Source organism: Podarcis raffonei, chromosome 4 (assembly GCF_027172205.1).
Source record: "Podarcis raffonei isolate rPodRaf1 chromosome 4, rPodRaf1.pri, whole genome shotgun sequence".
NCBI lineage: Eukaryota > Metazoa > Chordata > Lepidosauria > Squamata > Lacertidae > Podarcis > Podarcis raffonei.
In genome coordinates, this window is record NC_070605.1 from 45,538,597 (window position 1) to 45,826,954 (window position 288,358).

The following is a 288,358-nucleotide window of genomic DNA, read 5'->3' on the forward strand; positions in this document are numbered from 1 at the left end:
GAAGTACTCCTCCCCCCCCCCGGGGCTACCTCTGTGCTGCCTTCTTAGATCTAAAGGCAGCCTTTGACAGCGTTCCTAGAAATATTCTTTGGGAGAAACTTGCGAAACAGGGCATTGATAGAAGACTCTTATGGCTCATAAGCCAGCTCCACGAAGGTACCCTTGCCAGAGTGAGATTCACTCCAGCGGGCGACCTTACAAATTCGATACCAATAAACAAGGGAGTGCGCCAAGGATGTATATTGGCTCCCTGCCTATTCAACCTATTCATCAGTGACATGCGAGCACCCCTAGTCAACTCATCTCCAAGTACACACGCGCCTAGACTAGCGGATTACCGCTGCCCACTCCTTTTATATGCGGACGACGCGGTAATTCTATCTTATACACGTGTTGGACTAAACAGAGCTCTGAAGATCTTTGCCACGTATTGTCAACTCAATCAATTAACCATCAACCATGCCAAGTCCAAGATCCTGATCTTCTCCAGAAGCCGGAGATTATACAAATGGAAGCTTGGTGGGGCAAAAATAGAGCAAGTCCTAAAATTTCAATACCTAGGAGTTATTTTTCAATACAATTTGGGGTGGAAAGCTCACATTCAACACCTACTTAATAAGGCCAAAACCTTGTCATATGCGCTCCTCCGATTCTTCTTTTCGGACGGAGCTTTGCATGTTCCCTCGGCCCTAAAGGTGTTCAAGGCAAAAGTGGTTGCCGTGGTTGCTTATGCTGCCCCGCTCTGGGCCGTGATGACAGATCTTGCTCCCCTTGAGACTCTGCAAAGCCAATTCCTACGTCGGCTCCTAATGCTCCCCCTGTGCGTAAGCAACGCAGCCATGCGACTAGAATTGAAGGTCGCATCCTTAGAAACTTGTCTGTGGAAGCAAGTCTTCAATTACTGGTTATCATTGTGGCATAGATTACCAAACCATTACCTTGCCCAATGCTTATGGCGAGATGAATTCTCTAGCCTTTGGACTAGTAGAATTCATGCCAAACTCCTGAGTTATGGAATCTCTCCCTCAGATTCCCTAAAACTAGACCAAATCACTGCTCAGAGACTGATCCGCCAAAGACTGGATGACATCGATTTACAGCGAAATTATACGCTGGGGGGAGGTGTTTGTTCGCCCCAGAACATTGGTATCACTTTAACTTACTGCGTTCCATCATACCTCTCCTCCCTTTCGACTGTTGCACATAGACTGGCCTTCACCAAAGCGAGGTTTAACGTTTTTCCCTCTAATGTCCTGAGACATAGGTTCTCAAAGGGCCAAGCCCCCGCCGTGTGCGAATGTGATAAGGTGACGCCGGAGTCTCTCCAGCACATTATGTTCACTTGCCCCTTGTTTAATGTGCCACGGGCAAATTTGTTGGGATCAATCATACAGAAACTAGAGGGTACCCCACCAAAATTCCACCTTGCCCAAATCTTGCAGGACAAGGATACCCACACGACCCTGAAGGTGGCTAGGTTCCTAGTTGCTGTCCTTTCCCAAAAGCGACGCCAAGGAGCTCTACAAGCTAATTAAGGCGTAGCATGCCTTTCCATTTTATAGTATTTTATTGTTATAGTGGTGTTTTAGTGATTGTTTTTTTCTCCTTACGGCACAAGCTGTTATTTATGTGTTGTTTTTACCTGTATGGGCCTATGGCCGTAATAAATGATATTCTATTCCAGTATGTGCTTGAATCACTCAACAAAATACTGGCAGTATGGTGGCGAACAAGAAACAATATTGTGGTGTATCCACAGTAGCCATGTTCTCCCTGGCCAGATTGTAATCTTCACCCTTGCAGTGCACATGCCCTTCCTCCACAGTGCACCCATATCACCTGTCACATTGACAGACATTTTGCTAGCATTACAACCATATATGGATCAGACTAAATGTAAAATTAATTGCATAAAAGTAATTAACTTACACTTTAAAAAATGTAAACAGACACCATAAGATGGGAAGGAATAGTGGGTGCGGCTAGTGTTAACACTCTCACCCTCTGCAGTCCCAATGAAAATATCCCCATCATGAAGCTGCTAATTGGCTCAGAGAGAAAGCTCCAGTTGGTATCAAAGACCATTTCTCTTCCAGGGTCAGGAAGATGGGAATTTTCATTAGGATCACAGCATGGAGGGAAAGGACTAAACCTCTCCTTGTCCACCAAGGTCCAGCTGCCTCCCACCTAGCTATTTACCTTAAAAGGAGTATATGCTAACTGATTTCATTCAATTAATGTCATATTTTGTTAGGCTCTGCTTTTTATTTTATGGTAGATATGTTCTAAAGTACAAACACTTTGGGATCAGATCTAGGACAATATTTAGTTATTAGTTGGAATGTGGGGACTGTATGACCAAGGTGGTGTTCCACTTGATATTGACAACTAAGATTTTAATAGCACAGTGTTTGAAAGGCTCAGAGCCCTCAGCTGTAATATCATGGGAAATTAAGTGCTATTCTATGTTGTGTTGTGTCTTTTAGACAAAGGCTAGGAAAGAAGGTTTGTATTAATAGATTTTATTTTATTTTTTACACTGCAACACGTATAATCAAACAAGACCAAGTTAACTAAGCTGATTTTTTTTAATAATTAAGGGCATGTTAAATTTACATAGGAATATAGATCTTTTCAAAAAATGAGATGATTGTTTGATTTAAGGATTTATTTATTTTTAGACAGTATGTGCATTTTTCTTCTTTTTATAATTTTGGCATTGTACTGTTTTGCATAATTTAATTTTAAAATGAGTCTTGAAAAGCATGGCAATAATATAATTTCTTCTCTGTAGGAGTATTGTAGAGTATTGTGCATTAACTTAGAATGTGTGAGCCATCATGCTTACCGCAGCACATCACCAGCTGCATGTGATATGGTTCCATTCTGTTTGTCATCCATCCTCAAACTCAAGTTTTGTACTACATATTCAGATTTTTGAGCAATGTAAATTAAAGATCCTTCCCTATCCAGTCTGTTTTCATGAGAATGTAGGTACCTCTTAGAAATGGGCTAACCTCATAGGTTATGAAGAAGATATTGGCTGTCACCTTGTCTTTTTAAAAATAAATGCCCTCTCAGTGGCCCTGAGAATGAGTCCTAGGAGCTAAAACTACCTAGACATCAGGAAAATAGGTTCATTGAGAAGTGATCACAGCATGTTTTTAGGTTGCTTAAAGGTAAAGGGACCCCTGACCATTAGGTCCAGTCATGGCCGACTCTGGGGTTGCGGCGCTCATCTCACTTTATTGGCCAAGGGAGCCAGCGTACAGCTTCCGGGTCATGTGGCCAGCATGACTAAGCCACTTCTGGCGAACCAGAGCAGCACACAGAAACGCCGTTTACCTTCCTGCCAGAGCAGTACCTGCTAGGTTGGCAGGAGCAGGGACCAAGCAACGGGAGCTCACCCCGTCGTGGGGATTCAAACCTCCAACCTTCTGATCAGCAAGTCCTAGGCTCTGTGGTTTAACCCACAGCGCCACCCACATCCCTTTTTAGGTTGCTTAATATATAACAATTCTGATTCATGAAACTGAAAGTTCTGTGTGTGTGTGTGTGTGTGAGAGAGAGAGAGAGAGAGAGAGAGAGAGAGAGAGAGAGAGAGAGAGATGGATGGATGTGCCCGTCATGGATGCGCCTGTCATGGATGCTTTAGTTGAGATTCCTGCATTGCAGGGGGTTGGACTATATGACCCTTGGTGTCCCTTCCAACTCTATGATTCTATGAAAGAGAGAGAGACCGAGAAAAGGTACATGCCTTTTTCCAAACTTTGTTCTGTCATCTTTCAGACAACTTTTTTCTTTCTCAGGAAATAAATATACCAGGATGTTCATCAGGTTAGGTCCTCCTATCTGCTGCCATTGCTGGATGTGGCTGCTGGAACCCCATGTTCATATACTTTAAAGCTGAGACTCCCCCTCCCCTCCCAAAAAAATGGTGGACATATTTCCCGTAACAGTTTCAGGCCCTGTGTATTTAAATTGAGCTGGCAGTACAGCATGATTTTAAATGCAGTGAACGGCAGATGAAATATTGCACTGAAAGATGTTGAACTGTTTGAAACGAGGTAATTCATTACTGCTTAATAAAGCAGAAGGCAGATAATCATCGTGATGGCCCTAAATAATGACAGCAGCGGCAGTCAGCTACAGCACAGTTCTCGTACAAAGGGCTCTCCATGCCAAACTAGTACAGTAAAGTTTTCAAGTTCATGGCTTATAGCAACTTCGTAGATTTGGGTGCCAGATAGACCCTCAGATACTGTGCTGACAATTAGTTACTTATCTTTCAATTCTGAAAATGGAAGCTGAAAGTTAAGTGGCAACAAAAAGCAAAGCACCTCTGGGATTGAATCTCAAGCCAAGGCTAGACAGAAATGACAGAAAATCATTGGGAACAGAAGGCATTAAAAGGTCAGAAATAAATTGCGATCAAGCCCTGTTTGATCATTTTATCAGTCGGTATTTTTCTTTGCTTTAGAATAAACAATATGCTCTTTTCTCTAACACAACTATTAAGCTCTGCAATTAGGAACGTACCTGGAAGCAAACTGTCTTCCTACTTGGGTGTAATTCAGTTTCAAGAGTGTCAAATTTGAGAGCTGGAAGAAGAAAAAAATGCATACTCTCAGTTTTCCTAAAGGAAAGGCTGGTTTTAAATCCAGAAAATACACAAACTTTGGTAAATACTTTTAATTTCTGATTTATGAGATAGGGCACTTGTTTGCTGAGGAAGTGATGCATAAAGAGATGTGCTATGTTGACACTTCCCACCACCACTGGACAGTTCTAAGTACATGTGGGCTCCCCCAAGATGGCTCCAAGTGTCTATGCAACTTGAAGATCTGCAGCAGATAGGATGCAAACCATAGGTTGATGCGCCACATGGATCTTGTCATGTTCAAATGCACTTGCCATAGAACTTAGCCAAGTCCAGTCCAGTGGTGCAGTGGTATATCTAGAAGTGCAGGAGTTCCTGCAGAAAGCCCTTATAGACCTGTCCCCAAAGAGACTCCCAAAATTCAAGCAGCTCTGTAGATCCATTATTACATACACAACAAGCACAATACCCACTTTATTGGGATTAGAATCCCTGCAATCCTGTGCATAGTTTCAGTTGTGGTATATGAAGGGTGCTGGAGCAGCAGTAGTCTCCTCCCAGTAGCAGCGCCATGCTCACAGGTAGGGCAGGGTGAGGTGGTGGTGAGGTCAGAGGAGCTCTGGATTGGTGGCAGAAGTGGCCCTGTTCTTCTCTCATGCACTGCTGTTCCATCGTTTCATGGGACACAGCTCTGTTGAACTCGTGTGTGCTTATTTCTGACTGTATAGCTTCAACTTGTAACCCACAATGAGCTTTAACCAAAGACATTCAGCCAACTGAAATATGACCTTTGGCTTTTAATTAGAAATGCAACCTATCTTGCACAGAAAAGTTATTTAAACTGGTAGCATCCGAGCCAACCAGCCCATGAGGTGGGGTGAAGCACCTGCCTCAGACATCAGAAGAGCAAGAGGCGGCATTCCACCTACTCCACATCCACTGCCAGTGTGTGATGTTGCTGATCTTCTTCCCTGCAGAAAAGGCAAGTTAGCAGTGTTTTGAGGAGCACCCTGTCTCTCACTGAGTTCAGCAGGAGCTGGGGCATTCCTACACTTCATCTACCAGTCATCTCCCCACCCCAGGCAGCCAAGCAGCAACAATCTGAAGAGCATCTCAGTTCCCGCTGACTTTGGTGACAGCAGGGGTGCAGTGGTGGCAGAAGTGGGTGCAAAGCAAAGAGCCAGGAGGCAGCAATTCCCATTTCAGGTGAAGTTCAAATGTTGTTGGACTCCAACTCCCTTCATCTCTGACCATTGGCCATTGTGACTGGGGTCAATAGGAGTTGCAGTCCCACAATATCTGGATGACGCCTTACTTGCTCCTTCTCTACTGCCAGTGGTGCGATGCATTCTGCACTATATGGGAACTTCATAGGCATCACAGCTCAAGGCCAAGTTTACACTGGAGTCAATTCAAGGGGGCAACTTGTCTCCCATCCCAATTGTGGGATCTTCATGCTTGATCCAACAAGCATGAATTTACTTTAGTAAACAACAAACTGAATGTGTGGGGTTTTTTGAAAAGTATTTGATGGGTTCTGAAGGATTGTAAATGATGGCTCAATCTGTGTGTTTTCTTTGAGACGTTCTCCTTCAAGAAGTCTATAGTCTACGCTGCTTATAGTACATGATTTTAACACGCTGCTTATGAATTAAAGCATTTTATCATTTACACTGTGTCCTGAATAGGACACTGTGATAGTGTAAGATTCAATTGTCTTTAATTACTACTTGCTTCTGTCTTTAAGTGCCCACACAGGGATCTTTTTGTTAATAAGTTAATTTCCTTTATGCTCTAAGAGTGCTACAATTACAAGCTTTGATATGCCCATTTGTGTTTCAGTGTAACTTTTTCTTCTGGGATGTGTCTGGTTTCTCTTTCTCATTATCATTTCAAGGCAAATTTGTAGCTCAGGTGGTAGAATCTGCAACTTACCTACTTTCCAGTACCTTTATGACAAAACTGAACTCCCTAATGGCTTCTACTGTACTGCTGAAGTGGGCCTTTATACTTTCATTTTTTCCAGCTGAAGATTTTGAGAGCCATAACATGCCCTGGAATAAAACTTTAGTTGTGAGTGATAGGCCAAGGTGGGCTAGATGAAGCCAAGGTGCAAAGGCATTGAGCTATCTTTCCTCAAAGAAATCAGGGTAGCATTTCTGTTTCCAGGAGAGATCATGGCTGGTACTTTGGGAAGTGCTTTCACCAAAGCAAGAGAGTGACTGAGGTGTTTATTGGGGGCAAAGTAGCACACAGAGATGGAGATGGGTTAAGGCAAAATCTCAGTGAAGGAGAATAGGAGTGAAGATTGACTGACCCTGGAGTCATGTCTATTTCTATCCTAGTTAATGCATGTGCACAGAGCCATCACAGCAGTTTCTGGTGAACTGCATTCATAGAGCAGGAGTGGATAACCTCAGGCTGTGGGACCACCCAGGGCTCTCCCTCCGGCCTTTGGGACTGCAACCACTTCTTGTCTCTTCTCCACACACACCCTGCCTCCTGGAGGCCTTTTGCCTGGTTAGAATGTGTCCTTCAACTGTGATAATTCTTTTTGTGTGCCAGTGTGGTGGGATGGAGGTATGTGTGTAGAAACCTCTGACTACTTTTACTTTTGTTTCTGACTCCGCCCACTATTAGCATATGGCCCCTAGAAGATTGCTCATGAGGGAATGTGGCATTTATGTTGAACAAGGTTCTCCATCAATGACTGAGAGTGACCAGAGGTGTCCAGCACTGGAGAAAAATGAGAGATGTAACCCCTGGTTGGGAGGCTGTTACTGGAGGGAGGAGCTGTCCCAGCAGCAGTATAGGAGTGGAGATCCATGTACACTCAAGCAACTCCTGGTTGTGTGTGCACCATGTGGATTCATTTTACCTCTTGAGGGCCTCCTACCTCTCCATTCTTTGGGGCAATTAAGAAAAGGATTGCATTCTCATACAATGAATCCTGCAGCATCCATTTCCCCCTTGCTGTGAGTGTGTGGCTTTGCTGGCCTTCTCTCTTTGGTTTGGGAAGGGTGGGAGTACATATATTTATACATATATATAACCAGTTCTTTCACAGCAGTTATACTAGTGGAACTGTGAATTCACATTTTTTTCAGCCAAGAATTTATCACCAGAAGTTAGCATACTGCAATTTATTTATTTATTTATTTGAAACAGTATCACCTGCTCTTTCATAACATATAACAAAGTGGCTTCCAACATTTAAAAAAAGTGATAAAATCAGTCTATAAATACCTATAAAGCTTAATTTTAAACATCAGTAGATACTGGCATATTTAAAGAAAAATTCATATTGCAAAGGCCTGTTGTTCATGTATCAAACAATATCATATACCCAGCTAGTTACCATAGCTGCTATAAAACACTAGTGTTACCTCCAGCTGAAATAGATATAGCAGAGATCTATTTGATATAGTCCTTAATGATGATGTACATAGGTTATCGTAGTGTCTTGCTGCTAGATGCTAGAGTGAGTATCTTTTGACAACAACTTTGAAGCTGCCACATTGTTTTAGGAAACCGTTCATTCACTCATTCAATTAATTAAAGTTCTGTCCAACAGTCTAGGCCCCCAGGGCAGCTTACAGAATAAGAATAAATGAAGTATAACAATACAACCAAAGTCAAACTTAACCATTAAAATGAAGCTTTTCAAAAGTTTTTTTTTAAAAAAATCATGCAGTGTCAGAAATATAATATTAAAAATTATATAGTTGGGTTAGCATGTCACAGTCTACTGTCCCACAGAGCTTCTGCCATATATATCCAGAAATAACTCCAAGGAAAGATCTGCTCAGGTGTTCATGGCAAGGGAAACAGAGACAGGCTGGCTTGTTCTCTGAAATGCAGCAAAGCTAGCCAGATTTTTGTACCTTTCACCTTTGAAAAGATGAGCCACAAGAATAATTATAAGGGTATAATGGCCAAATTTTATTGCTTTACATTCAAGCGTATTGTAATTTATGAATGATAATGTAGTGAGTCCAAAAACTGGGGGAAGTTGTGGAAACTTTGATGAGACAGGAACTGGATGAAAAAAAAATTGGAAATAAAACAGTTAACTGGATTCAAATAGTTATTTACAGAAATATAATTATGGTCATTAGTCATACTCCTAATGCACAAAATCAGAGAGATTGCCATTGCAGATCTGAAGCAAAAATGGGAAGGCCCTCAATGTCATTAAAAGGTAGAATGAAGGTAAGAGGATACCATGAAGTAATTAAATGAGGTTGCCTATACACAAAGTAAAAGCAACAGAAATAATAGATTTGCAGCAAGCAGTAGTAATAAAGAAAATATGAAATATATTACAGCATCAGATAAAATCTCAGAGTAGAAGTAAAATATGTGAGAAAGACCAATAGAGTTGAATGGATGCTTAAAAGGATTTCTAATTCTCTTTTCATCCCATTGCTCCACAAACTAAACCAACAGCCTTTAATATATTCTTTGCATCTATAATTATTCATTGTACAGCCTCTTTTAATTGCATCTTGATTTTAAAAAATGACATACAAGTGTCTACTTCCATTTTAAAAATGGATACTTTTTGTGGACTTTTTGTGGGATTCTTTAAAAGAAGTGGTGCCGAAACTCATCAAGTATTTCACAGTGCAGAACCAAACAACCTGACCACTGGTGAACCTATTTTCCCCCTAACACCAGGTGCAGAATGAAAAACAGATCAGTTGACTGGAAAAGGTTACAAGAAACAGCCTTATACCGAGCAACCTGACTGTCACAGTCTTGGGACTTCAAGCAGTATTTTCCAGTCCAGCTCCCAGAGATTCTTTGTAACTGGAGATGCCAAGGCTGGATTCAGCTAAAAACTTCATGCATGCAAAGAGCAAACTCTGCTCCAACCACAAAAGACAGTTACATTTATGAAATGGGGAGCATCACCAGAGTTGTGTATGGAAAGCATTTGAGATTGCTGTGTAATCTGGAAGTCATGCCACTTAACCCTGAAGTCCCATGTCCCTTTATCTAGATACTGTACTTAGCTTTATGCCTGAGTAAGTTTCTACAACATCAACACGAAAGTAAGCAATGTTAAATCAGAGGAAATGAGGATGGTTTGATGAGGCTCAGCTATTCTTTCGACTTTTTCCATTCACTTTTCATGAGTAAAAATGAAGAACAGGTTAACGTTCTTAACATGATGAGTAAAGTTTCCCCTGAGCACAATGTGAGGATCAGAGTCAATTACAATAACTCTACAATTTCTGTTACTTAAAACTTTACTGAGTTCCAGCTGAAGTGGCTGCTTGCAAACTGCTGATACTGGGTTTGAATGGAATATTTACTTTTGTTGTAAACTGAGGGCTCGTGCTGTTAAACTGAACCTTGCCGGTCCTCCATAACCATCAACTACAACAAATTTCAGCAAATAGTAGATCAGCCATGATGGACTAACAGCAATGAAAAAAATCAGCTCTGTGCCACTTTTGTGCAAGCTGCTTTGAACTTTTGCTGATTCTCAGTTACAGTAATGTGGGACTTAGATGATGATACAGTAAAGGACAGCATCATACCATTGGCATAAATAGGATGGCATTTACCTTTTGAAAAGATGTGAAAGAACATTACAAGAAAAACAATAATGTCACCATGAATATGGAATTATAAATATTGTTGGAATATTTCAAAGGAATGTGCTGGAAAAGTAGGGGTTCCATTTACACACACACCCAGATAGATCATGTATGCAAACAGGCTACTTCTTATTGGTCGGGGGTTCATTTATGTAAGTAATAAAGTGATGTAAAAGATAGGAAATTTCATCATCCTAGTCCAGTTCCTGATCAAAATAAAAGGTGCTTGAAGAATCTCTCTCTCCCTCCCTCTCTCTCTGTCTCTGCTGTCTGTCCAACTCTGTTTCACATGATTTCACTCAGCTGAAGGCCAAAGGGTTCTGGCCCATAGCCCTAGATATTATTCCACATTTTATTCCAGACTGTGAGGGAACAACTACATGGGCTAGAGGGAGGTATAAGGAAGCCAAATCTTTGATTAGGACTAGAAATAAAGAAACTATGAGTGCATTTTCTTATGTGGAACAGTAGCAAAATTATAATTTCTGGACATACTCTATGATTGTGTGGTGAAGGGTCCATAAGGGACTAAAACGGTGGCTTCAATCAGCATATTAAAGTTGTGTTCTATGCCAATCCTTGTTGTGTGGTTAATACAGATCCACAATCATCACAGTGCAGGTCTGAAATAAATTACATTTGAAAACAAGATAACTAGATCAATTAGATATTGCATATGTGTGCCATGTTTCTAAAGGCCCATGTACAGGCTCCACATCATACTGTATTTAAGAAAATACAAAAACATTGGGTAAAACTCCAAAGCACTGAGACAGATTTAGAGTGTTTGTTTATATGATTTTTCTGCAATGGCTTTCCAAAATTTTCCATACAGCTATTCAGCTGAATGGATTGTTTTAAAGGAAAGGATACAAAGCAGAACTGAAACAAATGCAGCACAACTGATTTGAATGTCTAAGCACAAGCCAAGTGCTTGAAATATCAGTTCAAGGAACTTCAAACTTATTCAGGGATGGTGAGATTTCTTAGTGGGTTTTGCAAGGTGACACCAGTTTTCATCTGAAAATATTTGCATCTGAAACAAGTTTGCACCTGAAATGTTTTGCATTCCATTTAAAATTCCCTGAGAACAGATTCTGCATTTCCTCTCATAACAATTTGCTGTCACAGATCCAAACTAATTAATTTATTGTGATAATTGGTAGAATAAACATCTAACAAGTGGTAGATGATTATATTTTTAGGATATTTTACACATGTCAGAATAAAATGGATAAATTATTCTAAGAGCCAAAAGTTTCATATACTGAGGCACATCAAGGTTGTGTCAACCCATCCTACTACAAGCTCCAAGCACCCACACACTGGCACCCACATGTACAGTGTGAACATATGCAAGGAGGGAGCTTGACAGTTGCACACACAGAGACTTCCAAGCTATCAGGAACCCTGGATGATCGAGGTTCCAGATCACATGGTCTGTACAGTTGTAAGTGTAAAGATTCCTTTTCTGAAGATGTGCACCCTGTAGACAGATGCCAGAGGTGGAACTGCTACTGCATAGTGTGCATGGTGTCTGGCCAGTCAGTAGAGCCCTTCTCATACATTGATCAAATGAATAACGCTAACATCACATTTCAAAGGACGGAAATTAAGGAAAGGTTAGACATAGATCAAGCAGTGGAAAGAATGGCCAGTGAGCTGAGTCCAGCCTGTGAAGCAATGACCACTTACCAGAGAAAGATAATCTATTTCAAAGGCTCTGAGAAATGGAGGTATCAGCCATTTTAATGTTCTTATTGACTACATGAATGCTCGGATCGTTCACTTGGTTAGAGTGTGGTGCTGATAATGCCAAGGTTGCAGGTTCCATCAGGTACAGCTGCATATTCCTGCATTGCAGGGGGTTGGACTAGATTACCCTTAGGGCACCTTCCAACTCTACAATTTTATATTTCTATATGATGTAATACTCTGCCCATGCCCAAATGCTTGAGCGTCCATAATTTCAAATCCTTGCTGATAGCTTCCATAGCACCATCAGCAAGACCTGTCTTCTGGTCAGGATGCTTCCAGTCTTCAGGCCACCATCTGCAGGTAGTAATACCAAAGCTGGCTAAATTGGAAGCCTGGTTCTTCCCTCTCTCTTTTGTAATGTAGGCAGGAAATGTTAAAACTTTGATTGTGTCTTCTAACTACCGTGCTCTTCAAAGGAGGCAATGATTACCCATGAAAGTAAAGGCTCTGACTCGAGGTACAGAAGTGAAATTTAAACTATATATACTGCTGCTCCTGCTTTTACCAGCAGCATCCCGTGCCGACATGTGTCACCCCTCTGTTAAGTGGAAAGTGTCAAGTCTGCTTCCTAGTGAAAGAGAAATCAATGAAGCAGAGCCTCAAGATATTCTAAGAGAAAGTGGTTTATTCCCACTGAAACTCTAGCCTGGAATGGAAGTGGCCAGCGGTATGCCCTTCAAATTCTTTTCAGTGCTCCTCAAAATGGGCCGTGAGTCTACATACTAAACAAGCTCAGCTTCAGCTTAATGTCTAATATCTCTCTCCTAAACATAACTCATAAGTAATCCATTCTCGATGCAATTAACCTATGATCCTATACCCATTTACCTGGGAGTAAGCCCCACTAAACTCAATGAAGCTTGCTTCTGAGTGGGCATGTACAGGATTGTTATCTTAGAACACTCTTGTGTAGGTTCACTCAGAAGGAAATCCCACTGAGACTTACTTTCAGGGAAACATGCAGAGGACAGCAGTCTTAATGTTAAATCCTGTTTATCAGACTGTGGGGCTAATGTGCCGTTTCTGACCAGGGATTACCACATGAGACTGACAGCTTTGTACTCTGTTCTCATCTTAAAACTGTATTCACTGAGCACATGGTAGTGTTAGGGATGGGGAGGAATCCCTATTCACACCTTCTCCTGAATCAAGGATAACTATGGGACGAATTCAACTTTGCAATCTTCTGATCTATAGTACTGGTCTGTTCTGCCTTGGTGAGACACCACCTGGAGTACTGTGTCCAGTTTTGGGGATCACAATTTAAGAAGGATATTGACAAGCTAGAAGTGTGCACAGGACAGCGACCAAGATGATCAAGGGCCTGGTAACCAAGCCTTATGTGGAATGGTTGAGGGCACTGGATATGTTTAGCTTGGAAAGAGAAGACCTAGAAGAGATATGATAGCCATCTTCAAAAATATCCAGAGCTGTCACATGTAAGATGGAATAAGGTTGTCTTCTCCTGCTCTAGAGGGTAGAACCTAAAGCAATGGATTCAAGTTACAAGAAAGGAGATTCTGACTGAACATCAGGAAGAACTTTCTTAAAGCTGTTCAACAGTGGAATAGTCTTCCACAATAAGTGGTGGACTCTCTTTCCTTGGAGGTCTTTAAGCAGAAGTTGCAGGTGGTTGGACTAGGCGACCCTCAGCTTCCATTCCAATGCTACAATTCGATGATACACAACACCCCTGTTCAGTATGTCAGTGGCTTTTTTTTTTTTTTTGCAAGATCTGTATGTGCATACAGCTTGTATGTGCATGGGCAAGTTGCACATGAATATATGTATAGCAGGAACTAGTGCTTGCCACCACAATCCCCATACAACCCAATGTTCATTAGCTCATGTGAAGAGGACTACAGCCTTGTTAGATATCTTGGGGGGAAACCCTGTAGTCTGTAATCAAGTATACAACACTCCTCTTTATCAGCTGACTTGCTTCTCACATTTTTTAGGCTTGTGGTCTCCATGACGGATCCATGACGGTGCCATATGCAGTTCCACATTCAGCCAGTTCATCTTTGAGAGGCTAATAAGCAGATGGCCCTGCTTTTGGACAGTAGTTTGCATTTTAGTAGACCTTGTGGTCATTTCCAGTTCTTATAGCCCTATACAGGCTTTCAAGCCACACATTGGAAAGGTTTGTAAGGGAATACATAGTAATCACATCAGTTCTAACACTAGTGGCTCCATCCTGTGTATGTTCCCCTGACAGTCCCACATTGAAGGTCGGAAGGGGCTTCTAAGCATAGATGGACATGTTTTAGAAGCCTTCTTGTGACCAGGCACACTGAAAGTGCTGGATTCCCTGTTGTGCAGAAGCTTCTGGGTCCAGCTGAATGTTTAGCAACCCCATTCAGTCTATCAAACACAATGCACAACACAACACAAAGGTTTCCTGTTGCAGTTTGGGGAGGGGACCTCATGTGTGTGGCCCTGCTGCCCTCTTCACACATTTTCTTTGAAAGCCCGAAGAAAGCTTATACAGTCTTTAAATGCAACACTTCCAATGTCAATGCCTGCAAAGTATCTCCATAAGCAACATTCATTACCTGCCTAGTGAAGTATATCAGGCTATTCAATTAGGTTTCTTGAACTAGAGCTAGAAGATGACTATCTGCTCTCTAGGTGATGCCCAAAGAGCTGAACATTTTATAGTTCACTAGTTAGGATATATCTCCACAGCTAGACTAATGATTTCTTAAGCTGCCTTATTAGCTGTTTGACGCTGAACTGAAACAAATGAATTCAACTTTTGTAAAGAAAATAAATTATAGAACTGATCCAATCAAACAGTGCATCATTTAACACCCAAAGCCATAGGCAGTGTTTCCCTATGGCAGTCTAAAAATGTATTTTAATCAGCTATGAAAAGATGTAGAATTGGCACCATTGTGGAATATAAAGCATTTAACCCTATTGTGAATAAAAATGCTAAGTCAAAGATGGATTCGTGGTGCTTCCTTTCCTCTGGCTATTTCAAAGCATTAGAGACAGGTGGTAAAATGGATCAAAGAGAACCATTCAGAAAGCAGAGATTGCAAGGGATGTGGGACAGCAGAGGAAATAAAGGGGTGGGGATCCTGCAACAGGGACAGATGTAGGACTTCTAGCAGCAACATTTTATTGAGCATTCATCCTGATTTGCTTGCACAAAACTTATGTGGAGGTTTGACTATGTCCAGTCTTTATTAAGCATATTGTTTTGATGTTATTGGGAAGTGATACAAACAACAAGCATTTAGCTTTGTGTGTTGTTTATACATCTTCCCATTAATCATTTGTTCATCTTATACTTTTCTATACACTTCCCCATTATCACTCTCCACACCACAAAGTGTCTGTGTATATTGTTCACTTGTTTTGAAGTGGATTGTTGTGTTAGGATGACAGAATGCTTAATTGTGCAAACATAAATTTTTAGCATGCACTTGATGCTAGAGGGGACCATAGTGGAAACAATGGATTGATCCACTGTGGGAAAGATGAGTTTGCCGCAGTGGTTGGATTATGTTTTGAGGTACTCTGTACATACTATACTGCACAATGACAAATGGACTCACACTTGTTCTTAGCATCTTTCTTGCTTTAAAATAAATAAATAAGAGAACAGACTCCAATCCTGTGTCTACTCAAAAGTAAATCCTAATTAATTCAATGTGGCTTACTTTCAGGTAAGTGAGTTAAGCTGCCCCACTTTCACATTTAGCTAAGGTAAAGGGAACAAACTGGTGTTGCGATCCTGAAAATACACACTGTGAATTGTGCCAATTTCAAGTTACATAGTGTAATTTCTTCAGCTGTGCATATGCTTTCAGACATGTATATGTATACTGTGTGTGTGTCTGTGTGTAATTTTAAAAATTCTGTAGCAGAGCAAACACAGGAATATTGAACTATTTCCCCAGAGATACTAGCATAGAAGGAGGTGGGCAGCTGGTTGTATGAGGAGATAAAGAGTGACCCCTGACACCATTTTCTGAGAGGATTTCTGAATTGGCCAGACAACCCCACTTGACTGTGAAGAGTTGTGGCAGCCTTTAGCTAAATGCTTTTTTAAAAGAAAAGAGAAGAGAAGAAGCAGAAAAAATTATATTGTTTCAGGAGAATTATAAATGTAAATTAATATTTAGTGGGTGTTGAGCATTTTTACTTTGTGCAGAGCATATACATTTTTGACAAGAAGTTATCCAAAGCTACAGAGATTTTTCTGGTTTTGAAGTACCCTAGAATGTCTCCCTGGTGTTTCATTCAAAATTGCAACTGTCTCACAGCAAAGGAACTATTATCTATGTCAAGAGGGCCCAGCCACAGATGGCAGTTTTTAAAGTATTCAGTGTAAAGCAGTTTCTGAGTGTCTCCTCATGAAGAAGGAGGGGAAAAAAACCCAGCGTGCTTTCTTAGACCATACTGCCTTTGGACTTCCATAACTAAAGCTTACCTGCACACATCTTAGCTCTTAAACATTATCTACAGAATGCAGAGCTTGACTGGGTCCACTCAGTTGATAGATTTTGATCAAATTGACCAATTCACAAGCTATAATGAGAAAGCTGAGGTGATTTCTAGCAAACTACTTTCCTCAAACAAAACTTTCGCAACCTAGTTATTTAAAATAAAAAAGAAACAAAAAGGAGGGAAATTGCTTTATATAGATAACTAAGAAAATTGAGCACTTATATCAGCATCCTCAAAAAAATATAGCTAGCTGTGAGGTAATGTGAATTGCACATTTCATGCTGAAAGATTATCCCAAAGGAGTATCATATTGTTTCACAAGCTGCTGATAGAATAACAAAAACCCCAAATGTTAGAATTGGAAGGAGCCTCATGGGTCATCTCATCCAAGTGCTTCTATTTATGTGCGCTATGTCACAGCGAAGTCTGCTGGGTGCATATCCAGTGGCTTGTTAAAAGCTAACACCAATAAAGGCTTCATGACTTATCCAGTCACAAGTTGCATTTATATTGGCTTAGTAGTCAGATGAATCATTGGATGTTTTGTTGAGTGTTTTGTTTTGATTTTCAAAGTGCTAAATCAGAGTGTGAACCCAAACTTGTGGTTAGTGCACAGCCCCACCAGATCCAATAAGGCTGTGATCCTGTACTAATCTGTAAGCAAGCTCCACTGAACTCAATGGGACTTAATTCTGAATAGACACACCTAGGATTCTGCTGTATAAGGTATCAAAATTATTCTTAAATAGCCATTTGGGTATTTCCCCAAAAGATGTGGATCAACTGGACACAAAGCTTGCTTGATAGGACATGAACTTGCCAATGGCATAGATCTTTGCCATAGTGGTGACTCCCAGGCACCTGAGTAGGGACAAAAATGATGTATATTTATAATCTAGCATGAAGGCTGAAGTCTTCAATAGCATCTGGGCACCATTAAAAAAAATGGTTGGAAAAGCACTTTAGGTGCTTTTCCTATAAATCATTGAGCAGGAAGAACTAATTGGGCTGTCTATCTTATTTAAATTAAGTACACGCTTTTTAAAAAGAAAAACCAAACTGTCGATATTGCTTTGCAATTGGTACTTGGAGTCATCAAAAACAAATGTTAACCATTAGTAAATGGCCCTTGTAAAATGCAAGGCATATACTGCCAGTATCCGGCTTCCTGCTTCGGGAGGTTGACAGACTGTAAGAGAGCATCACCTGCTGATCCTGTGTGTGCTTAATTCAAAGCTGAATGAATTAAAACAGGAAGAACATGTTGTTGAGTTAAAAAACAGTAACAGGTCTTCACCATGGGACTTGACTTTTCTGAGTAGACTTGTGGACTTCTATATCAATGGAGCCTTTTGCTTTTTATAACCACAAGCATTTAGAAATTAGAAATTTGAAGTCTCTCCTAAGCTTCACCTTTGAGCAGTCCTGGCAGCTGCAGTGTGCCCTTCCAAATGGAAGTGCAGAGGGTTTTTATCAAGTGCTGCTAACTCTACAGAGACAAGATGATATACCATGGCACATTGCCTACTAAATATGGTTAAAGACAAAGTGGTATTTTATATATGCTAGAAAATACCATCTGATACTATGCAAAATTGTCTGTCAACTGTCAGAGGCTTTAAAATTCCAAATATTGAAACTGTGCATCAAATAGCACCAGGTCTCAAACACTGATCTAAGACATCAGCAAATGTTTAGTAAAAAAAAATCAATATCCTCATAGCTCATAGGACAGGATTTTGAGAGATGTTTGGGAAGAGCTTGATTCAACTGTATACATGTGAATCTGGTATAACCAATTACATACTAATAATAATAATATGCAACTGATATGCAGCTACAAAGGCTGAGAGTGCTGAGGAGGATGGAGACCATCTTGGCTCTGAGTCCTAGGGGCCCTGCTCCCTGCATTGCAGGTCTTTTCCACCTGGCCTAGGAGGGCAAGACCCTGACTCACTTCAGCTACAAAAGCTGAGGCGGCTGAACAGACTTTTGTGTTGGGGTATTGCACAGCAAGTTTTGTTGCTATTATTATTGCTCCAATTGTTTCTAGTTAGTTGAAGGTCCCTTCTGGATATCCAGAACAGCCAGTCTCTTAGTTGGCACTTACTCAAGATAAAAGCAGAGCTCAGTCCTGGAAAATAATAATAATCTAAAACATATTGACAAGCTGCTTTCCCAATTCATCACCCAATTCCATGTAGCACAGAGCAGGGAAATGTTCAATCGGCATAATAACAATTCAGATTACATATTGCTTTTCCCTGTACAACAAGGGTGGAGAACAATGCTTTCACTTGTGTGCCAACACAGGACTGACCTCCCTGCTGTTTCCAACTTCCATCAACTCAAGCCAGCATGATGGAGGGTAGAAGTTGGAGTCCAACAACATCTGGAGAATCACAACTTCCTTATCCAGGCTCTTCAGTTCCCTGTTACCAGTGCCAGACCTTAGAGTCTCAAATTTCAGCAGCACCCTGTGCGATGGCAAAATTTGGCGCCCCCCATCTCTTGCCTTCATAGTTGTGACACCCCAAGGCTCTGCACCCAGTGCTACTGAACCAGTCATGCTCCCCTAAATCTGCCTCTACTGTTACCTTAGAATAAATCTTCAAGCATCTGATGAAGTGGGTCACAAAAGCTTATGTCAGCATAATAATAAATTAATCCATTTTAGGATTTGTAATGTTCACACAGGCTGAACAAAAAATGGAACAAATTAAGGACATAGATACAAAATTAAGGACCTACTAGAGATCACTTAGATGTCTTCTAGGTGACAGCTTGAAAAATTTCCTTGGAAATTTGGGGCATGGATGCTTCTTCCTATACCATTAATCAATAGGTATTTGAGAAGTCTCACTTGCCTCTACTGAGAAAAATTAAATACTTTCTAAGCAGTGAGACTCACAATACAAGAGAACATTGTTTCAAAAAGAACAGCAGTTTGCTTTCTGATTAAACTAATTATCAACTAATGACCTTCATGCTTGTCCCATGATTAGATTGGGGAAAAGAGTCAAGTGATTTCTATGTAATATCGAAATCTGCTGTGTATTGTTTTGCTTGTAGATGTTACTGCTATACAGTACTGGATTCATGCAACACTCACACATTTGACTCAAGTGATGCATTATTTACAGAATACATTTATGCATTATTTGCAAAAACTTACAGGTTTGCAAATCTGTGCCTGTCTCCTTTTCCTGCTGAAGTGCTTTGCCAGTGTGCACATTACTGTCAAAAAGCTCAGAAGGATATTACTGTGCTCTAGCTGCACAGGCAAGAATGACAGACCTTCTTGAATTGGGCTGAGGAAACAATATGAGAACCTGGGCAAACTCCCTCATACCACATTTTATTATGATGTGTATCTTCTTGTATGAGAAGCACCGGGTGTTACAAGCATATCCTAGGAGCCCTCTTCCTTCCCACTTTTCCTGACAAAAAATCCCAGTTGTGAACTCACATCAAGATATTTGAATAGAAAAGCCTTTGGCTATGCACATGTCCTCATGAGGGAATGCAACAAGCTAGCTCATATGGAGATAGTTTCCAAGAGTGTATTCTGAAAACTGATGAAATAAAATGATACAGGTGATACAAAAGGAGAAAGTCAAATATGTAGTCTTGGTGAATAGCAGGAGGTTGATCACTGCGAGCCATAGAGATGGAAAACATGCAGCTGAATCATTTTACTGGTTGGCAGCTGTGAGAATAGGACTCTGGACTAGATGGGCTTTTGGGCTGATCCATTAGGGCTCTTCTTATGTTCTTAAGTACATGCCCCTAATTGAAATGCTTATAACATTGACCTACTGAAATGCATAAATGGATGGATGACAGAGTTGGAGCCAGAAGAGGTTATTCGACGGAGAATGTTCCTTCCATTGATGGAAGATGCTCCTCCATATCTGATTTGTGGTTGTTTCTAATAGTAAGGAGTAATAATAAATTCCTATTTGTACACCTATAGGCATAACACAATCCTAGTGCAGCTTTAACTGGTGTGGAGCAGAAAACAAATAGACCTTTAACTAGCAGTGCACATGGAGCCTTACACTTGTTCTCATAAAATGCCATTTAAAAAAAGAACACAAAACTAACAGAGTTTTTATCTGGCGTCATGAGGCCATAACCCTGTTCTTCTGAAGAATATTGTCGAGAGCTCTGGCACAGATATCATCAGCACTAATCTATTTTCATTTCCAGATTTATCAAGGCAAGGCTAAATAGGTATTAACTGCTTTCCCATCAAAGAAGAGCTGCACTGAAGAACTGAAATGAGCAACTTCAAGGAGATAATTTAGCACCAGATCAAAGCCCTTTAGGGAAATATTTACATTTTTTTCCAGTTTACTCAGAGAAACTGCTCTGAGGATCCGCAGATATCCACTGTGATATTTTTTTTAACTGACAGAAACGTTGATGCCAGAACTCAAGGTAGTGATTTAATCATAGGGCAGTGCAGCCTCCAGCAACCCAGTCTTGAAAAAATAATCAATAGGTACCTTCTCAGCTGTATTAGAGAGATTTTATTTTACTTCTTCACTTGTCCAAGTTATTAATTTGGATATGTTTTATAGCCTACTTTTTATATATAATACTGGATAGTCTTAAAGAATGTTCAGCTAATTTATGCTGGAAATCCTTTTCATGCCTGGATATCCCTGTTATCATTATTGATTGACCTACAAGAAGGCCTTTCCTCATGCAATGAGGCACTTAGCAGACTTCCAAACTACATGTGCAGAAGGCTTGTCATACTACAGCCACCGCCTGAACATTGTCCCCAAAGAGAAGGGCGCAGCAGCACACTTTAACGACACAAATTATATAACAGTTTTCTGGAAACTGAGTTAAGAAAAAATAGACCAGATGAGTCACTGCTCTCTCTCTTGCTCAGAATACTGTAGCAGATCCACTAAGATCAGAATATTAGAGTAAGCACTGTTCAAGCACATTAATCCATTGATGAGTGCTGTGTAAAAGAGCCTTCTCCCCACTACCACAATAAAGGCTCTTAAGCATTATTAAAAAAAAAATTCAGGAAAATGTAGGGAATTCAGGAGCTGCTAAACATAACACTTTGATGTACAGTGGTACCTCAGGTTAAGAACTTAATTCGTTCTGGAGGTCCGTTCTTAACCTGAAACTGTTCTTAACCTGAAGCACCGCTTTAGCTAATGGGGCCTCCCGCTGCCGCCACACCGCACCGCTGGAGCACAATTTCTGTTCTCATCCTGAAGCAAAGTTCTTAACCCGAGGTACTATTTCTGGGTTAACGGAGTCTGTAACCTGAAGTGTCTGTAACCTGAAGAAGAGTTTGGATTTGATATCCCGCCTTTCACTCTCCTCCAGGAGTCTCAAAGCGGCTAACATTCTCCTTTCCCTTCCTCCCCCACAACAAATATTCTGTGAGGTGAGTGGGGCTGAGAGACTTCAAAGAAGTGTTACTGGCCCAAGGTCACCCAGCAGCTGCATGTGGAGGAGTGGAGACGTGAACCTGGTTCCCCAGATTACGAGACTATCACTCTTAACCACTACACCACGCTGGCTCTCTGAAGCGTATGTAACCCAAGGTACCACTGTACACATAATATAAGGCAACTGCCATTGCCATTTTCAACTAGATGGAAAAAAGGAAAACGCTATTAAGGTTCTTATACTACAATTCTTTGCTTGATCCCTCTGTCTCAAACACACAGAAAAGGAGATGCCACACAACTAGGGATAGGGACCAAATTCACATTTAAAGATGAACCTACTTAACCCACATTTTGAAACAAGGTGGGAACAGAAATGAAGCCATCCTTTAAAATTCACACTTCTCTGAATTATGCAGATGAAGGGAGCTGTCACCTATACTTTTGTGAGTTTGGCCCCTCTCACTACCAGAGATACCAGGATGCCTACTGCTACTATGTGGCCTTAGGTCATATTTCTTAAAATGAAGCCAGCCCCCTAGTTAATAAAGGTTTTTTATCCTGCTCTAAAATAATCTGAAGTACTTCTCTATACTGATTTCAATGCAGCATAGAGCCATTGCAAGACAGATCCTGTATTCGGTGAACACCACACTAATATGGTATTGGTATGGGATTTGGCCATGGCAAAGGTAGGAATTGAAGTCAGGACATCTGGTTCCTTTTAGCCTCAAAAGCATGCCTTCCTTGTATATCTCACTAATGTGCCTGAATGTCCCCAGAGATCTCTCATCCAAACACTGACCAAGCTCGACTTTACTTAGCTAATGAGATCTGACGAGATCATGGCTCAAGGCGGTATGGCTGCAAAAACCACATTAAACATGTCAATGCAGGTGATTCTCCTAGTATATAAATTGACAGTGGAAGCTTAGCTTGTATTGCATTGGAAATCTATTAACATTTGAAGTAGTTTGCTTGAATTAAAGGCCTTAACAGAATTACAATTACTTTCCTTCTCCTTTGACAACTTTGCAAGGTGCCTTTTTTGTGTGTGTCTCGTTCCTAGAAAGTTTTATAAACAAAAGGACAGTTTCCAAATGCTTGACGAAGACAAAGCCAATGCTATGTATTTGGATAGATAGCTTTTTTTAATGGATGATAATTCACACAAGAGTCATGCAGACATTTTGTAACACCCCACCACACCATTTAGATTACACTTTTTTTGTTTAGTGAACACAACAAAATACCCAAGACATGTGCTACATGTGTTTCTCTGAACATTAAGAAGTATGAAGGAGGCTTCAGATAAGAATTAGCAAGGTTAAAAAATTATTATTTTCCTGGTTCAGAATATGAACCTTAGGAGCAGGATAAATATTATGAACTTTTGTGTTCATCTCTGGCTCAGATTGTAATCAGAAGAACTCCACCTTCTGTGTCTACCCCTACCCCACTTTTCCTGTTTTCTTGGAGTATAGTTCCCTTGGCACCCAATATCCCTGGTGACCATGAGAACTACATAGCCCATGCTCCTATTAGTCCTGGACAGTGCTGTGAAAGGTCATCAAAGTGTATCAATCCTGCAGAGGGAGATAAAATAGGCTATTACTGTAACACGCCACAGCAACTGTGTCACACAGCCATTGAGTCTTTGCTGATGTGGCACTGAGAACCCAGTGGACATAACTGGGATGAACTTTCCTAGATCCTTCACCACTGTCTTTTAGACTCCAAGAGAAGTCAGTCAAGTTTGCTTCAGCATTTTTGAAATCTTCTCAACTTGAACTGCTCTTAAAATTATTTTACTGCTATCTTTATGCTTAAAACTGTTTTCATACACTTTATTCTATATTACTAGTTTTATTGATTTTTAATATCTGTTTGGTAGGTATTTTACAGTGGAAATGTAATATATGATCTCAGTATAATTTAGTATATTTTTTAAGGAATACAGGGTGATCCTATCTGATCCTGTCAAGGAGACCACTAATTTCCCTTCTGTCATGTCCTGGTAAGTTTTTTGGGGGGGCAATGGGGAGTATTAAAGATATTCAGGATGCCCCCAAACCAGTTGTGTAGCATGGGGGGGCAGGGGTGGGTGCCTGAGTGCAAAATTGTTAGGGGTGCAAAATTTCAAAACTCAGTGCTACCTTAATACAGCTATGCGTTTCCGTTGCTAGGCTTTGCTGAAAACTGCTTCTTCATGCGAATCAGGAAGTGACCTGTCCAGACAAATCTCTGTGGCTGAGATCTACTGCGTGATCCAGAGGCCATTAGGCAGCTGAATGCACTTGCATATTCTGTCCATTTCCCTCCCTCCCTCTCTCCAAGCCCAACCTCTTCACAGCCCTGGGCACTGGCAACTCATGCTACATCACTGCCCCAGACTCCAAAGAGAGCTAAGTCTATAAACCTGGTGCTTATTTTCACCTTATTTTCTTATTTTCAAGGCCTACTCCATCACTAACAATGAATGTGTTCAGTGGCATTCTCTTCCTAATAGTATTCCCATTATCTGAATGGTGGTCCATTTTTAGCCCAAATGACCCCGTCCATACAACATGGGAAGCTGCCTTATACTGAGAGTCAAACCATCTAGCTCAGTTTTGTCTACACTGGCTGGTAACAGCTCTCCAGACTGCACAACAGGTATCAACAGGCACAGAGGAAGGAAGGAAGGAAGGAAGGAAGGAAGGAAGGAAGGAAGGGAGGGAGGGAGGGAGGCCTAATGAGGTAGGGAACCCAAACAGCCCAATAAGGTCTGAGCATGTTAAGTGACCACAGAATAGAGTGTGGTCTACTGCTGGTGGGGGGGGGGAGAGACTGGAAACATTTTTTACATGCTTCAGTTATAAGCTACCTAGTGATACTCTAAGCCTGTTAAATAGACTTCATAAGTAAGATGCTTTCAACCTTCATATATTTCCACCTGCATTTACTGAAAGGGGACACACATTTTCAGAACTATTGGAGAATTAGGCTGTTATACAAAATACAAAAATAGTTATTAGTGAAGGTAATACAAAAAGATGACTAAATGCAAACAATATTATTGTCCCCTCAGCTTCTTCTTCACAAATTCCTCACAAAATAACAGTGTGATTATCTGTTGTACTGAAAAGCACTTCCTCAACAGCCAAATGTAATAACTTTTATTAGCAATTATGGTACACAAGTATAGTTTCTGAGAAGGAAATATAGCAATGTATGCTTAGATGGTTCATTCAGCTTGAGAAGAATAGATATGCTAGAGAACAAAGTTATTGCAAACAACACTTTATTGGAAGATTTGTATGTGCATGTCATATATGTTTTGTGTTGTGTGTCATAAAACCCAACTGTTGCAGAAGATCAGGTCAGCTGCACCGTAAGAGCAAGTATTGTGCTCTAGATTGTTCTGAGCTTACAACAGATCCCTTGTTATGTTGAAGTCATCTATGTTGAAGTCATCTTGAAAATTGCATTTGAAAAGGTTTCGCCAATTTAAAAACAACAAAGAGAAAGAACTCGTTTATCTAGGATATGCATGGTATCAAGCAACACAGAAACATGTTACTAGAATAATTACTTGTTGGAGCAGTTTGACTTTTATTCCTCTGTCTAGTCTAAATTTCAGTCACAATATAAGGAGTAAGGCCATCAGTTCTTGACCAACTGATACTAACTCACACACCAAGCCATATGGACAGTTGCTGAAGACTCAATTCGAGCCACAAGCAAAACATAATTTGGACTATTAGAAATACAAACATTTCCAATCTCCTATTAACAAGCTCATATTCAGTCAAATGAATGTATAATCTATTATTCAGCATATTGAGAACCCAATTAGAATTCCCTGAATATTGATTGCGTTTTTGACAAATGTTGTTTAAAATACATATGAAACTATTTCCAACTGGCTATTGGGAACCCTTCCAATATTGCTAGTTCCTTAAAAAACATGAATTATTGTATAGCATGACTGGCTCCGGTGGACAACAAAACAGGCTGTTTGCTGGGGAACTGACAAAGAGCTGACAAACAGCTCACCACTCTGCTATTAGCAGAGTTCACATGTTACATTCAATGAGTGTATAATCTTTGTGCCTCTGAACACAAAGACTTGATCTGTGCATTTGTACAGTTATTCACATGTAACACTCCATGAATGTATAGTCTCTGTACACAATTGCTGAGCTGTACAAATCAACAAGTGTACACTCACTCTCTCACACACACTTGTACATGTGCAGAAACAGCTTGTACCCTGTATTCAATGTAACATATAAACTAGCCTATTGTGCTTCGAAACTGATTCATCTTCATTCTACAGACAACTAATTTAATGACCCCCTGGTTTCTGTCAAACAAAGTGTTTTATGCCAGAGGTTTTATGTATATAGAAAGCATTCCTCTAATCTGAGCTGATCAGAAAAGGGTGTTTTCCATGACATAATAACAGTGTTATAGCCAAAGGAGGATTTATTTCCCCCCACTTCCTTTGCAAAAGTCAATCATGCCTACCAAGAAGCCTGATTGATTATGCAAAGTCCACCGATGCTAGATGGCCACTGAAGGGGAGAATGTTAATTATCTAACATTTTAGTAGGGAGATCAAGAATCTAACCTTTAGAAAAGGACTATCAGGGAGGCCTCAAGGGAATAGTAATCAAATATTGAGAATTCTACCCCACTATTCACTAGTTCAGATCCAGCCTCCTGGGACCCAAAGTTATTATCGCCTGGCAGGTTTTCCATAAACTTATATCAAAGGGATTGATGGTACCAGTCCCGTTTGCAAGGGATACATGCCCTCATCGTAACCTAGTACAAATACCAAAGGACTGAAAGGGCATAGCAATCACAGTACTCTCTTTTCCATACAGATCAAGATCAAAAGAGAGAAGGATGTTTTGGGTGTGCAGAGAACTTTCAGCAACTTTCCCATGTACATCGAAATTAGATTTTCCTTTACTATAATGGGTACTTTGGTTAGCTAAAAGCAGAAACTAAGTTTTGGGGAGCATTTGTGAATGATTCTTTAATGCACTGATAGAAAAGTACAAAAAGAGTGCCCTTTGCAGTGCATTGCCTTTGTTTTAATTGCTCTTGTGATCATAGTCTTGGGCAGACCCTTCAGTCAAAGAAAACTTGAATGTTCTCACTTTAAAATGTCAACTCATGTTCAATTGGTGTTTTATGGAATTGCTCTGATTTCGGGACCATATGCTTGGGAGGATATGTTACTGTTTTGAAGACTGCTGCCAGAGTCAATTAGAATATAGGTCAGTAACTAGAAGGGGACAGACCTAAGAAGCAGAAATATATGCCAGAGTCAGAGGTAAACAATGGTCAAATTTAATGGCCATTCTGGATTTCCAGGACTCCTAATATCCATAGAACCCAAAGCTGTCAAAAGTCGTTCATGCTGCTTGACTGGTCGGAATCAGGAGTCATCCAGAAGGCTAAAGGGTTCATCAGTATAACAGCAGATATAGATAAAGGTATAGATACAGGTATAGATATAATGTTTTTCACTAATAATATTATACGTCTTGGGTGATAACCAAAGGAGCAGATGCATCTGACATAAAGAAGTGCACCGAATATTACATATGCAAGTAATTTAACAAATGTAAGTGCAAATCTTTGATAAAGTTACTGCATTCCTGTGTTTATTAACAGAAAATAACACTAAAATGCTGGTGAATTTTCATAAGCATTTTTCTTAAACAGCATATTGCTTCAGAAATGTGGAGAACCAAATTTAAGACTGGAAAAATAAGCAAACTGAGAAAACACAAATTGATAGATCTTTCCAGCCATTATGCTTTTTGGAAATGGGTTGTCTGCATTATGATAGACAGATAGGCAGATGCTTATTTCTGTAAACTTCAAAGATGCCCCCAACATGTTGATAATCCCTTTTGTTTCTTTGTAATCCCACACTGTCTACAAATCTGTTGGCACCAGACTATTTTAAGCAGTGAGTCTTTATACTTGAGAGATTGAAATTAAAGAAACTGATATACAAAAGTGGGTGTAAAATATTTACAAATTAACTGACTGTGATAATAGATAACTTTTACGAACCTGTATGGAGAACTACAGTAAACACTGAATGGCTGTTTATTATCTACTCCCAGTAAATACTGCTGATTCTGCTTCCAGAGTGTGAAAGATAGCAAGTTTTATTAACAGGTTTGTTCCTTTGGGGAGTTAGTTTATGAAAGAGGTATGAGCTATGTATCTTTCCTTAGTTGCCCACTATCTCAATTTGCTGAGAAACTGTTCTCTGTGCTTCACTGTGTGAGACGAGAAATTTTATTTTTAAGCTTGACACTGAACAAAAAGCAATGAATACATGAAGCTGACAGAACTGAGGGATCACAATTATTGGCTGCTACCTTCAGAAGTTTTATTGGCAGGTGAAAAAGAGGAGACCTCCGATTCTAGCTGCTGAGGGGATGTGTAGGGTCAATATTGGCAGGTAGCAAGAAAGGTTAAGACCTGCTTCAGAGTGTTACTTCTAATGTGAAATAAGTTGACAGGAGTTATGTACGTTATTTATTTGGAGCTGGGAATTGCTTTACAAACAGCTGAATTGCACCAGGCATCTCTTTCCAATATACCACAAAGAGCCCTGTGGCATCTTAACGACTAACAAATTTATTATGACATAAGCTTTTGTGGTGCTAGCCTAAAGCAGGGCAAGCAATGAGGACCTAAGTTGGCAGCTCTCCCTAAAGTGTCTCAACACAGGAGTCAAAAGTTCATGGAATGCAAGAGACCCTTAATAGGGGTGTTGCAAATGTATGCAAGATGTCCCACTCAGTGAGCAGCTCCTTTAACCCTACTGACTACTAAATCTGACTTGCAAGCAACTAGAAGAAGAAGAGAAGAGTTTGGATTTGATATCCCGCTTTATCACTACCCAAAGGAGTCTCAAAGCGGCTAACATTCTCCTTTCCCTTCCTTCCCCACAACAAACACTCTGTGAGGTGAGTGGGGCTGAGAGACTTCAAGAAGTGTGACTAGCCCAAGGTCACCCAGCAGCTGCATGTGGAGGAGCGGAGACGCGAACCCAGTTCCCCAGATTACGAGTCCACTGCTCTTAACCACTATACCACACTGGCTCTCTGCTAACTGAGTGCTAAGACATATTAGAAAAACTATGTATTCAGAAACTAGGCACTGCCAGATTGTCACTATTTTTGAGTGGGATGCAGTGACATAAGCTGATTTGGGCTTTTTTTGGCAAATTACTGGGGAGTATGGTGCAATGTCATCGTATAACCTCTGTGCTAAGAAAGCAGAATGAGGGCTCGATAAACACCGCCAGTTACACACTACTACTGTATTATGGTTTTTTTGAAAGGTCAAGATGTTAGGTTATCTGTTGCTAAACATCTGTACAAGCTGGAGCAAGTTATAGTTTCTTTTCAGGAACTCGCAGCCTGTATAGGCAACATACACAAAAGGAACGGCAGAAAAGAAAGAAAATATTACCTTGAAGTTTTGCTGGTGGGCAAATGAGACACAGGAGAATTAACTTCCCCCATAACGTACTAGCAAGTTTGACGCAAAGTGAAGAAATGAACCACTGGCTTCTGAAGTATGATCCACCACTTCAGTTACATGATCATTCATCCTTTTGTAGTTCAAGGCTTCCAGAAGACTGCACATCAGACTCTCATCTGTCTTTCTGGACTGTTAACAGAAAGAAACCCTGTGCCTCTCTCCAGAGTCTAACACAGCCAAGTCCCAAGTGTTTGCTCAATATTACAGAGTGCCAAAAGTTATAATAGAAACAAAGATGAAATAATATTTCCTGTTAATATGTACTTGACATTTCCAGGTCAACTGGTGGTGTTTCTCAGCTGGTTCAAACCGTTGCCATTGCCAATCAATAAAATGCAGCAGGAAAATTAGTGAATATCTATGTTAATTAATTTACCTACTGCCCGTTCAACCAAGTTCTAGGCAATTCAAAGACAATACAATGCAAAATACAATTTAAAAAACAACAAGACCCAAGCTTACACACAGAGGGGGAAGGGAAGAAAAGCCACAAAGTAGAAAAATTCCAACAAAACTTATTTTAAATTATGCTGCTTCTTATCTTATAAAGGCATCAGTAAAGGCAGATGGGAACACACCTAGAAATCTCCGAATGAACGAAGTACTAGGAAGATGGGGGAGGGAGGAGAAAGAGAGAGAAGTAACAAATAATTTAACCAATGTATTAAAGCCTATATACTTTTATTAAATGTTGCCCTGAATTTGTTTCTGCTGTCTGATAGGAAGAACTAATATTTATGTACGGGAGCAGTGCCCTCAGAAATCATTACAGCAATGAATATTTCAAACAGAGCATAGGGAGCACTTTGGGGAGAGAGAAAGACATATCAGCGGAAAATCAAACCAGGAAATTTTTATAGCATTTTAAATCTTTGCCTGTCCTCTCTTCCACATGGAAGATCATTATGTCAGGCTCTGAATATGGGTCCTGGTTTTAAAAGTAGCTGGGCTCTCCCCAATTAAGCGGGAAAGATTTACTGACTTCTGTGCATAGGAGACATTCCAGCTATCCTGCCCTTCTCAGTTCAGTTCCAAGCAATAGTTTGAGCATGAACATGTAAATTCATCACTGACCCTGTTTGGGTCACTGGTTGAATCTGAGCCAGAAAGCTTCAATGTTGAAAAGGTGAGCTTTTTGTGCTTTAACAAACCAGGACTCCTGGAAGGCACAAAGCTGTGATAGTGAAATGGGACTTATTTTTTAGTGGAAATCAAACACCCATCTCCCCCTTTTCTTGATATGGCGGTTAAGACCTAATTCACACATCAGTTTTTCAGTGTTAGATGTGGATTGAAAAAAATGAGTTTGCAAACAGAGTTCACACAGTGCATAGCAAAACTACAGAACTCACTCCCACAGAGGGCAGGGATGGCCACCAATTTAAATGGCGTTGAAAGATGATGATGATTTTATTACTATTATTATTTTTAATTTTCAGTTATATACATATCAATAGTTTTACAGTCATTTTAACATTTCAGAACTTGACTTCCTTCCTCCTCTTTCTGCAGTTCCTTAAATTTATATTTATCATTTCCTGCATATCTGAATTATCTTAACTTATTCTTTTATTCGTCTTCTTTAATTACTCTTACGAAACTGCAGGTCATTACAATAATCCTGCCAATGTCTTTATCTGTTTACGATTTACTTGTACGTATTCAATAAACCATTTCCATTCTTTTATTAAAAAAAAAAAGTTTCTTGTGTTGATTTCTTATTTTTCCGGTAGGCTTCGTCATTTCTGTATAGTCCATGAGTTTTTGTATCCAGTCTTCTTTCTTCAGGACTTCTTCTACTACTTTGAAAGATGATTAGACAAATTCACAGAGGATAAGGCTATCAACAGCTACTAGCCTTGACATCTATGCTCTGCCTCCTCGATTGGACACAGTAATGCTTCTAAAGACCAGTTGCTGGGAACTGCAGGAGAGGAGAATGTTTGTGGGTTTCCCACAGGCATCTGGTTGGTCACCGTGAGAGTGACCAATGTTGAGTTAGATGGGCTATTGGCCAGATCTAGTAGCCTCTTCTTATGGTCTTATGTGTTGTACAATGGTACACATCAGCATCTGTGTTGGGCTGCATTTCCCCATTGAGTTTTATAACGTAGGAAGTCTCTTGAAGAAGAGCAGGTTCTACAGCAACAGTGCAAAACTAATTGTCTTTTCCAGAAGTATGGTACTACTCAATATTTATCTGGACTTTGTGGAAAAACAAAATGCATCCTTTTGCTCCTCTGCCTTCAGCAATAATTAAATTTATTGTTTTCATTTTTATAATTTAAAAGAGAACATTTAAGTAATACTGCCAATACATCCATGGCAAATCAGTCATTGATTTTGAGTTATCAGGAAGCCTAGAGGCCAGCACTGCTTCAGTGGCATCCTTCTTGTTTTTAGAATTGGGTTTACTGAAGCAAGAAATACCAATATGTCAGATTCATTTCAGCAATGACACCTGATTCAGGAATGATTCATCAATGTTCACTTTTTAACAGCAACCTTCTCAAATGGGCAGTTAACGACAACCGTATTGGCTTTCAGCTACAGTGCAGCATCAAATGGTTTGTGACCTTCTTTTGCTGTTTTGCACATGCCTTCCTGAGGTTACTGGTTTTTACTTAAGCAAGTAATTAGGTCACTTCCAATGAGGTAGGACTTCCTCAGCCAAGAGATAGCACAGTTCAGACAGGAATTTATGTAGTTCAGAAACATCTGGAGGGCCAACAGTCCCCCACACCTGTCCTGGTGATATACCCTGGCATTGCTAACTGATGTCAGGAGTATATACTATGCCATCATCATCAATTTCTGTGTTTCACAGGGGGTACCTTCTACACAAGTGGTAAAAGATGTCAATAACATGTACTCAGACACACTTGCTAGCTATCTCTATAGCATTCTATAGCATGTTCCATTGGTCAGCCCAGTTCACATTCTGTGACATTCAACCAAGAGTACAATTTTGCAGGAATATCATTCACCTAGAGATGATCTCAAGGCAGGTAAATCAAAATAAAATCATAGTAAGATGTGGAACTGGATATAATCCCAGAAACGTACCCAGCAGATCACAGATACGGATATTTATTGATAGAATAACCCTTTTTTGCCTGTTACAGAAAGGTAGCCGTGTTGGTCTGCCATACTCAAAACAAACAAACAAACAAATTTCTTTCCAGTAGCACCTTAAAGACCAACTAAGTTAGTTCTTGGTATGAGCTTTCGTGTGCATGCACACTTCTTCAGATACACTTGAAACAGAAGTTGCCAGATCCCTCTAGAAGAAGTGTGCATGCACACGAAAGCTCATACCAAGAACTAACTTAGTTGGTCTTTAAGGTGCTACTGGAAAGAAATTTGTTTCCTTTTTTGCCTTTTAGTTCCACACATCTTTGCAGATGGATGCAGAGAGAGAGGTGGACCTGAAGACTGAAGGTGAAGCAAATTCTCTATTCTAGAGAGAAGCAAAAAAAAATCAAAAAAAATCTGAAGGCATATGAGCTCCAGGAAGTCAGAAACTATATTTAGAATGCAACTTCACTTCTGCGTAATGCAAGATGATTCCAAAGTTGGAATCATAGAATTGTAGAGTTGGAAGGGACTCCGAGGGTCATCTAGTCCTTGATGTTCAAAAAAATGTCAATGCATATAATTCTCCCTGGAGTGGTTAACATCCCTTTTACAGATTTTAGGTAAAAGGGGGGAGATGTTTACAATCTAGGGAGTGGCTGAGTTTGGACCTGAATGTGTTTGTCCATTCATATTCCTTCTGTCCCTACTTCACAGTAACAGCAGGGTTAGGTACTATGCTCTGTCTTCCTTTTCTGCCTCTCCTACTCCCTGACTCTATCCACAACCAATATCAAAGAAATATTTGTTTAAGCATAGATTTTGCTGTGTTAGGATGATTTTAACTTCTTGTAGCATAGCCATGTGCCCTTTACAGACCGTGTGCGGTATATCACAATGCACTGTACGATGTTCTTCTTTCTCATTTTCACTTCCAATTTTAGCCTTGAGAGAAAAGATCCCCTAATCCAAGGCTAATTAATAGGATAGACTGGAATTCTATCATGTCATTGCACTCTTAGTCCGCCCATAATCAGATTAAGACCCTTAATCTAAGGGTTGTTGACATGGCAGATTGCAATCCTCCTGAGAAGCCGTTACATTCTCTAATATGATAGGGATTATGGTGATTTAGTGGTTATTCATAATTTAAAACCTTTTGTGAATAGCATAAAGCAGACACTTGGGAACAAAGGGGTCCAAGTGCACATTTTAGCGTGAGCCAAAAAGAAAATATCTGGTCATAATATTGGTAGGTTTATCCAAGCAGCACATAATTAATGGGACAGGAAAGACATGCATTTAAAATATTGTTCTGCTTTGTATACCAGATACTGGTCACCAATGGGGCCTGCAAGCAGTGCTGGAGCTTCAAGCTCTGGCACCGGGGGGGTGGGGCAGGCGGGGACGGGGCTGGCACGTGTCCCGGGAGCATGGCGCACCGCCTGCATGGGCATGACACATGTCCTGGGGGTGTGGCATGCCGCCTGCAGGGGTGTGGCGCCCAGCGCAGGCAGGTGGGGAAGCTGCGATGGCACCCCACAAGGATCATGCTCCTCTTCCTCCGCCAGTGCCTGCAAGACAGTTAAAGCTTAGGCTGCTCCTGTTCAGTTTTCCAGCCAGCCAGCCATGCCCTTTTCCATGGTACACCATTACAGTCTCCCGTCCCCCTCAATTTCCCATTTGCTGCCCCTAGACACTTAGGAGTTTCTTGCCACAAAACATGTTCAGTCTTTATTCAACTGTTTTCAGGACTCAGCTACATTGGCAAAGAAAAATCACTTTATGTATGTTGTTTATGCATTCTAACACTGTGACACCAGATGGCGCTGTGGAGTTCCGTTTTTGCCAACCTGATTTCTCATACAAAGTTTGCAACACGTTTAATTGAAATGCTTCTTTGATGTGTTTTACATTTTTGCCGCCACAGATTTTCCTCCCCCATATAATTCCTGCTTCTCCAAAGCTCGAGGTCTTGAGTAGGCTAGTGTCTCCCTCTTATTTCCCAGTACCCCTGTTTTGGCAAAAAAAACACCCAACCAAACCATCAGAACTCAGCACCTGAATTCACTAGTAGTATATATGATGACCTGCTTAGACATAACTTGACAAGAACAATATTCATTTAAAAATGTATTTCTGTAAGTAGGCCTTCTGCCTGATTCTATCCCTTGAGAGGGGCAGAAGAAACAATTTAGGTAACAAAAAACACTGGCACAGTGGCATTTGTAGAAAGAGGATATAAAGACAGTGGTGGATGGTGAGGTGGAGATGCTTACTTGACCTCCCAACAGATGAGTTGCTGCTGTCTACCAGGAAGTTGAGGGGTGAAGCCACTGCAATGAAAAGTGAGCCCATCCATTACACTTGCCAGTGTGTTTGCACTGTGATGCCCACCTTTGACCCTTGCCTCAAAGTAAGCAGTGACTTACCTGTCAGGAAACAAGGCAAGAACCTCTGTCCCATCACAAAGAAAGACATTGATGTAGCAGGGTAAGCATTGTGGTAGGTCTTTTTGTTAGTTCCTAGATCAGTGGTTTTCAAATAGAACTACTTTTCTTGTCACAGCCTGCCCAGTGCCTCCTCAGTTTTCTGACCTAACTGCTAGTCATGCCATAGACTTTTGATTGGAGTGATGCAGGCTCCAGTAACCACTTGTATGTGGAGTAAAGGTGGCTGGGAGAGAGTTTCAGGGTGGGAGGAAGGGGGAAAGGACCAGAGAGATATAATATTGTAATAGTAATATTATAATAGTAATAATATGCTTCCAGGGGAAGACAGTAATGAGCAAGGCTGCTTGTCCTTGAGCTCTGTGGTCTGTTCTAGTAGTAGTAGTTGTAATAATCTGGAAAAGAAAAGAAGGGGATAAAAATAGTGAAAGCTGTTATAGGAGGAAATAGTGAATTTAAAAGGACCAAGAAGAACAAGCAAAAGAAACTGGTGCTTTGAGGTGTGGCAATAAGGTACAAGCAGAGTATGAAAGGAGAATGGGGAAAGGAAATATGTTCTCCGCTTAGAGTCTCTGGGTCAGCAAATCCTACCTTAAAATGGTGAGGCTGTCACAATACATCCAGAGCAAATGTCTTTACTTATCTTGAGTAAAGCTGAGCCATGGAACTGCTCAGCATGAGGAAAACACTATAGCAAAGAATCTAGCAGTTTACAGAGATAAATTAGATATTGGTAGAAAATGATGCCTGCAATTGCCAACTGATTATGTAAAACTCTGCCTCCATTTGACAGGTCCTGCCCTTACACCATCATTTTGTGGCTTCAGTAATTTTTAGCTACCTCATCTTCACATGGACCCCAGGGCAGAAATATATTTTTTTAAAAAACTGCTTGAGCTGCCTGACTACACTGACAACCATAGGAATTATTTCCTGTATTTGCTTGTGGTACTGGACATGGCCATTCCCACTCAGGGCAGTGTCTAGGGTCAAACAGATGCACCCTTTGGGCCTTCCCTGCTGATATGTCTAGAAAGAGGAGGTGGAGAAGGTTCACATGGGAAAGAGAAAGGTGAAACAAATCAGTTTCAGACTTCAGAAGGCTCTAAGCCGAATTCTAGATCAAACCAGGAGATTAAACACACACACACACCATTTTGGGCCACACCACATCACTAATCCCCGAGCATGTTCACAGCATCTTGGAAGCTCTCAACTCTCCCAGATCCTGCAGTCTCCTGGTACAGAATGTGGCAGAAGGGCATGGTGGTACAGATTCTATTTACACAAGGCCAAATTTTAGCCCGAATGACACTACTCAAACGTGTGGAGATCATCCAACTGCATTATGAAGTTTCCCCCAAATTCTTTGATAGTGAATAGATTTGTTTATCACCAGGAATGCAGTTCACCAGATTGTGTGCACAAAAAAACCCCTTCCTTTTCATTCTTATAGCTGCCCTTTCTTTCACCAAGCCACAGAAATGTATCCAAACATAACCTCTTGTGAAAATATATCATTTTTATTCCTGGTTAACTGTAATGTAACTTAAAGAATTGTGAAAAATGTAGTTTGGTGAAGAAGCTGCAAATTCTCTGTTAGAGTCCCTAATCAGCTAACAAGACTATCATTTCCAGGGCCCTTGGGAGAGGGAGAAAATCTGTTAAACACAGTGCAACTATCTAATCAACCCTGCACACTCTGCTATTCCCAGAAACTCTAGCAGGTTTTATGCAACAGTGATTTATAAATGCAAAAAAAATCTGTAGACAATTCTTAGACTGAAACCTTTGTTTCCAATCGAGTATTAGGGAATGCTGACGTTATTGGCAATGTGTTCACAGGGATTTGCCCATAATATTCTCCTTCTATAGCACTCTCCTTTAAAACACCCACAACTCCCCTCCCCGTCTTTAGATAGACCATCAAGAACCAAATCCATTTGCATTATCTTTAGACAGACCATCAAGAACCAAATCCATTTGCAACTAATAAACCTGTTCCACAGTGACCACTGAAAAGTTGGACAATATATTTCAACCCTTCTGCTGAAGCCAACATCAAGTTTCCATCCTCTTTTCTAATACCACACATGTCAACCAGTTGTTATAAAGTAGATACAGTGCAATACCCTGAAAAGTCAGCTTTTGAAATATGAATGGGCAATGAATGTTAAAAGAGTGAAAATGATTTAGTTCCGAGACTGGAATGGAGAAAAAAATATGTTATTTTTCTTGCTGTTCAAAAGCACACACGCCGTTTGTTGTATCAGATTGTTCCATTATTGGTATTGTAAATTTTATTTTGGTATCTGTGCAGAGTGCTATGAATATAATGTGATCAGGTTTTGCATACTGAGGAATAACAGCAGCCGCATGCCCATGGAGAACAAAACTGACTCTTTGGAAAGATGGGATGCTCATTGTTTCTAAAGCTCTCTGGATACATCCACTTTTTCAGCTATTTACCAGCTGCAAATGTACACATGAAGAATTCATCTACCAACAGAAAGAGAAAGGAATTCTAGAACAGCAGACAATGGGCTAAGAAAATCCCTATTGTGTCTGCCTGAATTGTGGCCTAGCTTCTTAACCCAGCAATGCTTTTCTAGCTATTGTTAAAATGTCATGAAATTCAGATAGGATTTTTCATCTGTGGATGTTGGTCAACTAGGTGACTTCCTTGATGCCCTTGTGCTGGATGTTTGGTTCCCACAGGCCTCTTGTCTTTGAACAATATCATGGCATTCAACAATAGGCACTAAGTGCTACAAAAAGAAAGTACTTTTTTTCAGCTGATGAATAATATGTGCACAATTCAGTATGAGAAAGATTGATCCCTTATCCTAATAAAATGATGTTACAATTAGTCCATTGACAATATACCAATGGAAGGAGCAAAGATACTCTTCTTAAGGGTCTTTGTCGAATTCTGTCTTGCAAATAGTCATATTCCAGTTCCTTTCACTCCTGTGCTTTATTCACTAGATGAATGCTGAGATTTTTTTTTTTAACAAAATGGGCAGTTAATAAATTGTGAGCCCTTGGAGTTTTTATATGAGGATGTGCTCAGGGGATCGAGATGGGGAAGGAACCGCAATCCTGTTCAGCTACAATAACTGAATAAGGCTGCAGTCCTATTTTGTGGGGCTTCCTTCTAAGTGCAAATCTAGAGGGTCTTACATCCAAGGAAACATACACAGGGTCACGACTGTAAATATTATTGCCCTCAGTGTGTCAAACAAATTTCCACCTAACTTTCTATACTGACATTATAGCCTTAGATTATGGGGTTGCCTAGCCTGGAAGGAGGAAGAAGTCATTCATTACTGAATTACATTGTCTAGCATTTGTTCCTTTAGCAGGCGCAGCCAAAGCCTTTGACCATTTCAGGACAACATGTATGACAAGTTAGTTAATTGTCAGCTACACTTCTCAAGTCACCTTTGAAAAACCCATGAGGGAGGGAAAGTGTGCTGTTATACTTTCATGGCCTTTAAAGAAGTCTCTCTATAAATATGCTTTTGCAGGTGAAGCCAAGAAAGTTTTTTTTTTAATCTTCAACTTTGAAACAAAAAACACAACAGTTCTAAATATAATGTGACATGTGACATTGGAAACAGCCAAATTGAGTTCAAATGCCAGTTATCTGAAAAGTGGATGTAGTTACTCAGTGTGTGTGTGTGTGTGTGTGAGAGAGAGAGAGAGAGAGAGAGAGAGAGTCTGGAAACGGTCTTAAATATAGACATTCATACTTACTATCAAGGCTCCTCCCTTAGGTAGAGGTAGTAAGATAGGTAGTAAGATAGTGTTCACCCTGAAACATGTATAATGCTGGTGACTGTGATGTCACTGTTTAGCTGTGAGAGATTATGAAAGTAGTCTTTGGTTCTAGAGGCCTACACCACTAGGGTGTGATATCTCCTTTGCTGTTCAGAAGACTAGAAAGCTGCCTTACAGCATATCAGACCATTTCTCCATCCAGCTCTGCATTGTGACAGTAATGTCAATGACTCACCAGGGTTTCAGACAGGAGCCTTTTCCGACCCTATCAGGAGACATCCAGGGAATGAACCTCAGATCATGTGCATGTAAAGCATGCCGCTCTACCACTGATCTAGAGCCCTTCCCTTATTCTGCCCACTGTCTTGTTTCACAGGCCAATGTGCTTTGAAAAATACATGAAGTGGGGGGAGGTCCATTGCACAACAGATACCATTAAAAAGTCAGAGTTTCAATAGACTTTCAAACATACCCAAATCAGGCTTTGATCTGCGCAATACAGAAAAAGAACTGGATAAGCTTCTTGAGCTAGTTTTGTGTGAAATGTGGAGGATTCATTCAAAATGGTTTGTAGGGACCAGAGGTAAGTCAATATGTAGGCCTCAGGAATAGAGGTGACCAAAAGGTCATTCTTCGCTTTACAGAAGTTCCCAACATCTTACAAGATTCAGCTTGCATTTTTACCTTGATGTCTTTTGAGTTTCGGGCTGAAGTGTAAAGACCATTTGTAGCCACTTCAGATAGCATAATTGCTACTCTGAAAAACTGTGTATGTCCCAGAGGTTACATAAGTGCTGTTGAAGCATTATGGTAGTTGCTATGGTAATGCCTTATATTTTATTGAGTAACAGGTAAATAGTCCTGAAAATCTTGTATTATCTGTTGACGAGGCAGGGAAGGTCGCCTAAGGCAGCTGCACTCTGCAATTCCCCTTTATGCCTTGTCATCAAGGTTATATGTTAATTAATGCCTATTAAAATTCTATATACACTTGAAGTTAAATTGCAGGCCTAATATAAACTATTATATGCAAGGGGTGGGTGTGTTTTTTTAGTCCAATAATAATTTGATTGGGAATGGCATTTTAAAATCTAAATGTTTAATAAAATGCTGCTGGGTGGTTGTTAAAAAAAGAAGAAGCTACTCTAACCGAAAAATACAGTATGGCTACTTTTCTAGTCATAGAATTCCAAATTAGTTCTAGTTTCATGTTGTTGTTTTTTTTAAAAAAAGATCAAAAGTATCAGCCTAGGTCATAAACACTTTGATTCATTTAGATTTTCAGTTCAGGGATATGTACGGTATATATAACCTTCCTTAAAGAATAATGACCTAGAAAGAGGATTACATTAGTAATGATCTCAGTGCTTCTGTGCTACTGAGAAACAGGAGAGAGATACCGACCCCCAAAAAGAGAAAATAAACCTCAAACTCCCTCCTTCCTCAAAAAACAAACAACCCAAATTGGACTAAATATACTCATCTTGCACCAGGAATCACTGACTATTTAGTATCAGTCAGTAAAGAGATGTGGAAAATTGAGGATGTTCTGCCTTTGTGTCTCGTTCAGAAACTCCAACTGGTGCAGAATGCTGCAACCAGATTGTTGATGGAGCTTCTGGGTCAAGAACAGGCGACACCATTGTTAGAACAGCTGCACTGGCTGCCCATCTGTATATAGTGTATATCTTTAAATACACAAATAAATAAATAAATATGCTTATCCTATGCATTACAAGATGAATCATAATAATTACAAACACAGCTGCAACAATGTTCTGGAGAACAGAGGAGAGGTGTAATGGTGATGTTGTGGGCACAAGTTAATTTGACCTTCACAACTGCCATCTTTTCCCCAAACAAGCTGGAAACTTGCAAAATTGTCATTGTTTTTCACAGCATTCTCCAGTACATAAAAGATGTATATGCGTTTTCAGAGCACCATGGCATTTTTAAAAGAGTTCCACTACATGCAAAAATGTTGTGGGAGTCTTTGACCTCAGTTTCTATTTTTCTTGGATCGTTCACAGGTCACCCTGGCACTCTATGAAACTGTGAAATCTACTCACCAAAAATAACAACATGGGTGTTGTTTATGTAGTCACTTCTTCAGATTTTGTTTTTTTAAAGATATGTGAATAAAGACCTCCTAGTTTTGCCAAGAGTTGTTGACTCACTTTCAGCTTGCTTCATTTTTTGATTGACCCCTTATAAAATATGTAAACAAATCAGAATTTGCTGTGAGTTCCAATATGTGAATCCCAGAATAACTGATGCTGTAATTTGGCTCTGCCATAATTAGCAAACATGGGGGGGGGGGGAATTGAAACAAAGCTATTCCTTTACTCTTCTTGGGTTCTGCTTGTAAATGAACTAGAAACAGAGGAAAGATTGTATCACATCGAGACCCTTTCCATTTTTTCCCTTGGCATGGTCTTAGAAGACAGTAGCAGCAGAAAAATACCTGGAATACAGGAGACCGAATTAATCTTTTCCTCTCTCGAAGAACAGAAAGTATTTATGAAATGAAAACATTTACTGAATGCTTTTAAGTAAACCCACACAAACGTCGGAGCATGAAGTTCACACTGCATTTATCTTGGGAGGAAAGAGATTGAAAATGTGTGCATGTGTGAGAGAGATACAATTTCTGTTCTTGAATACTATTCAAGATCGCAAAACAATGAAACAAAAATACAATCTGCAGAGCAGTGTGTGGCTCTTATTTCCTTACTTTTCATCTAAAGGGCAAAAATCTTGAGTCATAGGCATACTTGAGGCTTACAGCCCAAATTTGGCTGATTGTTTCAAATGAAAAAATGAAGTCCAGCCCTCCCCACTTCTAAAGTTTAGACAAATCCACGAAAGTCAAGGCAACCAATGGCTCCGACAGTAGGCAGTACTGTAACCCCTCATCTTATGTAGGGGTTAGATTCCTAGGGTTCAGTGTATTCATGAAAATCACATATAGTCAAACCCTTGGAGCCACTGCACAGCTGGTGGATGAGGAGGAAATAGACTGCATCCCCAGCAGTGGCGTAGCGTGGGGGGTGCAGGGGGGCCGGTCGCACCGGGCGCAACATCTTAGGGGTTAGGGGGCGCAAATCCACGGGTTAGGGGGCGCAAATTACTTGCCTTGCCCCGGGTGCTGACAACCCACGCTACGCCACTGATCCCCAGCACTCTCAGAGCTGGTGTGCTGAGTGGGCCTTGCTACCCACCAAGCAAGAAAGAGAGCTTCAAAGCCCTTTTTGCACTTTGTCTGCCTTCATTACCGGGTGCAAACAGAACTTTTAAGCTCTCCACCTTGCTTGGTAGATGGCAAGGCCCACTCAGCATGCCAGCTCTGGGAGGCTAGGGATGCTTGCATGAGATCTTATGGGAACTTGGAGTGTCTTGTGAGAGACCTCATGAGAGAAACCCATGTGCCAACTTGCTGAGTAGGCCTTGCCCTCCAAGCAAGGTGGAGAGCTTAAAAGCTCTTCTCATGCTGGGTAACTCCAAGCAGACCTTGGAGCTTTTAAGCTCTACACCTTGCTCGGGACCTTTATCTCACTTTGATCTTGAGTCCTAAACAATGTCATTTTTAACAGTTTTATTTTTTCATGTTTGCCCCAGGAGTTCCAAGGCCACTGCTAGGACAAGCTATAATAAAATCTATGCAGCTGAATAGCTTGCTTTTCATCTCGGAAGAAAGTTTTTCGTAATTTGTAAGTGTGTGGCTCCAGTAATAGATGCTGATCATTTGAGAAAAGTGTTCTTTAACTGCTTACAATGCTAAGGCAATTTCAATAACAGCATTGCATTTAATGCTACTATATAGTGGTTTCTACAAACTCATTTTAATTTCCTTATCAACAGTTATCTCAGCCATTTTCGGGGGGAAATATTTCTTAGATTACGTATTTAAAGTTTTGAAAATAGCAAAGAATATTTGCAACATAAATAACTTAATGGCCGTAGGTTTTAGAATGAGAGTTTTCTTGCTATTATGGAGTTATTTAAGTATCATAAAACTCTCATTAAATTCCCTGGATTAGCTTCTGCTGTATTATTGTAAAATGTTTTTTCCCCCATCATATACTGGTGTTGTGGTTTAAAAATTAATAGTCAGCATTATGAAGCTCATTACGTGATTGTCCAATTTACCTGCACTTGCTAAAAGCAATTGTGTCTGTCAGGAGCTGCTGAATTGCAACTGGCAGCCTTCTCAGGGAGGGAACCTTCCAGACTGAATCCTCCCACTGTGGCCATTGGATCCATCTAGGCAGGAAGTAGTATAAAGACTTCCTGTTCCAGTTGAGCCTTGCTCGAGCAATGAGGTCTTCCTGAGCTCTGGTGTATTGTTGTTTATTCTTTGGTTCCAATTCCTGGTTTGTCCTCTGGTATTGTCTTGTTGTCCAGTTGACTTGACTTGACTCCTAGCTTGTCTCTTTGGTCCTGCCTGTAGTGATGGGGCAAAGCTCCCCACACACACACACCCCGGAATCACTCCAGCCTACCTCAATGGGGCTGGTGTGGGTTGGTGGTGATGCTGGGGCTGCTGGATGCATTGGTGGGAGTCCTGGATTGGCTCTGACCTTGGTGCCACCCCACCTGACTCACTCCATCCAGGTAAGCTGGCATTCTCCAGAAATGTGCAGGGAGTGAAACACACACAGAGACACAAATGGTTTTGAAGGTGACCTGAGGGGAGAGTTCACCTGCCGCTAAATTTGGGGCACTTGAAGCCAAGGGAAAGACGAGAATGTGAACAGCTTCACCAGCATGCACACGCGAAGCATTTTACAAGCATTGTCAGAAAAAGTCCCACTCTATCCCACACACACCACTCCCTAAGTATGCTCACAAGCACTGAGGGAACTGAGATCCAAACTGATCTGAAAGAACTTTCTTTGCTGTTCTATCGTTTTTTAAAAAAATGTTTAAAGAAACCCCATGGACTTTTTGCAGTTAGGAAAGTGATGGGGATATATACTGAAAAGTGTAGGATGAACAAATGATTAACAGGAAGCTGGAAAACATGCCACAAGGAAATCAGTGTGTGTGCTCATTGTCGTATAACCACACCACAAACAAATGAAAACAAATGCTTAGTAAAGATGGGATATACTCTAACCTCTGTGTAAGTTTTGTGCAAGCGAATCAGGACGAATGCTCAATAAAAAGATGCACTGGAAGAGCCCCACATTTCCTGGCTTACAGATACGTAATGATGTTGCCCTTTTCCGGTCAGAAGCACCACCAGCTGTTTCTCTGACAGTGCTGCCTCCTAAAGCCATATTCCTCAAGTATATGAGCTAGCAACGATCTAAGACACATTCATTGAAGGCAGTATTTTACATTTTATATGTGCCATCACTCACTCAGAGTGCACCAAGACTAGAAACGCTTTGCTTATGGAAGGATGCATATTGTCTTATGACGGGTATCCATGTCCACGCTCAACAACCGGCAATGCATATGGCACACTCACAACTATCATTCATGTCTGTAATATCCATCTTCCTTCTTTTGCTGGGAATAAAACAATAGATTCTCAGCTTTTTGCTTTGAGACTGAAATGAATGATTCCTATTAATGTCATATCAAGTTAACAGATGTAAGCTGTTCTCCATTAAAAGGACAGAAATCCATAACCATATAAGTAGTTGTACAGATATCTTATATTCAGGTTAAAAACAAAATGGCTTATGCATGCCCAGCTATACTGTGTGCTAAATATAAATTATTAGGATTAATCATTTTAAAGCTGCACATTTTATAACTTATTATTATCTGAGTCCCTTTTTGGTATAATGCAATTTGTCTGAGTGTATGTACTAATCTCCCCCGCCCCCATCTTAACATGGCCTTGGAATATAAAATTGCCTGCATATACCTGCATATTTTTGCTGTTTTATTATTATGCTATTTCTAAAAATTATTATGTCATTTTCAGTGTGTTATTATTGCTTAGTAACTTCCATGTCTGGGCAGTATTCGTGGAGATAAATATATTTACGGGACAAATATTTAAAGTACTGTATAATAGATTTGTTGGCACTCTGGACAACTAATAATACAGCAGAATTCATTTTACAGGGTAGCAGATTTTACTGTTTTTAAAGGTTTCACATTTTCATTAAACAATTTAAACGTTTATATGAGACCTTTTGCTACAGAAGGCTAATCCAGAGCAGTTGCCTTAGGTCCCAACAGGACAGAGTATCAGAGAGTTGTGATAAGGTTTCAGACAGCTGGGCACTGACAATGCTACTTCTGTTACATGCAATGTCTGGAATACAGTTTCTCTTTAATGAATGTATAGCAGTTTCCTGTGATGGCGTTGCCATCTCAAGACTTCTGCATGTGAAGTTGCAGTTAATTACACCAGGGAAAACATATTAGGATGCAAACAGTTTGATTTCAGCAAGCAAAACAGCTTGGGATACATCTGCTGCATTCAACAGAGGAATAGTTCATGTTGAGATATCACACTTTTCTACAATTTGAGGTACACAATTGCAGGACAGAAAAAAACAGAGGCAGCAAGAATTAGCTGGGACCAAAACAGGCCACAACTTAACTGAACATGAGTGAAACAATGTAGCAGTGTTTACCATGTTGTGGCAATTTCTCTGCCTACATCACATCCTCAAGTAACCTTCCGCGGCAGCTTTTTCATATTGTTTGGAGACTGTTAACATGTACTCAAGGGAAAAGAGTTTTAGACTTAAAAATCCACTGTGAATTGTTTGCAATGCACTTTGAGGACAAAGTTGCTTGTCTTTGTGGCAATCTGGATGCCACATCCATACTTACTGCTGTCCCCAGTGAGATATCTGCTGCAACATCTTGATATCATTTGCAGTTGACGTGGCCTGATGACATGGACAAGGTCCTTGTGATAATGTGGCCAGAATCATTTCTCATTGATCCTCTTTGCTTGCCAAGGGAGTATGGCTAAGTGGATCCCGGGTGTGGTGAATGTATTCTTGTGGGTGGGAATGGTCTCGGCCATCCCAAAAGAGGCAGTGATCCAGCTGCTCCTGGACCCATTGGTTTGTGACAGCTGCTGCCTGGTTGCAAATATGCCCTTTTAAAGAAAGGTGATTCAGAGGGTTGTGGTGCAACAATTGCAAGTACCCTTGGGTGAAATAGGTTGTCTTGACGTATTTCAATCTGGATTCAGGCCTGGTTATTGTAAGAAGGTGTGGCGGTGCAACCTTGTTATTCTTCTTTGATCTTTCAGTAGCTGCTGATGGCATTGACCACAGCATCCTCCAGAGCTAACAGAAGGATTGTACTAGAGGCACTGTTTTACAGTGCCTCCAGCCCTATCTCCAGGGTCAGTTCAGAGAATAGTATTGAGTGATTGTCATTTGGCCCCTTAGCAGTTGTGCTGTAGTTGTGCTATGGGGTACCAACTTGTCCTCATGTACGCGGGTGATACCCATCTCTACTTCTCTGTAGCATCTGAATCAGGGGAGGCTGTGCTAGCCCTGAAACAGTGGTGGGCTGAATGAGGGCCAGTAAACTGACTCTGGATCATAGCAAAATGGTGGTGCTGTGGGTGGGCTGTTCCTGAGTCTGGATAATTGGTCAATTGGCTGCTTTGGATGGGGTTGTACTCTTCCTGAAAGAGCAGGCTCATGGTCTGGGGGTGCTCCTAGACCCATCTTTGACACTACAGAGGCAGGTGACTTCACTGGATAGATGTACCTTCAATCAGCTTTGGCTGTTAATACAGCTATTGCTGTTTCTGGACCAGGATAGACTGGTCATCCGTGTCATCCATGCACAGGCAACCTCTGGGCTATTTGACTGCAATGTGCTCTATGTGGGGTGAGTCTGAAGCTGCAGTTGGTGCAAAATGTGGTGGCTCAACTGCTCGCCATGGCAGCATATTGCCATCAGGTTGCTCTGCTGTTGGAAAAATTGCCCTAGCTGCCAATTAGCTACTGGGCTAAGTTCAAGGTGTTGGTTTTGATGTATAAAGCTCTATATAGCTTGGAGCCTGAAAGACCATCTCGCCCCTTATATACCCAATCGATCACTGCGCTCTGCAGGCCAGGGCCTTCTGAAAATGCAATCTCATCAGAAAGGTTATGCAGGAATTGGGCCTTGAGTGTTGTGGCACCTATCCTTTGGAGTTCCCTTCTATTAAATGTTAGACAGGCACTGTCTTTGTCATTTTTCTGGCACCTACTAAAGACTTTCTTCTTCCAACAAGCCTTATTAGCTGAGATCTTTCCCAGTCTGCATCAATACTGGGATTATTTTAAATATGTTTTTATTGATTTTTCTCTCTTGTTGTTTGCCAGCCTGGTCTGCTTTAGGAGGAAGGGCAGGATATAAATTAAACAAACAAACAAACTTTATTAAAGGAAAATGGGATAAAATGATCACTACCTAGGTCAGTGTGGAGGGAGGGAATGTTGCCCTTCTTATTAAGATTCTCATAGGATGCACCAAGCAAAGCCTTTCAAGAGACGTCATGCATATCTGTGAATTATGCTTTGGTAGGGCTTGGAAAGAGTTAAGGAGCAAAAGCTCTGTTCCATCAATAAAGTTAACACTCCTGCATTTCCCAATTTCACACACTAAATGAAAATAACTTATATTTTTGCACAATCAGAAATTACAGCATAGAGGCTACATCACATATACCCATTTGTTCCTCAGTGGCAAAAAATTTTAATTGTAGCCTTGAAACGCAGAAATGAAAGTTATAGAAATAGCGAAACCAATCATCTTGTGCAGAAAGCTGAGGGCATTTCTAAAGTTCAAGAAGCTTTTCAAAAAAGGTAAAATGAATGTAATCTTTAGAGGAAATGTCAATTTTATTCTGGGCAACTGCAGTCGAAACATAAGGGTTTTAGCTGGAATGGCAAAGGACTCTGCACGGAGAAAACTAAAAGGAGAAAATAGTAATACAGGAAAAAGGTTAACATCTTGACATTAAATTATGGTTTTAGTAAAACTCACAGTATACTTATTTTTTTATAATCAGGTACCAGTGACTAGTGTGGCAGGTAATAAAACAATAAAAGGAAAAAAAGAGTACATTTATCTGTCAATCTTTTGGTTCACCGGTACTCTGTAGGAAACCTAAATATACAGCCCTTTGAACTATGTTAAATGGCTGTCAGCCTGATACACAAAGTCCACTAAAGCTTGAAGTACTTTTATTTAAGCCAATGGGACTTGCATCACATTAAATCCAGATTCCAGGCCTAGCTAAGTCGTGGGTTAGGCTGCCTACAAAGGTAAAAAAGATGTGGCCCTTGCATTGTTTCAAAATAGATGTTCCCTTTCATATTCAGTGGCATTAAACATGTTCATTCATTCATTTTTTGCTATGCTAACTCAGTACAGCCATAGGTGATGCTCAGTTACACGTTGCTTGAGTTTTTCTTTCTCTCTTAAACAATGAAGGCACAGAGGCAAAAAAGCAGAGTAAAAGATTTCTCAGTCCTTTCAGCTTCTTTTCTAAAAATGCTTCCCCTCCCCAGCTGATTGTTGAGATTGCAATGCAAAGGGCTCTGCAAAAACAGGTCATCTGACCTCATTGTGACATCAGGTGGTTGACAGAGAGATGCTCCCACCCTCTTGTCAAATTTGGTCTGGGGTGTGGGGGCAATCTCTGGCCTGTTGGTCAGATCCAGTTCTCTACACCAGGCTTAACCCTTTAGGACTCGTTATGATCCTCATAAAAATTGCTGCTCCTCAGCTGCTGTTTGGAAAGGAAGTCTCTGTTGGTGCCAGAGAACAGGAAAAGAGAATGGTTCACAGACACACATTCAAAAGTAAATTCAGTCACCAAGGAAACACCTCTTAGTTCTACCCTATATGCTAAAAATTGCTTTCATATTAATATGGTAACAGAAACAACAATTGTCGTCATGGCATAGCATAGGAATTCCCCTTATTTCCCAAGCAGTGGATACCACTGCTAATATGTTAGAAATGACTTAGCAGCTGTTCTGTTTGAACTCACCAGGACCCAGCGTACTCATTAATTTCCTCCATGATGACTTTATTTGGTTATTATCGCGTAGAAGTCATTTTGACAATTGAACGACATGGAAGAAGAAGAAGAAGAGGAGGAGGAGGAGGAGGAGGAGGAGGAGGAGGGAGAGGAAACAATAAACTATCTAGCAAGACTTCCCAGAAAGATCTTTCCAGTCAAAAGGAGAGTTCCCTCATCAACTGGAGCAGCTAGTGAGGCAGGGTGGGGTGGCAGCTCTTACTATGTAATTGCGACTCACCACTAGAAAAAGTCACATTTCAGCTCCAGCCCTATACACCTTTACCTTGGGGAAGCTGGAAGGAGGAATACGGTAGGATTTACTCAAACAGCGCCCCCCCAAAAAACCTATACATGACAGGATTGCACTGTTAAGCATGTAAGGAAAACTTGACAATATAGGCAGCAACTACTGATATGCAATTACCGACATGTGGGTCCTTTTTTTCCCCCACATGGGTCCTTTTGACCTGGAAGAGAGCAGAATGGGGGTGGAACAGAATGGGTTGGAATGGGGCAGGGCATGCTTACACATGCGGGGGCCAGGAACAAAAACCCCACGCAAAATGGTCACTGCCTGCACAATGTCAAGAAGAGGTTCTATTATGTGGTGTGGCTTGATTTGCTTCCAGGCACAGTGAAATACCCACTTTTGTCACCGCTTCATATTTCAATCAAATAAACATGTATTAATTTTATAGAGTGTTGTTGTATCTCTGAACTTATCCTTGTTTCTCTTCATGTGCACCTGTCCTCCTTAGCAGCCAACTGCCTACATGTTATATAGCTTCCCTTTATCTAATCCACCAACAAACTGATCCTGCTTATTAGGCCAATATCCCACTTTGTTCTTCCAAAAGAGAAGCCAAAGTCCCTGCTTAATAGCACTGCTCATTCCCCTGCCCTCCACCATGTTGTTTTAAGTGGCCTATGGTGGATGGGTGGGTGGGTGTTCACAGTGTTTTGACTGCTGCCCAAACCAATTAATGTGGACTTCTGCTTGATAGCCTCAACTTCAGCAACCAACTGAAAAGAGTACAACTATTCTGTGGTAACTCTTCATCATGTTTAGCTTACTGCTATTATAAAACTATTAAAGAAATAGTGTGTGGTAATTAACATTTAATTATTTACTCCTTTGTAGCAATCATTAGTATTTAGAAGTAGCTAACTATGCAGCACCGAGAAAAACCATGATCATTAATACTCTTCTAATTATTTCTTTGTTCAATAATGTACTCACTTATTACTGCTTCCGTAGATCTCTCATCAAATCATTGTCCTGTAGCTGGCCCCTCCTGCCTAAACTTTTTACCGTATTTAGGTCTGCACCTAAAAAAGAGCCATTTATTACCATAAACAAAGGAGTAAGGAAGCTTTTTCAGGCTGAGGGCCACACTTGATAACCTTCTGAGAGTCATATTCTAGAGGCAAAAATGGACAAAGCAAGGGATGTAAATTTTACCATTGTACTGTAGACTTATTTGTATGCATACTCTTCCCTGCCTTCCAACCATGGAAGTGAGAGGTATTATCAGTCCTTGTATTTGAGGTTCCACACCTTTGCCACAAAGTCTATGACCAAATATAGTTGGTTATTTCTCCCATTGTCACTGGCACTAGGACATGTGGAGTCATATAAGATTCAAATGCCTTGCATATAGTTCAGCAGCATCTGGAAGGCTGCAAGCTTCCTGTCGCTAGCCTAGTAAACGATCTCCTCACCCAGTTTTCCCATTTAACTCATGAACTAGATGGTTTTAACCTACACCGAAGTGTTATTCATATTTCGTCTGTCTTAAAGCTAATGTTACAACATGAAAGCAGAACACTTAGCAGCATTATAAGCTTGACTCTTCGCAAGCTAATTGCTTTGCGTCTCTCTGGGTAGATCTCGGTGACAAGCAAAGGGCAATCGCTCATGCCATTTGCATTTAGCATGGTGTTAGGAAGATGGTGGCAAAATAGATTCAAGATCACACAGATGGCAGCACATGGGGCCCTGGAAATGAGCCATCATCTGAATGAGGCAAAGTTGAGTGAGGAAGGACCTGCAGCCATATAACTGCATAGGAACACAGGAAGCTGCCTTATATCGAGTTCCATCTAGTTCAATACAGCCTAGCAGTGCTATTGACTGGCAATGGTTCTCCAAGATTTCACAGCCCTGCCTGGAGAAAGAAACGGTGGGGACTAGACCTAGGATCTTCTGCATACAATGCATATGTTCAACCATTGAGCTGCAGATCATGCCTAAATGTCACAATCCATCTTTGTACATCAGTGCATGACTGTACAGGGTAACCTGGTGGAGGACTACAGGGCACTATTCTGCATGTAGCTGACTGAAAGCAAGGGGGGAGAGGATTGTGCTTGCATTTGTTTGTTTGTTTTTAAGAATCATTTGTAATGTAGATGTTCCAAGTCTAATGAAAATACTCTTTCATTCTTTCACTACTAGAAAGTATATTGATTTAATAAAAACCACAGACATGTAACTTCAATATCGTCATCTCACTTTACATATAAAATTACCTGACTATTTATTTTTAACATATGGTAAGCGCATCACACACACACAACACATGGACTGTAAGAAACAAAGGGCTTTGCACACCCCTTTTGTCAGAGTTCTCTGTCTGTCTGTCTGTCTGTCTGTCTGTCTCTCCCCCTCCCTCCCTCCCTCCCTCCCTCTTTCTCCTGCTGCCCCTAAGTTAATTTCTTTTCAGCATACAATGCCTCATTTCAAAGAAGAATTAACTTGGTCATGAGAAATAGATAATGATGAAAAATGCTAAGACAGAAGTTGAGATGGTCCCTTCAGCTCTCTGAATATAATGAACTATGAATGAGGTGTAAAATTAATTACTATTAATGGTAAGGCATGATGTGAATCTTATCAGTAACTATTCAGCTCAGTTTTAGAGCACCTCAGCCTTTTACGAGAGGTTTTGCAAACAATACTATTTGAAGTCTTTTTAGAAATGGTTGTATGTATGATCCAATGAGTGCTAACTATTCACTGGCCTTTTATTGTGTAAGTATAACATCAATTCAACCTGTTTTTTTAAAAAATTCACACTGATATCCTAACCTTATTTGCACTGGCTGGTGGAGAATAACGATTGCACTGGTAGAACCTAAAGATACATAATGTTGAGGATGCCAACAATGCATTATGGAAGTACTATCATCATGATTATATTGGTTTAACTCTACCAGTGCAGTGTAAAAAAAGAGAAAGGCTGTTGGGCTTATGGTGGGGAAGGACTGCAACTTAGCTGGAATTCTTTGCTCACATCTTGTCTCACTCCCTGATGAAGTTGTAATATTATGATGGCAGAAAAGTTGATATAACTTAAAATACTCTCATAGCATTCAATGGGCAGCCGAAAATCATTGCCGTACCACTTCTGCAGAATCCTATCATCCACCCAACAATTGTGAAGGGGAAAAGATTCTGATTAAGCCAACAAACATAAACCCTGCTGGATCAGACCAGAAGTCTATCTATTCCTGCATCCAATTATCCACAGTGACTGATTCTCCACAATCATGGGTAGAACGATGGAGTCAGATCTGGTTGGCTTCCTGACACTGTGTTGATCTCCAACATGACAGCAGGAACTGTTTTATGAACAGCTCTGAATTAGCTTTTGGACATCACGCAGTCTGAAGGGAGGCACTTCTGCGTCATTATGTTTTCTCCATGGGGACAGGACTCTCTGACTTTTGTGTGGGTGGAATATAAAAGAGTTGCATCCATTGTCCACACACTTTTGTCTCTAGCCCTGCCTACCACTGGCATGCGGCTCATGCAACTTCCTAAAACAGGATGTGTGGCCCTTTGGATGAAAAAGTCCCCATCTGCCCCCTGCCATACCCATTTACTAGGGAGTAAGCTCCACTGAACTGGGTGAGACTTTCTTCTTAATAGATATGTATAGGATTGTGCTGTTAGTTGCTGTAGGGTTTGGGTTATGAAGGATGGCTGTAGCTTGGCTAAATGTTTATACTAGTTTCAAAACAGTTCATTGGTTTCAATATTTCCACTGTCAACCTCAGTAAGCTATCATTCTAACCTAAAAGTTTGTGTTTCTGTGTGTTTATTTAAAGAAATGTGGTACATGGCTATATAAGCTACCCTATAACTGCAGACTTCCTAATTATGTGATACTGAACAGGACTGGACCTGTAAGGGTGTTGTCTCAAAATACTTTATTTTTCACAGAATTTTTGTCTTCATAAGCCTGTAACCTACTTGAGGTCTGATCACAGAACCTAAACATTAATACTGGTAATTTTGCCTGGTGAAACTGAATTTAGATCTAATTATAGATCAGGAACCAGAGTCAGAATATTTATTTCCAGCTATTACTTTCTAATACTAAATTTACCTGCTTGCTAATGAGCTGATTTAGCAGTAATATGCAAATATTTCATTTCATGAATGTGGATGGGGACACATGAGACTGGGACATATTTTATGTACACAAACAAGAACTGTGAGGAATATGTATTTGGAAGCCTGTGTAATCTTGAACTTCGGGACCTACAGTAATGTTTCAAATAGGATTTCCCATATCATGGGTGTTGGCAGAGATCTCCAATGTCCAGTGTCATTCTGCTACTTTGTCAGATTTTAGAAACTTCTGGGCCAAATTAATTCCTGTACACAAAATACAGAGACTTTACTTCCAAACAAAAGCCTGTCCCATTTGTTTCTAAAATTAGGTGTTACCATTTGCTTAACAACCACGGAATGCCATGCATCGTGTACTACCTGAGGTCTTACAGGTCTATAATATTCAGTGGCCATTGGCCCTGCTAGCTGGGCCTGATGAAAGTTAGGATTCCAGCTACTAGGCTCTCAACACCACATTGAATTCCCACAAAGAATTCTGAAAACTGTGTCTGGGAATTGTAGCTCTGTGAGGGGTAAAATGCAGTTCTGTGGATTCTTAGGAGAAGTAATGTGCTTTAAGCATGCAGCATGAACAGATCCTAAATCTGGAAGGCCCATCCCACTGAGTAATATTTTGTGACCTTGATATAAGATTTAGTATTTCAGTCCTGATAACTTCTTAAGTCATCAACATCCACTCCTTTGTCCTGTCCCTTAGGTATGAATATATATGTTTGTCAGTCTAATCTGAATGTTGGAACACCTCATTAAGCAATTTCTTGGTTAGGGTACTTAAGCAGTATGCCCATCTTGCGTTAGTATCTGCATTGGTCTCTGCGTGTAATGATTTAATCAGGGTGCTTTTTCTAAACAATAACCCTAACAATTAATACTGGTATCCTAAAATTCTGATAGCTGTTAGCTGATGTTAAGACCTATAACATTCACCACAATGGTTATCCATGTTAACTTTCTTGTTTGTGATTACACCATTTTCATTATGTTTAAGAGTCTTTCTACAGACACATAGCATATGGTATAGGCAGAGGAGATGAGCCACTGATGTAGAGAACATTTAAAAAAAACAACATGTTAAATTGCAATTACACTGTTGTGTTGGTAGCACAGATAAGCGTATTCAACTGCATGCAGTATTAACACTACTTGGTAAAATGAATTGGTAGAAAGGACACTGCAGTGGTCCCCCACCCCCATGATGTCATATTGCATAAGACATTTGAAATAAACTTTTCACATTATCTAGAGCATGGCAGACACGACACAGAATCACTTAGGCAAATCCTGGAGAGGTTTTTATTCACTGGGAGAACATTCTGCCCATATCCACCATCAGATTGGAAACTGCAGATGGTAAATCACATATTGCAATGAGCTTTGGCAAAGCTTTAGGAATTTCTTGCTGGCATCATCCATGCATCTCTCAGGAATGATAATTAAAAATTAAAAGTATCTGTCCAGAAATACCATAATGCTAGCATGTAGCATAGACCGGTGCACTTGGAGAAATTCAGTGTGAAAAATCAGGCTACTGTGACTAAAAAAGAAAGCAAGCTAGTATACAAAACTAACAGTTGGAAGCTACATTTCCCTTGTATCCCTAGGCAACTATAAATTGTGGCAGAAAGTAATTTTACCTCTCTTCCTCATGTTGCCATCCATGGAATCGGGAAAAGTAAGTTTGGATTAACCACTTTTTTGCTGTATCACAATCAAGTTCTTCTTCTTCTTCTTCTTCTTCTTCTTCTTCTTCTTCTTCAAAGCTTTGCTGAGCGTTTTGAATATTAACCCACCCCCTTTCACAAGTGTAGTAGTAACTATGGCTCCTGGAGAACCCTCAAGAGACACATTGGGTCACTCTTTCCATTGGTGGAAAAAGAGCTTTTAACCTCAGAAAGGGGTGCCCTGTGCCACACCAAAATTTGGCAACCCTGCCTCTCACATTCCATTTTAAATTATAGTTGTGGTGCCCCTGAGGCTCTGCACCAAGATTCCTCTTTCCTGAAAATTTCTGTGGCCCTTGTCTTATCCGTGTTGGAGCACCAATGTTGGTAGGGCTGAAAAGGGAGGGGGGATTCCATGGGTGGGTTGGAAGGACTGGTTGTGAGTAATTTAATGCCTTCCCAATCCCTTGACTTGCCCCCAAACCAGGGGTTAACTTATCCCAAGACCTGGAAATGGTGTAGCTTGGTCCTTTTTATTTCCAACAGGATAGAAATAGTTAAGGAAACAAACCTGGGGAAAGAGAGATTAGTGCAATAATGCCCCTCCATTCTCACATGCAAGATCCTGGCACGGCACTGGGTGAAGTCAACCTCCTCTCTTGATGTCAGTGTCCTTTGTAGATGGAAGGCAAAGAAAGGCCTCCTTGGACTGCAGTGGCAGTGAGAATTATACTGTGCTGAGAGCGCTGGACAGGGGAATGTCTTCTGGGAATCTCCCTCCACATGAGCAACTGCCCATGGAGCAATGGCTTCTGCTCACAGTAGTTTTAGAACTTGGACCCAGGTTTTTCAAACTTGATCATGATAAGAAATTCATTATATTTACAACTAGAAAAGATATAAACCCAACTCCAAAAAGCAGAGTTACCTTGGTTAATTTGTTTACTATATTTACTAGGGAATAAGGAACAGTCAAATCTGAGTCACTGAGTCACTGTTATTTTTAAAAGCTGATAGAATGCAATAGCCACCAGGTCCCCTTGCAAGTGGTGAGTTGCATGAAAAAAATTGCAGAGCACAATGATATAGTTTAGGGGAATTGTGTGGGTCTTACAGATTACCTTTTCTCTCTCTCTCTCTCTCTCTCTCTCTCTCTCAATGTTTATATATTTGTATTTCCTTTTCTCTCTCTCATGTTTACATATTTGCTTATGATTTCTCTTTCTTTCTTTCTTTCTTTCTTTCTTTCTTTCGCAAGACAACTTAGGGGACAGGAGTTCAAAATGTTGCACTTGTACTAAATATGCAATGAATAATTTAATGCACTTTGTCTCCAGTAGCAGCAAGAATAACACGAGGCTGCTCTTTTGAAGTACCTGCTAGCTGGTGGCTGGTTTCTGTGACCCTGACTTCCCCTCCGAGTACATTTGCTTGCAAATGATACTTGGCAAAAAGGAAAGCTGCAGAATCAAACCATCATGGAGTTAGCTCACTCTCCTCGAGGTGGAATTTAACTATGGAATATGCCATTCCATAGTTGGTGGAATGGGAAAGTCATGCTTGTGCATAAAGTTCCTTCTTTTAAGGCTAGCAGTGTTCGAATCCCCGCTTCTGTTTTTTCAATACATGGATTCTAGTCAAGTGCCCTTCAGTATGAAGGTGTTCTATAGAGAGCCATGCCACACTAGATCAGCATGCTGAGCACATGCAAAGGAAGGAAGGACTTCCATATTATTAATAGTTGAACGGCAGGATTTTGAGCAGATGACCTACACTTTGGCATCAGTTTAAAACTGTGTTTCTAAAATTAGCAACCTCTCATCTTCTTGTTAAAGTGTAATTCATCGCCTCTGAGACAGCAGCTGAAGAGATGTCGTATAAGTCCCGTCCCCCCGTCCCCAGTATCATTTCATGTGTTGGCAGACCATCAGGTCCAATGACTAGGTGCAATTTTAACTTTCTGAAGTGATCCAGAAAATAGAAGCAAGATAGTGTGCTTGGATAGGTGGTCAATGAAGGAAATACAATGAGCTGTAATATATTTCAGAGGTATCATTTACAATCATGTCTATTGTATTCAACAGATAAAAGTATCTCTCCTCCCAATGTTGCACCATCCCAAGAGAGACCTGACTCACTGCTGGTGGTACTGTAGCCTCTGATTTAGATGCCATGAGATTTAAGGGAAAAGGTAGACCACCTAAAGTGTGTCCCTCATCAGCCTGGAAAGCAATGAGAAACGGGGTGCCACGGAATACTGTCCTGATGCTGCTGCTTGTAAACATCTTTATAAATGACTTGGATGGCCATGTATCAGGGATGCTGTAGTAGCAGGTGATCTTTGGGGTTTCTTCCAGCTCTCTGATTCTGTGATCCATGGCCTCTCATGTGATATCAGGACTTTTCATCATACCTATGAGTATTTATAAAGGGGTCATGGTATATAACAAAAATAATCATATTTGTCAGGTGCATTGTGTGAGAATGTCAAGTTTCCCTACCTATCAAGATTTGTCACTGCATTCTCCTGTGATGTACCAATAGTAAAATTTGATGATATATGGATTTTTCAGGACACTGCCATAATTTGCATAATTTGCAATTTACCAGATTGTCCTACCTTAATGACAATGTCCTCTGGCTAAGAGATTAATAAAAGCTAAACCTGACATTGCATTGTGGCGGTTCCCTCACTGCAAGAAGTGAAGTTATGAGGAACAAGGCAGAGGACCTTCTCGGTAGTGGCCATCAGATGTCAAAGAGATAAACAACTATACAGCTTTTAGAAGACGTCTGAAGGCAGCCCTGTATGCGGAAGTTTTTAATGGTTGGTGTTTTATTATGCTTTTATATTTGTTGGAAGCCACCCAGTGTCTGGGGAAACCCTGTCAGATGGGTGGAGTACAAATAATAAAATTATTATTATTAATTTTGGAGTTAGCTTGGGTGCAGTATAGCAGCTAAGAGTGTGAGCAATGAGACATAAGCCCCATGAAGTGCAATGAAAACACATGAAAGGCCACACTAAGTACAAGAGTATCTGCTTTGCACGTAGAAGATCCCAGGTTTTTTTAAAAAAATAATTTTTATTGAATTTTTGAATTATAACAACAAATCTTCCACAAATCTTAATTGAACAATTTATATATCCATTTCTCCCCTCCCCCCTCTTTGGTTTCCTCCGTATTTCCGTATTAATTTATTAAACAAATTCTATACCCTGCTGGTTTTACCTCTTATATAGTTGTGAAAGTTTAGTTAAAACCTGCCAATGGGTCCAAATCTTTATACTGTCTTTTTATATAGTTTATAAATGGTTCCCACTCCTTTTTGAAATCGATGTTGTCTTTCTCGTGTATCCTGTCAGCTTAGCCAATTCTGCGTAGTCCATAAGCTTAACTTGCCATTCTTCCTTTGTTGGCGTTTTCTCTATTTTCCATACTTGTGCTAATAAAATGCTTGCTGCTGTTGTTGCATACATAAACAATCTCCAGTTTCCCTCTCTTATATCATAAAAAGATCCCAGGTTCAATCCCAAGCATTTCAGACCCCCTTCAGTGTAAACAATGCTGAACTAGATGGACCAACATATAGGAAGTTTCCTATGTTCCATGTGAGCAATGGGTCTGGGGATGAGCATACAATACCAGCTTTGTGCTTCCTTCATCATGCTCCTTATCTTCAACTTGTGGAGGAGGGCGACTGTGTGAAGCAGAGAGTCTTCTGAATCCTTAGAGGCTCTGGGGAAGCTGGGATCCTCCAGATGTGGTTGGACTCTCAGTGGCCTCAGCCAGCATCATCAATGGGCAGGGATGAGGGGACTTGCAGCCCAGCAACATCTAGTGGGTGACAGGTTCCTCATCCCGCCTTGTTGATTTCACCTGCATAGGCTAGAAATCTTAAACTTTGCCTCAGCCACTGTTCTATTTTAGTAGCCTGGATTTATGGGGATAATAACAACTTTCATAACTTGCAAGCTGTACCATACTGAGTCAGACCAATTGTCCACCAGCTCAGGGTAGTCTACCCTGACTGGCAATGGATGCCAGGATCTCAAAAAACGTCCCCCCCCCATCTTACCCAGAGATTGAATCTGCAGCTTTTTGCATGCAAAGCACGTGCTCCACTACTGAGCTATGGCCCTTCCCCATGTGTTGGGAGATGATATTATGCCAATCATAAAACACTGAAAGGTCATTTTTATAATCAAGAGCATGTGAATGGAGGGGATTTCCCAGTTGATATATTAAGAACACTCTCTTCAATCTTGAAATTGTTTGGCCTGGTTTATAAAGTCCCTACATCATGCTTACAAGAATATCTGATAGCTCTGTGGCTTTTCTGAGTTTTAAGACAAAGTATAGACCCTATACTTTCAGCACTGAGGTTCTCTTAGAACTTATTAAAGGCTTTACTCATGAAACAATGGCATTGATTACTAATAAAAGACCACAGATTTATAGGATTTAGCCTTAATACATGAATAAAAGAATTTTCCCTGGTTGCTCAGCTGTAAAATACTCCATAGTTTTGAATTACACACAGCTGCATTGTGAACTCAAACTCTGAAGAGAGCTCGTAAGGGTGTTTCTGAAATCAATGGCAACATGGCTGTCCACGCTGTATGTCAATATTGATTTGGTCTTCACATGGTTATCTTTCTGATTGACAGAATAAATGGTTTTTACCTATAAGGTATATGAAAGTACCATTTATGCCTGAACATGTGAAACTTCCCCTTTGCTTCTGCAGCAACCAGTATACCCTCTTCCTGCAATATATGCAGATTTCCGTGCGATAGATTCCATCTCCATAGAATAGTATGAATCACTGTAATAGATATAAATTTTAAAAGTTTATTTTTGAAACGCTGACTGGGTGTGGAAGCTCATGGCTGAGTACCTAATGGCTTAGCCACGGGTTTCCCAACCAAAAGTAAATCTGTCAAGAGTATAGGTTCCTTTTCTCCTGGCTGACTTGAATGTTTGGAGAGAAAAACCTGCCACTCTTTTTATTGCCTCTAACCCCTGTATGAAATCATCCATTGCTTTATAGTTCAGATCAATTCAAACAATTTAAGGCATGGGAAGGGGGAGGGCATTTGCAGAATTGGAGCTATTTACACCATTGTAAAAAGGTAAAGATACCCCTGCCCGTACGGGCCAGTCTTGACATATTCTGGGGTTGTGCGCCCATCTCACTTAAGAGGCCAGGGGCCAGCGCTGTCCGGAGACACTTCCGGGTCACGTGGACAGCGTGACAAAGCTGCATCTGGCGAGCCAGCGCAGCACACGGAAACGCCGTTTACCTTCCCGCCAGTAAGCGGTCCCTATTTATCTACTTGCACCTGGGAGTGCTTTCAAACTGCTAGGTTGGCAGGCGCTGGGACCGAGCAACGGGAGCGCACCCCGCCGCGGGGATTTGAACCGCCGACCTTTCGATCGGCAAGCCCTAGGCGCTGAGGCTTTTACCCACAGCGCCACCCACGTCCTTACACCATTGTACTGTACTGCAAAGAGGGACGCGGGTGGTGCTGTGGGTTAAACCACAGAGCCTAGGGCTTGCTGATTGGAAGGTCGGCGGTTCGAATCTCCGCGACGGGGTGAGCTGCCGTTGCTCGTTCCCTGCTCCTGCCAACCTAGCAGTTCAAAAGCACGTCAAAGTGCAAGTAGATAGATAGCTAACGCTCATGCGGGAAGGTAAACAGCCTTTCCGTGCGCTGCTCTGGTTTGCCAGAAGCGGCTTAGTCATGCTGGTCACATGACCTGGAAGCTGTACGCCGGCTCCCTTGGCCAATAAAGCGAGATGAGCGCCGCAACCCCAGAGTTGGCCACGACTGGACCTAATGGTCAGGGGTCCCTTTACCTTTACTTACTGTACTGCAAATTACAAGAAGAAGAAGAAGAAGGGTTTGGATTTGATATCCCGCCTTTCACTCCCCTTCAGGAGTCTCAAAGCGGCTAACATTCTCCTTTCCCTTCCTCCCCCACAACAAACACTCTGTGAGGTGAGCGAGGCTGAGAGACTTCAGAGAAGTGTGACTGGCCAAAGGTCACCCAGCAGCTGCATGTGGAGGAGTGGAGACGCGAACTCGGTTCCCCCGATTACGAGACTACCGTTCTTAACCACCACTACACCACACTGGCTCTCACAAATGAACAACTTATGTGTAAATTGGATAACATCCTTTGTACATGGCAACAAAAATATTAAATTCAGCACTTTTTGTCAATCCTTGCAGCAAGCTACTAGGTTGCTGATGTTATTTGAATAAATTTTTTAAATCTACATTAATTTACAGACGAAGGTGTCTTATCTGGTCTGGACTGTATAAACTATTGCTGGCTGACTCTGCTGGTATACTTGTCAGGCATGGGAAATATATCGGTAAGGGGGAGGGAGGAAAAAATGGACAAAGCATAGGAGAAAGCTTCATTCTACCCAAAGATTTAAAGACAATTCATTTAAATTGATTCTTAGATGGTATCTGACTTCTCATACACTGAGAAGGATAGCTCAACAATACCTGCCAAAACTGTACATTTAGCATATTTGAGGTGTTTTGGAAGGCAGCTATTTATGAGCGCCAATTGATTATGGGGCAGCTGTTGATACCAGGTCCACTTACTGCAATGCTGTCCATTTCTGATGATGGAGACAAAAAGATACTTTATAAGAGTTTGTTGGTATCTTTTTTTAAATTGCTGACTCTATGGTGGTATCCTAAAATTGGAAATTAGTAACAGCTAATTTAAAGGAGTGGCGGCATTCTCAAATCTGGGTGGTGACCCTTATGGAAAAACTTATACTTCGGTCAAGGAAATGGAAGAATCCAATTATTTTTTTAAAAAAAATATTATGTGAAATGGTTTTATTAATTATGTCCAGGCCAAAGAGCATGGTTGGATTTCTTAATCAACTCATGTTGCTTTATGGAGTGATATTATAGGCCGACAGTTAAAATAGTATTGATATGCTTGGCTCATTGATTACTTCTATAATGGTTCTCTGACTGCATCATTTGTGCTTATTTATTGGTGCGCTATGGATTGTGGGAGATTTTCTGTTGTCTACTTGTTTTGCTCTGACTTTTTATTGTTTCTTTGCCTGTTTTTCTTTGGTATGAAAAGTCTTAATAGGCTGTTCTTAAGTGTGTGGTGGGTGGGAATAAAGAATAGGTCCCATTGGGAAATACTGATGCATGCTCATAAAATGTCCTTTCAACTACGAATCTTACAGCTACAGATGGAAAGCATATCTGTAACAAGTATGCACTCTGCCCCAGCTTCTGCCAACCTAACAGTTCGAAAGCATACCAGTGCAAGTAGATAAATAGGTACCACTGTGGCGGGAAGGTAAACACCATTTCTGTGCACTCTGGCACTCTTCATGGTGTCCCGTTGCACCAGAAGCGGTTTAGTCATGCTGGTCACATGACCTGGAAATCTGTCTGTGGACCAACGCCGGCTCCCTCAGCCTGAAGGGAGATGAGCGCCACAACCCCATAAGTCACCAACCCCATAGTCACCTTTGACTGGACTTAACCGGCACAGCGCATTACCTGAAATTGACATAACGTTCAATAACATTTTCCATGGAATGTTCCATCGCATTGGGAGATAGGTATGTATAATATAATATGAAGTTTGGGGCCAGGCTACATCTTACTTGGGCACTATCTGTAATGCCCTTTAACATTTCTTTAAACAAAACACAGCCATGGAAGGCTGCAGTCAGGTGCAGTGGAGGGGTATGTGTATGTTTAACTCTTTATCCATTTGCTGTTTCTTTTAAAAAACAAACTCTCCCACAACACCTCCTTTTCCCTCTGCAGGTGAAAGGATGCAGAATCTGGCCTCTCCCCTGCCACCCATGAAGTGACTAGCACATTTTGAGAGCAAAAACAGCCAGCAGGGAAAGAACTACAAAGTCTTTCCCCTATCAGCTCCCTCTACATCCTTTGATTCTGAATGCAGTGGATGCTTATTATAAAAAGAAAAGTAGGGGGAAAGGATGTTATACAGCGCTTGGGCTGTTAAGAGGTGGAAGGACTTGGGTGAGGATGCATTCTTGACATTCCCCAGAGCTTACACATCTATCTGGCTCTTTCTCTCTCTCTCTTCCTGATGAAAACATTGATAATCTTTCCCTGTGCTTCTAGGACACAAAAGAGGCAGTGTGATATCTGTATTAAAATCTTGAAAATTGCAGCATCCTTATTATTACTGTCAGTGAAGACTGCCTGACAAAAGTCAGCTCTCAAAGGTATAGGGGACAGATGATCCAAGAAACTAGACACTACTAAAAAGCAGCATTCATACAAGGACTAAAAGATGTCCAGCTTGTAACTTGCCACTTATCTCCTTGCCTGGGGCAAGTAGCAATTGTCCCCAAGTGAGTACTTGAGTAGAAAACTATGCTATCCTTCAGAAGCTGAATTGTACTGAGCTGAGGAAGCACATGTGTAGGAGAAGCGAGGAGCAAGTTGGGATTGACATGCTAAAAAGATTTCTGTGTTGCTCATTGACACATGCTCCGTTGCTGGTCATGTACTGCAACTGGGCCACCAGAAAAAAATGTAGAACATTGAACCACAAGAGCAAAAAAAGTGTGTGGGAGATCTTGCAGACATATGTTGCAGTTCTCCAGGCAACTGAAATTTTGATTAACACAAATTAGGTAAGCTTCCTAACCCTGAAATAACATCACAGCTTTGTTGCAGTGTCTATTTAATGGTATATACTCATTTGAAGTAACTAGCTGCTTCCTATAAAAGAAAGGAAAAACCAACTATCCATTCAGAATCTAAAATTTATTACCACCAAGCCATTATCTAGAGCAGCAAACCAAGGGCACATTGCCTTATCCTTCATACTATCTCCCATGCAGCCCATGGGTTGTCCACCTGTGCTCTACGGTACAGTCTTATTTCTCTGCAAAAATATAAATGCTGCAGCGCAATCCTCACAGAAGTGTGTGGCATAAGCATTTCTCCTGCTTTCTCTTCCCCCTGAACACAGAGTTGGCAGTGTAATTATCTGACTATAGTGATTTCCTGTTTGGAAGTGGGGAAGAAGACTAGATTCAGGGTCCTCCTCCCCAAGACAGGTGATTACTGTTATTACATTTGACAGCACCAATCATAACCTTGTGCACAGGACCTGATCCAAAAAGCTAACATAGGTGTAACCTTCTCCTTTGCAAATACAGAAGTAGAGTTCTTACAGGTAAAAAAAAAGTATCAAAGTAAGTAGAAGAGAAGGAAAGACAGATTCCATCTCAAATATGATGCATGAAATATAAGTAATGGGAAGATTAAAAGTAAGCATCTGGAATATGCAAGGAATTAATTATCTGCTTAAAAAGAGACCAGAATATCTAATATAGTTCTTTTACAAGGAACAACTCCCTTGAAGCAGAGCATATAACAGGCTGAAATGTGGTTCTCTCCTTCCATATTTCTACCAGCTACAATTTTAATCACCAAGAAACTCAATTTCCATCTAGGTGAAATAAAAATTGGATAAGGCAAAAAGGTGTGCCATGCTGCGAGTGCTGACAGATTCACAAGCTTTCACTGTAAGTAATATCCTTCTTTAGCAAGCTATTCTCAGCACTGCACCATCAAATATAATACTAAAAACAACAAAGAACCTTAACGACCAAAACTAAAGCTGGCATAAGGTTTCAGGGCCGGAGGCCACTTCATCATTTGCATGGAGTGGTCAACGAAGTGGAAGAAATATATGTGAGAATATAAAGAGAAGTGTAAAAAAAAAAGTTTTTATCAAGAGAAGTCAAGAGGTCAGGCATGAAAGCAGTTCCTCTGGCACAGCACTATGCAGAACAGCAATTATTACACTACCAAATCAAATGAACACAACATTCCATCTCTGAAACTTGATGTCTCAACAAGGCCCTGGGAGTGACCAGTTCATTACAGAAAGCAGTGTTTGCTTAAGCTATTGATCAAGTGATAACTATTAGCCACTAGCGGCTGCTAATCAGAACTGGGTCACACCAGTGCCAATTGGTTGCAGCTAAAGGATCACTTTGAGCCCTACATCTCCAGGGGGTCCAAGCCCTCAGCCATATTCCTGTTGCTCATCTACAAATTGCTGCTGCTGATTTATAAATTTGTCTCCCCTGTTTACCCCAAGACAGCTGATAAGGATGCTGTGAACTGCTGGAGCTGTCTCAGGATGACAAAGGGAAAAGCACAAAAATGTGAAGCTTCTACTTCACACGCTGCAACCCCAAAGTACAGAATAACTGCAGGAACAGCCTTTCTCTCTCTCTCTGCTTCCACAGCAGGCAGTCTCTCCATCAAGCGAGGATTGGAAGTCTTGAATTAAAGGACACAGATAAAGTACAAGCTACCATGGAAGGCAGGGTGGGTGGGCGGGCAACGAAGTTCACCTGACAGCAGAAACAAACAACAGTAGAGTCCCATTGAATTAAGAAAAAGACTCTTTGCTCCTGGAGTGGGCATTATATGCTCACTTGCTCCATACTGCAAACAGGGATGGGCACAAGGTAGATTTGGATTTAGTACTTCTAGATCTCTGAATGCACTGAAATAAGAGCTGCAAAAAGGTTTCTGATTCTCAGTAGTTGAGTAACAAATATGCTTGCAAGTCCCCTCCAAAAGGTTCTACAAATTGTACATGCAAACTGGAGACAAGATGTTTGCCTTGACTATATCTAGGCCACATTCCCAATTGGTAGTATAGAGTAGGAAATTTCAGAGCACAGAGCTGGTTCAGAATCTAAGCTGGAGCCCTCCTTCCAATACACCAATACCAATACACTACTAAAATCACTGCACTCTCAGAACAAACACATTTTTCCACAGTATGCAACTAGTTTCTGTGATTCAGTGTCATGCTGGAGCAAAACAACATTTCTAAATGTAAACAAATTGTATTTATTTATTAGATCTATTCATTGCCCTTCACCATGATGTCCCAGAGCAGGTTACAAGTAAAAAAGACAAATTTAAAACAGATAAAAATCACTACAACTTTAACACATATAAAACCATTCCAAAATACGACAGAACAATACAAATTCATCAAAGCAGATGGGTCACAAAACATTTAAATTCCTTAACTGCCTGAGGCCAAGGTAAAGAGATTGGCAGAAGAAAGTAACCACACTGTCACAGCCATCACATATTGGCATATTCCCAAGTTTATTTAAACTTGTGTACTGATGTCCATGCAGTACAAGATGGGCCATCCAAGTCCAATCTTGTCCCCCTGACCCTGAACTATAATGAGTTAATATGCCTGTAGAAATAATTTTCACACAAGAAATTCTTGTAGGAGGAAGGCATCTGATTCTAAGCTCTCCTCTTTCCTTACTCCAACAAGAAAGAAGCTTTACCTACATAATGCTGTCAACCCCTGTATCTGTTCAGCAGAGAATTTTTTTTCATGTAGGAATGGGGATGTCATTTGTTCAGGGATCACTATATGTAGAGAGCTCTAGATGTGTGAAGATATCTAACCCAATATTTTCTTGAAGCTGGAGAGATGGGGTGGGGGAGGATGTGTGTGAAAGATAGAAGTTCTTGAATCATACACATGTTGCAACTTCTGAAAGTTTGAAATGAAGCCTTAGTACACCTATTTTACTTATATTTTCTGCAAGCTACTGGATTCAGTAAGTGATAGCCAACAATAGTCATACTCAGGGAAAACTCACCAATATCACCCAGTACAGCTGCAGGAACAAAATACTTGCTTAGGGTAATTTTTCAAAACTGGAATGATGAAGGAATGTCATGTAAGCCTTACATTTGGACAATCAAGGGACATTTCTAGAGAAATTCATTCATTTGCATCCTGAAAGAAGCTCTGAGTAACGTACACATCCCATTTTAGCCTCAAAACAATCCTGTGAAGTAGGTTGTCACCAAAGTGTGCGACTGGGCCAATCTTATTGTAACAGAACCAGTTTTGTTGCTGATTCGGGGATTTGAATCCAGGTCTCCACAGCCCAATTCTTTAACCACACTGCCAGTCCATGAGGCATGCAAAGTGATTTCTAATAATAGGTGTCCATCTGAATTTATATTTTCCTTTTCAATCGTATGCCAAAGGGTTCACAAATACATATGAACGAAGGAGCACAATTTCCCATGTTTCACAACTTAAGAAAATGCATACAGATGATTGCTTAGTTCATGCCATTATGAAATGTATTTTAAATGTAATTGGCACATATTTTCTGCCTAAGCATTTCCAGTACATGTCATCCAAGTTTACTTTAAAACCTGCAAGCACAGAGAATCTGCAATTATAGGCATCTTGCTCCAGTGCTGAATGCTTAACAACTCCCTCCTAACATTTAAACTTCCTGTAATTTAAACTGTTTCTGCCATGAAATAAGATATTTAACATTTTAATGTATTCATAACTGTACATATACTGGAAAAAACAAGTTAACACAGCAAAGTATTTTACCACAGAATTATATGTTACATAAAATGGAACTTTTATGAAAATTATTGACATTCAGGATGCAGAAGTTTTGCAACACTCATTGGTTAAGTAACTATTTTTCCAGAGTTAAGATGTTTGAGCTTGCAAAACACTATTATTTGCTTGCAATGCCTAAGTTAGGACACACAGAAGACTTTCTGGAATTGTGTAACTTGAAGTCAAAAACTTGGGTACAGGGAGAGAGAGAGAGACAGGAAGATTATTGAACATTTCTTCACTCTGTTTCAGGTCTATGGGGGGAAAGCACTTATTTTGCAAGATCTGCAATGGCTCTTTGATTTTTATTTTATTTTATTTAAAGCATTTTATGTCACTCTTTAACAACAAAAACAACAGCAGCTCCCAAAGTGAATACATAAAATCAATAAAACAACAAATGAGATGATTTCCTGTCCACAGGCTTACAGATTAAGAGAGACTGCACTACATTAGATTTTCCCTTCATTCTTGGCCCTCTGACAGACAAGCTGATTTAGAAGGGTTTCCCAGATTAGAATGTCTGAAAACCATAGCTCTCACCCAGGCTTGGGCAACCTGTGGTTCTTCAGATGTGGGACTATATTTCCCATCATCGCTGATGGAACCAAAGGTAGCTAGAGCTCCCCAACATCTGGAGGGCCACAGGTTCCTCATTCAAAACATCGGTTCTCCTCCTTCCTAGCAATATGAGGATTCTTGTCAAACTCTGTCAAGTTCATTTGCCACAAGTATGTCTTGCTTGACATCAGCCTGAAGCATATCTTAGAAACTTCTCCTGCCCTTCCACCAGTTGGGGAGCATTACTTTGTCAATTTATAAAGAATGGCCTGTACAAAGATTAAGTTGTAAAGTCAACAATTCAACTGTTTCACCAGTGTACTTGGAAGATTTGAACAAGGACGCCACACCTCCCTCCCAGAAGCATTAAGATCAGGCTGCCATCTTTTAGCTGCTCTATGCACTGTGCAAGGATAGGACAGCATGACCTTGGGAGAGGAGAAGAGATATGTCTTTACTGGGAAACAGCTGTTGAAAGTGACCAGGCACAGACAGTCCTTCCTGTTTCGTCACCTCATGTTTTCTATGCTACTTTATGTGAGCTCTCATTGCAGCTGCTACTTCTCTGGCACAGTTGGTGGGTGCTGAAGGCACCCGAGACGGCACTGGAGTTCTGCAGGCACCCTCCACCCCACCCCCAAAATGGGAGGAGCAGCAAGAACCCTCTGGCACCCCCCTCTTCTCTGGCAGAGAAAGACCCCTATTTCCACCAGTGATTAATACTTGCACTCAGCACACCAAATCTTAAACCAGGTGATGCCTAACTGTAGGCATGTTTATTATGAAAAATATTCCAACGAGTTCAATGAGATTTATGCCAAGTAAATGTGCCTAAGATTGCATCTTCTGCCTCTCTTCATTAGTCTGCTGCCTATCACCGGCATTGCTTATTCTCCTGGTCTGCTCCTGGGCGCTCACCTTTGCTCAGTACAAAGTACTGGATAACGGAGGCAAAACACCAATTCCTGGCGGATGTGAAGGGGGCCAAGTGAGGGCAGCGGCTTCAGAACGCACCACTGAGCTTGCTCCTGTTTCCCGAGCATGCTCAGTCGCAAGGACGCTGCAAACCCTGAAGCAGCCGCAGGTTTCGAGTCTCTTAGCAAGGCCGGAACTGCTTGTTCCCGGAGCCCTTCCCTTGCGCAGCTGGGTGACCCCCTTCCCCTCCCCAGCCTGGGCGGCACCCGGCCTAGCCCTATCCCGAAAAGGGGGTGGGTTGGTGGGAGAGAGGTCGGCGCTTGCCCTTCCAGCCCACCCCTCTTACCCAAATGTATATAGGGAGCTGAGAGGGCGCCGCTTCTCCTGACATCCTGGTGCAACTGAGGTCGGATCCTCCCGCTGCTGCTGCAAAGATGGCTTTGCTAAGCCCTCGCCCGTCCGACTTGCAGCGCTTGCTGGAGAAGGACCCCTACCTGACTCCCTTTGAGCAGGACTTCGAGCGCAGGTAACCGAGACCAGCTGGTGCACCTGAACGCGCTGCTTCGGGGCTCCTCTCACACCCGCCCATCTCCCCTCCGGGCCCATCCCTCAAAAAACCAAAAACAGCTGCTCCAGACACTAAAAAGCTGCACCGTCACGCTTATTTGCACCTCAGTCCTGCTTGCTTCCTCCGGAGTAAGTCCCTATCTGCGGAGCGGCACCGTGCATGCCTTGCTAAAGTCCCGGTAGCTTCTCTTGCCCGCTGGGCTCACTTGGCTTCACTACCTTCTCCTCCTCTACCTGCCGCCTTTGCAGCTGCCTGTGCATTTTCACTCCGGAGTCCAGGAGGGACTTACTCCCGAGTAAAGGCAGGGCTGCCGCAGCTTTGGTGCCCAGCCGCAATGAGGAAGGAAAGCGAGCCCGGCTAGGACAGCTGAGCGGCTGCAGCCCCTCCACTACCCGCCCCGCGCTCCTCTCTGTTGCAACATGAGCCCCTGCCTTTCACGTGCGCATCCCGGCGTCCGCGGTGCGTGTGCGTCGCGTGCTTCCTCGCTGGCGGGGAGCGGGCGAGCCTGATTGGCGAGCCTTCATCTCCACGGGAAGCGCCCGTGAAGCCACCCAGCTGCCCTCACTTGGGATTGGAAGTTGGCTCTTGCCCTTAGCTGGTGGAGAGGGAGGGACTTTCCCCCTTAACGCTGCAAGAGCTTCTATTGTCTGCCGACCGGGTAAAAGAGCCGTGAGCTTTTCACTATGTAAAAAAAGAATCAGCAACGAAAGGTGTGTGGAGAGTCCTCGGCTAAATAATCCGTGAGCAATGCCCAAGGCTGGGATCCTAAATACGTTTATAAAGGGACCAAGCCCCATTGAATACAGTGGGGCTTCTAAGTAAACATGCGTAGGACTGGGCTCTGAGAGGGAGAAATGAAAACTGTTGCTACTAACAATTTGCAGCCTGACATGTGTACTCAGATGCAAGCTCCCTTGAGTTTGCACCCTTTGACTGGGCTCCTAAGATTAGTTCACCTTCCCACCCTTCTATAATACCCCCCCCCCAAGAAACCAATAATTTAGGGGACAAGGGTTCTGTAGAAAGTGTGATCAGAAACTTTTATGAACTTACTTAATTTTTAACTTTTTATTTTCGATTTCTGTAGCAGTTGTTTGAGGCAGCCTTCAATATTTACAGCCAACAATTTTACACATAGGTATCTTAGACTGTGGGACTGTGAGTTGCTAAAACCCACCCAAGAGCAGTGGTCAGAATAGGATTTAAACATTGGTCTTCCACATTTGTGGCAAATTCTCTGTTCACTGAAGCATATTGCTTGCTGGAGCATGGAGTAGCAAAAGGGATCATAAACTGGGCAGTGGTCACTGCAGCCTGGTGTTGTGGATAGTGTTGGATTTGGAAGAGACAGAGCTTGGTTAAAATCCCTGCTCAGCCTTGAAGCTTTACAGGGTTGCCCTGAGTGAGTCAGTCATTCTGTCTCTGCTTAACCTACTTCACAAAGCTGTTGTAAGGTAAAAGTTGTCTCTCTCTCTCTCTGTGTGTGTGTGTGTGTGTGTGTGTGTGCCTGCTGCTCTAAAAAGTGATTGATAAATCTATATGTAAATGCCAGCGGCTAAGATTTTTGTCAGATGGGATAAAGTAATGGAGCCCACAGTGAGGTTATGCAGATTGAAAGGTTAGACAATAGTATGATTTATTCTGCATGAGTGGGGACATGGATAAGAACAGAATTGATTCCCAGTGTCAGAGAGCAGATTTAGACTTCACCTCAATAGTGTCCTTGAGGGCTCCTTTACTTTTCTCTGCATAAGTTGTGAAGGACAAGTGCTGCTATTTGAAATATTGGAGCGGGGATTTTTGGCTGCTGTCAGCTTTCCCACTGCACTGGGGACTGTTATGGCAGCCAAATATCCCCCTTCTAATATTACAAACATCAGCAGTGAAATCCGCTGCTGCTGCTACCCCCCCCCCCCAAATTGCAATACTTGTAGGGATTTCATAGTGGCTTCTAAGAGTATGCCTGGGTACAGTATGTTTGGTTTTTCCACATCATGGATTCCTCCAGTCCACTTGATTTGTTTCCAGAGAGATTATATGTGCCAAAGCAAGTGCTATCCCACCCTTTCCAGTGGGATTTCCCCTTCACTTTCCTCATTGCAAAAAGTCTGATCTTTGAGGGAAGTGGCTTTGATATGCAAGATCTTCCAGTCATCTATAATGGCACTTAACCTGGATTTGCTGGGATGTGACTGAGTTCCACTTGAAAATAGCAACAGTCTGAAACTGTCCATCTGTTTGTTGATGAAGTTTTTTTTGTTTTGCTAGTACAGAATAATTGTCTCTTCACCAAGAAGAGTTAAAATGAGGAGGGAAGAAGACTGTACTTTTAAAGAAGAGCATCTTCCAGAGGAGTAGTTGGTTGCACCTAAAATAACAAAGTCTTGTAGTACAGTGGTACCTCGAGTTACATACGCTTCAGGTTACATATGCTTCAGGTTAAAGATTCCACTAACCCAGAAATAGTACCCGGGTTAAGAACTTGCTTCAGGATGAGAACAGAAGTCGTGCTCCAGTGGCGCGGCAACAGCAGGAGGCCCCATTAGCTAAAGTGGTTCTTCAGGTTAAGAACAGTTGCAGGTTAAGAACGGACCTCCAGAACCCGAGGTACCACTGTATCTTAATTGGCCTAGTTTGCATGTCATGGACTCAAGGTAACCTATGACTATGCAAATGTATGGGCTCCTGGACCGGAGCTAACACCCACTTTGCTGTTGCTTGGCCCTTTTATTACAAGTTTGGCTTAGTGTGGTATCTGAGTGCAGGACCATGATTAATTAGATTAGGGTCTCTCCTCCTTGACCACAATCTAGCAACAGAACAAAGCCTTGACTTAGCTGCTGTGTTGTGTCACAGGCCTGAGATGAAATGGCAGGGCAGTGCAGCAGCTATGCCAGGGTCTGGAGGAGAAAATCCTCTTTAAACTCATCAGGAGCCAGCCTGTTCACATCATCCAGGGAAGCCATAGTTTGGCTTTATTTTGATGAACGAACCAGGCTGAAGACCAACAAGTTCATGATGGTATAAGCTTTTGTGGATTAGAGTCCACTTCATCAGATACAATTTCTAGGGGAAGTAGCTGCATTGGTCTCCTGCAGTGAAAACAACAATCAGCCTCGTGGCACTGCCAAGAGTAACAAATTTACTACAGTCCGCTTCATCAGATGCATGAAGTGTTATCCTGAGTATCGTAACTACTTTCCAGCTGTTATCTTATATGATAACAGCACCTGAGAGTACTTGCTTTCCTGCCTTGGTGTGGTATATTTTTCAGGCACAATTGGTTATAATTTTCTACTATTAACTGCCATAGGAGCCTTTTACAAGCAGATTACCAAACTTACTTTTACTGCTTTGCCAGGAAAAAAGGCGATGACATGTTTTCAAAGCAGCGTTAAAAAGCACTAGTGGCTGAATCTTGTGATAGTACATTAAACTGAAAGTGTCCTGTTATGTTTAGTTTTAAGATTTTTATATGTGGCATCATTCACCAATTAGAATGGAACTTCCCAAATCCAGTAATTAACTGAGCATAAACCCTCCTCCGGGTTTGTATAGTAACAATCAAAGTTGACATTTAATGTCAATAATTAAAAGAACATGGATGTTTACATTGCATAGGTTTAAAACCATTGGTTTTCAGTGCACCAATCAATGGGTGAACTTGGTGGTATGACAAAGCAAGACTAAAACAACTTAACATGAAGTTGACACAGACCCAAATAAAATTATATACAACAGAGAATCATAGATTAGTAGAGTTGGAAGGGACCACAAGGACCATCTATTCCACCCCCTATAAAGCAGGAATCTATCCCCCAACATGGGGCTTCAACTCATGATCCTGAGTCTCATGCTCTACTGATCCTGCTATCCCACATGGATCATAAACTGAGCATTCTGAGTCTTGCTGGCAAATCACAGCATTCCCCTTTTAAAAATGGCCCTATTTTAGCACACTAAAATCAATAAAATTTTGCAGATTTGAATAAATGCATACACACACACACACACACACACACACATATTCCTGGCAACACAGAGGATTCTCCTTTATTTATTTTTTACCTTGTTATCAATTACTGCAGATGGTAAATGTGTGAACCTTATTTATTTATTTATATATACATAAAGAAACATGGGTATAAAATGTAAACATGGGAGCAAGAGGTCATGCAATGAAGGAGCTTCAGTCTTTGACATTTTTGTGTACAGCTATCTGTTGTTTTGTTATGTTAGACATTTTGTTGGGTAGTATTTGTTACAAAATTTGAGATTCAAAGACATTTAGAATAACCAGGAAATTTTAAACTCCTATCCAGAGAAGCGACTTTCACTTCTATCCATGTATTTCATCAGCCCCTTCCCCCGAACAATTGCAAATCGATTATAAGTCAATTACTCTTAATGAAAATACCTGCTTATTTAAAATATGTCTGTGTAAACAATAATTAACAGAATAAACACCCCCCCACCAGCAACACAAACAGCCTACATGTACCTTTCCCAGCACAGTAACAAGCCTTCCATTCAAAAGCGATCCCTGAATCTGATGCCTTTCATCTCTCCCCCAAGTCCCTCCTGTTTGTCATGGTCTCTATGGCCTTAGTAGCAATTAGTTGACAATCTCCGTCTCTGGTTTAAACTGGTGAATGTGAGTAGAAATGAGGCCTTACTGCTTGTGCCGAGGGCTTTGGGCAGTGTTTTGGTGTGCACGAATGTAATGCCTGTCCTCTTTAAAGCTGCATTAATGCAAACTGTTCAGTTAACAAATGCCTGAATGAGCTATCACATTCTCTCCTGTTGGGTAAATGACTTTTGTCATTAGCTTAACTGTTTCATTGATCTCAATACGTGGAAGTAGGTGCAATTAAAATCATGTGCATTTTTGAGCTGAAGAGCGCTTATTTCCATGTCAGAAATTAGAGCTGCTAGAGCACTATTGAGCAATCTTCCTTGTTGCCCACACTTGTCAGCCCAAAGGAGGACATAATCTGCCTTCCTGCCACCTTACCGTTTCTGGTGTTTGAAATAGCTGCAGTAATGGATGGAAATCAGAATTGGCTCTTATTTGGATCTGATTTGCTGTTGTATTACGGGTAGTTTCCCAAAATATATGCCTGCTCTCCTAACCATCCCTGGGCAAGAGGTCAAGGCAGGGCTCGTACAGGTTTTTCTGCACTCCATTTTTTTTTACAAGGGCATTTATTTACTTTATAAATTTATTTATATGTTGCCTTTTTGAGCATAGTCAACCCTTAAGCAGCTCACAGTATTTTAAAAGCAAAGAAATGCAATGATTTAAAATAATCAGAATCAACAACGGCAGCTGCATTAACGGCTATTAAAAAGACCAGTTAAGAGTTAAAGACACTTAATAAAAACAAATGGACAAAGCTATATTTTGCAACGTATCTCTGTAGAAAAAGCCTTCAACAAAAAACGCAGTTAGAAAAAGGATTTTTAAGGCCAGTTTAAAAATCCATAGTGTATACAGTGGTACCTCGGGTTACATACGCTTCAGGTTACACACTCCGCTAACCCAGAAATAGTGCTTCAGGTTCAGAACTTTGCTTCAGGATGAGAACAGAAATCGTGCTCCGACGGCGCAGCAGCAGCGGGAGGCCCCATTAGCTAAAGTGGTGCTTCAGGTTAAGAACAGTTTCTGGTTAAGTATGGACCTCCGGAACAAAGTAAGTACTTAACCCGAGGTACCACTGTATATGCCATGTGCACATCCGATGGGAGTTTCAAATTTTAGGAACCACAACAAAATTGTGTCTCGCCCACAAATTGGATTGAGTACATAACAGGGGACTTTGAGACAGATCTGTGACTTAGCAGATTATGATGAGTTCAGGTGGTCCTTCAAATAACTTATTCATAAGTCATTTAGGACTTTACAATTAAAAATCAACACTTTGAAAGGCAGTGATAACTACTGATACTGATAGAGAATCAGTCTTGTGCCCCATTGCTCTGTTCCCCCACCTTCCTGTGACCTAGCAGTAGCATTTTGCAGCTGTTGAGAATTTGTATACTGCCTTCAAAGGCAGCCCCATGTAGAGCATACTCTTTGGTCTTTTCAGTAATATCAAACTTACTCCATACTATTTCTCTGCCCCTCCCATATTATGATTTGTCTTGCAATCCAAAAACTGGAAGGAGATCCTCACCTATTATGAGAACATTTCCTGCCATTGATGAAAGTAAACCAATCACCCTGGAAAGTTATTAGCCAAGGAATGGTCTCCTTGTATCTATAACAATACTTTCTTGGATGCCTAGGCATAATTTGAGTGTATCAAGTTATTCTGTTAGGCTATGCGGCAGCTAGACTGGTGACTGGGAGCGGATGCCGAGAGCATATAACTATCAGAAGCAAAATCCCAACAATAACACCAGTCTTGAAAGAACAGCACTGGCTCCCAGTACGTTTCTGAGCACAATTCAAAGTGTTGGTGCTGACCTTTAAAGCCCTAAACGGCCTCGGTCCAGTATACCTGAAGGAGCGTCTCCACCCACATCGTTCTGCCCAGACACTGAGGTCCAGTGCCAAGGGCCTTCTGGCGATTCCCCCTCTGCGAGAAGCCAAGTTACAGGGAATGAGGCAGAGGGCCTTCTCAGTAGTGGCACCTGCCCTGTGGAATGCCCTCCCACCAGATCTCAAAGAAAAAACAACTACCAGACTTTTATAAGACATCTGAAGGCAGCCCTGTTTAGGGAAGCTTTTAATGTTTAATAGGTTATTGTATTTTACTATTTTGTTGGAAGCCGCCCAGAGTGGCTGGGGAAACCCAGCCAGATGGGCGGGGTATAAATAATAAATTATTATTATTATTATTATTATTATTATTATTATTATTATTATAGAATCATAGAGTTGGAAAGCACCCCAGGGGTCATAGAGTCCAACCCCCTGTAATGCAGGAATCTTAGCTAAAGCATTCATGACAGTTGGCCACCCAACTTCTGCTTAAAAACATGCAATGAAGGAAAGCCCACAACCTCTCAAGAGAGCTCATTCCACTGTCAAACAGCTTTTACTGTCAGAAAGTTCTTCCTGATACTTAGTCAATCTCCTTTCTTGTAACTTGAAGCCATTAGTTCAAGTTCTACCCTCCAGAGCTTGGAGCTAAGAAAAAATTAATTAGTGCTAAGAACAAATAATGCTAAGCATTTTTACTACATAAATGCAACTGATACTTCATCTGAGAATGAAGTTGGTTAGATAACTAAATAAATAACTTGTTGTACGTTACTAATTACAAATATTTTACTTTAGCTATGTTTAAGTACAGTCTAACATCTACATGTTCAGAATCTTCCTTTAAGGCTAAACATGGTTAGATTCTTCAAGTTTATATTGACTTCCTTTAAATTTTAGTGAGTAATTAATTTAACTTTTTGCATTGAATTTTCCTTGGTGTTTCTAACCTTTTCTCTAACAAGTAGAGATTTAGTATCAATAATGTAACTCATGGCTATAAATCTCTTAGTATTTTACCAGACGTTGATGTTAATAGAGGTTGCAGATTCAGCTAGTTAAAAATAGAATTTAGCCCCATTAGTGGAATTCTTTATTTTTATACGCAACCCATTTCTCCATAAATGTGCAGACTCCCTTTAAAACGTAGATTTTATTGGGATCTGTATGCATCACAAATCTGGGAGGAAGAAAAAAGATGCTAAATAACTTCTTTCTAACTATGATGTTGTTTTGCCCATATTAAAAGGGCTAAATTTTCTGCTTGTGACCTGGCACTTATTTCAGTCTCCTGTATGCAGTTGGCAAAAGGCATATTTGACCTAAGCCTGTGTGTTGCAGTGGATTCTATGCTACGTTTGAATGTGTGCAACCCAGTTTCATGTTCTAGCTTAGCCATAAAGCTTGTTAAGTCATTGTAGGGAATGACTCTCTCTGAACCTAACTTATCTCAAAGATTCTTGTGATGGTGACATATTGGTCTGAGCTGCTTGTAGAATGGGTATCAGGCTTCGGGGAATCCGCTTCTTCCCCTGTGGCCATAAATGAGCAGATCAAATGAAAGTGAGTTCTTACCAGTTAGTTTCTTTAATAAACGCAGCGAAGAAGAAAAGAAAGTGTCTACCCAGAATGGCGGTGCTCCCAATTAAGGGTCACTCCCCCTTCCATCCCTATTAATCTACATCACTCCTATGTTTTGTAATCTGAGTTTGTAACCTACACGCTTTCTGTTCTGACACTATCTGAGCTCTCCATGACTTTGGGGAAGGGGGGTGGATACTCTCCAGAGATTGTGAATCACTCTTCTAGTGTTTCTTCTGCTACCTGTTCCCAATCTAGTATTTCCCAGCTTTTGCCTTCTGAACTATGCCCCTTTGCAAACCACTGTTTCAAATCTATACTGTCCTCCTCCTGGGAAGATTCAGGATTAGGATCAGGAGGAGGAGGTGGCTCCCACCATTCTTCCTCAGTGCAGCCCTCCTCAGCATGGTCCCTGACAATGGGGTACAAATAAAATAATAAAGGTGGCTTTTCTTTTGATACATTCACATTCCTTATGAATGATTAGTTGGTGGCCTGCACAGTTGCAGTCTGAGCTTCATAAATCACTGGGTGAACCCGTTTGTGAGGTGCAGACTGAATTAGAATGGCAAGGCACTGTTCTAATTTAACAGAGTAACAAACAAAATGTTATATACATTTAATATTTTGTGTTCTTATTTCTCCCTAATGCCCGGGGAGGGTTTTTTATAAATCACCAGGTTGATCAGTAGTACACTGGTTTAGAAGTAGAGTTACATGCCATCACAATGTGTTATGTATGTGGTGTGTGTCTGCCTGCTTCTTGGGTTCTTAATAGGATTTACAGTATACACAGCACTACCATATAAACCAGTGGTAGGGAATCTGACCTTCCAGATCAGGCATCCCCAAACTCGGCCCTCCAGCTGTATTCCTGGGACTACAACTCCCACCATCCCTAGCTAACAGGACCAATGGTCAGGGATGATGGGAATTGTAGTCCCAAAACAGCTGGAGGGCCGAGTTTGGGGGTGCCTGTTCCAGATGTTTTGGACTCCAGTTCTGACCATGTCTACTCAGAAGTCAGTTCCATTGAATTCCCAGCAATGTGGTGTCAGGAATCCAGTCTTAATTCACATTGTTCTGTGAAATATGAACTCTCTCTAGCAACTCTTTTGCAAATAGCAAAGTGTTATGTGAGCTAAAGCCACATATAATTTGGGATGTACTTTTCGTCTTCTGGTACTAACCCTGTAAATGATGCGGTTGGACCCATTAATGCCTGCAGTATTATAGCATTTTATGATGTTCCAAACAAGTGCAGTAAATGCTGCCTGTTAGGCTTTTCTGTGCTAACAGCTCCTCTCCCTTTATAATATACTGCCATTTCCTGCAGGTGCCACAATAATCTGTTAACTATGTACACAGCAACTTAGTTTTTTTCAGTGGCCTGCTTTATATGGGATAAAACTGCATGTGGTGTTAGTTTAAATCTTTTACTCTATAATTGCATTATTGGCAAATATGTGTTCTCCCTGGTCCCAGATTTCTTCCAGATAAGCATCAAATAGTAGTGGCTTACTGATAGATACAGGGGTAGAGGTGGGAAGAAAGAATGGAAAACTGGAGTGCAAAGTGAGGCTATTGGAGTTGCAGATTAGGAACTGGTTTCCTCCCGACTTAACTCATGGAAGTTCAAAGGGTGGGTAGAATTTGGCTGTATGATCTTCCTTATTCTCCTGTATTGATGGCTGAGTGCGTGTGTATTAGGAAGTTGGGCAAGTTCTCAATTGCCTCTACCAGCGGAGAAAAGCATTCCTAGTGTGTGTGGCTATGGGGCGGGGGCTGCAGTGGAGGCCCCAGTTTTGGCGCAGTGGCTGAAAAGTTAATGCTGGCTTCTCTCTAGATGTTAGCCACTTAATTCAGGGTGTTGTGGGACAGTTATTGGGACCTCCCGGTGTACCAGCCTGGAGCTTGTGCATCAAAAGAACATCTGCAGAGCCACAGCTTTGATTAATTAAATAATAATAATGCCTTAATTTGAAATGTTTTGGCTGGTGAGTTTGGAAGTTCAAGCAAGTTCACCAACCTTACTATTAAGTTTGAGAGTTGTAATCCCACAACATCTGAAGGACCACATGTTCCCAATCCCTGTTTTTAAAAGCTATTTGTTGGCTATATGAGTTTTCTTCTTCTTTTTTGTCTTTTCTGATAATTGCATTCTATTATGTTACTGTTTTGTTTTGTTTCTTTAAGGCTGCCTGTTCTTTTAAAATGGGGTTCTAATTTCTGAGAACTGCTTTCGGTTCTTGAGGCCTGAAGGCGGGATAAAATACATGTGCCTGCACACTTGATTTTGAGAAAAAAGCCCTTCAAAGAGAATTGCCTTCCTTCTCTAGGGTCTTAACTGAATGACCAGTAACTCACATAGTTCAAAGAGATAACAAGGGCTTGAGAGAGCTGTTTTGGGAGAGCAAGAGACAGACTCTGAAGGTGGAATGATAACAAATATTAGCAGAAAACAAAAAGATTTGGGGCTAAAGAATGCTGTTGCAGTTTAACTGTGGAAACTGGAGGTCATATTCCTATATAATTAATTTTATTCAGAGAGATTTATTTTTGATTAAATATGCATAGGATTGAACATTTTCAATGCAATCATATATACATGTCTACTGAGAAGTAAACATGTTAAGTTAAATGGGACTTGTAAACCTTGTATTTGGGGAAGGTCTATCTAGAACAGATGCTTTGTACCCAAAAGGTTCCAGTTCAATCATTGGCATCTTTATGTTGAGCTGGGAAAGCCCCCTGAATCCTTGGAGAGTTGTTGCCAGTCAGTGTAAGCAGTGCTGAACAAAATGGACCAACGGTCTGACTCAGAGCAAGACAACTTCCTATGTTTTCAGGTACTGTGGAACCTCGTGTTATGTACCACCCTCCTTATGAATGCTTTGGGTTATGAGCTCCGCTAACCTGGAAGTAGATGCTCCTGGTTGCGAATGTTGCCCGGGATGCGAGCGGAAGTCGCGTGCCGGTGGCGCGGCAGCAGCGGGAGACGCCATTAGTGAAAGCGCGCCTCAGGTTAAGAACGATTTCAGTTTACAAATGGACCTCCAGAACGAATTAAGTTCATAACCGGAGGTACCACTGTAAATATAGGATTGAAAACTCAGAGATCTCGAAGCTACAAACATGAGTCTGACCAAACTGCGGGAGACAGGGGGGCCTGGCGTGCTCTGGTCCATGGGGTCACAAAAAGTCGGACACGACTAAACGACTAAACAACAACAACAACAACAACAACAACAACATCTTACCTTAAGAGGAGCAAGAAGTTAGGAAACTGCCATTATGCAGCATAGTGTTTGCAAAGAATATAAAGCAATAAAACACCCAGTGCTAAGCACAAAATAGTAAACTATGTATATATAATGTGTGTGCGTACATGATTTGTGTGTTTGAGGTTTTAAACTACCTGGTATATGAGTTATGTGGCAATAGACTGTTAAACATGCTATGACTCCTGTGTCAGAGTCTTCAGAAAGCTCTTCCAGGATCAAGCAAATAGTCTGCCTAGAGCAGCACTACTAGCCTTAATTGTTTCTAAGTCCATGTGGGGAAATTTGCAGTCGTGCTCTGCATGCTGGGGTTTCTCACTCTGCTGCATGAAAATGAGCCATTCTAAAGATCACTCACATTTTCTTGGTCTCCTCTGGGAAGTGGTTAAAATCCTGGATGAATTACAAATTACACACTTGCCAAGGCATCATAAATGACCACATAGAACTTAAATCAGTGAAATTAAGAAGGGATTCCACATCTGAAATCCAATCCAGGTGATCATTATTATTTTTTAATTATCATGGACAGCATTCCTGTGTTGAAGATGCTAGGAACAATCTGCACAAAAGAAAAGCATAGGCTCAGGAAGAAACTTTTATATGTGCATTTTGATTATATATTGGATTTGTGTCTTAATTGGTGCATTTTCTGCTATATTCCTGCCTTCTTATAAAAAGTTCTAAGTACTGAGCACTCTAGGCTGCTTCCCTGATCCAAAAGGCACATGTTAGCTAGTACATTCTAAAGCCTTGATGAGACCATGCTAGCTTTGAACCTCTACAGTGGTACCTCGGGTTAATAACTTAATTCGTTGCGGAGGTCCGTTCTTAACCTGAGTTACCACTTTAGCTAATGAGGCCTCCCGCTGCTGCCACGCCCCCGGATCCCGATTTCTGTTCTCATCCTGAGGTAAAATTCTTAACCTGAGGTACTATTTCTGGGTTAGCAGAGTCTGTAACCTGAAGTGTCTGTAACCCGAGGTACCACTGTATAAGTCCCTGAGCATTCAGCCTATGGCTGGAAGAAGACCAGCATGTTAGAAAGATATTTCAGTCCAAAATGGTTCCTTCCTGCTATCATAGATGTGAACTAGGAACTAAAGCTTTGTTATTCTTCTCCAGCGTGCTTGGAAGCATACTAAAATTGTCCAAGTCTGCAATGGGGTCATTTTAAAAAGAGGACATTTTCATACAGTATGTGCTTAGAAGGAAATTATGTAGCCCAAACCACCAGCTATTGCTACAGCAACCTTTTGCCCTGTTCTTGTTGGCAGGGGTTTGTGCATCAAGAAAAGATGGATTCTGTTACGAATAAAAAACCGTGCAAATTTAAAAATGTATAGAAAGCCTGATCTAGAGCTTTCGTCTCTTACGGTTTGAAGAGAAACAGGGTCTGAAATCAACAGATGTTGTTCTCTTTAAAAGACTGTGTCTAAACCTTTTGCTGTGTCTACAGTTGATGAAATTCATAAAATCCAGCATGTTTGGCATCTTGATGAAAAAGCCGATCATATGTATAGTGAATGCCTTTAAGCATCTTAGATTCCTAATGGAGCCTTTATCTGTAAGGCAGGGGTGAGCAGATCCCAGTCTGGTGAGATCTACATTTTGTTTTTACTAGAACACTTGCTGATCTACGGTATATTACTCAGATCCACCAGAAGACCCAGGGTGGATCTACACACAGGAATTTTTTTAAAAATAAATCAGAAATTAAACAATTATAACAAAAGAAAAAAAATGCTATGGAACATCGCATAGAAAAGTTTTTTGCTCTACATGTCGCTGGTGTTGCATGTTTAGAACACCTTCGAAACACTGTTTTTTGACTAATGTAGCTGAGCCACCAGTGTTTCTTCTGCTCATCTGTGCTCTAATGGGCCAGTAGAGACCTCAGGGCATCTGACAAAATGCTGCTGTTCTGAATGTATCATTAGGTTTTTCTTTTTTTAAAAAAAGTGCTGAAAGCAAGGACCTTGTCCTCTGTTATTTATTTCTCTGACTTCTGCTTACCAATTTGAACTGATTTAGGTTAGCATCTGCACCTTCTCCTGTCTTCTTTGACTTGGCAAGAATGGACGCCTGGTAGTACACAACCCTTCGACAGTTTCTTTGAGATACTTCCTCATCCCTATTAGAGCTTTTCCTGTTACTGGGTTGTAGCTGGGAACGAGCTCCATTCTCTGTCTCTCTTTCCCTTTCATTTTCCATGGGTACCTGCCACCTAGCAGAAGTCTGAAGGCTTGGTTCAGTTGGGCATGTTTAGAACTTCCACAGATTCATTTTGATTAAAGAGCTAGGAGGAGTTTTTTCACATTTTTGAAGTGCATGTGATAGAAGGGGACAATTTGTTTTTCTGCATGGGAGATTAAATACTGCAAAACAGGTCATTGAGATGCTGCAAAAGGGAAAATGTGGATTAAAGGAAGAGTGGGAGTTACAGGCTGGCAGTGGGGTGTCAACAGCCCTGTTTAGGGAAGTTTTTAATGTCTGATGTTTTATCGCTTTTTTATATTCTTATCATCAATTCTGTTGGAAGCCACCCTGAGTGGTAGCAGAAGCCCAGCCAGATGGGCGGGGTAAAAATAAATAATAATAATAATAATAATAATAAATAATGTCTTGCAGATGCTTTGAAAAACAAACCTACTTGCATGCACAAGAAGTTCTGACCCCTAGTAAACACCCACCTAAGAGCACACCAGAACTAGAATGCACAATTTCAATTAGGTATTTCAAAAGGGTGTGTGTATGTCTTTGTAGTGGATTCAGAGTTCTAACATGTCCACGCACAAGCTGTCAGCTGAGTCTTAATATGTAAAAATGGAGCTCTGGTACTTAATGAATTAATGAGTTACAGTTCATAAGTGCCATGACTGGGGAAAAAATCGTAAACAGAACTTTCCTTTGAAATGTAGGAACCTGTCAACTTTTGAGTTTGCTTGGGATAATCTTGATTCTTGTGTGAACACTGATAAAACATAAACTGCATAACAAACAGCTAGCTGAAGTGTGCGGTGAATGCCACCATATTTGAAATATCATGTGTACAACGTGTGTATTTAAGCTTGAGATGTGAGAACAGAAGGGTAGGGCCTCTTTCAGGGCTTTCCGCACATTTGCTCAAAATAAAATATAAAGGTGGTGGTAGGGAGCCCTGTTCCTGAAATCAGGCATGGTTATACATGCTTGGATCCTTTTGAAATCCTTCATTGCGGTGTTTGTGTTTTGCAACAGGGTTGCATCAGCACAATGGGCCAGGAAACTCTCTTGTGATTTCTTATTCCTGCAGTGAGTGAGAAAATGTACAATTAGTAGGATTGCTACTTTTGCCTTGAATTTTGTTGAGTCCAGACTACAAGGATATGGATTTTCGCATTAATAAACTCAGTTGACAGAAACTGGAAAGTGGTATTAATATGCTGGTTTGCTTGGGAAAGGGAAGAGGGATAAATGTATTTTTTAAAAAGGTTAATACATTAATGTAAAAGGTTGGATCAGGAATGTCCTTTATAAATTTATGACATCGGTCAGGCGGCTTTGCTCTACTGTTGTAGACATGTTCTAAAATGTTTTTGTTTATGTAAATGCATGATTTTTATTGTATGTACTTGTTTTTAAACTTTGTTTTCTGTTAACATTTTACACTGTTCTAGGTAAAACAAAAAAAGTTAAATAAATTAATCTCTATGTATTTTAGGACTGCTGTTGATAAACTCTAATAAGCAACAATCCTTAGAATGAATTGAACTGACTTTTGAATGGGTTTGCAGCAGTGGTAGAGATGACTTTTTATGTTAAAGCTAGAACAAAAGTCTTTCTGTTAGACCAGGCATCCCTAAACTCGGCCCTCCAGATGTTTTTGGGACTACAACTCCCATCATCCCTAGCTAACAGGACCAGTGGTCAGGGATGATGGGAATTGTAGTCCCAGAACATCTGGAGGGCCGAGTTTGGGGATGCCTGTGTTAGACTGTTCTAGAAATCATTTTGTGGGAATCATTTTGTTCATCATTCCGATAAAAAAATTCTGCAATCTTTCCCTCCATTTTTTCCAAAACCAAACAAGGCTTTTTTTGGGGGGGGAGGAAGTCCCGTTCCTGGGGGGGGGGAGAGGAGGTGTCTGTTCCCCCCCCAGGCTTTCACATCTCTGCTTTAACTATATCAGTTTTAAAGTGAAATTGGAAACGAGGGCGGAATTTGTGTTCAGGGGGAGAGAATGAAATGTACAAAGCCTGCATCACCCATCCCCATGGTTAGAAAATTAATATTGCATCTACGCTAGCAGAACAACATGGAGTATGGTTCCATTGTGTTGTTCCTTAATGGCAGATGCAAAGAAGCTGAGAAATTAATAGTGGCATGAAAGGATACTGGTAATGGTAATTGTGTGTCTCTATGTATGATATATTGCATTCAGAAGTAGCGTAACTTAATGCTGCCACCTTCCTCTGTTGCAGTAGTGTGACTCCAAAGAACTAGGATGCATTTCATTTCATTTTTATTGTACAGAAGTGATAAAATGGCATTTCTTTTTATGTGGATCTTGATGCTTTAATTCTATAATATAAATCTATAGGGAGTCTAAATTCTCAAATTAGTATGCAGAAACCACCTCATTGAGGGTGCTCTGTTGCTTGAAAGCATGTCAGTGAACTTGAATTTTATTGAAGTATATTGATGAATGCGCTAATATGTGCATTGTAGACTTCAGTCACATTGGCTCTCAGGGTTTTAATATAGCTAATCTCTTAATTACAGTAAAGATCATGCTAAGGTGACATTGGAAATGTTGTGTTAAAGAAAATGGAAAAACTTGGGATATTGTCTACATAGGGATGGAGATCCTGTACTCCCCCATTTGTTGTTGGACCCCAAGTCCCATAGGCCCCAGCCAACATGGCGAATGGTTAGGGGTGTTGGCAGCTGTAGTCCAGAAATCCCTCGTCTTTATGGAGAATCAGCTTTGAATCCAGGATGAAAAGTATTCTGGAAGATTAATTTTGACATATGGTCAAAAATGCCATAGTATAACAGTCTAAATTTTTATTTTTATGTGATATATTATTGATACATCGCATAAAAATAAAATTTATGCGGTTTATTTTAATCCATTAAAAATGTGCTTTTAAAAGTTGCTTGGGAGCAGAGCGGTATAAGTGGATGTCTCTCAAACTGAAAGCATTTGTGTAATTTATTGAGCTACTTTATTTTTTTAATGGAGAATGCAGTCACTATAGCTGAACTTTTAAAAGGCAGCTCATGAAAGGCAAGGTTTTCTCCCTCTTCCGCAAAATCCCCCACCCCACTCCACCCAAGTCTCTCTGGAGCTTTCGCAGACCCTCCTGAACAATGTGAGATGACATGCAGGGAGCTGTTGGTGTTGGTAGGCATGGGTAATTTCCTTCTACCCATCTCCTTAAGTTAACTTACCTTATGGCTCAAGCCTATATCTTTAAAGACTGAGGGAGTGGTGAGTTGGGGCAAGTGGTATTTCCCCATTTCAAACTAGAAGTCTGGGATAGCTGTGAAGGAGGGAGCAAGATTGCTGGTGAGTCCTTAAACAATCATCTTTTGCCATAAAGCAGTGATGGATGGAACACTGATTGCAGGCAAGGTCATAGAAGCAACCATGGCTGGATCCATTTTTGCTGGTTCCATTTTTTCCATGTATATATGAAAATTCAGTTAGATAAATTTATTTTATCTTCACACCTCTGAAAAGGTTAGGATGCCCTATTAAGATCCATCCCCTCAGTCAGCCTACCCTGTTTCTCTACTAAATAGTTCAGTTTTCTAAAGGAAGGCTCATGACCCTTTTAACAGTGAGGAACAGCAATACTTCACACCAGGACCAAATTTCAATGTATACTTCCATATCAGTGGAGATAAATGTTGGAGTATCTATGATGTTCTGGGGGGGGGGGGGGAGCAAATGCACTCAGTTCTATGGTCTAAAGTCAAGCAAACCAAAGTCTTGTGCCGTATGTGTTTGATTAGTCTGTGTGAATTAATACTTCTGGCTGGCCATGTATTTTGTCCTTCTGAAAGCAGCTAGGTCAGCAGCTGAGCCACAGTATCAGCACCTATTGTCCTGGTTATTTATCCTTATTTTGGGTGATATCACAGTTGAACTAGTAAGTGCATGTCATGTGCCATCTGCCCTAGACAGGTTATTCTCAGTTTGGTTTTCAATATAGGTATGTTGCTACCAACATGTTTTTTGCCCAGAGTTGGTGCGTCTCATCTTGGAATCATGCAAATGGCTCTTTTTACTCTGTAGACTGTAGTCCTTGGTATAAAATGTGTATCTTGATTGACAATGTATATCCAGTTCCAAATGGGAACAGCCACATCATTCATTCTGATCTGTTTTATAAACACGGTGAAGAAATCTGTTGCTTTTACAAAATGAAAGGCAAGGTGCCATGCATGAATAATATTTTCATATCTATGATGTAGCTCATTCATAAGCATTTAGTGTTCCCAAGCTCAGATCCTTGAATGAAAATAATAAACACTGTGGGAGGGAGGTTATTGGTTTGTTATTGGGGTTTTTTTTGTTATGTGTCTTCTATTCTCATTTTGTATTTTTATGTTGTGAACCGCCCTGTGACTTTCGGATGAAGGGTGGTATACAAACAAATAAAATGCTTTATGAAGCCCCCTTATAGAGGGCGGACCATTGGTCCATTCACCCTTACTGACATTGGGTGTGTAGGGTTTCAGGTTAGATGCACACTTAGAAGTCCTCTTACATCTTTCCGGCTGGTGATCCCAGATATTAAACTTGGGACTTTCTGCATCCTAGGTATGTTCCTTCTTTCCTTGATGTCCAGAAGCAGCACCTCTTCCCCTTCTCCGATGGCATCATGACCACAACTTTGTCATGGAAAGTTAGCATTCAACTGATACTAATGTTATTAGGTCCTTAGGGTTACCATATTCCAAAGAACAAAAACCCAGACATATGGTAACCCTACTTGAAAATGCCCCCCCATTCTTCTGTTTCTGCCGTCAGTTCTTCTGAGAGAAGCAGACTCGACAGCTGCCTCTCCTCTCACCAGCAGGTTGAAGAAGAACAGCAGGCCTCCGCGTGCGGCAAGCCCCGTCCCCAAACTTGCCAACAAAGCTGCTTCTCTCCTGCAGCCCAATGGACCTGATAGTGGGGCGGAGGGAGGCACTCATGGCATGCTTGCAACAAAACCAACGTGCCCAGTTGTGTTGCCATATTCCAAAGAGCAAAAAAAAGCCCCCCCCCCCAAGAAAAGGAAGAAAAGAGGGGGAAAGGCCTAAAAAAGAAAAGCAAACCTGGGGAAAACAGCACCAGGAGCCACCGTGCTCCCTCTTGGCTCATGGCCATGGCTTTCTTGTGGCAGGTTGGCCCTCTCTGATGCTGCAACTACCACTGCGTCCCTCACCTGCCTTAATGGGCTGCCGGGTGTGGGCTGCGGTTGGGGGCTTGGAGCTTGCTGGGGACTCGCGCCCCACCACACAATGAAGGAGCGCCCTAGGGCTGCAGCTGGGGCCCGAAAATTAGGGTTAAATGCACTGCCGCTGGGGTCTTGCCTTGGCCTCTCGCTGGCCGGGGCTTTCCCGTACATCCAAGCCCCACTAGAGCATGCCAGATCATGGCTGGGAAAATCCTTTCCTCACGCTACTCCTGTTCCTCCATGCTCAGGCTGCTCCTGCTCGACCCTGGACCAGGTGCCGCAGCTGGGAGGCACTCACACGGCTGCTGACTCTGTCTTCAAGCAACATAGAGGTGGCTGAAGAGGCCTTCCCTCCTTGCCCCGCTTCGTTTGCCAGCTGCTTTTATATTTTTAACCCATCGGGGCACCTCCTGGCCGTGGTGCCTGTCAACAAATGGGTTGCCATGCATCTGGGATTCCTGAACATTTGGGTGATTTATTGAAATTCCGCGCAGACACTATTTCCGCTGGACAAATCCTGGAAATCTCCAGGAAAATCCTGACGGATGGCAGCCCTAACTTAACAAGGCTACTTTAAGTAGCAGTTAAGGGAATCTTTACAGCTGGACAAAGGGTAACTTCCTCACAAGTATATCCAAGTGTTTTTGGAAACTTGACAACCTGAACCAGAAGTGTTCTATTAGATGCTGATGTGTCTGAATCTCCACTGACAAATTATGTTGTGTACTGGGGATGATTAATGTATCCACCTACTCCATACTGTAAATTTTCTTTCACATTCTTAATGATGATTTAAGCATTTTCCTTCTTTTGCTTCTGCAGCATTAGTGAAGCTTTTTGGTAGACCCTGGGACAGTCCACTTTGCTGCACTAGCACCGATTTATGTTTTAGGGCAAGGGTGTTGCCCAGCTATGAATCTTGATGTGACTTTAATCAATTTGTAAGACATTATATCTCCTCCATTAGCAAAATCAAATTGCAAAAGTTCAGACTTTTTTTTTTTAAATCTCTGGTTTTGATCTTTCATGATTGGTTTCCTCTTTTTCCTTTCCTTTTTAAACCTAGTACTTGACAGGGTAATTAAACATGGCATTGGATGTGGACCTTTTCACATCTTTTATTTTATTTACAGGAAGCATTTTTAATCTTGCTCTTGAGCAGATAAAGGATCCCAGAATGGTTTACAAAGATCTGTAATGACACCGTCCCTTCCCTCTGGTGCTACAGTTTAAAAGTCAGGGTGCAAAGGAATGAGGGACTGTGAGGGAAGAGTTGATCCTGGTTAACAAGGTTCATGCAAGGATAAGCTGGAATAGAAAGAGTTTACCAAGGAGAGAAGCCAAAAGCTTGTTGGTCCATCAGCTGAGTCAATGGAGAGACCCCACAGTCTTTTCTTCTGCATTTCCCTGATGGAATGGGGATGGAATGCTTTGATGGGAGCTGAATGAGGAGCTTAGGTCTTGCACTTAATTAATTAATTAATTTGCTGCCCTTCAACCAGAGATCACAGGTTGGTTTTCAACATAAAAACACAACATAGAAAGACAAAATTTGTTGTTTAGTCGTTTAGTCGTGTCCGACTCTTCGTGACCCCATGGACCAGAGCACGCCAGGCACTTCTGTCCTCCACTGCCTCACGCAGTTTGATCAAACTCATGCTGGTAGCTTCAAGAACACCATCCGAACATCTCATCTTCTGTCGTCCCCTTCTCCTTGTGCCCTCCATCTTTCCCAACATCAGGGTCTTTTCCAGGGAGTCTTCTCTTCTCATGAGGTGGCCAAAATATTGGAGCCTCTGCTTCACGATCTGTCCTTCCAGTGAGCACTCAGGGCTGATTTCCTTAAGAATGGATAGGTTTGATCTTCTTGCAGTCCATGGGACTCTCAAGAGTCTCCTCCAGCACCATAATTCAAAAGCATCCATTCTTCGGCGATCAGCCTTCTTTATGGTCCAGCTCTCGCTTCCATACATCACTACTGGGAAAACCATAGCTTTAACTATACGGACCTTTGTTGGCAAGGTGATGTCTCTGCTTTTTAAGATGCTGTCTAGGTTTGTCATTGCTTTTCTCCCAAGAAGCAGGCGTCTTTTAATTTCATGGCTGCTGTCACCATCTGCAGTGATCATGGAGCCCAAGAAAGTAAAATCTCTCACTGCCTCCATTTCTTCCCCTTCTATTTGCCAGGAGGTGATGGGCCCAGTGGCCATGATCTTCGTTTTTTTGATGTTGAGCTTCAGACCATATTTTGCGCTTTCCTCTTTCACCCTCAATAAAAGGTTCTTTAATTCCTCCTCACTTTCTGCCATCAAGGTTGTGTTATCTGCATATCTGAGGTTGTTGATATTTCTTCCGGCAATCTTAATTCCGGCTTCGGATTCATCCAGCTCAGCCTTTCGCATGATGAATTCTGCATATAAGTTAAATAAGCAGGGAGACATTATACAGCCTTGTCGTACTCCTTTCCCAATTTTGAACCAATCAGTTGTTCCATATCCAGTTCTAACTGTAGCTTCTTGTCCCACATAGAGATTTCTCAGGAGACAGATGAGGTGATCAGGCACTCCCATTTCTTTAAGAACTTGCCATAGTTTGCTGTGGTCGACAGAGTCAAAGGCTTTTGCATAGTCAATGAAGCAGAAGTAGATGTCTTTCTGGAACTCTCTAGCTTTCTCCATAATCCAGCGCATGTTTGCAATTTGGTCTCTGGTTCCTCTGCCTCTTCGAAATCCAGCTTGCACTTCTGGGAGTTCTCGGTCCACATACTGCTTGAGCCTTCCTTGTAGAATTTTAAGCATAACCTTGCTAGCGTGTGAAATGAGTGCAATTGTGCGGTAGTTGGAGCATTCTTTGGCACTGCCCTTCTTTGGGATTGGGATGTAGACTGATCTTCTCCAATCCTCTGGACACTGCTGAGTTTTCCAAACTTGCTGGCATATTGAGTGTAGCACCTTAACAGCATCATCTTTTAAAATTTTAAATAGTTAAATAGTACATAGCAATAAAAACTCTCCCATGCTCCCACATACCGTACTTTACCGTGTATAAGACAATGTTTTTTTATTTATTATAAATTAATGTTAAAAATTGGGGGTCTTCTTATACACGGATAGTGGAAAGAGGGGACTCGCAAGCAGGAGCATGTCAGTGGTGATTGGGCACGTGATTGGTGGCTGTGACAAGGCCAAAAAAATGTCCCCCCCATTTTCATAATTTGGAGTTTCCAAAAATAAGGGTCGTCTTAGACTCGGGGGCGTGTTATACACAGAAAAATACAGTATATGGAGCAGCACCTGGAGGCAGCATTCATATAATTCCCTCTGCCTCACATAGTAATTGCCTGCTACTTCACTGAGAGGCATTCCTCATACTTTATGAATCATGATCCTAATTAAAGCTTCTGCAAGATGATCACTCAGACATTGCTTCCTCAGGGAATGGCAAGGAATTTTCCGGTCCTTTTCTAGAATATCAAACTTGGACATAATGGATGCACTTAATTTTAGATATTAAATCCACTGTCCCTATTCCTAGTGCATGTTTCTCTCATGCATTTCTTCACCTTCCAAATTATATGTGATTAAAGGAAAAGTTAGTCTGAGAAGCCTGGTGAGAGAAGGGCTTGAAATATACAAGCAGTGTTGAAGGGATTCTTCAAGACGAAGGCGATTCAAATAACATACTGTTCGATTGTTGCTATGGTAAGAAACTTTTATTAGAAGTGAACATTCCAGGTTTTGTGGCCCACAGTTGGTTGAAAATTAATAAAAATTGGGCTAAATTTCCAAAGGCTTTATTAAAAGAAAATACAATGGATTGTGCCTGACATTGATGTGACCTTACCGTAATGTTCATGGTGATTTAAGTGATGCTTAATAGATCTCTCCTTGACATACCTGGCAACTTAGGACATAAATCTAAAAATCAATGTTTCTGTTAGCTTTTTATAGAACTCTAGAGATAGTAGCTGTGACAAGCCCTTCCTAAGCACAGAACAATTTGAAACCACAAGCCTCCATATAATACAATAGTTGAATGTGCTTCTGAGTCTTGCCTTTAGCAGTATTAAGGAAGCAGGATGAATTTTGGAAATAAAGGACTTGATCAAGGGCTCCACGTGCTCTGATATGCCTGTGCATTAAAAGTGCTCTGCACACAATTTAAAAGATCCATAGGTATTTCTATAGGCTCTACATACATTACCCCAGTGATGGATGTGGTCAGTCTCTTATGCCCAAGTCCTTCCCATTTAGTAGGCTTCTGTCAGACTGAAGCAAACCAGGAAATTGACACATGCATATGGAGTGCAGCACATCTGTCTGTTTAAATTTCAATATAGCAAATGGAGGTGATGAACTTGGAGTCTTCCTGTGAGACTGAATGAAGTGACCAGAGAATTCTACTAAGAGTTCTTCATAAGCAATTTTAATGTTTTTGAAGAGAGAGAAGAATGATGCCACAATGCATTTAAGGGGGGAGGGGGGAGAATCACATGCAATACTACTATGTAAAAGAGTTAAATGAATCCAGTCACTGTGCATTTCAGTGTGGCTTGGTCGAAGATGGATATAACAAAAAACGCCCTCTTGTTGCTCCAATTTAGTTGTCGTCTTGGCAGTGAAGCAGAATTCTTGCAGGAGCAATTAAGATGGTAAGAACATGGTTTGAAATATTATTGGTTGCAACTGCCATCTCTCTAGTTAATGCAACACTAGTTATTGTGGTGACATGGTAATAACAGTTCATCACAAAACCTAGTCTACTTAAGCACGGAATGCCAGAAGCTGGTTTATTCTGCAACAATCCATTTCTAACATAAAGAAAGTTGGAGAAGAACATAAAATTGTAGTATTACTTGACAGTAACAAACAATAGGACAATGACCTACCTATTGAAGAGAATGCAGTATATACTATGCTGATGTAATAAATCATTACATTTTGTTTTGGTGATCTGCTTTTACACACACACACACACACACACACACACACACAAACTTCATAACACTTGCTTATTGAAAAGTTTCCAGAAGGAACATTAACAGCAACAAAGTTCATCATGACTCTTCCGCTCTGTTGAATCATGAGGATGGAGAGAATGTTGGGTGTGAATAGCTATTCTAGCAAGTAGTTCTCTTATCCTCATTAAAAGAAATGGGAGTAGATTGATGAAAGAATAATTTTATTTGGCTCAGGATTGCAGCCCAGCTGGCTCTGAACAGATCTATATGTTAAGAATGTCCAACAAGCCATTGCCTAGCTTAGATTGCTACACCAACTGCACCTGAACCTATCAGTGGTGACGCATGCCTTGGTTACATCAAGACTTGATGAGTCTTTGGAAACTGCAGTTGGTCCAGAATTCAGCTGGGGCGCTTAGGGAAGCTTTGTTGTGTGAGCATACACTGCCCATTTTAGAACATCCGCAGTGGTTATCAATACAACTGAGCAAGATGGACCAATGGTTTGATTCGCTATAAAGGGGCTTCCTGTGTTTCTAAACAACTTTGCTCCTGATCTCCTTTCTCCTTGGCTGCTCCTTTTCTTTAACAGTGTCTCTATCACTGTGGTTTGCTCAGTTGCCTGCTAATCCTACTTCCTTTTCTTAATTGCTCTGCTTTTTCGTTCCTCCTTTTTGCATTTAGTTTCCCATTTGCTATGCTGTCAAGCTGCCTCTTACACTACTTCCCTTCCCGCAGTTTTTATATGTGTATTGCCTGCCCTACACTGTTTATTCAGTTTCCTTGACCTAGGGCATCCGGCCAGAGGCGGTGGGCAGGGACCTAGTCTGCTTGGGATCTCTCTTAAGTTACCACCCTGGCTTATAAAGCTACTCCAGCGAAATGGACATCTTTCCCTTCTGTCCCAGAAGCTGTTCTGCAAATGGCGATAGTTCTCTGAGAAGTTCTTGCATGATCTAATCACAGCTGAAGACTTCAGTACCCAAAGAACAGTACAATACAAATACAGTATAGTCAGTGGTACAGAGAGCCACACAGGTAGTTAGGTCTTTTTTTATTATGTTTTCACACCTTTCTAACCTTATTTGAACATCTTGAAATATTGTTGTGTGTGTGGCTAGAAGGTTTTGGAATAATAAAGCAAGGACAAGGAAATCTCTTCTCCTGCAACTCTGGCATAAGATAGGAGGTGGGGTCTCCATAAAGCCTGGCTTGTATCAGCATCTGTAATGTTCTTTGTCTTGGGACTCTAGACCACAATAATAAATGAGTTTTAAACCTGGCCATTATCGAAATGCTACTTGCATCTTTGACACTTGGATATATTGTCTAGCAGATTAATTGTAAGTGGAAACATGCAATGGAATAATTCAAGATAGCTGCAGAGAAGCCTTTGCACCTTTTTGTTTTATAGGACCATTGTCGTTTTCATTGGTGGTACTTAGTGCAAATGTTTTCAACACAGGGATAAAAGTGGCAGTGTCTAGAAGTTCAACTATTTCAGTCTGAGTTTTGATTCAGACTTCATAGCTGTCAGCACAGTTGCTATGGGACTCATTGAGTCTGTATTTTTCCACACTTGACCTTGATATACAAAATAGCTGACAGTGGTATCAAATGGGAATTGGCAGGCCGTTACTAACGGATCCATTTTAAAACAACTTCCAGTAAACAAAACACTTAAGAGAGATGCCTCTGACTTTTAAAAAATCCTCTTCCTTTTTTTAAAAAAACACCCCTCTCTTTAAGATGATTAGCCAAGTCTGAGTGGAGGATGCTTGCATTACAGAGAGATAACTAAGCTGCTTATTTTAGTACGGAAAATGGACTGCGATGCAGCCCTTAGTTTAAATGCTATTGAATTACAGAAGGAGACTGCATGTTTATTTTACCACGCATTAGTCAACCAGCAAAATTAATTGTAATGAATGCCTTGTTTTCATCGCTGCAAACAAATTAATAAGCTATACTGCTTCTCTTGTACTTCACCTATGGATGTGATTAATGGTCAGTATTAAAGATGCTGGTATCTTTTGGCAGTACGAAAACCTGAATGTTTAACAAGAACACAATTTCAAATTAAAGTAATAAATCAGAATTACTCAGGGAAGTCCTGTGGCAGGCCGCACTCTTCAGCTGGCATTGGGAATATAGTATTTTGTCCCGCGTAGTTTTGGCAGCGGGCCTCTTTATCAGCTACTGTCTTTCCAGTCATGCTTGTGTTCACGTCTTTGCTACATGCTCTGCTGATTACCTTGGAAAAGGGCAATGCTGTAACTGTTCAACTGACCTTTCAGTTTATTTTCTCTTGTGTAATATGAAACATGAGCTAACAAAGTCTTAGTCTACTGATTTCCAGAAAGAAATCTGTCTCTTTGTATTTCGGCAGCTTTCTTCTCAAATTAGGGTGTCACCCCGCTCCCCACATTAATTTAAAGCAAAATAAATAAATAAAGCCAACGCTCTCCTGCACAGGGATTATTTGAAGTGCTAAGCAGGCAAAATAATCTCTGGATCACGCAAACAGTGAGTCTGGGGTGACGGGAAGGGGGGAAGAGAGAAGTTGCCCGCCATTCATGCAGTCTCCCTTGAATGAATCAAATTACTGAATGATGTACTGAGCCTTTTAGATCTCACACACATGATTTGTCTGTGAAGCCTTTAACCAAGAAAGTTGCAAAGGCTTTCAACTATCTCAAATTTTCTTTTGAAAGTGTTACTTGAGTAATATGAAAATATATGGCTCAGTGGTGTTGACAGTAGCATTTAAAAAACAAAACCCTGAAGAGGGTTTGGAATGAACACTTGGGCGGGGGGACGACATGCTTTGTAGCCTCCTGGGTTTCTTTGTCAGAAAACGTGTGTGTGTGTTTGGTCCCACAGCTAAAAGAAGAGTTGCAAAATTGTCAGTTGCTTTACATTTGGCCAAATGCAAAAAATCCTCCAAGTTAAAAATTATTTATATTTCCAAACTTTTAACATTTGTGCATGAGAACAACCTTGCTGGAACAGACTGAATATCTATTGCATTTTTATGCTTCCCCATGATGTAAAGTTCTCTGGGTGGCTTAAAATAAGCCTTAAAAGCCCACAGTTTAAATACAAAGTTAATTCAGAGGCATGCTGACCTTAAGTCCTTTAGCTTTAACATTTCTTCTCAATTGTTTCACTTCTATTGCAGGTTTATCTGCTCCCATTTTTAGTGGTGTTCTCCCCCACTCCTATTTCCCAGCTGCTTTTGGGCTACAACTTCCATCTTCCCTAGCTAACAGGGCTTATGGTCAGGGATGATAGGAATTGTAGTCCAGAAGCTGCTGGAGACCCAATTTTGGGAAACCCTGATTTAGACCATTGTGGGCAAAACAATTTACTGGAGTAATTTTCTGATCGAAGTACCATACTACACTAAAAGCAATGTCCTGATCATTCAGACTTCTCAGTGACATTGTCTGGTATCTGATCAACATATTGGAGGTTCTTTGGACTTGTTGACCAAACTACATATGACCTTATCTGGGTAGTTCTGACCTGGACTGCAGTGCCCCCTCCTTGCTACACATTGCAAGTATGTGTCTCCCAATTTTGAGGGGGGAGGTTCAGGGCTGTGCACCTGAAAATTGGCAGCTGCTGCCCTCCCAAAAAATGGCTGGGTGTGTGCCCTGCACCAGCAAATTTTGCAGTACAATCAAGGTGTTAGTCACGTCAATGGGATCTTTGTTTGCAATGCACATTGCAGAGTGGGGAAATTACAACAAGACTGTGGCAGGGCACCAAAGGTTAAAGGCTCATTGGGTCCCATCTGGATCCCACTCAAACAAACAGACTGGAAATTGGTAAAATAAACTAATAATACCACTAGGGGGAGGACAAAACAGGTACATGTAGTATTGTCTGAAATTGTATGGTATAACACATGGGCAGGCAAACTAAGGCCCAGGGGCCGGATCTGGCCCAATTGCCCCCTAAATCCGGCCCGCGGACGTTCCAGGAATCAGCGTGTTTTTACATGAGTAGAATGTGTCCTTTTATTTAAAATTCATCTCTGGGTTTTTTTGGGGGTGCACAGGAATTCGTTCATCCTCCCCCCAAAAATATAGTCTGGCCCCCCCACAAGGTCTGAGGGACAGTGGACTGGCCCCCTGCTGAAAAAGTTTGCTGACCTCTGTATAACATGTGGAGCATGGGATAAAGCATGTTGATTTGGATTACTTCTGTTATGCAGCGTGAAACAGGATCATGGATTTCATCCATGCACTTTTATATCTCCACCCTTCTGTCTTGTGGCTGGTAGTGGTTGAATGTTGCAGCAGTTGTACTCTCAGTTCACAGTTCTCTTGGTAGTTACACAACTGCCAGCTATTTTGTGGTGCACTTCCCTGTTCCTCTCTCAGATGAGCACCCCCTCAATCACTTGTAAATGTATTTGAGTTTTAATTTCAAAACCCGATTCAAGAGGATCAGGTAATCAATATGGCCTTTTAAGGTTGTTGTTTTTTTAATTAAAAATGACTAAACATGAAGATGCCAGCATTCTTTCCCATTTATGTCACTTGAGTTGGGACACTTGTACTGAAGCTAGAGGTTAGAGGCATCATTAAGTGAAGTGATGCTGAAGTAGGTGTTAGATAAATAGCACCCGTTGGTCCCAATACAAAGCAGGCCACTAAATCTTTAAGGCAACCCCAACATCCACTACACACTTACAAGGTAATAATGCTCCTTGAGTATCGCATCAGAGTAGTCATGCTTAAAATGGAAAGCATAAAAAAAATGATTTGATACAAACATTTTCAAACTAATTAATTAAAATTTTTAAAAACAAAACAGTTGCCTTTTGATTTGCAGCTGTGCTAATTAAACAGGGGTCTTTCCGTTGTTCTCAGAAGCTTAAACAGTCCATTATAGACAGTGAGAATTATATTTACTAGCATAACTGAACCTACATAGTATTGTTGCCTTATTTCTCTCCTTGAGTCTCTCACAGAAGTATGACGCACAGTAATTGTATGGATATAGCTTAGCTCCCGAAGTGAACCTCAGGCCAAGAGGCTGAATGTGGCTGTCCATTTGTCTCTGGCTGGAAGTTGCCCCAGACCGTGACCATTTCCAAGCCACACCCCTCCCTATACAGTGGTACCTTGGGTTACATATGCTTCAGGTTACATACGCTTCAGGTTACAGACTCTCCTAACCCAGAAATAGTGCTTCAGGTTAAGAACTTTGCTTCAGGATGAGAACAGAAATTGTGTTGCAGCAGCGCGGCGGCAGCAGGAGGCCCCATTAGCTAAAGTGGTGCTTCAGGTTAAGAACAGTTTCAGGTTAAGAACAGACGTCCAGAACGAATTAAGTTCTTATCCGAGGTACCACTGTACTGTTCTTCACTCTCTATGAGTGCTTTTGTATATATGGATTCTTGAATTGTGATAATGCCTCTTGCTTGCCTGAATGGAGAGATGGGTTCTGTACCACTGGCTTAGCTCGATAGGGAAATGCAGTTTTTGGGGGAAAGTCTTGCTTGATAAATTTCTTACTTGTCATGCTCAGTGAATGGTTACGAAGGCTACATCTGTTTACCTTGCTAAAACGGCGAAGGAACTTGGAAGCAACTTCTTCTCACTTGGCAAGAAAGATCCCTTTAAGTTAGCATTACACCTTGCAATCCCTTGTGGTCTACTGTGCTTTTAACATCTTTTCCCTTCACCATTTATGCAGAGAACCAAAATTAGGATTGCAAAAGTGAAAACAATCAATACAAGAGCCATGTGACACTTACTTGGTATAGGACTAACACAGTTTGCCCTTAATAACTATTGAATTATGGAGGGAATATTCATCAACACGTATCTATTTCCTTTGAGATTCTGGTTAACTTTTGTTGTCTCAACTGCTTGCTTTATTTTTTTGTTTTTGTGTATTTTACTCATATGAGTGCTGCTCACATGAATTTATTTTGGTAAAAAGTTTAAAAAACAAAAACAAAAGAGGATTGCATGAAACAGTGAACTGAAGTTAGGTAGCAAGTGTTAAGTAATCCATCTATTTTGCAGGCTCTAGGCAAGGAAATGACTGATTAGTCAATCGATGTGTGAAATCCCACCAACCCATTTCACTGCTTCTTAGCTCTTTCTGCCTTTTTAGGGTTTCTAGGTGACCATGCCAAAGTAACCGCAGAAGCCACAGCTAATAAAAGTAACCCACCCAAGTTCATCTTACAGGAAGCAGCCTTCCCTAACCTACTGCTCTCCAAACATTTGAACTAGAAAACTCATTCCTGGCCATTGGCTGTGCTGGCAGGGGGTGATGGGAGTTGTAGCCCCAAATATCCGAAGGCTAGCACATTGGGGGAGGATGCTAGTGGGTTAGGAATTATTTCACTCCCCGTCATCAGTCCCAGCCTTTCAACCTTCAATCCATACTTGTCTGCCCACTTCCCTCTTACTCATCCCATCTCTGTATTAAACATTAGGAGATTTTGTTTGTTCCGCTCCTTGTCCAGGCAGTTTGGAATGATTAGCAGTTGCCTGTCCACACTATTTCAGCCAAATCAATGTCAAGACGTTTCATTGCCAAAGGAAGAATACAATTACATATTTCCACACCATACAATGTGTTTTGTAATGGACACATTTTCTGTGGAAATTGTCACTGCTATATATTGTAAATTTTCAACAAAAGCCATTTCTTTTTCACCAGCTTAATTAGTAATGTAATGGTTATACATGATTACTACATAATTAGTAACATAATGCAGTGAAGGTGGAAGTGGGCAGTTTCAAAGTTGTAATTAACTTTTTCCAGAGGACTATTTGTGGTAAGCATGTATTAATTTGCATAATAAATAGAGGAACAGCATAGGAAGCTGCCTTATAAGAAGTCAGAGCATTGATCCATGTATCCTTGACTTGCCGCAGTTCTTTACTTTTCCTGTAAAGTTAGAACATCCTAGGTACAGTGGTACCTCAGGTTACATACGCTTCAGGTTACATACGCTTCAGGTTGCGGACTATGCTAACCCAGAAATAGTGCTTCAGGTTAAGAACTTTGCATCAAGATGAGAACAGAAATCGTGTTCCGGCAGCGTGGCAGGAGCGGGAGGCCCCATTAGCTAAAGTGGTGCTTCAGGTTAAGAACAGTTTCAGGTTTAAGAACGGACCTCCGGAACGAATTAAGTACTTAACCCGAGGTACCACTGTATACACTTTTTGTTGCACAAGATAACTGATGGCAATCAAAAATGAAGGGAAACAAATAATGATTTGATTGTATGTGACTACTAAGCAATTCTTTACAAAGAGTGGAATCCAAAGAACTTTATACATGTGATTCTTTGTGCACATATGTCATTGCTTCCTTACCAGTTGCTTCACACACTTCCATAAGGTACACTGTGGATAAGCCACTGCATTAGGAAGTCCTTCACCCTCCACAACCCGGCAAAACAAAAAAGATCTGCTGTACATGCAGTGTCCCACACATTTGTTCAAGTCCTAGCCTTTACAGGAACGTCGCTATATATAACATATCCAATTAGCATCCAAAAGCACAGACACACACAAGAATATTTGAAAAAGATTAAATTGTAATAATGAAGTCCTTCCTTGACATTTCCAGTCATCAGCTGTTATTTGGTAGAGATGTAAATACTAATAGGTAATTAAAATTTAGTAAGTGAGCAGCATATTTTAAAAAAAATTCACAAGAAAGTTATTTGACAGCCTTAAAAGACAGTGAATATTCCCTTAAAGTGCATGGGGACAATGCCACCGTCATCTCCCTGATTAATTTATCTTAAGATGAAACTACCATTTAGGACTATATAGTCATCAGCAACTGAGATGTACTGAGATTTACAGAGTGTAAAATAAGGTTTCAGATCAAGTGTTGGTACTTGCCATAAGAGTATGGGACTAAATTTCCTACCTGTCTTCCTCCGGAATGGCACCTGTGCCTTGAATTCATACATGACAAGTAAGAAATTTATTAGGCAAGGCTTTCCCCCCACAACTGCATTTCCATATCGAGCTAAACCCATCTACGATACGTAGACTCTATACTGTACTGGTAGACTTCAGGTATGAATGTTGCTTGGGATGTCCTAAATGGTTTCAAGAGTTCTTTAAGAAAAAAAAGACAGTGAAAGAGAGGAGTTTACTTCTCTATATCTGTATTTGTATTTATATTCATGTATACATATATTCATATCCTGAAGCCACATTCCAATTCATGAGGATGCTGATTTCAATGTCCTTAATACTAGGTTGCTCATCACTAACTCCTGCTTGGATCATGCAAAAGACCAGGTCAGCACAGTGCCTGCACCTCTTGGGTTCACGCTTGATAGTACCTGATGTTATTCATGGCCCAGTATTACGCATATAGGTAATGATTACCTATGTGAGCAGAGCAAAGAGACTGAAAGGTTTTTGTACTACAGCAGATTCCTCTTCACTGTGCCCCACAGCCGACTTAAATACAAACACTGTGCTCCTTTGGGATGGGGAACTGCAATGCAGATGGGCAGTGCTTCTGTTTTGGGGTTGCTAGTGGTGGTTTTCCTACAATGTCCTGTACCCTTTGCCAGAAACTGGATTCATGTATATTACGGCAACTTGTTTTCTCGCTGTGCTTTGACCTTTTCCCCTCCAAAAGTGCATAAATCGTCTTTTCCCCACCTTTTTGTTTGACTTATATTTTATGCATTCAAATTAAATTGCAACAAGCTTTAAAATTCTATCACCTGTCACACATGTTTGTTGAGAAAACAACTTTTATATTTAGAGCTCTAGAGAGCGAGAGAGTGTTATATACTGCATAATAGGAGAACTGACTATGGAGGTTACAGAAATCATTACACTGTTTTGATGCATGATACCCATGGGCAAATTTCCCAGTTGTAATGTTGGGGTTTCTATGTGTGGAACAAGAGCATTATAAGAACATGCCCACTATCCTCAGGCTCTGCTTCTTCTGAAATTCTTACTGGCTGTGAGGTAAATACCCGCCTCTGGAATAAAAGCTGTTGGGAAGGCTTAACCTTGTGAGTTAAAAAAAGTAATATAATCAACTGGAATAACGAATAAATGAGACCTAAGGACCCTCTTAATATGATGTCTCTAAAGTGACTCTTTCTATACCACAGCTTTAAATAAACCTGAGACTGTTTCCCAGCAGTGGTATTTTCCCCCAAGGTGTAATATCTTAGTTGTCACTATGATTGATGTTTCCTTTGAACAAATGACCCTTTTAAACTAGATAAAACTGAGTATCTTACAATAGAGGTGCCATGCTCTAGCTTTTGTTTTATGAAGAAAAACTGTTTCTCAAGGAAAGTGTGGGATGTTTTGGTGGCCATTTGCTTTAGCATAATGATCCTAGTATTTTGAAAAATTAGCCTTTTAATAATTGGATTCGGTGGAGTGCCACATAGCTGTCATAGTGAATAACAATTCACTCCATCAGTTCAAAGCTACTAGTCACAGAACATATACTATTCTTATAATGCCAGATATACCTAACTTTTAGAATTTAGAATTTTATGATCTGAACATTTGATGATGCTTAAAAGGAATACTGGGACTATCATCTAATAGACTTGACTGAACAAGTCTTAAAATGGGACTTTCATTGGCAGCTTTACTGAAATTATTTAGTAATACTTTCCTTCAATGCATTTTTCTATTGAAAGGTATAGTCTCTTCCATCGCATCTTGAAGAACATTGAAGAAAATGAAGGTGGCCTTGACAATTTTACAAAGAGTTACCAAACATTTGGAGTCAACAGATTTATTGATGGAGGATTGTACTGTAAGGAATGGGCTCCTGGGGCAGAAGCTGTGTTTCTTACCGGAGACTTCAGTAAGTATTTTCAAGCACATGTTTTATGTCTTATCCTCTGTATGCGTCTTGGAGTTGATTCTGTTTTTATGCCTATATTTTCATGGCTCTGCACATTAGGTCTTTTAAATAAAGGTTTGCCAGCTTCAGGGCTAAGTGCAAAATTCGTTGTTGCCAGGTTATCAGTACAATCTTAACAGTATATCAGAAAATGCAATTTGATGTTGAGAGGGGAATGTGTGAGTGAACAATGGGTGGCATTCACTGATGCTTAATGGAAGACCTAGGTTCAAATCTCTTAATTAACCATGAAACACACCAGGTGAACTTTCTGGTTCACTATTTGTCAGTCTAACCTGGCTCACAGGATTGTTGTGAAGATAAAATTGGGGGTGGTGATCGACACACCATGTATGCCACCTTGAGCTTCTCATACAAAAGGCAGGTTGCAAATAAAATGTTAAATACATCTAGACACATTGATTTAAAACTTCTGTAATTAAGAGAAAATAGTACGTTTTTGTTTTTTTAATATCCATTTGAATGGCTATTTGGAAAAGATGGGACTGCTATTGGAAAGACATGGCAGTAGAGCCCTACTGACTTCAAGGTCCTTCACCTTTTGGCATTTGTGGTATAAAGGCAACTGAAGTGACTCTACAGAAGTGACTTCAAGAAGTGCCACACCTTTCTGGGAATTTTATTATTTGGACTAGAAGTGTCTTAAGTGCAGCCTTCTAGTATTCTCTGTCCAGTTCTTTGGACTCTGCAAGGCCACACCCATTTCCCAGACTACATTGGCTCTGCTCTGAGCCCTCCTTAAGTCCTTTGGATGACTGGAATGCATTATTGAGCTGTGGCAATGCCTCTTGATTGATGTAGAATAGAAAGATGTTCCTCCTGAAGGAGTTGACTTTCAATAAAAGAAAAGGCAAGGAAAAGAAACCCTGCAATGGGGAGAAATAAGGGTAAGGTGAAATCCTATGTTTACTCAGATATGTCTTACTGAATTTGGTGGGGGCTTGCTCCCAAGTAAGTGGGGTTATGACACAAACCTATGGTGGCAAAACACATATTATAAATTCCTTGTCAAGCTTTCTGGCAATGTGGACAGAGGTTTAAATGGAATGAGGTAAACTAAGAATCAGTGGCGTAGTGTGGGGGGTGCAGCGGGGGCCGGCCGCACTGGGCGCAACATCTGGGGGTTAGGGTTAGGGGGCGCAAATCCACGGGTTAGGGGGCGCAAATCCACGGGTTAGGGGGTGCAAATTACTTGCCTTGCCCCGGGTGCTGACAACCCACGCTACGCCACTGCTAAGAATCACCACTGAAGACAGCAATTGGAAGTTGGTGTGAGCAAAAGTAATAATATGGGCAGCATAGTTTTAGATAGACCAGAGCGAAAAACAGAACAAAAATCAAGATGTGAAATATTAAAGGTCAAATAAGCATTTTTGAAGTTGAAACAGAGAAAGGAAAATATGAGCTTGAGCAACACTGCTAAATATAAAAATGGCAAGATTTGACAACAGAATCAATTTGGTGGAAAGAGAAAAGTCAAAAATTGTACTAAGACACTACATGTAATCAAGTTTGTGGAACATAATTTTCAACAGGGAATGTGTGTGTGTGATTTTTTTCATCCTAAATAATCAGCTGTTTGACCTATATTAAGCTTCAGGTGGCAATGAGGTATGAAGACAGAAGTAGCCAAAGGATGGTCAGGAATGTAGTAATGATTAGCAGTAGAAAAAAAGAAAAGTAATGTTGAAAGCTGTCAGCATAGAAAAGCTACTGGAATCTAAAAGAGGAAATGAATTTTCAGTGTGTGAAAAAAGATGGATCACGAACAATGGATCTGAAGATCCCCCACAGACTGAGTAGAAAAGAGAAAACTGCTGGCAAATGCTGAAAGCATATAAAACATAAAATATAAAAACAAAACCAAGTGAAAACTCCAAAATGCTAGACTAAAAAGAAATGTGGTGAAGAGAATCAAAAGCAGCATCTATACTGGCGAATAAAGAATTTAAGGCCATGATTCTTTCCTAAGAGATTATTACTCATGAAAAAGGTCATACTAATGTTTCCAGGTTGAAGAGACCAAAAGCCAGATTGAAATGGGGGTAAAGAAGTTACTCAAAGACAAATGGATACCAGTCAATCAACAACCTGATAACAATACAGAAGAGTAGCAAAAAACAAACAAAATGTCTGTTTTTTAGTAGAAGGCATTGGTTGGGAGGTTGACAGGGGCTTGCATAAGGAAGGAAACCTTATATAACACATTCTGATCCTGCAGGGTCAACATGTAAAGCACAGTCGAACAAAACTGAAATTAGAAAGTTGATAGCAGAAATTAGATGTACTTGGCTTACAGACAGCAAACATGTAAATTGCTCTAAGAGGTTGACGTGCTTATTTTCATTCAATAACTGGCTGACATACTCTTAATTTGAGTGTCTTAATTGATTTGGGTTTTAAAAAGAGCATTAAAAAAATATTCTAGTGCCAGAAAACATCTTTCAAATAGAACTTGTTTGCTGTGTCTCTCGTGATTTACAACAAATGAACCTTACTGGTTCCATGCAATAGCGCTAAGTGTTCAGTGATCAAATGCTGAGTGAAGCGCTAGTTTCATTTAGCTACTAAGTGTGCATCTGCTATTGTGAATGCCAGTATATCCTGGTCCCAAAAAACAACTTGAAAGGGAAGAATAAGTTCACCACTGGTCACTCTCTCCATATATGCACGTGACATGCTGATTGGAAGATATAATCTGATCTTTGGTTTTCACACGTAACCTTCTAGTTTAGTACCTTTAGCTTTGCACTGAGATGATTGGGCTGGACACATTTACATTTTTATTATGTATGTCAGTCTTCCTCCAGGGTGACTAGAGGCAAAGAGTGTGGATTCTGTACCTTTTAAATAATTCGATAGAAAAGGGACATTTACCAGATTCTGCATGTCATGCAAAACTCTCCCCAGTGTTCTTAAATGGATTGAATGTATCTCTTTATAAACTTAACATCACTACTTCAAGATGCTAATAAAACTAATCAGTAAGATGTCTGGGCTGAATCTTCCTTTAGTCTTCTAGATGAAAAATTATGTCAGTTGCCCTATATATCTTATTCATCATCAGTCAAAGTAGAAGATTTATTCCCAAGGGGGCAGTTAATGGAATCAAAATGCCTAAGGAATGGAAGTTGTCATTAAATGCAGATGGGTATCAGTAATATTCCCAGGAGGAATTGGGCTGCAAAATCCCAAAGACATAGAATCAAGTTGCTAGTGATGTGCTTGCTTTAATATTATATCATTTTCACCTACCTTTACATTATAGTTATGTTAAAATACCTCAAATTTAGTTTGGTTTCTGTTTTTATACTTTGTACAGCACCTAGTAGGTTTTAGGGGCTTTGGAAATAAATCAAATTAAATACAGAATGTATTATTGACTTGGGAGCCTTTTGGAACTCAGAACTGAGTTCCTAGAAACTAAACTAAAACCTAGAATGCCAGATTCCTTTTAAAACTTCTTTTACCAAGTAACTGCTTCATTATGAGCAGAGAAGGTGTACCAGGCCTGGAACTAAACCAGCTTCTCTCTCCCTCCTTCTGTCTCTGGAAGTTCAGTCTTTGTTCTCTTCCTGTTTCTTTTGCAGTGAGAATTGCTTAGCTTCCATCTGCCCATGACACTGCAGGATGAGAAATAAGTGTGTGTGAGTGAGAGTACACACCATCCTTTATTTTAACTTTTAGTGTGGGCCTCCAGTTGCGCTGAACCAAACGTCTCTTGACTTACCCCAAAAAAGCCACTCAAGACTATTAAAAGAACATTCACAGCATTACGATTTGTCAATTAGTAGTTTTAAAAGCTTAGTAAATCATGTATATGAGGCAATTAGTAAGCTGAAGCTCTGATACGAGAGGCGGTATTGACATTATAGTTTCCTGAAAAGCTTCTGGTAAATGACACTGAATATTTTATTTACACATTTTATTGCTTAGTAACTAAGGGAGTACAAGCAAAATATCAGTATCTTAGAGTTTGCCACTTCACAATAAAAGTCTTGTTCATGTATATTTAGAACCTTGATAGATGGTTTAAGACAGAACCCCCACCCTGGTGCCCTCCAAATCTTTTTTGACTGCACCTGTCATCTGCTCTAGGCCACACAGCTGGGGATAATGTATTTCAGACTAACTATGTATTTCAGTCTAATTGCATAGAGCTTCTCTAGCTGCTGTTCATGAACTGACATGGAGAAACTTCACAAGATTGGCTCAACTACATAGTGTGCAGAAAGCTAACATTATGGCCAGTTGTGTGGCTATAGTTCCATGTGGAAGTCACATTTTCCTGGAACTTCTGAGTCGGTTTCCTAAGAAATTGTTCCTGAGTGTTGATGTATGCTAAAAAAGCATGACTTGGAATGTCACATTATTTGACACTTGGCAGTTTCCCCCCTTGAATTTTTATCGTACTGAAACTTTAAGTGTTGTTGGTTTCATGCCAGTGAATCAATGCAGTTTTCTGTTTTCTTTTTCTTTCAAAAAGGCAACACAAAGTATTTAACCTCTGCCATTGCATAGCCTCTTGGGAATCTGTGATATGACATTCATACTGAATTGGTAGTTTTGGGAAACCCTGGGCCCATGACTTTAGCATCATGGGGATGAGCCACAGTCTCACACACTTGCCCCCATACCTCTCTTTCTTCAGCAGCAGTTTGGAAGCTTCTGCAGCTTGCTGTGATGTCTCCAACTTGTACAAACTTAACTATGCTTTGTTGAAACAAGCCCACTTCAAGCCATGCAAACCTGCTTGCAGCTGTGCCGCAGTAGCAGAGAAGAATGAGCAGGCATAGCACACATGAGCTGCGGTGGAGCACTGGGTGCATACACAGCTACTAACTAAATGCAACTTTGGCATGCAGATTTTGCTTAATATAGTCAGTCTGAAATATGATTACTGGGCTGGGTTGTTGAGCTTGTGAGAAATTGAAGTTTTCAGATGGCACTGAGGAATAAGTGTCAGCGTCCATTCCCTTTCCTATCAGGATAGCTGGGCAGAGGAGAGAGGTACTAGTTCTCCCAGCCAAGCAAAGATGCATCTTGGAGACAGATTCTGCTTGCCTTAGATCAGGTATGTCCGACAAGTAGATTGTAATCTTACGGTCGATCATGGTAGCGTTACAGGTAGATCGCAGGATTAATCTAACTGATCGTGGGGGTCCTCCTGACCGATGCCCGTGAAAACAACAACTCTGGCCACTCGTACCCCCAAAAAAGCTCAACAATTCTGGCCACTCCCCCTAAAAAGCTCAACTCCTGGCAATGACAATAGGTAGATCACTGCCAGTTTTATTATAGTGAGTCTCTTGGTAGCTGGACGTGCCTACCTTAGCTGACCTAGCAGACTCCAGTTGTCCTCTCTATAACTTGCCGGATCTCCTCTATATTTCAAAAAGCTGCTTGCGAACTCCCCTGCTGAAATACATCGCTTCCTCAACACCCTTATAATAATATTATTATTTAATAATAATTTATTATTTATACCCTGCCCATCTGGCTGGGTTTCCCCAGCCAGTCTGGGTGGCTCCCAACAGAATATTAAAAACACACGGGACGCGGATGGTGCTGTGGGTAAAACCTCAGTGCCTAGGACTTGCCGATCGTATGGTCGGCGGTTCAAATCCCCGCGGCGGGGTGAGCTCCCGTCTTTCGGTCCCAGCTCCTGCCCACCTAGCAGTTTGAAAGCACCCTTAAGTGCAAGTAGATAAATAGGTACCGCTTTCTAGCGGGAAGGTAAACGGCGTTTCCATGTGCTGTGCTGGTGCTGGCTCGCCAGAGCAGCTTCGTCACAATGGCCACGTGACCCGGAAGTGTCCTCGGATAGCGCTGGCCCCCGGCCTCTTAAGCGAGATGGGCGCGCAACCCCAGAGTTGGACGCGACTGGCCCGTATGGGCAGGGGTACCTTTACCTTTACCTAAAACATCAAACATTAAAAACTTCCCTAAACAGGGTTGCTTTCAGATGTCTTCTAAAAGTCAGATGGTAGTTTCCTTCCTTGACATCTGATAGGAGGGTGTTCCACAGGGGCGGGCCCCACTACCGAGAAGGCCCTCTGCTTGGTTCCCTGTAACCTCACTTCTCACAGTGAGGGAACTGCCAGAAGGCCCTCGGCGCTGGACCTTAGTGTCTGGGCTGAGCGATGGCAGTGGAGACTTATTGATTTATAGATCTCCAGCCCTGATTCCTGCCTGCAAAAAACCTATTGTCTGTGTGTTTGTGAAATGAAAAATGTAGGTGTTCTTAAAACACTGTGTGTGTGTGTGTGTGTGTGTGCGCATAAAATTGCTGAATATATTTACAGGATGTAGATACAAACTTCCAATGTGACTAAAATACATTGCCAAAACCCAATCAAGCAAAATTAACCAGGCATGAGTTGGAAGGCCATTGAAATGTCAGTGGTTAGATGGGGGGGACTAGCATGTCCTCCCCCCACCCCCATGGAAGACCTGCATAGGGTTACAGTTGAATTATTTTGTAATTGTACTAATGCTATTGCACTTTAGTGTTGCAAACCTTAATATACCTAGTCCCATATACATGTTCTCTTGGTGAAAATGCATTTTATTCAGAAAAATGAGGAGCACACCTCCATCCCAGATCGTCTGTTAACCTTTCCCTGCTGGCATAAATGTTAGAATAATAATGAGAGAGAGGTTAGGAACAGAAAAAGAAAGTTTTATTGCAGCTGTCTGTATAGTCATGGCAGTTGGGTTCAAATGAACTGATAGTGGACGTATATTGGGAGACTCCTAACATGTTCACAGATAAAGGAAAATAAGAAAAGGAACTACTTCAAGAAATGTTAAGAAAGATCAGAGAGAGAAGATTGCATTTGGCAAGGACAGAGTCTCGGGAACAGAGGGCGCAAGGAAGAAAGAATAGTAAGATCAGCTGTATCAGTGATGGCAGAAACCTCTAAATGAAATACAAAGAAAAAGTGCCATCAGTAGAATGTGTTGTCACAGATATGCACGAAGACACTTTTTAGTGCAATAATTTGGGCAAAATCTAGACTGAAAGGAATCAAGTAGGGAATTGACAAGCAGGAAGTTGAAACATTGAGAGAATGTGACACATTCTAGGCATGGACAGGAAGGGAAGTGGAACAGGGTAATGAGTGCTATCCAGTCACAAGGGATCAAGAAAGAGTTTGAGGATGGAAGGTACAAGAGCAAAACCACAAGCCAATTTAGGAAGATGCCAGAAGACACTGCAAGAGCGGACTAATACATGAATCAGTGGAATAATCTGGGGAGACAACAGATAGCAGAACAAGAAGGGAACTGGTTTTTTGGTTCTTCTGCCTACCACCCTCAGTACATTTTGTAGAAAAGTGGGATATTAATGATTATTCTTTGTTGAAAATAATGGTCTGATAAGTAGATTGAAACAGAGGACCTTTTATCAGCAGCTTTTGCCAACCTGGGGCCTTGAGATGTTTTGGAGTATAGCTCCTATTGGCTCCAGCCAACACAACTGGTTTCATTAGAAGAAAACGGTGAAGGAAGATGGCGTTCAAAAGAAACATGAAGAAGAGGACCAGTAAGCACTGTGACAGGTATTATCAGGGACGTATTGAGGAAAAAGGTTAAGGAGGTAGAGGGAAACATATGAAAGGAGGATGAAGAAAGTTTTATGCTTTAAAAAATCTCAAAGTAGTAAGATTTATTGCACAGAAAGAAGCTTGGTCTTCACCTGCACCCACTTTCTCGTTTTACATACTAATGATGCATTTTAATACATGTTCAATATTTTAGTACTTTTCTTTTATTGCAGATAACTGGAATCCATTTTCTCACCCGTATAAGAAAATGGATTTTGGGAAATGGGAGTTGTTCATCCCACCTGGACCAGATGGATTTCATCCTGTGCCACATGGATCAAAACTAAAGGTGCTCGTTTCAAAATTGTACTTTTGCTCTATCCAGTCATTCTCAATTCCTGATAGTGAAGTTTTTCCTGCTGTCTCTCTGATGTGCCAATTTATATTTTAAAGTTCAAAGGAGACTTGCAGATTCTTCTCTTCACCTACATGGCTTCCTGTCAAAATAATATAAAATAAAGGTATCACGACACTGCAGTGAACAAAAGGGTTTATGGTGAATAAGGAAGGTGACTTTACTGCAAACCTAAAATGGCTGAATATGGTTAAGGGTTTAATAAATGTTGAGAGAAACCCAGGCAGAGGCTTACAAGTTACAGGGATGGAAATATTTAGAAAAGGTTGGTTTTTTTTGTTTTTCAAAGTTATGTCCCCACCTGAAGGGAACTTGTGGGAATTTAATGATAAATGAATAAGCTTTGACTTGCATCCTGGGAAATGTGAATGCAGGATGTTCACAGAAGGGCACATCTTTGTCTCGACCTTCTTCTGCTTCCCTCTGAAAAGCCACTCTGGAGACTGAGTGTTGGGGACTGCCATTGGCCAAAATTTGATGGAGAAGTGAATCTAAGGAGCCATGACTGGAACCAGATTAACTGCCAGCTAAAGGCTCCATGCAACTGCCTGTGAAAGAGCTTAGAGTTTACATACTGCTGTAACAACATATTCTAGAGCAATTGACATGTTTTAGCTTTTTCAAAAGGATGTGTAAGTGGAATAATTTTGGAAATACCATAGAAATGACTGTAGATCAAAGGTACTGGGATGTACTGTAGAAGGTTCTGCCACATCCCAGGAAAGACATCAGGCAGTGATAAAGAACTGGTGCTGTGTTTTGTTTAATATGTATATCTAATACTCTGATCCATCCGACACTTAAGGACTACTTCATCAAATCCCCAGGTACAGTTAGGGGGGAAATATCTTACCTACAATATTAACCCTCAAAGAACCAGAACGTATTTCATATATTTTACTATGCAGGCTTGGATGATGCTAATATCAATTCCGTGTGTAGAATAAAGCTTTTTCCATTTCTTCTTTGTCCGAGCAGCCTGCTGTGTCCTCCTTGAAAGTTTGCAGCTGTAAGATGAGGGGCACTTCAGAACAACACACACACACACACACACACACACACACACAAACACACAATCTCATACAAGAAGATAATGGGATAAAGTTTTCCACAAATGCAAATTAGTCTTTTGAAGCTTCACCCCTGTGGCCCATGCCATCATGGCTCTAAAAGAGACAAGTGGAATAGTGTAATTCAGAAAATGCTGGTATTATTTTATTTTAATAAATAGTTTTTTTACCCCATCTTTCAGGGTCTCTACCTGCAGAAGGTGGCTTACAACACAATCAGTGAAAATAACAACATACTATATAATATCAAATTATTTAAAATAGCAAAACAACATTAGTGGGTCACTTGAAGAGAAAAGGCAAATAAGGGCAATGTGTTCTTAATGCTTAGATGTATTCAATATTAACATTAACTATATTCAGAATATTGATGATGGTTGCAGTCAGTTATCATGATGGTAGCCCAGCTAATTTATAGATTTCATTATAGGCTTGTTGGTAAATGATAGGAATGTTCTGATTTCCTTTAAATTTACATTGAGCTTGAAAAAAATGCAAGAAATCTTAAATGAGCTGTAAACTTTTACTATCTTTCAAACTGTGCAGAAATATTTAATAATTTAATTTGCATTCAATCATTGGGTCAATTATCATATGGTGCATTACCAAACATTGATTTAGTAATATTTGAAATAAGTCACTTTCTGCTCAAGAACTAAAAAAAATTGAGCAGCCTGTGCAAGAGTAGTACTGGGGACCTTTAATTTAGAATAGGGCACTGTGCATTTTCCATATGAAAATAAATGAGGAGCAGAGGTCACAAACAAAGTTGGTTTATCAAAAGTCGTGCCTCTGCCTATTTTAAATTCTCCATACAGACTTCCCATTTTCTCGCTTAAGGGCTAGACAAAATATGCTGTTAAAACCCTTGTTTAAGATGAATTTGTTATTTTTGTCCAATCGTATTAACCTTTATAAACCAGCTGAGGTTTATTCCCTTTAGATTGTTAGCCTTTAGAATAGGTTTATCAGCTGCTGAAGGTGACAAGTTTCTGTCACGAGATGTGTATCTGCATGAGTGAATAAATCAGCTCTCACTTGGGTTCAAACAAAACCTTACCTTAATATGTTTGTGTGTGTGTTTATACACACACATTTGTATACAGTAAGTTCAGTTCTTCAAGTGCCAATCATTATGTAGCAGAAATGGCACCACCATCAACACACTAGAGAGGAGATACTGGCAGACTTGGGAAAGACTTCAGAAGTCACTCAGTGATGACTGAACATGCTCAGTGGCATCAAATGTTGATGTTTGTGGGCGGAGTGGGGTTATGGAAACTAGAGGGGACAGGGGACATAGAACTGAATCTCCTGGAAAAGGGTGTGCAGGCTAGCTTGGCTGCAATCCTGAACAGAAACATGCCACTCAACAACTTTTTGTTGCAGTTCCAGTTATTGTGACTGAAGTCCATATGCTTTCGCTATGTTTATCTTTAACAAGTTGGAGGAGTATTTTGAAAGATGCCTATAGAGGAAATGGCTCCAGATGGTTTAAGGAAACCAAGACACATGCTAGAAGAAAATGAGAGTGGTGTGTGACGGTAGGGGTGGGGGCTGAAACCTCCTGAGGTCTATCAGCTAATCTCAACTCTTTCCACACTTTGAAAATGAAAATCGGTTGGGCTCTGAACAGGAGCAAAAATCTGAGTAAAGAGCACACAGTATAAACATTCCAGACCTGTATTAGTCTGAGATTATTTGTTGCATTGGCTATCCTAAGGAGACTTTATTTCCAGATTCAACATGTTAATGACCAATATGTTTCCATTAGTGCTCCACTTATATAGTGCTTCCCTTATTTTGGGTAAATGAGGTGTGGATTGTGTTCCCCTTTCAATTTAAGTACAGGATGGTTCAAAAGATTCCTCTTGGTTAGTAGCAAATTAATTTTATGAACATCTAGTTTAAGAAGAATTAGTGTTACTAAAGTTACATCTTTAGAAATAGGACTCTTTTAGCCTTTTAACAACTTCTCAATTGAAATTTCCCCCCATTTATGGTGCAATCCTATACTCACTTACCTAAGTGAAAGCAATTGAACTCTGTGGGGCTTTGAAGCATGCATGCATTAGATTGCACTATTAATCTATTCTGATTAATGCATATGTTATGATTTTTTTTAACCTTCAAATTATATGACTGTGTGGTTATACTAGTATTTATGAAGATTGGAACAGATGGCCATAATGGTGTGGTTTAATATAAAGAACTTGCTGGACATAAGTATGTGGATATTTATGCCTCTGAAAGCTGCTTTATGTGTGAAATGTGCAGTAGCTATTTGGTCTGCTGGAGATTCCAGTAAAAATGGACAAGGCATGCAGAAGACCTAATGTGTTGATCATGGTGTGTATGCATGCCTATACATGTGTGCATACACACATATAGTATAGAATTGTAAAATGAAATAATGAGGAGTGGTAGTTGATGTCACACAAGGTCCAACAAATTTCCCAGAAGGTGGAAGAAGCAACAAGGAGAACGTCTATCTTGGATCTGTTCTTCTCCAACAGGGAGGAACTGATCAATGAATTAGAAGTACTGGGAACTTTGGGAGGAAGTGAACATGCTCTCTTGGGTTTCATAATACAGAGGCAAAGGAAAGCTCAGTGGACTTTAAGAAGGCTGATTTCAAAAAGCTTAAGGGTGAGATGCCATGGTCAGAAATACTCATAGAGAAGGGAACTTTCTGATGGTAAGAGCTATGGCCTTTTTTCAGCTAGAACTCACTGGGACTCAGTTCCAGCACCTCTCAGGTGAGCGTCATTGCCATTATAAGATAAAAAGGGAGGCATTAATAGTGAGTTTCCCCCCTTAGAAAAATAGTTCTGGTAAGAGCTGTTCGACAGTAGAATGGATTCTCTCAAAAGGTGGTGGATTCTCCTTCATTGGAGATTTTAAAGCAGAGATCCTGTTTGTTTTTATACATATGTTAAATGATTAGTGCTTTGTTGAATTCATATAGTTAAATGACTGAGGTTACCAGTTAAATATCAAGCATGGATTCAGAATTGTCTTCTGAAGGTATCATGGATAAGCTCCTAATGGGAAATTATCTTTTGATAGCTGGTTTTATAATTGAGTTCTGATGAAAATCAAACAAAAAGGGAAGTTGGCTCTTTCATTAATTTTGTGTTTGTTTAAAAGGTACTGCAGAAGCAGTTCTAATTTGTCTTTCTGTAATGGGTCGTGTGTGTGTGTACCTAACCATATAGCTGAGGGAACAAATAACATACACATTTCTGTGCTGTAGTCACCTTCAAAAATACCTGTGCTTAACTCTTCTCTTTTTTTGGTACCATCTTCTCCTTTGGTGTTCTAGTTACCAATGCTACTAGGGTGAATTTAAAGAGAATCATTGTGCTATGGAGATAGGAATCGGCTTGACTCTCAATAACTAAGTTCACTAGTGATCTTGAAGGGTAGGAAACAGGACAGCCCACAACCTAATGGTGATGAATGGATCACTTAAATTTCATCCATGTATTTGAAAGGTTGCCATTCTTTTTTGGGGGGAGGGTGGGTAAAGTTATAGCATTCCCTGAGAAGAAGGAGCCGGCACCCATTACTTTGAACCTTAAAACATGTAAGGTCTCTCTTCAGACCCACACTAAGCTAAGAATGGACATTTTTCTAATGTTTGAAGTAGTTATCCATTAAAATGTCAGTTACCAATGTTCTGTCATACTCCGGCATGGTCAAGGAAACAAGCCACAAAGGCTGATTTATCCAGATAGGGTTCTTTATGGTTTCCATTGAGCACTAGGAGGCAAAGATTGAAGACTCAAAATCTGGTACAGTCATACCTCCGGTTGCAAACTTGATCCGTGCGGGAGGCACGTTCGCAACCCACGGCATTCACAGCCTGAAGTGTTGTGTCTGCATGCGCGAGCGCCAAAACCCGGAAGTAACCTGTTCCGGTACTTCCGGGTTCGGCGCAGTCCGAAAACATGCAACCCACAGTGTTCATAAAGACTCTCCTCCCTGGAAGAGAGGGGAGTGGTTGTGGGCGGGAGCCCGAGCTCCGCCCCTGGCTGGGGGCCTTAGCCCCCGCCCCTCCTCACCTGGCTGGCGCCCACGCCCACCGGAGGCAGCCAACCAGGTGTCTCCGGGGGGCGTGTTTAGCAGCTTAATGCTGCGGCTCCAGCTCCGCCTCCTCCTCAGTCGTCATCGTCCCGCAGCGAGTCATCAGCTAGGAGAGTCATCACAGAGAAGAGCCATGAGGTTTGCAGTCGGGGTGTGTGTGTGTCTGGTTCCTTGCATGCCTTTTAACTTTAAGAGGCTTGTGTGCGCTCATTGCTTTACTGCTTTTAAAAACCCAGGCATCCAGGTTTGCCCTGCTGTGTTCTCTTTTCCGTGTAAAAACCTACATTTAACCTTCTATTTCCCCCCACTCCTGGTGCTTGATTTGTTTGTGCCCAGCACGTGCCCCCAGCGAGGTCTGAGTGTGAGTGTGGCTCCATCTTTCTTTCTCCCTCGTCTCCTCACTTTCCTTCCATTTTGGCCAGGATGCTTGTATGTTTTCCCCTCTATTGCCCTTGCGTGTCCAATTGCATGGCTGGTCTGGGTGACTGAGTGGGTTTGCCTTACATTTAATTTGTTGGCCAGGGTGCTTATGTGTTTTCCCCCTCCATTGTTCTTGAGAGCCTGTATGGGACAGCTAAATATTTCTGCATTGCTTGGGTTGGACTAGATGATCCTCAGGGCTCCTCTCCAATTTTAAGTCGTGTGTGTGTGTTTGCAGCGTGTGTTTGTGCCTGCCGTTTATTGATTATTACTCTTCTAGCGTGGGTTTAATTTACCCTGCCATCCCTTCCATTGGTACCACTTAAATCGGGAGCCCACTGTAAAATTTAAAGACTGCTGGGGCTTGGAATACATTGTGCACTTAAACCTCACCCCTCTTGGTTTCTCTAAGCCACCCCCCCCTTCGCTTGATGTTTGGGGGAAGAAACCCACAGTGTTCATAACCCAAGGTATTACTGTATTATGAGGGGAATGGGCCATATTGAGCATCTACAATTATATTCTGGGATGCATGCATTTCCTTCCTTCCTTGTAAGTGAATTGTTGTCATTGCTGTCTTATGATTGCAACAACTCTCTGAGGACACTGATGCATTGGGGGAAATGGTGAGGCAAATGGGGAAATCCTGCTTCCCTCTCCCCTATCATACTTAACAGGCCAGGTTGAAGTCCTATACATGGGCTGCTTAAATCCCATTGGTTTCCATGAGATTTGGATAGCTAACTGAGCAGTGCAACAGCTCAGTGAAGTTTATTTGTTCAGGGGGTTTATTATGACAATTTTAGTTTTCACTGAACCAATTTTAGATCTTTGACATTGTTTCAAAGCGTCCCCAGAGGTCTAAACGTACAACTCAATTTTAAAATTGTTTCTTTCCCCTTTGTATTATTTTCCTAAATAAGAATTGCAGTTACCTCAATTGCTGCACAGTTGTGGTTTCGGAATGTTCTGAATAAATGTTTAAAAATCCAGATTGTACCACATATTACTGAACTTAGTACTTTTTTGTATTTTGGGATATATGCTGTAAACCAACTTGAGAAGAATTTTGCTTTTGAAATAAAATAGATAACTTATTAATATTAAATAGATAAATAAAATGCCATGTAGCAGGGCAGTCTAAAGCTTTTTCTAGGGCAGTGGTTCATAGTTCGATTACATTTCTGTGCCACTTTTCATTCAAACAAATCGCAAAGCAGCTTAGAAACAATAAATAAGAACAATAAAATACTAGAACATAATAGAACATACCAAATACAACGTAAGTCATAGAATGATTAACAACTCATCAGTAAAACAATTACAAATCATCACTAGAATAATAACAATAATAATAATCTATAAAACACTTTAAACAAAGCAACAGTTCTATGATTCTATGTCTCTATGATCATAGAGCATGAGGAGTATTGATTTGGGAGGTGTGAATAGTTGTGAGAAAATGTATGAGCTACCCTCTACCAGCCTTTCTTCTCCTCTCTCCCAATCCAGCATGAACCTAAATTGTTTTGCCTGCAAATAAAGCACCGACCTGGTTTGTCCAAGTTAATGGTTAACTAAATGTTTTGGTCTCCCCCAATGCATCCCATTGCTGTTAAGCTAACAATATCATAATCACATAAAGCCATTTTTAATTCCCATTTTTCTAATATTTGAATTTCACTCTGGCTTCTTCATTCCTAAACTGAAAACAAGATAGGCCATGCAAAAGTAACAGTTTGTCTGGCTTACACTGGTCACAGCTTAAGACTTTCTTGCTTTAAGAAGCACACTGTTATAAAGTATAGACTATTTGTTCTGCATGTAGGCTATACCTATACCTAACAACATTTTCTTAAAAAGCTGTATTGTGAAGAAGCCATAATTTGTCAGAGTCTAACTACACGTGGCCCTAATTGCATCAGTTGTCAGCACATCATGTCCTTTCCCCCACCCCAATTAGTTATAGACACAGGGATGATATTCATTGAGAATGCCAGGACGGGAGATTTAACCCTTGGTATGATCACAACGACCCCACCCATTCATGTGCTGCAATCTGGCTTAAGAAAAAGGGTCTCACTGGTTCCACTGGGTGTTTTTCTCACCAAGGTGTGTGGGGATCTTTATTGCTATGATGGGTGGGAGCTCAAACCTCCCCTGCATACTGCACTTCTGATAAACATCACCCTTACCTAATAAGAAGTAACACAATTGGTGCCAGATAGCTCAGTTGGTAGAGCATGGAGCTTCTTAATCTCAGGGTTGTGGCTCCACCTTGGGCAAAAGATTCCTGCATTCCTGTGTTGGACTAGATTCCCCTCTTCCTTCCAGCTCTACAGTTATATTCTTGTTTGTAGTTAGGCCATTATTCCTCCATCAAAGAAATACTTCCTGTTGGGAACTTTCATTTCGAATATAGTAACTCTAGTTGAAATCAGATTTATTCTTTCACTACAAGTAGTACCACTAATAGAGTCTTTTTAAGGGCTATATATTATGTTTTGTGCTATACTGGAAAAGTGTTCCTTTGTAGTGAAAATGCTTACTTAAACAGGAAGCTGCAGCAAATAATAATAAAGGTTGAATTTTGAAACTTATATAAATCTCACATTAACTTTGCAGAATCCTGCTTTCTTTATATCTTTCAGCAGTTTCAGCTCTGCCTTTGGGCAACAGGTGGAACTTCAGCCAAAAGTTCCAGAAAGGAAGTCTCTCACTAGTTCATTGTCCTCATTGGGGAAACAGTGGCGTAATTTACTAAATGGATCCAGATAATGCCTTTTACTTGCTTGGACTGCTATCACAAGAACGGTATCAAGGGTATTTATTGTGAGGTTGATAATAATGTCCGACCTCTTTCGGGGGTTGTTATGAAAATGAATGGTACAGAATTGGAACACTCTTTTCACATTGACAGCCTGACTTGCAGCTCAGTTAAGCCAAGGTACTTGGAGTCCAGCCAATTTAGTCCCAGTTGAAGTAAGCGGATTTAAGTGGTAGCAAATCTAATTAGGTTGCGGGTTGTGCTTCCGAGGTGGTGTATTCATAAAGTGATTGGATGTCAACATTATATGTGCAGTTTCTTAGAATAAAATTTGGATTATAATCTTGAGGATTTTGGAAGCAAAAGAACTGTTGATAGTTATAAAATCTTATTGTTGGATTATATTGTATTTATTTAGCAATGTGCTGCTATTCTTCTTGTATAGAGTGTGTGGGTATCTTGTGTTTGCCCCTAGACCCAGAAATAAAGGTGAGGGAGATAAAGGTTTGAGTAAGTAAGGCCACAATATTTTTTTAAGTGAATCTCCAATAAATGTTATGCTAATCTACCCAACTCCTTTTCCAGGTGTACCCAATATCCCTCAAGTGAACCCAAGGAGACCTTGACTTTGACCCTCAATCAGTCATTAATATTGTTCCTTTATAATCATAGGGATGTATGTAGTTTCTAAGTAAGACAGCATTGAATATAGCATTAAAACAAGATCCTGTAGCACAAATCCTCAAGGACTTAAATGTTGGAAATAAATGACCTGTATAGTGGATTGATATTCACAGGTGCTAGACCAGCGTGCAGAGGAAAGGATAGGCTTGATGAGAGTCAACAACATGAGACTGAATACTGATAAGATAAAGGTGCTGTGGGTGACTTTCCTGTGCTTTGGAGTTAGGGAGCCAGTCTGTTCTGGTTGGGGTTGCACTCCCCCTGAAGCAACAGGTACATAGCATGGCGGTATTGCTTGATTCAAATATGTCATTTGTGGCCCAGGTGTCAGTGGCAAGGAGTGCCTATGCTTAGCTTTGGCTGGTTCACTTGCTATGGCCATTCCTGAACATCCTTGCCTCAATAACCCACACTTTAGGGACCTTCCAGACTAATATAATGTGCTCTATGCAAGGCCTCGCTTGAAGATGGTCAGTCATCTGCAGTTGGTGTAAAATGTGGCTAGTGAGCTAGTGAGAGGACCATGTGTCTCTGAAACCTTCAATCGCTTTACTGTGTTCGATGGAACCCAATTAAAAGTGTCACAAAGTTTTCGAAGACAGTTTTGTTCATCCATAGGTTTGAAACTTCGGTGTTTGAGATTCAGCAGCTTGTTGCGAAATATTAGTGCAGCTGTTAGCTGAAAGATTGGTGGTTCAAGCTCAAAAAGGGATGATTGTGCATTGCAGGGGGTTGGACTAGGGATCCTCAAGGTTCCTTCCAACTCTATAGTTCCACGACTCTGTGTTTCTGTTGGCACAAAAATGAATTTTTTAAAAACAAGCTATAAAGGTAAAGGTAAAGGTACCCCTGCCCGTACGGGCCAGTCTTGACAGACTCTGGGGTTGTGTGCCCATCTCACTCAAGAGGCCGTGGGCCAGCGCTGTCCGCAGACACTTCCGGGTCACGTGGCCAGCGTGACAAAGCTGCATCTGGCGAGCCAGCGCAGCACATGGAACGCCGTTTACCTTCCCGCCAGTAAGCGGTCCCTATTTATCTACTTGCACCCGGGGGTGCTTTCGAACTGCTAGGTTGGCAGGCGCTGGGACCGAGCAACGGGAGCGCACCCCACCGCGGGGATTCGAACCGCCGACCTTTCGATCGGCAAGCCCTAGGCGCTGAGGCTTTTACCCACAGCGCCACCCTTCCTCCTTAAAAACAAGCTATAGAGAGGATAATTCTTGAATGCTATGATCCAAGTCTGGGGAAGTACTCTTTGGTTAAACAACCCCAGCAGAGATTTAAAGTCAGAATTTATGCAGAAAAGTAAAGCATGGGAATAAAGGCTGTTAAACCTTTAAAATACGCCTTTTAAAGTGAATTACAAAGTGTCTCTTTAAAAGGTTTCTTTCCCTCTTCCTCCAGCACAGGAAAAGACCATGTCTGGTAAGTTAAAAAATGGTTTACTTACAAAGTTTCCAAAGGTCATGTACTTCAGAACAGTTGCATAGGCTGTAAAGCTTAGCATAGTTACAAAGTGGTGAACTTTCCTAAATTATTAGTATAGGAACTCAAGAATGTCATATGAGAGCCATGTGGTTGAGTTGGAACAACCAGTTCAAACCTCTTCACACATTGAGCTTCACAGGTAGACTGGAGAACAAAGACTTCCCCCAAAGGTGAGGGGAAATGGACATAGCTAAGCCAACAAAGGTTTGTATAGTTAAAGCTATGGTTTTCCCAGTAGTGATGTATGGAAGTGAGAGCTGGACCATAAAGAAGGCTGATCGCTGAAGAATTGATGCTTTTGAATTGTGGTGCTGGAGAAGACTCTTGAGAGTCCCATGGACTGCAAGAAGATCAAACCTATCCATTCTGAAGGAAATCAGCCCTGAGTGCTCACTGGAAGGACAGATCCTGAAGCTGAGGCTCCAATACTCTGGCCACCTCATGAGAAGAGAAGACTCCCTGGAAAAGACCCTGATGTTGGGAAAGATGGAGGGCACAAGAAGAAGGGGACAACAGAGGACGAGATGGTTGGGCAGTGTTCTTGAAGCTACCAACATGAGTTTGACCAAATTGCGGGAGGCAGTGGAAGACAGCAGTGCCTGGCGTGCTCTGGTCCATGGGGTCACAAAGAGTCGAACATGACTAAACGACAACAACAACAAGCCTGGCAGCACAGCTTCCTTTATGGTTTTAACCCTTTCATGCATTAATTAGACTTAAGCATATTGGTTATATGAGGCTGGATATCTATACAGTGGTACCTCGGGATGTGAACAGGATCCGTTCTGGAGCCCCGTTCGCATCCCGAAGCGAACGTAACCCGTGTCCGCGGGTCACGTTTCAGCGCTTCTGCACATGCGTGTGACATCATTTTGATGGGTCTGCGCATGCGCGCATGGCAAAACCCGGAAGTAACGCACTCCGTTTCTTCCGGGTCGCCGCGGAGCGCAACCCGAATTTGCCTAACCCGAAGCGTATTCATCCCCAGGTATGACTGTATTTAGTTTTAAATGTTTAATTTTGGAATGGATTATATTTATGATTTCATTATGTTTATGATTAGCTCTAATACTAATAATCACATGATAAGCTAAAATCATATTAAAACATATGCTGAGGAGAACCATTTCCTGTTTAGGTGTGTGAGATTCGCAAATTCCTTTTCCTCCCAGCCTAATATATTGATTCGAGGAAAGTGATAGGGAAGATGGAAGAGACAAAGTCTTTCATGTTGGGGGGGGGGTGAGGGGTAACAAAGTGTCTCCTGAGAGCTTTCTGTGAGCTTGAGAAGAATAATGAAGCAAGCCATGGTGGGGAGGATTGCCTGACGCACTCACCCACATCACTAACAGGTGTAGGATTACTAGCACAGCTGATAATTATTGCCCACAATTGATAGAGCTCTGTTACTTTAGTCCATTTGTATTTATATGTGTTTTGCTTTCTGCAATGATGATCAGACATTTCATTTAACACAGGCTAGATGCGACTATAGGGTTGGATTCATGTTTTTAATGAATAGAGCAGTAATGACACATAAGGTGACATTTAATACAAAAGTAAAATGAGAGAAGTTACTGGTTTTTAATAATTCACTGGAATGTGTTTTAGGTGCTTTATTGAAATGGAAAGACTTTGTCTTTCTACGAATGGAGTTATATCTCCCTCTTTTGGAAAATCAAGGCATGACCTGTTTTAGAGATAAGACTTTGCTTCCTTTATTTAAACTGTTTTCATTTTCTTTATACAAGTAGGCAGATAAACTTGCTTGATGGCGGGGGGGGGGGGTTGACTAATTTGTTTTCCAGCCATTGACATTTATATTAAATATTTAATACAAGTCCAAATGCAAATAGGTAGCTAACCCTAAAATATCAGGGGACAGTGTTAGCAGCATCTGGATCATTGGAATTTCCATATGGAAATGTAGCCACATGCTTTTTTTTAAATAGAAAGTTACTGTCCTTTCGGCTGTTCTGTTTGTCTTTTCCACCACAGCTTAAATTTGTTCTTGTAACTTCCTTTTCCTTCTACACCCCCCTGTATGTTTCCTTTTTTGAAAAATTCATGAATAACGACTAAAGAGCACTAGCTTGCTAATATGATTAGCTTTATTCATTAATTGCTCAATAAGGGGGAACTTATGGGAACATAACTTACTGCTAGATTCACCACAGTGAGACACACTATCCCTATCTCTGCCACAGAGAGTTGTATCTTGCATCAAATCAACAGAAGCCAATACTCCTACTCTTTGTGCTGCTGGGAGGAGCCTAAATATGGTGAAAGAACAAAACCCAAAGCACCACTTTGGTGTTGGGATGTGGTATGGGAAGAAACTGGCTGCCATAGATCCTGTGCATCCCATACTGATGGCCAGAGGACCAGTGACACAGGCAAGAGGCTATAGAATGCCCTGCAGCCTCAGCCAGCTTGTTTTACATAGGGTATTTCTGCAACACCTAGATATCCTATTAATGTTAACAATTTTTCACTCTGCTGCTTTGGTGTTTTGTTTAGGTTTTTTATTTTTATTTTATTGATCCTTAGTATTCATTTACTCAGTTATTGCCCTCCTTTTTATAGATAGAGTAGATATAAAAGGATGGCTTATAGTACTCAACAACATTAAAACCACAATAAAATGTAATCAAGCAGCATCAGTCAAGTATTAAAATGTCAGCAGCACTAAAATAATAGTAACAAAAACTCTCGGTCTTAACAAACAAATACAGTTTTGTCCATGCCCTTGTCCTTTCCAGAAGTGAGGGACATGGCAACCCACTGGGATTCCAAAACTAGTGTCACCTCCCAAAAAGCCTCAGATCAGGGTTTTATAATAATAGTATTGAATCTCAGGAGGTAGGCAGTAGCAGCCTGTGCAGCAGTGTAGGCAGGGCAGACCTACAGATTTAGAAGCAGAGTGTAGCCCCCTTCCTCATCATTTCTGCTTGTACAGTGAACTTGTTGACAGTTACAGGTTCTGTCCTTTCTGTCTGCACACTCAAGTGCCCGTCTGTATCATGAGATCAGGAACGCTTGTTCTATTGAAGAAGAGTTTGGATTTGATATCCCGCTTTATCACTACCTGAAGGACTCTCAAAGCGGCTAACATTCTCCTTTCCCTTCCTCCCCCACAACAAACACTTTGTGAAGGTGAGTGGGGCTGAGAGACTTCAAAGAAGTGTGACTAACCCACAGCAGCTGCATGTGGAGGAGCGGGGAAGCGAACCCGGTTCACCAGATTACGAGTCCACCGCTCTTAACCACTACACTGCACTGGCTCTCCATTGGAGCCTGCAGTGATCTGTTTCCTAGACATGATGCTTTCTGTTCAGCTTGGGAACTTTCACTGCTAACTCCACCTTTCCTGTCTGTCAGGCTGCACCCCTGAACCTCCATTAGGCACAGCTAGGCTTTGCCTGCTGAACTACCAGGCACCATCCGCTGATCTGCCAGGCATCCCTCATTCACTCCCAGGCTTAACCCCTTGCATTTGAGGATCTCGGTCATAGGCTGCACCAAGAGGGACTGTGTGCCAGTTTATGATCACCATCATATCTGTTATAGAGACGTTTGTGTCCCGATAAAGGTTGACCAAGGTTTTAATATGCATAGTCCAGATAACTAAGGCAATAGCCTCTGGTGACTGATTCTTGCTTCCAGCAAAGGGGAGACAGCACCTTTCAAATTACATTTGGAAGTGAGCTCCCTTTTTTCTTGCAGTTATGCTTTGGCTTGCTAGCCTCTTGCTGTTGTATGTTGCTAGGTCATTTTATTTATGTTTTGTGCTCAAAGCAGTTTCTGGAAAAAAATCAACAGATGTGCACATGAAGAGGCGCTTGTGTGTGATTCTGCTGATAGTCTCATTCTGCAGTTAGGTTCCTCATTGTACAGAGATTGAAAGACAGGAAATATGGTTGCCAAGAGGACTGAGCGTACCAGATCTCCAGAACTGGTGAGAAATCTTCAGGCCACAGCCTAGGATTTTATCTTCATTATCTCATTTCAAATATGGTGTGTGCTCCCTGAATGCTCAGCTCAGTTTCTCTGCATTGTGTATTCATCAAATCTTGTGTCGCGCACAAATGTCAGGCTAATGGAATGCTATAAATTGCAGAGGATAGAGATAATAGCTTCTTATATACTGTCCTTGTAAATAACCAGTCTCTCTGACATTTGCATATTTATATTAAAGCTGTTCCACTCAAACAGTATTTAGCATGATGATAGTCTCTGATGTCCGGTTGTATTTTAGTCACTTGCTCAGAAGTCACATTTGCCAACAGCTATTTTCAAGTGACTGCATGCCAAGGTGGTTTAAAAAGTGATTTGTAGGGTAGCAGGTTATATATGTGCTTGTGTGTGTGTGTATGTGTGTATAATCTGAAGTAGGCTTTAGACTAAGTGATCCCATCTCCACCCCATGCTTATATTATGGTGTGTTGTCAAAACTAGCAGAACAGCAACTGGGATTTGGTCTACTTGTCAAAGTGACAGAAATTTTATTTATTTGCATACTTTATATGTCTTGCACCATAAGCTGTTTCAGCTGGGGCATGCCTGCTTGATTTATAAGTTCAGCACAGTTGCTTTATTTCAAGTATACAATAGTGCTACAGACTGGTTTTGGATGTGAGAAACCCAGATTCAAATCCTCACCAAGCGATAAATCTTCCTGGGCAGCCTTGGACCATGCCGCTATTCCTCAGGCTCACTTGCCTTGCAAGAGATTGCTAGCTCCCAAGTTTCTTCTGAATGAAAGCCACTCCATTCCTAAGGGATAATAATTGTGAAGCTTAACTGGCAATATATGATACACTGCTATGTAAGGTATGCTGGGTTTTCTGAAGATGTATTTTTTTAATAGACAAACACGTCACAAGACTTTTCAAAAAAATGTCTTACAAGCGCTAGAAACTTGGGGCTAGTGTCGGGCTTGAGGAAGAAAGTGCAGTTTTGTTTGACCCCCCCCCCACCTCCAAAGGGGGACAGCTTGCAGTAGTGGAGGGCAACAATGGTGTCAGTGAAAGCAGTACCAGTCCAGCTGCACAGTGCTCTCTTGAGCTAGTGCTGAAAAAGGAAGTGCTAGGCAGAGGCGTAGGAAGATCAGGTGGCATCCGGTGCGGAAAATTTCTTGTCAACCCCCCCCCCCCCCCGTTTGTTTGGGGGGGGGTTGCCTGCAAAAATGGTTTTACGTAATTTCATATTTTCTTGCAAAGGAATAATAATAATAATAATAATAATAATAATAATAATAATAATAATAATATAAACAACTTTTATTTATATCCCGCGCTCCCCGGCTGAAGCTGGGCTCAGGGCGGCTAACATCAGATACATAACATTGGTATAAAATCAAACAATAATTAAATTACCTCCTAAAAACATGTCAAAATCAAATTAAAGTCTAATTAGATGGCTTTCCGTAGGCTTAGGGTTGGGAACAGTAAGTGCTCCACTGAATTGAAATTTCAGCCTTCGTGACATAGGAAAACGGCTAAGCAAACAGCTATTTTTGTGGAGGAGGGTCAAGATATTAACTGATATGCATGAAATTTCATATATAGCTATATAATCCCTAGTGCAGTAAGATAAGACCTTTGGAGCAGGCATTTTTAAAAAATAAAATAAAATATGAACCGCCCTAGTAGGGCAGTAATTATTCCTTGATAATTGGCACCTGGGGCAAACCTCCCCTGCCCCCCCTTTCCTACGCCCCTGGTGCTAGGCAAACACATTATCTTGCTTATTGGCCGTGCTGATATACAGAGCTTTGAGGCATTGATGATAAGGAAGACAGTGGCAGCTTCAACCACCTGTCCCACTTCTCTTTACCGCCCCAGGTCTTTAATTTATTATTTTAAAAGGAGGCTGGTTTCAACCTTTGGGGGCCCTTTCATTTGCCTCATAATGTCAGGCGCTGACACCAAGCATGTAGAAACTGACCCAAAGCACATAGAAAAATATCTTCAAGAGCCCTTTGGCTGGACCAAGCTGTGCAGGCCCACGGAACACCTGAAAAGCACTGCAGAGCTACTTGAAACCCAGTCTCTTTAGGTTCTCTTGAATATATATATTACCCATGAAGACACACGTACATTCCCATGTGAAAACACATGGTCTTGATTAATACAGGGGCAGCCAATGTGGTACGCTGTTATTGGACCCCCCCTATCATTGTTGACCCTTGGTCATGCCAGCTGGGGTTGATGAGTGTTAAGAGTCACAACAACAACTGGATAGTGCCACATTAGCTACCCCTGCATTAGGAGGTTTGTGCATTGCTCCACAACAAAATTATTTCATAAAGTTTCACAGACTTTTCCCTCCTTATTAATATTAGAATATTAGAAAGTATATTCTACACACCTGCACTTGGGGCAAAAATTCTGATCAATGCTTAAGTAGATATTCTGAAAAGGAAGAAAAAGAAAAAGCTTTTTGGCTTAACACATCTCAGAACCTGATTCTGTGTGAGGCAACGATGTCTAAGAATTTCAAAGAATAGCTAGGAAAATAGTCCATATATCATTAGTTCCCTGACTGACACAAGAGAACAGAATGGTACACGCTTGACTGGTTAGAAGAACACAAAGTGCTTGGTTGGTGACTTGCCTCAATTGTCTGGGGTATTGTGACAGCACATGCTTAAGAGGGTAGATACAGTAGTATCTGTATCATAACATCTGTAATAAGGTTGAATGGAGATTTAGTGTTGCATTGTCATGTTTCGCATTTCCTTTACAGGAATCTTGGTGGAACTTGTAAATATAAGCCCCTGAATTTTTATTTATTGAAGTTCAAAAACCACAGGCTTCCCAGAGTTTCCAGTGTTTTGCTCGCTACACCTTACAACTATCTATCAGCTTGTATTGTGAGGGATTTTCTATGCAGTAATCTGGCAGCAGCCTTCTAGCAGTTCCTTTGATCAATTCTGTCTCTTTATCACTGTCTGAATGCAGTGGTCAGGTGAGATTTATGTACCGGTGTATAGACTCCAGGTACACATTGATGCAAGCCTCTTTGTAGGATTGAGAATTCTGTAGTATACAAATGGTGCGTAAATAGCTTCTTGCAAGCTAGAAGTTGACTGTATTAACAATTCTTCCACTCTCCCTTTTTTGCTTTGTATTGGGCATCTTTTTTTTCAGTTTGGGAACAATGCCCCTCAGCCAACAACAAAATACTGTACTGAATATGCACCAACTTGTGAACCACATCAATTAATCCAGAGTAGTAGAGACCCTCCCTCTGCAGACACACATTCCTGAAGGTGGCTTACAGTGGTTAAAATCACAGCATCATGGTAAAACAGCATGATCAGAAACAAAACACAACAAAGACAGGCTCAGCAGATAACACAATCCTTAGATGAAACATTTTCTACCTGGCAGGCTAAAAACAGACAAAGAAAGCCATTCACTAATCAAAGGGGGCCACCTTGGGACAAGGTGTTATTAAAATATTGGCATGTCCACTAAAAAGGCTCTATCTCTTGCCTCAACCAGCCATGGATCCACTTTAAGGTGGGGCACCTCTGTGCTTGACCGTAATGAGCTGGCAGGCTACCAATGTGTCCTAGATAAGTTGGTCATGGAACTCACCAGTGGGGCGGTGACCCTGGGCTTAATCTTAAATAGTGCCAGGGACCTGATACAAGATAAGTGTTGTTGAACTGATTGGAAATAGTAAAATCTCCTCCTCCTCCTCCTCCTCCCCCTCCTCCTTTTATTGCCAAGAAAATCCAACTTGGTAGTATTTGACTTTAAAAGAAGAACAGTTCCAAAAATGAGGGGATTGGAAAAAGTGAATTCCATGCTGGGCATCATTAGGAAAGGGCTTGAAAACAAAACTGCAAATATAATGCTATCATGCAACTCTAAGATGCCACTGTGCTTGGAATTCAATGTTTAGGAGCTTATTTGCAAGAGGGGGTGGGACTATGGTTAGACCACTTCTGAAAAGAACCTATACGCCAGTTCCTGTGCACAGTGTTTTGACTTGATGATTGCTTGCTCTCTAGCTGCATGTTCTCTCGGATGACCTTGACTTGGAGCAGAAATGACTTTCTGTGGGATGACCAGTCCAAGTGAAAGTGTGACAGTCTTGATTTTCTTGGCAGATTTTGATACTATTCCCCATGGCATCCTTCTGAGTTAGGAGCTAGAGGTCCTTGCATTGTGGTATTTCTACTCCTGATTAGATGACCAGTTCACAAAGGTGGTGATGAGGGAATGAAATAGCAGATAGATATAGAATATATATGAACTTGTTGTCCTGTTTGTTCTTAGTTTTCATAGATTCCAGAGCTATCCAATGAGCTCTTTTCTCAGGGCAGCCACTCTTTTATATGGGGACCGTAATTTTTTCTTTGTTTTGTTTTGTTCAGCGAAGCTTCTGTTTGTACAAAATGATTTAGCTAATTAACACTTATAAAAGCAACCTTATTATGATTACCTCATTTATAATTAACTCTTCCTTTATTTACCTCTTCAACTACTTTTTAAAATTCATTTCAGACATTTGAACTTAAAACAAATGCTCTGTGTTTATCAAATAGATTATGAGCATGATCTCTGTATGCACCAGTTAGATTGTAATGCTTACTTGAAAAAGTTGTTGAATCAGTGCCAAGTGCAAAGGCGTAAATGTTTTGAATCTACAAAATTGTGTGTTCAGTGACTTTTCTTTTGGAGGAGTGAAGGTTGAGTTGGTAACTCTTGTTTTATCTTCAACTTAAAACCTTCAGGCAAGGTGAAATGTTTAATATTGTCTCTTAAATATAAATTCTTAGTGACACCTGGGACTGCTGTGACAGCCTGTAATGAGCCATTGTTATAGACATGCAGGAAGAGTGTTATATATCAGAACTGGATTTGAACTGGAAGATCTAGCTCTGGAAATTTCATGCCGCCACCCCCCCCCCACCCTTCTGTTCTGCATCTTTCAGTTCTCCCTCTAAGACTGTTGCTTGGAAGTAACAGTCTTAGAGATAGACTGTAGGGACTTTCTTCAGTAGGGAGGTTAGCATTTTGCCTTGGCCAGTAATAACAACCTGCCCTTTGTACAGAGATAATACCTCTCAGTATTAGCAAATACTAGCAACTTTTATGCCCTTTCTGGATTTTTGTTTTTGCCAGGACATCTGCTATATCTTTGCATATCTTGTTGAAGTTACAAGGAAAGGTGGAAAACGGAAAGCATAGACTTCAAATGAAAGCATAGATGGGAAAAAAGATTAAATGAGTAAATTCTAGTTTCTGTTAAATCTTTTGCATGTTTAAGGAATTGATAAGGGGCATGTCCCCCCTTAGGTGTTCATTTATTTATTGCATTTATATCCTTCCTCCTCCTCCAAGGAACTCAAGGTGCTGTACATGGTTCTCTTGCTCCACATATAATCCTCCCCAAAACCCTGTGAGGTAGGTTAGGCTGGGAGTGAGTGATTGGCCCAAGCTAACCCAGTGAGGTTCATGGCTGAGTGGGGTTTTGAACCTTGGTCTCCCATGTCCTAGTTCAAACACTCTAACCACTACACCACACTGAGTCTGTTGTTGGGCTGCAACTGTGATCACTCATGACTATTGCCCTTGCTGGCAGGAGCTGATGAGAGTTAATAGTCCCGCAACACCTGGAAGGTCCCAGAATGATGTTAGAAAAAGATCACACAATTAATCAAATTATTTTTAACTAGAAGGTTCATACCCAGTGTTATCGGGGAATTCTAGGCAACCCAAAACACAGTGCAGCTTTGAAATCAGTGGTTAAAGTCATTGTAGTTTGAAAGGTTCAGTCTGCTATATTGACTCTCAAAATGCTATCCAATTGCATCTGGTTGAAAACTGCTCCTTTGTTTCAGGAAATACCAACATTTGGTTATGGTATCTTGAGATAGCATAAACAGGACAAGAGCATAAAAAACACAACTTTGCAAAATATATAGGAGATACAGTGTGAAGAGCGTACGAGTCTGCCGATGACCAGTTGGTTATTTCTGATAAAGCGTGTTCTCCTTCATGGAGAGCACGTGTTGTGGTGGGGGCCACCAGGACACTCCAAAGTTGGGGGCGGGCTAATTGATCGTTGGCCACTGATGCAATTGGGGCTTCCCTTGTTGTTGGGAAGAAGTTAATGTTGCCATTTGTTGATTGACAGCCAGAAATGCTAAAACTCCTTGCACGAGGCTAGGGCTTCCTCTTTTCGACCGTGCATCGGATTGCCCGTCCCCCCCTCCCTAGAATTAGGGTTGTTCGCTTTGACCTTGCTATGCCTGTCATGGGGTCGTCTGCTCTTGGGGAGGGGCTCTTAGGAATTTTGTCCATCTGGCTGATTGGCTGGGGCCATTTGGTTTTTGCCTACTGCGTAGCAAATCGTCACAACTTGTAAGGTTGTGGTTAGGCATTGGTTTATGGTTTGGTTGGTTGAGGGGCAGTGGTTGAGTGCCTGCCCTTGGTAGGTTGAGTGCCTGCCCCTCTAATGCTGCTGCTGCTGCTGCAAGGGATTCTGTTAAAGGAATTGGGGACTAACTATTGCTTGTCCACTCTGTCAAGGGGGTTCGGGCCATAGCAATGAGCTCCTGGTTGCATTTGGGGTGAGGGCAGGTTCCCTGCTCCGTCGCTACCCCCAAGTGTATTCCCCTATTATGACTTTCGCATTGTGCGGAATGTCAGTCTGTCCCCCATGGTGGGGGCAGATAGTCGCAACCAGTGCCTAAGCAACCACTCACAAATTTGTATTTTAATAAAGTTGTGGCCAAAATTATGCCAAAAATCTTAAACAAAAAATTCTGTGTGATGTGTGAGTTATTGGGGTGGCCCTAGGGACCTCGACACGCAAAAATAAGTAAACTAGAGAGGTTTCCTTAGAATGTCTTTGCAAAGATGATGTCCTCAGAATGTTCTGCAAGCTATTCACCCCTTGGCTTTGCCGCATGAAAGTGATTGACACATGGCATGGAAAGTACGTTGCACTGAAATGTGTGCTCTAATGATTCTGAGTATATGGAATATAGTTTAGCCATTCATATGCCTTTATCTATCCAGGAGTTATATTTCAGGTGATATTAAGCCTGGGAATAGTAAGCTGCATTGCACATTGCAGAAGTTTTTAGAATGCCTCTGGCCACCTAGTCTCGCTCCTTCTCACTTACAGTTGAAGAAAGACGTTGCCCTTTTCAAATTACCTCCAAATGACAAAATGTGCTTCCTCAACATAAAACCTTGTTCCCTGAATAATCATTTCCATTTTATTATTCACTTGCTGCTTCTTTTTCTTGAAATAGATTCAGATTTTGGGCTCTCTCTCTTTCTCTCTCTGTTCTATGACTTCTACAAATATTGTATGTTGGTAACCATACGGACTGAGGGGGGTGTTGTTTTGTTTTTTAGTTTGAAGAGATTCATCCCCAGCAGATTGAATCTGAGGCCGCAACACTACCAGCAAACATGATTTAAATGCTGTTATAAATTGCATTTGCTGGAAGAAAGGGAAGGATAACGGACTCTGTTGACGTAGCCTAGTGGTTTGGGACTCTATCTTTCAGGAAATAAGAATGTGTACATTATTTTTAGTTCCTGTTCTGGGAAGGACAGTGATACAGATGTAGAATTCAAATGTCATACAGGCTGTTCAGAATATTCAAAACAGGCTGCAAAGCGTGTGTGGAAGGGGGAGGCAGAGAAAGAAAAGAATTTATATCTTGTGTTTGCTGTCAACAGACTAACGTGGACTGACCCTCTGGAAATGGAGAGAATTTTCTGAGTCAGTTGTTCCAATGCTTGGCAACACTAGCAAGCCATTTGGGTTATGATATGGATTTCCTTACCAGTAGGAAGGTTCATGTACAGACATGCACATATATAGAGAGAGATAGAGAGAGAGAGAGTGTGTGTTACATTTTTACAACAGCCAGTTATTCATTTTAGGTTTTGTTGAAAGCTAGACTTTTTATTTTTATCTTACGAGTATGTCTGTGAAACTTCGAAATGCACTAGTATATGATCACGCTAGTAAGCCCTTTTATTATTCACTGTACAGCACTTTAAAAGGCAGCTCATATTGGCTTCATCATTTAATTAAGGACTGGTTCTCTTGTGTGCTACTTAAACTCTAAAACCTGAGGGATGGGGGATGGAGGAAAACAGGGGTTCTTTCCGTAATACATTTCAACCTAAAGGTTTAGCAGGAGTTTTAAACTGAGAAACCCGAGGGCCCAGTATCTGTATTTAAGCACGTTAAACTTTCCCCTAAACTAGATTTCAGAAAGACCTGTTTCCAGATTGCAAAAAAGAGAAATTAGTTTCAACTTGTTCCAAATCTTAATGACATTCAGCATTCAACTCTGCTGTGTTACCTTAGTGACCCCCCCTCCCCGAATGAACAGTTTTGAGGAGCTGCTCATTACAGCTGCTTCAAACAGAATTTCCATTTTATGGGAAAGTCTGATATTTCCTCTATAGCAATATAGGACTGGGATACAATTGTCAGAACTTGCACTAGTTTTTGCAGAATGAAGGCTTAAAAAAATCCCCAACACCATCAACCATTGGTCTTGGTGGGAAATGAATAGAACATGCTGCTTTAGCCTAGTTCTTTTCTCTGGCTTTTGACCTAATGAATGTGCCTCCCATGGTATGTTGTTTCCTATTACAGAATATAAAGTGAACCAAAAGTTCTAATAAAAACTGCCTTTTTCTGTAGGAAAAAAGGTGCGATGGAGTCCAGCTGTTCCTCATCCTATTTAAATGTGTGAATCATACGCCCTTTCCCTGAAATTCTGTATTTGGTGGTATAATAGGTAATCATGGATGTTAGACTCCTAGGGATAATTTTCACCTGGTATTTTAGTGTAGTCTGGCATAATTAATGTAGATGACCTACTATGACCCTGTTATTTGCTTGCCTATAGAGCAGACACAGGTATGGCACAAATGGCTGCTCATAGGTTTTCTTAGCATGATATGAATAAAACTGTGCACACACAAAATCAGAAGAGCCAATAGCCTTTTGCACAATTGATTTGACCTGGTTCCTCAGTCTGAACACTGCATAGATAATTACAACCCGTTTGTCTCTCTGCCTGCCTCCAGATCACACCTGCTTTAACAATTGTATCTTGGTCATTCTTTCCGCCTTCTTTCCATAGTTTTGTAAAGTTCTCAAGTTGGCCCAGTAGAGATAGTTGGAATACTCACTAAAAACACAGTTGATGAAAAGTACTGCATATACTTAAGAGAGAGAGAGAGAGAGAGAGATTAATATTCTGTTTGTCTGATGGTAGCCTTCATTCCAGTTATATAAATAAATAGAAGGTTATTGCCTGGTATCTGGCGTGGAAACACCCAAAGTTAGGCATTGGTTACATTCTGGAGAAAGAGTCCCAAAGATATAGATGTCCCTCTGTGTGAGTCTACGTTCTGTGGTGACATTGGGCATTGATAACAAAGAGATGAGCGAGAACTGCACTACCATAATGTGAGCCTACCCATCATTGCACTCAGAGTCTTGTCACTCACTCTCAATGCATGCTCCAGGCAACCATGGTAGAGTTGTGAGACTTATAATATGTTACAGGTAGGGATAGGGATCACTTGCTAAGAAAGGTTTTGGTAACTTACCCATGGCAACATGTACTCTGGCACTGAGACGATCCCTGTGTAAACCAACACCTGCTAACCTCCCTTTAGGCAAACCTAAATTTTATTCTATATATTTGTTTTCAAGATCCTGATTTTAATCCCTATTTCTGTTGAGTCTACTGTTTTTAATACCTGCCACCATTTTTATTGAATATTTTATACTATTTTATGTAAACTGGTTAGAGGTTGATTTATTTACTATTAAGCAGTATTATTTGCTTTAAAACTAATGAATGAATGTGTGCTTTGGAACCTCAAGCTTTCTTTTAAATACAGTCCCAATGTGCTTTTGGCTAAATGTAAGGTTTTTTTCTCCAGGAATTCCTGTTTTGATTTGGGTTTTTTGTGATTTGTTACAATACTGTAAATTGGGTTCAGTAAGTTTAGATATCTTTCAAATGAAAACGTAAATAATAATAATAATTGTACATGGGAATTAGATGTGGCTGCTGCTATCAGCTTCAAGTTACCTCTCCCAGAAACATTTAGTAGTGTAAAATACCTAAAGGACACTGTGTTGCGTGTTTTTCTAGCCCACTTTGAATTGTCTGCAACTTTGAGGGATGGAGAAACTTGCAATGTGATGATGGCATTGTAGTATATTGACCCTCCTGGCTCTCCGTACCAGGCATTACCTCAGTCTGCTCTCAGACACAGTGGGTTGTATTCAGTGTTAGTCATTCTGAGAAGACCCATTGAAATTAATGGACATGACTAACTTAAGCTAATCTATTTCAATGGGTTTACTGGGGGGGATACTTAGCTAGATATATCCATGTGTTTTTATTTTCAAATTTGTATTATATGCAGCAGCTTGCTGCTTGGTTTCCCCTTTCATAACCAGTTTTGTATTAAAGTTCTTTTTTGTGTGGACCCTCTGTGGGGCTGCCTCTTCATGATATTTTTCAGTCATGTTTTGAATTGAAAAATGTTACAGAGAAACAGAGGAAGCGAAGAAAATGTGAAGCTACTACTTTGTAGCAGCCCCCTCCCTTTACCTAGAATGTATAATTCTGGCCTTAGTTTAACCTTGTCTGTTTCTTTTTATATTTAATTTTCTAGGTGGTTATCAAAAGCAGAAGCGGAGAAGTCCTCTACCGTATTTCACCCTGGGCAAGATATGTAACTCAGGGTGCCAATGTGAACTATGACTGGGTAAATTGGGAGCCACCAACCCCATACAGAGTAAGCTATTTTAAATATGTTAGGAATATAGGATGGGCTGGGTATTGGTGAGTGGTATGTTTCCTCTAAATTTACATCTTCTGATCATCTAAAAATGGGCCATTTTATGCCAAATTTACTCGTAATAATTGCAAAGCCTTACATAACGTTTTACACAGAAGATAAACTTATTAGAAGGGAGTATGTGTTCATTTTCCTTTAAATAGTTAGGAAAGTGATTCAAACCATATACATACATCTGCAGATGAATTTGGTACACTTTTTGTGCCTGTGCATTTGTATAAATAGGTAAGCTGGTGGAAGGTCTGCTGGAAAATAGACTAATGTTAGCTGTAATACTTTGGTTGAAATTACATTTTAAAATGGTGCTTTCCACTGTATTTGGAATCTGATGCTATTTTACAAGTAAAAGCTGAAAAAAATGATTTCATAGTGGTTGTTTCACTTTTTTATTTGTACACTGAGACATAAAGCATGCAAATGGAATCCTTGCATGTCCTTGTATTTTGAGTTACCGTTCCTTCCCCTCGCCCCCTGCCCAACAAGATTACAGAAGTTATTTAACAAACTCGGGGCAGTTGAAGATCTTATTGTGAGACTGAAGGACCTGTGGTGTTCTGAAGTATGTAGGTTTTCAGGGAAATTGCATTCAATGTTTAATTTGGTATGCATAAGATATATCAAGTATCAGTTCCAGTGATACATATAAACAAAGAAAAAAGCTTTGTTTGCAAAGTAGACATTTACATACAGAATTGAAAAATAAATATCCATACCTATTTGTGTTTACTCTTCCAAAAGTACACAAAAAGTTGTTAGCTGCATAAAAAGTTGTAGCCCTACAAACTTTGTGATTTTTGAAAATCTTGACAACACTCCACAATATTGTAACCCACTCTGGTATGGCAGGCCTTACAGAGTTATGCAAGTCCCTTGCAATTACAATTTTTGCAGCAGTCAAAAGATTGGTTATTAATTCATGATGTTCCTTCTGCAGTATTCCTTCTAATAAGCTCAGTAAAATAACCTTTGGATTTAATGATAGGAAGCACAGATGAGATTTTTTTTTTTTGTGGGGGTGGGGATAGCAGTCAGGGAGGTAGTACAACACTTTGAGCAGATAATGTGCCTGCCAACAATAGTTAAAAAATAAGTTTAAAACATGTACCTGTTTTCCAACAAGCTTAGATTTCCCTGGAAGCTGAGCAGGGTCTCCCTGGTGACCAAAGTTCTAACAGCCGATAGTTCCACGGCCGTCCTTCACCTGCCATTTATAGCACCTGAGATGGGCAGTGAAGTGTGCATCTAGGACTGTTTATTTCTTAAAGGTCAGTCCGCAGTGCCCTGTGTCAACTGAGGTTCTACTTGAAATCGCACCACATAATGCTGTGCAACACAGAGAGGGTACTTGGCACTCAAATCGACAAGGAAAAGGTATTCTGGCAGGAGAGGTTTGGGAAAAACAAACAAACCTGGTTTAATTCACAAGAGGTGAATCGAAACGAAACATTCCTTCCAGCTGGTGATCTTTTTTTTTCTGGGAAAGGCTTTTTCAAGGCTGAACCCAAGCAGCTCACTTAATCCTGGCCATTTTCGTATTCGGTCGGTGGCAAGGGACTATCATGACCAAAGAGAAAGTTTTGTGAAGGGAAATTGTACGGATGATACCAGTCTTGACACTGAAGTTGTCTTGCCCCCCCACCCTACGAATTTATGTGATTTGTTATATAACAGCTGCATTTATCTTAAAGTGAATGTGCTGGTTCAGATTACCAGTTCTTGTCTAATATAACTGACAGCTTCTCACATTTTTATTCCCAAATCATTTTTCCATTGTGCAGCGGAGACATCCTGTTCCTAAGAAGCCTAAAAGCTTAAGGATCTATGAATCTCATGTGGGAATTGCTTCCCCTGAAGGGAAAATAGCTTCATATAAAAACTTCACACACAATGTACTTCCGAAAGTCAAGGATCTTGGTAAGTAATATCTGAGGCTTCTTCTGAGATAAATTTTTAATGAGCCCTGTGCTTTTATTAGAAAAGCTCATTTCGAGAGTCTGTGGATTGTCTCCGTATTGATATTTAATGCATCATAGCAATGTATTTTAGTGTGCTGAACATTCTTTTGTACTGAACTAAAGATTTTATATTTTTTTTAAAGGGACTGAAATCCTCATGTGGATGAGTGCTTTTTATAGTGTTTAGATCATTTATTTGTGGAGTACAACAACCAGAAATAAAACTCTTATTTCAAATTATTAATCTAATTGCATGTATCATCCTGCATCTCTGCGTCACTGCATTGTTGCAAGCAAAGTAGCTAATTTTTCTTTAGTGCATCTGTAAAGGAGCAAGCATTTTCTTAAAAGCTAGATTAAAAAAATGACATTTTAAACATGCATTTCTAAAACTATTTTCTAAAACTATTTTATAGCTGGATGCATGGGTTAGTTGCCAAGAAAACAATAAAATGAAAATAGTCATGTATAAACTAAGTAATACAGAACAGAAAAGGTTTGCGTAACTCTGTATTCAGAACTACTGAAGTGAAGAAAGTTTTAAAATAATTCTTTTAGAGGCAGTTTTTAAAGCATTTTAAAATACTAATATAAACCCAATTTTACAAGTGAATACTCAATATTAGGAAATAGAAACACATCTGTGCCCCGGCAAAAATAAAGGGGAAATGATATTGAAAATTGATTTTTCACTGTTGATTGAAATGTCAAAATATGTATGCCAAAATAATTAGTATACAGTCCTTCTGAGCATAGCCCACCCAGGGCAATTCAGAACATCATAAAACAATGCATAGCAACAATGTTAACAATACCTAGGCCAGTTAAAAGAGTTTACAGACATCAGTATAAATTACCAACAAAACAATTGCTACTCAAATGGCCAATTCTGAGAGAATAACCTTTAGGATAAAGTGTTCCAAAGAAGAGAGATTTTAAAGGCCTTGTTTCTTGTACTCACCAGCTGAATCTCCCAAATAGCCAGCCAACTATGCAGAGCTTCTGCTGCAGACCTTAATATCCAGGCAGATTCATATTGGTGTATGTGGTTCTTCAGGAATTGTGGCTCCAAACTTCTAAGGCTTTAAAGTTCAAAACCAGCATCTGGTGCCACTGGTACCAATTGGCATTACATGTCCTAATCTTGTTTCCACCGGCAACTGAGAAGCAGCATTCTGCCCTAATTAGAGTTTTGGGACCATCTTCAAAGGGAGACCCACATAGAACAGATTGCATTAGACTATCCTGAAGGTGACCTAGACAAAGTTCAGTATCTCTAGTTAGGGTCATATTTGGCATATCAACCTCTGCTGGGAAACACTCTCCTAGCCACAGATAGTGCACAGTTCAGTGCAACCTCACCAAGACAGAATGTACCTCTCTATCCAGATGCTTGTTTAGGTAACGTCACACCTAAACATTAAGGGCTTTAAAGGTTCACACCAGCACTTTGAATTTGACCCAGAAATGGACCAAAAACCAGTGCAACTGGTGCAAAGTTGGTGTCACATTTTGGTCTTATGATTCCCACCAATATCTGCATGGCTCAGTGTAATTATGTGTCAGGTGATGCACATTTAAACAAAAATCCAAACTTTGCATTTATACTAGTAGGACCTGAGCAATCAGAGATTGACTAGGAAAGGGGTCTTGAAGTCATGGGCTAGAAGACCCCTTTCCTACTCAATGTAGAGCAAAATGGGGCATGTACATGGGTAATGAGATCTGCTCCCTCTGTGCTCTCTCTGGGCCTTCTATACCTCTTCCGTTGCATGAGTGGGCCTTGTCCCACACATGCAACGGTGTGTACCATATGACATCAATCCAGTATGCAGCAGTTATGCATAAATAGTCTATAAATTTATTCATGGCATGGAGAAAGTAAATAAGCTTTTAGATCTCACTCATGGTACTAGAACCTGGAGTCATCCAATGAAGCTGAACAGTGCGAGATTCAGGACAGACAATGAAGGAAGCATTTCTTCACAAAGTGTGTGGTCAAACTAGAAATTTGTTCCCACAAGATGTAATAATGGTCACCATCTCAACCAGCTTTCAAAGGGATAAATTTATGAGAGCTGTTGCCCTGCTTTTAGCCTTTCCATAAACATCTGGTATCTGGTGTTTGCCGGTCTGGATAAACTTTAGTCTGATTTAGAAGGGTTGTTAGCTGTTTTTTCTCTTGAAGAAAGCTCCACTTTCTTCAGTGTGACTTTCTCTGTAGCTCAGGTGTTGAGGGTTGCAACCTAAGTTAACTAAGATGATACTACCCATCTCTCACATCTGATTTGAGGGCAAAAGAAAAAATAAGTAATTAAGTAAACATTATGAAAATTTGAGGAGCAGGTTAAGTGACATGTCAAAGATTTTAGTGAAAACTAAGAATCAAGAGAAACTCTGGCTTCCACAGAGTTTCAAACAGATCTGAAGGTTATCCTTTGCCTATAATCCTTGCTTGGTGGCGGAAGGGGCATTTATTTGCTGACATAAAAGTTAGCTTAGTAAAAGATTTGTTTTAAGTGCTGCCGGTTTCATCATTAAACTGTACTTTTCCCTTCAGATTTCCTTCACTTAATATCACAGAAAAACATTTTGGGTTGGATAAGGGACAAAAAGAAAGGTTTTTCTTTTCCTTTGGTCCTCAGCTCCTTCAGTAAGCTTCAAAGCAAAATTCCATTGCTTTAATGTTTGTTCTTTTAGAGAGATTCCTTGAGGGAAATGAATTTGGAGAAAAATATGTTAACGATTAGATAGAAATGGTGCATGTTTGAAACATTAAGGAAAGCGCAAGGTTTTGTATGTGCATAGTCGGTTACTCTTTTTCTTTTTATGATCAACAGTGTAAATATCAAAAGTGCAGTTGAAGTTCAGGACATGCAGATTGGCATAGTTAATATTCTAAAGTCAAATTATGATTATATTTCATATTATGTACTTAAAAGGCTAATCTTTCAGTGCTTGAGAAATCAACCTTCCCAGTATGGCTGGGAAGTCATGTCTCCCGTAGGCTTTATTTTGTTAGGTTTGCTCATAACATATTGTCTAAATTATCTTTTTCTGGCTAAATGCAATGTGTCTTTTAGCTAAAATGAATATCTTGTAGGCCAGACACTTTGTACAAATGACAACAACCATGAATGAAATTTTGTTTCTTCCTTCTTCTTTTTCTTCTTTTTGGAAAAACAGGATATAATTGCATTCAGTTGATGGCTGTGATGGAACATGCTTACTACGCTAGTTTTGGTTATCAGATTACAAGCTTTTTTGCAGCATCCAGGTATGCTAAAGTGTTTTTATGTCTCATGAGTTTATTTTTGTTTTCCAACATTTTTGGGTGTTTTCAAAAAGCAAGGCCAAAATTGAGTCAAATCTTCTGGAGGCTATATATATATATGTTTAGAAGTGCATTTCACCTTTTATATTCTAGCTTCACAAATGTAGGCAATTGTTTTGCATTCAGTTGTTCAGTAGCTGCACTCAGCTGTGAAATACCTACATCCTGAGTTGGTATAATCTCATTACACATATTTGGAATCTGCTTGATACAGCAATTGGCTTTATAGATCTGGCTACTTTATTGCTTGAAAGTTTCCTTTGAATCATTTTTTTTCCAGTAAGGGCCAACTGATTAAAAGGCTTTTAAACCATGGAAAAGCAGCTCCCATGATGATGTATCATCATAATAATTTATTATCTTTATTACTCGCCCTTCAATATATAACACAAATAATAAATATATGGTTGTTGCTGTATATGTGTAGTTTTTATTTGGTTTTAAATTGTGATACGATTTCAGACCAAATAAGTACTACACATATATGACATAAATTATGTAAGTTAGAGAACTTAAAAATGCATTTCAACTCTCTCAGCTTGGTATGCTGAGTGGATTTTTTCTGGCTATAATCTGTCCTTTAACTCTGTTAACATTGATAACGCCTTGGCCATTGACACCTGAGATAGACATTTTCCAAACTCACCATATTGCCATGATTGTAATTTGTTTTAAACTGTTTTTAATATAGAATTTTGAATTGTTGTAACCTGCCTTAAGACCTTCCAGGTGGGTAAGAAATTAATCAATCAAACAAACAAACAAACAAACAAACAATGCCTTTTGCTTGTCCGAGCAGAGGAAAGAGGTGTGTATAGACACTAGGATTCTGCACCAGATACAGCCAAGCCCCAAGCCAAATATTGGGCCTTTCAGAGGGATTTGGACATTGTCACAGTTGAGTTTGGGCAGCTATGGATTGCTGTGGGTGGCCTAGAGCATTATTGGGGTATTAGAGGGTGGCTAAACCCCACAAAAAGCCAAGACCTCCCTGACCACCAGCTATATTTTCCCAGGAGAAGGTATGAGCTTGGTTCTCCCTGAATCTCCTTCCTGCCTGCTGTCCTGTCCTTGAAGAAACATGCTGCAGAATCAATGCCTCGGTACAACAACTGTTGTGTACAGGCATCATGCAGGGTGCTGGATGCTCCTTCACAAGCAGCTTCCCTGCAAAGAAGCCCCATGTGAAGGAGCATTCTACAGAGGTGATCCTTCCTCTGTTTTCAGTTGGGATGGGGGAATGGAGATGCAATGTCTTCCCCTGCTCCCTTCCCAGCTGCATGACTACAGGAGAAAACAAGCTTGCTCCATCCTTCGCATGACAGCCGGATAGATATTTGAAGATGGCCATCATATCTCCTCTCAGTCTTGTCTTTCCAGGCGAAACATACCCAACTCCCTCAACTGTTCCTCATAAGGCTTGCTTTCTAGACCCTCAATCATCTTGGCTACCCTCCTCTGCACACATTCCAGCTTGTCAATCTCCTCCTTAAATTGTGGTGCCTAGAGCTGGACAGAATATTTCACGTGGGCAAAATAAACCAGTCCTCTAGATCAGAAGACTACAAAGTTGAATTCCTCCCATAATTTCCTCCTGAAATGCCTGAGAAGTGATGCGAATTAAAACTTAGTCTTTCCATTTATAAGGTACTTCACTGTGTTGAAGTGCTTTACAGTCGTTATCTTATACATGCTCACAGCACCCATGTCAAGACAAATTGGCTTTCATTTCTTTAAGCCTGAACAAGGGAAAGTGATTTTCTTTCAGTTCTCCTAGTGGACTTATTCTTTTGCCCTCTTTTTTTCTGTTCCAAGTCTCAAGCGTTTGCAGTGTGCCAACATGTGCAGGAAGTAAAAAAGCTACTTCCTTCTACTGAGTCAAGCTATTGGTCTTCCAAGGCCTGGTATTGCCTCCTTTGATTGGTAACATCTTTGAAAGAGCTTATCTCACCCTTGCTACCCAGGACCATTTAACAAGAAATGTTAAAAAACCTCATACACAAAGCATATGCGCCACCGCTAAGCAAGTATATATGACTCTAGTGCATAGTAAACCAATAACGTTAAATGTTCAACATTTTAGCCGTTATGGACCTCCAGATGACTTGAAGGAACTAATTGATGTGGCCCACTCAATGGGAATTACTGTCTTGCTGGATGTTGTACACAGCCACGCTTCAAAGAATTCTGAAGATGGCCTGAACAAATTTGATGGCACAGATGACGCATTTTTCCACTCTGGCCCTAGAGGAACACATGCATTGTGGGATAGCCGACTTTTTGACTACGCAAAGTAAGTATAAATAACTTGTGTGAGATCCCCATTATAAAACATGGCATTTAAGAATAGTTGTGTGTGCTATTCACTTCATTAAGATGGCTCTTGGAAAAAAAATAGGATTATATCATTTTTCCTGAAATGATTCTTCAGAATACCCCTCTCCCCCAAAATTCCTGTTTGTTAGTTCTTCCTCTTGAATGCAATATGCAAAGTTGAATTTAGAGTCTCTTCACTCATCATGGTTATAGAACATGTTGGCTGAAGACAGCAGTAATTTCCCAGGATTTTGGAGCTTGGGTCAACATGAAAAGCACTTAAAACAACATGTTAAACAGAGAAATTATTTGCTATTGTTTATTTATTTCATAAAATTTATATACTGCTTGATTGTAAAGAAAACTCCATCAGCTTCAGAGTACTTCAAATCTCCAAACCATTTAGGATGTTGTTGGTAAGAACCAACACTTTGAATTACGCTTTGAAATAAACTGGAAGCCAGTGGCGGATGGAACAAAACAAAATAAAAAATATGACAATGAATGCTGATTTCAGAAACCAGTCTTGCCACTGCATTTTCACTGGCTGAAGTTTGCAAACAACTGCATAGTAATGATAGCAATAAGACGTTATACTTTTGCACTACCACTGCATGTGCACAGTGCCATATAAATAAACTTTTTCTGAGGAGCTTTATGCAACTTGGCACTCAAGTGGAATCTGAAGAATCCTCAGCCTGCTGGGACAGGATTGCAAAGCACTTTACTGATACCTGCTCCAGGTTAGTTTCTGCAGGTGTAGTGTTGATAATGAAAGCTAATGAATGTAGCTTTCTCTTGCATCTATCATTGTAACTGTGATCTTGGTGCCTTGGAGTACAATTATCAGCTTTGACTGATATATACTTAAAACCCTATCGAGAGTGAGAGAGAGCATTGTGGCTGTTATCCACACTCTAATAAGCTCCTGGTTGGATTGCTGCAACGTACTACATGTGGGACTGCTTTGAAAATGCTCCAGAGAGTTAGATAGGTCCAAAATAAGACAGCAAGATTATTAATAGGGAATGGCATATGCGACCACATTATTCCAGAGTTTTGTCCACTGCACTGGTTCCCTGTTCATTTCCAGTTCCAAGTGCTGGTGTTCACCTGGTTCCAAGGAATCTAGGGCTTCATTGTTTTCTAAAGGACTCCCTCCTTGTCCTGCCTGGTCCTTCAGTTCTTCATCAGAGGCCTTTCTGAGGGTGCCTCCACCCACCATAGACAGGAAGTGTGTAGTAGGAAGAGGGCTTTCTCAATAGTGTTCTCTCAATTGTCAAATCCCCTTTCCAGGGAAACTTCCCTGGTTACCTAGGTTATGCTTTTTTCAGTACTTGTTGCAGCATCATCCTCATCCTCATCATCCTTTTAATACCAATACGACAAATATGTATTAGTCAGTGCATTCAGATCTCAGCAGAAATTGCTTTCTGTTTGCATTTTTTTTTTACTGGTTTTTAATTTTATGCTCGTCTGCTTTTATATTGTTAGATAATGTTTTATGTTGGTTCTCTGTTTTTGTGCTATTTGTATATTTATGGATTGCATCATATTTATATATTTTATTTTATTTTTGTAAAATGTCCAACAGACTTTTGTCTGTAAGCAGCCTAGAAGTAGTAGAAAGAAATAAAATATGACAAATTATATCACACTTCCCTGCAGATATATATATATATATATATATATATATATATATATATATATATCTAAGTTTGAGGATGTGAACAGGTTTGCGCATGTGTGTTAAATGTAGTATTAACCTTTTTATCTGGTCATATTTCAAATTATTCAAATTTAGTGGGAATTTTCAGCCAATTAGTTAATGTTTTCAAAGCTGCATTCGCGAAGCAGGAATGGCATCTTGTGGCCTTTCAGAGTGATCACAGGTGGGTTTTCTCTGGGGATATAGTGGGCATTTAATTACTGTCAAATTAAATTATGTTATTTTGAGATTACTGTATGTCAAACAATGACATCATCAGCAAACCAATTCATTTGACAAGTTTCATATTTCTGTTGTGGGGATGTGTAAGAGCAGTGAGCATATTTTCTGTGTGAAAATAACAGAAGCTTTTTTGTTGTTGTTGTTAATGGTAGTGCAGTATTGTTGTTGTTGTTACAGTTATTTTAAATTCCTCCCTTATCACCACATAGCTCAAGGTAGTACAGGTGCCAAACCCAGAAGTAGTCCCGAAATGTCATAAAGACATCAGGAAAAGGGGTAGGGCAGGCTTACACGGACTCTGCCGATGGATGTGAGGTCTGGAATGGAATCTTTGTGCAAAACAACGATAGGCTGTACACATTAAACTCTCCTGCCTTCTAAACTTATCCTCGTTGACCACTCTGCAATTTTACACATTGAGCTTGCATAGTACAGTGGGACATGATGGATACAGTTATTAATGTTTTTATTATTTCATTATATTTATATCCTGTCTTTCATGTGTCATGGAAACTATGGTGGCAAAGATGTGGTCACCCATCTGGACATTGACCAGACTCAGGCCTGCTGAGCTTCATACCAGGTGGTGGCGTCATGTGGCTTCAGAACATAACCTGGTTTGAGGGGGCTCTAGGCAAAATGTATAGTGGTACCTCGGGTGGCGCTGTGGGTTAAACCACAGAGCCTAGGACTTGCCAATCAGAAGGTTGGTGGTTCGAATTCCCGTGACAGGGTGAGCTCCCGTTGCTCGGTCCCTGCTCCTGCCAACCTAGCAGTTCGAAAGCACGTTAAAGGGCAAGTAGATAAATAGGTACCGCTCCGGCAGGAAGGTAAATGGCGTTTCCGTGCGCTGCTCTGGTTCGCCAGAAGCTGCTTAGTCATGCTGGCCACATGACCCGGAAGCTGTACGCCGGCTCCCTCGGCCAATAAAGCGAGATGAGCGCCGCATCCCCAGAGTTGGCCACGACTGGACCTAATGTTCAGGGGTCCCTTTACCTTTTTACCTCAGGTTACATACGCTTCAGGTTACATAGGCTTCAGGTTATAGACTCTTCTAACCCAGAAATAGTACCTCGGGTTAAGAACTTTGCTTCAGGATGAGAACAGAAATCGCGCGGCGGCAGCAGGAGGCCCCCATTAGCTAAAGTGGTGCTTCAGGTTAAGAACAGTTTCAGGTTAAGAACTGACCTTCAGAATGAATTAAGTACTTAACTCGAGGTACCACTGTGCTCCATGGGCTGTGCTGCTTTTTCTCTCCTACAGCCCTCGGCTACACTGATCACCATCAACGCTGACGTTAAAATTTTGGTTGTGCATTTTTGTTTGGCTTTTGGAATTGTGAATGGACAGTGGTGATGTGCAGTCATCTTCAATATTCCCCCCAAACCTAGCCCTGCGCATACGGCTCATAATATAGACAAACCAGATATGCTACAGAAGACATAGTTTTAATTTTTAATAAACAGCCTTGCTGGATGAAACCTTTCTCCTGCTTTTACGTTTAAATTGATATGACAGAATAGGAGACTTTTAAGCCACAGATGCTCCTTTAGTTAGAAGATGTTGCAATAACATATAATTTCCCTTGAAGGATCCAGTTTCCTTTATTATCTACAATCAAACACAGCTGTGTGCAAAATCTTTAAAATGTAGACAGGGGAAGCGGGGGGAGTAGAAAACCCAAAACCAAGATTGTGTGGTAATTAAGCTGTGCTCTGAGATACTTGTGAGGGACATGGAAAATAATTGCAATTTTTCTTATATTTTTATTTGTATGCTATAAAACACATTAAATGGTCACTCTTAAAAAAAGTATAATTATCTTTGGTCCAGCATGGAATGTCTAGACCAGCTTTCTCTCCTACCAACTCCAATTTTTGTTCCTCTCTCATTTTTTGGAAAAAGAAATCCTTCTCCACTGATTCTCTCCACCTGTTTAAAATTTTATGAATCATTATAATGGATGTAGGGCTTCCATAAGTTGTTATAACATTTGAAGAGGCCTGAGCCAGTCACAAAATGGCAGGTTGGGGAATGAACATAAGAGGCGGCTTGCTGAATCAGACCAAAGCCCCATCTAGTCCAACATCCTTTTAGAAACTATTTACCCCATTTTGTAAATGGATAACACAGAAGCAGATGCTAGATCCAGCAACTGTTGAGTCCATGACACAGATCTCAAACCCATGCTGAGCAGATAACTCAAGAAAGCAACAACAGCTGCACACACTTGGTATCTTCCTCATGATATGGAACGCGTTGTGGAAAGCATTCAAAGTGCCCTCAGCTGGACACACCAAAGGTCAGAAGGAGAGCCAGTGGGGGATGGTGGGGAGGGCAGCAGGCACAACTGCACCCCCACTTCTTCATTCTTTTTAATTGAGTAGGCTTAATGCCTGAAAATGGTTTTGTCTTCTTTTACTCTCCTATTTCCATTCATAAACAGGAAATGTCAATGGAAAAGTGGAAACCAAGGCTTTGATCCTAACACACACACACACACACACACACACACACACACCTTTCTATCTCATTAACACTATCACACACATACAAAGATCTAAAGAAACATACAAGAGCAGAATCTGGTCCAGTTTGCTCATTCCTGGCTAAGATTTACAGACGAGTGATTTAAATGCATCTTACTTGTTTTTACACACACACACACACACACACAGAGAGAGAGAGAGAGAGAGAGAGAGAGAGAGAGAGAAAGAGAGAATTTAATAGAGAAACTGACAAACTTTTGAAACCATGTTGTTTTTTAACAGGTAGGATGGGGAATCTTGTGATCCCCCTCCACATGTTCCAGCTCCCATAAGGCCCAGCCATATAGCCAATGGCCAGGGATTGTGGGAGTTGTGATCCAGCAATATCTAGAAGGAAAACATTTTCTCATCCCTGATCTAGTACTGTATTTAGAAATGCACTATCCTTCAGTATAGTATTGGTACTTTTTGCTGCAGCTTTAGTATAAAACGCATCCTGTGCAAAACCATGCAAAAAACATGCTGATAAAACGAGGTAGCTTTCTGAACTTTCAATATACATTTTTTTTAAAAAAAAGAATAAAGGAAATTGGACTGTTTACTAACTTTAATTTATTCCCTCGCTGAGATATGTGGTAGTTTTCTAAACAAGAATGGAGAAAAAGAAATCTAGAAAACAAAAAAAGGAGTTCTCCAACATCTATATTATATTTTAATTCTGATAAGTTAAAGCAACTTCTGAAATTTCAAAACAGTTGTGAAGTATACATAACTCTCAAATCTCTGGGCTACTGTTTTAGAAGAATGTGCTTCTTTCTTTTAATTAAATCCCAGATGATCTGTATAGGAAGGGAAATCTGCATAGGAGATTGTTGGAGGGAAAATAATCCCAGGCAGACTTCCTGCTGCTTGTTTAGCTTTGTTGTTTAATAATTTACAGTGCTATGCACATACAAAGATTGGCTTTTTCTTTTATCCAAGAGGTCCATAATGTGAATTTTTATTTTATAGTTCTTACTGTGTTATGCATTTCCATATTGCAAACTTGTATAAAAATATACCTATGTGGTGCACAAAATCTTAGTTGAAACCCAAGTAACGTGACAATAAAATGAAAGCAAGATACTTCAGAGAAACAAAAGCAGAGGATGGATCATCTGACAAGAAGGTTATAAAAACAGTAAATTGTTTTTTTATAAGAAGGCTTGCTGAAGTCTTAAGTTTGTGCCTAAAACTCATTACACATAGTGCGAGCCTGATATCATTAGGTAGAAAATACCATAGCCACTGTTCCACCAGACTAAAGGGACAGTTTCTTGTTGAGGACAGATGAGATTTTCTGGCAGATCCTAATGACATAAGAAGATCCCTCGCTGGATCAAGCCAAGGGCCCATCTAGTACAGCACTCTGTTCTCACAGTGGCCTACCAGATGCCAAGATAAGGCAGAGGAATAAGGAAATGGGCAAGCTTTTCTAGGTTGTCTAGGACTCAGTAATGTACTGGCAACCAGTGATGCTCTCTCAACATCAGTATTCAATAGCCAACGTCTGATAAGTTGCAATATATATATTATGTGTATTATAAGTGGTTCAGAAATTATCTTGAATAAAGCATATCTATCTATCATCTATCTATCTATCTATCTATCTATCTATCTATCTATCTATCTGCCACAGACTTCAGTGCAGTCAAGAGTTGCTTGCCCAGTGGGGTGCTGCTGCAGTTATAGCCTCCTTGCAGTAGAACCTCTTCCCCATAACAGTAGGGCAGAAGCAAGGCAACAACACGGTCAGGGCAGTGTGGACAATCTGGCAGAGCCAATCCAGCTCTCTCACCAGTTCCTCCATGCAGCTCTAACCATGTGTCACCCCTCCCTGTCCTGATATATGACAGTGATGCTGCTGCCAGGAGACTTTTGTCACACACACACCCCGGTGAGCCGCTCCCGTTTCCCATCTTTCCCTCCTGTCAAGTGTGTAGTCCTAGACGCCAGCCAGTATAAGATGCCTGAAAGCATTTCATCACCAGCATGTGAAATGGCTTCCATCCATGAGGGCTCTACCGTATGACTACTTGGTATAACAAGAAATGCTCGAAGCCGCTGTAACCAAGTTGATTGGCAGACAGTACATGTCAAACTGCTGTGCATGCAAACATTGCTGAAATATCTTTGATATCAATTGAGTAATAGTGTACAAAGTAGTTGCTTTAAAGTTTCAGACAGGAATTTTTAAGGCCTCGTCAGTGACACCCAGTGGACCCCTGATACTAATTTGAATTGTGTGTTTTGCAAATTTTAAGAAAGCACCTAAGAATAGTTCCAGACTTAGCAGCCCATATGTTGTTTCAGAATATAATGACTGACCCTAGTTAATCAGTAATATCCTTATTGATCTTCTTTTTCAACATGTCAACACTCTTTGTGAAATATAAGTACCACCCAGATGTGCTATGGGCAAATGTATCTTATTGGATGCTAATAGTTGACTGTAGACAAAATATTTCATTATTCCAGCAGGATATTTAAATAGGAATTATAGATGTTGCTCAGTAGGGGATTTGTTTTGTTTTATTGCTGCAAACACTTAGACAAGCACTTATATTTGTTAACAGTGTTTCAGTGCCTGAGCCAATATTGGCTGACTTGAGCTTCAAATGCTAAAGAATCTCTTATGGAAGGCAAACCTTTTGGCTAGGCTACTTTCTTATTCTGTTCACCTAGCTATGTATCTCCGAATCAATCTTAAATCATTATTAAGATATACCATCTTGCCAAGCTGTTCAAAAGACTGTCTCTCAAGTCAATAGATCTTTTTAACTTCCACTAAATGTATTTCATTTTTAATATCCACAAAAGAACAAAACCTTACTTGAAAAGCAGAACCCTTCATTTATATTTGAAGAATGCCTGAACCACAGTGTCTGAATCCAAATTAGTATCTGGAGATTTCCAATTTTAGGGAGGGGAGAATCTAATAAATCAAGAATCTAACTTGGAATTAATGATTTTTGAAATGGCTTTGTTTTTCCTTTGACTGTGTCTTGCATTTTGAAATAAGTTATTTCAAAGAAGTTATTTTAAATAAGTTATTTCAAGTAACATTTTGGATTCCAATTCCCATATTTTAGGTTTACTAGGTTTTGCTGCTGCTACTTGTTTGGGGTGAGGGGAACAAAGTCAGTTGCAAGTACGTTCAAAGAATCCCATATTTCTTTTTGCATGGAATGTTTTCATAGTTTAATTATTGAATAATGAAATAAATAGAATCGAGACCCTTGTGATACATCAAGATACCTATTTCAAAGGAATTTCTAGCTCCTGGGTTTCAGTAAAGATTTTGAAAAATGACACAGTTCACAACAATTCACACTTTAAAGCTTTTTCTTTTTTAAAAAAAATCTAAACTAAACTATTATGGAGGTGATTTGTTGTACCACCCCATGTGCACTCCAGAATCCTGTTTATTTCTCACTCAGTTGAATGCTAGGCAATGCTTTGAATACAAAGCAGTTTACTTGCAGGACTACTGTTAACAATGATGTGGGAAGTAACCACATGGAATGGACCCAAAGTATAATGTCCTATCTATTACCACTGCAAAAGGATGTGATAAACCTGTGCAGGGGCAGCAAATCTTCAACAATGTCAGAATGAGCCCTAAGTTAAACTTAACAAATACATGAACTTGTTCAATCATCATACCTTCTATCACTTTGTATATTAACAGTAGTTTTTTTGTTTGGTCTAGTTTGCAATGCCATGGTAAACAAAACCATAGCTTGGCAAACACCCAAGCTCTCCAGGATAGCTGGAGATAGCTGCTGCTTTGCTCCTCCCTGATCATTTTTCTGCTTCCCTTTGGAACATGACACCAAGTCCTTAGCATCCCTTGGCTTCAGTCACTTCCCTGTTCTCCTGATATACCCCTGATCATTGTCCCACTCTTACATACTTAGACCTTCATGATCCCACCTCCCTCTTCCTGCCTCCTGTTTTTCCCTTAAAATCCATCTTCTATGAACCTTTTCATTTCATTTCCTACTCTTCATCCCCACAAAGCTTAAGTACAAATAACTGCATGTGCTCAGATTCATCACTGGCTGCCATTGTCTCTTCCTCCCCTTGTCGTTCTCCTCCAATGCACTCTAAGTGCAATGCAATCTAAATTTAGATTGCAAGCTCCAGAGGGACTTCTGATTATATTTCTGTGTAAAGCACCTTGTACGCTGCTGGTGCTATATAAATAGCAATAATAGTGAGCACTTTCTTCTTTTAATCACTTACTACAACTGTGTGTTGCATCTTAAAAGCTTTTCCCTTGTGTCCTTTAACATACAGTCCCTTGAGATTTCTGCTTCCCACTGGTCTCTGTGTATAAAGAAAATTGGGTGGGAAGGAGTTAATATGTTCACTGACCTCAGATTAGTATCCTTCTTTCTAATTCAACATTCCTTTTCCATGCTCTTACATAGGCTGGCTAAGATTAATTATTGTTTTCTCTAATTTATGTAATTTAACAATGAAATAATGGGAACGCATTGGACTTTTGCTTTCTCACAAAACTGAACAGATGCAGTACTGCATTGGGAAAAGCTGAGAGTTACTCTCAGGGTGAGGGGCTTGTGAAACTTTCAAGAAAAAGCATGTTTGTTTGTTTGTTTGTTTGAAGACTATAAAATTAGTTCTATCTCTTTTTCCTTGCACATGTACTTTATTATTCCTGCTTCTTTTATTTTGCTACACAAAGAAAATGTGTGTATTAGGATTTTTAAAAGAAGAGGGCAGGACAAACAACTGTATTGTAAGCTGTAAAGGAACAGATTTGAGTGCCTGATATTACTACAGTGGTACCTCGGGTTAAGTACTTAATTCGTTCAGGAGGTCCGTTCTTAACCTGAAACTGTTCTTAACCTGAAGCACCAGTTTAGCTAATGGGGCTTCCCACTGCCACTGCGCCGCCAGAGCAAGATTTCTGTTCTCATCCTGAAGCAAAGTTCTTAACCTGAAGCACTATTTCTTGGTTAGCGGAGTCTGTAACCTAAAGCGTATGTAACCTGAAGCGTATGTAACCTGAGGTACCACTGTACTGTAAAAGGGAGAATGCTTTAAATATATGGCTATGGATTTAATTTCTCATATGATGTGTCTGTACCCCTATCCATATAGGTGCTACGAAAAACCAACCAAAATTTAAAAAACAAGTCTTACACCAAAACTAAAGTCTAAGCAGCAGCAGCAGCATATAACGAGGGAAAATGATGTTTTATAGTAGAGGGGCAGTCATACTTTGCACGCCTGTGTTGTCTTAAAGTGAAGATATTTTAATTTATGATTATGATTTAACTGCATATCCATAAAACCCCAGGCACTGTTTCTACTTCATAAAAGTACAGTGGACACAATTGGGTTGCGAACGTGATCCGTGTGGGATGCATCTGCGCATGTGCGGGTTGCGATTCGGCACTTCTGCACATGCGCAAAGCGCAACTGCCGAAACCTGAAAAAACGCAACTTGAAGCGCTGTAACCCGAGGTATACCTGTAGTGTGTTGAAGATATTTGGAGAAGTATAACTGCATGCTGGCAGATCAGCAGTGGTTTTGTCTGCCATTTTGTCCCTACTACCAACCCACCCTCTCCCAGCAGCGATTTCAGACATCTCTGACAACAGAATCCTTACTCTCTTGACCTTAATTATATTGCAAAATCATTCAGGGAGATAATTAATTACAAAACTTTTAGAAGACATCTGAAGGCAGCCCTGTTTGGGGAGGTGTTAATGCTTGATTTTTTTATTATATTTTTAGATACAATGTAAGCTGCCCAGAGTAGCTGGAGAAACCCAGCCAGATGGGCAGGGTATTATTATTATATATATTTTTCTGTTTCAAATAGCCTTTTTCAGTATAGACTCAGTAATGGGGTAGGTACTGAAAATATTTTAGGGTCTGCTTACTTAGTGCTTTGGGGTTTTTTTCTTATTAGTGTATTCCATTTACTGTTTTTCCAATTTGTAACTGTCTGGTTTACAATAGGTTGGTGAACTGCAGGGCCTAATTTGTGCACAGAGTTCCTGGGGACAGAAGCTGCCCTCTGTGCCAATGCTAGGGTTTGGTTAGCATTCATGTGATCATTTTTTGTTTCAATAATGGCTTGAAAAGGGTCAACTGATACAGCTCAGTTGCAATAAATCAGTGAGGGTTTGCATTAAAAGTCTTGTGAAGGCAAACACTTGTTTATTGCAACATGTGTTGAATTTCTGTCAAAAGGTGTTTTCCTAAGTGACACCACTAGGCTTAGTTCTAGGTCAAGATTTTAAGTGGTCATCCTGGAACCCAAAACATTATCAAATTCAAATTCTGCAGAAGGTTGGAGATAGAACTAGGGTGCATTAGCACCTACTTGAATTGACTGCTCATTACTTTCCAGTTAACAATGATTTTAAACTTAGAAACATAGGTGCTTGGAAAAGCACCATTTAATTAATCTTGTTTTGTTAACTTCTGTTGCAAATAGCAAGCCAGTTTGGTCTAAATTTTAAAATAAACCAATTGGCTCTTTGAATTGCAGACAAATATAGAATTTTTAAAAGTTTTACACATACATTAAAAAGGCTTTTCATTACTTTTGGTTTATTTTATAACTCTCAAGCATAGAAAAGACTTTAGAGTACAGTTGTACATTGGTTTTCAAACAGCCTAGTTCTCGAACGTTTTGGCTCCCGAACGATCGAAACTCAGAAGTGACTGTTCCGGTTTTCGAACGTTCTTCGGAAGCTGGACACAGCCAATCAGAATCCACACTTTGGTTTTCTAATGTTTTGGAAGTTGAATAGACTTCCAGAATGGATTCCATTCAACTGTAGTTCTTTTTGAAGTGAAGTAGTTCTGAAATCACAGAAAGCACAAAGAGTACCATCCGGTGCATAGTTAAGAGCACTGTCAATTTATTTCAGTAGTTAATGCCCTTTATGTAGACCTAACTGTTCACAGTCGCTGACTAATTTGGGATGTTCCTGCTTTCATACCTTAACCTAACTGGAGATGATAAAAGGATAATTGATATTATGAAGTCCACTAGAATGGATAATTGTTTAAATATCACCAAAAATTTCACACTGTAAAAATCAGGGAGAGAAGAAGAAAAATGAAAACAGTGTTCATATTTCACCATGAGAAAATAAATATTTAGCATAGAAACCATAGGATATCTAAGATAGATTGTACGCCGTAATATTTAGACTTTGTTGTTGTTTGTTTTCAGCTGGGAGGTCTTGAGATTTCTTCTTTCCAACCTAAGATGGTGGATAGAAGAGTATGCCTTTGACGGCTTTCGATTTGATGGCATATCATCTATGCTGTATCACCATCATGGTATTGGTAAGTTTAATCTGCACACCAGTGATGTTCAAATTATCATGCCGTAGTGTAGCCATGCAATGATTTCAAATTTGTTAATAGTTTCCTTTTGAAAATCTTGGGCTGAAGCCTACAGCTTTGACTTGCTGCTCTTGAGACTTTTATGATTTTGTCTTATTAGGCACAGCTTTTAGTGGAGATTACAATGAATACTTCGGGATGCACGTTGATGATGAAGCTTTAGCGTACCTAATGATGGCAAACCACATGATACATTTCTTGCATCCAGAATGTATAACGATAGCAGAGGTAATTCTTAGAATACATGTTGACATAATTAGTTTTAGCTGTTTTATTATTTGAAATACAGTTTAATTGAATCAATTACAGTTACATTAGCAGCCACATCTTTAAGCAAGTTCCAGCCGCTGTTGAGCTTCTTGTTTTGTATTTTTTAAAATCAATTGATTTGAATTGGAGATTTAAATACATGTTTAAATCTCTCTCATTTAAATAAAAGGAACATGAATTCACTCAGCTCACGATGGAATGTACTGTTTGTTGATAGATGCCATTTAGTAAATTTTAATGTACCATTATTTCATTGTTCTATATATATATTAATGATTTTCATGAGAAAATAGCAATCTAGAAACAAGTAAGTCTCCCCCCACAACATATACCAATAGTAGTACAAGCAGTTGAAAAGCTTTTGAGGATCAAAAGCAAACGAAGCTAGTGTCTAAATGGAGACGAAAGAATCATTTTACCAGTGCTCCACAGTCTCAGGAAGGTAGACAAAAGATGAAAACTTTTTATTTTAGGATGCTCACTAATTGCTAGTGATATATTTGGATAAACTAGTTCTATCATTTAGTCACAGGTACATTATTTCACAAATTAAATGTTAAATTCAGAAAGCACTGACATTTCTGAAGTACAGTATGATCATCCGAAATATTTTAAAACTCTTAGCCTGTTTAATAAGTGAGTTTCTTTATGATTTACAAATGTTTTATTCAAGGTGTTGAAAGCTTACAATTAGTATTGTCAAAGCAAATATGAACTAATATATGTATCACTGAAAATTCTAATCTGTGATAAATTAAGAGCCCTAAATGTTTGACCCACTTCAGATTTATCAAGAAGATTTTTTGGAAAGCTTAGGTCTGTATGCATGCTTTATGAACAAAACAACAAAATCAATGAGAAGATGCAAAGTGATATTATTTGCACACTAAGATGATTAAACTCCAAAGCACTAACTTTGACTGAAAGGCCCGAACAAGTTATTTGCAGTTATTTTGATCAAAGAATTATGTCTAGAATCCTGCTAGCATTTAACATTGTGAAACTGTTTTACATGCAACTATTTTATATTCAACCTTGCAAAACAAAATTAAAGGGAATTACAGGCACACATAAATATTGGTATGTCAGCACTTAAATACTTCAAATGGGCAGTACCACCAGCTTCTTCATTCTAAAATGAAAAATGTATAATATTCTCTTACCATGTAAGCATGGGAAATAAGAATTTCATATTCCGCCAAAAGAAACCATTACACACAAACACACAAGTTCAACAACATCAAGTATTTAAAACAGAAACTGATGAAATGAAGCAATTATGGGATATATTAAACTTAAAATTGTCTTATTGATTTTGGGGTTCATTTCAAGTAAAATTAGCCCATCATCTAGTGAGCCACAATATGGTTATCAGTATTCCTACCAATGAAGCAAAGTAGAGCCTGTTTGCATTACCTGATTTAAGATTTTTTTTAACAAGATGTGCCTTCAATTTATTCTACTTAAATTGAAAACTACTTCAACTTCAATACATCATTTTTTCTGTCTAGTGGGAGCCTCTATACAAAATGTGGAATTGATCCACATGCTCATGGTGGAACGAAATTGGGAGGGAGGAACTATTGATATCATTCTAAATTACAAATGGCTAGCATGAATTTGAGCTTGCATGTAATGATAGTGGAATGACTGGCGCCACAGGAGAGGAGCACGCTTTCGTCTAGAGTAGGATCGATTTGTAGTCTTGTTCTGTAAGGACCTGTCTGATAAAATTAAGTAACAGAATTCTTTTTAATATTCTGAATATTCTCCACTGAAAATGGGTTCTTCCATTGCTTTCCCTACACACATAGGGGCAAGGAATGTGTTAGAGAGGTAATGCATCTCTTACCGTTGCCCGTGATCAAATTCTGTTTCTGTTATGCCAGCATATAATTAATTAAATGTGTAAAAATGATATAATGTGAAAGAGAAAGTGAACAGGCAGTTGAATTGTGTCCTTTATTAATATTTCACATTGCATTTCAAGAACATCTAAGGACAGGCTTACACACATAAAATAATCCATTTCAGTTTCTCTCCCTACCCCCACTCCACATCTTGGTAGAACTAGTTGGATACTTTTATTTAATTTCCTGGTACCCTTCTCATGGAGATACTGGGTTGGTGCTATGCAGTTCTTAATAAGTAGGATTTAAAGTTTTACATGATTTACACAGTAGTTTTACCACAACCCAATTCCTGAACTTTATGGAAAATGAACCATATGTTTTTGAACTCCAGCTCCCATCAGCCGAAGCCAGCATTGCCAGTGGTCATGAATTCTGAAAGTTAGGGTCCAGAAATATTTGGCAGGCCACAGGTTCTTGCTTTTGTAGTTCTTTCTCCAGCTCAACCCTCTTCCGGAAAGCTTTTTCAACTTTTAGTAAGGTTTTGCAGTTTGGACAATGATTTTTGATTTGTAACATTGCATTGTTTTTCAAGGAAGTGTCTGGAATGCCTGCCCTTTGCTGTCCAATAACAGAAGGAGGAACTGGATTTGATTATCGATTGGCCATGGCAATTCCTGACAAATGGATTCAGGTCAGACTTTCTCTCTTCCCCTCTCTCCCATCCTCTCTCCACTCTAGCTCTGTTTCCTTTAACAAGATTAAATCTTTAGAGCATTTTCAGTGTCAGTTTAATCAGGGCTTCACATATCTTGTCTTGTCTTACAAAACTGCCATAATTTTAGGATAATCATTCAGTCCTCCCTTCCCACAAATCCTCTGTTCCTGCTAGGATAACTAAGAGGGAGTGTTATCTCCTCTTGCTATATGTTTCACCAAAGTGGCCTGCGACATGTTGCAGTAATATTTGATACTATGACAATTATGGCCTTGGTTTTATGGATTGAATTTTGATGCATTCTTACAGCAAACCTAACAAAATGAATATTTAAAAATATATCTGGATCTGTGTTGTGCACGTCAGTAGGACAAGGCTATGATGACACGTTAATTTTGTATTTATAAATATTGTGACTTAATTACAGTTAGACAAACTTCTGTTTAAAGCCTGCCAAATTCTGGTAATAAAATATAACAGTTTAAATAGGTAACAGTCTCCCACCCACCCCAAATAATGGCATGCTGAATAAATCCAAACTCTGCTATAGGTTCTTTTCTTAATAGAAAGAATGCTACTTAGCTGTTGTTGTTTTTAATACCACCCTTCCTCCTAAAGGAGCTCAAGGCAACAAAACAACAAAACAATAAAAACCATGCAAATAATTTTGAAGCATTTGCAAACAATCAAATATCCTCACAGCTAAGCCGAATATCTCTCGGCAATTAAATCCCTAAGTGAATGGGACTGTTTTTAAATTACACCTAAATGTTGATAACAATTATTACAACAGGCACACAACAAGACTAATGTGAACTGAAAATATTAAGAGAAAAAAGTAACTAGTATGTGCATTAGACAGCTGCAAAAATAAAAGTTCAGCAGGATCACCTTTTTCTGCACTTTGAGAGACGTCCATTACTTCAACATAGTTCACTCTTTCAGCCACCCCCCCCCAAAAAAAAATTAGTCTGGTAGAACAAATTTAACATTTTTGCAGTGTTTGACCCAGCTTCCCTGAAGACAAACCCTTTCTTAAGCTAATTGCTGTGAACATGTTGGAATTGTGTGTCTGAGAAGCATCTTTCTTAGTCCCTTCATGATCCATTTTTTCTCCAAAGCTATGTTCCCCTGAGGATGTTATTTGTTAATCCAGCTTGAACAGTGTAGGAAGGAAAGTGTGCAAAGTATGAGTCCTGGCAGTGCAGGCATGTTCAGTAAGATACTGTATCTTTTGGTTCCCTTTTATGTGAACAGTCCTGAATAAAACACTGTTACATGAATTAAACAAGTACAGTGGTACCTCAGGTTAAGTACTTAATTCGTTCCAGAGGTCTGTTCTTAACCTGAAACTGTTCTTAACCTGAAGCACCACTTTAGCTAATGGGGCCTCCCGCTGCTGCCGCGCCGCCAGAGTATGATTTCTGTTCTCATCCTGAAGCAAAGTTCTTAACCCGAGGTACTATTTCTGGGTTAGCGGAATCTGTAACCTGAAGTGTATGTAACCTGAAGCGTATGTAACCCGAGGTACCACTGTACTGCTAACAGCAAAAAACAGTTATACATCCTTGTTTTTTTATGTGTGCTTCATATACTTACTTACCTACCTGCATAGATTTGAAGGTGAATCGTCTTCCCAATAAAAATGTAGCCTAATAAAGATTTGTTTGTATACCTGGTGCTCAATATTAAGCAGAAGAAAAAGATGGTATGCACATTTTTTTGTATTTTTGCACACAGGCTACTTTGTCACATAGATTAAAAACATGAAAGTAAAGAATTCGCCTTTTCATTTTGACACGGTCTAATAGCAGATTAGCCTGTTTTGATATTAATTAATTTTTAACTTGCTCCAAGCATTTCCTATGCTGCATGCCAGACAGTAAAATACCCAGTGAAACACTACAGAAATAACTCTTCTTCTTTTAAGGTTCAGCAGTCATCAGAGGCTTATGCAGTATTGCATAATAAGGAACAGGAAGGTTTAGCAGTGAAATTGCTACATTTAGTCAACCATTAAAATGATGGCAAGTAGCCCTCATTGTTTTACAGAAGTATAGAGAAAATCAATTTAAATAACACTGACATGCATAGTTAATAATCAGACGTTGGCAGCTGTTTTGGCAGAAAAGTAAAATATGGACTTTAAAATGCTACAGTATATTACGGAGTTGAAAGAAGAATACCATTTGGGACATCAAAAAGTAGACTTTTACCATTTCAGTTCTTCTGAAAGACTCAGTATACGAATGTTAGCTTGACAATTCAGAGGGGGAAGCGTGGAAAAAAGTGATACAGTGTAACAAACAACAGTAATTTTGAATGATTCCTTTTTAATTTTCCAGATAATTAAGGAGCTTAAGGATGAAGACTGGGATATGGGCAATATAGTGTTCACGCTAACAAATAGGAGATACGGAGAGAAATACATTGCATATGCAGAGAGTCATGACCAGGTACAAAGCTTGAGAGGAAAATTGAAATACTGAGATACTGTTCAAAGACCTAGGGAAAATTTTGAAGAAGGATAAAAAATCTTGGTGAACACAGAAACCCAGGCATGTCAGTGGGTGGGGAGGGAGGGAGAGAAGGGGAAGGAGGCAGCAGCCTCTGCTGCTAGTACTACCGTCCTCCATTCTGTGGCTGGGGCAAGCTGTAGAGGTGAGTGCAGATGTTGCGGCTGGGAGAAGGGAAGGGGTGGGATGCTGGTTGGGTGTGAAGAGCAGATGGGGCAAAGTAGAGGGAGAGGTTGAATAAGGGGAATGGATGTGCAAAGTTGGGCATCAATTAATTGTGGGCAGTGCAGGAGAGAGTGTGATAGAGAGAAAAGGGGGGAAGAGGTTCATGGTGAGTAGCGGAAGCTTTTTTCCTAGGAACAGGAAACAGCCACTGCTCTTCAGGGTTTTGTATAGCATGAGAGTCCCTTCCCTAGTTATACATCCAGATCAAAGTAAGGAAGCTTTTCTGGCCAAAAGGCTTTATCTCTTCCATCCTTGGCAGGCCAAAATGGACAGGTGAGCAGAGCTCATTTGTTAGGAGCACAGTTGCTAATGTTTAACTGTGTTGGGCAGCACCTTACTTTATTTGTACTAGAACATGTCTTTAATCTGTAGCTTAGGAACCAATGAAATGCAGAAGATTTCTTTCCTCACCCCTTTATTTGTCAACGCAGGCTCTTGTTGGCGACAAGACCCTGGCGTTTCGGCTGATGGATGCAGAGATGTATGAGAACATGAGTGTCATCTCACCTTTTACTCCAGTTATTGATCGAGGAATACAGCTTCATAAAATGATTCGCCTCATAACTCATGCCATGGGAGGAGAGGGTTATCTCAACTTCATGGGTAAGTAACTCCGTGCATTTCAATTTGTGCCAAAAAAGAAAAGATGTTTTGTCGTGATAGACAACTCAAGAGGTTGCATCCAGACTCATTGAAATCAAAAGGACAAGTTAGTGAAGAATAACTGCTTTCAATATGACTGGAGCAGGATTGACTTTCAAGGGTGTATTTGTGTGATTGCACACTAAATAAAACTCTTGCTATCAGTGGGGCTCACTCCAATCCAAGGGGGTGTAGGATTGCATTCTATGTCTGGGTCTAACCTTTTGTCTCTTTTGCCTTGTGGAAAAGTTATCCATAGAAAGGTTTTATGCTGTAGTCTAATTCGTTGTTGATCAACAAAGCTGATTTACTATTTTCTGTAGTTACTGCATGAAAGTTTCAGAGCACAGAGTTTTAGGCCTTGCTCTAGATCAGCTGGAAGTCTATCCTTGCCCTGTTTCGGTAGGTTTTCCTTGTCTCATCTATGCAAGTTGTCAAGTGGCTTTATCACCCACCATCATTTTCCCTCCTCCACGCTGCGAACCTGTTTCTTCAGGTGCTGAAAGTCAGCAAGGGAGAATCAGTTGTCCCCTAAATAATCACAAATCATTGCCCCAAAGATGCAATAAAATGACTTTTGGCCTCTTCCCTTTTAGTTCTTTCCCAGATTTCCCATCCCATTGGCTGGCCAACTGATGGTCATCTTTCCATAAGTGTCCAGATTACTGTCAGCCTACATATCAAATTTTGCACCCCAGTCTTAAATGGGTAGGTCCCAAAATGCCTCTCCAGTCTATTGACTGCTCCATGCTAAAGTGCAACTGCTTTCCAAGAACCTTACTCTGCTGCACTGGATGCCACTGTCCTTGCACCTTCTGCATTTCGTTTGTGGCTCCTGAGGCTAGCAAAGCATCTGCCATCTGTAATGATCTCTTGCTGTTGGAGCAATTTCAGAACTGCACCAATGGCCCTGCCCTCAGCCTGTACATACACCTCACCTCCCGGGATGCCCTGCCAGTGCTGTCCCCACCCACTCACTGCTCTGCAAGAGGGGAGAAAGGAGTAGACCTATTTTCAGTGTTGTTGCTCCTGTGAATCTTCTTAAGTATGTTGAGGTGGTGTCTTGATTGTGGAAAAAGCACACAGATAGGCAGCCTTCCTTACTGAAATACAGTTTGTAGATTACAACTGTAATCTACAGCTACAGATACAGCTGTAAATTATTTTAACAACAAAGCGTGCTGACATTATTTTGTCACTGTATTGCAAGTACAATTGCAAATATGTTTACCATGTTTACCAATAGATTTTTTGTGGTGTTAAGAACCAGGAGGCCTTGGTAAAGATAGGATTCTGTGGTCTTATTTTATCTGAGGAACTGTAAGAATATTCATATATTAATTACTTTGTGCTGGATCAGGCATAGGCAAACTCGGCCCTCCAGATGTTTGGGGACTACAACTCCAGTCATCCCTAGCTAACAGGACTAGTGGTCAGGGATGATGGGAACTGTAGTCCCAAAACAGCTGGAGGGCCGAGTTTGCCTATGCCTGGGCTAGATGTTTTCTTTTATGCATGATTACCTTGATGAATAGCTTGGAGATTATATTTTTTGCAGTCATACTCTATTGGTACTTTTAGAACACTGACAAATAAGTGGTGAAATAACATCAAAGCAATATTGTTTGATAGTAAAATACGTATGTTTCCCCCTTGCAGAAAAATAAAGATAATAAATGTATGTGCAGTTAGTTTGTAGACAGAAATCAAAGTAAAGTAATTCCCATTGCGCTACAACTTAGCAAACTTGAAGAGGAGATGTTTGGGAGAAATGCCCTTATTTAGAAAGTTTGACTACGATAGCCATTACTTAAGTGTCATTCATTCATAATGTTATTTGTATGCCACTCTTACACACACACACACACACACACACACACACACCAGTCTTAAAGTGACTTACAACAAAGAAAACAGGAATGCGTTTCAAAATCCAAAAGTGGAAAAACAATTTCATAACATAATAAAACAATGGTGCAGTACAAAAAACCACATACATTTCAGTACTATAAATATAACAAAATTACATTAACAACTTGCAGCATCCAGCAGCAAAAATAACAGGGGAGCTTGACAGATTCACCTTGGTCCTAGAAACAACCCACCCACGATGTTTCTGGCAGTCCCTTTCCTGCAGCAGGTGTCTTCTCTTCATCATCTCTTTGTCATAGGGACCAAATAAAATCCCTTATCTCAACACATCTATAAATTAGGCTTTAAAGCAGTATTAAAGTAGTTATCATCCACCCACTGTTTGAATTTCATGTCCTGCTGTTCCTCCCTTCCTTCCCATTGCCCCCCTACCACTATCAGATAAGGCCAATTAATTTCTCTTAATGAATAAATGTATGTGTAAAAGAACTAATAATACTAATTACAAATGGGCTGCAATAATCATCCACACCTCCCCCCCCCAAAAAAAAAGCCTTGGCAAAGAGAGACATCTTCAGCTGGTGTTGAAAGCCATGTAATGCAGATGTCTTTTAACTGATTTTAAAAATATTGTATATTTTCATTGTTGCTAACAATTCACGTTGTTGGAATATCATGATGAAAGCTGGGTAAGAAATCTATTAAAGCTAATCTAAATCTACCTAAATCTAAATCCAGTGGGTCACATTCAGCCACAGGATGAGTGAAGCATCTCACTGCAGCAGAAGTTCCATATCTACAAGTTTGCTTGTGTGGAGATAGGTAGAGAGAAGGAGAGAGGACAGGTAAGGGGTTCTTCCCACAACCTCATCATTGCAGTTTTTACAGTCAAGTGAAATCTACAGACCATTTAGTCCCTTCCCAACATCAATATGTTTGATTACACCACTGTTATCATTTGACTATGTTACATAGCTTATACAGTCAAAGTAATTTTTATATTACCTTAAAATTAGTGTGACATGCTGAATAGCACATCCGAGTCATGTAGTTTGCGCATTGATTTAGCACAGGCTGGGCCGAAAGTCCTTATTTACATGGTGAGGGTCTAGGCCTGAGACTTTGGCCATGTTGAAACTGTTCCAATAAGCAACGTCTGAGGAGGCCCTCAAAAGTGCAGTTTGTTACAGCAAGCTGGTTCACATGTAGCACTAAGCCATGGTTTATTCGATCATGTAAACAAGGCCCAGCAGCTTAACCATGGATTATTAACCAGACAAACACAAAAATGGTCTTAGTGTTAAAAGTGAACTGAGACAGCTTCACACTACAAGTTTTTGACTGTCCTTGTTACTTTAATTTCCCTGCTTGCAGCTATTCTTTTCACCTAGATAAGAGAAACAAAAATGTAAACAAAATCTTAATTAGTGGAGGAATATGCCAAATTCTCCTGACCCCTTGAATTCATGCCTACTCCTCCCCATTCCAACCCAGGGCTGCGCATAGGAGGATGTGGGTCCTGAGGCATATAACACTGTTGCTCCACATTGCCTTCATCTCTTGCCTACCTTTGCCACCTCACACTTTACATGATGATGTTGACAGCCAGGACTGTCTTAAGCATATGCGGCACTGGGGTGCAAACATCTGCCTGGCACCCCACCCCCCCGGTTGCCTCAGGAGGACAGAGCCGGCCAGCCGCCTGCCTCAGCATCTTGCTGGCTCTGTTGCCCCCGAACCCGCGACAAACCGATGGGCAGGCTCTTCCCCGGACTCAACTCTCGGGCCCCGGAATCTTGGCCTGGCGCCCCTGAAAGCCCGGCGCCTGGGTGCCCCACGCCCCTAGTGCCTATGGGTAAGACGGCCCTGTTGTAACCAACTCCTCCCAGCTTACTCTGTCATTGATAGGCAGCATACTCTTCCTTCCATACTTTCCCCCTTTTCCCCACTGCTTTAGAGTGTCCACTGACAGCAAGACCCTCCTTCCCCTCCCTAAGAAGGGAGGAGAACCTAGCTAGGGGGGCAGGAGGTGGACGGGCTGCCCAGGCGCCATGGCTGCCGACTGTGGGAAACTGGTGTCAGGCATGGGGCACCTCAGAGTTGTGGATTGCCTTTCTTGTTTTTTCTAGGAATCCAATACTATGAACCCCCAAAGGAAGATCTGTTTTATTTGCTTTTGTAGATTATGGGGTGATAGAGACAAGTTGGCTTCTCAAACACAAAACTGCTTGCGAAAGCAATTTCATGCGGTGACAGGAGGCCCTGAAGGTCTTTCAATCTGCACAGGGTTAACTATGAATTTTAGCGAGGACTTCAACTTCTTAGGAAATAAACATACATATTAAGCCCAAAATAGATATGGCCAACCCTGTTGCGCTTCCCCTGCTGGAAACTAGATCATTTTCCTTAGTTTTATTCAGAGAAATCTATTGACTTGTGATGGATTACTATTACATGTGCAGTGTTAAAATGGTATGATAAATGGTATATTTTGCAGGGTAACAGATCTGTAGGAAGAAATGTTTAGCAATAGGAGTCCTAATGAATAATTTCATTCTCTCCGTACCTTGCAATAGCAGAAAATGCGACGGATTCATGCTGAGACTCGTTTCTCATGAAATCAATAGATTTTTAGTCTTGGCACATTTAAAATAAAAGGGGGCTGGGATTTTGCTGTCTGAACAGGTTATTAAGGAGCTGCAAACCACACATGCACATGTGCATCTGCACACAAACACAAAAATTATAGTATAGTATATAGCCTCCCCTAACATTTTCTGTGGCAAAAAGTAGTGAATTGAAACTTTGATTATAGATTTATAACGCTCACTAGAATTAATTTGTCAGTATAAATACCATAGTTGAAACTTTTGCTTATATATGGGAAAGCAAGAAGCCTGAAGGAGCTCCTTACATCTTGAGCAGTTAGAAAAATTGAGTACACTGGTGATGTGTGTGTGTGTATTGCATTTATGCGTGAAATGAAGGACTGGATGCATTGTTTAGAGAATGCACAAACCTAAAGGATTGGGGTTCATAAAGACAGAAATGGAAGGTGTTTATAAATAAATCACGGAAACTCTGTTACTAATTAAATTCAAGTTGCTTGTGATGATTTGGAAAGCCTGGGCCGCAATATATACAACAAAGGTTATCAAATGTGAGGGAATGTCTACAAAGGGCATGCTGCCCAAAATGCTAGCGATTTCAAATAAAAACAAGAGAAAGTTATAGCTGACTTATGTCAAATATTATGAATAAATTGTGTCCCAGCTGCTTAATTCTTTTCACTGTGGGATGCATTGGGAGAAAAATGCATTTGTAGCTGCAGTGCTCAAGAGTGTTCTGCCAAGGTAGGAACCACACTTGGATGGATTTAGTATTGCGTTCACACTTTATTGGTGTTTTTATTATTTCAGATTAAATTGCTCTAAAGAAGACAGCATCACTGAATAAGCTTAGTTATAAAAAAAAGAATCACGTTAGAGATTTGTGCTCTATCTAAGTTATCTTAAAAAAATTAAATACACTTATTCTCAGAGTTTAAAAGTCCAACATGATGCAGAGTTGACTCAGGCATGTTAAATTTAATGCTTGAAGCATAATTTTAGTGGTAGCAAATATGTGTGCTTTATACTACCATCTGCATATTGTTAACTGTTCCGCAACACAGTAAAAATATTTAATCCACGTTGGCTGATAATGCAAACATATGCATATTTACTTGGAAGGGATTCCCACTCAGTTTTCTGGTAAGCCCAGTCAATTGTCTGCACAATTTGCAGCCCACTTTGAACAAAACCAGGACTACCATTAGGATATTTTGTTAAGTATAGGACAGTGTCCTCCATTACAGTTGCGATCAAAATTATTCAACCTCCATTGCAAATTAAGCTTATTATCAAAATTTACATACTTTCAGCTGTTTGCAATGAGCAAATCAAACAAAAGCAATTGAGATAGCTCAACACAACAGATGCTTCAAGTGGTTCCCTCAAATTTAGCTGAAAATGCAACTTATACTGGCTTCTCCAGGATGCTAGACTAGATAGACCATTGGCCTGATCCAGCAGGCTCTGCTTATCTTCTTATGAACTTAAAACATCTGATAAAGGTGATTTGACCCACAAAAAAGCTTGCTGATGTTGCAATCCGAAGAAATTGTTTTTGAATGCCAGGAAACTTTGGTCAGACTAATTCCCCCAAGCCTTCTCCCCACAGCCTGCTTGCCTTCAACCTAATTTTCTGCCACTGAAAAACAGCATAGAGAGTCCTGGCATGATTTTGATATCCATAACAGTGTTGGGTTGGGTCAAAAGGTTTAAAACACTCCACACAGCTCAGTACTGTGTTGAGGATAAAAATTGCAGCTCATCTCTTTGATCATTTGAAGAGTGGGGAAGGAACAATAGCCCTTTTACTCAGGGCATTGTATGGTCTGCATGTTCAGGCAAGCAATAATGTGGGCGGAGCCACACCTGCTGTCCATGTGACCAAAAGTGAATGCATCCCTTGAGCTGCGTTTCCCCCCATCCCTTTCCTTTCTCTTATCTGACACCCCACAGACAATCTGCTCTGATTTCTGAGAATTCTCATTTTTTAATTCTGTATTTTAAACCAGTATTCATCGGTTTTAAATCCATCATAAATCAGTTCATAAAAGGGTGACCTTTTATTTTTAATTCTGTCAGAAAGAGTGAGATTCCTTTCTTCACACTTATATCATTACCTGTTCCTCCTCCAACCACCAAACCCTATAGCGTTTCCTTGAGGAAAGGTGTTTTTTCCATTAATAATAATAATAATAATAATAATAATAATAATAATAAAAATAAAATTTATTATTTATACCCCGCCCATCTGGATGGGTTTCCTCAGCCACTCTGGGCAGCTTCCAACAAAAAATTTAAAATACATTAAAACATTAGTCATTAAAAACTTCCCTAAACAGGGCTGCCTTCAGATGTCTTCTAAATGCCAGGTAGTTGTTTATTTCTTTGACATCTGATGGGAGGGTGTTCCACATGTTGGAAGTGTGTTGGTGTGTGTGCATGCACTGTACATCTGTACATGCACTGTCTTATTTTCAGTCTCTAGCCACCTGCAAATGATGAATTTTTAACCTATTAGTCACAATACATGTGGTTGCTTTCCCCATTGATCTGTGTGCCATGATGCTAAAACCTTTGCCTTGGGTATTATGTGGTTGGGAACTTCTGCCCTTCGCTTCATTGACCCTCACCTGCCTTTTGATTCCTCATTGATCCATTTTGGAAAGATTGGAGGTCTTTTTATTCTGTTTAGGATTTTGCCATCTTCATATCATACCCGAAAACTTGTTGTTTACTCCAGAGCAAAGTTCTCTCTGGGATTTGGTTCTACCACTTCTGACTGCAGGTGGGGACTCAAGTGTTCAAATTTCAAGATGTAGAAAATTACTATGTAAGGAAAAGAAATAACCTAGAACCTTTCTTCCTTAAATGCTAGGTTTCTTCCTTTTTTTTCTTTATATCGTATTTTTCTGGTATGAAAGAGCAATCAGGCATTTGAATTCCCATCTACAGTCTATGGGCTACATGCAGGCTTACCACCTCATTGAAAACTATGCCATAATTGCACTAAAATAATTTTTAAAACACCAGTTCCGATGCAGCTCTTCAGGAACACCCCACAATTTGTTTCCTTCTATAGTGTAAAGAACTCCAGTAGAAACCTGCCACATTGTCCTTATAAATTGTTTAGCATATGTAGGGTTGATAGTTGCTTTGTTCAGACAGTGGTCCACAAGGCGGACTGTATTTGCCATGTGGCAGAGTTATTTGTAGAAGGGAACACAGAGAAACTCCTGAAGTTGTTAACTAAATGTGTTCTCTTAGCTTTTTTTATCCCAGAAATTTCAACATAATTCTAGCAAGATTTTAAACCATGATATGGTCACTTAGCAAATGACAGTGGGCAGAAAGAAATATATGGTAGCTTTATATACTAACTTACTACCTAGTTAATCTTCTTCAATTTACCTTATTTACTGGTAGCTTTTTTTTGGTATGATATATATTTTGAACTCTTAAATGTTTGCTTTTCTCAACTGAGATTGTGATAATGGGAATCAGAGCCACCCAATAATTACTTCAGTAAGAAGCTGTATAAATTACTGGTCCTTCCCCCCCCCCTTTTTAAACCATGAAGAACTTATTTCTTGTGTTCTTAAAGTTCTATACTGGCTTCTAATTTGTTTCCAGACATAATTCAAAGCACTAGTTTGGCCTGTAAAGTCCTAAATCATGTGGGTACCAAACATTTAACAGACATTTTGTTCTCTTAGGAATCTTCCTGTCTTCTGAGGCCCTTCTCATTTATCTTCTTAGTGCTACACTAAGTCCTGTTCTTTGATGACTTTAACAGATATAAGTCATATTTGATCAGTAGTTTTACTCCAGTAGTTTTACTCCAGTGTTCCTTTATTTTCTGTTTGTTGCCATTGTTGCTGCTGCCGCTTTATATAGCTTAATTGGCATATAGGGTGCCTGCTAAGGTGGCATGATAGTCCATTGTTGAGGGAATCAATATGTTTTAATGCTGTAGAGGCTATTAATATAGGCCTGGTTGTCATGATGACGCAAGACAGACAGTGGCTTACTGGAACCCACTGGTTTTTTTAGCTTAGTGTGGTGTATCAGCTCAGCCAAGGTTTGGCTTAGCATGTGGTCCAAACCGGGCATCCTGGTTAGGCTCTCTCCTTATCCATGAGCTATAGTCAAGAAATGAGTTTTCATTTTAGAATGGAACACTTATGCACCTCAATCTCTGTGTGCGCTCTTCTACGCAAGCATCACTAGAATACTCCCATTTGGCACGAAAAGACCAGCACAAAGGGGCACCTCACTTTCTTCCCATGCTGGGAACTCCCTCTGTCAACCATACTAACCTATCAGTAGCTATACCAGCCCTGGATAGAGCTTGAAGGGAATGAAAGAGGAAGGCAGTGCCTATTAAATGTTTTCAGTTATCACCAGACTAGACTAGACCTATCCCTATAGCACTGTGCAACTAGGAACAGTGACATTCTGGAGTGTGGAACAGAGCTAAGCACAAGGTAAGAGACTTGTTATTAAACTGAGGGAAGTTCTTCCTCTTCAGTTGTCTTGCAGAGGACACTGCTTTATGCAGTTTCAGCACTGTCTGTGTCTCACTTCTTGATTTTTCCGATTCATATAGCTAGTTTTTCTCTTTTCTTAAGATAAATAAATAAATAACATCATTTTTTTCAGCCTGCGTACAATTTAAGAGGTATCCAGATCTTAAAGGGGTGAATTTTATCTTACTTAACACTGTATAGATGATATTTCATCATTTCAGCACTCCTTCCCCTTTTTATTGCTTGCAGTTACTGTTTGTATTAAGAAAGTAAAAAATAATAATGATTGTTTCTTTGTTCAATGAGCCATTAAATATGTAACAATCTAGAATATGTAATAAAAGCACTCTTACTGTAGTTAACTTGATTGCTATAAATTTATTCAAAATATTATCAGTTTATGTAATTATGGTGTACTTTAAAAGCTGTGTTTTATAAATCAGCTATTCTAAAGCATCTCATAAGGGAGAAAGCAGATTGCAATGAAATACATTTTATTATGTATAAGCATTTTCTTTTTGAGGCTCTGAAGTGAGTCTTTATAACAAGTTTATAAAATGGTTTTGTATGCATTACTGACTTTGCTCATAATGGACGCTGAAGGGGGGAAAGCAATTTATTTCCTGTATTTCAAGCACAAAGCACTTTCCAAGGAAGGCTTCCAGCCTAGGTTTTGATCCCATCACAGATTTTTGTTCAGAAGCAGTATTTTTCGGATGCCTAACTTTTCATTTCTGTTGTGAGTGCTCTTACTAATCTCTTGAGATTCAAGGATAGAACTTGCTGTAGATACGTGCAAATAAAGTGAGGATACCACTATTCCCAGTCAGAGTCATAAAGGAAGATTTTGGAATACCGTAGGTGACAATAATCACACCATTTCTGGATTAAATAATCTGTATCTCTTTCATGTTTTACTGTGGAGGGGGTGAGAATGGGACCTGTAGCTCCCCAGAGGTTGGCTCAAGTTTCCATCAGACCCAGCCAGTATGGCTAATGGTGTGCTCCAAACAACTGGTAGGCTGTACTCCATTCCAAAATTCATATATCTATTTTCGAAAGGTAATGATGTTCTAAAAAGAGTATCAGTCACTTGCTAATGCCAACAAGATTAACAGGATAATATTCCTTATGCTTCCTCAGAAGTAAAGCTTACCAAGTCCATTCATACTTGATCCTACGTAATAGCTCAATATTAATCACATTTACAGTGGAACCTTGGTTTTTGAGTGTCTTGGAAGCTGAACGTTTCTGAACCCAAACGCTGAAGTAATTGCTTCCCTTTTCGAATGCGCCTTGGAAGTCAAACGGCTTCCGCTGCACGTTTTTCCATTTTCTCAATAGAAATTGCCAGCAGCCCTTTGCGCCTCAGTTGTTGAATGTTTTGGAAGTCGAACAGTCTTCTGGAACGGATTTTGTTCGACAACCGAGGTTCCACTGTACTCAGAAGTAACTCCTATTGAATTCAGTCAGGCTTATTCCCAGGTAGGTGAGTTTAGAATTGCATCCTAAAGAACTCAATGTTGCATTCTCTTCACATCAAATCTATTAATTTATTGGCCACTCTTAATTCTTCTGGATAAAGCAATGAAGTGAATTGATTTCTCCTCCCCATATTTACTCAGTAGCATCACAAATGGCCTCAGGCGAAATGCTATAATCAGTTCCACCCTGAGCAGCTTTGCATAATCAGCTGCATTTTTGACCTTATGTACTGGAGACATGCCATATTTGGAAGGTATGCCATGGTAACATTATAAAGAGTTATCCTCTATTGGTTGCTCTGGAGTTTGAAGGCCGGATTCATTTCCTTGTAAGCCTTAAGCCTTTCCTTCTCTCTGAAATTTCCAGTAGGCTTGACAGTGTGTGTGTGACAGAGTGACTTTCCTAGTCATCATTCCAGTGACCTGATGTCTGGTTTCTCTGCCATTCCTTCCCTGCCCTCCTTAGTTAAATGCCATTCATCTTTATAGAATAACTTCCATTTACTATAATCCTAAGGGACGCAGGTGGCGCTGTGGGTAAAACCTCAGTGCCTAGGACTTGCCGATCGCATGGTCGGCGGTTCGAATCCCCGCGGCAGGGTGAGCTCCCGTCTTTCGGTCCCAGCTCCTGCCCACCTAGCAGTTCAAAGGCACCCCTAAGTGCAAGTAGATAAATAGGGACCGCTTTATAGCGGGAAGGTAAACGGCGTTTCGGTGTGCTGCTCTGGTGCTGGCTCGCCAGAGCAGCTTCATCACGCTGGCCACGTGACCCGGAAGTGTCTCCGGACAGCGCTGGCCCCCGGCCTCTTAAGTGAGATGAGCGCACAACCCTAGAGTTGGACACGACTGGCCCGTACGGGCAGGGGTACCTTTACCTTTTTACTATAATTCTGATAAACAAAACAAATACCAGACTGCTGAATGAAGCCAGAGCAAGATGTTCTGGTCCTTCCTTCCCGACTAGTCACCATGATGCAACAAAGCAAAGGTAACCCGAAGATTAAATACGGTGAGCCCACAAAGACTTTGGCCATCCCAGCTGCCATTACACACAATGTGTTTTGAGTTTGCATGAGTTTGGCTTTAGGTGCAATCCCTGGAATGTAAACCCAACCTCCGCACACCCCTGGTAAATGCTTAGTGAAGAACAAATGTTAAAAGAGTTAAGCAGCTCTTTTAAAGCCTAACATAGGGTGGATGAAGTGGAAATGAAAAATGTATTCTGTGATTTGGCCTGTTACATCAAGTTTTGCTTTATTGTTGTAGTAGTCTAAGCAGGAGTCGGCAATTTTGTCCTTGATTAGCCTTCTTCCTCAAAACTGCTTTCTATTTGATATTTAGGAATTGTTCCTCACCAGCTGAGTATACCTTTTTTAAAAGAAGGCCATTTTTCACAGTAACTTGATTGCTCCATGCTTGCCACTGCACAGTTGTGTGTCTCTCTGTGTTTGAAAGGGAATACTGCAGCCGATGTGACAGTGTATGTTTTGCTTTTTTAGAATTTTAGAAGACAAATGTTCAAAACTGTTTTTCCCTCTAAGCAGGGAGGGGGAAGCAGAGAAATTATTATAGCCAAATTAATTTAAATGGAATCTGAATTTAATGTGAGGAAACTTATTTTATATTTGGGCCATCTGCTGCTTTGGCAAAACTTTGTAACTATCGGGCTTGTTGCCATCTTTATTGCTATAACTTTTTATCGCAGTTTCTTTTCATGAATAGAAGTTCACCTGGTAATTTTTGCTCCCACTTGCAAGAGAAAATATTGCCATTTGAACTTACAAAAAAAAGGATAATTTTATCCACAGCAGCAATTCTGATCAGAGCCATCCTTCCTACAAATGACTGTGTTTTTCATTCCCTCCCACTCTTGTTTTGTTCCTGTATTTATAGGGCAGTAGTTTTGCCTTTGTATGTTCTGTGCACACTCATGTTGTATTAATACAGAGCCATAAGTATGGGTTGCAGGGCAATTACAAGATATTAAGCCTTTCAAGTTTGTAGCAGACCACTGGTAAAGCATTTGATGTATTATCAAGTTAGAGCACCGCAATTTTGACCCACTTAAGAAATAGGGAAATATAAGGAGAGAGCATAAATTTAGGACTGACTAATAGCAACTCAAAAGAAAAGAGAACTAAAATGAGATGTGGTAGATGATTATGATTCAACCATTAATTCCAAAAGTAAGAACATCTTTTAAGTGTGTGTTTGTGTGTGTGTGTGTGTGTGTGTGTGTGTGTGTGTGTGTGAAAGAGAGAGAGAGAGAGAGAGAGATCAATGGTTTTTTTTAAAAAATAATAGTTTATTTATTTGCATGTAGCTGAGGTTGACTTTTGGAGTGCCCCATGTAAACAGTTCCATGTTCAAGCAATAGCACAGGATAGTGTTGACCTGAAGCCCACAAAGAAGCATTGAGCAGGTTGTGTCTATCCAATTATCTTGTTCATCCTCTCCCTTCAGACACAACCTGCCACCTGAATGTAGGAGGGACTATTTGTGGGGCTGACTGTGTGAGATCATTTGTTTTCCCTTTTACATTTATTGTTGACATGCAGAGGGCCGGGAGGCCAGCTGATAAGCCCCAGCTGTGTTGTCTCCTTCCATCGGCCCGTGCTCCGACATAGATCAGCGACCCGGACTTCAGAAGCCAGGGCACGCTATTAGCAGAGTGTACTGCGCACACAGAATAGGCGTGAGGCTTGTGAAGTCATACTATTACTACAGATTTATTAATCATAAATCAGAACAAAGAAACATGTCGTCTCTCTCTCATGTCGTCTCAGAGAGAACAGCAAAAAGCTATACACAAACGGAAGTTCCCAGCACACTGTGCTGGAATGTAAACAGACATGTGACACACAACAATCTCATGCCTGTTCCTTAAGGTGGAATGGAAATGTCAACATTTATATCCCATACTTCTCCCGTTGTGGAATCCCATTTGGTGTGCTGCGTGTAAGTGCAGTAGAATAGGACAAAGTTACCCTGGGAAATGTGCTGTGGGAGCACGTTGTTGGATATGTGTTGTCTGTTTGTTCATTTCATTATTTCATTATTATTTTATCACATCTATACACCAGTTTTACTTGAAGGAGCCGAAAGTCATATGCATCATTCTCCCCTTCTTATTTTATCCTTACGGTAAGTGACTGGCCCAAGGGCACCTGAAGTGGGAGCCAGGATCTGTGTCTCCCCAGTCCTATTCCAGCATTCTAATTGCTACATCACCACCTCTTGGGGAAATATATCTATATCTGTACTGAAACATGGTCTAAAAATGATAAAATAAGAAAAGAAAAGAAAAAGCTGGCACATGCTAGAGACGAAATTGTCCAGTAAATATTGTGAGTGTAGCAGATGAGGCACAAAACTCTGTTCCGAAACACATGGGCTGAATATACAATTTGCCCAAGTGACATTGGAGTTCGCTATTTGGGACCTTCCATCAAACAGCTGTGTTAGGAAAACAAATGGCCCCGATTTTTCTTTCGTCTTTCTGTAGCAAACCTGATTACATGAAAAGTGGCGAATGGACTAATGTCACTTAACAGAACCGCATCGTGTGACTCATCAAAACCCTTTAATGCTCTTTCTTCAAAGCATTTCCTTGTCAAAGATATAGAAGAAAGAAGATAAAAGGGTTTGCATCATGTAAAAAGCATACACTCCACCAGAATTGCCTACAGAGACTGAACGCGATAACGTTCTGTTAGTCCTTATGTAAAATAGTTGATACAGTATCTCAATATCCTTGGCTGTCAGTGTATGAATTTACCTTCCATTTCACCTCTTTTCCGACCCTTCTTTGCCCCTTTTTATCTCCCTGCTTCTAACTTGCTTCAAAGTTTTGTATTCCCTCTTGTCTCTCTCCAAGTAAGCATGCATTGCATGAGACGCTTGGATAAAGGTTCCTCCAATCCTGTTAAAATACAGTGTTTTATCGCATTGTTTTGTTAAAAAAAATTATAGCCAAGGTAACATTGTGGACTCTTTGCTACTGCTTGGTTTTAAAACTATGTTGCAATTTTGTTTTGAAAGCTTTCATAGTTTAGGATCCAAGGGGTTACATTAAGGATTCTCAAAGCCTGGAAGTCTCGTGAGATATTCCCTTATGAGATGTTTCCTATTTCTTTCTTCCTGAGGCGCTTTGAGAGCATTTGTCAATTTGGGAAAGTCAAATATCATCCGGGACTCTCTGAGAACAGGAACTAGGACTAAGAAAGCTTACTTTTTCTTGACTGCCCATCAACTGTGATAAGTTGCAAAACTCATTGAATGCATGAGCCTTCTCACCTGGTTTTCTGGTGATTAATTCTAGCCATAATTATATGGATTGCTCATACTGTCTCCTGGAATTTTAGGCAATGTCACAAGTGTTTGAAAGTGTTGCAACATTATAATAGTTGTTATATTAAATATTAGAAGGAAAAATGTAGAAGAAGTTGGGAATGGGAATTAAAAACAGTAAGTTAATTGGGCATCTTGTAAACTGATAAGCTTTTACCCTTGTAAATAATGGGAGCAGCTTTAGTTCACCTATGTTTAAAAACACACAAATTTGCTCAACTTCTTTAAGCTATCTCTAACCCTCACTGGCAAGGGAAAAAAGCATTTCAAGCTTTTAACTTCTACCTTGCTGTTATTTATAGCAATCATTTTGGGGACAGCTTTGCCTAAAAATCTCATGTTGTTGTTGTTTTTTTAAAAAAATAGATGAAGAAAATATATTTCAGCTTCTCCTGTACTTTGTATTTACTGCTGAGCCATGTAAATTCCTGCAAATGGATGTATTATACATTTTCACTGTGTGCTTAGGTTTTTCTTCCTGAAATACATCTTGACAAGATGACACATTGAAAGGAATCAAATAGGATGTCCGGCTTCATCTGATATCCATGCAACATGGGTCATTTGTTTTGGTTATACATATTGTTTTGTTGCACTTATATTTAGAAATCTCATTATAGGCTCCTTTTATTGTCTTTTCAGATGGAGTAATACCTGTGGAGTGTAATTGCAGATAGACAATTTTCTTTCTCTGCAGTAGTTTTGAACTTTGTATTTGATAAAATTAAGATGCACTCAAAATATGGATTTAGTTCTTTGCACATTTCCCACAATCTCATTGTGCAGCCCATCCCTATTGCAGCAGTCATCCTAAAGCAGTAGGGTTGGTTTGGCAAAATGTCTTTCTTTACTGTCAGTATAAGCATTTGTTTTGTTTTTATCTGTGCCTACTCTATACTATACAGATATGTCATCTAACTTTGAATATCCATGAAGAATTATTTAATGTTTGCCTTGTAAATTCTTTTGCTGAGAGGTAAGAGAATACAATAAAAATTTAAATGCCTTTCTGCTAAGGGCTGAAATTGATGTAGTTCTAGAAAAAAAAGGCATCTCCTTCCGAAATGTAGGCGAGCTATATTTGGACAATTTTCATTTGCTCAGTAAGATAAATGTATTCATCAAATGCAAGAATTTTATAAAAGAAATGGAAAAAGAGTTCCCCTTTACATTTTAAAAGGCATAGCATTCAGTCCAGAGCCTATTGTGTATCAAATTGTAATATATACCCGAAGCTCCTGAGTAAGAGATGCTAACTGTTGACTTAAATGAAGGAAGACGTCCGTGCATAGGTTGCTTTGCCAGGAGAGCTTCATGAGTGCTATGGGCCTTGAATAAGGGTCGTAGACAGCATTCTTTTCTTGCAGAACGTATCAAGTTTCCTCCCTGAAATCTCCAGTTAAAAGGATTGGATCAGGTGAAAGACACTAGCGAACTGTGTTCCTCAGTTCATGGTAGGTGACAGGGATGATAGGAGTTGTCCAAAATATCTTGAGGGAAGTAGGTTGGAGAACGCTGGAGGGATTATACCGAATTAGATGGACCTGCTATCAGGCAGACTCACGTGTTTATTTTATTTATTACATTCAAATCTCAGTTTCTTCCAAGGAGCTCAAGGGGGTATACATGCTTCCTCCTTCCCATTTTATCCTCACAACAACCCTGTGGGGAAGGTTAGGTTAGGCTGGGAGTAAGTGACTGGCCCAAGCTCACCCAGTGAGCTTCATGACTGAGTGGGAGTTTGCTCTATGCTCTTTACCTGTAAGATATTCCTGGGGTGATGCAGTTGCCAAGGCTAATGGAAATATATTCAACAACACTGAATGCTCTCTCCAGCAAGTTTTTTATATTTTTAACTACTAAACATAGTAGTTTGTATCATAGACAAAGAGTGGCATTTTTAAATGGCATGTTAGTACTGACTCAGTTGCAGTTTTTTGCATTGATGCTTTCTGGCTCACACTGGATTTTTTTTAAAAAACGACCAGGCTCTTTAATTTATGGGACTCATTCCAGAATGTACCAGTATGTACAAGATGACGGTTCCATGACTAGTACCACCCACATTACTTGATACTTACATATATTTACCAGCCTTGCTAAAATCAACAACATGGTAGGGGGAAAAAATGACAGTCATAACATTATCTGTGTCTATTCTTGCATGCCCGTTTGCACAGAAATGGACCTGCAGATACATTATGGCATCTCCTATTACTGAACTCTGTGTGATCAAACACAAATTTTCATGTACAGAAGACAAAATAGTGGCTCTTACCATTTTCCATACTCAGCAGGGTCCCAGTGAGGGCTGCACACAGGGGCCCACAATTTTAAACCGTCTGACTGAACCCATAAGGGAATCATTAACTAAGATAATTAAAACAATAACTAAGATAATTATTTTAAAAAGTTATACCTGGTTGAAACATTGCTTAATTCATGAGCTGTTGGTGCAGTATTAGCCAATGAATGTTTGCTCAAAAGGTGTTTGTGTTCAATGGTGGCTATTTTCAAAACATTTGAAGCATCTTCGGAGGAAGGATTGCCTGTAGCCCAGTAGTAAGCAGATGTTTTGGGTGCAATCAACCCCCAGCATCTAAATAGTGCTGTGAAAGATTCCTGTTTGAAACTCTAGACAGCCATTGCATTTCAGTATAGATGAGCATGGACCAATAATCCTGCCTTTTAAAAACAAGACTGTGCTTTAGATTTTTCTATGCTTTATTCTATGGTGCCTTTAATGTATGTTGTTTATTCATTATCGTAAGTCACTTTGGGTTGCATTGGCAAAAGAAAAGAAAAAAGGGACGAATAGGTTTTAATAATATGAACGTAGGGCCAGTGTATATAGGATTGCAGCCTTAGTCATCAGTTGTGCTTTGCATTATGAACATTAAGTGGTAGTGTTTCTCTCTTGCCCCCTAGACTTGTAGAAATATGGTTTTAAATGTTTGTTTGAATGGTAATCACATTGAAATAGCATGTTTTTGTTCAGCACTGGCATATTGCTTTAAATGTTTGTCGATTTATAAAGATTAAGCAGTGGTTTCATAGAATCTGGGTCACATTCCAACTGCAAGCCTTACTTATTAAGGATTTCCCCATATCTTTATTAGCGAAGTTGGAATTAGAAATGAAATACCTTTTGCAACTAACTGGCTTACCTTTGGTATGCTGCTGAATTGTGCGGAAGGAGAAAATGCCCACAAAATATCTACCTAGTTTTGTTTTACATTTTAAAAGTCTTTATGAGTGTTCCTGCTATAGTAGTGTGGTGGAGAGAGGTTAACCTCTAGCAGGCAAGATAAATAAAGTAAATTATTTTCCTTAAAAGGTTTTTAAACGATTCAGATACAGTGTGGTGGTGAAGGGAGAGGATGTATCTCTGGTCTCCAGTGATAGCGAGACACTACCCAAAACATGCCCTTGGCATCTGCAGAACCACAATCCATAAAGCCCTACAGATTGCACTAGCTGGGACGGAAATCATGTCTTCCCTTTATCAGCAAGAAGCAGATGGCGTGCTTGGGAGAAATATGATTTCCCCACAACTGTCATACTATCTTGGGGAAAGTGGTTGGGATTCTCCACAAAGTCTATGCATTCTTCATGCAGTAAACTAATTTCCTTTAAAGGCCCTAAGGGGATTGAATGCTCCCTCCGTTTGGGAAACTTCCTGCATCCGGCGCAAAGATGCATTTCTGTGCTCTTCCCCCTGACGCATTTTTTGTCATCATAGTCCTTTTAGACAGTGGTAAACTCTATTTATCAACAAGAATGTATCTCTTCTCTGTGTCAGCTTTGAAATAAGTGTGAAGTATTGCGCTATATAAAACGTTTGGATTTAGTACTTGCTTCGTGTCTGAGGGTTTGGGGTGGGTTGCAACGGCATAAGAATCAGGATATAAATTATCCTGGCTTGTAATTTTGAATGTCTGTTGCTTCATGAATATTAATGCATTCATGAAGCTTGACATCTGTCACTTGGGATGTTCAAAAGTTTTCTATTTTTAAAAATGACAAGTTTAATGGCTCTTTTTAGAGCCAGCTAGTCTGGGGGAGTTTGCTGGAATATCTTGACAGGGTTGTTTTGCACATTTTTTGCACCAAGTTGTGAAGCTCCCAGATAGCTTTGTTGCTTGTCAATTTTGACACCTATTTCAGTCCTCTTTGTAGTATAATTAAGTATCTGGTGGATCCCCGGGCTATGTAGACATACTGATGGCATTTCTAGATGAACTGCTTTCTCAGATCAGTGCTGCTTTATGCTTTTCATGTTAACTATATATTTAAAGAACTATATGACGATAATAGCAAAGAACAATGCAAAATCATTTGGCTCTTGAATTGTAACGATTTCTGTATTTTCAGCACTGTGGCTGCGTTAAATAAACACTCATCATTTTCTAAAGCACAGAAACAAGTGCCTCTTGTTTCAGGAGAACTAAATCACTTGTAAAGGTGTTGCCAGTTGAACCATCCTCATCCTGCTTTAAATTTGCAGCCTCTGGGAAACATAACCTGATATTGGAAAATTGCACTAGAGGGCCATTCTAGATTCAAAGATCTTTGGTATGTTCCATCAAAACACTGTAGGTGCCTCTGCCTTGGCTTCAGCTCTAGGTAAATTCATTTCTAAATCCCACTGTTTAGGCTAGTATCAATCCATAGAACACTTACAATTTTATTGAGATGCTGGTAGCTTACTTACAATAGAGGTCTACATTGAGACAAAAACCTAACAAAAACATACAAAGCATAGTCTTCCTTAATAATCTTCCTGACTTTTCTGGTCAACAGGGCCAAATGCTCACTTTCAGGTTTCAGGATAATGGATGCCTTGAATCCTGGGCATATTCCGGGGTAAGAGGGTTGTCTACAAATGCAAGCATTATAGAATCAGCAAAATTCCAGGGACCCAGATGTGTTCCTTAAAAAGATCCCCTTAGCTCATGGCATGAAAGGAACTGCAGAGCATTACTTGTCCAAGATGCCAGATGATCATCTTTTTCCACAGTCCTAACAGGCACTAACAAAGGACTGTAATTTTATGCAAGAGTTTTAAATGTATTTTTAGTACACCTTCTAAATCCATGACTGGTAAATTGGCAGCACCATGTATTGCCAACACTAATACACAGATTCCCTTACAACTGCACATCATCATGGCTGTTTTTAATATATCAGTTTATTCATTGATGTCTGCATAGAAAATCGTAATTCACAAATGCACATATACACAGTGGTATACTTCAATTAATTCCTATGTGAAATTAATATTCATTATAGTTTTGTGAAATAAAAGCATCTACTAATCAAAATGTTAAGCTAATGGAGTTTTCTCCCCCACTCCCAATTAGTATTGTTGTCTCACATTCCATCACTTGTAGCAGCTGGCTCGTTGTCAATTTATAGTTTGGACCTTTACATAGAAATGGAGGGAGGAAAAGAAATTAATTACTGAGAAAGAAATCCCAATAGTACTTTAGTGCTCAGAAATCTTCAGTTACCCACTTGTTAAAGCTGCTGGTTGTGCAAGAAATGAAAAACAAAAGGAGAATCCTGCAGATATTTTTCTTGAAGGCTACCATTTGTAAGTGACAACCACATAAGCAGCTGTGTGCTTGTCCATCTGTTACAGCATTCCCTGCTCTGACTAACGGTGAGCAGAGATTGTTCGCATCACTTGTTACTTGATTATTATTTTTTAAAAAAATATTTTTTATTAAAGATTTCTTAGTTTACAAAAATACGTGCATTGGGTCTTCTACAGATTAGTTTCATTTGTTGTGAGACAAGGAAAGAGGGGAAAGAGGTGGAGTGGGGTGGGGTGGGAATGCTTATATTCTTCTACTTAGTGTACAGTGGTACCTCAGGTTAAGAACTTAATTCGTTCTGAAGGTCTGTTCTTAACCTGAAACCGTTCTTAACCTGAAGCACCACTTTAGCTAATGGGGCCTCCCGCTGCCGCCGCACAATTTCTGTTCTCATCCTGAGGTAAAGTTCTTAACCCGAGGTACTACTCCCAGGTTAGCGAGTCTGTAACCCGAAGTGTTTGTAACCCAAGGTGTTTGTAACCCAAGGTACAACTGGACGTGTGAGATTTTGTGTCAGCGTCACTTGTGTGGGTTCTCTTTCTATTCACTTGTTATATTCCCTAGTTGGTGAGAGAGGTTGGGGGTGGGCTACCTGATTCTTTTAAGATGACATGCCAGGGATTGAAACTAGGGCCTTCTGCTTAAAAATACTTCTTCAAGTACTGAGATATTGCCTCTATCCATTGGCTGGATCCTGTGATAAAAGCCTATTGCGGTGCCCGTGCATTCCAGGGAACTGTAGCATTGGCTTGAAGAAACGTCCTTCTGGTCTAGCTTGTCCATGTGTTTGCATCTTACAAATAACACATGGGCTTCCAGAATGCTGACATGTGAGGGATTTTTTGAGCGGTGGGGTGGGGAGCAGTGTTGACACCACATTGCTGCCCTGGGCTCCTTTAGGAGGAAGGCTGGGGTGCAAATTTAATAAAATAAAAATAAAATTATGTCTTATATTATCTTCCCTCTTATAAAGGATATTTATTGTTTTTCATTATTTTGCTAAATCTTCTAGTGGCCAAGTGCAGAATAAAGACTACAGGTGCTTTGTTCAGACTTAAAGCTAAGCTGTACTTTATCAGAATGAGCCTTGCTCACTTTGGCCTGCTCTTCAGGAGTAGCCACTGGAAATGTAGAAGCATTGGGTTCTATTTTTAATTAACCGTAGTTCATTGTTATGCCCAAACCTGGGCAGCTGTGGTTTAGTCATGCCTACTTTCAATAACAATAATTTATTGAATTTATATACCCGGAGGGTCTCAGGGCGGTTCACAGAACAAGATCAACATAATAAAAACCACAATATATATAATCAAAATAAAAACAACAACCCAATAACACCCCCCCCAAAAAAAGAACCACATTTTAAAAGGGCATAGGATGTCAATCAGATCAACCAAAGGCCTGGTTTAAAAGGAACATTTTTGCCTGGCAACTAAAGGTGTATAATGAAGTCGTCAATAAACTATAGTTATGATTAATTACAGTTGGGTGTGATTCTTCATTGGGAAATGGAAACAAAAATTCCCAATCTCCTTGTGTCAGTGCTGAATGAGGAGAGGTGAGTGAGCAATGACAAGCGCAAGGTTCATGCATATAGCATTATGTTCATTTCAGGCTAAAGTTTAGGCATGAAAGGCTAAGTGTTTACTTCTCAAAACAGCCAGAATCACAGTTAAGTTTAAACTCAGTAGCCTGGTTCACATTTCATGCTTAGCAAAACCATGGTTGAGTTCAAATGTGCAGGATCTGGGAGAGATCACAGCCACGTTGCTCCTTTCTGGCTGTTGTGCTACACTAAGCTAAGCTGTTGTTTTTGGTTAGTTTATCATTCAAACCCAGCCTTGTCATCTAGTTTTCCTGGATAAGCCCTAAGCCATAAACCCAAAGACAAACTTTGGTTACAACTTATGGTTAGTCTGGAGTAACCGTGTGCGAAGTTTTATTTGTATTTTTGTTTGTCTTATTCATATTTTTGCTGGAAGCCTCCCTGGGTGATGGGGGCAACCCAGTCAGGTGGGTGGGAAATTATAAGAAATTTTTATTATTATCATCATCACCATCTCTGCCACTGTCTGTCTCCTGTTTCCTCTTCCCCTCCTAATGTAGACTAGAAAAGTACAGCTTCTCCCAGCATCATTTTCTAGACGATCCATGTGTACTACATTTTTCTCATGCTTCTTTTCAGAGATTAAACCTGAGAGTGCATTCTTTTTAAGGCTAAAATGTTAGGTTGATCTGAAATTCTACAAGGCTTTTAATTTTTTTTATTTAAGCTACCTTTTGTCTTTTATACCTGTCTCCAAAATAAATGTTGTTTTTCATTCACATCACTCAAGTCTTTCCTAACCTTACCTAGCACACATGAGATAGGAATGTATGCATACATTGTATATAGTACCCATCTGAATTTGGATACCATCATATAATACCATTTTTATATAATGAGCATTCTTGTTTTGATTTGATGCAAATTTCACTATCATACTCTCCCAACATTTTCATCATATTTTCAATCCATTATTAGCCCAAGGTCACTTTCACTGTTTTTCTGTGATTCAGGCACAGTACTTCATACTTATGTTAGTGTTTTGTGATGGTTTGCTTTTTTCTGAATGTGGAGCTTAATGGCTGCATATGTCAAGATGAAATTTAATTTGCTGCTTGGTGGTTCATTTACAAAGTGGCAATATTCAAAACTATTTGCGTTTTGTGCCTTGTTTTTGCTTTCTTTTATGATGGATTTGTTTTTTTGGCCTAGCTAATATTTCTAGCTAGTATTCCAAGTATGAACAGTGTTTAGAAACATATTTTTATAAGCATAGATTCTCCCACAACTGTCTGTATTTTTCCTTTATGGTTCCTAATTATGAAAACCTCAGGGAAGGCCTCAAATGAAAACTCCATGCATGAATTTAGCATTCCTCTCCAAGTTGTCTTTCTATTTGAGTTTATGAAATAGATGTCTTTCTCCACAACCTGGTACCCTTCAGATGTAGGTTGGACTTCAGTTCCCATCAGCTCCAACCAGCATGGTCAGTGGTTGAGGATGATGGACATTTAATTCTGCAACATCTGCAGACCACCAAATTGGGAAAGACTGATCCTCGTTTCTGGGCAAGAGGAGAAGCCAACCAATCTAATGCATCTGTTGCATTCAAAAAGCAAACATTGTTAAATGTGCTGGCCTGATCATACATTAATATTTGGTTTATATAACATCCTCAGATTAAAACACACTTTATTTCAATGTCTGAAATATGTAGGAGGAAAGATTCCTCCCTCTAACGTCATGTAACACAGTTCTCCCCATGTTGGGATCTCCAGATGTTGTTGGAGTACAAGCCCCATCATCGTCAGCTAGCATGGGAGAGAATACATTGCTTAGAATACTTTTGCAAGCAAGTCAAACAAGCCACCTGCCAATTTTTTTATTTTAGATTTCACTTCTCAGCTGTTCATAGGATGATTAAAGTGCAACTTTTTCAATGTCCACAGCTCTGGTGACAATGGAACACCCACCCATCCAGTAGTCTCTTGTCTAGTCTCTGATCTTCTTTGTGGATCATTTGTTGCTTTTAGGACTCTCAGAGACAGCACTGTCTTTTTTAAAAAATGTGGTGTCTTGACCCTCCACCGTTGGCATGTGGCCTCTCGAAAGTTGCCCACTCCTGGTTCAAAGACCTGAAAACTTGCATTAAAAATATTTAATGAAAAATAGTTTAAGTATGTATTTTTAAGAACTATGCATTTGAATGTGTCTTGGAGAGGTGTTAACTATCGCAGAGATATTTATATTGTATCTCTTTATCTTTGTTTTGTTTAATATAGGTAACGAGTTTGGGCATCCAGAATGGTTAGACTTTCCCAGACAAGGCAATAATGAAAGCTACCATTATGCCAGGAGACAGTTTCATTTAGCTGATGATCAGCTTCTTCGCTATCGATTCCTAAATGAATTCGACAGAGATATGAACAAGTTGGAAGAAAGATTTGGCTGGCTTTCATCACCTCCGGTAAAGTATATACATTAAGTTTTTTAACATATTTTCAAAACGTATGAGTGGTGATGTTGTGTTCATATAACAATGAAAAACAGTCTCCTGTTTACCATGAAAAGAAAGATCTTTTCTTTCCCCTCCATTTGATATATTTTATTTTATTTATGCCCAGTAATAAAACTGTCTAGATTTCATCTAATGTTTAAATTATTTTGACATATTTGTTTGATAATAATAACTGTGCTTATTTTTAGAAAATGCTTTTAGCTTTCAATAAATTGTTAAATGTTTGTCATCATAATGTCAATATTCCACTTAACTTTAGAACTAGACTGCAAATAAACTCACTGCCAGGTTCAGTTACTGTGCTACATTTCTTGCTTTCTTACTATTCTTAGCTCCCGTTAGCAAGCTTCATGTTGCCCGGTAATTTACTTAAATGAGGAACACTTTGACTGTTTCCATATTATGCAGCCTTATTTGTAAAATACTTAAGCTAGAGGTATTCAAATGCTGGTGGAAGGGAATAGGCAAAAGGTGACTTTGCATCTCTCTCTTGCATTTGGCAGCTTCCTGCAAATCATATGCTAGAAATTGGGGAGCTCTCCTGAATAGAGGCATGCAGGGGCTGAGGGGAGAACCCTGAAAATCAGGCAGCAACTGAGTGTGAAAATTGATGAAATCATTGCATCCAACCATTCACAATTGAGTCAAAAATTCTACTTATATGCCATTATTAAAAGTATTTTCATCTGTTCCACACAGTGGAGAAAGACTTACTAATTATACATCTGGAGAAAAGGCGGCTGAAATGTTGATATCTGCAGGTGGTTTGCATATCCTACCAGCAGTGATTAGAACAGCATGGTAGAAGTGTGGCTATTCCATTGGCAGGGTAATGAGGAACAGATTAGTATCTTTGCTGATACTAATGTTACCCAACCGTGTCACTCCTTCCCCCACCTGAAAGGTAGCATGAGAACTCCTGTGTGTCATAGAGAAGCCATATTGAATCTGTTCCCCACATGAGCATTGAACCAGTTTTTAATGCTATCCTCCCAACACTGCTGTCTCTGCCGCTTAGCAGTGTGATGCAGGGTGGGGGCAAGGTTGGGACTGCTCAGGCACATTGCTGGGAGCACTACTGTTGTCAGTGCGTCTTCTCATCCCCAACCTCACCTTTGCCCAGCTCTAAGATCTTGGTAAGTGTCAGCAATATCAGTGTCAGAGGGCATCTCTGTGGCACCACTCCTTGACACTGGCTCATCTTGGATGCTGATTTGGGGAGGAACCATGGTATAAGCCCCTCCCACCTGGTGCAGCCCTTCCCTCATTATTCCACCATCTTGGCTACCATACTGTGAGAGTAATGTGAATACCAGGCTTTATCTAGGAAAAAGAGGCAGCTGCTATTAGTCCATAAAACAACTAAGTGGCATATTATACACAACATAATTTAAGCCACAGAGATGTGGAAAGGGACAGGGGTGAATAAATGACCATGAAATCAGTGGTGCAGCCCTATGTGCATGGTATGATTGGAAAATGGGCAACTATATGTTCAGAGGCAGTATGCCACTGAATACCAGGTGCTGGGGTGAGTCCCTTAATTTCCTACCTGTGTACTTCTTGGTGGGATCTGGTGGGTCACTATGGAAAATGGGATGGTAGACTAGTTGAGCCTTTGACCTGACAGCCCCTAATGTTTTTAAGGGGGCTCATTCAGGATCAAACGACATGTGACATGTAATGAAAAGCATGCAGCAATCACTCTGGTTTTTCTTAGATCAACTTCCGCTTGGGAGGATGCTTATTGGCACCAATGAGAGCTGTTTTGCTAAGTCTCAGAGCCACATGGTGGTGCACAATTTTCAAGGGAGACATGGCTGAGGATGGAATTCTTCTCCCAGCCGTAATCACAACAACAATCCGTCCTTGTCAGCTGTAATTAATTTAAGAAAAATGAGAGACACAGCTGCACTATATAGATTAAACATAATGTGAAGCTTGGTTCTAAGAATGTTAGGTGTTGAGTCCCTGGTTCTGATGCCACTTTGCCATGAACTCAGGAACTTGCTTAAGGTTACTTAATATCTCACAGCCTTAGCCTTCTTGACCTTCCTTACATATGTTACTGAGTTAATATATATGAATTGGTTGGAGCAGTAAAGGAGCGCTACGTAAGTATGAAGAAATAAAGGATGCTGAAGATACTAAAGGAACAAAAGATAACTAACAAGCTGTATGCATTCATTGCTCTACCTTGCAGGCTATTTTACGCATGTTTCCCAGACTGTGTCAGCACTTGTGTTGACAATAGATAGGATTGCAGCTTTTAATTATCACAGTTGCTGCCACAGGAGACTTTTTGGAAAGCTTTGCAGCTCTATAACTCAGGGAGAAAGAGAGAAGCAGCAGCAGTAAAATAACCACAGAACTTTAAAGAATGAGTCATCTTATGAAAATTAATTTCATAGGTAAACAATTAGTCTAAGGTGCCATCCATGGTTTGTTGCTTTTCTGATTCAACCAGATTTTGCATTGGAAATTAATACCTTTTTCATATTTAACATGCAAAGCAGATATGCAATAGCCAATGGTGTTATAGTAGACTCTGTTAGTTCTTATTTTCATCGCAGCCTATCTGGCCACGCACTAGTACGAAATTGTTCTGGTGCCTCTACCAATTGTTTGTTACAGTATTAATAAATGTTCTGCTTTTCTCTTGCAACATAGGCAGACAGCACATTGTCAATAAGGATTATTTTAGAGATTTTAAAAGCCCGTATAGGAAAAATAGCACCATGAGGTCAATTACTGTATAACTTTTAAACCAGACCTCTGATCTCTGAGCCAGTATTCCTGTGCAGCCTAATCCTATACATTCTTATCGCAAGTCCCACTGAATCAGTGAGACTTGAACAGAGGCAAGAGTTCCTGCTTTAGTAAATCTGAGTCTTTCCTGCATCTGCCCTTAATTGTATTTAGTTTCCCTGTTGTTAATTCTTGCACTTTTTTTTTTACTATACCTTCACCATCACTCAACTTACAGAGCAATCCAAACCTGGGCTACAAAAGCAGAGAGCGGAGATCCACTGCCACATCCCAAACTCTGCTGCTCACGCTGGCTAGAGAGGAAGATGGGTGGGGGTGGAATTTTCTTGTCCCTATGCCATCTCCAGCTTGATGTACGTAGCTGAGGGCCATAGATCAGGTTTCTTTCACAGAGATGGTGCAGCTTTGAAACCAGTGGTTCCACTGGTGGCTCTGCTTTGCTCCCATTCCCTGCTTTGCATCCCTACATCTAATACCACCAGTAGGAGCACCACTAGCAGCAGTTTCTTACCTCCTGTTCTTTCTGCCGCTTCAGCAAAGGTTTTTGCAGCCGCAACAGAGCCCCCACATCAAAGGCTGGTGGATGACCATATGCTAACCCCTTCTAGCAGCAAATATCAATGGATTTGGATTGCACTCTCATTGTATGTGCTTAATTTTGAGTTTCTTGCTGAATACAGGGTGCAGTACAGATTTAAAACCCCAACATTCAACTCTGATATTAATACCTAATAGCTGCCCCAGTTCAATGTGAATGCCAAGCACTTGTCTTCCAGTGGCATAGCAGGTACCCATTAGCCTTCTCCCAGCTTGAAATTAGCCCTCTGTAATTCATGCATGGTTCAAGCAAAATAGCCCTCTGAAATAGCACATGTAGCAAGCACCACTTTATAAAACAAAATTTCTTTCTGGTGTGTATAATATATAGTGAACTGAAATTGTTTAGAGTATTGTGTGCCACTTGAAGGATTGCTTCGGATGTTCCTTCCTCCCACCGCCCAACACCCACAAACACCTTTCTTCTTAGGCAATGAGGTTCTTCACTCAGCATACTTCCCATTTCCCTCTCCTGAGCAAAATTGACATGAAATTGATTAAGCATTCAAAAGTGACACAGGCAGCATCTCAAAGACACTGCTTATAAGATTCATGTCAAAAGTAAAATTCTGTGCAGCCATAAATCTCCATCAATCCAGCTGTTGGCCTAAGCAAGAAGGAACAGAGAACACTTAAAAAGAAATGTGAAGTAAAGAACAGGGCCTTTGAAAGAATTTTCTCCTCAGATGTCATTGTGGTGGATTTTCTCCACAGATATGCATACCACCACTTTCAATAGCTAAAGTGAAATATATCGCACTATAGCAGGCTCGTTATTCCTTTTTTTTTCTGTTATAGCTTACCCAGCTTTTAAAAATCTGAATTCTTATATGAAGTTAGTTACTTCATGACAGACTGTCACTTACATGAACTTCTTTCATCTCCACAAACCCTTGGTTGAATTGAATATGACGGTATACATATTGCCCTACTTCTATGTGGTTTAAGTTCAAAATCATTTTAGTAAGCATCTAAATCTACCTTTTTTATCTTTTGCAGGCTTACGTGAGTGAAAAACATGAATCAAACAAAGTTATTGCTTTTGAGAGGGCAAATCTTCTGTTTATATTCAATTTCCACCCATCTAAAAGCTACACAGACTACAGAGTGGGTATAGAAAAACCAGGAAAATATCCTTTCCTTTCCTATTTGTGTTTATCATTATGACTTCATTTTGGATGTAACACTAAACTTTAGTTTAGCACTATGTGAACGAGCCTCATTCTCACTTGGTCCTTCATCTTCTCACGTCATTTAGCACAACCATGAGGAGGAGATTAGAAACACCTGCTTCCTTTTTATGTCCGGAAGGACAAGTTGTTCCATCCCAGCCTGTCTCAAACTGTGATTTGTCATCTTGGTGTGTTTCAATAAACAATAGTTTAATCACTCTTTGCCCTTTTTTAATTTAATGATAAACCTCAGTTATTGAACAGCAGGAAGGAGATGTTTTCCTCCTTGTGGTCATGCTAGAGAAGTGACAGAGGAGCTCACAAGCCTGAGGCTTACACCTTATGAATGTAAACTATTATTATTATTTACATTTATATTCTACTCTTCCCCCCCCCCCAAGGTTCCATGGGCACTAAAAACATCAATAATAAAACCACTTTTAAAATCTGAAAACAGTCAAAACAGCCATAATGGCCCTCTAACAGCATGATATGTCTTCACTGTTGTTTAAAATTTGACTTCAATATATAGTTTTGTTTAGAAGTTTATTTTTGCAGTGTTGATTTAAATTCTGTTACTTTGGCTCTCCATTAGAACAAAATGTACACTTGTAAATGCACAGTATGTTTGCATTTTATTAATTGTATAATAGCTGAACAATGTGGGGGAAAATGCATAAGGTAAACATCCTTGAGTATATGGATGGATACAAATTTGTGGGAAATGTGTTTATAGCGGTAGGGTTCGTATAGCTCCTGTTGTAGCTGATATTGTAATTTATATAGCACCACCAATGTGCAGTTTCTTTTCTCTATATGCAAAGCAAAAGAAAAGAAAAGATTCCTGCCCAAGAACGTTTAAAAGTTCAATAGTGGGCAGAGAATAGAGAGCTGGGGTGATGAGAGAGACATAGGTAAAAAACTATGCATCTGAGCAAAGAGAGTTACAAATCTTTCAACTGTAGTCCTAAATATCAGTTTGGGAGTAAGCCCCATGACATATGGGGACTTACTTCTGAGTAAGAATGTTCAGACTCTTGCTATTAGTTTTTTTGTGCCTTGGGATGTGACTACATTTTATACAAGGCCTTCACTTGCAAAGTAAACCATTTAATTTGGAACTTCTAGTCTGGGTCAGTTTGCGTGGGAATTGGACTCCTTCCCCAGGCTCTTAAATGCACAGCCTTTAGCTAGGATGTGTTCATGCAACAGTGGGACAGGAACCAATTTGCTCCATGCCCGCCTTCCTCAAACCAAATCTGCATTCAGAGCCTTGCACCCTTTATTTGTTATTGGGATAGCAAGGTTGGAGGGCCTTACGTTGTTTCTCAGTATTTTCTTATCATTGTGAAATTATGCATAATTTTGTTGTACTTCACTCACTCTTTTAATGACAGCTTTGCCAGTTACCTTGAAAATTAGTAACTTCCAGGATTTAGCAAATTTTAGCTTTTATGTTTGATGGTTTTTGTTGTTGTTGTTTGCATTCAGTAACTTTATACGCACTGCCAAAGTTTATTTGGTAAATAGGCTTATTTCTTGCTCTGCGACATCACGTCGGTAGCAGTCGAGTTTCCAACATGGGCAAAGGGCCGCAGCAGGTATTTTATAATGCCCATCTATAACTTCTCTTCTCTGTGTGTGTTGCGTGAAGGCTTTGACTTTAAATGAATACAGGTTCCTGAGATGATAATCAGCTTCCAGCATGTCTCTTTAAGCCTCTCTCTGTGTTTGCTTTTCTCGTCAGCAGGACCCAGTCTCCAAAGCATCCTTGTTTTCTCATTTTCTTCCATCAGCTCATAGCTCAACTGCTCATAGAATCTGCATGAGATTTCCCCACATGCATGCTACCTCCCTCTCATCCTTGCAGTCTACCTTTGTCAAACCTGTACCTTGTCTGCCCATCAGACCTCTTCCTCTTGCATCAATCCATTTATTAAGCATCTTTTTCTTAACCCACTGTTGTCTTTCCTTTCTCTGCACTATTGCATGCCTTGCCTCTTTGCTCCTCTAACCCTCTGGGCGATCCAATGCAAATGCCAGCCCCTGGCTGCCCTGTTTCTTCCCATAATGGAGGTTGTTGTCCTTGGAGAGGCAAACTATGTAGACTGTTTATGAATTATTCCATGACATCATTTCCATGTGGTGGTATTTAGTAGAAGGGCTTGCAGATGAAAGCTAAATTTTACCCTACTTTACATATATGTATGGAAAGAGAACCAAAATATTTCTGCATTATCTGTATTTTAGTATGCATGTAAACTCTTGGCATTTTCCATTGTACATATGAGATTGATGAAGACCAAAAGAATCCAGTGTGAATTAACAGTACTTTTCACCTTGAATTATGCTAGACCACTTTATAGTGTACAGTTTTTGAGTCAAATTCCCTAGCTCCCATTTTCCTGTTGTGAATCGCAAGTCTCAGTGGTTTTCAATCAATTTGGTCCATTGCTAGCTTGTCCAGGGCATCAATGCAGTCTCAACACTGTGAACTGAACATAAGCTTAGTCAAAGCAAATCTGAATTCTTATTCAAGCAAATGTTATTGGAAAATTTGTTTGAGAGATGCACCCAGTGGTAGCATTTGCTGCTGTTTCTTGTGTGCTCTCTACATTTATTTTGACTCAGTGGAAATCAGATTAGGATTTAATGAAGTGAAAATACATCAGACATTCTCAACACAAATAATTGCTTACAGAAAATTCAACATGCCTTTTTAATATTAAGAGAGGTGAAAAAATAAATCTCCCAATGGAGAAACCAATGCACAAGATATCTTTTATTTTTATTTATTTATTTGCACTCTGTCCTTCCTCCTATAGCAGCCCAGGGCACTGAACGATGTAGTCAAAAATAGAATGTTTTTCTAGCCTATTAAAATAAAAGTAATTTTAAAAATAGTAGAAAATAATATCAGCTAAAAACAATTTACATCAGTAGAACAGACATTGACTATACTAGGCCATCAAACCCGAATTGCCTATCTCCAAATGTCTAGACAAACAAGTGCATATTTAATTTAAATCAAAATGTTGATGGGGATAGTGGGACAAATGCAACTCTATGGGGAAAGAAGTTCCACAGAGAAGACTCACAAATGGGCTAAACCCATCAACAGGAAACACACACATGGAACGCACATGCGTTAAAGTATGCATAATCTGAACTTTGTTGCCATTTTTGCCACACTACTTCCCAGCAGGGTGAATCACTGACATGAAAACTTCAAGCACAATTCTGACTCTATGTATGACATTGACTCTCACAGTTACCTGTGTCTTCATTTAACCAGCTTCTACCACAGAGCCAGTGTAGTGTAGTGGTTAAGAGCGGTAGTCTCGTAATCTGGGGAACCGGGTTCGTGTCTCCGCTCCTCCACATGCAGCTGCTGGGTGACCTTGGGCTAGTCACACTTCTTTGAAGTCTCTCAGCCCCACTCACCTCACAGAGTGTTTGTTGTGGGGAAGGAAGGGAAAGAATGTTAGCCGCTTTGAGACTCCTTAAAGGGAGTGAAAGGCGGGATATCAAATCCAAACTCTTCTTCTTCTTCTTAAAACTCAGGGAATTTATGGCAGAAAGCACCTGTTCTGTGTCTCAGAGCTTCTGTCCTCTTGAGACTTCACAAATGCACCCATACATGAGCATTTCATATAGCTGTAGTACTGTGTTGCCTACAAGGCAAAAGAACTTTATACAGTATATGAAAAATGCATTCAAAGGAACATCTAGAGTGCCTACACAGGTATTCATCAAACCATGGTGCCACTGGACGTGAAAAACATAGGGAGAAACTCATCCACACAGCACAAGTCATGCTTTTAAGAATAGCTAGCACTGTCAGCATACACTGAGAAGGCCTCTCACTCCTTCTGCTTCTTTCTGATCCAGGCTGTGAATTTCATCCAAGTAGATGAAGCTTTCAGTCATGTCTTGGAAATGTGTGTTCAACCCTCTGGCAAGAAATGATGGCGTTTCACATTCTATGGACTTTAAAAGGTTATGGATAGAAAATTTACCAGAACTTTAAAAAAAATTGGTATACACAAAAATGAAGAAATAATGTGAAGGGCTTTTGCTGTCCTTTCTTATTTGCTTACTAAATGAGCCTTAGTGCCTATTTAATTTGCATTCCTGGATGATTAACTAACTTTTCATATACTATATGCTTTTTGCCTTAAACCGTATTGTGCATAAGTCTCTTTCACTTTGCTTACTTCTCACTACTCAGGGTTTCAGAGAGAGACAGTTGTTTTAGCCCGTTGTTTGTTGCTTGCTGTTTAATGTATTATAATTTTTTAAGTGTGTGTGTGTGTTTGTGTGTGCAAATCCTAAAAAGCTGAGGACACTGGAAGAAGATTTGGTTCTTTTTAGAGGGGAAGAGTCTTGTTGCACATGTCAAGGTACATGCAGCGTTGGATTTCACCCATGATATTTTTATGTGTTGCTGACCTATGTAGTGCTAATCTACTTGGTTTAGGTCCGCATTTTGTTTCTAGCCTTCCCTGAGATCAGCATGATGAACGGTGGGTTTATAAACACTGTGAAATACATGGATACTACACAAACCCACACGCCCCTAACATTTCCTACCAGAGGGTTCAGAAAATTTCCAGTTCCCCATACATGCAAGTGATGTTGCCCCATGTTGTAATTTTATTTTTATTTGTGCTTTCTGGTTGGAAGAGCTGTTCCAGCAAGCAGAATATAGTCTCATCACTTACTGAAAAAGAAATTCAGATGTGTGAACTTCCAATTTCCTCCTTCCAGCTTATTTTGTTTTTTAAAGAATGGGTTGTTCCTTTACCTCCAGTGTGCATGATAATGTCACTGCAGTGCCTGAAGCTTTAAAAAAAAAGTTTTGCAAAGGGTCAAAGAGAAAGGGTTACCTCAGCTGCAAGCTTTCTAGTTTTGCATACTACATGAAGCATCAAACAATTTAATAACTAGGGTGAAGGGCATACTAATGCAGATTCATAGTAGGAATGGAGCAGTATGTCAACTGGATAGCTAAGTAAATAATGTTAGATATGGCCTGAGATCTCAGGAAGATTAGCATTAAAATTCAGGTAGCTGTACTTCTTAAAGATGTAAATTTAAGCTCCCTGACATTTGCAACCTGTACCTAGAGCTTCTAATGAGCAAATAAGGTCACTTGAATGAGTCACTGGAGTGTGATTGCCCAAGGCAAAAATGTTGCTTTGTAGCTGCTTCGTTTGCTCGCTGCTTTGAAGTGCAGTTATGTAACTGTCCCTGGTTATTAGAATTCAAGCTTTATATAAAATGAAGACAAAGAATTTAATTTAGGATCAGCCAAATGCCAAGCTCCATCAAGGTGCTTCATCTGTTAAGGTTAATATCCGGGAATGAGAAGACTTTTCACCTACTATGGAAATGGTGTCTGGGCGGGGAGGGCTTTAGAATGAAATTCAGATTTCGTGTAAGGTAGTTGTCGAGTGGCATGCTTTCTACTAGTTCGTTTCAGCATCTGCACAGTCCCAGGTCTAGAACTGCACTGGAATATTCTGGAAAGCTTCAGAGGACACCTTGTAGAGCGACAACTCCTGGTAAGCAAAACTTTAATTTTTATTTTTAAAAGCAGAGTGAAATAAATTCAGTATTGCTGATGCATTTAAGTTGTTTTCACAACATTTTGTGCTACAGACAGACAAATGGAAAAAGTTTCAGACTATGTAAGAAAAAAATAATTATTGGTCATTGTAAATAAAATAGAAAACTATTGACTATAATAATCTCCAATACATTCAAACTGGTGGAAAATGTATTCACAAAACAAACCATTAATGCCTTTTCTGCATATATGTTGCACTGTAAAACTGAGTTTCTTTTGCTTGGACATAATTAATAGAGAACTCTCACGCCTATCACAAACAAGACCCCCACTTGAAACTTCCAATTTGTCCCTGGTCACATGAGGCAGGTGCTACCTTGCTGAAGGGGGCCTCGGTCTGGTCAGTATCAGGACACAGTTGTGAATAGTGTATATCCCGGTAGTAAATAAATGTGGTAAAATAACATTTTAAAACCCTGTTGCCTTTCACGGATGAAGGCCAGGTGAAAAATCTTCTCTTCTTGACCACACAAGATAGGGTTCATAGGAATGAAACAAGGAAATCCTTTTTCAGGCACAGTTTATCGCAGCAGGGCACATTTGCAAACTGAAGAAACTGTCATAGTGCCACACACACATGTATATACTTCAGAGGGCCTTCTCGGTAGTCACACCCACGCTGTGGAATGCCCTCCCATTAGATGTCAAGGAAATAAACAACTATCTGACTTTTAGAAGACATCGGAAGGCAGCCCTGTATAGAGAAGTTTTTAATGTTTGGTGTCATATTGTGTTTTAATTTGTTGGAATCCGCCCAGAGTGCTGGGGTAACCCTGTCAGATGGGCAGCATATAAATTTATTATTATTATTATTATTATTATTATTATTATTATTATTAATTATTTAGCTTATATGTGTTCATGTTTTGCTCTTCCTCCCCTCCCCAAATTCCCACCACCAGCAATTAGGCATTTGTAAACCTAATGTTGGGGGTGATCTCCCTGGAGAGAGCAGTTGGGGAGTCAGGAAGCTTTCCCTCCCAGCTGCAAACTCCAGAAAGGAGATTCACAAAAATCCCCTCTCACAAAAATTAGGCACGAAAAAACCCCCAAGTTCTTTCCAAGCCTAATTACAGTGGGGAAGTGTGGTTTCATAGCAACATTACAGCTGAGAAGGAAGAATTAAGCCTTAGCTTAATTTGGTGACCCACGGGTTGGGGAGGGACATAAATCAGCAGCTGTGGATTCTCTTTCTCCCCCCTCCCCAAGTACTGCACAACATGTAATTATTTCATTACACCAGAGGCTTCAATATTTTAGTGGCTCGACAATACAATACAAAAGATGCTGTTCTTATTTTATTTTATCCTCTTAGTTTATGCAAAAGTCGCTTCAGCCTTTGTTGTGACCTCTATTTAAAATGAAATAACCAGATCAGCTGTCACAAAAACAATCACATCCTTGCAGCTTCACAAATGTTCTTCTGAATCTAGACATCTACATGATTGGAGGTCTCATGATAATGCCAATGATCTGTATTATCCTTATGTCACGTTTTTTGGTGATTTTGAAGTATTTTGGATTAAGAAAGGGGGTCACATTAGGGATATAGGCTTATACCAAATCAGACTGTTAGGCCAGCTGGCTCAGTGTTTTCTGTGCTCTTGAGTAGCACTGGCTGAACCCAGCTGGAGATGCCTAGATTGAACCTGGCCTCTAGGATTGAACCTGGCCATTTTGCCTGCAGAGTATGTACTCTGCTGCTGTGCTCCACCCCTTTCTCAGAGCTACAGTCCTTTCCGAGATGATTACAGCTGTTGAAACTTGCCATTAAAATATTTTCCTAGAGGACTGTTTTATCTGTGACAGACCAGAACCGTTTCTTTTCTAAGATTCATGACGAATGTCTACAGAAATGAAATCAGAAAGGAAGGAAGCTAATAGTTCCCCCATTAATACTTTGATCAATGCTGGCATGCCACATTTTTCAGCAATTGGGCATAAATTCTCATCAGCCTTCTCTAAACAAAAGGTCTTAATTATGCCGTATCATAATCTTCATAAATGACAATTATCGTTTATGCTACGGGTGAAATACTAATTTTCTGCTTTATATGTGGTTTGAATTTACCTAATGATGCTTTATGTGTCATTAAGATTTTTTTTTGAAAAATAATGCTTTGCTTCAAGAATTAGTTTGAAAACATCAAAAGCATAATAATTAAGTACGTCATATAATAGATAATCACAAGATTCTCATTTTAAGCTCACTCTATGCATGGGTTCATTGGGTAAGGATAATGCATTTTGTTTTGTTTTCAGACGGATTGTCTTTGGTCTCTCTTCTGTACTTGAGCTAGAGTAAAAGATGAAAATAATGGTATTATACAAGAAGCAATGGAAGTACTTCTTAGTCCTCATTTCAAGTATGAATGACAGAAATATTTATAAAGGAAACCTGTCCAGGTCTGAGGTATAATTGGGATGAACCTAAATGAATTAGTCTGAGAAATCTATTGGTTATTAAAAAATATCTGTGTGGTATGCATAACATCACTGCCTATGAAGAAACTCCAGTGGAGTAGTTGACATGTTCCATCTAAGGTTGGTGGCTGCAACTGTGAGCCCTCAGGCTGAATGAAGTTGTATGCATGCACCCCAGTTGCATTCCATCTCCCTCTTGTTTATACTACTGAAGGGTGATTGAAGGGAGGACAGGCAGAGACTTGGGAGTATGTAGTCATATTATACTCTCAGCCTGAATTAATAGTTTCCTGTAGTAGCTGCAATGGTAGGGCTGCCTATACAACGTGCAGGAAATGTTACGTGGCTTCCACAGAATTGTATTGGCCTGAATATAAGTCTCACTTTCCCCCCAAATTCCAACTGTGAAAAGTTAAAGTTAAATTCACGACCTTGCAACATTTGGCATTTACAATATTGCTGATGAAACAGACATACAGTAAAACGGGAACAGGTGATGTGAGTGCCTGCAGAATTTTAAGGGAGCGGCTTATATTTGGGTATTGTCTTTTTTTCTCCCCTCCCCCCTTAAATTTTAAAGGTGCGGCTTATATTCGGATGTGACTTATATTTGGGCCAATACGGTATATCATCTCCATATCATGTGACACTGACATGGACACAAATGCTATGCAGAAACTTTCTCAGTGAGTTTTAGGCAGGAAATAGGGAATTGGCTCAATTTCCGCACCAGAGACGTTTAGATATTTTCAAACGCTAAAGGAATTGAACCCACAGTGAACTTATTTTGGAACAGTTTGGGTCTCTTCATACAAAAACTGTTTTTCCGTTCCTTTCTCCATTTGTGAAAAATTTCTTAACATGTTTATGAGTAATTTTATTACAGCAAATTGAGAGAGTTATAGAGTGGAGCAAGAGGAAAATATCATTAGGTAAATATAGCATTGTTAGAATTACTTCCATAGCCTTGCTTAGGGAGATGTGACCATATATATTATTCTTAAAATTAACAAAGCTATAAACATTTTCATTTGCTGGTAAATAAATTTAAAGCAGCCTTTAAAGATGTCAGAGCTTTCGGCAACAATGATGAATTATAAAATGTAACATATACTGTAGAAATGCCGGTGGGAAACATTATGCTCACATTCATAAACTACAGTGACACAGTAGAAGCATTTGCTGGTGCTGAGTTTTAAAAGGCACCAGAGAGACTATCTGAAGTTCTTCTTTATAGGTCTCTGTGTGGTCTGTGACAATAAAACAAGGAGCCATTTAGGCATATTTATAAAATAGAGTGTGCCAGTGTTTTAGATTTTCTGGCTTTCGGAGCTTGGCATTATATGAAAGGCAATAGAGATAGCAGTTAAAAACTGAGGAAAAACTATAGCCTAAAACTAGGTATGAACTCTATTATTATTAATTCTTTTAGAATTTTATATAGTCCAATATCTACAGTATGCCCGCAGATGCTCTGATGTACACACTGGAGCGGAGTTACCCTATTCACTTTGGTACCAGAGAATGCTCTCCAAGAATAATAATAAAAATGAACTGGGAAGCCCCAGTACTGGAGTCTTGGGCAGTTTGGGTAGTTATATGTTCTGTGGCTTCTTTCAAACAGACAAAAGTGCTGTGGGATTTTGAAAGCCAACTGGCTTATTGTGACATGAGTTTCTATAGGCAAAAGCCTGCTTCATCACATGGTGAAACTGGTACAAGTTTGTGTTTTATATATGCATATATTGGTTGAAGTACAATGGAAGGAAAAGCAAGTTAACAAGGTGAAAACTAAAGATAACAGGAATGCAAAAAGCATATCTCAATCCCTTGGCTGTGAAATATGAATATATTATCTAAACATCTCTGTTTGCTAGAGCATCAAAGCATGAATACTAACAACGGTTGCTGGAAAACAAAGATGGGAGACATACTTTTTCATAGAGAGAGACCCAACAAGAATTCATATTTAAATCTTAGGAAATGGTGTCAAACAGCATAATGATCAGTCCTGATAGTTGTTATATATGCTGTTGCTACATCAGTTGGAGTCATGACTAGGATGGTTCAGTTTGGTTTGCCATTGCTGGAAAAGTACGGAAGAAGTTCAAAGTCATTTAATTCTGCATGTGCGGCTTTTTTTACTCTGTGTTCTAGCAGAAAGCATGTTAGCACTCATGGCCATGGTATGGGAAGTTAAGTATGCCCATGTGGTGATGAGAGCTTGCTTGAGCAACATGGAAATGTAGAGTGCAGCATTTTCTTCGAGGCAGCTGTGCCAGGTGTAACCATCAACAGTCAGCACGAAGTACAAATATTTAGCTGAGAAGCAGGCTTTGGCTGTTGAAGTCATAAAGCTGCTGCTTCAAGAACAAAAAGTAGGCTATGAACCATCTGTGGTGTTTCCCCCGACGTGGTTGTAATTGTGTGGAGGAAGAGAGAGGACCTGACTTCTTGCTGCAGTATTCTGAAGAGGGAAGCTAGGTTCAGTGGCCCTCTGGTCGCACGTTGGAGCAACGAATGCCTGTACAGCAGAGCCTACTGCATGTGTATAATATCTCCACATTATCATGGTTCCATATTATGAAGAGAGCCCACACTTATACAACAATCTTCCTTCTACAGTGGTACCTCGGTTACAGATGCTTCAGGTTACAGACGCTTCAGGTGACAGACTCCACTAACCCAGAAATAGTACCTTGGGTTAAGAACTTTGCTTCAGGATGAGAACAGAAATTGCGCCACGCCGGCACGGCAGCAGTGGGAGGCCCCATTAGTTAAAGTGGTACTTCAGGTTAAGAACAGTTTCAGGTTAAGAACGGACCTCCAGAACAAATTAAGTTCTTAACCCGAGGTCCCACTGTATAGACCTTTTACCCAGTGGTACCATTTTTTCTGTAGGATTGCAGCACAGGCAGAGTGGAGGGCAAACCCTTCTATTTGAAATGCCGTAATGATAGAAATCATTCACACACACAAATCTTTTAATGGCAGCAAAAACAGTTTTGTCTCCGAAATAGATGCTGTCTAGCACCAACATAAAATGAAAGGATTATGTGCGGTAAATAGCTTCAAAGGTCAAGTTAACAGATTTTGCTCATTTACATGAAGACAGACAAAAGAAGCAAACATTTGAGCAACTGTGGGTGCCTTTTATTTATTATATGAAACAACAATCTAATACAGATATTAATTACAGAGCATTTGCCATACTAGAATCATCTTGTTGCTAAGATATCAGATGAAGCATCTTGCGTATATTCATCTTTATTAATAAAATGTAAATGTCAAATTATTGTTTTCTTTTGTTGATTAATCCTGCCTTCCTCTCCAAGAAGCTCAGGGTGGTAAACTACAAAAAGCAACACAAAATATAAATAAAAATATCAAATATTCCCACAGCTAACAAAGTTCAAGGCTTTCATAGTGAGCTAGCACCTTTTGCTGATAAGATATTATTCATCAATATTTAAAATGTGTTTATTATGTTATACATATGTTGTGTATATTTGTAATAAAAATGTTCAAAAAGGAAAGAAAATACAGTGGTACCTTGGTTTACAACCATAATCCATTCTGGAGGTCTGTTTGTAAACCAAAACAGGTTGTAACCCAAGGCACACTTTCACCAGTGGGGCCTCCAAAAAATTTTTGTTCGTAATCCAAAAAAAAAATGGGTTGTAATCCAAAAAAAGGTTGCAAACGGAGGGACACACTTCCGGGTTTGATGTGTCTGTAATCCGAAACGTATGCAAACCAAGGTACCACTGTAGTTCCCTCTCCCTCTTTGTGCAACTATTAGGCTTGGGGCAGGACTCCCACTGGTTCAGAGGTAAGGAAGAGTCTACACAGGCAGCCCAGGCTGGTAATTTCCCCAAACTTGATAAAAATAAAACCACACTAGTAGATTTTAAAAATAGGACAGAAGTGCTATCAATAAAACTATATAGCCTAAACTCTCATGATTCATCACAACTTAGAACTGTCTCAATTTAAAATCTCTTCTTTGTTTTGAACAAAGTGCTAAATAATAAACCATTTTATGGAATGTCAATAACATAAATAATATAATTGTTATTATCCCCCCCCCAAAAAACCCCTAAACATTTATCATGTGGCATCATTCAGAAACAAATTGGATTAGTACTGGAAATGAAGACGTTTGAGGTGAGCCACATTCTTATGACGAATCATGGAATTATGCAACCCTATGGCATTAAATTTATTTGTTTTCTCAACAACCAGACTTCCAATTTTAGCATCTTTATGCAGTATTTCAGACTTCCTTCCTGATGGTTGGATGCATAAATAAAAACAATTCTAACTTGTTGCTAAAGCCCAATTCAGCTGAGAGAGTTGTGTCAAAAGATATAAATGATACCAATTCCGTTAGCATCGCAATCCTCAGACTTGATCAAAAGGCTGAACAAACAATGAAGCCTTAGAGCACTTTGAATCATCAAAAGAACAAGCATGGCTTCATTCTGCTCTAATCCTATTAGTGGAGGCTCCATCAGAAAGTCTTTTCCTCAGCTCAAAATTAAGGTTCTGGAACATTGTTCCAAACACGTTACTCTTCACTCTTAAGTTTTGTTTGTTTCTTTTGCCAGTAAAATTTTTTGAAAGCAAAGCCAGTTCTTGAGAGAGTTTTAAATTGCCATTACTTCATTGGCCTGGTTTGTCTGATAGAAAGTTGAACTATGGTTTGGGATGAAGCTTCTCTTTGGGAGCCCACATATTAGTCTGGTCTGGATAAGCCTTAGTTTGGTTTACTGTGTCATGCAAACTAGGTCTTTGACTTTTCTATTGAGATTTTTTCCCCTGTTGTTGCTGTTACATGCAAAGGGTGATATCCAAATAAGTCATACTTAGTAGTGCATTTATTTTCAGTAGGTCTACTCTGATAATGACTTAATGTTGGGTCCCACCCACAGTGAATTATTATTATGTTAGTGCTGCTCTGTCACAAAAGAGGGTGAATTCAAAACTTTCTATGAATCCAGGTGAGGAAGAACTGCCATTTTCAATTTTATTGGTACAAAATACAGTGCTTGCAAGATTATATTCTTACTAAACTTTTAGTAAAATAGATGACTAGTAAATCTGAGGGATACATTTGCTGCTACAGTTGATAATATTCTGTTACATGTAGTTGGGGAATAGACTGCACTTTTCTTTTAGAGTGATGTTCTAGAGTAGTGTGGCAAACACAGTTGGAATCTCTAGGTGTTATATTACATGAAAAGTTCATTTCGGTAGTTTTAAGTTGCTTTGCTTCCATTTATAATTAACTGTTTTCAATTTATACTGAGTGTAAATTCCTTAACCGTTACCTTAAGTATAAAATTGCACTGGATTCTGATGCTCCGGAGTATGCAGGACATAACAGACTGGACCATAATACAGAATTCTTCTCACAGGAGTATGGACATAACTGTCGGCCTAATTCTATTTTGGTAAGTACATTTTTTTCTACTTCACTTCTGCAAAGGTATGTCTGCAATGATAGTTAACATTTTAAATTCCCTATTAAAAACCTGCATTGTGCCTTTTGTCTCTGAAATATGACTGCTGAAGTTTGCATGAAAATCTTAAGATTAAACTAAAGGTCATCAGTGAATGCGGTGTGACTTGGGCCAACTGATAGTTGGACAATAATGTTCCTCAATATCCTATATCAAGTATAACTGAACAAGATACAACAATTATCTGAAATAACTAAGCATGAAACCATTTTAGTATGCATTTTCTTTTTCATGCTGTTTAATTCCGAATTGTCGCATTTTCATGTCTCAGTAATTTGCATGTTTTCCTATTTCCTTTACATATAAACTTTGAATTTTGCTCTGTGTGTGTTTGAGTCTGGCTGCATGAACAGGCCTCAACATCCTAATTTTTACAGTAGTGACTTAGGGAACCCCCTAAACAAGGAGTAACAAATTACTAGTTTGGCAATTCTTCAAAGTTCCTTAGATACATACCAGTATGCTTTTTCCCCCTTAGGGTTCCGTGAATTATTTTCACTTTCGGTTTTACTTAGCAATGTCTAAACCATACCTCTCTTTTTTTTCCTTGGTGACCTAAAAACATGATAGTATGTGGGGATAATATTTTTGCTCCTTTGATTCATTGGCTTACACACAATGATAGTCCTACTTAGAGTAGACCCAATAGACAGCTGATTTAGGTCCATTAAATTCAGAACATCTACTCTGAGTTGTATACAACCAATTGTTTCAGTTCTCTTTTACATTTTTAACCATATCCCATTACCCTGATACACTTTATTTCTTACAAATTATCAGCTCACTATACAGGCTAATACTGTTATCCAAAGAGGTATGTGAATAGTCTCTGTACATGCTTGCATTTTTTTGTAGATCATTCTTTCGAGTTCTTCCAGTACACTTGGACTTATCTCTAAATTTACTTACGCATTTACATTATATATGGGCTTTTTACCATCTTCACTTTTCTTAGCAACTTGCTGAAGAAAATGGTTACATCACTAGAAATGTGAAGCCCTTCTCACAAATATTAGTATAATGGGTGCATCCATTCCAGACTTGCAGGCCTTACAGGATAAGATAGTTGACCACATTCCTGGCTCATAGTTCAGTTTGGGTATGCACCAGCCAGAAAACTTGGTTTGGACCTTAGTTTGGTGCTTCAGAAACAGCCTGATTCAGAGGCTGCCCCTTTTTGGAATAAACAAATTGTCATGCCTTTCCATACACTACTATTAAATGGCTAGTATTTGGGGGGGGGGGGAGTGGTTGCAGGGAGGAGGTTTGACAGACATTGATGAAATTTGAAGGCAGGACTTTGTTAAGCCAAGCAAACAGTGAATGTGTACAGATTCTTATTTTGCATTTAAAGCTATATTAGAACTTTTCAGAGAAATTGCATTTGATTCATATTGCATCTAACCATTTCAACACAAGCAAATTTGTATTCTGAACCTTTGTGGCATCACTAATTAGTGTCCCCCAGCCCCATTCTGTATGGACTAGAGGTGTAACTCTGCCAATATCAAGTTGTTTATCCTACAATTGCCATACCATGTTAAGCATTATAACGTTTGTTAATAAAATCCCTAAATTGCTTCTAACTTAATTTTTCTTTCTCTTTGAGGAAATAGGACGTTTTGGTTACCCAAGTTTTGTACCACTTTAAACCTTTAAAACATTGTGAATGGTTAGTTTACCATTTCTGGAAGAAATGTATATTTATTCTGCTGCTACATTTTGCATTCAGTGGAAAATTAAGTATCGATTTCACAAACACAACAAAAGCCAAAGCAACAAAATACTATGTTTTGGTCAGAAATCAAACTGAATCCCAAGAAACAACACAATAATACCATTATCCCATTTCCCCTTCCACTACTCTAGCAGTAAACATTAACACAGCTAACAGTGTAAGACAATAATTGTGTGTCTTATTAACCATACCTTACTTCCAAGTTGGCATGAATATTGGCAATGCATAGTAGAAAATAAACATGCCCAGGGGCTAAAACTATGGTAAAGAAGGATCTTGGCAAGTGCATGTGAAATAAAGCATGTAGGGTGGGCAAGGAGATGAGAGCCAAGTAATGAATGAACTAATATAGTTTTGAAGTAGCTGCAGGTTGTGGCATGGCAAGTGCACTACTATGTTAGTTACAAAGCCCAAAAGTGTGGGTCACGCTTCTCCTTTATATCCTTCAGCAACCCAATTCACTGAGTGCAAGTGATCGCCAGTCCCGAGGACAACAGCACACATACTACCTGGAGGTAAAGTTGCAGATAAAAGTGTGCCAGCCCAAACTGTAGCACTTCCCTCCCCCTCCGAAGGGCAGGATCCTCTTCTTCAGTGCCTGGAGCCAATTTAATTTTAATCCCCCACCCCACCACTGTAGGACCATAGATCAATTGTAGAGCATCTGCTTTGCATGCAGAAGTTGCCAGGTTTAGTCCCTGGTGTCTCCAGGTCATGCTGGCGAAAGCCCTATCTCTCTGAAATCCTGGAAGGCTACAGCTAATCATGGTAGACAATACTGAGCCAGAGGGAACAGTGGTCTGACAGAGTATATGGGAGCTTCTTATTTTTCCAGCACAGCAGGCCATGTATTGTACATCTGAACTTACAGAAACAAACGTTGATATTTCTGTAAGCTATAGACTGTACGGTGGTTTGCTAAAAATAACACACTTGTTCCATGTCTGAGCTGAAGGAGCGCTGATCAGCTGACAAGCAGATCTCAAAATTCTGTTCATTTTCCCCACCCACCCAGCCTTACCACAGCTCATGCTATTCAGAACAATTCCATCCAGCATAAATGGTGTGCAAGCAGAGCTCTACACACCATTTCTGGAATCTGCCCATTCACAAATCAGCAGCAACTAAAAAAGGGGAAATGCAGACCACACAGTTCTTTAGAGAATCCAGGAACCAACTAGTATATCTTAAGCCATGTTTGTGTATTACTCATGTACTGGGCGTTACTGTGATTACTTTGGAGCAAGGACAATTCCTCAAACACACTCCTGGCCACGTGTAGGGGTGCCATGTAATTGGGACATTGAGTTATGCGGGTGCCCCAGTTGCACAGAGCCCCTACATGTGAATAGAAGCACACTTCCGCTTTAGACAACTGTGGCAACAGACAGTTGTTTGAGGAAGGTCATGTGATGTCCGAGACAGGACTAAAAGTACAGTCCCACTCCAAGTAATCAATATCTACAGATGAGTAATACATGAATGGGGGAAAGAGTCATTTCCATTCTCATAAAATCAAAGTGGAAGAGAGCAGGGGAGCTTGCTTGTTTCTGGTTCCTGTCCAAAAGTGGGCCTTCATTTCCTGGAACTACCTGCAAAATCCAGACCACAGTATGCATCACTAATGGAGAGGACATGCATAGCAGAAAGATACAAGCAGAGCAAACAGCTCCTATTTTGAGACATGCAGGTGATCTAAAATACATGTTTCATTGGAAGCTCCCATGGTGTATAATCAGCAATGGTGGGGATTCTGCTGCAAATCCCAAATATTTTATATAATTCCAGCAGTAAGTACGTTCTGTCTCTAGTTGAGGCAGTACCTGTAGCCCCAAGGAGATGAAAGAACAATGCAGAACCAAACTTATGTAATTCTGTTAGAAGTGATTTTATAATGGCTATGCACTTTAGCTAAGTCTGCCAAGATCCATCCGCTTGAAGCACTTAGGTGGTTCCATGCACCAGAACAAAAGCAACATCAACAAGCCCACATAAAATGCCAAGTACAAATTTGCAAGAGTGTATCTGTGATCCAAATAGCATCTGTGGTGGGATAAGGCTACTTTAATTCTGTCCGAGGGAAAAGAAAAGGGAAAAGCGGGAGGAGAGTGTCCTGTGAAAAATACGTGAGAAAAAGCAAGTGATAAATTGAAGTTGTAAGGTTCATTACACCAATAAGTTGCTTACTGCAGTTACGGTAATGGCATATGGGCAGACACGCAGTCTGTTATACAGGAACAGGTTTTTAAGCTATTAACAGTTTTAAAATCCAACAAGGCTAGCTGGGATTCAGATACATGTTAATTATCCAAACGCCTCATTTCTCCACTCATCACTAATCCAAATAATATTTTCCTTGCTATTTTTGCTTCCTTCCTGACTTATCTCTTTCAAGGTCATTCATCATTACTTCAGTACTTATAACCAAATGGTACTCATTTGCTAACTGTTTTTAATTATGTAAGGGGTGACCTTTTTGATAAACGTGTTTTTATTTGCCAATTCCTTAACTCAAGATAAACCCTACTTTTCTTCCTTTTTGTTACCTGCAATACAAATGGAGGGTGGTACTATAGGTAGTTTATTCTGTACTTCTACGTAAAAACATAAGGCGAGATGGCTGGATCAGGCCAATGGCCCATCTAGTCCAATGTCCTGTTCTCACAGTGCCCAACTAGATGCCTGTAGGAAACCTGCAACTGAACATGAGCACAACAGCACTTTGTCTATACTTCTAATACCTTTTGTGGAGCCCTGTAATCATTCGGAGGTATCACTCGGCTATGAGTGATCGCCACAGAAGAAGAACCATGTTCCACAAACTGTGTTAGCAAATTGGAAAAAATACAGAGAGTCAAGTTTTGTTCAGTTGCGTTTATTTTTCCTTAAAAAAATAATAATGCACATATTTCTTGTAGTCCAGTGAGTTGGCTCCAAAGACTGTTCCTTTCCTTTTATGGAAGGAGTCGTCTTATGATGTAAGAAGTATGTATTTGAATCCAGTGAGGAGCTTTATAAATAAGAAGTCAGCAAGTGTGGGGGGACTGGTCTTTAGTAGGTATTGAAAGTATATGGCACAGTTCTACCGCTGAAGTGGAACAGCTCAACAGTGCAAGCCTCTAAACGTCTACTCAGAATTAAGTCCTCCAGGTAAGTGCTTGTAATCCTAGGCAAGTAAGCAACAAGGATAGGAGATACCTTGTAACATTTATACAAGCCATTCTTGACTTTTTTGAGAAAGACAGGTACAACAAAGTAGCAAATATCCACTTTTCAGAGGTGATAAGTATATGCTGACCATTTTGTATTTCCAAATTTTTCATGGATTCATGGCATGCATTCATTAGTTGATAGTTTCTGTGCATTATTCTATGGCAGCCACTCATTTAGCTGTATTTTTATTTTCACCTCTTTTTTCCCCACCTGTTCTAATGCTCAAATTAATGTGGTCATTTATTTACATTAAATCAGGTACTTTTCAGAACAAATGCTTGCTGTTTTGTACATTTCATTGCACACCCAATGGAATGTTCATGCCGTTAGTTTGATGTGGCAGGCCACACTTTGAATGAGTGTCTAAGTGTTTGGAGGAGCTGTGTTTTTCACTAATTTCTTTGTCTTCCTGGAGGATGGCATGTTGAATCTATCAGAACGGTCTGCTCCCAGAGGCTAATGGAATCTGATAAGATACTTGAGTGCCCTTAGGGAGTTTCCACTTTGCGCAGCTGTCCTGTCAGAGCTCTAATCTCTCTGTGGAATGCTGAGATGACTCAGGCACTTGACATGATCATAACTAAGTGCCCTCACCCAGAGTGCAGATCCAGTTAGCTCCCTGTTTTATCAGACATCTGAGGGGAATGGAGCAGGATGGGAGATGAGTAGTGATGGTAGTGGAGAAACTTATCCATCTGCCTTGGAGTGTTATCCAGTCAGTCACAAATGCCGCCTTCTTGAGTAAGGTATTCCGGAGAGTGTTTTCTGTGCACTTCCTTTTGGGCAAGACGTTATCTATACCTGTTTCAATCCAGTTTTAGGCCTGGTTTTGGCACAGAAGCTGCCCTTCTGCTTTAATGAAAGACAGGTGGAATGTAACCCTGATAGTTGTTATCTTGGACCTATCAGTGGCCTTCAGCCACGGCATCTTTTTTGGACTGGTTTTGTGACCATGGCATTTGAGGCACAGTGGTAAGCTAATTCCACTCCTGCCCGAAGTGCCATTTCCAGAAGGTGTTATTGAGAGACAACAGCACAATCCCTGCAGAGTCTTGCAAGTGTTCACCTAGTGCCCTGTACCTTTCAACGTCTACATGAACCAACTGAAAAAGGAATTTGGCATAATATGGCACCAATATGCTATTAGCCATGTGTTATAGGTGAGACAGCGGATATTCTGAATTGATACTTGGCGTTGGCAATGGTTTGGGTAAGAGCCAACTAAAAGCTCAGATCTGACAGTGCAAGGGTTCTGGGGATGGTGGTTCTTCTGTTTGGGGAGAAAGTTTTCAACCTTTGCTGTATTTTATTGTCTTTGTGCGCTGGAAACTGACAAGGAGTCAGCAATGAAGGATGCTACATCAGTCTTCTGAATAGAATGTTTTCCATCCTAGGAATAAAAGGGAAGTGAATGTCTGGGGCAGATATTATGTCCAGATACTGTCAGAAGCATAAGTGCTGTTTAAAAAAATAGGGCTAGGTTAGAACAATTGAAGCTAATTGAAATATAGGGCCCTTAACAAGAATCTTGTCTAAATATACTTTCTCACAGACCTCTTTACAGATATACTGAGCCCATTTGGTACAGCAACTAAAGTGCTAGTTTGGGGGTTAACAATTCTGATTCTGTTCCTTCCCAGTTAATTGGAGTGGTGTTGGGCAAGTCATTAAGTCTTATCTAACCTACCTCACCACGCAAGTTCTTTGTTTGACCGAAATCAAATGGCTATAAAGAAATACGGTATACAAATGGGTTTTTTAAAAAAAGAATCAGTAGGGAAATTATATGAAAATGCATGTTTCTTGCGTGTGAATTCATCCCTCATGACAGTAATACATACATTTTTCCCCTTTGTGTGAAAACTGTTCAGGAAAATTGTCATGTGAAAGAAGCCCAACTAATTCATGGTATGCAAGTCTTCAGCAGCACTTCTTAATATAAGCGACTAAGCTGTGTAATCCCTTAATGGAAGAAAGAGAGTTTGTCCTTGGAGACTAATATTTCCAGAGAATCAATATTTGGGATTCAAAGATCTGGTTCGTAATAGAGCATTGACAAAATTATCAAATCGCTGTGAGGAGTCCTTTGGATCCAACCCATTAGTTTTCTGACAAGGATTTATATATTGACTTTGGAGGATGTAATATAGGCTTTTTTCTTTTTTTTAGTTTGCCTTTTTAAATAGACATTTGCATAGGCCAAGGGTTTGCAACTAGAAGATATACTGTTTTAAAACAGGGAACAGATTGGCAAAGATGATCTGCCAAATATGTTTTGGTATCAATGTTGCATCCTCTTTTTTTTTTTTATAATATTTTTATTAAACAATTTTTATATTCATACAAACAAAACATACATAAACAAACAGAAGACAAAAACAGAACAAGAAACAAGTACCATTTCATGTCCTAATTTCTTAAACCTTTCTTCTTCGACTTCCTCATGCCTCCCGTTTCTGTATTCCAAATTCTAATCAATTGTTCAGCAAATCTTCCCTTATTTTGCTATAAATTTAAGCTAATCATCCTTATTCTCCTTGTCTTAACCATTACTAATAGTAACCATTTACTTTAGTCCAACATCATTCTAACTGTCATTAATTTTGTAATATTTCTTTAAATAGTCCTTAAACTTTTTCCATTCTTCTTCCGCCGCTTCTTTTCCCTGGTTTCGGATTCTGCTCGTCATTTCTGCCAAGCCCATGTAGTCCATCACCTTCATCTGCCATTCTTCCAGTGTGGGTAGATCCTGTGTCTTCCAGTACTTTGCAATGAGTATTCTAGCTGCTGTTGTAGCATACATAAAAAAAATTATATCTGTCTTTGACACCCCTTGGCCGACAATGCCCAAGAGAAAGGCCTCTGGTTTCTTAGGAAAGGTATATTTAAATACCTTTTTCAGTTCATTATAAATCATTTCCCAGAATGCCTTAATCTTCGGGCACGTCCACCAGAGGTGAAAAAATGTACCTTCCTTTTCCTTACATTTCCAACATTTATTGTCAGGCAAGTGGTAGATCTTTGCAAGCTTGACTGGGGTTATGTACCACCTATAAATCATTTTCATTATATTTTCTCTTAAGGCATTACATGCCGTGAATTTCATCCCGGTGGTCCACAACTTTTCCCAGTCCGCGAACAAAATATTATGACCAATGTCCTGAGCCCATTTAATCATAGTTGATTTAACCGTTTCATCTTGTGTATTCCATTTCAGCAGCAAGTTATACATTTTTGACAAATTCTTAGTACTGGATTCTAACAGTTCAGTCTCTAATTTTGATTTTTCCACCTGGAAGCCAATTTTACTGTCCAATTTAAACACTTCATTTATTTGATGATAGTGCAACCAATCTCTCACCTTCCCTTTTAATTTTTCAAAACTCTGCAATCTCAATTTGTCCCCTTCCTTTTCCAGAATTTCCCAATATCTTGGCCATTTCGACTCCATATTTAACTTTTTAACTGCCTTAGCTTCCATTGGCGACAGCCACCTTGGAGTTTTATTTTCCAGCAAATCTTTATATCTAACCCAGACATTTAATAGTGCTTTTCTGACAATATGGTTTTTAAAACTTTTGTGCGCTTTAACCTTGTCATACCACAGATATGCATGCCACCCAAAAATATTGTTAAAACCTTCCAAATCCAAAATGTCTGTGTTTTCAAGAAGCAGCCATTCTTTTAGCCAGCAGAAAGCTGCCGCTTCATAGTACAATTTAAAGTCTGGCAGGGCAAACCCCCCTCTTTCCTTTGAATCCGTTAATATCTTAAATTTTATTCTGGGCTTCTTGCCCTGCCAGACAAATTTAGATATATCTTTCTGCCACTTCTTGAAACAGTCCATTTTATCCATTATTTGTAATGCTTGAAACAAAAACAACATTCTTGGCAATACATTCATTTTTATAACTGCAATTCGACCTAACAAGGAAAGCTTCAAGTTTGACCAAATCTCCAAATCTTTTTTCACTTCTGTCCAAGTTTTTTCATAATTGTCTTTAAATAAATTCACATTCTTAGCTGTCATATTCACACCCAGGTATTTCACTTTTTTAACCACAGTCAACCCCGTCTCATTCTGAAACCTTTCTTTTTCAATCTGTGTTAAATTTTTCTCCAATACCTTAGTCTTTAACTTATTCAATTTAAATCCTGCCATTTGACCAAACTCTTGAATTATTTCCAAAACTCTTTTCGTACTAGCTTCTGGCTCTTGTAAAGTAAGTACTAGGTCATCTGCAAATGCTCTCAATTTGTATTGTTTAGCTCCGACCTGAACCCCTTTGACCAACTGGTCCTTCCTAATCATATTAAGCAAAACCTCCAGGACCGATATAAAAAGTAATGGGGAGATAGGGCACCCCTGACGTGTCCCTTTTTCAATCTTGAACTCTTCTGTTACCACATTATTTACAATTAATTTTGCTTTCTGTTCAGAGTATATTGCACCTATACCATTTTCAAACCCTTGGCCTACCCCCATCCCCCGGAGGTTCTTCAACATGAAACTCCAAGATATATTGTCAAAGGCTTTCTCGGCATCCACAAATATCAAAACAGCCTTAGTATTTATATTCACTTCCAGCTTCTCCAAAATGTCAATTATATTCCTTACATTATCCGACAAATGCCTTTTCGGGAGAAAGCCCGCTTGATCCCCATGAATCTCCTCCATCAAAACTCTTTTCAGTCTCTTTGCTAAAACCTCAGCAAAGATTTTGTAATCCACATTTAGTAACGAGATGGGTCGGTAGTTCTTAAGTTGGGTCTTTTCAGTCTCTGTCTTTGGTATAAGTGTAATGTAGGCCTCCCTCCACGTGTCTGGTGCCCTTCTCCCCTCAATGATCTCATTGCAGACTTCCTTCAAAGGTTGTATAAGCCCTTCCTTCAAAACTTTGTAGTATTTGGAAGTCAATCCATCCGGTCCAGGTGATTTGCCCAACGTCGTGTTTTGAATGGCATCTTCTATTTCCTGTGCTGATATCTCCTGGTTCAAAATTGTCTTACTTTCCTGCGAAATCTTTTTCAGCCCATTTTTCTCGAGGAATTGTTGTATATCTGTTTCTTTCTGCGGCCCTTGTGTATACAGTTGTCTAAAGTAGCTCTGAAAACAGTTCCTAATTTCCACTGGGTTGCATATGTTCTTTCCCTCCACTTCTAAGTTTGTTACCGTGTTGAGTTTTTGTCTCTTCTTTATTTGCCAAGCCAATAACTTGCCACATTTATCTGCAGATTCAAAAGTCTTTTGTCTCATTTGTTTAATTTTCCATTCTATTTCTTGATTCATCAGTTCCATATATTGTGTTTGATACAGTTTAATTTCTCTTAAAATCTCTTGCGATTTTGGCTTCAGTCTTAATTTCCTTTCCCCTTCTTTTATCTTTTCCAAAATTTTCTCTTTCCTCTCGTTTTGCTTTCTTTTCTTTAATGTATTTTGTTGTATCAAAAACCCTCTCATCACGGCTTTACTTGCGTCCCATACTATTCTTTTTTCTACTTTAGTCCTTAAATTGATTTCGAAGTAATCTTTCAGAGTTTTTTGGGCCTTTTTACAGATCTCCTCGTCTCTAAATAAGGTGTCATTCATTCTCCATCTGAAGGAACCAGTTGTTGTTTGCTTCATCACCATCTTTACTGTGTTATGGTCGGAGAGAGTTTTTGAGCAGATTTCCACTTTCTTTATGTTCGACGCCATACTGCTAGTCACCCAAATTTGGTCAATCCGAGTCCATGTCATTTTGGCTTCAGAAAAGAAGGTTCCCTCTCTCTCTAATGGGTGTTTTGTTCTCCAAATGTCAATCAAGTCCATATTGTCAGTCATTTCAAAAAAAGTTTTTGGTAGTCTTCCATCTTTTGTAACTACCTGTCTTTGTGCTTTATCCATATTTGTTGAAACTACTCCATTCATGTCCCCCATCATGATTAATTTATAATCCATATAGTCCATTAAGGTCTCATGCAACTTCTTAAAAAATTCTGCTTTCCCTTCATTTGGTGCATATATTCCCACTATCAAAAAATTTTCTCCTTGGAATTGAATTTCAATTGCCAAATATCTTCCTTGGTCATCTTTAAAGATTTGTTTCGGTTGCAGATTTTCCTTTGCGTAGATCACCACTCCTCTCTTTTTTACTCTGTCTGAAGATGTAAATTCTTGTCCCAGTCTCTTATTTATTAATAATTTTCTGTGTGCTCTTGTCACATGAGTCTCTTGTAGGCAAATCAAGTCCAATTGGTCTTTCTTTAGAGCATGAAATATATTTTTCCTTTTTCGGGGATTGTTTAGACCGTTACAATTCCAGGTTAGAAGTTGCAAAGCCATGATGGGGTTACTTGCTTCCTCCTACAGCTCCCAGTTGTTGTTCATCTTTTGTCGGTGGTTCTGTGTCCGTATCTAGTGATCCCTTGCTTGAAGGGTGTCCTTCTCCTGAATAGGTCTCTTTCTGTAGGTCTTCTTCGTGTTCTCCCAGGAACTTGTCTTTATCACTCACTGTTTTTATTCTTCTTTTCTTCCCCTTGTATTTAAAAGACAGGCCTTGGGGAAACTCCCACCTGAATAGTATGTAGTTCCTTTTCAGCAGTGTCACCAAATCCTTGTAAGGACCTCTTGCATCCAAAATACTTTTGGGAATGTCTTTAAAGATCTCAATATAGAAATCTTCAATTCGAAGGGTTGTTTGGTAGTGCAGGTTCAATATTTTGTCTCTCTCTTCCTTGGATCTTAAAGTTATCAGGCAATCTCTGGGTCTATTCTTCCTCTGCCTTATTCCCAACCTAAATGCACTCTCTATCTTGAACTCTTCTTCTTTCAGCTCCTGCTTCCAAAAGTCAGAAAACTCTTTTGTCAGATAATCCACCAAGTTATCTCCTTCCTTTTCCGGCACAAGTCTGATCCTTAAGTTCTTCTCCTTGCGTTGCATATCCTGCATAGAAAGTGCCAGTTCATACTCATCTAGTTTCCTGTACACCGGTGGAAATTTTTCCTCAGCAGCAGTAGCAATTTCCTTAGCTTCCTCAGCTATCTTTCGTGTTGTGGATGAATCTTCCAATAATTTCCCAATTGCTTCTGCATTGGAGTTCACTTTGTTCCCGAGGTCAGTTATACTTTTAGTATTTAAATCAATTTTCCCAGAGATTTCTTCAATTTTCTTATTTGTTTCAGCACCTTGCTTCTTTAGTTCCTCTAAAGAGTCATTTATTTTCCCCAATGCCTTTGCAAACGCTTCTTCAGAAGACATTATTTTCACTTTTGCCTTTGTGACAGCTGCAGTTCCCGAGGCCCCTGATACAGAGGCCCTTCTTTGCATAGAAAGATCGGCTTTGTATTGTCTACCAGATCTCAAAGTTGTTTCTTGTGAGTCTTCTTTCTGTTTACCATCTGCCATAACAAAGTCTTTCACTCAAGGTCATTCCCACACTCTTAAGCTGTCAGAAGAAAAAAGTTCTCAGGTTTTAAATTCCACTTGTTGCTGAAACTGTTCCCAAATCCTCTAGAGGGCGTAAAGTCAGTTCTTAAACTTCAAGTTGTTCCCACACCTTCCAAAAGGCAAAAGCCCTCCTAGTCCCTTTCTTTGTAGAAGATCCAAATCAATAGTATCCTGCAGATAATTTACTATGTAGCAAAATAGAATGTTTCAAGTTGAGAGTAGCCAAAGTCAATATTACAGTTACTTTCTAACCTTTTTGTAGCGACCGTCCTTAGCCGGTTCCTTTCCTCCGGCAGTCCGACCCCCAGGTAGAGGAGCAGCGGTAAACAGTTCAATTCCTTTTAAAACAGGCAGGAAATCCCTTTAAAGTCTTCTCCCCCCCCCTCCTGCCTTCTGGGGAGGGAGTTCTTTACTTGGTGTTGGATTTCTTAGCTCGCAAACTCTCCTGTCAAAAGTTACAGCTTAAATGCCTTTCGCTTTAATCTTGCTGCAGAACGGAAAGCAGACTTCCTTTTTAGTGCTTGTCCGTCTCGGTGCCCAATTTCTTTAATTTTAGCGTCCAATTTTAATATAAGCTCAGTCCTACTCACGGAAAGTTGCTCTTTTTTAATCCGAATTCTCCGGAAGAAGTCAGCGCTCTCCGCTAATGGCGACGCGGCTTCGCTTCGCAGGCTGGGTGAAAGCGACTCTCAGCACCGCTCCACACACCCTCCGCTGATCCGTAGCCTTTAAAAAGGCTATTTCACAACGTCGGGGGGGCGCAAAGGTGCCCGCCGAGTCTCCAGTTCACAGGCTACGCGCCTGTGATTTTTGAGGGTCCTCGCTCCGCCGTGAGCTACGGGACCCGAACCCGCGAAGCAGATCTCTCCCGGAGCTCCGGGAGAAATCCGCCATTAAGCGCTGGCGCTAACCCGGAAGTCTCATCAATGTTGCATCCTCATAGCTGTGCTTCCTCCCCTGTTTGCTTGTCTACATTTTGCCCCTAAAGATCAACAGTGGAAAGGGGGACGAAAGGGGGAAATGGAGAGGAAGAGAGAGATAAGACAGAAAGTGCAAGAACCAAAAGGTGAAAGGAGAAACAGATAGCCTTCTTCATCCAAGCCGTACCAGCTGTGTCCTTATCAGGAACAGGATACGAAAAACAGTGCTGGCAAAAGCTGCCTAAACTGCATGTGCTGTATTAGAATAAATGCCTCTGTAACCTCCAAGGATTATATACCAACCCCATTTATACATCACTTGAATAAGTAGGCTTCCTAGATAGTTTTTTAAAAAATTAATTAGAACATTCTAGCTTTCAGCTGAACAGACTCTTCATGGTGCCTATGAGTACACTCTAAAAACTTCAGACATGTAATGCACACAACTGAACTATATCTGCTAGTACAGGCTTCACCAACTTGGTGCCCTCCAGATGTTTTGGACCATGTCTCTTATCAGTCCCAGCCAGCACAGCTTTTCTGAAAAACAAATGGACAACTGTGGAAGTAATGGGTTTCTCTTTCATTCCTTGTGTAAGCAAACCACATAATCATAATTTGTCATAATATTCTATGACCAGTTACGTCATACTTTTTGATGCTTGACCTCAGGTTGGAGATCTTTGTTTTATAGTTTGCCATCTTTTACACAGAAAACCAGGCTCAACGTAGGCTTGGTTGTATAACAGTCATATATAATTTATTTACATCAGGCCATTTTTAAATACAGTTCATTTGTCTATGTAGTTACTATATTTTTAATCCTTTTTAAAGAAAACATTGTCTCCCAAAGTGGCTTGCATCATTTTTTTTTTAAGTGTCAGGCACTGTCAGAAGGCTGACAAAATCACACAAGGGAAAGGAGAGGAGAGGAAAGGCTTTTAAAAGCCAGAATGCAGAGCTAGAAGTAGCTGTTCACATCCAGCCGAAGACATACAGATTTTCTCTTGCTGGGGCTCTTGCGTGAATAATAGTTGGTCCATGAGTGGGGACAGAGTGCCCTTTCCTCTTGCTTCTGCAGTCCCAGGGCATTGGCATCTGGAGATGAGTATTTCTTTTGGCAAGCAAGAAGAAAGAATCAAGCTGCTTCTATGAGGCTAGGTTGGCCTTCCACATGTCATCTTATTTTTGAATGGCAGGGGACACAGCCTCTCAGGTACCCTGATACTACAATTAAAAATAATTAAAGCTGGGGGTTTTTAAAGGAATTTCCGTTCTTAAAAAAATAATAATCCCAAAATCTGATTTTCTTTTATTACTAAATTGGGTGTGTAATACCAGTTTCTAAAGTACATACATAAAGTTCATCTCCATGCAATTCTGTGGAAGCAGATCTCTTGGTAACAAAGTTGTGTGTGTGTGTCCAATAGCCACAAATTAGTCAGATTTTAAGGCACACAGACCTATTCTTTTCCTTGAAGTATCTGTTTCACAGCAATCCAGTTGCCTTGATAGTAATCTTCCATATTTTTCAGGTCCTGAAAGATGGTCTAGAATGCAGCAGCTTTTCTACATTGTGCTAATTTTCTTTGTTTCAAGCTGTCAGCTGCTTAGATCTCTGTGACTTGGTTTATCTAAAGCGATTTGGAAATAAATCCTCTGGCACTTAAAACTGCAGTAGTAAATAAGTGCAAAAAAGCTACAGCTATAATTTCCCCCCCCCTTTGCACATACATTTGGGGGGGGGGCACATGACGCTATCCCAAGTGTATTTCACATTTTCTTCCCTGCTGAGCAGATTTGTAGGAGTTATTTATCACAGAAACCTTAGGGGAAAAAACACTCTGTTCACTGGCGAGAGCTGAGATGCATTGGACATGCTACAGTCTGGTTCGATGAAGATCAGCTGTTCTTTTCCTTTTTTCCTAAAGCTGTTTGCTTTACACCTTTCATTCCGGTTGCCGACTATAAAAGCTTTTCATGCCGTCAGTCAGACTCTCGCTAGGAGATAACATGGCTGAAAATAGCATTATATTAGGAATGCCAGGAGGAGGAAAGTCTTAAACACTGGCATTGTCAAAAAGGAAGGCTGCAATCTTCACTCATCTGCCGACTCTTTTCTAATTGCATTGTTATTGAGTTCAGTTTACGTGATCAATTGCATTCAGCAGTCTGTAAACTACGACGTAGCAAGGTAATTGGTAAACAGAACATATCTGTCGTGTTTTGAGTTGTGAATCTAATCTGTGCTCGGAAGCAGCATTGTGCGGAATATGCTGCCACAGGTTCCTTTCCACCCTTGTTAAGGGAACTACTTCTAAAGAAGAAAAACAAAAAGTGGATCAGGTTAAATGAGATTAAAAGTTTCAGTGTCAGAATGCCAGTGGAAGAACTTAAGTCTCAACATGCAAAGGCAAACGAGTGGCTTGTTTTTCTGCTCAAGAATCAATACCATAAAACCTGCTGTATTTTCAAGTGCCTTGCTGTGTCATACCTTGCATTTACCTGTACGAAATGACATCACAGACCTGGGGCAGCTTTAATTCAGAACACAATAGAGCTCAAATGCAGTAGTAAGAGTTTGTCATTTATCACTGTACAGTGTATCGACCCGAATGTCCTCAGATGTCTGAAATCGGTGATTGTAAATCACATGGAGCCCTCTAGTGGTAATTGCATTTAAACCTATCGCCAGATCTAACTTTAGGAAGTGGCAAAGGGAAAGGAAGTGTATAATTTCTATTGCCTTGTGGGCATTGAGACAGCATGTCCCATCCATAATTGCACTCTACTTTTAATTAATATTGATGGCACATTTCATGAAAGTTCGGTTCCTAAATGTATATTTCATGTTCAAACAGTAGATCACTTATAGTACGTTATTTAGATTTATATCTTGCCCCGTCCCAAAGGCATATTGTGAACAATCTGTAAGTTTTCCTCCCTTTTCTTTTTTTTTAGGTGTACATTCCAAGCAGAGTGGCTCTAGTGCTTCAGAATATGGATATCCAAAACTGAAGACATCCATCCTACAATTAGATCCATGATGTCAAAGGCCAGGCACCATTTTGAGGAGAGAGATATCCCTGGGTTTACTGTTTGGAAACTTTTCTATATGAAGATACATATTAATACTGAGAGCATTAAATATGGGCCTATTGTTTGTTTATAATTTCCCGTTGTGAAATGCTTATTCAAAGAAATAAGCATTTAAAATCAGAGGAAAGAAAAGTGCATTGTTGACAACTCGACGGATTGTTGACAGACTTAGATTTCAGAACAGCTGGTATCCTCAAAGTAACTCTTCCAGTATTTTATGAGAAATAATTCAAAAACTGCCTTCACTGTTTTCAACTATTTGCTTCAATCCCATTTATAATTTTGGTACTGAATGCAGTTTTTTCATTAGATGACATTTTGTGTTAGAAATAAATAAATAATGATGTTGTTGCCTTCAAAGGGGCCCTTATGTATTTGTTTGACAGTGGGTTCCAAGCTTATTAAATGTTTTCAGTGTTTTCATATGTTAAACCACTAAAAAAGCAAGGTTGTTAGATTTAACAAACCTATTGGAAAATATATATATATTGGGGAATGATACACCTGAAAGTACTGAGTATTATACCCTACAGAGCTTGCACATAATAATAATAATTTATTATTTATATGCCACCCATCTGACTGGATTGCCCCAGCCACTTTGGGTAGCTTCCAACAAATTAAAACATACAGTTAAAGACACAGGCTCATTCCCAAACATACTTTCTAAAAACCAAGTCATACAATAAATTGCTTAGGAAGCAATCCAAACCCAAGATCCACCAGTATGAGTAGGGTTTGGAATTGGGGTAATTTAGGACATCATAAATTACACTGGGATTAATCATGCCAACTTCCTATAGTTTGCATTGCTCTGCTCCTCTTATTTATGTTTCATTGTATCAAAGCACATCACAACCAGTTATACAAATGGCAGGCGAAGCATGCAACTTCAGTATCATGCTTGGAAATTGCGACCTCACATCTTTGTAAATCAAACTATCTAACTTGCTAACCATGAGTGAACACATATAGAACATTATTTCAATCGATCTAGGTGATAACTTAAAACGTTAGCGTAATAGAATTGATTCTTCACTACATATCTTGAGTGAGATCCAGCGTAGTGTGATCCTGAATCCACTTGTGTAATTGGGCTTCTCCTTCCCTCTGTGTCCCCCCCCCCAAAAAAAATCTGCTGTGTAGGATTTGAATCCACAATCTTTGTCTCACTTTGTAAACTCCAAACTACTTGTGCCAGCATTCACATCACACTTGTAAGTATCACAAATGTCTTTCCTAACATTTCACCATAATTGTTCAAGAGTAAGGTTATATTGTGCCAGTGTGGTCCAATAGAAATAAAAGTAGAATTTCTTCCCCTGCATCTCCAATAATGTTTCTATATTGGAACCAAATCAGCATGGGGGCGATCGGTGCGTCGGCAATCTGCCTGAGAGGCCATTCAGTGCATCGGCATCGGCGATCCGACGGGGGGGGGGGATTGGTGCGTCAGTGACCCGCACATGGGGCGATTGGCGCGATGGCGATCCACCCAGTGGGGATTTTGTCACCCCCTTCTGGGATGACACCCAGGGCACAGCACCCCCACCACTGCTCCCTATGCCCCTGATTGCATGATTCATCGCTGGGGCAAGGCAACATTCATTTCATCCTGCCTACAGAGTTCTGACATAAGAATTGTTTCCTAAGGCCTCTGAGGGTGTAGAGGGGGAGGATATCTTCCATGAAAACAGAAAAACAAATCTCAGTTCAGTCCCTCTGGATCACAGAGGCATTCATAAATGTTGTAGCTTCTGTTTGTGTTTAGTTCATCATGTCTGGGAAACAATAAGTGCTAAAGTGCTGATTAATATCCTACCTGTTTTTCATTTGACAGTTTGTTAAACAAGAGCCAAATAAGTTACTGTTCTCACATTTAAGTCCGTGGTGAGTCTGTAATTGTTTTACAACCTTTAAATCTGGAGGTGAGATAAACAGCTCTATAAATATGTGATATACTTTTTTGTTAAATGGATTTATTAATATATAATGAAAACTTTACAGGCCCCGCGTCTGGGCATGTAAATGCAGTGCAAGGCAATTGTCCATGTCAAACTTTTGTGCAAGAAAAGCAATAAATATATAATATGATTAGAAGCTATAAAATTACTTGCAAATAAATGGAGAGATGTAAAAAAAAATAATGCTTGTGGTGTTTTGGTATCATAGATTTACTCTAGATATTACCGAAGCATGCAGAAGCTTTAAGCAAAATAAAATGTTGGCATCAGCAGAAGAAAGTTAAGATTGCAAAATAATTATAATCTTTTCTGCTTAGAACCACAGCAGAAATGAAACAACATTAAATGCTTCTATATGATTTGCAAGGTTGCCAGTTCCCAGTTCTAGCTTTACTTAATGTCAAGTTGCTGTATTGCCAAGATCAAGATTTTCAAAGTATGCCAATTCATGCACAGATGCTTAGAAATCCACTGCTAAAGAAATCCACCCTGAAATGGGGATGGGAGTTAGAAGTAGAACCACATTTTTATGCTTGGTGTCCTAAATACATATTTCATATTCAGATGTGCATTTTGATGTAAATAGTCTACAGTAAGGCTTCAGTAGAAAGTAGATGGAGTTCTATTAAGTGTTTTGAATGTTAGCCCAAAGGGTCTACCAGTTGGAATAGGAAGACAAATTTTTGAACAACTATAGATCCAGGCAGTCAGCTTTGCATTAGTTTCTACTCACTTTGTCAACCATAGGCTGACAGAAGCTTGAAGCCATTAATGGGCCTTCAAACCCTCTTGTTTAACACAGTCTGCCATCCATTCTTGCTTTAAAGCAGAGTTGCTCATAATGAGATTTCTTACATTCAGAAAAGCCAAACCTGTCTGAGTGCAACTGGGAGCTGGCAAAGACATTACTGCAGCTGATATAACTATTCACGTGAGTCGTCTCTTTGTCTGTGCAGTCTAATCATGGAGGAAGAATTCTGATCTTCCCCTTCCCTCACATTTTTCTCCTCACACTAGTAGACTATTTGTGTCAGCAGTATATAAGCTGTAATAATGTCTGCTAGTGATAAGGGCTGCTTCTTATTAGGTATGGGGCATGGTGAGGAGGAACCATAGCTTCAAGCTGGCACCATGTTTCAGAGGCTCCTTGGCCAGTCTGGCACCTCTTCCCCCTCCTGACAAGCATACAACACTGGGCTCTCTTCCTGAGACACTGGAGATGTGCTGCTAGTCAGGGCAGACAGACCAAAAGTCCTAACTGGCCTATGGGGACTTTTATGCTGCTCATAAATTAGGGGGGGGGAGCAACATTTGTTTTCCTGAACATTCCTTTGGGAGTAAACATTCCATTGGGGATAATCTGGCATGGGGACACGTGCCTACTAGAAGTGGCTGGAGCCAGTAATGGTTGGATCAGAACCAAAACTAGGTGGGGCAATCACCCCTTTCCCTCTTCCACCTTGGCTAGTGGTCTCCTGGGAGATGGGACACATTTTTCTCACTATGGGTCTGAACTGATTGATTAAAGAGGGCTTTTCTGGTTGATTGAAGAGGACTTTAAAAAATTTAACCATGATCCATATAAAATTGGGGTGCAAGTTGCCAACCCAAATACATCATCATTGCATTGGTATCAAGGGGTGAATGTTTGTTTCAAATCCATTTTTCCACTTCTGAGTACTCCTTGCAAGTTTTTGAAAAGATGGTCATATGAACAGTTCACTACTACCCATACCAGAGATTGAAACCTGTGGCCAGATATTGTTGGACTACAAGTCCCATCATCCCTGACCATTTGTCAAGACAGCTGGGGCTGATGGGAGTTAGGTTGCAGTTCAAGTGAAGTAATAGCACTTCTCTGTCTTACCTCAGACCATACCCGGAATACTGTGTCCAGTTCTGGACACCACAGTTTAAGAAGGATATTGATCAGTTGGAACGTGTGCACAGGAGGTCAACCAAGATTATTAAAGGTCTGGAAGCCTCATGGGGAATGGTTGAGGGAGTTGGGTATGTTTAGCCTAGAAAAGATGAAACAGAGATTTGTTAGCTACCTTCAAATATCTTAAGGGCCGTCACACAGAAGTTGGAGCAAGCTTGTTTTCTACTGTTCCAGAGAGTAAGACTCAAACCAATGGATTCAAGTTACAAGAAAGGAGATTCTGACTAAACATCAGGAATAACTTTCTGTCCTTTCTGTCAGTAAGAGCTGTTCAACAGTGGAACAGAGTCCCTCCGGAGTAGGTGGACTCTTCTGCCTTGAAGGATTTTAAGCAGAGGTTAGATGGCCATCTGTCATGGATGCTTTGCATTGCAGGGGGTTGGACTAGATGATCCTTGGGGTCCCTTCAAACTCCTTTGATTCCAGAAGAGAATCTGGAGGAAAACATCTCTGACCTATGCAGATTTCTTAGTCAGGCTCACTGAAGGCAGGATGAGAACACACTTTCTCTGTGATGTTTAGGGGAATACTACAGACAGAAAGCTAGAAGTTTCTTTGTGGCATGGAACCACAACTAGGACTCCTCTCTGGTGGTAGAGTCACAGCCAATTTTATGCAATGCAGGCAGTCTGAAAACTCCTCCTTCCAAATGAGAGTGATTATACTTGTTCAGATAAGGCTGGGCTGTGACCAAAATCTTCACAGTGTATTGCATGACACTATCGCATTCAGGATAGATTACTGGTGTGCTCTGTAGCCTGTGCTTCCTTTGAAATTAATTCACAGTTGTGGCAGCCCATTTGCTGGAGGCCTTGCTCCCAAGAAATACATTAAACTCTTTTGCTTGTAACGTAATAATGATCAGATTTAAATTTCCTCTCTTTATTTTTCTACTCAAGTTAATGTCTAGGAATTAATGGCAGTGAATCAACATTCAGAAAATTAACGGTTGTGTCAGGCTTCACCATGTTAGCCCACTAATTGTGGTGATAAGGAGATAAAGCATTGATTTATGTATATTTTTTAAAATGCATAAGTGATGTATGCACACAGTTCAAAGCAGGGAAAGGCTGCATCTCTTCTACCTCATAAAGTCAGAGTGGCCCTACCATTAGGCACAGCAAGACAGCTACCTCAAGCAACTGATTTTCAGTGTCATGAAACAGAAGCAAATTGTTACCTACTTTGTTGCATTTTCACCACCAGGCAGGAGAAGCAACACTTGCAGGATGGTCTACCTCGCCACCAAAGTAACATTGCTAATCTTGGATACTATGAACCTTGATGTGTGGGCTCTGAGGATCAACTAGTCCAACCCCCTGCAATGTAGAAATATGCAGCTGCCCGATGCAGGGATCAAACCTGCAACCCTGGCATTATCAGCACCATGCTGTATCCAACTGAGCTATCCAGGCTACACCTCAGGCAGCAAAACACATTGGACCAGCCCTGTAGAGACTACAATCCCAATCTGACTGAAAAGCCTCCAGGCCACATATTAGGGAAGTCGGCATCGCTGGCATGGACACTCCTATGAACAATTAATAAATGAGAAATGACAAATGGCCGCAAGTGTGCGTAGCACTGATTGGCCAGGCCTTATGCTACTCATACACCAACACATGGATACAGGAAGTTGCCTTATACTGAGCCAGACTACTGGTCCATCTAGCCAGGCCCATGCAGAGTCTGACTGGGCCCCATGGAAGAAGTCTTGTTGGAATAAAGTTATAAACTCAAACAAAAAAACAGCTGGTCCGTGGTGAGGCCATATGGCAGGCTTCGCCCTCTGAGACCTGGGTCAAGTATACCCTCTCCATGGACCTACATCTGGCTCAGTATTGTCTAAACAGATCGTGATCTATCAGCAGATCTGTGTCTGTGGTAGATCATTTTAGGCCCGCACCACCCAAAAACGTGGCTTCCCCCTCCCTAAAAAAAAGCTCAATAACTTTGACCTGAACCCCAAAAAGGGGGGTAGATCATTGGTCTTCACTGAGTAGCAGCACGTTTCCAGGATTTTAGACAACTGAGTTTTTGGCAACCCCACCTCCCAAAATCAATATGGACATGGGGGGGGGACCATCAGCTTTCGAGCTTACTCTGCATCAGTGGTAACAGTGTGTTGAAACTAAGGCTAGGTAGAGTCCCTCCATCCTATGCTCAGGTTGGGTATATGTGTAAATAAAACAATATACCCTAAAGATAGCACAATCTCCACTTAATTTCAAGGAAAACAAACCTGGAAATCCTAGAGTCCCTTGCCGCCCTGGGGTGGTGTGCAAACAATATGCAAAAGTCCAAGTGACTGATGCTATAAAATGTGGTTGTGTCAGTCAGACCTACAGAATGTGCTTATGGGGAAGAAATAGCTGCCACAAAGTTGGAGGGATTTGTCTAAAGCTGGGATGGGGCATCTCAGGCCCTGGTGGTCAAATGTAGCCTCTTCTATCTGGATCTCAGGTGTATTCTAGGCCACAGCCACTTCCTAGCCAGACCTCTTCTCCCCAAGCCATACCCCTCAGCACCCCTGCTTTGCATCCTCCTTGGGTGTTTTTTGCCTGGCTAGAATGTGCCAGTACCATTACTGTTACTCTGTTTATGCTTCTTGCTTGCCTGAGTCTGTGTAGAAACAAGCCTACAGTACAAAGGTAAGAGGAACATCTGTTGCCCTGCCCACTTTTGTTTCTAACCCTGCCCGCCACTGACATGTGGGAGTCCAGCCCCAGAAGGTTGCCTTGTTGTTGTTTAGTCGTTTAGTCGTGTCTGACTCTTCGTGAACCCATGGACCAGAGCACGCCAGGCACTCCTGTCTTCCCACAGTTTAGTCAAACTCATGCTGGTATCTTCGAGAACACTATCCAACCATCTCGTCCTCTGTCGTCCCCTTCTCCTTGTGCCCTCCATCTTTCCCAACATCAGGGTCTTTTCCAGGGAGTCTTCTCTTCTCACGAGGTGGCCAAAGTACTGGAGCCTCAGCTTCAGCTTCAGCTGAAGGTTGCCTAGAAGAGACCATATCTGACCTTCTGGCTGAAAAAAGTTTCCCAGCCCTCTAAAATGAGGGCTGTAGACTTCTACACTGCAGATAAATTCCCAAGCCTGACAGCAGCTCCCTCAGAGAGAGAAAAGATGTGGGAGGAAGTTAACAGTGTAAAAGGAGATAATAGAGTCAGAACTTACCCCGTCCTTTCCTTTGTTTGCTAATGGTGAGTTTTTCTTCCTGAAGTACATCACCACCACCTGTGTCAAAGACAACATGTTAGGGGGATTTGTGGTGTTTTTCATTTTTTTAAAGATAATTTCCTCTATTTCCCACTTCCACCCCTTTCCAGGCTTAAGTGAATTAAAATGTTTCTCATGTTTTGCTATGACTTACTAACACAATTTTTGGCCAAGCAGATTGCCAAGTTAATTACAGAGCTCGTTTCTTTTGGATGTGAGCCTGGCTTTGGGGTAGCCTGGCTTACTTTTAAGAGTAATATGGAAAACTTTCCTTCTGCCAGCCAGAGCTTTGAAAAAGAGAGGGGAAGAGGGAGTGGGCTTCTTCACAATACTCCTGGAGTGCTGTAGTGTCCCCTCTGCTTCTGTAGAGGTTTACATCCATATACTACTTCCTGTGGCCATTTTAGGCAACAGGCCCCAGTTCATCCATAAAAATTATGCACACTTGAGAGCTGGTGAAATCAGGGCTGGTCCTACCGTATTAGGCAGAGTGAGGCAGCCATCTCAGGCAGGATGTCATGGAAATGCAGCACACACCTATAGAATCAAAGAGACGTAGTGTTGGAAGGGACTGTGGAGGTCTTGTATGTAGTCCAACCCCCTGAAATGCAGGAAACTTTTTTTCCAATGTGAGGCTCCAACTCATGACCCTGAGATGATGAATCTCATGCTCTAGGTGTTATATTTTTGTTTGCCGGGGTAGTGGTGGTGAAATTTCTGTAAATTTTTGCCTCAAAATTTGGGTACCATGCACTTTGACTGGGGATGGACAGACAACTTGCTGCTCTCTTGGGTCTTAGCTTGGGTGAAGTATAGTGACTAAGAATGAGGCTGCATAGGCACCATACCTTTAAAGCACCCCTGCTCAAGAATCTTGGGAGCTATAGCATACCCCTCACAGGTCTACGATTCCCATTATCTTTAACAAACTGCAGTTCCCAGGATCCTTGGGGGCTGAGGTATACTTTAAATGTGATTTAAACATATGGTGTATATGCAGCCTAAAGTATGGATCCAGAAGTTTCCTTTCTGCCATTGACTGGAATCACCACGCATGACCTTGGGGCAAGTACAATGTGCTTATAGGGTTGTGACAGGCTTCTCGTATTCACAATGTTTACTGAGAAAACCTGCCCTTAAATCATAATGTGGAAAGGATTTATGATTTCACACATGTATTTACATGTGAAAAATGTGTGGGAATGCCAGACATAGGGAATTATCTTTGACCATCTGACCATACCCATATCTTTATAACAAGAAGGCTGCATAAAAATACAGTCCATAATTCGGAATAACTTTCACAGACAACTTACAACATAGGAAGCTACCGTGCTGATTCCTATGCATTCTTTATGGGAACTACTTTACAACAAAGACAATAAATAAAGCGTGGATTCACTTCATTCCCGCCCCCCACTCACTACCTTTAAAAACAATGGTGTAGCACTTAATTACTGCCCTCCCTTCCCAACAAGTGGGCAGGGTTTGTGACACCGAGTGGGCTTACCTGGTCCGGTGTCTCCCACCTGGGTTAGGGTGGCTATCGTCCCATCCCCGGCCTGGGAGGACAAAGGACGGCTGATGGGGGGGTGGGGCGAGGGCCAAGGGAAGGAGGCCGACCCCTTCGGCCAAACCTCACTTTGTTTTATTTTTTTGCAGCCTAATATCTTGCGTTCCAGGTCAGCTGGTGCTGCTATAGTCATAAGATGGTTGCTGTATTCAGAATCGGGAAGGAATTTCCCCTGTATTGGCAGGTTTCGCCTTCCCCATAGCATTTTGTCACAACTTTGGTGGTTTTTGGGCCTTGGCAAGGTATCCTTTAGTCTATCTTCAAGTTGGGGGTGAGGCATTCCATGCACCCCCACGCGGCGGCATTTGCAGGGCCCGTTAAAGGGTTGATTGGCAGAGTCCCTGGCCCTAGAGCGGCGGCATGTAGGTCAAACTCCCGGCCGAGGGAAGGTGGGAGGGCACACTGTGTAAGTTTGTGCTTTACAGTCCCCTCCCACTGCACTTCATTGCCCTGTGCATCCTCAGTCCCGGACGGGCTGAGAGGGTTACATGCCAAGGCCTATGCCAAGTTTCCCACATTCTGAAGTTAAATAAAGTTGTGGCCAATTTGAGCTCATACTTCAGTCTCTGGTCTCGTTCTTTGGGGGGGTGGGGTAGGCTCCACAGACAGGGTTCAGCATGTGTGCTTGCAATAGCAGAGTGGCAAAAATAATGTAGTCAGTGTGCGTTATTCTGCTTCTTGCAATGCAAAATGCCAACACACAAATGCCTACCCTAGATGTGTGAATTAGTATAAGACTTATGTGTGCATAATTATCACTGGCTACCTTATGTGTGGCTTTTGCCATAGCCTCCACGCAAAACCATCCTTTGGAGTTCATGGCAACCAAGTATCACAAGGATCAGGAGGGACCTTGAGCGGTTTGAGTGCCGCATGGATTTGTGAGGCTCTGCTCAGATTCTAATGATGTAATCTTCTAGATTGCTGCCTCTTAAATATGCAAGGCAGAGTAAGGAGCTTTATCTGTATGGACTCCCATTAATTTTAATTAGACTGGCACAGTTTAACTCCTTTGTAATTCTTTGGTAGTCTTTACAAATAAATACTCTCTACTGAGTGCAATTTTATCATTAAAAATTAATTTTCTGCTAACACTTCTAAAACTGCATGTACACATTAATTTCCCCCCAAAATCCTCCAGGACTTCTTAAAATTCTGCCATGAATTGATGTAATGTACGGCAGTAGAACGGTAATGCACGGCGACCCTTTGAACTAATCAACATGTAAGACTAGACTTCTGCTTTTCAATAATCCCAGAGGAATCATTTGTTAATATAAATTAAGGACTTTAAAACAAGTTAAGCATGCTGGGCCCAATTGGGAAGGCCTGGTGAGTGGTGATAGCAAAGCATCAGATAAAGTATGTTGTGTTTTCTACACTTTTGAAGCAGATATGGGAAGCTGTGAGCTACTATGGAAACTTTGAACAATGGCTGTAAGCTGGACAACACACACTGCACAGAAGTAAGCAACAACCAAGGGGCAATTTCACATTGACAAAGAGAACTTGCATGCACTTTCAGAAAGTATGTTTACAACATATCAAGCAATCCTTTTCATAACTGCTTAGAAGCAAGGGTAGCCTGGTGATAATTTTCTGGTAGCTGACATAAGAAGTGAGCTCCTGGAACAGACCAAAAGTCTATCTGGTCCTGCATTCTGTTCTCATAGTGACCAACCAGATGCGTACAGAAAGTTCAAAATGCAACACCTACAGTTACATTTAACTTTGCTTTCTAGACCAGTTTGAACATAGGGAGAAGATGGGAAACTGCTATAACAGATCAGATTATTTGTTTTTAAGCCCTGTATTGTCTACTCTGATTGGTAGAAGCCCTCCAAAGTCTTAATCAAAGAGACATCTTTTACATTGCTTGCTACCTCATCATTTTGAATGGAGATACCTGGGACCTCTGTATCTAAATAAGCTCCACCATTGACCTATGGACCCTTATGCACCAGTGAAGAGAGCTTAGATAAGCTGAAGTGCTGAATAAGCCATCCTATCAAGTTGACAAACTAACCATGGGCATCCATGCAGGGATGGTTCAGTCAAATGTAGCTTTTGTACATAGACTCATTTGTACAGTTGATTTCCAGATTTTATCTGAGAAATGACTCCACAATTGATGTGCATAGGATGTGCACAGAATGTGCATGATGTAGCTGACTGGAAATGACAAATGTAGGACAGTGTATGGGTCCATGTGATGGTCCAAACTGGCACTTCAGAGTATCCCCCAAATTGCCCTTATATGAAAGTCATTTCCAATATCCCATCTTTCTCTAGTGAAATCAAGTAACAGAACCCTAGATGGGACTATGCAAGATATGAAAAGGCTTGATTCTTCTGAAGCCCCATAGGTTTAGGTCTTGACTCAACAGTATTTACAAATGCATTGTTTTACTTCCTTTTGTAAAAGTGTATAACAGCAGTAGATGAAACAGTTATTAAAACAGGGTTCCATAAAATCACCCCAAAACAGACTGGAATAAAAAAGTTTTAGGGTGCACCCAAAATTCAACAGCTTTATCAACATCATTTATATTTGATTCTAAAAAGCCAAGGCTTAAGAGTAGCTTGTGATTTAAGCACTCAATGCATGGTGGATGGGTAACCTCAAATAGTCTGCTGTGTTATGAGGTATGTCAGCTTAAACACCTGCTCCTATATATCAATGAACTACTGTGGCCAAACTATCCCAGTCTAGGTTGGAATGGTCATAACTGTCATATCAATTGCACTTGGTAAAAGGCACTTCTAGCCACAGAGGCTACCCAAGTTTCCACTGACAGAGTTGGATCCAGAAGCACCCTTAAACTGTGAACATGCTCCTTCGCATGCAGGGTAGACAATTGACCAACTAACTTCATCTTTTAAAAGTGCATGGTTGTTGTTGGTTTGTATTAAACAAATTATATTTTAAAATTGTCCAGCCAATATGATTGAACCCTATTATTGCTGAATTCCTGTTTCTATCTGTTTTTATAACACTGTTTTGCTGTGTTTTAAATTATTTCTCTGTGTTTTTGTTTTCTGGTGAAGAAGTCCCTACCCCTAGAAAGCTAGCACAGCAGGCAAGGAAGTTAGGCTTAAATCCTTCTGCAATGTGGTAGCTTCCCATGCCTGAGGAATATTGACCTCAAGGAGAAATAAGAGATAGGCAAGCTGCACTGTGACTGTACAAGCTCAAGTAATACAGTCCCATTTTCTGTTTATGAAAGGAACAAAAGGAGGAAGCAGTTATTCAGGATTAAGTAGTTCCGAGTTTAAGAAGATCTCTTCTCATTCACGAGAGAACTGAGCAAGGATATTTCTCGCCCTTTCTTCTCCTTTAAAAGGAGCACACAGAGCTTGACAGGGTGTGGGGGTAAATCGCTTAGGCCTCGCTGAACACCAGCCTGTATCTGGACTGTTGGGCTGCAGCCACACAGTGATTTCAGCAGCACAGCTGAAATTTACCTTGGCTAGTCGGAGGCATTTCGTAGCATCCCTAGCATGTACTGCTAACATTTGCATCACACAGGCAATACTGATAGCAGAGTGAAGACTGATGGATAGGAACATAAAGAGAGAAGGCTTGAGCACTCAAGCCTCGCCTGTCAGAGCAGGAGATCTTGGCGTATTTTGCTTTCATACTCCTCTCTGGAAAGCCTGGTTTTGTAACAAGGCAGCATTTGAAATCCTCAAAAGTATGCTGTCTGCATACAAAATCAGTATGTCATTAGCATTTACATGTGTTCTATAGACACCCCCATGTGGTTGTTCCATGAAAAATGTTGCCAGCATTTCTATCTCCTGAAGAATTCCTTCATTTAAAAGAATGGTCCAATCTCTGAAATGAGTTTTTTATAAAGATGATAAAGGGAGCATTTAAAGCATTGAAATGGTATTTAGTTTTTTCATCTTCATATTTTGTTTTTCAAAGTTATTAAGGGTAGTTGCTTGAATTTTTAAATTGAGACACGTGGAACAAATGCAGCTGACTATTAAGTCTGTAAGCCCCATTTGGCTTCAAAAGGTAAAGGGACCCCTGACCATTAGGTCCAGTCGTGGCCAACTCTGGGGTTGCGGTGCTCATCTCGCTTTATTGGCCGAGGGAGTCGGCGTACAGCTTCCAGGTCATGTGGCCAGCATGACTAAGCCACTTCTGGCGAACTAGAGCAGCGCACGGAAACGCCGTTTACCTTTCTGCCAGAGCGGTACCTATTTATCTACTTGCACTTTGATGTGCTTTCAAACTGGTAGGTTGGCAGGAGCAGGGACTGAGCAACGGGAGCTCACCCTATCATGGGGATTCAAACCGCTGACCTTCTGATCAGCAAGCCCTAGGCCAAATGCACAGGACATGCACCCTCTAACTAGAAAGGTCTGTCTTTACATTGCCACTTCTGTTCCTTGACTGTACCACAGCCTGTATTTTTGCCTTTTTCTCTTTGAGATGTGACATTGAACCTTGAGATGAATCCATAGCAATGATGCTTAAAATGTTTACATAAACTTGATGTGAATCTACAATTATTTTTACAGTTTCCTTAATGGCATTCTGTTTTAATAGCTGTGCTTACTCACTGCTCTTCTGCTTGCTAAGGCAAATAATGTCCCTGTCTAATGTGATAGAATTTGCAGACTGAAGCAAAATCTATAATATCTAATTTGCTAACTCTAATTTTGCACTCTTTCCATTCGAAAGGCAGATTTCGTAAGGCACAGATGTCACGTGTCACCCACTAGATCTTTGATAGGGAGTTATTCTTAATTTCTTGTGAAATAAGACCTTACTGTAGAATTGGAAGGGGCCTGTGATATCATATAGTTTAAATCCGTGCTTAGTACAGGATCTGCAGTGCAGGTTACAACTCAGCAGAAGCTGGTCCATTAGGGGTACTAGGATACTGCCCTGCCAACTTCAGCCTGCAATCAGTTGTCTACCTCCTTACCAGTCCAGCGTCCTCCTCCTTAACACAGCATGGAAGTGAATATCAAAGTTAGAATTAGTTGGCTCTGTCTCTCATTTACTTGGGCTCCACCTCCTGTCAGCTTCTCTGCCTCCTGCCCCACAAGTTCCAGTGGACACCAGCCACCACTGATAGAACTACAGCTTCCCTGGCAAATGGCCAACCAGTCTCTGTTTCAATACATCTACTGAAGGAGACTCCACCACCTCCTGAGGCATGTAGTCTATTTCATTCAATAAGAGCTCAAACCCATTTTAGGAAGCTTCTCATGTTCAGCCAGAATGTGTTTTCTGTCATTTTTACCCATTCGTTCTGGTGTATTCCATCTTCTTCAAGACAGCACTTTGAAGACCACAGTCATGTTTCCTCTTGCTTTTCTCCAGCCTAGGCATACTGAGTTCTTCCAACCATTTTCCTTTAATAAACTTTTAAAATGTTGACACTTTTAAAAACAAAGAAAACAAAACAGCAACAGTGAGACATAGCTGTCAAGTGTCCCTTATTTGAAGGGACAGTCCCTTATTCCAGCGCCATGTCCCGCTGCTGTCCCTTATTGATGGATGTCCCTTAAATGTCCCTTAAATGATGTCCCTTAAATTTCAAAGGAAGCAGCTCCTCTCCCTCCCTCCCTGCCGGCTGTGTTGCTCACCCAATAAGAAGTCTAAGAACGACTGGGGGGTGGAGCTTGCATGCCTTGTGCTGATCAAATCGGCTGCGTTCCCTGGGGACTCGCCTTTGCTCAGCGCTTCCCAGTGGAGAGGTGATGGTGGTTTTCCTTGAGGCTTCATTTGGCTGCTGGCTGGGCTTTCTGCCTTTGGCTCAGATGGGCTCAGAAGTTGAACATACCTGTGCTGAGTGCTTGGATCGGAATAGGATGGATACGTCATCGACGGCCCACTCACCCTTGCCGGCAAAAAGGTCTGTCTGGAGCGGGGGTACATGGTAGGGGAAAAGGAAAGGAGATCTCATGGGGGGGGGAGGCTGTGTGTGTGTGGCTAGTTAATGCAAGCTGAGGGGTTTTTTGAATGCTGGACACCATTTTGTTGCACATGCTGCTGCAAACTTTGCAGTGCAAAGCCAGGCGGGGGAGCCATCTTAAGTTGAGGCTGCATAGGCCTTGTGGTGCATATGATTCAGATTCTATTCAGTTGAACCTCTGGTTACAAAGTTGGTTGGACAGTGTTCTCGAAGCTACCAGCATGAGTTTGACCAGATTGCAGGAGGACAGGAAGACTGGAGTGCCTGGAACAGGTGAGGCCACAGGTCCCTTATTTTGGCTGCTGGTCCCTTATTTTCAAGGCTGCTGGTCCCTTATTTTCAAATATGTAAGTTGACAGCTATGCAGTGAGAAGACTTGAGCTCTTATCCCACCTTACATATACCAATGCACAATAATACACTCAGTAGACTTGGGTTGTGTGTGGATGTGCTTCTCCTGAACCCCTGGCCTACCTGGCAGCAAGTCAATATGTCAAGTCCAAAGTCTGAGGGTCAATCAACACAAGCAAAGTCCAAAGTCTAAAATATAAAGATCAGGAAACACAGTCCAGGGTCAATTAAAGTAGCCAAGTCTGAAGTCTAGCAGTCAGGATACAGTCAAACCCAAAGCACAGTCCCATAGAGGTCCAGGTGCATGCAAATCAAAGTCCATCAACATGGGCAGTGGAGCAGAAACGGCGCCTCAGCTCTGCTACCCCTTTTACATGCTGATTGCAGCATCTGGGCTTAATGAGGCATGTGAGCCTCACCTGCTCCAAGCCTACTCCAGCTGAGCCTCACCTGCTCCAAGCCTACACCAGCTGAGGAATCACAACCTCCTCTCAAAGCTAGTGAGTCCCACCTAAGGAGCTAGGCTGTGGGTCCTTGCCTGCCTCCTAAAGCAACACTTTGCTGCTCCCTCTGCCTCAGAGCTTGTCGTGTTCGTGGCTCTGGTGATGGGTCCTGCTGCTCTGGTTCCTGTGCACTAACCTCCATCCCCTCGCCAACCTCCATCAGCCTGTGAGTACTTGTTTACCCATCCCTTACTTGCCCTGGTGTGTCCCAGTCCCAGCTACACCCATCTCTGGAATCCTCTTCCTCCTCCCTGTTGTCCTGACAGTTCAGGACATTATTATTCTATCTATACAGAAACATAGATGGAAATATAATTAACATTCTCATCCCATACAACAGAATAATGCAAAAGAAGCCCATATGATTTGTCCATTAGGTGCATGATGCGCAAAGATGGTTCTAGTCTGTATGTACTGGACTGGAACATCTGTTTTGTGAAGTTATGGGACAAACTCTCTTGCTAAACATTTTGCATTATATATTCTCTTTTTTCCCCTTGAAATCACTTTGGTCAGCATTTTCTCCTCTCATTTCAATAGGAGCTGACCTGTGAATGCCACAGATTTGCAGATCTACATTTGGCATTTTCTGTACACATAATTGGGATTCTTCCCCATGTTCAAGCACTGCAGGAGTTTACTTCATTATTAAAGACACATGACGCCTGCCTCACTGATTCTCCCGTGGGCAATGGAGCTAATAAAAGAATGAAAGAAATTGTATCTATAAATTAAATCCTATAATGATTTTTTAAAAGCACTGGTAGGACTGCAAAAACAAATTGCTATTTTATCCTCCCCTCCCCCACTCCAACCCCATGCACACACATACACACAGTTTGGGGTTAATTTTATACTAGAAGGTGGATTTAACACTTCCAGACTAATATGGGATACATTCAGTGCCATTAATATGACCTATCAAGTATTCCTATAAAAAGGTGCACAGTAATTTAGTGAGACTTTGTATTCCTTCTCCTCCCTGGAATAGGAAGCTTAAGGGCAGCCTTTCTCAGTCAGTTGCCTTTGCAGGAGAGAAGTGAAAGTTGTGGTGTCTTAATAAAAATCTGGATGTTTTTGTTGTTGTTTTATAAAAAAAACAAAACAAATATCGACAATAACATTGGGACTGATCCAGTCTTGGTCACAACTAGTTTCGGTCCCATTGATTTCAGTGGATTTTGTCTAAACATAACTAAATCTGGATCCAATCCAATGATAATAGTGATACGCAGCAAATTACCTACAAACATAAATATATACCAAAACAGCTAAACAAGACTTTGATACAAGACAGGTAGCAACAACATAATATGGACAGAACATCAAAACTATGTCAATAGAATTTTATTGTTATATATTTAACAATATATTATTATTCTTTTAAACATAAGAATATAAGTAGAGACTGGTGGATCAGGTCAATGGCCCATTTTGTCCAGCATCCTGTACTCTCAGTGGCCAGTTAGATGCTGGTGGGAAACCCACAAGCAGAATCTGAGCACTAGAACCCTCCCCTAATGTATCCAGAAGCATTGATACCTCCAGCCATTAATTTTCAGAAGTGAAATCCTTGGGGAGAACATTGGAAGTACACAGAATAGGTACTGAAAAGGGTCCTTTTCAGTAGTGGCACACAGGATCAGGAATTTCATGCCATGGGAGGCTCGCTCAGCTTTTCCTTTGCCAGTGACAGATTGAGATCACAGAATCATGGAATTGTAGAGTTGGAAGGGAGCCAGAGGGTCATCTAATCCAACCCCCTGCAATGCAGGAATCTCAACAAAATCATACATGGCATGGGAGTTTGACTTGGACAAAGCTAAACCGATCTGCTGGGCTTATTTTGCTACTGATGACATTTTTATCGGCACCATTTCTGATGTATTCATTTTACAAGTGCATTAAACAAACTACAGGCCTGAGAATTGTTTTGCTGTGTCACAGCCATTCAATTCTCTTAAGTATGTTTGGTGTTTCTCTGAGACAACCAGACATCGTGAGAATAAGGAAAGATATCGCCACAGGGGAAAAGAAACGTATTTAGCATGTTGTACTTCAAGCTGCTGAGAACATGCTGTGCCTACGAGTGTATACTTTGCCCAGCTGTCAGTTCTGTTATCGAGGAAGACTGAGAATTTCTCTGAACAGACAGCATTTCTCTCTGGAGAAGATCTGCCAAGCAGCTGTGCATAAGGCAGTCCCTCTACAGTGTATTCCTTCCACAGAAAGACAAACAGGCCTGTCAAGACGTCCAGGCCTGGCTTGGATATCAATAGGTGTTTTATTATTTTGCCCAAAATCTGCGTCAGCAGCTTTCAAGGTGTGTGCACCATGTGAGGTGTGAGCTCCAGGTGTGTCTCAAGCCTGCTCAGCACAAGGTGGCATGGTCAGGCAATGCCCAGGCCCTACTACTGCCTCTTCGATGCTGTCCCTTCCTCCCATACATGAAGAAGTTTCTGCTTCCTCTGTCCTCACTGCAACTCACATCCTCCTCCCTTCACACCCATCCACCAATAGTGCACTTTCATAGGGTGGTAATGTAGGTAGACCATTGGATGCTGCATGACAGAAAGGGAACCATGCAAACCTGGAACTAGGCCTGCGTGCTCCAGTAAGTGGTGTGAGTTCTTATGTGCAACGACTGACCTGTTAATTTCAAAAGAGCCTTAATTGCTGGGATCAGGCCCGGAGGAAGTTGAGAATCCTCATAAATGACATTGAAGTGTTTGGCAATCAGACAGATCTATATACGCGGGTGGCACTGTGTTCTAAACCACTGAGCCTTGGGCTTGCCAATCAGAAGATTGGCGGTTCAAATCCCCACAACAGGGTGAGCTCCCGTTGCTCGGTCCCTGCTCCTGCCAACCTAGCAGTTTGAAAGCACGAAATGCAAGTAGATAAATAGGTACCGCTCTGGTGGGAAGGTAAACGGTGCTTCCGTGCTCCGCTCTGGTTCGCTAGAAGCGGCTTAGTCATGCAACCCCAGAGTTGTCCGCAACTGGACCTAATGGTCGGGTCCCTTTACCTATATATGCTTGGACTTTGTCAAGGGTAGTATCGTAGCTTGTGCAGTCCACAGAGATATAAGGGGGTCTGTATGCTTGCTTGCTTGTTTGTTTATATCATAAAATTTATATGTCGCTAGATTGTAAAAAGGCAAACCTCAAAGCGGTTTACAAAGAAATAGAGCAATAAAATTGAGAAAAATGCACATCCATACTTTAAAACATACGAAAGTTAAAATACTAAAACAGATTAGAATTACCTCAACTTTTCAAGCATCTGGGTAAACGTTTTAAGCAAGCACCAAAAAGAGTCCAATGAAGGCTCCTGCTTTTCTTCCAGTGAAAGATCTTACTCATGCCACCTTCAAGTTTCACCAGGCCCTAGGAATATCAGGGGGCCAGCTTTGTTGCTGATTTGGCACGGAAAACTATTTTCAGCCGTTTTATGTTATTTCTGCAAATTGTCTTGAGACAATTTGCAGAAATATGGAAATAAAGAAGCAATATCATTAGAAAGGCATTCATGAGTTGGATTTCTAAGTTATGCATGGACACATTTTAAATAGTGTCTGTGGAAATGTATGTGGTGGGGTATCCTTGTGAATCCACATTTCTGTTAAGTTTTAGAAGATGGGTGAACTTAGTTGCTTTGCAGCACCTGGGGAAAACTAGGCAATTTAAACCTCTCTCTCTCTATATATATAGTGGTTTCCAGCTCCCCAAAACAGCAGTTTGCCTGTGTTTGCTTCTACCACAGTCTGACGCAATGGTTTTGTAAAAATACAATTGTGTGGCTGTTTGTGTCATAGCAAATGGGTACACTTGAAGAATGGTTGCAGAATAGGTCTTAAGTCATGTATAAACCTTTTTACAAGAAATAACAAATGTAATTTAATTTCAGGCTCTTCTTAAACTGCAGTCCTGTGCACATTTACCTCGAGCTTAGGCTTGAACTCTACTGATAGGTCCATTGTATTCAGTAAAAATGACTGTGATAGTCAGGCACACCATCTGGGAAGGTGGGGGCCACCCACATGGAAATTTTCAAAGGGGGGCCAGGCCCCCTCAAAGTTCTGCAGCGGCCATGCACGCACACCGAGGGGCGTTTTCACATCACACGCACAAGCTGGGATGACACGTTAGCATGTCTCATGGTATTATGTGGGTGTGCGTGCACAGTGTGAGCACATACCTCAGGGCATACTGATACCATGCAGCCCCAGCCCCCTCAATCATGCGCATGGTACTAGTCAGTCAATCCATCTACATTTGCTTATTTTAAGCCTTTGATTTAGCTTCTTGATCCTGACCTCAGCATAAATACATGCAACTGCATTGGTTCACATCAGTACCTAGTTAGCTCTGTCTCTTCCTCCTCACTCTCTGCTGCATCCCTCTATATCTTTTAGGACTACAATATAAACTCCTTGAGAGCTGTCTTATTTTTATCCTCATGAAATAGTGTAAGGATCATTAAATAAATAAAAAAATTAAAAACAATAATTTTAGTGTAAATATTAATGTTCACTCCCCATTATACAGGACTTAGTTAAGTGAAAAAAGTGAAACCCCTTTCTCATGCTTTATGTCCATTTATATAATAGATGAATTAAGTTTTATTTTATTTTTACTATGTTGACTAATGCCTGGGGGTTAAGAATCACATTTAAACCCCTAATAAGGCTTTTAGGAATATAGGAAGCTATCTGTGACTGAATCAGGGCATTGATTCATCTGACTGGCAGCGGATCTCCAGGGCTTCAGAGAGAAGACTTTTTTTTCTAGCCTTCCTGGAGATCACAGGGATGGAGCCTGAATCTTTCTGTATGCAAAACATGTGCTCTACCAGTGAGTGATGGTCTTCTTCCCTATTACGATTCAAGAAATGGTGCAAGGAAAATAACACAAATGGCTTCTTCTGGAAGAAAGCTAATGTATTCCATCCTTATAAAATATATTTAATAATTTGCTTGCCGTCTGCACTTAATTTATCTCATCTCCCCACATTACTTTGTTATATATAATTAATTTTTTGCTTCCTCTTAAGCTTTTCAGGCCTCGGTAATACCTGTGACATGGAGAGATCTGATGAACTTCATATTCTAATTCTTCTGACCTATGGGAGTAAGAGCTTAAATACTTGGGCCATCAAGCAATTCATCTCCTCCTTGACAAATTGGAATTCCAGCTTTCCAGTAATTTTGATCATCTCCTCCAAGTTAGAAATTGATTTATTAGCTCACTTACTCCATGGCTATGTCAGGGCAGTATTGTTCCCCAGAGAATATTTTCCACTGCTTTGCTTTATATATATTTTTAAATGGATCAAATGCTGTGCTACCATCACTTTCATCATGACACTGTACCACAATCTCTAAGGAAACATGGCATGAATATTAAACACCTACCTTTCTTTTCTCTTTAAAATACTATTGCACGCCACCACAATCTCCCAGTGGTGTGAAATTCCAGCAGTTCCAGGCACTTACCCAGGATTCGTGTTTCCTTTTGGAAATGAGGCACAGCTGAAACTGTGGTGTCTTTATGATATATGGTTTGTTTACACATATATACAACCTGAGCTTGCGATGCAGGGGTTCATAGCATCAACACCCCAAGAGGGTCTTGTTTCTCCCATAGCCACAGTCTTAGAGTCAAACAGAAATCAAACATTGCTCTTAAACGTTGATCTCCCTCTCTCTATCCAGCTTGCTGTTTTCCTTCTGAGTCACATCACTCTGAATTCTAAACTCCGTCTTTTGTCCTTCTTACTGTCTGCGAGCTCAGGGAGGAGGAGCCCCACCCACCTGCCATCTCCCACAGAGCCCCTTCCGTTGTTCTCCTTACACCTCAACAGAAAGCTAGCCTGGCTGTTCCAAAAATGTGAAGCATTGATGAGATTTTAACACTTGCTGGATCCAGGAATTAGAGGAGTCTGGCACACAGCGTAGCAAACCAAATTCATAACAAAATGCCTATTTTTGGTATCTGGTACATAATCACTTGCAGTATTTTGCTATAGGAGCCAGAGCTAAGATTCACATGAGAAGCTGTCCTGTTCACAAAGACAATTCCATTCCTCTCAGTTCAGGGAGCAGCTTAACTTGGATCTGTTTCTTCTGCTGGACTGAAGTAAACAACCAGTTTAAGCAGAAGCTAAATGTGCACATTGCAGTGTATCAGGGGACACATGCAGCAGCGCAACCATGAGGGAACTCTGACCCACCAGGCACCTTCCACCATGCCTTATTTGGGGGGGGGGGAGAGAATGGGGTGCATGTGCAAAAGAGAATGGAGTGTACATGTGTGATCCTTGGATATCAGCACCAAACACTTTCCCCAAGGGAATTCAGTCCTTGGGAAATATAGCCAGCCACCAAAATAGAGCAACTTTTCATAGGATTTTTAATGTTCACATGTAATGATCCCAGTTCAGAATACCATGCCATATTATGAGTCAAACTCAGGCCTCTCTAGATTTGGGCTAGGAAAGCATTCACTGCCCCAGCCAGTCAGTCCAGTCTGACCGCTTTCCTCAGCCAAGAACGCAGATCTTTGATAAAGAGAAGGGGAACTGGTGAGGCCTTCCAACTCCCTGTCTCCTGATGCCTGGGAGAGAGGTCTCACATTCAGACCTTTTTCATTATAGTCCTTGAAAAGAACTAGGAAGGAAGAGGGATGGGGCAGAACATTTCAGATTATGATTTGTGGGAAATGGTGAGGTCCAAAATTTGAGCAAATATGGGGGGGGGGACAAGCTATTCTGTGTAGGTTAGTATAGTCTGTTGTACGTTTTTCTGTGTAACATGTAAACAAGGCAAATTTTGTCCAATGATTTGTTTTCTGAAGTATATATTGCTGCTCTCCTATGTCTCCTGAAATAGCCCCTTTTCTAGATGTAGTAAATGAAAATATGTATAAATTATTCTAGGGATGGGAGGAGGGGGAAAGCTGTTAAGTGTTTACATTCCAGCCTTCATCATATCCCAAGACTTGGGAGAAGAGACACATTTAACATGTGGCTCATTGGCTTTCACATTTCACCACTTTCAGACACAAAGAAGGGACAGCAAAACCCAAAGGTTCAGGGCCATTCATGGAGAACACAAAGTCAACAATTCGTTCTCTGACAAAGTGAGTTGTATTTGCTTGAATGACTCCACTGATTGCACAGGGGACGGAGGTGGTCTCTCAGAAATGCAGGTCAGACCAGGAAGGGCTTTGTACCAAGGTCAGTTTCACACCTTTACTTTTGCACTTGGAAACCTATCAAGCTTTGCTGTCTTGCCTTCAGCACGAAAGCTCCATTTATCAAGCGAGCTGTTTGCCTCGGCCGAATGTTTTCAAGGATGTTAATCAGAAGATGGCAGAAGTCCGTGGCTGCAAATGCATACAGCCTCTGCCCACCACTCAGTTCAATCCAAGTATTAGAGACATGGAGCCATAAAAGTCTCTCTAGCTACTTTTAATCAATGATTTGAAAAATCAATCCTCTTCTTCATCAAGAAGAGGTAACAGGTTTTAGTGAGCAGGAAGGGTCTGTGGCAGAGAGCAGTTTAGAATCAGATGCAGAAGTGGAGGAGGGGGGGCAAAGAGGCAGAGATGAGGCAGGCTGCTGAAAAAGCCAGGGGGTCTTTCCCTCCTGACAGCTTCTAGGAGCCACAGGTAAGAGGGCAGGGTGGGGACCAAAGGTAAATGAACTGGCCCAGAAGGAGCACAGTGTGTTCCCCACCAGAGTTACTACCCTTCCACTACTTCCCCCTTAACACCCCACACAATCCTTCTTTTTGTGGCATTTTTTTTAAAAAAACAACAATTTTTAAATGAGAAAAAAATCTTAATGAATTATTGAATGAATTATATGAGGAAAGGACCAGCAAGAGAAGTGGTGATTGGAGGAGACAATCATATGTATGCAATCATATGTATGCAATCATATGCAAATGACCTCTTAAAGAGAAATACTGTAGTACAGTAGGAATGGCAATCTGTAAAGTGGGCAGGGGAGGGGGGAAGAGACTTGAATAAAATCCTATTTTGTTCCATGTTCCTAAAGATGCCCTTAAATAAATTGTTTCAGACTGGCCAATCATATTAGTATGTTTACTGGTCACCACTGTGCAATTAACAAATTCTTCCATATGGTGTAATTTGTTTCGTATTACTTTATATTCCAAAGCTTCAGTACTAAGGATTTAATTTTGCAGGGTGGGTGGCCAGAGGACAGAGAAGAGATCAATATTGTTATACACAACATTTTAAAACCTAGGAGTGAAATAAACCAGCAACTTTGAGTCAATGTCTGTCCTTATAGTACATTGGAACAGATGCAAAGGAAATGTTTAGGCAGGCGTCAGGTAAGAAGGCAATGAGGAGAGAGGTCTGTATTGACTCAATTAGTTTTTACACTTCATAAAGGCATGCAGACTTGCATAAATCCTCCTATCATCCTCCGGATTCTACCATACATTTCTCTGTTACCTTCATTATCAGAATAGCCTTTTAAAAAAGTTATTTACAGTTTAGACCAATGCCTTTGCTTTCACTAGAATCTAGATAAACTGGGGGGAAATCACTGAAAGACACATAAGGTTACAAATAACTCTTGAGCTGTTAAACAGCCACCTATCAATGGGGAGGAAAGTCATATGTACCAGCAACCAGCAAGCTTAGTCACAGAGGGAAGATCTTTGTAGCTTTTACCTGTTCAGAATAGAACGGAGGGAGAATGCCCAATCCAGACATCAACAAAATGTAGGGATGCTTAAGAGTTCAGAAGACGCCAAGTCAGAGGAGACATGAACAAAGTAAGTAGAACAAAATTATTGGTTGCATTTTTGAGGATGTATTTACTAAGACCCTCCTTTCATAGGAGCTGTGGGAAGTTCTTCCCCCACCCCTGGTTGGAGGTGATGGGTCACTATTTTGTGGGTGGGATTCAAGTGCATACTGGAAATTTAGGCGTGCACAGTTGAGGTAGATTAAAGCCCAACAAACCCATTATTTTAAGGATTTTATGCAGTTAGGAAAAAGTGATGGGAGATGAACTAAAAAGTGTTGGATGGATGGATGGATGGATGGATGGCTAAGAGGAAGATATGTATAAATGCCACACAAGCAAATCCGGTTACATACTCTTTGTAGTATAACCAATCTGGAGGGAAAATCAGAAGGAATCCTCAATAAAGATAGGACATAGCCTAACCTCTGCTTAAGTTTTGTGCAAACAGATCATGTTGAATGCTCAATAAACAAGACATCTGGTGGAGGCAGGTGTGATCAAAGTGTTTCTGTGTGAACAGAATACATGTCAGATTTGGAAAAGGGTATGAAAGAGAGGCAGAGGCTTGGTTTCCTCTCTGGGATGAATCCATTTCTTTTATACTGGGAGCACCCCTAGAGAAGGACCAGGGGGAACTTCAGTGCTGTGAAACTTCCATCTTACGCTCTGTGTGTGTGTGTGTGTGTGTGTGTGTGTGTGTAAGTAAGTGTAAGTGTAATTGTAAATAAAACCTGCTACCAGTCTCCAGTGACCTTCAGTCCAGGGAAACCAGTCTCTATGGGCAAATGTCTAAAACCACTTGGAGACTGATGTGGGCATAACAATATATTCTTCTGGGATTAACCTAGTTTTTCATAGGGAATTTTTCAGTACCCAAATCATCTTCCATGGGTGAAAAGACAAGTGAACCATAGCAGCCATAGAAAAAAGTTACAAAGGTGTGATTGCCAGTACCTTCTTCTCCTTACGTACAAATAAGAATCACATCATTCATGTCATACAACTGTATATATGTCTACTGAGTAATAAGGCTCACAGTTGAATGAGACTTACACTGTACAGTTAAGTGTGTTACTGGACTGGGGGGCCACCAGGGGCGCATTGGAAGATGGCCGACAATACCATCTCTCCGGCTCACACGGGGTAATTAAGAGGCTGATATGGGAGTATGCAGCCTCCCTTGTTTACCCCAGGGAATGGGGAAACACTGCCTTGCCTGTGGTTGCCATAAATCACCCCCGAGTTCGAAAGAAGGGGGTGAAGGCACTAGGCACACAGCCCCCGTGGGAGCCGGCTGTCCCAGACGCTGTCTCTGATCGCACGAACTGGCTGCAGGAGCTCGAATTAAAGAAGAAGCAAATGCACATATTTCAAGTGAAGAACGGGAGTTAAGACTTCTAACTGAAGTGACCTCTGTGAAGTATGAGCGACGGGTTGGATTTAACAGGAATTCATCATGAAGAAGAACATCAAAGGGCTGGTATGTCGGAACAGGACTGGATGGGGGGGGACTTTTTTCTTTTTTTCTATGTGATTACCCAAGAACCCCTCCCCAAAAAGAACCATCGCATAACTGACCTAAGCAGGACGATTAAAAACTGTGTGGAAATGAATTATCAACCAAAAGTTTGGCGTATGGAGATCCGGAAAAGAATAAGGGCTTTTGGAATGGCGCAGCAATAAAAAGGGAGTCGCCATGTTGGCAGGTTCTGTCGAAAGACTGATGACTGAGGAGGAGGAAGCTATGGATCTGTTTTTATATGGGATTTCTGGCAGAACCTCCTCAGAAGACTGAGAAAGGGAGTGACAGACCCGTGAAGATTAACGAGTAGACGGCAAGAGTGTGTTTATTTATGGAAGTGACGAAAAGCAGCAGCCGTCTGAATATGACCCTTGGGTGAATGGAAAAACCCACACAGGACTACAATTGGTTTCAACTCACTTGTGGAGACTATCAGAGGTCACAAAGAAAAAGGAAAAATATATGAAAACAACAAGAAGAGATGTGGAAAACAACAATGAAGGATTGGATAGAATTGTGAACATCATTTGGACAGATTTGTGGACATCAAAGCAGCAGCAACAAGATGATTGGATCCCTTTCGGAACTTGAAATATGGGTACCCTCAACAAAAATTAAAATTTGGCTTTGTAATTTGGAATTAATGTGATTTGATTTGATTAGTCTGTTAATAAAAATTATTTTTTTAAAAAAAGTGTGTTACTGGACTGCAGCCTCTGGCTTTTAAAGTAAGACTTAGAATGGGGAGCAAGTGGCCCTCCAGATGTTGTTGGACTACAGCTTGCACCATCCCTAACCACTGGCCCTGCTGAGCAGAGTTAGCAACATCTGGGAGGGCTATTGGTTCCCACATACCTGCTTGAAGACATTCAGAATTGGTTATTTCAGCCCCTCCCCAAATATTCGCCAAATCATGCTCTTTCTGCAGACTTCTGAAATGGTAACTGAGACCTATACCCACTTACCTAGTGGTCCCTTCCAACTCTACAGTTCTATGAGTCTATGATTCTGTGAAATTTAGTTGTGCATAGGCCCCCTATTCCCCTCCCAGACCCACAATCCCCAAGGTTTCTGGGAAGAGGGACTGCTCTAGTATTATAGCTCTGTGAGGAGAATAGGGGTGTCCTAACAAAGGGACGCGGGTGGCGCTGTGGGTAAAAGCCTCAACGCCTAGGGCTTGCCGATTGAAAGGTTGGCGGTTCGAATCCCCGCGGCAGGGTGCGCTCCCGTTGCTCGGTCCCAGCGCCTGCCAACCTAGCAGTTCGAAAGCACCCCTGGGTGCAAGTAGATAAATAGGGACCGCTTACTGGCGGGAAGGTAAACGGCGTTTCCGAGTGCTGCGCTGGCTCGCCAGATGCAGCTTTGTCACGCTGGCCATGTGACCCGGTAGTGTCTTCAGACAGCGCTGGCCCCCGGCCTCTTAAGTGAGATGGGCGCACAACCCTAGAGTCTGTCAAGACTGGCCCGTATGGGCAGGGGTACCTTTACCTTTAACAACTCTCAAAGTTTTCACGAAGCGTCGGACACGACTAAACGACTAAACAACAACAAAACAACTCTCAAAGATGTCCACATTTGCAATCAACAAGTGATAAAATAATACAAACGTCTTTAAAAAAACTCCTTTGGCCTACAATATATAAAAGCACAGACCACTAGGGAACGGGGAGAAAACAGAAACTTGAATGCTTTTATGCATGCTCTGATCCATTTCCTCCTACCTCTGTTTATCTGCTTCTCAGATTCATTATGAAGTTTCGCTGATGATACTTGAAATGGTATATGAGAAAGTTAACTGGCAAAAGGGCTATTTATCTGAGAATTATGCAGCAATCTCAGTGAGCCTAATAAATTGTCTCCCAACGTGCATACTCAAGACTCAATTAAGCCAAGCAATTAGAAACTGTTGTACAGAACTGACATAAAGCTGAGCTACCTACGGTGCCATTTCTTCCTGTTCTAATGACAAATTCCTCAAACTGCAGAAGGGGGTTCAGCGCCCAAAAATAGCAAATTGCTAAGAATTTTCATGAAATGCTCTTGGAAGGGGAATGTTGTGCCTTCTAAGTCGAGCGGTGCTATCTCACAGCATGATAACCGCACACTTATTAAAAATAAGCAGGGAGCAAGCCTCACGGCATTGTGGCAAACTCCAACAAAGCTCTTTAGATTAAAAAAAAAAGGAAGAATGCAAAGTAATGTATGCTATTATGGATTACTGGAAAACCTAAGACTTTGGCCTTGTTTGTCCTGAGGCGGTAAACCTGGGTGTCTGGGTTGCACCTCTTTAGTCTTCAGTCAGGGGCTGTGGGAATGATTTTCTACACAAAAACAAAATGAAATGCTGCACATGGAAAACAAGCAGAAAACCACCCAGAGTAGCCTAAACTAGAGCCCCTTAATTTGATATGTATAAGGATCTGGTGGTTTAAAATCCCCGAGTAACTTCATAGGAGGGATGTTTCCATGTAGCTCACCCCTTGCCTATGGAAGCCTTGCAAGCAGCTACAAGAGAGGGACTGTGACCATATTCAAGGGTGGTATATTTCTAGGACTAAGGTGAATGTGAAGCACCCTTGTTATTTTTGCTATTGAATGCTGTATGCTGTTTAAGTAATCTTGCTATAATTCTATGATTTATAGTATTGGAATGTGGGGTTTTTGGGGGGTATGTTGTTATAATTGCTATTGTTTAGCTTTGTTATTAGGAAATTGTTTTTGTAATGTTTGAGATGCATCCCTGTTTCTTTGTTTTAAGCCACTTTGTGTATGATTTTGTGTGTGTGTTGAAAAGTGGCATATAAATAAAACAAATGAATTAATGAATGTATAAAAGCGCAAGAGGCCCCACTGGATTCCCTGAATATATCTAGTTTCTGATCCAGATGCTACTTCAGTTGGTTGGGTCACAGCCCTAGGAATACATTAGGTTGCCAATAGCACACCTGGCACCTTAACTCGTAGGTCACATCTGTAGCTCCACCCACTTTGGCCTCTGGCTCCACCCACCTCTGGTATAGCCCCTGTGTGAGGTTGCCTATCAGGCAATATGGCTCTCAGGATGAACAAAGGTGCTTTTGCCACCCCCAGCACACTGTGCTCTTGATTCTTTAGAATTATAGAAAGCCATACATGCTGTGAAGCATTAAACATTACAATTCAGTAGTAATAGATTTAAAATTAAGTGCTTGGGCAACATTCAAGATTTTATGTTGAATGCCCCTCACATCTCATCTCATCTCACAGATTCAAACCCCTGCCCCCTCTCTTCTCTCTTTCGACAAGTTTCCTAGCAAAGGTTTCTGTAGAATGCTTCTAATTTAACTGGGAGCAGTCCATAAACCAGCTTCTCTCTGCTTTGAAGTCAGACAGTATTTATGCTAAATAACTATTTCTAAGGATGTTAAGTTTCTGATTAATAATTATTCTGTCTCATCATTTTAAATGGTTACCCCATCAGTATGTTACTTCCTCTTAATGACCGCAAGGCTGGCAATAATTAACGCTAGAATGGTAGAAAACAAATTACTTTCTACATCAGAGAAATATTAGGGTTGTAAAACAAATACATCTTTTCTATTGTGATTAACAGTAAAGTCAAGTGAACTTAATAAAAAAAACCACACCACAATGAACAAGTATTCACACTGAAGAATCTGAAAAGAATAGTTAAATCAAAGCTGCATCTTCTGTTTCCTAACCCTATGTAGAAGAGATTTATCTTAGAATATGTTCCTGTATTGATCCTCAAGACCCAGCATGGGCCTAAGACATCTGGCTGCTGAAGCAAAATCCAAATGGCACCCACTCTCTGCTAGGGCCAGGAGAGGGATGGTACCTCAGTGGCAGAATATCTGCCTTGTCTGCAGAAGCCCTCTGGTATCTCCAGGTACAGCTGGAAGAAAACCCTGTCTAAACTCCTGGAGAGCGGCAGCCATTCAGGGTAGACAATACTGAGCTTGATGGGCCAATGCCCTGACTTGGTACAAGGCATCTTCCTGTGTCTTGCTGTGCCATTTAGCCACCAGTTCCTGCTTTCATCTATCCTTCCCTCCTGAAGCCACCTATAGCATGTAGCTTCACTCTGTTGTATGGAAGGACTGGCCCTGTCAATACCCTATTAAATCAACTAAGGTTTATGACATGTCTTCGGATGCCGATGTTGTCAAAGCATTTTCGCTTTGAGCCACTGCCATTTTCCCCACCTCCTGCCTAGAGTGTAATAAACACTAATCCATTGTATTCTTGTCCAAAATGTGTTGTGCTTTTTTTTTTTTAATAATCCTCTAAATGCCCAGAGTAATCCATTTGTAGCCAAATGACATGATTTTGACTGAATGTCAGCCACAGATTTCTCTGGAGCTTTTGTTCTTCTATCCAGCTGTGGGAAGTTGACCTGATTTTCAGTTGCTTTGAGTACCACTTGTCACAATAAAAGGCACAAATCTTTTAACCCCTTAAAATATTGACCTTATGATGTTTCTTAGCAATGGCCTCTGGAAACAAGGGCCAGGGGCCTGCTGTTTCTTAGTGCTATGATGTAAGCGTTCAGGGCTGCCATTTAGATTCCTATTACAGTTTGAAAATGTTTTGCACTAATTAGTTGTCCTGAGCCATTCTGCATCCCACACAGCTTTTAGGAATTGATTTTCTCTTTTTCATAGGCCACAGTTTCTAATTAGACAGTGGTAGGTAATAAGTGTAGGCGTTTTAGTCCCATTTATAGGATAAAGTAGTAGTCAATTTTCACTGTACAGGGTTTGGGGGAAGTCATCTGCCAACACACTTGGCACTGAATTTAAAGTGTTAAACATAAACCAAAACCTGGAACTCAATTTGGGGCTTTCTTTGAAGCAGAGCTTTGTTCCAGAACTCACCTCAGTGCCAGGATACAGACCATCTAGAGACCTCAAGGAAAGTGCCCTTTGAGCACGATTAAGAGAAAGCATGCCCAAATCACTGAGAATGGTTTCAAAATGCCGTCTTGCTGTTTTTAAATACTGCATGATATATGTTTTACAAACTGCCAAGATAATTTTATCAATGGGCAGCCACGGTGGTGGACTTTGGTCTTTAAAATTTCAGCAGAGCCCTGTGTGAAGCCAACCCTGCCCCCACCTCTGTCTTCTGTTCTGCTATTTTATATTTGCAAAGGCCTGCAGCATCCTCTAGTGTCAGTGCTAGTACAGCGGAACCAGTCTCACTACCCCCTCTGGGCAGCCATACAAATTAAATGCAATCATAGCAATGACAAAAATACTACACTGGTTCTCCAAGGGTTCAGGGGTCTTCACCATTCCTACCCGGAGACACCAGGATTGAATCTGAGACTTCTTGCATGCAAATTTTGTTGCTGTACCACTGACAGGTGGCCTTTCCCTGTCATAGGGTTTGTCTCTTTGGCCAGTTCTCATTGCATCAGTCAAGCATATTGAGCCACACCACAGGCACAATATACTGCTAGCAAGGTAACTTTGCTTTTCATGCTGGGTAGGTATTTTGAATTCACTCACAAACCGGAACTGCCTCCTGCTCAAGAGGAAAGGGAAGATTGATAGGTCACCCATGTCTGCACAAAGGCATTTTCAGATACTTATGCTAACATACAAAGGACATTTTCACTTGAATGCTACTCCACATTCCAGTACTGATTTTTCCAGTGTGAACTTGACTTATTGTTTTTCATACTTCTTACAGCATCAGCTGGCTAAGAATATATAAGAGTAGGATGCAAAAGGAATGGAGGAGGGAACAGGAAAACAAAGAAATGCAGGCATTAATTCTTGTGCTGCTAGATAAAGTGGTGACTGATGAAGGGCAGAGCTTTTTTGTTCCTATCTGGTTTGTGGGCTTTCCATTAGAAATCTGGCAGGCCTCTGTATGAAGAGAATGCTGGACTAGCTAGGGCGCATTCGAACATGGCAAGTATTGTATTAGATTTCTTGATTATAAGGCTAGTGCTTCTTTCCTGTTTTATAGTGTTCCTTTCACACTGCAGTGCATGAGTTATAGAACGGTGTCTTTTTAACCAATATGCTGGCATGTCATACTAAATTTCATGCACACCAGTAGGTGTGGTGTGGCAACAATGGACATCACTACTCTTCCACCCTTTCCTGTTCCCCTATGATCTCCCAGGAAAACAGCAGGAAATAACTGTATGGGTATTAAAGAGCTAGGGGGTGGAGTCAGAGCTAAAAGTACACAACAAGGAGGGAGGGGGTTGTGTGTCAAGTACAGCTGACAGAGAAGTTAATGTTCTACATCAGACCATTCTAGTATTTCCTTGGCACATCCTTCATTCTGGTTATATCTGACTGGGTTTGTTCTTATTTGCTCTAAGATTTGATTTTCTATATTTACCTAAAAAGAGAGAAAAAGATAAGGACATTTGTATAATTCTTCAAAGGAGGTTGATGGTGAAGTTCTGCAGCAAGCAGATTGCATTTAATTAGCACCATCTCCTCTGCAGGGGGCTTGATCTAAATGCAATGAGATTCACTCCCATGCATTATGGGATAAAAAGCATAATTTGCATGCATAAGAGAGTGAAATCTATTTTACCTACATCTACTGCATTTCTTTCTCAGGTGAAACATAGCTTCTTGTGGGGTGTAAAAAGCAAAGGGAGCTGGTTTGGTCAGAGAGCGAGTCAGAGGACCAACCCCTCTCTGCTCCCCCCAAAGCATAAAGATGTAGCAGTTGTTGAGTCCTGCAGAACACTTCATCAGACATAATCTTAAACAAAGCAGGGGGTGGGTGATGTAAAGAATTTTAAAAAAACCATCCAAAAGTTGAAAAATCAGGCTAGATGTTGCAGCTGTGAGGTCAGCTTGGAGACTCACTTCCAAGGTGGAGATGGCAGACTGAGTAAGCCCCTCCCAGGTGCTGAGTCTCCAAGTTGGCCTCTGGGCTGCAACATCTAGCCCAGGCATCCCCAAACTCGGCCCTCCAGATGTTTTGGGACTGAAACTCCCATCATCCCTAGCTAACAGGACCAGTCGTCAGGGATGATGGGAATTGTAGTCCGAAAACATCTGGATGGCCAAATTTTGGGATCCCTGATCTAGCCTGATCTTTCTACTCCCCCCCCCCATTGACCCGCTGTTTGTGTATATCTTGCCTGCTGAAAAGTTATGGATGATGTAAAAGTTTGCCACGCCTTTGTGACTTTTTGGGTGGTCTTAATAGGTACTATTCAGTGTTGGCCTTGTTATGGTAGACATCACTAATTGTCATTTCCCCTCTTCAAGCACATAACTTTGACAGAAAACTTTTACCTATTTGTCTCTCACCTGAAAAAAAGCATATTCATTGTTAGCATGGGATAACAAAACTCTTTTTGAACAAACAGGTGGCTATTCAAACACTGGGGTAATTGGTAAGGTCCAGATACAGTATGTTGCTTCATGACACCAAGCACCAGTGACAATAGAAAGAGATTTAAGGTACAACGAGACAGAACTGCAGATTCCTTCCTAAGATGTACCTCTATTAGATGAGCACATAGCCCTCCCATCCTACCATCCCCTACCTTCCTCTGCTCCTCCTTGTAAATATTAGATGTAAGCTCCTAGTGAATAATGACCTGCTTCTTTGACTTACATTAGTTTGTAAGTTGTCATATATATTGATGACACAATATCATTTCTGCTAAGAGTGAACTCAATACCCCTGTGCTTACCAGAGTTGAGAGGCATCACAGGGCCTCTGAGAAACAAGAGGTATGTATCAGGCATTTGGAAGAAACCCAGGTATTTGCAAAAGAACAAAGAAATTTTTTTACAAAACAAAAGGAGCACACCCTTCCCAAATGAAGAGACCAAAGGGGCCAAAGCCTTAACTTTGGTTAGAAAAGAAAAATGAAATAGGTGATTCATTTAGCCTCCCAGGTAGCCACCCTAGTGGCTCCACAGTGGAAAGCTATGAACTGAACAGATGATCTGCGTTTAACAGTGTAACTCTTGCCGTCAGGTATCCATTATAAATCCTGCAAATGCTAAGTGCATCAGTCAAGCAACGAAGGCATCAAGGTAAGAACTGCCTTGGAGATGCAGCAAGAGCTACTTCTCTGTATTAGAGATGCACAAAGCTGAAAATTGGCAAATCCACCAGGAGAAGCATTTGGACCTTATCCAACAGCTGCTTTCCATATGAAACAAGCTTTTTTGCTTGAAGGATCTTATCTCTTTCCCTCTGCCCTAGCAATCCAGTGTGTTAGAACTGGTGCACCGGTCCATTGACATTCAGCCTGCTTTTGTTTTATGAAACAGTTTAATAAAGCTAGAGGATAATAAGGAGTAATTATAGTTATGCAGTAGCAGCTCTACAATTAAGGCTACATAGAGATTTGGTCTTAAAATAGGATACAGAAAGCTTCCCTGCTGTCCACCCTCAGTGCCCCCTCCCCCATTTGAAATACACCAACTACCTAAACTACAGTATAAAATTGGATCAAATGAATAAATAGAATACTAATTGATTCGTGTACTTCTGATGTGACAATTCATGCATCCGTATTTCTGATAGGTTCAAAAGTGCTTTTTAAAAAACTACTTAATTAGCATTACAGTCTACATCACCCACAGAACCCCTCTTGTCAAATTGCAATATAAGTGTGTGCAATGAAATGCCAATGAAACATACATAATTTCAGCTTTGCTGTCCTAGCACAACACAACATGACTGATAGACTACTGTTAGTTTGCAGATGCTGCTGTGTTATAATAACCCAGAAAGAGTTTTGTTACCTTAAATCAACATATCATAGAATTCACATAACGTTAAATACATTTTTACCTAACATTCTTAGAACAGGCCATGTTTCTTTCTTTAAAAAAAAGCAGCTGATCCCTGTTCTGGATCAGAACCACAGTATGGAGGCAAGATAGGTCACCATTTTCCTACCGTCTAAATTAAGAATAGATGAATTATTTAAGTTTCTCCCAGTTTTTCATTTTCCCAGTCTTCAAATTCATTACATGTCCAGATCAATATGCTGATTTTAAAAAAATAAAAATAAAAATTCACCAGGACATTTTTGGCACATTTTCCCCCATACACACATTTTTGTATGTTATTTTCACTAACATATTCATTTCTGTGGAATGGCAAGGTGCACTGGGCTGTGGATATGATGTCTCCTGAGTGCTCTTACAGCAATGTGGAGCCCAGAGTAACCTGTGTTGCCAGGAAACTTCAAGCTATGAAAAAGGATGGGTAAAGGCTACAGTTGTTGTTGCTGCTGCTGCTGTTGTTACCTGCCCTTCAATCTAAGATCCAATGATGGGCTACAACAATTAAAACACATTGCATGATGATGAATGCAGAAAATAAGTCTTATTTTGCTGCCTCTATGCATCCTTTGTAGCCAACCAGCACAGCTTTCCCATGTGATGAGAGAAGAGCTGTCCCCAAGAATGGAGTGTTGGAACCATCAGAGTTCTGCTGTGACAGGTTTGCCAGATGCTTTAAGGACAAAATCTCTCATCATCTTATTGAATATTACCATTATTAAAGAGTCAGGTGGGGTGTCTAACACAACATCTTGCCCAATCCTGTAGGTTCCTTGCAGCAATTCTTGTCTTTCACTTCAAGCAGCAAAATGTATTATCTGTAGCTACTGACAGTGGATGCAAGTGAGGTACCGATATAGGGGGCTTCCTCAAACTCGGCCTGCCAGATGTTTTGAGACTACAATTCCCATCATCCCTGACCATGGGTTCTGCTAGCTAGGGATCATGGGAGTTGTAGGCCAAAAACATCTGGAGGGCCAAGTTTGAGGAAGCCTGCTATATAGGGACCCCCATTGTGCTTGTGTCTACACTTTCACTCACACTGACTAGCAGTATCTTCAGGGGCAAATTGCACAAGATTTAAACCCCATCTTACAATTTCATAGCCCAAAGTATCAATTGTCTTTCCCTTCCAGTTTGGCTACCTTTAAACAAAGAATACAATGCTGAAGGCTTCTCTCAAAGGGTTCCCACAACACATCTACCTTCAAAGTACCCATTATGTACTTTGCCCCAATAGTCTTTCAGATTAACAACATTGTTGTTTGTATTATCCTCCATGAATCTGCAATGCAGTTAACAGAGGGGAAACACATTTCATGCCAGGAAAGCTTATTATACGAGGGGTATTTTTATTTTACTCTCTCTATACTGCTTTCTGTAAAGGCATGAATATCATTTAATAACCCATTAAACTGGCAGTCATTACTGCAGGTGAATTAAACAACATTGGCAGTAACAGAGCTAAATGGGCATGGATACCAAAATAACAAAAATATCATAAAACTTTGCCAAAGCATGCCACCTACAGGTCTTAGAGACTTTAGAAATAACTTCTTGCTTCAGCCAACCACTCTCTAGAGCTTTGCAGGCGGTATGAATTACACCTGGTTTTGATTTCCCTTTTACCACTGTAAAGGGAATGTGAAGGAAAGAGAGAAAAAGGAGGCTATGCTCATTTCTTAATCTGGGAAAACTGCTTCATATTGAACTGTTGTCTTTTATCTTAGAATTTAATCTTCAATTTAAGACCTGGCTTTCAGTTTCTCTTCTCCTAATCTTTTTGGCACAACACATAAGGAGACACTTCAGGTGCAGCATATTATACATTTCTCCGCTATCTTCACAGTGGTGAAATTAAATGACTCCAAAGTCATAGGTAAACATTTTCAGCTGAATACAGGTGATTAAAATTGGCCAAAGAGTTCAGAATGAATACCTCGTGGTGATTTGTATTCCCAGTAGTTCTTGTGTTTCACTAGAGAGGAAGCATAGCTGAGCATGTTAAATAAACTAAAGCCCTGGCTTGAAAATAGAAGCTCCCAAGGAAAGGAGAGTTTCTGGAGTTATACACTTCAGGGTGTTAATTTTAAATAAGCTCTTACAGTCGTACCTTGCTTAGTAGCTTAGTTTACAAACAACTTGGAACTTGAATGTCGCAAACCCAGAAGTAGGTGTTTGGGGTTGCGAACTTTGCCTAGGAAGCCGAACATCTGGCGTGACTTCCACGGCATCCTGCAGCCAATTGGAAGCCACGCCTTGGTTTCCAAATGTTTTGGAAGTCGAACGGACTTCCGAGACGCATTCTATTTGAAAACCAAGTTACGACTGTACTTGGATGGAGCATTGCACTATATAAGTGTATAGTTATTCACTCAACATAGAAATTATGCAAGTTTTTAGTTCTTTTTACGACTGATAGGTTGTGATTTCATTTTGGCAAACAGTCAAGTGGCCATGTGAATGCTGTACCAGCCTTACCCCTTGCTAGCATTTCACTCATTTAATAAATATAGGTAACAAAATATAAGAGTGTTGTTTACATGTGTTCTCATCAGTAATTTCCATTGATGAGTGTCTTGCTTGCTTATCTTCCTGGTTATAGGGAGCATACAACTCTCTTGCTAGAACAGCTCCATCGGCTACCATTCTGTTTCCAGACACAATTGAAAGTGCAGGTTATGACCTATAAAGCCCTACATGGGATGGGCCCAAGCTATCTGAAAGTCTGTATTCCCTTATACCAACCTGCCCAGGTTTTGAGATCTTTTGGGAAGACCTTTCTCTTGGTCCTGCAACCCTCACAGGCATACTCAGTGGGGATATGGGAGAAGGCCTCCTTGCTGGCTGCTCCCAGACTTTCAAACTCTCTCCCTAGAGAAGCTGGACTGGCTCCCTCCTTGTTGTCCCTCCTTGTTGTCCTTCCGCCAGCAGGTGGACTTGTTTGTTCCAGCAGGCTTTTGGGAACTGACTGTTTTTAACGAAATGTCTGGTGCTGCACTGTTTTATTGTAATTATTTGTATGGTTTTTAAACATTTTATAGATGTATACAGTTTTACTACTAAGAATATTTAATTGTTTTTAAATTACTGTTTTTCTCTCTGTTTTTAGTGGTTTTCACTTTTATATGTAAGCTGTCTTGATTCCCATCAGGAATTAATAATAAAAATAAAAAATAAATCTGCGATCACACAGGAGAAGCAAATTAATGAAGCTGCTTGCCATGCTAATGTTCTCAGATATTTTGGCTTCATGCTTCTGTGGAGAGCATGGACATAGGCAGGGGGGCAGGGGAAAGCTGCCACCCCCATCAAATAAATACATTAAAATACTTAACTGAAAGTAGAAATAATTGGAATATTTGAAATTGAAATGCTCGCTGAGGTCACTCGGATGCAGTTGTGATGCATTCTGGCAACACAACTGGCAACCTGACTGAATGATAGGTGTGGTTTCTGCAAACTGGCCAATCGTGTCATAGGTAGCTTGGTCCTACCTTGTCCCACAACATAAATCCTGGCTATGCCCATGGTGGGGAGCAACTATAGTGCTCCTGACCAAATGCTGCTTGGAGTCTTGGGCAGAAGAAAGAGCAGTGCTGTTGAAGCTTCACCATTGCAGCAACACAAATACCCACCTCTCAAGCCTAAGGGACTAGGTTAAATATCCTTCTTCAGATTTCCAAGGCCCCCTGGTGTGTGTGGCCAAAATACCTTGAAAATCAGAGGCTGCTTTATTATTCATGCAAATGCAACTCTGCCTGGTACTTCTCTACACATATTTTTGAAGGGCATGCCCCTTTCCTGTCTTTCTCATTGATTTTGGTATCTCCACAGAAACTGACTCTCTCTCTCACTTTCCTCTTTTGATCCCTTCTTATCAGAACTTAGTAACTTAACTGAAGAATGTGCAAAACTGTGGTTGCAAAGTTGCTGTTTCCTTCCACTAACACATAGAAGCAGATAACTCACCAGCAATCCACTGATAGCCCTTTCCCCCTGGAGTGATTTGGAGCTAATGGGGAATATATTGCCCCTGTAGTGCACTCAAGCAAAGCCATGTCCACAGGCGTTCCTAGTGAAGTCACTCATTAGCACATCATTAACACACACTACGACTGAGTGTCAGATCTCCGAATGCTGCCATTGCACAGCACCTTCACAGTGACTGTGCAGTTACTGCTGAGTAGCATATGAATTAATAAGGTACTAATGAGCCATTTTCCCAGGAACTTACAAAACTGTCCATCTGCACCTCCTTACTGGACAAAATCTTGGAGTGAAAGCCATTATCAGAGAAGGAGGAAGTCACTCAGGTCTTCATTTTTTGGGGTTAAAAACAAAAAGAGAGTCTAAAATTCCTCTAGTGCATAGTGCCATGTGTTTGGTTTTTTTTTAAAAAAAATAAGTTGATATGACATAATACCTTAAACTATAGTTGTGTGTGATATATCTCATAGAATGTGGTAGAGTTGTAAAGAAACCTTGATGGAGGCAGGGGGAGTAAAGGTTACTGCAAAGTACATTTGTGCAGGAGAGGAAGGAAATCATATTATCTTATTCACTTGCTATGCACACGAGCATATTGGGAATTAAATTCCATACCTCAAAAATCCTTCCAAGTGAAGGAGAGATTAGTCCTATGGAGGGAATAGGATAAAAATTGATTCAAGGTTGACCACCTCAAAAATTCAAAAAATACTATCAGCTGTGTCTACCTTCTTTAAAAAATGAAAACTTTTCTAAATTGGTTTCTTAATCATGACTTTTTTCAGGAAAAAAAAAGAAGAGGCTTTTTATTTTACTCTAAATGTTGAATCATTTAAATTATTTGTTGAGACAACCAGAAGAGCTCCTGAGTCATGAAGCTAGGACAAATTAAAAAACAACAACCACTTAATTCCCATGAACATGAGACTGATATGCAAGCAGCAAAGGGAATGAGGTTGTGGTTGCTAAGAAATAAGACATTCATACTGATAGCTATGAGAGCTGGGCCTAGACCATGGATGGTTGTTCATGAATCCACTTCTGGAATCGATTTATTGACCTTGGCTACTGACTAGACCAGGGACGCAGGTGGCGCTGTGGGTAAAACCACAGAGCCTAGGACTTGCTGATCAGAAGGTCGGCGGCTCGAATCCCCGTGACGGGGTGAGCTCCCGTTGCTCGGTCCCAGCTCCTGCCTACCTAGCAGTTCGAAAGCATGTCAAAGTGCAAGTAGATAAATAGGTACCACTCCGACGGGAAAGTAAATGGTTCTTCCGTGCGCCACTCTGGTTCGCCAGAAGTGGCTTAGTCATGCTGGCCACATGACCCGGAAGCTGTACGCCGGCTCCCTCGGCCAGTAAAGCAAGATGAGTGCTGCAACCCCAGAGTCGGCCACGACTGGACCTAACAGTCAGGGGTCCCTTTACCTTTACTGACTAGACCAGGGCTAGCATGATTTGAGTCAGAGGTGCTGTAGGAACAACTATGCCACTGTCATTTATAGCAGCCCTATCCTGTTCAGAAACTTCATGTTGCTTTGCTAATCACAGTGTTAATAATGCACATGATTTTTTTCTTCCTAAAGAGGGTTCTCAACACACACCTTTCCAAGAGCAAATGGGTCAATAGGTAGTCCGAACCAAGCAAGCAAATATTTGTAATCTTCCAAATTGGCCCCCAGTAACAGTTCCAAGAGTTCTTTGTTCAAACCATATTCATTTGGACTATCCCATATCCCCAGTAATGCTAACAAAGAGGTTAGCATCTATTATTGCTTTGTTATTAAATTGTTTCCTAAGAACCTATCTCCCCAATAGCTACTACTGAATGACACTCCCACCGTAAGTAGCATTTTGGGAAAAGACGGGGTTAAAATCTATATGAAGCTGCTGGGGGAGATCATCAAGGGGTTTGGGCTGGGTGTTCATCAGTATGCGGATGATACCCAGCTCTACATCTCTTTTAAATCAGAACCAGTGAAGGCAGTGAAGGTCCTGTGTGAGTGTCTGGAGGTGGTTGGAGGATTTATGGTGGTTAGCAGATGGAGGTTGAATCCTGACAAGACAGAAGTACTGTTTTGGGGGGACAGGGTGCGGGTTGGTGTGGAGGACTCCCAGGTTCTGAATGGGGTAACTGTGTCCCTGAACGACCAGGTGCAGAACCTGGGAGTAATTTTGGACTTGCAGCTGTCCATGGAGGCGCAGGTCAATTCTGTGTCTAGGGCAGCTGTCTACCAGCTCCATCTGGTACGCAGGCTGAGACCGTACCTGCTCACAGATTGTCTCACCAGAGTGGTGCATGCTCTAGTTATCTCCCGCTTGGACTACTGCAATGTGCTCTACGTGGGACTACCTTTGAAGGTGATCCGGAAACTACAACTAATCCAGAATGCGGCAGCTAGACTGGTGACTGGGAGTGGCTGCCAAGACCATATAACACTGGTCCTGAAAGACCTACATTGGCTCTCAGTACGTTTCTGAGCAAAATTCAAAGTGTTGGTGCTGACCTTTAAATTCCTAAACGGCCTCAGCCCAGTATACCTGAAGGAGCATCTCCACCCCCATCGTTTAGCCTGGACATTGAGGTCCAGCGCTGAGGGCTTTCTGGTGGTTCCCTCACTGCGAGAAGTGAGGTTACAGGGAACCAGGCAGAGGGCCCTCTCAGTAGTGGTGCCTGCCCTGTGGAACGCCCTCCCATCAGAGGTCAAAGAAATAAAGAACTTTTAGAATACATCTGAAGGCAGCCCTGTTTAGGGAAGCTTTTAATGTTTAATAGACTATTGTATTTTAATATTCTGTTGGAAGCTGCCCAGAGTGACTGGGGAAACCCAGGCAGATGGGTGGGGTGGGTATAAATAAATAAAATTAAAATGGGAAAAAATCACCAGATTATTTTAAGAATAGATGCTTGAATTTTTGCTGAGGTTGATTTCATAGGCACCTTATTCCCTATTCTTTCTCTTTTAATGAGGTCAGTATCATGACCTTGTGTCCATCTTGCTTGGAACACTACTTTCCCTTGATGGTGGTCACTTTTCTCCCTCCAGACTCCCAAGAACTGACATATGTGGGAAAGGTAGAGAGAATACTTTGCCTCACCTTCTTGCCTGGATATCTTTGAGAATGTAATGAATGTAGCTGATGTCCTGGGCTATTGACCATAGTGATATTCAATGATCCCAATTCACTGGTTGAATAACAGCCGAATGTTTACTTTGGGATGACCTTTTGTGTGTGTGGAACATCATTCTGTTTCAAACAACTGAACAAACAACTAGGCTGTTTTGGACTTGGTTGTCATGTATACAGAAGAACTGCTGTAGAATGCAAAAACTGACAAAACACAAGAGGAGAAAAAGGCCATGAAATGCCAGGTTTTTGTAATCATAACAAAAGGAAGGATACTAAAGCTCAAAACGCAAAATAACTTTTCTGGCTGTGTAAGGAATGTAGTAGCAGTCTATAGCTCTATTGTATAAAGCTACTCCAATGCGCGAGTCCACTACTCCAAATGCTTACACCTTTACTGCAGACTTTATCATATCCTCTTTTTCTCTTCTCCTTGCTGACCGACTTCATGCATGGATCTCCACTCCCCTGTCTCCCTCCCCCCCCCCACATTCTCATTACACTCATCACTCTCTTTAAATCAGCAAAAGATCTTCACATCCACATACTGCTCCATCACCCTCTTGCATCCACAGATTATTTAGAAGAATTGTTATAAGTATTTATTGCAGGTATTGATATTGCATAGCTTGAAGTAATTGGGTGTGTTAAAAACTGTATCCTTTTGGAATAAAAATTGTCCAGACTCATAAGTATTATTCAAAGCTTTACTGACCAGAACTTCTTCAAAAACATGTACAAAACCATCAATGATACATTCAGAAAGTTGTATAAACCATATGCATATTCAAGCATAGGTCCCTCTTAAATTATGATCAGAGCAAAAATCAAAGCTGTGTTTCTCCAGCTATACCTTGGGAGACTTTGTTATCACATCCTTTCTCTCTGACTGTACCTGGGAATAAAAGCCAAAGGCAACTCCCTTCAAAATGTTTTTTGCAATTGAATACCTGAATAACATGATCTAAGGTTAAACACTCATGAGCACTAGCAGAGAAAATCAACATTTAATTTTCAACTCAGCTATAAGCTTAGAAAGCTCTCTTCTTGCTTAGGATACTGCATTGGAATTTCCAATGTTAAATGCTTACTAACACACAGGCATTGTCCATTTCAGGGTGCAATTAAACAATTATACTTAACAGTATTATTGGCAAACCTCAGCCTTTAGGAGTTATAAAAATAAGACTGTGGGAAACAACAACCCACATATCCTAATCCTCCAGTAATTTCTCTGGAACCTACATTGTTCCTTTCAAATGCCTCTTGCTCTATTATTTGCTTGACTTCATTTTCTGCATCCTTCAGTTTGTATGCCCTGTACTGGGCTTCCAGATCCAGGTTTGCTTATAGGAATCCCCCCCCCCGCCCCACATTGTATCCTGCACTAAGTGTGTTTCTTCCCCTTGAGCACTTCCATTTTCCCCTCCTTTGTCCCCCACCCTCACACTTACCTGAGATTTTCAATCATCATTTCCTAGCAGATGTCTCTGAACTTTGCTATTCTCACAATGCTGTACTTGCAACAGTCAGAGAAATACATTACCTGACTCATTTTAGAAATGATTTTACAGTACGTCAAGATAAAAAAGACCTGGGGATATAAACAGACTCCGAAATACTCTTTAAGATCAGGTAGACATAATTAGAACACAGAATGCTGATTAGATTGTTTCATTTTTGCAACAATGTGAGTTTAATCATGTTGGAAATTGGTTATGGGACTTTTTGTGGAGTTCGTTATTTCTATTAAATTCTGTTCTTTAAAATAAAACATTCCACAAATAAATGCTGATACCAGTCTTCCTTTCAAAGAAGTTTTACACCCTCTTATGCAAATCCAACAGAGTTATGACTTTCATTGCAAGGATTATAATTGTGGGACCATCTCCCTTTATATCAAGCAGCTAGCTGACAGAATTCCATCTTCTGTGCATATATGGTATGGTAGAAAAAAGTTACCTATAATTATATTTATATCTATATCTAAGTTACGTAAAGATAGCTGGAGGAAAACGGGGTTCTTATATGGAGTCAGATTGTTAGGGAGAAACATTATTTAACTATACTTTGATTGTATGTTCCTATTTCTTTTCCCTTAAAGCAGGGGTGGGAAACCCATGGATCTGGACTACAACTCCCATTGTCTGCAAACTAGCAGGTTAAATGCTGGGAGAAGATCATTCCTGTGCAACTGGCACTCTAGTTGTTACACTTATATCTCCTCCAAATATGCTGGATTCCCTCAATAACTTCATTATGACTCTATGTCCCCTGTTGCAATGGAACAATCTGGAAATGTCCTCTATCAGAAACATTAAATCTCTCTTATCACAGTTTTTGGAGATGAAATAATTCAATTTGTACAAGTCAACTATTTCGTTTGCTTGTACAGATTAAGTATACCAGACTGCACTGGCATTTTGTGACAGTGTGAAACACAGATTTGTGCACAGCAGGTGCTGTATCACAATTCCCTTTTTTTAAAAAAAAAAAACCTTCTGAAGTATATATGCCAAAGAACAAATCCCCATATAATGTATTACCTCAATCTCTGTCTAACAAGCTCTCAATTTATCTCTTGATCTTAGAGTCATCACTGCTTAAAGCTTTTCCATTTTCCCACCTATTCCATAAGCCTTTATAAGCCCATTATGATTAAAGAGAATTTGATCTCTAGCCACCTGCCAGACAGCGAAGGTAAAATGAATTAGTTTAACCCTAGGTATTTTTTATATATATTAAAAAAACACAACACAAAACAAAAACAAAATAGCAATAACTTCCATACTGGCTGAACAGCAAATTGTCAGAACACACGAAGCCATGATTTATGGAAATAAAAACAAGCTCTTATAGCAAACTATATCATATGATCTGAGTGCTTTCAGATCCTTGGCTCTGTGGCCCAGTCAAAGTAACTCAAGTTCCTTTCAAAAAGCTGTTTGAATGTTTCAGGGAGAAAAAGAAGTGATGAATAGAAGGGTGGTAGATCAATGTATGCATTTGCTTTGCATGCAGAAGGTGCTGGGTCCAATCTCTAGCATCCCCAGGTAAGGCTGAGGGAGATCCCTGCCTGAAACTCTGGAGGGTTGCTGTAATCAATATAGACAACAGTGATCTGGATCAGGGGTTGTCAACCTGGTCCCTACCGCCCACTAGTGGGAGTTTCAGGATCCTAGGTGGGCGGTAGGGGGTTCTATGGCACAAGCTGAATCCTCCTGCCATTGAGCACTAGTTCGTGGTAAGGAAATTTTATCATCAAGAAAGATGCATTAGTGGGTGGTAGGTATAAAAAGGTTGACTACCCCGGATATAGATGGACTATTGGTCTGGCTTGTTAAAAGGCAGCTTCCTATGTTCCTATGAAAGGGCTGCATTCTTTCCATTTCCCCAGTCATCCAAAAATGAATGCACATCCCTATTTCCCACGCCATAGGAAAGCGGAAGCAGAAATTATCTTTGAACTGGCTCTATTGCTACTTATAATGAGAGAGTCCAGGATCAGACACTATTAGGCAAAATGCTGAGAGGTGGCAGCAGCAGCAGTCCCTACCTGACAGTGCCCTATAAGCCAGCTGGTTGTTCTCATCTTCCCTAGCCAGTGGTCCAATGGAAGCATTTATTGCCTGTAGCTGAGACTATTTTATCAGCCAGAACAGGCCGGCATTCCTGCACTTCTTGAGTGGGCCCCAGAAATGGGAGGAAAGACATTCTCTATGGGCTCCAGAGAAGGTCTCCTCGTGAGCTGGAGGCACAGTGGGGCTTTGCTGAGGCTCCCAACTGACAGCTGATATGTGGGAAAGCCATGCCTCAGCTGAGCAATCCCCCATGCTGATCTGTTCACAAGAGCCTGAGCTGAGGAGCTGAGGAGCCTCAACAAACTTCTGGCTGGAGAGGAGACCCGCCCCCCAGCACGATGAGATCCTCTTTGGGCTCTGGGGTGGGTCTTCTGAGGGAGGTGCGTTCTAGCATCACTTTGTCTACAAAAGGGAAAGCACTGCCTGTAGTTATCTCAACTAGTCCTCTTCATCCAGCGTGTCAGAGGCACAGCCATTGGGATAGGACTCTAGCCAAGCAGACAGCCAGAGAGGCAACTGCCACCAACCATGCACTCCACCAGGCATCAATTGTGTGCATGTGTTACACTGCTCGTGTGAGGCACATTGGTGCCATTGCTGTTACGTTGAGGCATTTATTTGAGTTGACACCAAGCTGAGTGGTGAGCAAGTGGAGGCAAGGTGTTGGAGGAGAGCTGTGTGTGTTTCATGGCTTTTCCTGCCCTCTCTCTCACGTGAAACTAAGCTTTTGCCCTCAGGTGCTGGAAAGGATGCTGAAAGGATCAACAGAGTTTGTAAAAATGTTTTCCCACATCAGTCAGGAGATGTGAGGGGATCCAGCTTGTCCTTCACCTCAGGCAGCAAAACTTCTTGGGCTGGCTCTGTAGGAACCGTTCATACAGAACATCCGATGTACCATTGAAGTGATTGGCTCTTTCTGGGTCAGTTGGAAGGGCTCAGATAGAGGGAACAGAAAATTTTTCCCCCAGAAGAGGATGTAGTGGAATGAAACATGTCATTCATGTGCATATCAGTTAAGAATGGGTGGATTTGCCTGTTTATCTGCCTTTTTGTGTGTTCTGCTTTTGGTACCATGGATTTGCTCTGTTCTTCATTCCTTGTCTTCTGTATTCCAGTTTTACTTGGAGAGTTTCTCAAGTTTCATTTGCATCTCTCCCGCCTTTCACTTGTTCATATGTGGGCATTCGTACAACACTGCAAAAAAGTAATTACACACATGTGTGTTAATTTAATGATGTGCATATGCACATTTGAACATTAGTAAAACACCATACAATGGGAATTTGAGTGCAACCATACACACGATTGCATCAACCTTTGTTTTTTGCTGTGTTTGTGTGTGTATACACACACAGAGAGAAGGAAAGGACTCCAATAAACTGCAGGAAGTGAAAACTGGAACAAACATCCATGCCATAGGCACTGGTTCTTAGGGACCGAAGTACTTTCCTCCCCTGCTGTTTCTTTGGAGGGGGCTGGACCCTCTCAATGTTCAGAGGGCATTCAGCTCAAGGCGCTTGACTCCTTGTGATGTCATGTTGGGCCCCCTCAATCATGCTGAAAAGCTGGTGCCTCTGATCCATGCATAGTGTATGTACAATATTTTTATTTTTATTTTTAATGTAGAATTCCTAATGCATCACTCTCACTTTGGAAACGAGACCAAGTACTTTAGAATGCCAAAATTTTAGAAGAAATTTGGATGAGAAGAATTTCAGAAGCCTTCCATATCTTAGTTCTGATTGCATTTCCAATTGCTATGGCAGTGTTTCAACTTAAGACAACTGACTTTGAAAGGCAGGGCTATTAAAATAGTGCCTTCCTCTTAAGACTGCACATAGTATTAAGGCCTGGACTACATCCAGATGTGTGAAAAGCACAGCTATAAGTTTATTTTGTTAATACTTAAAATGTTTGAGGACGGGGTGGAAATGCAATTTTATCAAGCATGTCGTGGCTGGGATTTTCCCCTTAAAATCTTAAAGGCAATAACCTTTCAGGATGCTAGAAGCCTTCACTGCCATTTCAGCGCTAGGCAGGATTACCTGGGCTGTATTATATATCCTCCATCTCATTTTCAGCTCTAATGCACCAGTTATGCAGCCTTGAGGCTTATACGGGCTTATGTGGAGTTCCAGCTAGATGGAAGTAAGTAGTCTATATTTTCATTGATAAGAATAATCACTAATTACTGAGTCTTGTGAATGGCTTAACATCTTTCTTAATGTGGCGTGATGGTCACATTAGCTTATTCTATAATGAATTACCAAGTGTCAGAGGGGAAGCGTTTGGCCAGATAATATTCATTAATTGTTTGAATGAAGGTTTGAAGAGATCTACAGGGAGAAGCTTAAGTGCTCCTGCATGAACTTTCTTTTCAAAGTCTTTGTTGCTTGCTTTCTGTAAAATTGATTAAAAAGTTGATGCCTAAGACCTGAGTCCTACAACAGGTTCACTGGTGTAATCAAACGTCTGCCTTAATCTGCACAATGATGTGATTGCAGATAAACGACAAAACATGTCCCAGGCAGCTACAAAATGTTTAAAGCAATTTAAAATGTAGAGAATATAGGACAAGCAATTAAATAAACCTAAAGAACTTTAAAGTGACTGAGGAGATGAATAAGCATGTTATTTACACCCCAAAATTAACTGAACACATTTTTATAAAAAATAAATAAATCATGAGAATGTCAGCTTGAGACAGCCTGATAACAGTTGCACATTTTCTCCTGTATGTTTAGGGAGAATCAGTATTCATTAAATGAATTTATGAAACAAGGATGCATTCCTCTGGCAACTTACCAGGGAGTAAGCCCTGTTTAACTCAACGTGACTTACTTCTGAGTAAACATGTGTATGTTTTTTCTGTAAACAATTTAATGATTGTTCTAAATTTGTCCTATAAAGCCACAATGTTTGAAGGTGATGATTCATTTTTCAAGTATACTTTAGCATGTGGAAGTGTGTCTGTGCTGAATGTTCATGACATACACATTAATGTTTGATGACTAACCCAAGGTCAGGGTGGTGCAAACACATTGGCAGGGGCACCAAATTCAATCTGTTGGCATGTTTGCACAGTTCTGCCATCACCAACACCTCTCCGCTACAACCCTCCATTGCGGTATACAGCAGTTACTCAGCTGGAGGGATGTCAGGTGAATGGCACAGCTCCACTACGCAGTCTGCTATGGTGTTATCTAAGAACTGAGAATCATGTCTTTATTTTCATATGGGGAAGATATGTGTTGCAATTGTGGCTCTGTTATTAAAGTGCTTAGCTATGCAAAAGTGTAAGAACCACAATGGATTAGGCAGATTTTTACGGTGGAATTATTCACTAGAAAGAGGACCAACCAAGCACCAGAATGAACAGAGAAATGAGCCAAAGTGACTCTTCCAGTGTGAGTTTAGTGTTAACAGAATGTTAACCAAACCAATGTTTTAGATTTAATAGGGCAAAACTCTTTGACTGCACGATAGAATAGATGACTGGGCATTATTCCAAAAACAATTAATCTCTGACTTCTAGAATCAAACTGTGTCTTACATCTCCAGATATTCGAAGATTACACAGTGGCTGTCACAGCTTGACTAAGTAAAAAGGAAGCTCATCTCTCACACACTTTATCAACACTGATGTAAGGCCAGTACCCAGTGGCAAATTTTCGCATTATACTTTGATATGAGAGCTCTCCAAACCTGACAGTGTAGGATTAGAAGCACGGCAATATTGCAATGCTCTTGGCAGAAAACCACACGTTTCTAAACTCGTTTAGCAATGGATTCTGAGAGTACTAGAAAGCTAAAGTAGACTTTTGGAACAGTAAAAGAAATCATGAAGTTTACACACCGTACTGAAATTGTGGACAACTGTGGAGTCCAAAGTGAAGCAGAGATACATTTATACATTCAGGGGGATAGGAAGCTGCTTTATGCCCAGAAAATGTCCATGAAACCCAGCCCAAGATTGTGAACTCTCTGATTAGAATAGGCCTTCTAGATCCTCAGACAGAAATATACCACTTCACTCACTACTGGATTATTTTAACTGGAAATGCAAGGGATCGGATCTGCAATTTTATGCCTGCATACATGAGTTCCACCACTGAGCTATGGCCCTCCATAAGGGCTGTTCCTGCCACATACTCCCCTCTCTGAAGGACACAATAGTCACCAGTGATGAGTCATCAGGTGACAAGACCTACTAAAGATGTTTGGTGGCAGTTTTCCTTTGAAGTTTCATTGTTCCCTGATGACCACTTTTAGTGTCAGTTACAGTGTGTCCTTGTAGGACAAGTGTCCTGACAGGTAAAAATATCCTCCTATTGCAGTCGTAGGTGGCGTGGTGAGGCTGTGCTGAACACCTGACTTATGGCTCCACCAGTGCATTTTCACCCTTCCAACCTCACCGCCATGTTGGCCTTTCCCCTCTCTGGGTATGCAGCACCAACTCAGTCAGAGGGAGGTCAGGTGAGCAGGAGTGCCAGCTTGGCCCCACGACTGTGGGTGCCTGGGACCATGGGTGCCATGCAACATGTGTGGCCCAGACACCAAAATGTGTGGGTGCCCGGCCCTGTCATGGGAAATTTTGTGGGTGCTCAGGCACCCAGAACCCCAAAGTGTGTGTGGCACCTATGCAGGTGAGCAGTGCAGCCCAAACACGGCATCTGCCACAATCCTGTTGGTTTCAGGATAATGCCCTTTCTGATGTGAGATCTATGTCCATTTATTCTGTTGTGTAGAGACTGCTCTATTTGTCCTATGTATAGAATTCAGGGAATAACTAGTAGATCATTGTATGGGACACACTGGAAGATGAGCAGGTAAATGAAAAAGTGTTGTTGTGACTGACATTCTTAATTAGTGGTGCCTAAGCGCTGTGGGTTAAACCACAGAGCCTAGGGCTTGCTGATCAGAAGGTCGGCGGTTCGAATCCCCACGACGGGGTGAGCTCCCGTTGCTCGGTTCCTGCTCCTGCCAACCTAGCAGTTCGAAAGCACATAAAAGTGCAAGTAGATAAATAGGTACTGCTCCGGTGGGAAGGTAAATGGCGTTTCCGTGCGCTGCTCTGGTTCACCAGAAGCGGCTTAGTCATGCTGGCCACATGACCCGGAAGCTGTATGCCGGCTCCCTCGGCCAATAAAGTGAGATGAGCGCCGCAACCCCAGAGTCGGCCATGACTGGACCTAATGGTCAGGGGTCCCTTTACCTTTAAGGCTGGAATCAGTACCCACTTACTTGAGATTAAGCCCCATTGAATTCATTGCAACATACTTTTGAGCTGTACTGCACTGATGGGCTTCCAGTTTTGCTCTGATTTTAGGAAATGCAGCACCTCTTCTGAAAATGAGGCATACCCAGAAGTGATTTGCCATTTTGAAAAGAGATGAGTTCTCATTTAACCCATTTCTGAATTGGATAGTGTTAAACCTCAGTGGCCTTGGACTACTTTAATATGCAATTTTAATATATATGTTTCCTTTCCACCTCTCCAGTGCCTTTCCCCAGCTTTGCTTCTGCACTCCCTGGCAACTTTAATTAAGCCTTCCTTAGGCTTGTGACCTTGGCTAACTTTTAAAATAATGTGAGTGCCATGCAAGGTGATTGTTTCCCAATTTCACATAGCCCTGCTGGAAATGCATTATGTCTGCTTCCCCCCCCCTTTTTTTTACCATGCAGTCTATTTGAGAGCATTCTAGATAGAATGTGCAAGGAGTATCAATGAGTACAAGCAAGGCTATAAGCTTTTCTCCTGCCCCCATATTTAAGTTAGTATTTCATTCCTCACAGAACAGGCTTTGACATTCATCCCTCGTAAAACAAGCCCAGCAACCATTGTAAAAAAATAAAAAAAAATTTAAAAAATCAGAAAAGAATAAAGATGAAAGATTTTAGAATATCCTCCTAGACTGACTCTCACAACACTTTTGATCAGTCTTAATATTTTTCCCAATAATAATATAGCCAGATAGACTGGCAGAAGTCATAGATACTTTCCAATTCAGTTTATAATTGCATTCTGAGGACTTCCTTTGTATGACAGAGTTTAGTATCTTATCCTGGTTTTCAATACTATGGAATCTACATATAAATTGCTATGTACATCATTTTTGGTATGGTCAAATGTATTCCAAAAAGTTGATACTAGAGAGATTAAAAGAGGACAAAGAATATGAAAAAGTGCCAAATAATGTATTTGTATAACATAAACTTGCCCAAGGTTCTGAAAAATACATTTCAGTTTTATGCTCACCCTCATGAACTTGTTCTTTTAATATCTCATTTCTCCCTCTGCTACCCCCCCATGCCAATTTCTATTATGCTACCATGTTACAACTTGATTTTGAAATCTATGAAGCCCTACTATAATGCCAACCTCATGAAATTCTTGGCTTTCCTTTGTCTGGAAAGGAAAGCAGGAAAGATACATAATAACTTAAACATCGTCTTAGGTTAAGAGCCAGAAGAAATACTTCAAGACATATTTGGAGCTTCTTCTCCCAGTCTTCGTTGTTTCACTACAATTTTTTTACTGCCTGGCTATCGAAGGTGCCAAGTTGCCCCCAAGATTGAGGGGGCCCAGTGCATATTGTGTGTCTGTGACGTCACGTCTTCTGGAGGAGGCTGAGTGCTCTGGAGGGGCTGGCCACTGAAACTGCACCATGCCAGGCTCTGCCCCTGTTGCCCCTTCAGCGTTGAGGAAGGGACCCATTGAGGAGCAGGCCCAACAAATACTGAGAGAGCCAAAGACACATTCGCTCCATAGAGTTGGCACGCCTGCTGCCATGATTAATAATGTCTAGGCTTAATCATAATAGTAATTTCAATAATTTTGTTATTTATACCCCGCCCATCTGGCTGGGTTGCACATGTATTACACCAACCTCTGCTTGTCTTCAGCTTTCACAAGCAATTAGTCAAGCTCATCCCATCCTGCCCAATACTGAGTTCACCAGTAATATAGAACATCATTGAAGACTTGTGAGCAAGCTTAGCAGTCATAGAATCAGAGGAATCAGTTAAGTACCATAGCAGAAAGCAAAGGAAAGAAAGTATCATATTTAGAAGATGTTGGCACAGGGGGAAAATTGCTATGGGACCCAGTAGGATAAAAGTCTACCTTCACTCAAATGTATGGGATGAATAGTTCTGGTTACTGCTGAAATTCCACCTGAATAAACTGGCTGCATTCATTGGTGGCTTCCAGCCATGAGAACTCTCTGCCAGGTGCCCATATCAAGCAGTGCCATGTTCAGAACAACATCAAACATCCAGAACCTATTATAGTTGAAGAGAGCAGGTGCAACAGAAGAAACTGTAAGAGATTCAGGTTCTCAGAATGAGAATTTCATTGAAACCTTGTCACCTTCTCTTGGAGTGGATACTTTTATATTCCCTTGTCCAATTCCATTGTGAGGTGGGGTGTGTGTGGGTTTTTTTGTTTTTTGCTTCTGGGTTTTAAGTCATCTGGCAGATGCTGCACACTAGATCCAACAAAAGCTGTACAAACAGCTCTTAAGAAACAAAGTTGTGTCCTTCACCAATTGAATTAATTCATAGGCATTGTTCACAGATTAGCAGCCAGGAACATCTCATGCCTTTGTAAAGAGATGAGCGTTTTCTAAGCTTACCAAAAGATGAATGGCAGGCCCATGAATCTCTAAATACAGATCAGTGTTTTGATTTCATAAATCCTGGAGATAAGGGTGGAGCTATTGTCACCATCATTTTGGATAAGTACGCTATCAGCAGGAAGCCTTCGAACAGCTATGCCTTAGCATCTGTTTGGTTCAACATCTGTTAAAGAACTCATGTACAAATTGTGTTCTTATTGTCATTTATCATATGAAGCATTTCCTACAATCCATTTGGTGGGCTTGCTCAAGAAAATTACTGTAATTCATATCAAGTTTCTCTGCATTGCATAAACATTACCTGAAGTGCATTATACACTTTTGGCAATAGATACACAGAGGGTTCATCACAATTTGCTTTTGTGCAGCATTTCTAGGCACAGGTCTGGCCTTAAACTTACCTGTCTGAGCACTTTTTTGCTTGGCTTGTTGTTTTTGTTGTTCCAGTGCTTTCCCCACTATAACCTGCTCTTTTCTGCTGAATCAGAACAAACAGCAAAACCTGAACTGCTGTTTGTTCTGAGTCAACATTAAAGAGCAGGTTTTCCTGGGCAAAGTGATGGGGCAAAACAGACTGGGAAAGCTTAGACACAGACTGGGAAAGCATAGACCTATGCCTAGAAAGAGTGGGGCAAAAGGTAAGCATGGATCAGTCCAGAGTTGGAAAAAATGAAGCAGCTATCAGTTCCAAATCCCAAGGAAGGGAAGACCACACACACACAGAGCCTGATCTACCCTGATCTCTGAGCCAGTCCATCACAAGGAAGAAGAAGGAGTACATAGTAAGATAAGTCAGTTAACATGTATATTAAACAGCTTACCATTCTAAATGGAAGTTCTGTTAGTAATCCAGCTAAGCTTGGCGCCTTACCCAGCACCAGCTCTTTATTGAATTAGCTGACTTCCTCTTTGTCTGACCATATATTTGGTAATGCTCTAATCGTTTCACTAAATTGTGGCAGTTTTATTGTATTTTTTTTAATTAAATGTATATCTGACTTACCAGCAGAATTCTTAAAGGAGAAATGGATGAACAATTTATTACAGATGATATATTTCTTCACTTTAGCCATGCCTCTGGGTAGAATTAATCTCCTGATTTTTCTTTAGCAGGCTTTCTCTGTTAGTTAGTCTAATTTACTACTTTATTATGAAACATTTTATTCAGGAAATTCTGAATCTTATTTTTTACCAGGATCACTCCCACTATATGTATGGATTCCCTGAACATTAACATCAGCTGAAAGAGCAGGTTGTGTGGCAACTGGCAAAGGAAGCACTTACTGAAGCGGGACAAAATGGCCTCTTTATATGTTCACCCTCCTAGTGCCTTGGATTCTGCCGTTGTTGCAGTTCCAGTTGAGGTGGTACCCTCATGGGATGAGTATTGAGGGTGCTGTTCTTGTGGTCTGCAGGCTCTCGGGCTTCTGTCTGGACTCTGCCAATGTCTTCACCAGGTATAGCAACCTTGGGCACTCCTCAGTCCCTGCTGATTAGCTTCTAAGCTCTTTCAATAGCTATCTATTTGGGATACACACCCACCTTTCACAGACCATCTTCAGCTCCAGCCAGTGATTTCAGCTCTTTTAGAGTCCCCAAGCTTCCTCGGGCCACATTGTCCTTTGCCTGGGTTCCTTGTTCTAGCTGCTGCTGCTTCCCATGTTGACTGTCTTCTTCACCAGTCCTACACCCTCAGATCTGACATTGACTGTGATCTGAGACCTGTCTTTTATGCTCCAGATGGGTCTCCCTCAAGCCAATAATTGTAGGAATTTCTACACCTTTCTACACCTTCCATCCACTGTGTCTATAAAAATATTCATATCCTTATTTCGACAGGATACAACTGGCAATTAAACTGAATTTCCAGTCACCTGTAATACTTTTGTGGCTACATTGTACCTCTTACAGCTTCTCAAGCATGCCACTCAAGAAGAGGGTAAAACAAGGCTGGTGAAGAGTGTAGCCAAAGGAATAGAACCCAAGAGATGCAAAGAGATGCCTGAAGGACCACATTTGCCCCACAAGCCCGATGTTCCACACCCCTGCATTAACAACATAAAAACCCTGTGATTGTTGCTTAGCTGCCATGTTTTTATTCTATTTTTTTTTTTTTAAGATTTTTATTGGAGTTTTACAGAAAAGAAAGATAAAAGTTCACAGAATAAAAAAACCCTAAATTACAGAAAAAAGAAAGAAACACCAAAAATACAAAAAGAAAGCACAACTAATTAAGAAAAATTAAATTTAAACATAAAAAAGTTAAAACCAATCCATTTTTCAAATAGCCTCAATTTCATATGCTTATGTTCTTGACCTCCTCCCGCCTCCCCCCTTTTGTATTCCCATTCAAATATTTAGTTCAGCAAATTCTTACCCTTTTTCAAATGTTAAACTTTATACCATAACATTTACTATATCCATATTTTCAAGCATATCAATACCTATTTTTTTGCATAATCTTATTAACTTTTATCACTAATTACCACTTATTGCCAATCCAAGCACAGTTTTAGCATTCATTAATTTTATAATATTTCTGAAGATAGTCTTTGAATTTCTTCCAGTCTTCTTCCACCAACTCTTCTCCCAGGTCTCGGATTCTGCCAGTCATTTCCGCCAGTTCCATATACTCTATCAACTTCATCTGCCACTCTTCCAGGGTGGGTAGCTCTTGTGTCTTCCAATACTTTGCGATGAGAATTCTTGCCGCTGTTGTTGCGTACATAAATAAATTTCTGTCTTTCTTTGGCACCAATTGGCCCACCATGCCCAAGAGAAAGGCCTCTGGCTTCTTAAGGAATGTATATTTAAATATTTTTTTCATTTCATTATATATCATCTCCCAGAAAGCCTTAATCTTTGGGCATGTCCACCAAAGGTGAAAGAATGTTCCTTCACTTTCTTTACACTTCCAACATTTATTGTCAGGCAAGTGGTAGATTTTTGCAAGCTTGACTGGTGTCATGTACCACCTGTATATCATTTTCATAATATTCTCTCTTAGGGCATTACATGCCGTAAATTTCATACCTGTGGTCCACAACCATTCCCAGTCAGCAAACATAATGTTATGACCAACATCTTGTGCCCATTTAATCATAGCAGATTTAACTGTTTCATCCTGCGTATTCCATTTTAGCAGCAAGTTATACATTCTTGAGAGTGTTTTAGTTTTGGATTCTAACAACTCAGTTTCCAATTTAGATTTTTCCACCTGGAAGCCTATTTTTTTATCCAAGTTATAGACTTCTCTTATTTGAAAATAGTGCAGCCAATCTCGCACCTTATCTTTTAATTTCTCAAAACTCTGCAGTTTCAGTTTATCTCCTTCTTGTTCCAATATTTCCCAATATTTCGGCCATTTGGCCTCCATATTGGACTTTTTCAATGCCTTTGCTTCCATTGGTGACAGCCACCTTGGGGTTTTATTCTCCAGTAAGTCTTTATATCTTAACCAGACATTTAACAATGCTTTCCTGACAATATGGTTTTTAAATGCCTTATGAGCTTTAACCTTGTCGTACCACAAATATGCATGCCACCCAAAAACATTATTAAAACCTTCTAAATCCAAAATGTCTGTGTTTTCAAGAAGCAGCCATTCTTTCAGCCAGCAAAATGCGGCCGATTCATAATAAAGTTTCAGGTCTGGCAGGGCAAAACCACCTCTTTCTTTAACATCAGTTAATATTTTAAATTTTATTCTGGGCTTCTTGCCCTGCCAGACAAATCTAGAAATATCTCTCTGCCACTTCTTGAAACAGTCCATCTTGTCCAAAATTTGCAAAGATTGAAACAGAAATAACATCCTTGGCAATACATTCATCTTTATAGCCGCAATTCTACCCAACAAGGAAAGCTTCAAGTTTGACCATATCTCTAGATCTTTCTTCACTTCTAACCAACATTTCTCATAGTTATCTTTAAATAAGTTTAGGTTCTTAGCTGTCATATTAACCCCCAAATATTTAACTTTCTTTACTATTGTTAGGCCTGTCTCCTTCTGAAACCTATCTTTCTCAATCGGTGTTAAATTTTTCTCAAGAACTTTGGTTTTAGACTTATTCAACTTAAAACCAGCCATCTTTCCAAATTCTTGAATCACTTCCAAAACTCTTTTCGAACTAGATTCTGGCTCCTGTAATGTTAGAACTAAATCGTCTGCAAATGCTTTCAGTTTATATTGCTTAGCTCCGACCTGAATGCCTTTTATCAAACGGTCCCTTCTAATCATATTCAATAATACCTCCAGGACAGTGATGAATAACAATGGGGAAATTGGGCAGCCTTGTCGTGTGCCTTTCTCTATCTTAAATCCCTCTGTCACCATATTATTCACAATTAATTTAGCCTTTTGTTCTGAATAAATTGCACTTATACCGTTTTCAAACCCTTGGCCCACCCCCATCCCCTGAAGATTTTTCTTCATAAAATTCCAAGAAATATTGTCAAAGGCTTTCTCCGCATCTATAAAGATTAAAACTGCTTTAGTGTTTATATTCACTTGCAGCTTCTCCAAAATGTTAATTATATTCCTCGTATTGTCCGACAAGTGTCTACCCGGGAGAAAGCCAGCTTGGTCCTTATGGATCTCTTCCAATAGTACTTTCTTTAATCTATTTGCCAAAATGTCCGCAAATATTTTGTAATCCACATTAAGAAGGGATATGGGGCGGTAGTTCTTAAGTTGCGTCTTTTCAGACTCAGTTTTTGGTATAAGTGTAATATATGCTTCCTGCCACGACTCCGGCGCCTTTTTCCCCTCTAATATCTCATTGCACACCTCCGTTAGTGGTCGAATTAGCCAATCTTTCAAAACTCTGTAGTAATTGGAGGTTAAACCGTCTGGTCCTGGAGATTTGCCCAGCTGCATATTCCGAATGGCGCCCTCCACTTCCTGTTCTGTAATTTTGTCACTCAACATTATCCTCTTTTCTTGAGAAATTTTTTGTAGTCCATTTTTCCTCAGAAATTGGTCTAACTCAACCTCTTTCTGTGGCCCTTGTGTATAAAGTTGTTTGAAAAATCTCTGGAAGCAGTTTCTAATTTCCAATGGGTTCTGTATGATCTTTCCATTTACCTCCAAACTTGTAATAGTATTTAATTTCTGTCTTTTCTTCATCTGCCATGCAAGCAGTTTCCCACATTTGTTAGCCGATTCGAAAGACTTTTGTCTCATCTGTTTAATTTTCCATTCCACTTCCTGGTTTATCATTCTCATATATTATACTTGATATAACTTAATTTCCCTCAGAATTTCTTGGGATTTTGGTTTCGCTCTTAATCTCTTCTCTCCTTCTTTTATTTTTTCCAAGATTTTATCTTTCTTCTCATTTTGGATTCTCTTCTTTATTGCATTCTGTTGAATCAGAAACCCTCTCATGACCGCTTTACCTGCGTCCCAGATTGTTCTTTTTTCCACCATAGTGTTTAAATTTATCTCAAAATAATCTTTCAATGTTTTTTGGGCCTTCTTAATCACCTCCTGGTCTCTAAACAGGGCGTCATTCATCCTCCATCTGAAGGAGCCGATTAGCGTTAGTTTCATCTCCATCTTTACTGCATTATGGTCGGAGCAAGTTTTAGGGCAGATATCCACTTTTCGAATCTTAGGTGCCAGTCCTCTAGTTATCCATATTTGATCGATTCTTGTCCATGTCATGTTGGCTTCAGAGAAGAATGTTCCCTCTCTTCCAAGGGGGTTCTTAGTTCTCCAAGTGTCAATCAGATCCATATTGTCAGTCAATTCAAAAAATGTTTTTGGTAGTCTTCCATCTTTAGTTACCACCTGTCTTTGCGACTTATCCATATTAGTAGATACCACTCCATTCATATCTCCCATCAAAATGATGTTATAGTCCATATAGTCCAACAATGTCTCATGCAATTTCTTAAAAAATTCAGATTTCCCCTCATTTGGTGCATATACTCCTAGAATCAGATATTTTTCACCTTGTAGTTGAATCGCAATTGCGATAAACCTTCCTTGTTCATCTTTAAAAACAAATTTCGGTGATAGGCTCTCTTTAGCGTATATAACAACTCCTCTCTTTTTAACTTTATCAGATGAAATAAATTCTTGACCCAACCTTTTGTTGATAAGAACTTTCCTATGGAGCCTTACCACATGAGTTTCCTGCAGGCAAATTAAATCCAATTGTTCCTTTTTCAATATATGAAATACTTTCCTCCTCTTCTCCGGAGAATTCAAACCGTGAATGTTCCAACTTAGTAATTGCAGAGACATAGTGTATTTATTTTAGTTTCCTCCGGCCGCTCCCAAAAGCTCGTCAAGTTCTTGCGGTGGTATCTTCTTCTTTTTGTCGAATCCCAAAGGTGGTGGTGCTATGTCAGCTCCTGGTCTCAAGGCTTTTGGCAAATCTGTCGCTTCCTTTTGTAAATCTTCTTCAAAATCTCTCAGAAATTTTTCCTTATCTTCCACTGATCTAATCCTGTACTTTTTCCCCTTAAACGTAAAGGACAGTCCCTGGGGGAACTCCCATCTGAAAGCAATAGTGTTCCTGCCATGTTTTTATTCTAAGAAAGTATGTTTATGAATTCATGTTTGTTGTTGTTGTTTAGTCGTTTAGTCGTGTCCGACTCTTCGTGACCCCATGCACCAGAGCACGCCAGGCACTCCTGTCTTCCACTGCCTCCCGCAGTTTGGTCAGACTCATGTTTGTAGCTTCGAGAACACTGTCCAACCATCTCGTCCTCTGTCGTCCCCTTCTCCTTGTGCCCTCCATCTTTCCCAACATCAGGGTCTTTTCCAGGGAGTTTTCTCTTCTCATGAGGTGGCCAAAGTATTGGAGCCTCAGCTTCACGATCTGTCCTTCCATTGAGCACTCAGGGCTAATTTCCTTAAGAATGGATGCGTTTGATCTTCTTGCAGTCCATGGGACTCTCAAGAGTCTCCTCCAGCACCATAATTCAAAAGCATCAATTCTTTGGCGATCAGCCTTCTTTGTGGTCCAGCTCTCACTTCCATACATCACTACTGGGAAAACCATGGCTTTAACTATACGGACCTTTGTTTGCAAGGTGATGTCCCCTTCATGGATCACTGCCTTGCCGTGGCGAAGGGGCTTGAATAACTCAGAGAAGCTATGAGCTATGCCGTGCAGGGCCACCCAAGATGGACAGGTCATAGTGGAGAGTTTTGACCAAACGTGATCCACCTGGAGCAGGAACCGGCAAGCCACTCCAGTATTCCTGCCAAGAAAACTCCATGGACAATTCATGTTCATTTCATGAAATAATAAGAGTGCGATGCTGCTAATGTCAAGGTTGTGGGTTCAATCCCTGTAAGGGCCAGCTGCATATTCCTGCATTGTAGGTTGTTGGAGCAGATGACCCTCAGGATCCCTTCCAACACTATGCTTCTATGACCTGAAATACTTTGTGGTCTTGTTTCTACCCTTGGTCGTTATGAGAGAGAATTAGATAATATAATGAAAGAGGAGTTGAGAAAGACAAAGGTATTCAACACAAATTTTCATGATTGCAAAACTACTTTTTCAAGAGGCTGCAATCAGGACAACATCTCAGGTTGTGTGTGTGTGTGTGTGCATATTATATCTATATCTATCTGTATCTGTATCTTGTGAACCCTATAGCAGTGGAAGAAGAACTGACACAATGCATGTGTTACTGTCAGTAGATCAGTGGCCATATTCAAAATTAGGTTGTAATTTCAAGCAGGTTTTTTTTCTGGTCAGTATCTGAACATAGAATAAATATCTAGTTGGCCTCACCTACTTTAAACCTCTCAATAAGCCCAACAAAGATTCTGTTGTGGATCTATTTGCATTTTCCACCTATATACAAGCTATTGCTTCAGTGATTCAGTGATTTCTTCAATAATTGTCTGTATTCTCTGGCTGAAAGGATAACATCTCCAAAGATTTTTCTGAATTCATCTTACTTTGATCACATCTTAACATATGCTTAAAGAGTTTTAACTGTCAGTATACTAATTTAACAGATAACAAATTAATTTTGCTTGTAGCTATCAAGGGTACACTTTTTCTTGGTACTTAAAAATCCTCATATCAATAGTTTAGAGTGCAATCTTATACACACTTGCCTGGGAGTAAGTCCCATTGAATTCATTGCAGTATACTTCTGAGTAGTCATGTGTACGATCACACTGTTATTCCCATTTCATCTTTAGTGTGCTTCTTTTTGATTCATGTGTCTGAGGTTTAATTTTATATTCAACCAGTGGACAATAAAGCTGAAATATTTTTAAATTACCAATATTGGAAGACATTCATGAGTAAGCAAAATCGTGACCATGTTCATCTTCGTCTGTGTGGTCTATTTGCCAAGCGCAATGTGCATTCCAGACAGGAAATAAGCACCTGCCTGAGCACAGCACACTTTTGTGAATAGATGTTGATCTCAAGTAAGTCACATTAGAATGAATTGTGATTGTTTAGTATTAATGCTTGGTTGATTACTGCCACTGTGCATCTAAGCAGAGAATTGGAGAGAATAGACTCTCTTGAATAAAAACAAACCAAAATAAAAACAAGAAAACAAAGTCACTGCATTTCGGGAATTTTATCTACTCAAAATACATAGCTCCATAATACAATTAAGTAATTTAAATTACAGTACCTAGAATACCCAACAAGAAAAAGCTTGAAAACAATACAGACAAATTTTACCAGTTCTGGAAACCTGAGGATAAGATAATGCTCTTGTGCCCTGGTCTTGTGGATTTCTGAGAGATACCTGGTTAGCCACCATGAGATCAGGGTGCTGGACTAGATAATCCTTTGGCCTGATCCAGCAGGCTTTTCTTATGCACCATAAAAATGCATAATTTGATTAAAGAACACCCCAAAACCTGTGTACAATAAGTTGTTCATCCATGAAGTATGGGGAAGAATGCCAGCAGCCCAGAGCTGGGTTCTGTTAACTCACTTTCAAGTTGCTTATTTAACTAATGATGTGGACATGTTTTCTCCACAACTACAAGGGTTGCTCATTAAATATTTCCCCTGTACTTGAAAGGACGCATCCCACGGGAGACATTCAATGGGATGAAAGGGACTTATGGGGAGGATGCCCCATCATATGACGTAGCCAAGCACTGGCATCGGCAGTTCAAGTGTGGTCAGACTTCAGTGAAAATGGCTCCCATTCCTGGGTGACCACAGTCCACCATCGATGAAGACACCATCCGGCAAGTGGAGGCAGGCATTTTGGAGGATCACCGCATAACTGTTTGCCAACTAGCTGCAGATGTCAAGATCAGTGTGGGCTCTGTAGAAAAAATCATCCATGACAATTTGCACATGAGAAAGGTGTCCACACGGTGGGTTCCCTGGCTCCTGATGTCTTTCCAGAGGCAGGAATGAGTCACATGCTCACAGGCTCTCTTGGCCATGTGTCACAAAAGCCATGATGACTTCTTCACCAGACTAATTACTCTGGACGAAACATGGGTCCATCATTATGACCCCAAGACTAAATCCCAGTCCAAACAATGGAAGCGCTCTGCCTCACCACCTTCCAAGAAAGCACATGTCCAACAGTCAGTAGGCAAGTTTATGCTCATGGTCTTTTGGGACCAGTATGGAGTAGTGATGATGGATTTCCTGGCAAAGGGTACCACAATTACCGGGACATACTTCACTTCACTGCTGCAGAAATTGTGGAAGGCCATCAAGATTGAGAGGCGTGGTATGCTGACCAAAGGTGTCAACATCCTACAGGATAACACCCCGGTTCACAACTTGCATGTTGCTCAGTCAGAAGCACAGACCTGTGGCTATGAAATCTTTCCTCACCCCCCTTATTCTCCTGACCTTGCACCATCGGACTACCACCTCTTTCCAACCATGAAATTTTTGAAGGGCAAGCTTTTTCCAGACGAGGAAATGCTGATTTCTGAGGTTAAGTCATGGCTTCTGGTGCAACCTGCCGACTTCTACAGACGAGGTCTCCACAGCTGCATAAAGCTGTGGGAGAAGTGTGTGACTTTTGCTGGTAGCTCTATGGAGAAGGACGAATAACTGTGCCCAGTTTCGTTTGTCTCTGTCCATGGGAAGTACATCAGGGAAAATCTTTAATGAACACCCCTCGTACCTTTGCCTTGTATATTTTTGGATCAATTGTGGTTGAATTATGTTTTTATATTGGCCTTCATTCGGTTTTTAGATTGTTAACCACCTTTCTGACCTTCATATGGAACAGGGATGCCAATTTGAATAAAATATTGGGGGAAGGTAAGCCTTGTCCCACATAATTGATCACAAGATGTGGTGTGCCCACACCATTTGAATAGAAGTTGCTCTACCACTGAGGTATGGAACGTCCCTAAAGTGGAATACAAACACACACACAGATACACACACACACACAAACACACACACACACACACATACACCCTTCCTAAATCTGGTTGCAACCTACACACACTATCAAACAGCAGTGCTCTTTAGGGAGGTATGAACTATTCCTGCCTTCCTCCATTCATCTCAATATAAACATGAAAGAACTATTCTCTCTTGATCTGCTAATGCATTCCTGAGCGGACAATGCTTTCTGCAGCAAGCAATGTCAAAGAGTTTGCCAGCTTCAGGGCTTTTTTTTATTAGCTTGTGACATTATTGAGATAAATGTAATTTTCTTAATACAAAGTAATATTTTGCATGCCTCTGAGTGGGTGGGATTCATTTGAGAAATAATGAACTTGTCTGATTTGATTAACAATCCAACAATATCAGTTGCAGTAATCTCGCCACTCACCATTCACCACTTTCAGACAAACAAGGCAAATTAAATGCTTTGGTAGCATAACAAAGCCAATATCTACATGGAAAAACCCATGACAATGGATAATTATTTCAACAATGCACTGAAAGCAATCAGGTTACGCAAAAACCCATTTGCCTACAAGTTGTAGAAAAATTACATTCAATCCCAATTAAAAGAACCACTGTAGTGACTTGTTTCTCCCTGATCCCATTTTTATTTTCATTAATAAATACAATTTATGTAGCTCTAGAGTTCATAAACTGTGTCATAGAGAGGCTCCATAAATCAAGATTAAAACTATTTGATTAAAGCTTTCCAAGATTAAAGCTACTCTCCTCCCAATAGTCTGGGAGCAAGTACTTTTAAAGTGGAAGTGAAGATTCACTGGCCTACTGTAAGTTTCCTGGAATGAGCTGTGCAGAATATACGGAACAATTTTTTTAAAAAAAATAAGTAAGAATTATATTTTACTCATTGGTGCAAAGCTATGATGTCTGCTTATGCATTACCAGAAAAGCAGAACGTTGCCACACACAAAAAGAGGACAAAAGAGAAGATGGTTGTGCATACAATTTTTGTATGATAATTTATAGAGAGAGAGATGCACATTTAGAAATGTCTATTATAGGTTTACAAGGGACGCGGGTGGCGCTGTGGATTAAACCACAGAGCCTAGGACTTGCCGATCAGAAGGTCGGCGGTTCGAATCCCTGCAACGGAGTGAGCTCCCGTTGCTCGGTCCCTGCTCCTGCCAACCTAGCAGTTCGAAAGCACGTCAAAGTGTAAGTAGATAAATAGGTACCTTTCCGGCGGGAAGGTAAACGGTGTTTCCGTGCGCTGCTCTGGTTCGCCAGAAGCGGCTTAGTCATGCTGGCCCCATGACCCGGAAGCTGTATGCCGGCTCCCTTGGCGAATAAAGCAAGATGAGCGCCGCAACCCCAGAGTTGGTCACGACTGGACATAATGGTCAGGGGTCCCTTTACCTTTACTATTATAGGTTTATATAGATACTATTATCCATAAAACTGTTCCTATAAGTTAAATTGAAATACAGTACATCTCACCATAGTGGGGAAGACAGGCCAGGTGACCTCAGTTTAATCTCCAAGTGCAAACTTTTGATGCCCTGAAGGTCAGAGGAACATTTATGCCTCTCCAACAGACAACAGGATACACTCATCCTTTCAGTTCTAAGAACATGAAATGAAAACAGCAGTGACTTTGTAAAGGTTAAGGGTCCCTTGGCCTTGTGGTTCAGCGTCGACCTCATTGTAGTGCTATCGCTTAGCGCCACTTACTGCTGTTTCCTGAAGCCATGGAATTGCTTTTCTGCATCGACTGTTCATTTTGTGATTGCTAGTTTTACCTATTGTGTTTTATTTATAATGCTCATGCTTGTTTTAATCTTGTGAGCAACTTCAAATTAATTTTTGGATAAAGAAGAGTGGGATATAAAGATAAGTAAGTAAATAAATAAATATAGGGTTGTTTTCTATATAACAAATTAATAAACTTATTAAAACTGCACAGCTCTATGCACACAGTTCTATGTACCTATCTAAGCAACAAGTATTTATATTTCAAGGGACACAATCTGCTTGGATCCAGAGAAGTTTCCTTGGATGGAAAAAGATTCCATCCATTCCAAATTTTAGATGTCTTTTAAGATTATCTTGTATCAACAGGCCTTTTCAGTTCATTTAATTTTATGTGATTGGCCAGTTCTTTATAAAGTTCCATTTTTTCCCCTGATGTTTACTATGATTTTTTATTTGCTGTATAGCACTTAGATATTTTTTATACAAGCTCGTGGTATAATTTTCTTTTATATAAATGCAAATAATTTATCTGAGGAAAATATATGAACAAGTTTCCTTTTCCTTTGCTTTAGACAATGAGTGAGGCAAAACAAAATTCCTAGTAAACTATAGCTAACATCTTTACCAGTCTGACTTTCATATTACTTTACTGTAACACACTATGGGGGGGGAAAGCATTTTTTTGTTCCGTATTTGGGACATGTCACTGAAAAAAGAGCAGCAAATCTTTCTGTGTATCCAGATCCCTGAAGCGAGAGTAACAAGGATGATTATTTGCATCACTGTTTGGCTGCCAAAACTGTTCAAGGAGAAAATGGGTAGTATAGCATTTAAAAAGCCATATATGTGAAAGGGAAGGAGGGAAAAACACATTTGGAAGATGGCAAGCATCATAGCAATCATGTTGCTTTTTGAGACAATCAGTTTAGGGTAGCGGTATTAGAAATGCTATAAGTAAACTCCATCTGTCAAGAGGAAAAATACATGAACACAGAAAAAAAACAAGGATGCTGTGACAGGATTTATAAAACACAATTCCTATTCCTCTAAATCAATAAAGAAAACAAATCATATTCTAGAGCTTCATTTTTGTGTAAAATGCTGGATCTCTTGGTGATACAACATAAGGCTTACCATTTGATGGGGGAAAGTTATCATTCATTGGGGTCATAATTGGTTGACTCGATTTACCCAAATTAAAATGACATAAAATTTATTAACCAACTTCTCTTAAGGTGGGCTAAATGAACAGATGACATGGTCACCTGTGGTTAAATCCAGTGCTGCATGTTCTTTCCCTATAGATCCCTGTGCACCCCTAAAATCTGCTCTAAAGGGTTTCTTAACTAGAGTACAGTCCGCTCTAGGCATACCGATCATAGCTGTGTTGATGGTGGAGTGGGTCCATGCTTTTACCTTTACCCCGGTGTCACAACTCATACTCACAACAACACAATTTTGTGTGCCATTTTCTGCAGAGAAATTCCAGCATGCAGGCACTTGCTCACACAGAGGAGCTGCACAGGTCAGGGGGAAATGGCATGATCTCAAGAGTGGCCTCAGTCATTACGACTCCGCAGTTCCTTTCTAATGACGCCATTCTAGTGTGCAAGAGAGGAGGATGGCTTACTGCCTACAAAACACACAACAGGGAGATTGTGTCAGATGCAGTACTTTTATTCCTGGGGGGATGCAGGAGTACGCATACCCCTAAACATTTTGTGAATCTTTGTACTTTTGTCCATTTATGGCATTTATTTTCCCCAATCTGAACTATAAAATGGTGATTTTCTTGAGTCAAAATGAGAGTATCCCTAAACATATTTTTTTTTAAGGAAAAAAAGCACTGGCCAGATGATTCAAATGTGTGGTTCTGCTTTGCACATTAAATGTGACAAGCTTTTAGTACAATACTTGGCTACTTTTTCCTCCTACACATGGCAAGTTAGTTTAAAGGCTGCAGGAGCTGCCTCTTCTCTTTCCATTGGGTGGTATCCATCCAAATAATTACACAAGCAGAACAGCATTGGCTTCTGCAAGAAGACTTCCTCCCCCACCCTCTCCACTACCTGCATGTGCCCAGATCTGCTCTGGAGGCTCAGAGAAAACCTCAGAACAGATTTGAAGGGTCCACAGTGTGGAGGAGGAGAGTGGAGAAAACTCAGTGACGAAGCAGAAATTGTTCAGCTCATGCAAGGAGTT

The 288,358-nt window shown here is 40.5% G+C and overlaps 1 protein-coding gene across 2 annotated transcripts; it reads left to right on the forward strand.

Moving 5' to 3' along the window:
- The first annotated feature begins 68,922 nt into the window (after positions 1-68,922).
- On the forward strand, positions 68,923-222,246 carry GBE1 (1,4-alpha-glucan branching enzyme 1). Of its 2 annotated transcripts, XM_053386463.1 has the most exons (17): positions 68,923-69,317; positions 102,790-102,959; positions 110,803-110,918; positions 136,205-136,327; positions 138,169-138,304; positions 141,532-141,622; positions 143,763-143,972; positions 155,701-155,816; positions 155,977-156,104; positions 158,592-158,690; positions 161,060-161,170; positions 161,887-162,058; positions 186,370-186,554; positions 190,971-191,099; positions 204,536-204,655; positions 206,912-206,977; positions 220,987-222,246. In XM_053386463.1, the coding sequence occupies exons 1-17, from the start codon at positions 69,226-69,228 to the stop codon at positions 221,041-221,043; spliced, it is 2,121 nt and encodes a 706-aa protein (XP_053242438.1). In that variant the 5' UTR covers positions 68,923-69,225; the 3' UTR covers positions 221,044-222,246. The 2 variants fall into 2 exon arrangements, with proteins under 2 accessions (XP_053242438.1, XP_053242439.1); XM_053386464.1 differs by lacking the exon at positions 206,912-206,977 and having other exon boundaries at positions 68,924-69,317.
- Positions 222,247-288,358: the final 66,112 nt, after the last annotated feature.

Bases quoted from the DNA above. Each gene is read 5' to 3' on its own strand.
- GBE1 (XM_053386463.1), top strand. From the start codon at position 69,226: ATGGCTTTGCTAAGCCCTCGCCCGTCCGACTTGCAGCGCTTGCTGGAG. The intron at 191,100-204,535 runs AAATATCCTTTC...AACCGTTACCTT, and splicing joins TGGGTATAGAAAAACCAGGA to AAGTATAAAATTGCACTGGA. The intron at 206,978-220,986 runs GTAAAGTTGCAG...CTTTTTTTTTAG, and splicing joins AGCACACATACTACCTGGAG to GTGTACATTCCAAGCAGAGT.